This window comes from Gopherus flavomarginatus, chromosome 20 (assembly GCF_025201925.1).
Source record: "Gopherus flavomarginatus isolate rGopFla2 chromosome 20, rGopFla2.mat.asm, whole genome shotgun sequence".
NCBI classification, from domain to species: Eukaryota; Metazoa; Chordata; order Testudines; family Testudinidae; genus Gopherus; species Gopherus flavomarginatus.
In genome coordinates this window covers 19214411-19495949 of record NC_066636.1, presented here as the reverse complement: position 1 = coordinate 19495949, position 281539 = coordinate 19214411, and the positions used below count along the sequence as shown (strand labels likewise).

Sequence of the window (281539 nt, the reverse complement as noted above, 5' to 3'; positions counted from 1 at the left end):
AAGGGCCTCAGCCTGGGCTCATTTTGCCCATGAGGCAGCAGGAGGGGGCCCTCTGTCTGATGAGACTTAAAACTGGGGTCTCAAACAGCTTCACTTCCCATCCTGAGCTGCAGGGCAGGGTTGCTGTGGGGCTGTTAACCAGCTACCACCTTCCAAGCCGTTTTGCTGATGGCCAACAGAATTCCTACATACTGTTAAAAGGCCTGGTCCTGTAGGGTGCTGAGGCCCCTGCTGTGATGTGCTGAGGGAAAACATAGGTGAGGATGCCCACCAGCTTGCAGGACCACAGCCCGAGTCCTGAGTGCTTCGGAATCTCGAAAGCACTGACAATTGGAGATTACTGTTGCGGGAGGGTTATGATTAGTCCTTTCTGTAGGCGAGGCCATGCTGGGGAGACACTGACCCACGTCCTCAAAGGTATTTAAGCTCCTAACTTCCATTGACATCAATGGGCGTTAGGTACCTACAGACCTTTTAGGATCTGGGCCACTGGGCTTATCTAGCTTTATGATTTCTATGGTCTTATCTACACTACAACATGAGTCTCTTACAATGAGTCTGGGGGGCCTGATTGCACCAAGCCCTTTTACCAGTGCTTAATTGTTCCCAAGGCTGAGCCGTGTCTCCTCTAAGCCTGGCAGTGCATCGTCCCGGCATCTCTGAGCTCGCTGCATCAGGTCTGAATGTAAAAAAAGACTTTGAGTCCCGGCACCAAATTGCTTGATCCCTGGTGCCTCTTTCATTGCAAATGAAGCTCTGCCCTTTACGCTGCTCTGGTGATGTCGAGGGGCCCGTAAGTGGGCATAACTCATTCACTACCAGAACTGTGTAACGGGACCCAAATGTAACGGAGACTAATCATACGAGATAGAGACCAGCCTGCTGTCCTGACTCAGGGAAAACTCCTGCTCATGCTGAATTTTGCCGGAATGTAGGATTTTGCCCCACAATCTCACTGCCCCGGTCTGTTTTTGAAGGTGTGATCTAAAGCACAGCCAGCCAAGGAATGACCCTAAAGGAACTGCGGGTTTAATATCAGAAGCAGAATACAGTATCACAGAGATGTTATCATTATCACAGGCAACAGCCGCTAAACAACCCTGCCTGCTTTAAGCCAGCGGCAGGTTTGGTGTGCGTACAGAGGATGTACAGCCCAGGGGAGGGGGGTCCTGCGGGGCCAGGCTGGGCTGCAAGAGCCAGGGCTGAAAGGTCACCTAGGCCGGGATGTCTGTGCCACAGAGTGTGCAGCACCCACCTTTCAACGAGTTTTGTTTTGTTCAAAGAGCGAGGTCCAATTCATGGGAAATGAGCTGTTGCTCTTACAGTGGGGTGAGGTAGGAAACCGCATAGACGCAGGCTGTGAGCTCAGTCAGCTTGTTTACAGCTTTGAAAAACAAAATATATATAACTCGTATCTAAAAATATAACCAAGATACATTCACACCACCAACCCTACTGCCGCCAGTCCAAGCAGTAGGCCTCCTCATTGCCGCAAAGTTCCTCTATGCCACTCTGGTGGCACAAAGGAGCCTGAAATGAGCATATATATAACTAACCAGCATTTTAAGGCCCCTTTACATGGTCCGAGTGATGCAAAAGGACCTTGCTGTAAATGACAATCAACCCCTACACATTTAACCAAGGCCCAGCATGGATTTCTTGCATGGGGAGAGGGGCAAACCTTTGCCCACCTGCCCCCAGCCATGTTTTACAGCAAGCAGGAATTAATTCAGGGACGTTCCTCCTGGCATAATGATCTATGAATCAACGTTCTAACTTGGTTCCTTAAGCTCATTGTGGAGAGCTCAGCACAATCTTATAACAGTTCCAGTGAGAATATTTTCTTCACTTATAGCTGAATGATCAGCTATAGTGACAGGTACAAGCTACAGTTTTCACGTGTGGATTGACCACGCACCGAGCCAGATCTCCAGCGGCTGTCAACTGGTGGAGTGAGGCCAGGATCTGACCCTCCGTCATCCATCAGAATGTCTGTTGTGAAAGGCGCTATATGGTAAAGAAGTGGATTGTCCTGTCCACGTCAGTGATTCAACTTGCGTGAGGAGAGGCCTCTCCAAGTGCCATATGGCTGTGCTAGCTGTTAAGCTTGTCATTTGGCAAGGCACTATGTAGGGAGAGTTACAGGGGGTTACCAGTGTTGGAGGTAAGGAAGGCTGCAGTCAAAATGGATCAGGCTGTGACTCTGAGCAGCAAGGTCACAGGGTGACTTCCTGAGGGGCCGACTAATTAAAGAAACAGCAGATCAGCTATCCAGGACCATTTCTGCAATGTGTGAGCAGCCTGTGCCCCTCTCCGATGCAGGAGGTCAGGTCAGTAGTGGGGCTAGAAGTGAAAACCAGGCAGAGGCTCTGCTGCAGCTGCTGGCAACGTTCTGAGCTGTGAATGTGAAAACGCACAGCCGTCAGATGCCATGTGTCAGAGGCCACTGCACAGCCCAGCTGCAGACCTCGCATTGGCAATGACTGCTTCAGAACAGTGTCCAGACACGCACTGTGACTGCTGCACAGTCATTCTGCATATGACCAGCACATGCAGTAAGTGCTCTCGGACGGCCGCTCCCGTCCCCACGGGTAGTAGGCAGGGGCTGCATCCATGCTGAGCAGGAGACAGGCAGACCCCGGAGCAGAATTCAGTATGTAGAGGAGCTCCAGCTATGAATGTCACCTGTGTGTGTGATGCCCAAACAGACTGGTCCAGGGGATACTTGCCCCCACGCATGATCTGCCAACTAACTGCAAGGAAAATGGAGCTAAGGGGCCAGACCTCCTGCTGGTGTAAATTCTCATTGCTCCACTGACTTCCATAGAGCTATGCTGATTTACGCCAGCTGGGGATCTGGCCCCTTGACGCCAATGGAATGATGGCAATTTGCACCAGCTGGGAATTTGGTCCCTTGACTACAGTGGAGCTGCACCGATTTTCACCAGCTGGGGATCTAGCCCCATTGATTTCAGTGGAGCAATGCCAATTTACATTTGCCGGGGGTCTGGCCCATTGACTCCAAAGGAGCTCTGGCTGATTTTCACCAGCTAAGGGTCCATTCCAGTCTTTATTCTTGACCAAGTACATTAGTGAAAAACTGCAGCAAACCAAACGTATGTTGCTAGTTGGAAAATCTACACTCAGAAGCTGTGAGTCTGTGGGTTACACAAACCACAAATACGTTACAGCCAAAGTCTCAGTAAACAACAAACTTTTGGCTGCTTTGACCTTTCTGACCACTGCTGCTTTCTCATGCTTTGCAGAGAAAGCTCTGCAGCCTGGTTTAGTCTTTTCTATCACTCAGCTGAGAATTTAAATCTTGAGGGGGGAAGAGATTCTGCTATCTATTTTCAGAAACGCTGCAGCCCCCCTTAAGAGCACAAATCATATTTGCTCCTTTTATTTTACATAATGTGAAACATGCAATTCCCCAGCTGACACAAAGACCAAATCCTAACTCAGGGGCTGGCAACCTATCAGAAGTGCTGTGCCGAGTCTTCATTTATTCACTCTAATTTAAGGTTTTGCATGTCAGTCATACATTTTAACACTTTTAGAAGGTCTCTTTCTAGAAGTCTATAATATATAACTAAACTATTGTTGTATATAAAGTAAAGAAGGTTTTTAAAATGCTTAAGAAGCTTCATTTAAAATTAAATTAAAATGCAGAGCCCCCCAGACCAGTGGCCAGGACCCAGGCAGTGTGAGTGACACTGAAAATCAGCTCGCGTACTGCCTTTGGCATGCATGCCATAGGTTGTCTACCCCTGTCCTAAATCAACAGATTTCCCAAAGACACCATCCGACCCTGCTCTTTCTGGCTGGCTCAACCCGGACAAAGGCCGCCAGCTTCTAGTCTCAAGAAAATGTTCCCATAAACCTGTCAAGAGGAAATGGAGTTAAAAATTAACTTGAATTTAGTGTTGGGCCTGAACTCAAACCTTAGACTTGAATTTTTGTGAGCAGTTTATTGAGGAAGTTCTGATTTAGATCCTGGCTTGTGTGATACTGCCTTCACCCGAGTGGGTTGTCGGCAGCAAGAATCAAACCTCGGGACCTCTGGTCTCCTTCCCTGCGGTTTGCAGGGTGGTTCCGGGAAACGCGAGAGCAAACCGCGGCGAAGCTGGTCTCCTTTCCCGGTTTGCTCTCGCGTTCCCGGAACCACCCAGCAAACCTCAGGGAAGGAGACCTGCTTGCTCGGGGTTCGGGGAACGCGAGAGCAAACCGCGGCGAAGCTGGTCTCCTTTCCCGGTTTGCTCTCGCGTTCCCGGAACCACCCAGCAAACCTCAGGGAAGGAGACCTGCTTGCTCGGGGTTCGGGGAACGCGAGAGCAAACCGCGGCGAAGCTGGTCTCCTTTCCCGGTTTGCTCTCGCGTTCCCGGAACCACCCAGCAAACCTCAGGGAAGGAGACCTGCTTGCTCGGGGTTCGGGGAACGCGAGAGCAAACCGCGGCGAAGCTGGTCTCCTTTCCCGGTTTGCTCTCGCGTTCCCGGAACCACCCAGCAAACCTCAGGGAAGGAGACCTGCTTGCTCGGGGTTCGGGGAACGCGAGAGCAAACCGGGGAAGGAGACCAGCTTGATTACCAGAGGCTTCCTCAGGTATGCTGGGATACCTGCTTATTCCACGGAGGTCAAGAAAAGCGCTGGTAAGTGTCTATATTTGATTACCAGCGCTGGATCACCAGCGCTGGATCCTCTACACCCGAGACAAAACGGGAGTACGGCCAGCGCTGCAAACAGGGAGTTGCAGCGCTGGTGGTGCCCTGCAGATGTGTACACCTCCTAAGTTGCAGCGCTGTAACTCCCTCACCAGCGCTGCAACTTTCTGATGTAGACAAGCCCTGAGCTGAGAAGCCTGGGCTGTATTATATTCCCCTCTACTCCAAGGCTGAGTCCAGTCTAGGTTTAAATATTCGCACTTCCCAGGACAGCCCATAAAACGGATTAGCATTCGATAGGAGTTCAGCGTTCCCTCACTGAAAGTGGGGCCCGTATGAACTGATAGGTGACTTCCAGTCAGGGAATAGGTAGATGGCAAGGACAGGCAGCCACATAGGGGAATTGTGAGAAGACTTTGGAGGACTAGGGACCCTCAGGAATTGAGTCGCAGCCCTAGCCTGTGTCCACACTACAGAGTGGTCATATTAGCAGACGACAGAATTGTGCTCAGTCAGGCATTAGCCCATACCCCCAACTAGGCCAGCCAGCGCATGTCACTAGCACCGCCACACATGAGAAAGGGTTCTTTGTGTGTGGACGGGGGTTGAGTTAACCATCGATTTATAACACAAGTGAACTTTGCGGTGAAGACAGGCATGGCGGGGTGCACTACCCATTGAAGGAACTGTCTGGAGAGGACTGGTGAAGTCAGGCTGGATACAACAAGGATCCCCCTACCTTACCTTGCCCCAGGGGTGGGCTATTTAAACAGGAAATGGAAACTGAGCAGGAAGGTGGGAACGAGAAGTTATGCAAGATGTAGCTTCTCTTAGCTCCTGGGGACTAGCCTGGATGGGCCCAGCGACTTCATTTGCTGACTCCTATGTTTAGAAGCGGTGAACCAAGGCCTTGTGAAATGTGTTAAGGCTGTGCCTTCCCTGACACCTTCTTAAAGAGGGCGTGTTTGTTTTGGCTTCCCCTAGCTTGGATCCTTTACAACAAGGCTGAGACTTTGCAGCACAGATTTAAAATTAATCTAATCCCAGTCATTATGCTTAAGGCTACTATTATGTCACGGAATCCATGATTTCCAGAGACCTCCGTGAGTGACATTTTCTGCCCCGGGGCTGGAGCTGTCAGCGGGTCCTAGCCAGTGGACAGCAGGGGGACCCCGGAGCTCCCAGTCACCGTGGGCAGTGGGACTCTCTGCAGTGGACCAGCTGTCACAGACGGGAAGGGGACCTCACAGCTGCCCAGCCATGGTGGGCAGCCAGGGGACCCTGCAGCACCTCAGATGCAGTGGGTGGCAGGGGTTCCAGAGGCTGCAGGTGCTGGCCCCTCCTCCCCCCCATTTTTTGAGGGATATTTTTAGTAAAAATCACGGACAGGTCACAGGCTTCCGTGAATTTACTAAAAATATCTGCAACCAAATCTGAGCCTTAATTACGATGAGATTATCTCAATTAACGTGAAGGGAAGATGTGTGGCCAAATCCCAGCCATGCTTTTGAAGCAACCATTGGTAAAACTCAAGGTCACAATGATATGCGACACATATAGCTCCTATGCCAGTACTTCTGTGGCTTTGCATGCACGTGCTGTATATGACACACCACCACATGGCAAACCCATGGGCATTGCTAGTGGTACAGCAGGAGGTAGTGGTGAAGGCCGGTTGGCTGAGTTCCCAGCACTGGTTCAAGAATTAAAGAAAAAGAGGCTAGTTTACAGGCAGGGCCAGATCCCCAGCCGGTGTGAACTGAGAGCAGTGGAGCTATGACAGCTTCTACCGGCTGGGTATCTAACCATCTCATTTTTGAACCAGTTTAACTAAATGAGGGGGAAAGAATTGTGTTAAATCTATGCAAGCCCCAGTGTGTACCCAGTTACAAATGGTGTTTATTGGCATTGCTTGTACAGGAACAATATAACTAACCCAAATACCTTTTAATTAGCTGCAAAGCCGTGTCCCTACAAGGGGCTTACACAAATGTAACTCACTTGGTTTTGCTCGATCGGTGCAGAGATTGATCTTAGACAAGCCCTGGGAACCAGGAAGATCCAGCTCATCCCATTTGGATCAGCAGTCAATTTGCCAGTTCAGATCCCCCTGTACCAGGTAGGTCAGGATTTTTGACTCTTCCCTCTCGCTGGTCGCTCCTTTGTGCTCTGGCCACGCTGCCTCAACTCAAAATCCAGCTGATAGTATACGATCCCCTCCTGAATGGTGACAGTTAGTAAAATTAACCCCCCTCCTGTATTGGTATCAACTGTGGCAGGACTGAGCATCAAAGTGAGCTTGCCCTCCCCAGGCCTTACTAAAATTTCCTTCTTCCGCCTCTGCCTTCCCTATTGATGGTGTTTTGTCTAACTGGAAACCGTCCCTGGAGTCTGACTTTAAGAAGTTGGTTAGTGACAAACTTTGCTCTTACAGGGCCTTTCCTTTGCGAATTTCAAAGAGCTTTAAAATATTATTTCTCTCTCTTTATGGTCCTTATCTCCTCCCCCATTATTCTAGTATCTGAGCACCTTGATTATTAATGTCTTTATTCCTGCCCCCATGTGGGGCAGGGTTATTTTCCCCATTTTACAAAGGGGAACTGAGCCACACCGAGGCTCACCAATGTCACATGGGAAATCTGTAGCAGAATTGACACCGACTGGGTCTCCCAAGTCCCAGGTTAGTACCCTAACCATTGGGCCATCTTTCCTCTCTCTGTTAAGGGCTAATAATCTGCTCATACCATGAGACAGACTCTGCCCTGAAGATCTTACAACTGGAACCAATGAATGAAACCTCCCAGAATTCTCCTGCTTCTCCCTATTTTGCATATGGGGAAACTGAGGCATGGAGCCATTTGGGGACTTGCCCAACATCACACACAGAGTTGAGATACAGCCCAGTTCCCTCCCCCACCCCCGTTCTGCTACTTTTGCCATTAAACCCACTTCATGGATCAATCCATCTAGGCCCCTAAGTGAATGGGAGTATTTGAAACGTCTGGGACAGACAACGACAGAGAAAGTTGGTAAAGCGCCGTACCTGGTGCTCCTCTGGGGCTGGCGGTGCTGAGCTGCAGGCCTGGAACCCTGACACAGAGACATTTGTAAGGTCCTGTTCCATTGGCATTTCCCCAAAAGAAGCATATAGACTAATGGGGCCCCTGCACATTGCTCCGCCGTGCCCAGCGCAGGGCAAACAGACAGATAGTTGTATTCAGAGATTTAGCACCCACAAACTTGCTAAAATATGGACCAGGAATAACTTGATCAAAAGCATCTAAGGCATCAGGGACCAGATCCTCAAAAAGATTTAGATGCCTAATTCCCATTGGGACCTATGTCCTTTAGGTGCTTTTGAAAACGTTGCCCTGGGGAGAGCTGGTCTCATTGAAAGTCACTGGGACTTAGGCAGGTCTACTCTACAGACTACAGTCTGGCAGGGGTACAAAGAGGAGTAAGGCCTGCCTGACGCAGCTGTGCTGGCAGACGACCCAGTGTAGACTCAGTTGTATCAGCAAAACTGCACTTTTTCCGGTGTAGCTTTTCTTGTGTGGGGGAGCTGGAAAAAGCACAGCTTTGCTGGTATTAGCTGTGTCCCCACTAAGGACCCTTTGCCATAGGGATGTGACTGCACCAGTAAAGACTTCCAAGTGGAGACCTGGACAAAGTCTCATTGAAAGTCAGTGCTCACAAGGGCTAGATTTTCAAAGGTGTTTATGCAGCTAGGCGCCTATTGGGATTTCTGAAAGCACCACAGCAGGTGAGGTGCCAAACTCCCATGGGTGTCAATGGGATTTAGGTGCCTGGGTGCTTTTGCAAATCCCACGAGGTGCCTCTCTGTGTCTCTAGGTGCTTAAGGACCTTTGAAAATCTGGCCCTCAGTCACTTTTGAAAACGTTCCCCTCCACCTACAGCAGCTCCATGGGTCCATTGCCTCCCTTCATCACCAAAATCAAACCTTTCTCCAGAGGCAGGGGAAACAAGTCACAGAGGTCGGGCCTGATTTGGTCTGCCCTGCACCTCGTGCAGTCAGCGGCACTGATCAGAGTCAATCAGGACTGCTCTGATCCGGTAGCGTTTCAAACCCACCTTGCCCAAGGTTACATGACCATCCCAGCGGCCCAAATCCTCTCCCCTTTACATCAGTTTGGCACGCATGTAATTTCATTGACTTTAGTGGGGTTGCCTGGATTCACAGCAGGTGAGTGAGAGGAGAATCAGACCCTTGGAAAACAAAGCTACTAAGATCAGGCAGTGTGACAAATAGAATCACAGAACTGTAGGCCTGGAAGGGATCTTGAGTCCCCTGCACTCGTGGCAGGACTGAGTATTATCTAGACCATCCTTGACAGGTGTTTGTCTAATATACAGTGTGTTCAGTCACCCCAGGAGCTGCTAATGCCCTGGGGTGAAGCATGGGAATGGGATTTCATTCTGCAGGCGTTTCTGGGATGAGCTGTGTTCATTACCTTGAGTGGAAGGGCAGCAAATCCAAACAAGGCTCAGAGATACCATCAACAGCACCAGGGCTCCCTCCACTGCCAGGGGAACGACGTACTGAAAGCATCCATTGTCAAAGCCTGGGGAGGAAGCAGACACAACTGGCTCACTTGAGTAGAGAGAGTCATGACTGCACAGCGTGTAAGGAGCTGGGCAGGACACGGTTTGCTAGTCCCCTGAATATTCTCCAGACACTGAAAAATGTTCCCATCCCAAATCGGGAGAAAAAAGTTGATATCTCAAACTTCTGTGACCCAAAAATCCAAAACAAACAAAGGAACAAACACTGGGTTTGGGTCATTGAAAATATTTTGTTTCAATTTTTACCTTTTCTTCTCTACGTATTTTTAGTCTTAATTTACTAAAACGTCTCCATGAAAAGGTTTCACCTGAAAAACTGAAACTTTCTGGTTCAGCAGCGTAGAAAGGGACATTTCCACCATTTTGAAGCTTTCCTCCAAAAGTTTGTCAAGACGAGAGGTTTGTCCAGACTGACCCTGTCTCCTGAACTGTTTAGGTTTTGACAAATTGACACTTCTTGGCACAAGAAAGTTAATTGAAAAATTCCCCACCAGCTTTACCGTGTAACATTTCACCCTGAGTTTTTAGCTCTGCAGAAGAAGCCAGCCGGAGCCTTCGATCCATTTCTCTCTCCCTTTTCATTAGGCCAATGAATAATATTCCCTTGGGTCAGTGATTTAGCCTATTACCAGAACCTACTCAGCGGCTTCTGCCGCTCCTCTCCCTTCTGTGCCCCATGAGAGCCCCTCTCCCAGGGATATTTGGTACTATTTCCCCGTGGAACATACTTCACACGTGGGCTTTTTGTGCACATTGGTTCAGGCCAGTATAGTCTTTTCCCGACCTAACTATTCCCATCACAATGTGAAGAGGTGTGATCCCTCACTGACAGGTGCTCCTACTGTAGGCTTTTACCACTGCTGCCCGTTTCCCTCATGGGAGTGGCTTTGCTAAACCGGTACAAAGCACAGCTTTCCTGGTGTAGCTGCATCCATACCGGAAGCACTTTGCCAGTAGAGCATACTGGGATTGCGACACCAGCAAAGCACTCCTAGTGTAGACACGGCCTCAGAAAGAAGAATGGCATTTTCTTGCACTGCCTCATCTTTCCCCTCTCAAAGTTCCTTGCACGTCTCTCTGCACCTAATTAACTAAGAGTTTCATACATTCCAGCTTTCTGTGATGACAAATTATTTATTTTTTTAATTTATAATTTCAAAGCAGCCTTGACTGAGGGCACTTCCTGCTGTTATAGCTTAGATCTTACTCCCCTCTAACTCCAGAAGCAAAGATAAAATCACTCACGTGCAATATACCTGGCACTTTTCTTAACACTGTTGCCAGAAGAGTTGAATTTGACTTCACAGGTGAGAATTTTTGCATTGGTCCAGGTGTCTTTCGGGATGCTAATGTGACTTATGAGCATTAAAGATCCATCCTTTGCTTTCAGTGATCGCATTAGTGCCTGTTCCTGCTGATCCCCAGAAATATTCCAGGAAATTTGGACTGGGTTGTAAACTCCATGGACAATGCAAGCCAGATCAACCGTCCCAGTGGAGATGAGACCAGGGAGAGATGGAGCAAGAAGCAAAACCCAGCTGCTGGTGGTGTAGCTGTCTGAGCAGAATAGAGCAGAGAATTTATTGTTCCATCCTGTGTCTGACTCACAACAGACCTGCCGGCTGTTTATTATCTAATTAAGGGCACCAATTTTACGTTGTTACAATTGTACACTTCCTCTGAAGTCAATACAATTACACTGGTGTAACAGACGGGCTCTTAGGAATGTTAATATCATGAGATGGGGATTGACTCAAAGTAAAAAATGCGAAAAGAAAAGGATGGATTTGGCTAAATGCATTCATGGCTGTTAGGTTAAAAACATCCCCAGTCTGGCAGCAATAGTGATGAGAGTAAAACTAAAACGCTTTGAGATCTACTGGTGGAAAGCACTAGGTATGTGCTAGGTGGGTTTATTATTATTATTCAGGAGCTCTTTAAAATAAACCCTGTCATCCTTGACCATTAATTAATTTTTAACTGAAAACCCCCAAAACTGCAAAATCAGCTGCTTAGCAGCTCTGTTTAGTTGTCATTTTTCAGCTTAGTTTCCCCTTTTCAGCTGTTTCAGCTTTGAAAATTGTACTATATTGTTCCATTTTCCTGTTGTTTTTTTAACATCTCGGCATTGTGGATCACTTTTCCCCTTGAGTTACACCATTATCTTTCCTTACCTCCAACAATCAGTGTGGATCCATTGTCAAAAATCAGATAGCTGCTGGATTTAACTGCACAGTAATAGTCACCAGAGTCCTTCTGCTGGAAGTTGTAGATTTCCAGTATTACGCCGTGTGTCTCGGGTTTGCAAGCAAACTTACTTACATTTTCATCATTTAAGCATTTCTTGATGCAGGTGGGCCCCTCACCTTCTCTTCTCCTGTACCAATAAACCGAAATGCCACTTCCTTCCAGTTTTTCTTTGGAAGAACAGGGGATCTTTGCTGAAGCACTAATTTCGACAAACAGGAATCGCTGAGTGGAGTACAGAGATAACTGTGCTCCCAACCCTGCAGAGACAAAACCGAGTATAGTGATTAACCTCCAATCGTCCTCGGCTACAAAATAAACTGGACACTTAGAATCCAAATGAATTAATCTTCATAATGTTCATGCCTTGTTAGAGATCATGCTAAGACTATATCAAAGCATGTGGATCTTTTAAGCTCTCTGAGCCTATAATAGAAGATGTTCCGTTTTCTCAATTCTAAAGGTAAATGCTCTAAGAAATGCTGAAGGATTTTACCCATGGAAGACAAGAGCAGGTATCTGACAAGCAGCATGTCTGTAGGAGTAAATAATGACCATCCTGCAACCCCGGCTCAAGGACTGCTGTCTACTATACTGCAAAAGAATCCAACAACATGAGCAGTGAATGCCTCCCTGGGGGATGGGCTGTGGCAGGTATTTGCACAGAAATCACGCTGGACGGGGCATGTCTGGTATTTCCAAGAGTAAATTGCCCCATTACTTGAAGGTGCTGGATTATTTCTGCTAGCCCCAAATTGCCCTCCTGGTTTTTGATAATGATCAGCAACAACTGGGACCTTACTAGGGTGACCAGACAGCAAGCGTGAAAAATCAGGACAGGGTGGGGGTAATAGGAACCCATATAAAAAAGCCCCAAATATCAGGACTGTCCCTATAAAATCAGGACATCTGGTCACCCTAGAGCTAGCACACAATGTCTTTCTAACACTGCAGCATGTTGATTCTCCCAGACAGACAGAGACACGCACACACGCACCACTCATTACAAATATGTCCTTTGCTCACATCAGATCTATACCTTCGAAGTGCCTAAAACTGAACACGACTCTAGGAGGAGGCAGGCGGTGGAGGCTGCGGACCCAAAGAGAAGGACTATCCCATTGGAACTGTCACCCACCTTGTCTGGTTCTCATTGGTGTTAAATGAGCAGAAGCCGTGATGGCCCCATGCTGTTGTCTGCTCGTTTTAGGTCCTGAACCTGCACTGAGAGTTGCCTGGGTAAATCTCTGTTTGCACGGAACCACATTAAAATCACGGGAGTCCACCTGGGTGCAGGAGTCTGACCAAGCAATTTTCAGGGCAGGGTCAGGGCCTTAGCTTGTATGTCCAGCATGAAGTTATTGCTTGTGTTATGCTGAAGTAAGGTCAGAGGATCCTGGTTCCTGCAGACTCAAGGAATATCCATCACCACACTGACTGACCTGCTCCCAGTGCCATCACTTATGCCAATGTGAAATGGTTGCCCAGCTTTCTTTGACTGGAATGGTAGTGTTCTGCACCCACATCACCTGGGGGCAAAGGACTGCACATGCTGGGAGTGAGGCCCAAGAGTGGGGTGTTGTGAGTCAGGCTGGGCGAAATTTTTCATCCAAAACTTCTGGCTGGTGAACAATGCTGATTCAGTGATACCGAACGTTTGGCAAATTTGTATCCGTTTTGCCAAATGGTTTTAATTGAAGACAAACAAAGACATTTGGAGAAACTCAAAATGTTTTGCTTTTTCGGTTCAAAAATGACTTTTCCTCCCTAACATTTGTGTGAATTTTATTTTAAAAAAAATGAAAAATGTATAAAGGTGATCAGAAACAAAACATTTGATTCCACCCACAATGTTTGTTTTTTTTTAACATTTTGATTCGCAGAAAATGTTGAAACATTTTGTGTTTAGTTTGGCTTGAAATAATTTTTCTCCCCATATTTGCCAGTGAACTAGGAAATCCATTAGACTTCCCACTCTGGTTCCAAGCTTATTCCACCGAGCGAATAGCTGAAAATGAACCGGCTTTGCAAAAGTGCCTAGCTCAGGCCAAGCATTGCTTGGGTTGCTTCGACTATGATATAGATGAAAAAAGGAATGACATTTTACTCATCCTTCAAAAAATAATGACTGACTTCTGCTGAAAAGTGGGGTGGAATTTTGCCAGGCTGTAATAAACAAAGAAACCGCAGTGACTATCGTAGTAACACACAGGGGCTCCTATCGTGCCAGGCATAGCACAGAGACGCAATGAAAGACAGTACCTGTCTTAGATACTCGTCTAGCCCCAATTGCCATAGTATCTGAGCAGCTCACAGCTCTTCATGGTATGGATCTTTACAACCTGCTTGTGAGAGAGGGCAGTGCTATGATCCCCATTGTACAGATGGGGAAACTGAGGCATGGCACGACTAAGCGATTTTTCCAAGGACACCCAGCAGGTCACTAGCAGAGCTTGGAATAGATCCCAGGTCTCCTGAGTCCTCATACAGTGCCTGGCCTACTAGACAATGCTGCTGGTCCACGTGATGCTTTCTGAAGGAACAGAGAGAACAAGGAAGCATAGCCGTCCTTATCTGGTTCACTTGCATCCTCTGGCATTTTATGCCCTCAGTTCCACAGGCTGCATTATTTCAGAAGTGGAAATGGAAAGAATGCGTATTGTCTTGAATTGGATTTCGGAACGATTTGACGATGCAGGCTATAAAAAACCCTGAGGGTGCAGTGGTGCTTTTTACTGGCCTTATTTTAAATAAAAGTGCAACAAGCGAAGCCACATCATAGAGTCTGTGGTCTTGGACAAAAGGGTGAGTCAGAGACCCAGCAAGATGGCCAAGGTGAGAATTCAAAGAGCTCATGTCTCTGCACGCTGAATGGAAAAAAAGATGCGGCTGGTTCTGTATCATTTCCTTCCTGGTCTCGCCTTCAGTGAGAACACAAAATAGGATGCCCAAAGTTGGGGGAGTTTTTGAAATACCGCAGGCTGGGTCTGCGCTGATGAGGGAACTTAAAGGAAATGGAAGAGAAAAGAGTGAGCGCTGCAGAGCTGGGCTGGTGTCACCTATACGACAGGATGTGTTTGTATAGCATCCCTCAGCATGGTCTCAGAAGGCTTTGCAAAATGATCTGCAAATGAGAGCCAACGGGGAGTGTACGTCTCAGAGGGCAAGGAACAGGCTCCAGAGCCTTTCCCTTCGAAGGCCTTGTCTAGCACCGGCTGGGGATTTTCCAACGAAAACATTTTTCTATGGAAAATGCTGATTTGTCCAAACCGAAGCTGTTCACGGGAAAAGTTTGGTTTCAACGAATCTCCCAGTTAGAAACGTGGGAGGAAAGAACAATTTTGACATTGTCCGACCATTTTGACGTTTTCGAAATAGTTTCATTTTTCAGTTCAAAGTCACTTTTTGTTTCAAAATTTCAGTAGATTTATACGAGAAAAAAGGTCAAAATGGGGGGGGGGGAAAGGACAAAATTGAAATTTCTATTGACCCAATATGAAAAAAAAATCAGATATTACTTTGCAATTTTTTTTCGAGATTTCATGTTTTCATCCCAATTCCGAGTGGGGGAAAAAAATGTCAAAAATCTCAAAAATTCTCACAGAATGGGAAAACCATTTCCCACCCAGCTCTAACCTTGTCTACAGACCAAAGCTGTCTTGCTTTAACTGTACAAGTATAGTTAGATTAGTACAACTCCCCTTATCTCGATGTAGTTATACTGATAGAAAACTGTTGATCACACTACAGCTCTTTTCCATATGGAAAGGGAAATTAGCTATCCTGATATAAGGCGTCTTTATACTGGTAAACTTATCCACACTATAGTGTACTGGCATAACTATTCTGGTAAGAAATCACACTGCTAACCAACATATTTATACCAGTGTAACTTTTCAGTGTAGACCAGTTCACTGCAGACCAATGTCACGGGTTCAAATCCAGTTGTCATTTTGATGGCCTACGTGAAATGTTGTAGGACTCAAACTAAAACTGCTCAGAGCCTGCACCTGTCCACTTGGCATTTACTTGTTTGCAGTCAGGACAATGAAACCAAGACATGGAAACAGCACTCCCATCTCCCCCCAGCTATGGGCCCTGCAGCTCAGGGTTGAGACTGAGGGGGGGAAGTTTGCCATGCTGTTGTCCGGACTGACAATCAGAAGACTCCAGTCTCCAGGACTGTCAACTTCTCTCTTCTTAGCTACACTAAAGTCACTTTTTAAATTAAAAATGGAAAACAGCAGAGAGTAAATGCACCTTGAATTCAATTCTAAAAGCTGCAATGCACTGACAGCTCAGAGGGAGCTGGCAACTGCAATGCAAAGGTCTCCTGCTGCCCTATTGATCCATCCCGGTATAGAGTTGGGGCACATTAATGGCCAAAGACAGCCTCAGCTCTGGGCATGAAATGCCCTTTGACATTAATGGGATCTGGGTTATAGAAGTACAGGTATTTGATCCTACAGACAGTAGGGCAAAGGTATTCCATTGAACTCAATGGTGTTAGACACACAAAACCCTTTGGAGGAGCTGGGCCTACGAACATATAATGATGAATTAATAAACCAGGCTGTGAATATTAACAAAGGCTGATTTTTAGAAATGCTTTTCAGCTCACGTTCACTTCATTTGCAGACGTGGATGCTCTGAAAATCAGGTCCTAAGGAGTTTAAAACCAGAAAGAACTAATACTTCCCTTTACTGCTCCTGGGGCTTTCATTTTTAAAGTTTATTCCCTTTCATCTTCTATTAGATTGTTTCACTTTTTGCCCCCTGCCTTTTACATATGTGTTGTTTTTTAATTCAGTAGGAAGGTTGCTAGCTCAGCTGGTGTTTAAGCAAGGCTGGAGCTCAGCCCCTGAAATGTTTGTTCATTTCAACCACAAGTTGTGATCATTGGTGTTTAGTTATTTTTTATTCAGAGGGTTAATTGGATAGCCAATTCTGGGTGCTGCAATGAAATGTGCTTCTACCACAGTGACACCTTGTGGCTGAATGGAAATTTAAGCCGGGCAACTGCTAACAAAAAATCCAGGGAGCCATACAGACCCCATTTAAAATAGTATTGCCAGTCCCAAGCATTCAAAAATCATGTCAGGTCAGGCCCCTCAAAATCATTCACTGGCTTACAAATCATGAGATTTTTAAAAAGAACCACTGTGGGGTTCTTTTCATTTGCTTTCTGGGGTCGTAGCCTTTAGGGGTCACATTTTCACAGTTTGGACACGAGAATGAGAAACTTATTTTTGGGGAAAAAAAATGAAAGCTGAAATTCTCACATAGTAACTTGACTCTAGGAGCTGTGGCTTTAAGAAAAGCACTCATTAGGCTCTGTAAGAAATATAATAAATAATCACACATTATTAGTTATTATTTGTGTAGTGGCAGCACCCTAGGGGCTCCAATCGGGGGTCAGGACGCCACTGTGCTAGATGCTGTATAAACAGAACAAAAAAAAGAGCCCCAGCAGGCTCATTGGATGGATTTTCTCTCGCATCCATTTGTCTCCATGCTGTGCCTGGAGCTGGTGGATATTGTTTAAGGGTGTGTGGATTTTTTTGGGGGGAGGGAGGAATGACTCCCCCCAAAACCCTGGACTTGGGGGGAGTTCAGCCCCAGATCCAAACTTTGCAACTTCAGTTTTCTGTGCATTTTTCACTAAGACCTTAGCAAAGCAAAACCCCTGCCCAGTCCTGCCCGGAGCAGGCAGCATTCTGGTCCCTCCGCTCTGAGCACCCGAGCATCCACCCTGCCTCTTGCTCCTGGCCGTGGCCACGCCCAGAAAACTACAATTCCCGCCATGCCGTGGGGCAGGGCGGTTGAGCTGTGCCGGCGACAACCTAATTCGGGGGCATGCGTCCCGCCTCCGCCCCCGCCACGCCCATTGGCCAGCCAGGCCACGTCAATCCGCTGGGGGCGGGGCCCACTGCCGGGCTTTGTCGTCCCCTGCTCGGCTTCCGTAGCGGGCGGGAGCGCAGGTGCGGCAGCTCCCAGCCAGGGGAAGCGGTGGGGCGGCCTGACCCCGGGCCCCAGAGCCTGACCCCCCCTCGGCCCCTCCCCCCAGTCCCGGGCCCCAGAGCCTGAGTCCCCCCCCTCGGCCCCTCCCCCCAGTCCCGGGCCCCAGAGCCTGACCCCCCCCTCGGCCCCTCCCCCCAGTCCCGGGCCCCAGAGCCTGACCCCCCCCTCGGCCCCTCCCCCCAGTCCTGACCCCCCCCCCCCGCTCTGAGCCTGCCCCGCCACCCCAGATCTTGACCCCCCCCACCCAGTCCTGGGCCCCGGAACCTGACGCCCCACCCCCACCCCCGTGCAGCCATGGGGGCCACCGTGTTCTTCGGCTGCACGTTCGTGGCCTTCGGCCCGGCCTTCTCCCTCTTCCTGCTCACTGTGGCCGGGGACCCGCTCCGGGTCATCATCCTGGTGGCGGGGTGAGTTGGGGGCTGGGGACAGCCTGCCCCCGGGGGAGAGCTGGCGGGGGGGCGGGGGGTGGGTAATAGGGATTTCTCGTGTGGTGTCTGGAGAGGCTGGGTACGGGGGGTGGAGCTGGGGGCTGAGGGGGCGCCCCCATGGAAGTCATTCTAGGGCTGAGTGAATCAAGGGGAGATCCTTGGTGAGGAGGTGCAGGGAACACCCCCACTCCCCCGTGCATGCATGATCCGCCTGGTGGTGGGGTGGGTCCATACTGGGCATCCCCTCTAGGGCAGGGGCTGGACTTGTCTGAGGTCCTAGTCAGGGTATGTGTTGAGGTGGAGGTGCTAGAGACCCCTGTGGAGGAGCTGGATCCCCAGGAGCTGGAGGGGGAACACTAGGATGATCATACTGGCAGCTGGGGGTGGGGACTCATTGGATAGGGGGTTGCTAGGGACCCCATCAGGTTGATTGTCACATGGGGGAGGCCTGGGATGAGATGAAGGTTGCCCCTGTCTCTGGGTGACAGACCTGGACTAGGCTGAGTCTCCCCCATTCCAGGCAGAGTGAGACTTTAACTTTCTAGCACTGTTTGGAAAGTGGGAAACTAAACCTGCTTTTCCTGGCTTCTCGCCTTTTGTTTTCTGCCTTTCGGACGGAACTCTGAACATTCTTGGGAGGATTAAGTTGCCCCCCACGTCTCCTGGTTTCCCAGCAATTGAGTTCCCAGACTTCAACTCTCATGTTCCAGAAGGGACACAATGGCCATATGGCTGCAGCCATGTTATCTGTGTACCAACCGTACAGGCTGGGTGAGACATCTCCAGCTGGCGCCAAACAGCAGCTACGGAGCAAGCGTGGTCTGGATTTAAACCACCTTTGCTACTCTGAAATCCACGTAGTGCTCAGTGTTTGCACTGTCCTGTTGTGCAGGATCTTTTTGGAGTGGGGGTTCGGATTGCTTGGCTGCTTTAGCTGCTGAGCGGTGTTGTATGTTGTGCTTTTAAAGAGCCGGTTACATGTGTCTCTTGGCTGCAGGCTGACCCTGTAATACAATATCCCTCAGTGAATCTCTGGCAGCCGAGATTGAACATTGGACCTCTGGGTAGAAAATCATGAGGCTCTACTGCCTGAACTAAAAGACCCACATTGGAGCAGGCTCATGAATGGCCCTGCCACCACTAGGGGGTGATAGAGCACCCCACCAAGTGGGCGGGGGTTACAGGCTCCTTGTGACAAATGGACATTTATTATTTGCAAAACCTATATTGAAACCTTTCTTAAGACCGCCCAGTATTTGCTCCTCTGTGTTGACTATTGCAGGAGCTGCCAGTCAATCAGTAACAACAGCTGGTGATGCTTATGAGTCAGCAGCAGCATGAGGTGTTTGCTGCTTATGGAAGGGAGTCGGAGCAGCCCAGATCAATGGTTGCAGTGGTCTGTTTCTCACCGCAGGGATGGGCCTGGGAAGGAGACCCATGTTCTTGAATCTTCCCAATTTTACAGAGAGGAAGTGCTTTGCCTCGAGTTGCTGAGTGAGTCAGTGTCAGCTCTAGGAGTAGAGCCTAGGCCAAACACTTCCTCCTTGCCCCCTGCCTGGGAGAAGCATGGCTCACACAAGCAGGATCACGTGTGGTATGAGAAGATAAAAGTTCCCTTACTAAGCGCATGACCCACAGGGAAACTGCTGCAGTGACAACACACATCTTAGCGTGTTTCCCATTTCTCTCTCTCTCTCTCTCTCTGACAGGGCGTTTTTCTGGCTAGTTTCCCTGCTGCTGGCCTCTTTGATCTGGTTCATTTCAGTGCAGCTCAGCAATCGGGAGGACTCCAGGCTGCAGTATGGCCTCCTGGTCTTTGGGGCTGCGGTGTCGGTGCTGCTGCAGGAGGCGTTTCGATTTGCCTACTTCAAGCTACTCAAGTAAGAGTACACCCCTAAGAGCAGCCTGTTTCCCCCTGTGTGAAATGGGGCCTGTGAGGCTTCCCTCCTGGGGAAGGTGCTGTGAGATCTGCTGATGAAAAGCACTAGATCAGAGCTAGGCGTTATTATTAGAAACCACGGGTGGCACCTGATCGTTGATCCTGCTCCGAAGTGTGTTGCCCCCGTGTCTTGTAGATATGATCAATTAGCTGCTCTTTTTCTCTGCCACTTGTTTCATCAATACCACCTCCCCGTGTATGCCGCCAGCCCCTCTTCCGGTGCATGTCCTGCTTCAAACCCATCAGCCATTCTCTTCTTTCTCTGACCCCCAGGAAAGCCGACGAAGGCTTGGCGACTCTCAGTGAGGATGGGCAGTCTCCCATCTCCCTCAAGCAGATGGCCTATGGTGAGTAAGCTGCTGGGCTAGACCCTGTGCTTCCCCTCCCCCTGCGTAAATGACTGACCCCTCCACGCACCGTTTTGGCCATGCCATGCAGCAGGTCTAGGGTGCCCGGATACCACGGTGATGGGGGTGATGTAAGAGTTGGAACAGAGCAGCCAGGCACTGCTGACTCTGTGTTGCAATCGCTGGCTGGCAGTCATGCTTCCCTCTGTTAACCTCTGCCACCTGCCAGTAGCCTTGGCGCATGCTTAGGATGCATCTTCCTCCTCTTGCTGGTCCCATCCCCTGCGTACTCCAGAACACATTGGACACAGCCCTGCAATGCACTGAATTCTCCAGGCATCTCCGGATGGTAAGTCTGACTCCTCGCCTCCTGGAAGAGCAGGGGTAACATGGAAGATGCTGGGGAACTCCCGTGCGCTTGTCAAAGGAGTCCAAAGCTCATTGTGGTGCATCGCGCAGCTGCTGGTAACTTCAGTGCTGTTTGGTCAATATCCTCTTCCTCCTCCTAGTATCGGGGCTGTCCTTCGGGATCATCAGTGGGGTCTTCTCAGTCATTAACATCCTGGCGGACTCCATAGGGCCGGGCATCGTAGGAATCCACGGGGATTCGCCTTATTACTTCATCACGTCAGGTAAGGCAGGAGCCTCTGTGTGCTTGGGAATGACGGAGCTGCTCCTGGCCTGGTGCCATTTATTGGGCTGGGCTCGGCTCAGAGCTCAGGTCAAACGCAGCTGGAGGAACCAGCTTTCCCTCCGGCTGCAGAAGGTCAGGTACACCCAGAACCAGAGGAGACTGTTGGGGCATGATGCCAGGCTGCCCCGTCCCTCTCTGTCAGCCAACAGCTAAATAGATCATCGCAGCAACATCCATCTTGGGAGGCAGTGCTGTCTACTGGTTAGAGCAGGAAACCGGGAGTCTAGGGAGCAATTGTTAATTGTGGCCTCATTGATGTAAACAGTAAACCTCCTTTTGGCTTCAGTGGGGTTCTGGTCCCAGCTCTGCCAGTGATCGTTGTGTGACCTTGGGCCCTCACTAAAAAGGTGGTTCCCTGCTGGTGAGGCTCTGAATCTTGATGACTAGCACGCGTCTTGAGAGCCCGGGATGAAAGGGACTAGAAGAGGGTTATTGTTACGTAGCCTGGAGGAACCACTTGTGGCTACAGCTGTGAATCCTTCTTCCAAATGAGATATGACACCTGGGCCCTCACTGATTGGGGTCGCTAATGATTCCCATAAAGACCGGGATGTTAGCCTCAAATTTATCCCCTTTACCAACTTCAGATTCCACTGGAGAAACGATTCCCACCTCCTCCTATAAAAGCTTATTGTGTGGGATGGCTGCTGGCTCCACTCCAGAGGTGGCTGCATTTCAGTAACCATGCACAAAGCTGTCTGCAAAATGCTTTGGGATCCTCCAGCTGGAAAGGTGGTATAGAAGTGGGGAGACAGTGGTAACATGTTGCTGTTGTGAAGGTTTGGGGTGCTGACACTGCACTGGTCTGACCCTCTGTCTCTCTCTCAGCATTCCTGACCATGGCCGTCGTCTTCCTACACACGTTCTGGGGAGTGATCTTCTTTGACGCCTGCGAGAGGCGGCAGTATTGGTCCCTGGCCCTGGTGGTGGCCAGTCACCTCGTCACGTCCGGGTTGGTGAGTGGGGCTGAAGTCATTGCTGGATAGAGAGAGGTGATCGGATCTGACGGGGCTGGCCGGCAGTGCGGGGATGGCTGGCTGGCGCTGTCCTGGGCTTTGAGGGGAGGATGAGAGCCCAGGGGGAGTGGGAAATGGGATAGTCCGTGCTGCAGCAACAGTGCTACACAGTACACTTGTTTTCTGAAATGTCACAGAAGCTCATTCAGGGCTAGTCACTCCCTGTTCTGCCCTTCCCACTGCGGCAGCTGATCCTGACGTGCTTGTGAGGAGAGGGGGCTTAAGCAGTGTTAATAAAGGACTTAACGGATCCCGAAAGCCCCTTGCAAGGGGCTCTGTATTATCCACTAAGCTCCTTATGGTGAAACTGCCGGGCAGAAGTTGCAGCAGGGATCAGCATTGCTCTGCTCAGAGTGGAGGGGGTGGGGGATGGAGGGAATGCTGCCAGTCTCCCCCGCCCCCAAAGACTTAGATGTGTTGGTGTGGAACAGACTGCCTGGACCTGGGGCAGTCGCTGGGATCGGGTGCCGGGGCTCTGCAGGGAGACGGAAGGCGGCAGCACTTCTGACCTCGCTCTCCCTCCATCTCTTCTAGACGTTCCTGAATCCCTGGTACCAGGCCAGCCTCATCCCCATTTACATCATCACCGTCTCCATGGGCATTTGGGCCTTCTTCACAGCCGGAGGCTCCTTGCGCAACATCCTCTCCTGCCTCTCCTGTAAGGATCTAGCCAGCCCCCTTGGGATGGGGGGAGCAATACCACATTCACTGAAAGTGCTCGATAGTGGCACTAATCCACTCAGGAGACTCCCTTGGCCTAAGGGTGCTGTGGGGGGCACTGGCACATGGACAGCGGCCGCCTAATGATCCGCTCCAGAACGATTGGCTTGAAATGATGCAAGCTAGGAAGGCCTCTGTGACCCTGATCCTGCTCAGCCTGCAGGGGGAGGGGGAAGCAAGTGGGATGGGATTAGCCAGGGATTTCCACTAGATCGGGACTGCTCCACCCCTGATGTCTGGTTGGGGAGGGCTGTTCCTCGGAGCGCAGGCTCTCTTGTGGTAGACACTCCCAACCAGGCACTGGGGCTGGGATTGCACAGACACTGCTCCATCGCTAACCGGCTGAACGCAGCGATGGGGAAACAGCCCTAGTAAGTCCTAGTCATCTCCCAGCCCCACGAGCCGCAGCCCTGGCCCTGCGAGACGTTCGCTCGCCGTTGGCCTGCTCAGTCCTTGCTCTTGCAGCTGAGCCCCTCAGCAGGGAGACTGGTGTGGGCCACGTAGTGCCGGTGACGTCCACCCTGGAGCAGCCTCCCCTGCTAGGGCACAGGCTGCGGATGATCTCAAGCCTCCTGCGGAAGCTGGATTCGAACCCGTGAGCCAGAGGTAGAAGAGTATGAAACCTTTAAGCCACCCAAGCTGCCTCTTGTGTTCTCCATTGCTGTTTGGCTCAGCCAGGCCCCCTGCTGCCAGAGACTGCCTGAGCTGCTGACCTTGGCCCTTCCCTTGCAGGTAAACAGGAGGAAGACAACCGAGTGATGGTGTACTCTGCGCTGCAGGTCCCCGTCGAGGACTGAGCGCCTCCTCAGGCCGCCGCCTGCCTGCCAGAGACAGCCGGGGAAGACCAATACCCCAAGTGCCCTGTTCTCTGCAGCTGGGAGCAGCCTGGGACACCCCCTCCCCGTGGCAGGAGCTGGGGCATGGGACTCTGAGCCTGTCAGAGCAGCTCGCCCTGCTCATGGGGCTGGGCTGCTGCGCTGGTGGAGACGTGGCTGGGATTGCGAGGTTGAGTGCTGTGGCCCTGGCGGTCTCTGTGCTGGTCATTCAGGGGCCTGGGGCATCGCCAGACTTTCTTTCCCTCTTGTCAGCTGCAAAGGACTGAATCTCTGACTGGGCCTCTTGGACTGAAACCTGCCCGGAATCGGGCTCATGGCGGGTCTTGCGAACTCCGATGCCCCCTCCCTGTATGAACGTGCTGCCCGTTTTGGAGGTGAATTGTCCCACGGTTCCTCTATCTGACTGTGGCTGCAGCAGAGGATGCTGGAAAGTCCTGTCCGGTAGCACTGACGCGTGTCACTTTTGAAATGGTCTTTGATTGGCATCTATTTCTCTGTATCTCTACGGATACCGTAGGGTCTGGGTTAGCGCCTCGGCTGGCGGAGCAGGGAGCCTGTCTGGCTGCCTGCCCTGGGGCCATGAAGGAGCCTCTCAACTCTGAGCCTTGCCCCAGGGTTTGTGGTAGTGAGGACAGCTGTGGCTTTTGTGTGTGTACCCCGGTGCCAGTGTAACCGGCTCAGCTGGGAACTCGCCCGCCAGCAAAGGTTGGCCTGTTTTGGGGAGGGCTCAGCTAGAACAGAACTCCAAAAGGATGGGGTTTGCCTTCCCCCTGAGGTGCAACCAATCCTGCTAACTTCCGTCCAGTGACAGCTGGCTGAGGGCACCTCCTGCAGGGTTAGTGAGCCCAAGATCTCTGGGTAATGTCTAGAAACTCTACGACATTCTGTCCTTGGACTCCTCCCCAGCAACGCACGCATGTGTCTCAGCCTGAGGGACCTGCCCCATTGCAGGCTGAGCTCCCAGCTACGTGTGGGAAGCATCTGGGGAAAAGGTAGGCATGCATCCTGTGTTGCTCCCAGGCACCCCGTACTGGGAGGTCATGCAGCAGCCATGGGGGGTGCAGCATGCAAGTCATGCCCCAGAATGGAGGGGAAGGATCTGATTTAGGGGGTGCTGCTGCAGAACGGTTTGCAGTATTGCTGGCTCTGCAAGGGCTAATCTGCAGTAGCAGGCACTGCCCAGCTATCAGCAATGCCATGCGGCAGCTCGTCTCCAGAGAACCAGATGCTTCCGGTGCTGTGGAAGAGGGCCAAATGGTGCTGCTTTGTTCAGGGGCTAAAAGGGTTGCCTTGCAAACCTCATCCCGGAGACTCCCTGAGGGTGAAGAGCAGTGACAGGCCAGTTGCTGTCTGCTACAAGAAGCTGAAAATCTCAGTGTGTGTTTGTTTTTCCCCCTAAGTTTGGGAGAAGATTCACTACATGTCTGTAAAATTGGGATTTTTTTAAAATATTTTTTTGATTCAGAGTAAAATCCTTTTAATAGAGACGCTGTGATGACTAATAAAGTCTTCTTTTGTAATGGGGCAGGAGTGAGACCTGGTGTTTCCTTCTGGCTATGTCTGGGGTAAATCCACTTATTTTAGGGGGGCAGGGGGAGATTGTATCCCTGCCTAGGGAATCTCCACTATGGGCCACCCACTGTCATCGCAGTGGGGGATCAGGGCCCTGCACAGCCACTCTGTGAGATATAGGGTGTCCCGATATTTTGCGGCATGCCGCTTTTCTTTTTTTTTTTTTTTTGGCTCCGCTGGCAACCTCCCCTCCATGTGTCCCGATATTTTCTTCCTCTCATCTGGTCACCCTAGTGAGATAGGACCTGCCCTGAAGAGCTCAGAGTCTAAATAGACATGGAGGAGGAGAGGAAACTGAGGCACAGAGTTGAATTGACTTGCCCAAGATCATGTTGGTGGCAGAGTTGGGAATAGAACCCAACTTTCCTGCACCCCTGTCTAGCGCCCTACCCCTCTGGGCCACACTGCACTTCCTGAGAGACCCCTTGCGACATGCTCAGCTGAGCCTCGGAGAGTTGCGAAAACGCGCTTTCATTGTGAAATCTCTCCCATCAGCCTGGCTACTTCTTCAGTCCAGTAGCTTGGAACCAGCCTACTTGTGATTCTTACCAAGTTCCTTTTCTCACCTCTTCCAGCTAAGCCTTACATGCTAAACTCCTTAACCCTTGCACCATCCCTGGGCAGAAAATATTACTCCAAATGTAGGTGCTGCTAAGTGAGCAGCCCAGCTGGCGATAGGGGGTGGGAGTAGAACTCTCTAACTAGCTTTCTGTGGCACAGACTTGCTCTTTATTCTCTCTTCCTGCTTTCCCAGCTTCCTGTGATGCAGAACTTACCCATCGAATAGCCGAGAAGCAGGGTTTGGAAGTGCCCAGCCACCAGCAGGGGGAGCACGGGGCTTTGGCAAGTTCACACCAGTCCTACAATGCAGGAGGCAGCTGCCTCTCCTGAGTAACAGGCCGTGGTTTGTCTATGCAGCAGTGTTTCTGCCATGGTGACTGGGTTCTGGGCATCTGCCTCTAAATGTGCATTCTGGGTTGTTGGCAGCTGTTAGCAAGAACTAATGGGTGATGTTTCCCTGCCTCTGTTTCCCTGTCACCGAAATAAAGACTCATCACGCTGTCAGGGTCGATGGTTCAGATCTCGGGACTGAGGGTGCTAGAAAAACAGCAAGGCAATGAATGAGGGCTCGTCTGCACAGTGTGTTCATGAAACCAGGTGTGGCGTAAATTCTAGTGCGCACCAGCTTGTCCCTTGTGGCCCCTGCTGGCATGCACTAAACATTCCCTAGAACCCGCTAATGTAGGCCCCTTTCAAACGGTCCTACCTTAACATGCACTAGGGAACTTTTAGTGCGTGGCAGCCTGGCCCAAACAGCCTAGTTTAGGGTGTGAAATGCTGGTGTACATTGGAATTTACACCCCAGCTGGGGTGGATTAATGCACCGTATAGACAAGTCCAGAGAGAGGCAAAGCAGTCCTGGCTCCAGCTGGCGCTGCGGGGTGGGTACAAGTTCCATTTCACAAAGGATTTTTGAGATTTCTAAATCTGGCTTTGTGCCACGTTGGAACAAAAACTGAAAACTTCCAAATTCTCCAGGGAACTTCGGTGCTCAAAACCTCTTGATTTTTCACTCCTTGATTTTTATGTTGGGTTAGAGAACATAAAGCAACGTTTTAAAAAACTATGGCAAGTTGTTCCCCAAAACAAAATTAAACGTTTTGTTCCCAAAATGTCACCCTGGGCCACTTCACTGTTGCTCCTACCTGCTTTGTCTGAAACAAAATTCTGGCAGAATGGCCGGATTTTGCATTTCTATCAAAACCTGAACCCTCTGCATCTCCCCCTGCAATATGGTTTGTCACAGCTTCTCCAGCTAGCTCAATGTCTGACCCTGTTTCCCTGGCTTAGCTGGGTCGTAGCAGCCCAGCGAGCGACCCCTCTGAGAAATCGGGACTGAGTTCTAGGGTGAGCGCTGTAGGTCTGCACCCCTGACAGTTCAGCTATACCCAAAAACCTCCCTCAGAGGGGGCTGGAGTGGGGGTGATGGAAAGTGGGCTGTGCCCCAAGGGAGGGAAGGGGGCTGCAGGGACCTCCTGGCCAAATACCCTGTGCTGCTGGACAGGGCAGCACTTAGGGACAATGGGTAAATAGACAGGCCTGACTGGAGCAGCTGGGAGAGGAGAGACTTTCCCGTATGCTGAAAATGGAGTAATTCCTACTCCCTCCCTGGGGATCTTTAAGCACCGTGCAGCTTTAAGGGATGAACACTGGGATGTGGGTTAGTTTTAACCCTTTCTTGGAGAGGGGGAAGCTCTGACAGCAACAGCTGGAGAGACTTGGCCGGGCATTTTATTTCCAGTTAGAACCACTGTGTCCAGACCAGCATCAGGGGAACAACCCTGCCTGCCCTGAACTGCTGTGTTTGCTAGCAGCCTGCAAAGCTCCAGAGATGCTGCCTCTCCCCAGTGCATTGACAGCCCGGGGGCAGGGACATAGACAGGACCGCTGCAGGGCCAGGGATGCTGGATTCGCTCTTGCATCTTGGAGCTGTGTAGCCTGCCTGAACACTGCAGAATGGCAACCAGGCCTTCACGGGAGAGAGTTATCGGAGGGAAGGGACCCTCGGCCTGGGGAGGTTAGATCCGCGAGCTGCAGTGTCAGGGAAGACAGCGTCCCTGTACCATGCACCACACCCACTCTGCAGTGCAACACGACAGCATCAGGGAGAGCGGCAGTGTGTCACGCACCATGCCCCCACGCCGCATTGCTGCTTACCCAGGCTGTTCTGGGGGTTTCATTGCGGGCAAGAGATGTATGGTTGACACCCAGTTATACCACAGAGCAGGTACACTCCAGGTAAACAGCACAGCAAACTTCCCCTCCCTGGTCCCCACTGCCCTGCTCGTGGGCCTTGGCCTTGAGGCGGAGGTGCACTGGGGTCGGGGGGTTAGTATGCAAAACCCCTGGGCTGCTGGCAGTACCAGCCCTGCTGGTGGGTTCGTGTGACGGGGCCATATGTTGTGCTGTGTGACGGGGACTGGGCTGAGACCCACTGACTCGTCTCACAGATGCCACCCAGCAGGCAGTCGATGGGAACTGCTATGAGCCACTCCCAGCCCCAGGCTGGATGGGCCCTGGTGCCTGGGGGGGTGGCTCTGTGTGCCCTCCCTAGGCTGGGTGGGAAGCAACCCCTGAAGGGGAACCTCCTGGGGCTGCATGGGCATTACTTCTACAGCTAGACTGCCTAGCGCGTCTCCAGGCCTGCCGACCCTTGGGGTGTCTGTGTCGCTGCCCCACAGAGGCTGAGGCAGAGGAGTTGGGGCAAGTCTTGGGGTTCAGGGGCGGTGGCTGTCGCCTGATACTGCACGGCTGGAAGAGGATTTGAACACAACATCCTTTTGCTCCCGGATCCTCTTCATTCTGGCGCGAGAGGAAGAGACGAGCAGAAATGGTAAGGTAACCCCCAAATCCTATAGGGGCTGTGTGCCCGTTCCACCCCCACAGTAACCCCAAATCCTATAGGGGCTGTGTGCCTGTTCCACCCCCACAGCAACCCCAAATCCTATAGGGGCTGTGTGCCCGTTCCACCCCCACAGCAACCCCAAATCCTATAGGGGCTGTGTGCCCGTTCCACCTCTGGCTACCCTGTTCTTGCAGCTGGTCACCTAGGCTGCACCCTTGCTGCGATCAGCTCTGGTTAATAACTGAGGAGATGGGTGGGAGGGGATCTGAGTTGTGGGATGTCTGCACAGCCTGGGAACATGGGGTGCCAGACACACCGCTAGTGTAAATCAGCATCACTGCATTGGCCCCAGTGGAGCTACAGCTGATTTGCCCCAGCTGGGGATCTGCCCCCATTAGCTAAGATGGTGTGACACCCATTTACACCAGCTGGGGCTCTGGCCTGGCCTGAGGTCTTTGCCAGGCACTGCCCGGCTCTGCTGACAGAGGCTGCTGGAGCCTGGCTGGGATCTGGAAGCTACAGGTGTTTGAGTCTCTGCCCTTTGTCAGCTCCAGCCCCCTCCCCGCAGCCCCCCCCCCCCCCCCCCACACACACACACCCATGTGGGGCAGGGGAGCTGAAACAGCACAATCTAGGACAGGGCTATAACTGGGCTCAGGCCCCTCCACTCACCGTATTCTCTTCATCCCAAAGTGGATGGTGAGAAAGATGCTGAGGCAGCCGAAGAGGGTCCCAGAAATGATGGCAACGATTTCGCCTGCCCGAGGAAGGAAAGGGGAAGGTAAGGGCTGCGCTCGGGGAGGGGGCTCTCTGAGGCAAGAGTGCGATCGGGGGATGGAGCGACCCATGGGGGAGGGAGGGTCCCAGTCATTCCCGGTGACAGCACACTCCAGTGGCTCCCAGCTGCTCTTTCCTGGATCCCCAGGCTTTTGCCCACCCGAGAGTCGCTGCTCCCCATTGCTGATAAGTGGCAGACATGCTCTGCTGAGGACTGTGTTGGAATTGCATGCTATCCCTTTAAGAAGGGGGGGCAGGGGTGTGTATGGGGGGGAGGCTTCTGGATGGAGCCAGCTTAAATAGAGGGGTTGTCACGCCTCAAGGAACAGCCTGTTTTCTCTCTCTCTGTTTTGGGGTTCTTGCGTGTTATTCAAAGTCTCTATGCATCTGCCATGAACATAACACCATGGGCCCCTCCTAGCCCCACTGTGCATAACAGAGAGGGCCATACCTGCAGAGTAGGCTGAGGGACCTGCAAGAGAAGAGAGAGGCAGATGTTGATGATCTCTAATGCCCCATGTGGGCGCAGGCCAGGCTCGGGCCCTGTGCTAGATTCTGACAAACACGTGGCCTCCTGGGACCTCCCAGTTGTCGTTCTGCTGCCACAGCATGGTGACAATGGGGCTAGAACTCAGACCCTCCTGATCCAAAAGCCCAGCCCTGCTGTCTCTAGGGGAGAATCCCCAGTCGCTGTGTGCAGTACAGGGCTCATGACATGCAGGTGAGCAACTCTAATTCTCTCCAGCAGAGGGCAGCAGTGCCACACAGCTAGTCCATTAGTGTGTTCTTCAGTGTGGCACAGTCTGGTCAAACGACTCTAGCCAGGAAGATAGAAGCCCTGATGCTACCACCAGCCCTTTGGCTCTGAAGTTAGAGCCCTGTGTGTTTGGAGCTGGATTCTACCTGGATATAGGTTGGGGCATCGCTCCATAAACTGGTTGCTGCAATTGGGCTGGGGTCTGTGGGGGTAGGTAGCAGCTGAAGGCTTAATGAGAAAGTTACGTCCTGTGGAGAGAAACAGGAGTCAGATCCCCCAGACCAGCTGAAATGTAAGGGGGGCCCTGTTCTCCTCTCGCCAGGCTCTGCAGCCACCCCCCATCTGTGCCAGCTAGGCCCGATGCACTCACCCACGGGGAAGGAGGAGAACACCACCCTTTGGTTCAGCGGCTGAGGGGCTCGGTAATTGTCCACCAGAGGCACGGAGTTCGCAGCTTTGGTGGAGTACAGCCCCTCCAGCTGGAAGAGAATGGAGCTGTGAGGAGATGCCCCCCCACAAGTCCTGGGGTGCCCCCACACATGCACAGGATGGGGAAGAGATGCCCCACAAGTCCTGGGTTGACTCCCCACATGCAGCATGGGGAAGAGATGCCTCCCCAAGTCCTGGATTGCCCCTCATACACAGCATGGTGAGATGCCCCCCAAGTCCTGGGACCACCTTTCACTCTCCACAGCTCAGTGAAGAGACGATCCCAACCCACTTAGCCCTAGATTCTGGGGTGTCCCTCCTCCCCCACCAGCTGTCTGTGACTCATGGCATTGTGGCAATCTGAATGCTAACGGGGCAGCTGTTTTAGAACCCCTGAGCCCCACAGGCATCCTGCCCAAATGACAGCGAGTACCTGGGAGCTGGAAATCTGCACCCGCTGGTGGAAGACAGTCCAGAGCACGTTCTGGGAACAGGGCGGCGTGGTCAGGGAGCCGTTATAGCGGAAATAGTGGCCCAGCTTCCTGGGCAGCAGCTCATGAACGTCGAAGGGCGGGATGGAGACATTCTGACCTGCAGGGGGTGCCGGAGGGGACAGTGTTAGGGACGCAAATTTGCTTCCACCGAGCCAGTCTGACGTTTTTTGCAGAGGAGCCCCTTGGGTCTGGCCGTGAATGGGCCCTGGGCAATCAGCTGCTATTTATTTACAGTTGCTCTCTCACACTTTTCAGCCAGTCGAGGGCCAACATTTGGAGCTTTGTTGTCCGTGCTCCTCTCCCTCCCCTCCCCCCCCGTACCCACTTGGTGCAGATGCCAACGGCCACACGAAGACGCAGGGAGGGTAGAGTCTCTTCTCCTGGCCACCAAAGTCCCAAGGGGTCACATCTGCTGCCTGAGTGAGTGCCTAGGATGCAGATCCTGGTGCTCATCCTCCATCCCCTGATCCGAACCTCGCCCAGCGTGAAGAGTGAATAACGAGGGGCATTAAATCCCACGCAGTTGCACACGCTGCTTTCAGCCAGAGCTGCTTCTCTGCAGCAGTAGCCCAGCGCTGGGTCTAGCGCACGGGTCGGCAACCTTTCAGAAGTGCTGTGCTTGGTCTTCATGTATTCACTCTGATTTAAGGTTCGCGTGCCAGTAATACATTTTAACGTTTTTAGGAGGTCTCTCTCTCTCTCTCTCTCTCTCTCTCTCAGTCTATATTATATAACTAAACTATTGTTGCATGTAAATGAAACAAGGTTTTTAAAATGTTTAAGAAGCTTCATTTAAAATTAAACTAAAACAGATCTTATCAGTTTAATGCAGTGGTTCTTAACGTGGGGTGCATGCACCCCCTGGGGTGCGAGAGATGCCCTTTCTGGGTGTGCGACAGATGCCCTTTCTGGGGGTGCGAGATCTGTGAGATTTTTTTAGAAAAAGCATCGAAAACACAAATTAAGCACAGGCATGTAAGTACAACTACTTTGTTTCATCAAACCGATGTATTTATTAACATTACACATTTTTAAACAATTACTGTAATATACAAAGTTTTCAAGTTTTTAAGCTGATTGTGGTGTAATTTTTGACAAGGGGGTGCGAGAACATATTTTGAGAACTCCAGTGGGCTGAGCGGGGCTGAGTGTAGTGTATTAAATTGCTCCCCACAGAAATGTGCTACTTACGCTGTACTACGTACTGCTGCCAGTCCTGATGCTCTGAGTGGCATGGTAAGGGGACGGGGAACTGGGGTGGTTGGATAGGCGTGGGAGTCCTGGGGGGCCTGTCAGGGGTGTGGATAGGGGTTGGGGCAGTCGGGACAGGGAGCAAGGGGGCTTGGATGGGGAGGGTGGGATCCCGAGGGGGGAGATAGAGGTGGGGGTTCCTGGGAGGGGGTGGTCAGAAGCCAAGGAGCAGGAGGGGTTGGATGGGTGGGGGGTTTTAAGGAGGGCAGTTGGGGGGGTCCCGGTAGGGGGCGGTCAGGGGACAAGGAGCGGGGGGGGTTGGATGGGTCAGGGGTTATGAGGGGGGGCAGTCAGGGGGTGGGAAGTTGGAGGGGGCGGGCGGTTTGGGGAGGCATAGCCTTCCCTACCTGGGTGTAGTGTATTAAATTTCTCCCCATAGGAATGTACTACTTAGGGCTGGCAGCCCTGGTGCTCTGTAAGTAGCACATTCCCACGGGGAGAAATTTAACACACTACACCTGCAGACAGAACCTAAGATTGGCAGCGAGTTGTGTGGCTCAGCCTGCTGCCGGCCTGGGATTCCATTCACTGTCTCCTGCCAGCTGGGGTCCCGGCCACCAGCCCCGCTCAGCCCGCTGCCGGCCTAGGGTTCCATTCGGGGCGGCCGGGACCCCGGCTGGCAGCAGCATGCCAGTGAAAATTGGCACACGTGCTGCAGGTTAGGGACCCATGGTCTAGCCCCATTCCTAGACTCAGGGTATTACCCTTAGAGCCGGGCAGCTGGTTAAAGCAGCAGCCGCGTTTCAGCGCAGAGAATATCCTGTGTAAGCTTGTTGGATTGTTCCCGATGGGGATATACAGACCCCCACGTTGGCTGGGAAAGGGTTAATGAGAGACTGTGAGCTTAGTCAGCCCCACCTGTTACACCTGGGCGAGGTGTCAAGCCTGGAGGGAGGGGTTGGAAGAGGAAAAACCCAGCCCAGGAATGGCTGACTGGAGCAGCATCTCTTGCACTAGCCCCTTGAAAGAAGACCTGGAGCTACTCAGAGGTTGCTAGACACCAGCAGGGCCTTCCTTGGGCAGGTAGGCCTGGCATGGGACTGCCAGTGTGCTTTGTTCCTTGTGACTGCTGCGTTTTCCTTTTGGGGTCTGTGGAGGGGCGCACCCGGAGGCTAGTGGAAAGGCTGAGAGGCAGGCTGGGCTAGGACGTAGGCCAGGGAGGAAGCCAAGAGTCTGAGCAGACAGACCATAGCTGTTTGTTACAGGGTCCCTCGGCTGGAAGGGAACCAGGTGGAGAAGGAGGGCCTGGGTTTCCAAGGGAGATGTTATGGAGGCACTGGTGGGAAGGGATGCAAAGGACTGTTAAGTCTGAAGACCCAACACACAGCAGCTGGACTATCTATATGGTGAATCAGCTCACTCTGGAAAGGCTGGGACCATGTGCAAGCAGGCCAGAGGGCCAAGTCAGGAGGGGTGGGGTGGTGTCAGCTGGAGACACCAGAGGAAAAGACTCTGCTACGCCATGCCCACCTGCGAGGGGTTGCGCTGGCAGTGAGTTACCCTTCTACACAGTTTGGGCTCTGGGACTTGGTCCGTTTAGCCGAAAGACCAGGGCTGGCATTACCAAAGGCACCTAGAGGAGTTGGGCACCCAGCTCTCGTCTCAACCTAGCCATGCGCGCCTTGTGCCAGGGGAGGCTATCCACTTGTCAAAAACAAGCTGGAGAGGTGAATTATTACAACTTACAGGTGCCTCGGTGGGGAGAAAATGCCAGGCAACAGTGGACTCTTTAATCTAGCAGAGAAAGGCGTCCTTGCCTGGAAACTGATGCCGGACAAATTCAAAGCTGAAATAAGGCACAAATCTTTACTAGTGCGGATGGTTAACCATTGGAACAAACTGCCCCAGGAAGCGGGGAATTCTCCATCTCTTGATGTCTGCAGCCAAAGACTAAATGCTCCTCTGGAGCAGACCGGAAGTGTGTTTAGCCCAATATCAGGGATAACGGGGGAGATTCTCTGACCTGTGTGATACAGGAACTCAGCCTGGATGGTCTCATGGGCCCTTCTGGTCATAAAATCTAGGAGTCTGTGCCAGGATCTAATGACTCTCACTGCTAGGAAATGTGCCCTGATATGTACCCTGTACTGTCTACTGCTCAGTCTCATCCCATCCTCTTAGCTTCACCCCTGGCCCCCCAAACAATTCCTCTCCCTGTACCACAGCCAGGCCCCACACCCACCTGGGAACCGATGGCCTCACCTGCATACTGGATGTTCTTTAGCTGATTGAAGATGTTGTCATAGGCAGGGTTGGCCACGTCACCAACCTGATGGAGGGAATGGAGAACAAGAGGCTGTGGGTTAGCAATGAGCTCCTGGGGGAAGCTCACAATAGACACCCAGGCTGGATGGCCCACTTATATGGCTGGTTGAGTGGGGGCCTGCCCCGTTCTGTTCTATGGGGGGTCTTAGAACCTCCTCAGCACAGCAGTCTCCGAGCACCTTCCAGTCCTGCACTGAGCCACGTGACTCTCATGTGTCTCAAGGGGTTCCTTCTCTCACACGCTCTGTCCAGGGGAAGAGGTGTATATGCAGTGGAGTGGTTTGATTTGGTAGGGTTGCTGTTTTAAATGGCCAGCGCTGGTTGCTGGGTGCCTACATTACATCAGGTAGGAGGAGCGCACCTTGCACTTGGAGCAGGGGCTGAGGAAGTTGGTGATGGTCTGTAGCCTACAGGGGACCATCCCCTGAGAAAGCTTGGCTGTCGCCTGCACAAGCTTTACCCGCTTCCCCCAAGGCTGGCTGCATTGTAGAACCCACCAGGGCTGCCCCGCCTAAGTGGGTCATGGGCAGGGCGCTCACCTCGATGAAGATGCCGAGCACGGCCAGGCCGTCTGCCTGCTGCTTGGCCTCGGTGATGTTGGCGTAGCTCTCCGAGTTGTAATGCACGATGTGCAGCTGCGGCGAAAGGGGGGGCAGTCTCTTAAAGGCGCAGTCGCTCGGGGCCCCCTTCCGTCTCTCAGCCATTAGTGAAGTATCCACGCACCATCCGCTCATGGGGTGAACAGAGGCGCAGGCCTATGGTTGCCCCAGGGGGCTCAGTGGCAGATCTGGGAATGCAATCCAGGGCTCCCCAGTGTTCTGACCACTGGACCAAGCTGCCCTTTGGCAAGTCAGGGCCAGCGGGAAATGGCTACTGGGTTTTACACCCCACCTTTTTACACCCCGCCTGCTAGTCAGCCTCCCCCTTCCCTTTTCCTACAGCCGACCTTTCACTCCCAATCCCGGGCCCGCGCTGCTCTCTGCAAACCTGCCAGCCCCAACAGGCCCGATCCCGAGAGGGGACGAGCAGCCACACCTTCCGCTGCAGAAGCCATCAGCACTCCGCCAGCTCCTGAGCCCGAAAGGCCATGCTCACACTTTCCCTTCCTGGGACTCAGGACCCATTCGGATGAGGAACAGCTGCAGGATCGGGGCCCTAGCAGCGCTGTTCTCTGTCATGGGGCTGGATCTCAATCGGTGACCTTGGGGCCCCAGCCCAGGACTGACCCCACCCCTGAGTGGCTGCATTGATTGCTAAGACGTGTGCTGGCCTGTTCCCCACACAAACATAGACTGCACCTGAGATGCAAACCCTCCCAGGGAGAGGAGGATGGGGGGGAGCAGGGTAAATGCACTGTGGTAGCCCCACCAGGGCTGATCGTATTGGAAGCTGGAGGCTGGATTCAGACTCACGTTGCATCAGACTCTTCCACAAGCGTTAAGCAGTTTAGTGCTGAGCACTGGTGGCTTCCAGGGGGTAGAACAGGACCTTTCTTCTCCTAATCCCCACCACCTCCACCGGCCCCTCTAATCCCCCAGCCCCAGTGCGGCATTTCCAGGCACAATCTCCCCTGCCACGACTCCAACTGGAGACCTGGCAGGGTGGGGATTATCCACCAGATGGTACCAGCACGGAGGGAGTAACTGGTTCCTCCTCCATCCCCAATTAAAACTCTTTGGCTTTAGGGGAGGTCTTGTGGCCTGGGGGGAGGATGGGTCCCGGTAACCCCATAGATTTCAGTGGAGCTGCACCCAGGGTAGCTTTGGCCCCAATTGCCCAGCTGATCTGGCTAAGAAGGGAGAGGATAAGGTGCTGGTGGTTCCCAGTGCAATGAGAAAACTGCCCTCTGGCCCCCAACCCTGGGGCAGGAGCACACTCACCTCAGCAGGGAAACTCTCCCCGTTCACCTGATGCTCCGACCCCTCGTCCTGATCGTTGCCCCAGTGGAAGTGCAGCTGGACAGCCGCATAGGTCTGCGGAAGCCCCCGGAGGAACATGGATGGGGGCAGGGACATCTCCACTGCGGGGACATACGCCAAGGGGGTGTTAGTGCACAGCACGGAGTCTCCCAACCCCGTACATCCTAGGGCCCTTGCTGCCAATGCCTGCTGGGAGGCTCAGGCCCAGGGGGAGCAGAGATGAGGCCACGCTGGGCCATCTGCCTCCCACTGGGAATGCTAGAGGGTGCAGTGCAGGGCAATGGACCTTTGGGATCTGGACAAGGAGCCAGAAGGTTCAGGAGAGGCCCCCGTCATGCATCCCGCATCACCAACCCACAGCGTTCAAACAGGAAGAGTCCTGGCCTCAGAATGCCAAAGCTGGCCCCACGACAGCAAGAGATGTGACCCAAAGAATCAGGGGCAGGGTCTTTTCCTGCCTTCTGGTCCCTGGGAGCACTCGGATCAGGTTTTCAAGCTGTTCTCCAGAACCAGGTGGGCTAGAAACTATTCTCCAAAGCTGAGAGTTTCGCGTCTCACCCTGCCTCCAATGCTAAATATCCCAATATTTGCCAGACAGGTACGAGTGCTGGCAATGCTGTGACACCCCTTCCACCCTTCCTGACCCCCTATATTGCTATACCCCAGCACACCTCCCTACGCACACACAAAACGTACTCCACTTTCCCCAACACTCCACACAAACACATGCATCTCCCCACACTCGCATGTCACACACACACACCACCCTGTCACCAACACACCCCCTCCACACAAACACCCTGTCACACAAGCACACCCCATCCCATGGACCCACTCCACACTAACACACACTCTGCATATACGCTGCCCTCTCTATATAAACACCCTGCCAGACAAACACACAACCTCCACATATGCACATACACACCCCCTCTCTGTTCACACACACTGTCATACACACTCCCCTCCTTACACACACATCAGGTAATCAAAGAAATCATCTGCAAACACTTGCAAGGTGGTAAGGTGATAGGGAATAGCCAGCATGGATTTGTAAAGAACAAATCGTGTCAAACTAATCTGATAGCGTTCTTTGATAGGATAACGAGCCTTGTGGATAAGGGAGAAGCGGTGGATGTGATATACCTAGACTTTAGTAAGGCATTTGATACAGTCTCTCATGATATTCTTATAGATAAGCTAGGAAAGTACAATTTAGATGGGGCTACTATAAGGTGGGTGCATAACTGGCTGGATAACCGTACTCAGAGAGTAGTTGTTAATGGCTCCCAATCCTGCTGGAAAGGTATAACAAGTGGGGTTCCGCAGGGTTCTGTTTTGGGACCGGTTCTGTTCAATATCTTCATCAACGATTTAGATGTTGGCATAGAAAGTACGCTTATTAAGTTTGCGGACGATACTAAACTGGGAGGGATTGCAACTACTTTGGAGGACAGGGTCAAAATTCAAAATGATCTGGACAAGTTGGAGAAATGGTCTGAGGTAAACAGGATGAAGTTCAATAAAGATAAATGCAAAGTGCTCCACTTAGGAAGGAACAATCAGTTTCACACATACAGAATGGGAAGAGACTGTCTAGGAAGGAGTATGGCAGAAAGAGATCTAGGGGTCATAGTGGACCACAAGCTTAATATGAGTCAACAGTGTGATACTGTTGCAAAAAAAGCAAACGTGATTCTGGGATGCATTAACAGGTGTGTTGTAAACAAGACACGAGAAGTCATTCTTCCGCTTTACTCTGCGCTGGTTAGGCCTCAACTGGAGTATTGTGTCCAGTTCTGGGCACCGCATTTCAAGAAAGATGTGGAGAAATTGGAGAGGGTCCAGAGAAGAGCAACAAGAATGATTAAAGGTCTTGAGAACATGACCTATGAAGGAAGGCTGATGGAATTGGGTTTGTTTAGTTTGGAAAAGAGAAGACTGAGAGGGGACATGATAGCAGTTTTCAGGTATCTAAAAGGGTGTCATCAGGAGGAGGGAGAAAACTTGTTCACCTTAGCCTCCAATGATAGAACAAGAAACAATGGGCTTAAACTGCAGCAAGGGAGATTTAGGTTGGACATTAGGAAAAAGTTCCTAACTGTCAGGGTAGTTAAACACTGGAATAGATTACCTAGGGAAGTTGTGGAATCTCCATCTCTGGAGATATTTAAGAGTAGGTTAGATAAATGTCTCTCTGGGATGGTCTAGACAGTATTTGGTCCTGCCATGAGGGCAGGGGACTGGACTCGATGACCTCTCGAGGTCCCATCCAGTCCTAGAGTCTATGAGTCTATGAATCACACAAACATCCTGTCGTACCCCACACATACACACACTCCCCTTTCCACATACCCCCCCCAGCCACAACTGCATGCCAACACCCCCCTCCAACACAGCACCTCACTCACTCTCCCCTGCTCCAGGCTGGGGGTGATGCACTGGGCTGAGAGGGGCTGAGCAGCGAGTCTGGGAGTCCCTGCCATGCCCTGTGTGCACTGATTTGGGTTCCTCTTTCTCCAGAGGGCTGTCTCTCCCCACTGCCCATCCTGGAGGGGCAGGCAAAGCTCTGCCAAGGGGCCTCGCTGCACTGGGCTCTGAAGTCTAGTGCCTGGTGGGCGAGCTTGCCCCACTTTGGGACTGGGGCTGGCTGGTCTGCCGTGCATGACCCTCACCCAGCACTCCCAGCTCTCAGGAGGGTCCCAGTGTGAGACCTTTCCAGGGGGTGGGACCAGCTGGATCTGATTATAATTCCCAAGGGAAACTCCTGGGGAAGGAGACTGACTTCTCCCCAAATGGCATGTCCCTGGGACCCCAACAGGACTGAGAGCCAGGGGTCAGCAACAGGGCAATGGCTGACCAGTCTGTGGTGCCAAAGCAACAGGGCAATCATTGTCAGCTCCCCACCCGGTGCCACAGCAATGGGGCAATGGCTGACCAGTCTGTGGTACCATAGCAATGGGGCAATCATTGGCAGCTCCCCACCCGGTGCCATAGCAATGGGGCAATGGCTGACCAGTCTGTGGTGCCATAGCAATGGGGCAATCATTGGCAGCTCCCCACCTGGTGCCATAGCAATGGGGCAATGGCTGACCAGTCTGCGGTGCCATAGCAATGGGGCAATGGCTGATAGCTCCCCGGTGCCACAGCAATGGGGCAATGGCTGACAGCTTCCCGGTGCCATGCAGGAAGCTGGGGGGCCAGAGTCAGCAATGGGGCATTACCTGCATGTCCTAGTGAGGTTTAACTGGATGAGCAGCTGCCGAGAGAGGGGGCTACGGAGAGCCTGCCGCAGCAGGGGAGCAGCAGAGGAGGGGGCTCTCGTGCCAGCAGCAGGGACAGGGATGGAAAAGGCCAGCGAGGGGAGGGCACAGGCAGGCCTGGGGGTGCGAAGGAGAAGACTGTTGCTTTGAGCATTGAGATTTTGCGGAGGGGCACGGAGAAGGCACGGACAGTGCTCTCAAGGCTCCTAGATTAAAACAGGAGGGTCCCAGCCCACCTGGAGATGCCCCTCCATTCCTGGGGTAATGCCCGCTCCACCCCGACTGCAGCCTCACCTGTGTGCCCGTTGTTGTGGAGGGTGAAGGCCCCAACCCCAGGGCTCCGGTATCCCTGGGGCTCAATAGGCGGTAGGGCTGGGTCGTGCTGCACGGACTTGGTCTGGATATCAATGGGGGACTGGGCCTGTCCCCCGCAGTTCGGGTAGTCATTTGACCAGTGCTCCTGGCCGTGGGGGCCTGAAAACAGAGAGTGCAAGGGGGGGGTCAAGCCCCTTGGGAAGGGGGCGGGGAGGTGTCTCTACCAGCTAGATTTGTGTGGGGACCAGTTCTGGCCCCCGTAGCGTGATTTCACATGATGCGCCACACACAGCTGTGGCCATGACAATGCTCAGCATTTCACCAGCGCCTCTCAGCTAGGGACCTCAAAGCCCCCCAGGAGCTGCAGCTGGAAGGGACAATCCCTGTTCCATAAGGGAAGAACGAGGGCATGGAGAGGGGACGTGACTTGCCCCTTGGGTCACGCAGCAGCAGTAAGTTGGACACCCCAGCAGTCCTGATGCCCAGTCCCCTACTGTAATCACCAGATCCCTTTCCCACCACCGCCCCTGAGCTGGGCCTTGAAGCCAGGAGTCCTGGCTCCCATTTTCCTGCCGTAACCACTGAATCACGCAATTTCCCCCGCATAGCACCAAGCTTTTCACAGCTATGCCTCACTTCACTCGTGCAAGGACCAGTCCTCTGTTAGGAGAAAGGCTGGGTTCAGACCTGGCTGCCACAGAGTGTAACATGGGGAGAATGATGCTTTCCAAAGGGGGGTGCCAGGAGGATCAATCTATAAATGCTTGGCAGGTGCTCGGACAGGAGACAGATAAAACCCTCAGTAGAGACAAACTCTAGCCAGGGTTTCTAGAGGCAGTTTGGATTTAGACATGAAGCTCTTTGGTGAAGGTTGGCTTGGCACCAAGACCATTTCTAGTGGCTGCATCAGTCACAATAATCTGCTTTGTATGGCTGCATTTTTCCCGATGGGCCAGATTTTCCTAGGAGCTCCAGAGCAGAATTTCAGAACTGCTCAGCACCCTCCATTGGAGATGGCTTTCCAGTAGCTTTCAGCTCCCACCATGACATGCCCTGCTGGGTTTTCAAAGACCTCAACAGCTGATAAGCACCCTGATCACTTAGGAAAATCTGGTCTCATTATGGGTGCTGAGCACTTACAAATGCTGGCCTGTGTGGCAAAGTCACCTGGATTCAGCTATTTACCAGGGGAATTAGGCGCCTAAAGACCTTTGAGGAGCTGGACGCAAGAGCCCTGGTTAGAGGTTCTCTTTCTGTTCAGGAAAATGCCAAAAATCAAAATAACTGTGAATAAGTGGTTATAATAACACGTCACTGTCTAGGCTATGCCTGTTTCACTTTTCCCTTGAGTGTCCCTATCTGGCAGGGCTGGAACCAGCCTAATTATGCCGCTTTTAAAAGGCGACTCTGCCTCGCCAAGGCCACTACAAGGCAAATTGGGTTTTCTCCAGCTCTGGCTGAATGAGGAGGCTTTTGTATGAAGGACCCAGCTTGGGAAGGGAGGCCAGAGCCCCGCTGTTATTTGCATCTGAATGTAATCTCTGCTATGGTAATTAGTTTGCTGGAAACATTTTCCAACCGGGGAAGCACAGATAAAGCTGTTTGCTTTTCCTGCCACTGTGCCATTGTTCTTCCGTTGGCCCTGGACCTGAAGTTACCCAGAAAACAAAGAACCTCCAAATCAGATATACCCACAAAATACAGGCATTCTTGGTGCCCCATCTGGCAGTTGCTAGGAGCTCCCAGAAGCTTCTGGGCCTAGGGCACCCGACATCCATGTCTGCCACGTAAAAAATGCACAGGCGTCTCACATGTGGCTTGGGTCTGCTGAGGCAAATGGGCTTGCCTGCTCAGCCAAAGTCCCCTCCCTGCCTCCCTCTCCCCCAGCGTCGGGTAGGGTCAAACGAGTCCCCGCTGCTGGCTTTTCCAGGTTCCTGCACAATGCTGTGCTTTCAGGGCCCAAGCTTAGGTGAGGATTACGTCTGACCCCCGTGCAGTGGGATCAGCCGTGCCCAGCTGGTGCAGGATTGCACTTTCAGATATGCGCTGACTCTGTGCTAATTGGATTTGTTAGGTTTGCAGGCAGTTAGCTGGCGATCTGGATGGTGGATCTAGCATTGTTACATAAGGGCCCCGGGAACACAATGGGGCCATTCTAGCATGGGAACTAGTTGGGGGAGAATCCAGGAGGCCCAAAATTCCTGCAAAGCCAGGGACCAAGGGCTAAAGCAATGGGTAAGGACTGGGGTTTGGGGTGCAGTGGTTAGACCAGGGGACTAGGAGTCAGGACCCCTGGAAACCTGTCCTGCTGTGGAAGAGATGAATCACTCCCCTGCTGTAACTATGCCATACTCCTTTCTAAAGCCTGGGATAGAGTCCAGGAGTTCTGAGTCACTGTGCACCTGCTCTAACCACTAGACCATATTGTCCTCCTAAAGCTGGGGACAGAACTCGGGAGTCCTGAAGCCCCAGGCCTCCCTGCTCCAACCCTCCCCTTCCTAATGCTGAGAAAAAAAACAAGGACTCCTGACTCCCAGACTCCCTGCTCTAACCACTAGACCACATTGTCCTCTCAGAACTGGGGACAGAACCCAGGAGGCCAGTTCTCCCCCTGCAGGACATGAGTAACACCCACAGAGGCCAGTGGGAATCAGACCGCTGAGTTCTGTTCCTGGGTCTGGGAAATGGTGAGGTCTATTGGTTAGAGCAGGAGCCAGGACTCCTCAGTTCTTTTCTCCGCTGTGGAAGGGGGCTGGGGTCTAGCACAAGACAGTGAGCCAGGATCCCTGAGCTCTAGTCTCTGCTCTGGAAGAGAGTGGTGCACAGTGGTTAGAGAAGGAGGCTTGGAGCAAGGATCTCTGGGTTCTATTCCTTGGTCTACCGCTAAGTCATTCCCTTTCCCCCTGTGTAAATGGGAGTAGTGTGTCCCCCCTGCATGGGGTGCTGGGTTTAATCACTGAGGCCTTGCAAAGCACTCGAAGGTCCTTGGCTGGAAAAGACCAGGGTCAGGTCAAGAGCCGCTCTGCAGTGCCCCCTGAATGGTCCGGCCTCTTTGGTCTGAGCATCTCACGAGCAGGAGGCGTCTGTGGGGAGACCCCTAGCTCTCTGCCAGGCAGCACAAATAGTGCACTCAATCCCCAGTAGGAGGGGCAACATCAATCACCGTCCATTGCCACCTGCTAGCCAGCATAGGCATGGTCTTGGCAGGAAGGCATTGCATCCTGCCCCGCTGAGCTAGCAGAAGGGAACTGGGGCCTGGGAGAGCAGGAACTGAATGGGAGAAAGCCCAGAATAAAATCCTCTTCCAGCCTTACCTCTATATGTCCAGTGGGAACCTGCAAAGCAAGCAAACAAAGCACTTACTCAGCATAACTAACTCTGAGTCTGCCTCAATATCCCCTCCCACCTGTAAGCCTTAAAGACCCCCGAGCATTTTCCCCAGGATCCATGACAAATCCAACCCCTTGCCCTTACATCCTGCCACCCTTGTGGTCTCAGTCAGTATCCTCCTTCACTCCCTCTCTTGAATGAGATTTCATGCAGCTGTTAAAGAGCTGCCAGGTTCCACCCCAGAAGTGGCTGCCTTTCCGCCTTGGGAAATAATTCCCCCCAAAAGCTTTGGGATCAAACATGTTGAGCCAACATCCATTGACATCAAAAGAGAGTGGCTTTCAGTGGGGTGATGGACCAGACCCTATTGTTGTCCAGGTTTTATTTTCCTTTTCTCTTTGAAGTGCCCTGCCTTGCTTAACTGCTTAACTGCTCCTCTAACAGCAGGCTGGGAAGAGGTCACCCTGCTCCCAGTGCAGGATGAGCAAACAGTCAAACCCTGGCTAGCACGTTCGGCCCTGCTGCTGTGACGGCCGCTCTTTCTGGCCAACGCATCGGGGATCGAAAGGGGCATAGGCAGCGACTCCGTGGGCTGGAGCACCCATGGGGAAAAATTAGCAGGTGCTCCGCACCCACCGGCAGCCAAGCTGCCCCCATCCTCGCCTCCTTCCCCCCTGCAGCGCGCCGCATCCCCGCTCCTCCCCCTCCCTCCCAGCGCTTCCCACCCCCTGCAGCCTAACAGCTGTTTGGCGGTGTTTAGGACTTTACAGGAGGGAGGGGGAGGAGCGGGGACATGGTGCGCTCAGGAGAGGAGGCAGAGAAGAGGCAGGGCAGGGGCAGGGACTTGGGGAAAGAAGTTGGAATGGGGGCGGGAAGGGGCGGGGACTTTGAAGAAGGGGTGGAATGAGGCAGTGTGAAGGTGGTGCAGGGCCGGGACTAGGGGCGGGAGGGGGGTCGAACACTCACTGAGCAGAGGGGAAGTCGGCGCCTATGGAACGAGGCACCTCTGGAACTAAAAGCATGAGTGCAAATCCTCAACCTTTCCTAGCTGGGGCTATAATCGAGTCCTGTCCTCTGGGGCTTGGTCACAGATCGGGCTCTCGTAAGACACACTCACCAGGGGCTTGCATTTGCCTTCAGTCCCATCTCTGCGCCGCTTTCTCCCACTACTCCTAAAACTCTTGCGCCCAAACGAAAAGGACATGGGCAGAAAAGGAGAAACTGAAGCCGAGGCTGGGCCGGAGCGGGGCGAGATTAGCAGCTCTCTGTTAAAAGGGCAGCCGGTCTCGGTGGCAGAGACTTGAGCTCCACTGAGGCCTCCCTGACCCGAGCTAAAATTAACCTCCCAGCTAGGTAAACGCATTTAAAGAGGCATTTGGGGGCAGAGAGAACCATGGGGTCATTTGTGCTTTTCCACCCCAGGGCCAGAGATTCAAAGGGACCCATTCTCTGCCTGCCCTGCACCTTGAGGCAGTCTCTGCCAGCAACCCCCAGCTGCTCAGTCTAATTCAGTAGCACTTTGCACTGGTGCAAAGGCCAGTGTGAGGGGCAGGACAACGGAGAACCGGGCTCAGCGTCTGCGCTACGCTCTCTAAGCTGCTTGTACTGGCCACTGTTGGAAACAAACTTTATGGGGCTGATTCAATTCCTAATCCTCTCTTAATGCTAACCAGGGACAGCTGGGCCCCTTTGCTGCCCAGTCAAACCACACGCATGTCTTCTCATCGGGGTGAATCTTCACTTCCCAGACAGAGGCCTCTCCCAGAAATACCCACCTAAATTATAAGGATCAGAGCCAGAAACTGTGAAGGCAGAAGGGCCCATTAGATCACCTGGTCTGACCTCCTGTGTATACCAGGCCGGCCAGTTCCCATGTTAAGCCCAGTAATTTGTGTTTGACTCAAGGTCTTCCAGAGAGGCCTCCAGTTGTTCTATAAAGACCTCAAGACCTGGAGAATCCACCATTTCCCCAAGTGATTTGTTCCACTGGTTAAACCCCCTCTCTGATAAAAAATAAGTCTGCCCTGCTTTGAATTGGAATTGGTCTGACTTCAGCTTCCAGCCGTTGCTTCTTGGGCTGCATTTCTCTGCTACATTAAGAGTATCCAGTGTTTTCTCCCCGTGAAAGTACTTACACACCGTAATCAAGTCACTTCTTGATTTTCCTTCTGATACACTCAACAGATCGAGCTGCTGAAGTCTCTTGCTGTCAGACATTTTTTTCCAGCCCTCAAATTTTTTTGTGTGTGGCTCTTCTCTGCCCCTGCTCCAGTGTTTCAACATCCTTTCTAAAGTGCAGACCCCAGAGCTGGATGCAGCGTTCCAGCATCGGTCTCACCAGGAAGGCATAAAGCAGTGCAATCACCTCTCCTTCTTCCATCATGACTAGCATTGCCTACTGCCTTACACTCCAAGCAGCCTGGCTGATTTCAGTTGGCTCACTTGTGGGTAAGGGAGCATTTGGTTCAAATAAGAGGGGCGGCGGCTGGCCTGGTGAGCTGATGAGATGACATTTCTTCGCAGAAATTAGCAGGTTGCAGCCATTTCACGCCCAGCCGTGACGGTGCAGTGCTGATGTTTATGTGCATCTCAAGCAGTGCACAGCTATTAGAGCAGCTTGTTTGCAGAGCCCAGCTCTGGGACTAGAGGTGGGAATGCTTTGCAAGCCTATTACTTTTGTTTGGTGCGTCTCCTTTTGTGCATAATGGGTTAAATTCTGCTCCTGTTTACATGGGTGTAAATCCAGAGTAATGCTACTGAAGATGGTGGAGTAACTCCAGCTTTAAACTGGGGTAATTTAGAGCAGAATCTGGCCTAAGTTTGAAAACAGTCAAATGAAACAAACGATACGTCTCTGCTGTGTTAGGTGTTTTGCCTGTAATGTCAGTGAGAGCAGGATCGGGCCCTATGTGGCTCTCTATGTGTCATTTATTTGCCTTATTACTATTTTGCTACAGACCTGTCAGGAGTGTTTCATTGCACAAACCCAACATTCCCAAGGCTTAGAATCATAGTCAGGCCATTAGAGAAAGGGATTTCCAGTCTGTTCCCAGGCTAATGAGACAGGTTTGGGGCCTGATCCGAAGTCTATGGAAATCTTTTCATTGGCTTACAGCAAATTTTGAATCAGGCACTTGATGAGAAGATTCCAGTGGGAACCGTGTAAATGAAAAACAGAAAGTCACAGGACACAGTCGCTGGGAACAGTCCCATCCTCTGGGACTTGGCGAGTTACTTTTCATGCTAAAATCAGGTTTATTTAAAGGTCTGGCTGAAAATTGGGGTATGAGTAAATGAAAATGATTGTAGAGCGTGTCTGCTTTCCCTTGACATTTTTTTATTTTTCTTCAGAAAACTGAAAATATTTGGCCAAAACCCAATGGGTTGTTTTTTTCTCAGCACTCCCCCCCTTACACACACACTTACTTTTGGGGCAATTTTCAGCTGAAATCTTTCAACGAAAAATCAAAATTTTCCATGGAAAAATCCCAAGCATTTTCTGTCCAGCTGTCCTTATTACCTGTTTTCAGAAAGCCGACTGTTCTGCCCTCTTGCTGCATCTGCCCTGGCACCGTTTTAGCTACTGATCACTAGTGATCAAAGAACAGAATTCATCTACCCAACATATCACTTCTACTTGCCATGCTATAATCACAGGGTTAGCTCCACGCAGCAGAGAAAAATCCTCAGGATCCAAATCCATTGAGATACGAAGTGATTTCAGCATTGAAACTGCCTTATATTTTTTAATAATGTCTTAAAATCTTTACGCAGCCCACTGAGCTTTGCCTGAGTCAGGACCGCTGCACAGTGTTCGAGGTTACCGTTTATGGCCCGCTTTGCTAAATAAACAAATAATCCAGATTGCAGATTGAAAGGTGAATTGCGGAGCCCAGGAAATGACCATATCACAGGAATTTTGGATTCACACAACTTCCCTTTAGGGTCAGTTTTCTAAAGACTCCACCATTTCAAGCATCAAAGAGCAGCCCCCGAACACCCATAAATCCAGGTGAATTACACATATGGTACACACTCAACCTCACCAGCACCAAAATGGGTCACAGCCCTGGATGCATATTAATTACAGCGAACATCCCCTGGACCATGCAGCACTCCAGTCACCCCAAGCCCACGCAGCATCCCCCATGACATTTAGGCCCTGGTATTGACCACTGGCCCCAATCCTGGAAAGTGCTGAGTCCAGGATATTCAGCTCTTATCCAGATGGGGATATGTCTGCTGGAATAAGGGACTGTGATTTCCTAAAGAGCCTTGGGGTGTATATATAAATATGTAGCCGATATTTACATTTTTGGTGGCATTTTACAGCTCACCGACTCTGGGTTATATTTTTAAAACACAATCAGCGAGGATCAATCAACGGGCTCCTGCAGTGTCCATGTAAGTCAACGGGAGTCAGGCACAAATATTGAAGGAGATTCAGAGCTGTCGACAGCCAGCAAAGAAATCCACAATAAATAACCTCGGAAGAAATGCCCCTGCGAAATGCATTAGGATTAAGGAGAGGCCTCAAATTCTGCCTGTAAAGAGAGCTTTGGCATGCCAGTGATTAGCCAGCTTGTTGAACACTTTCTCTCAACACCTTCTAGGCTTTAACCCCTGCTCTGAAGGCTACTCGCTTCAATTTAGCGCACAACTCAATCGGATCCCAGCATAGGTGCTGGAACTAGGGATGCTGTCGCACCCCCTGGCTTGCAGGGGTTTCCATTATATCCAGAGTTTACAGTTTGGTTCAAGGGCTCTCAGCACCCCCATTATAAAAATTGCTCCAGCGCCCCTGATCCCAGTGTAATGTCTTTGGAGCAAGGAGCGGAGGGCTCGATCCTGCGCCCACTGATGTTGAGGATGCAGGATCAGGCCTGGAGGGAATAACTAGTAACCTAGGCTCTTTGCAGAAATTCTGCGGGGTACATGTAAGCGGAGTTTGTTCACGTCTGTGACTGGCTGGAAAGCATCACAATGCCGTTGGTGTGCCATTTGTTTAGGAAATTGGTTTCTAAAGCAGACAAAAGAAAAGGCTGAGTGGCATGTAGGAGTTGGAACAGTAGCTCCATTGTGGACATAAGAAAGGAACAGAGTGCTACACGCTTTGGGGGTTCAAAAAAAATCCAGCCCCCCCCATGCCCCCTCCGCAGTAGCACCCAGAGCTGTGGCAAGGCTGAGTTGAGCCCGACATCCATGTCTTTAAAGGAATGCAACTTACCTTGATTTGCAGCCAGGGCATGGGAAAAACCCTGCAGGAGGATTAAAGCGAGAAGCATCTTCCAAAGCACAGAGTCGTGGCAGGTGATTTGGCGGGGGGAGTTGATTTTTTTTGGGGGGGGTGATAATAAATATGCCCCAGAGAGGATCCCACTCTTCTCTGCCTCAGCTGGAGGGGAAAGGCACAGACTGCTGCCCCAGCAGCTCTGAAGTCTGGTGACCAATGCGATATTCTCCACTTTCCCCTTGACTCCAGAACACAGACCTCATGCCACTCACGATTGCCATTCAGGCAGTGCGACAGCCGCGAGCAGGTTTTAAGGTGGCTCCCGGCGGCAGCTCCATTCCAGCCCTGGGTGATGTTCTCAGCTCCTTAAATACTTTGTCCCAACAATGTTTGAGTTGTGGCACTTCACACGAGGAATCTGGCCAGGCTCAGAGCCCAGGCCAGGCAAATCGCTTTGCAAATTTGTTTTCCTTCAGCTGGATTAAAAACAAAACAAAAGAACCCACCCCACGACTTCAGAAACAGATTTATCAAGGTAGGAAGGGCACATGCAGCATTGGGATGCAAGTGGGATACAAGTGGCTCCTGTGTAAAAGATTCCAGCTAGGAAGGATCTTTACAGGGCATCCTGCAGCCAACATATTTTACAGCCGGCAGGCCCAGTTCTCCATTCTACAGCACCGAGTGGTCACACAGGGACAAGAATGCGGTCGTCTCTAGAAAGGAAAGCTGGAGCAGTGACTAGGATGCTAGTTTAGGGACTTGGAAAACCCAGGTCCAATTCCCTGGTCTGCTGCATTCTCCCTGGGTGACCTAGAGCAAGTCACAGAGTCATGCTGGGCCTCAGTTTCCCCACCTGTACAATGGGGATAGCAGCCCTGCCCTGCCTCCCAAGTGGCTAACAGCCTTATAAGACTGTGATGGGATCAGATCTTACAGTGTTGGGGTGTAAGCCCCACCCATGTAAACAAAGGGTTAACAAGAGTCTTTAAGCTCAGTTAGCCCACCTGGTTGTCCCAGGAGGGTGTGGTAAGACTGGATTTGTTATCACAGCCAGCTGGGCCTTCTTCAGGATGGAAGGGAGTGAAAGCTACAGAGGCAGGACTCTGAGTGGCTTAGGGTTCCCTCACTCTGGGAAAGGGACAATAAGGCAGCTGGATGAGAGAAGACAGGCCCTGGGAAAGGACTCAGGCTCCAGGGATGTTATCCTGTAACGGGAGCTGAGGGGAGCCCAGCAGGACCCAGTGCTCAAGCCCAGACGGACAGAGGTTGATTTGTTTTGTTTGGGGTTTTGACATGGGAAACCCGTTGCTCTGAGAGAAGGGTGGGATTGCAGAGGAGCCAAGGCCGGGTGGAAGGTGCAGTGTTGATAACTGGAGCTGTGCGGCACACTCTTCGTACACGACATCAACACCCTGCAAGGGGTGAGACTTTAGAGAGATGGGCTGGAGGGCAGAGTCACAAGAAGAGGCAGAACACCACAGGGCTGGTCTGGCTGGGGGCAGGGGGTGGTTATAGATGAGGAGAGCCTGCCATGTGATGCCCAGCCACAAGGAGGTGCACCAGCAGTGAGCCCACTCAATGCAGGGCCATATAAAGTACCATACAGACAGATCATTTACTTTACCCATCGCTGAAATGCAGCCTCCTCTGGGGTGGAGTGTTATAGTTTAGCAGGACACAGCAGCTCAGGAGGCAAAGATTAGCCATAAGAAGCTGCCTGAGGGAAGTTTCAAGTGGGCAGGGTGGAATGACCAGAGTTGACCTAGAATTTTGTCCTAGTCTATTTAAATCAATGCAGGCTGAGCAGGTTGGAGTGTCTGTGTGGGAAGCTGCACACTCCTGTGGGGCTCAATATCATCTGGAAGGGTAGGGTGCTGTGATGGCTGTGGGGGTGGGTTGTGACATTGCTCAAAGAGGGGCAGACTTAAGGGCCTGGGGTGGAGTGAACCTTACTTCTGAATTTCCTGGTTTTCAGTGGTTTGAGTGTAGGTGAACTCAGCATGCTAGAAGGACACAGTGCAGCAAGGGGCAGCCTTAACTCTGCATTAATGAATCCTTTCGGCAGTGAATTTTGAGTTCTCCTTCCACACTCAGCTCTGCAGTGAGGAAGAGGGGACAGGAGAGGACAATAGAAGGGAGCCCAGCCACTGATGCCCTGGAACATGCCTGCTACTGAGCAATAGGTCAGGGGGCCAAGGCAAGGGCCCAGCCTTTCACTTCTGACTCTGGTCCCCAGTGGATTCACGCTAGAAAAAATAAGGTGTGCACACAAAAGTGTTGGTTCTATCCCCACCTCTGCCCAGGCAGACCAGCAGGGGGCACTGCAAGTCAGGATAAAGTAAGGAGCTGGCTGACTAGAGGGACTGGGAATGGGAGATGGAGCTTGGTCACTGAAACCAATTCTGCCCATGAGTGACAGATGGTCGATATTGTCTGATCTCTGTTCCCTGGCTCACCGGAAATGGTTCATTGGGCTCACTTCAGTTTCCTGCTGGATCGGGACCCACCTCTCAGCAACTGCTGTCAGGGGTCAGAGACGGAAACTGGGAGCCAGGACTGCTGGGTTCTCTTCCCAGGGTTAACCCCATGGCAGCCTCACTTTTCTGTGCCTCAGTGGACTGATCTACTGAATGGGTCCACTCACAATACTAGAACTGCAGGGCATCTCAATGAATTCACCTTTGCCAATCGCTGTTACAGCAATGGGTAACTGCAGCTTCCAGATAAGGTGAGGCTATTTTAGTAAGTAAAACCCTCGCTCCAGGGAATCAAGACAATGTCCCTAGACACAAAGCAAAGGACAGAGTGCGTGCTAGTATTACTGCCAGGCTTTATGCTCCTGTTCACTTCCCGCTGAGTTCTCGGCCTGGCTGCAGCTCATAGAAACTCCGACGTGCAGAATCTGCTGGGGAGCTGACATTTTCTCAGGCCGTTTCAAGATGACAGAAGTGAGGGCGTCATGCTCCTGTGTAATGCTGGCGCAGTAGTTGCTCCTGGAACACCGTGCCAATTTGGCTCAAGATTTACTATGTGGTTCCTTGGGGAGCCATTGGGCAGGAGTCGCAGGGCAACAAGGGGAGTCCTGCCCTGCTAAGCAGACCAGTAAACAGTTCGCCAGGTAAAACTGGCTTGGGTACGTGCAGTCCTCTGAACGATTTAGTGCTGGAATGTGCGGACACAACCATCCAGCCCCTAGGAGCCACGGTAGGGCGACCAGACAGCAAGTGTGCAAAATCGACAGGGGGTGGGGCGTAATAAGAACAAGACCCAAAAATCGGGACTGTCCCTATAAAATCAGGACATCTGGTCACACCCTAAGCCACGGTGACTGGTGCTCAGGAGAGTGGATGGGTGGATACAATAGATGTAGGGCTCCCAAACCTTTTCATAACATGGACCATATTCGAATAGCAAGATTATCTCTTGGGCACTCTCACTGGCCATCTGTCACTGGGAGACGGGCCTCTTTGAGAAGGAAGGGGACCAGTGCACCTGGGACTAGTTAGTTGCCTTTTGATGGAGTCTGATAGAAGGCGCCTGGTAAGACCTGGTCAGTAGATGAGAACGGGAGCAGGAAGGAACAGCCAGGAGCTGATGAGGGCTGCTGGAGTCCCAAGAGAGACCTAGCCCAGATAGCTGATGAGAGAGCGCTGTGGCAGCAGAAGAGAGCTCCTGGAGAGCTGTCCAGAGCGAGGGCAGCCCTGGCAAGGAGACGGCTGGTGCAAAGGGGGAACCAGCGCAGGCTGAGCTCACGAACAAGAGGGTTGACTCTAGAGAGAGGTTCCCGTGAACAGGGCGGTGACCTGCAGGCAGAGGGACCTGGGGAGTGGAAGCCCCGAGTTGAAGGCTTCAGGAGAAGAGCAACAAGAATCCCAGAGAATTGTCAGAGGTGTGGAGACCTTGGAGCAGGGGCACAGGAGCCGAAGAAGAGGGATTATGGGCTCTCGGGTGGGCAGCCTGGAGATGGGCCCTGGAGGACTGCTCCATCCTAACCTGCCTTATTCCTGAGGGGTTGGAGAATTGGCTTCCTGAAGGTCGAAACTGCAGTAATTATGCCTGGAAGAGCTTGAATTAGACTCCGCAAGGCTGGGGGATGGGGATGACCGTTGGTCTGATCCGCGGTGGAGAAAGTGGGTGACTCGGCCTAGAGGGGATGTAGGGGAAACTGAGGCAGAACTTGACTGAACTGCTGTGATCAGTCACAGGAACGCACCTGATGGGATGAGCCCAGCCTTCCTGCTGGCCATCACATGATTCCACTTCCCACCCCATTGGTCTTTTATTAGACGCTTATTTGGGCCAGACTGAGCAATCCTAATGCATTTATCCTCACAACCCCTCTGGGAGGCAGGGCAGGGTTGTTATCCCCATTGTATGGACGGGCAAGAAAGCTTCAGAGAGACCCTTCATGGGAGTGTAATTCCCAGCACGGGCCATGTTCAACCCCTGCCCAACCCCCTGGGTATGTAGCCCAAGCAGCTGCCCGAGCCACACTGCTGTCTTGCTAGGTCCAGTGGAGCTGGCACACGTCAGTCTACACCTGCTGGGAATTACACCGACCGACTGCTGTGTAGACGTACCTCGTGGGATCTTTGGGGAGAAGCAGGAGCTGAACCAGCGTCTCCATCTCCATAGCCAAGCCTAGTGCCCTAACCACTGGAGCATGCTTCCTTTCCGAGAACCTCTCTCCCCTTCTATTCACCACCACGTGGACCCACCTCAGCCTGTTACGTTCCAACACATAGACACTTTCCATCTAGAAAAGAAGATCAGACGCTTTAATCAGTGCCGAGGAGCAGCAGCCCTGAAGGATTTAAAAAATAATAATCATAGAGTAGAAAAGAACATGTGGGTAGCCGCGATGGATGATCGGCATGATGGCTGCTGAGATGTCATGAAATCACGGGGAACCATTTTTAAATCATATGTAACATAGCCAATGAGTCACCCTGGCTCTCCTCACCTGTGTCTTAGGGAAGGAACTTTCCCAATCCCACGTTGATTGCAACAGCTGCATTTTGATTTAAATTGGGCTGTATTGCCTCCTGTTGGTCAGTGGACTGGACGTAGCAATACTAAAAGATGTAGGGGGAGAAATGGGATTTGGAGTCTAAACACAGTGGAGACCAAATTCCTTTCCATGGCTTATTAAAGGGGGAAAATATGGGCTTGTGGGCAAACGACAGGTGGAGGAGACAGAACAGCGGGCCTGGACGTTTGGCCATGGACACAGTGTGGATGGGGCAGTGCTGATGTGCGCTTCCAAGGGGCTGTGAGGTCAACAGAAGCGTGACTGCTCAGCTTCCCTGCAGGGCAGGCGCTGAGCCTAGGGAGATCAGATGTTCCAATTTTATAGGGACAGTCCTGATTTTTGGGTCTTTTTCTTATATAGGCTCCTATTAGCCCCCAACCCCTGTCCCGATTTTTCACACTTTCTGTCTGGTCACCCTAGCTGAGCTCCAGTTGCCCCTGCTGCAGAAAGGGGGATCTCCATTTGGAAGGGGCTAAGGGTGCCATAAATCATTACTAGTCATACACCCAGTCACCTGGGTACTGCTTGTAAACGTGAAATTGCCATTGAATGGGTGTCTGTCTAGTGCGGTTCTCCAGGGACCAGTCCCAGGGGTTCTTGGCCCTCCACTGCTTCACATTTTCATTATTGACATAGAAGGAAACATAAAATCCTCCCTTATAAAGTTTGCAAATGACACCAACATTGGGGGAGCAGGGAATAACGAGGACAGGACAGGTCATTGATTCAGAGCAAGCGAGTGGTAAACTGGGTGCACGTAAACAATGCGCATTTGAATTCAGCTAAATGTAAATGCGTGCATGCAGGAACAGAGCATCCAATCCATACTTGAGGCTGAGGGACTGTGTCCTGGGAAGCAGGGACTCTGAAAAGGATTTAGGGGTTGTGAGGGAGATGCTGTGGCCGAAAGACTAATGCTATTCTGGGATGTGTAAACGGGGGAATCTTGAGTAGGAGCGGAGAGGTTATTTTACGGCTGTATTGGGCACTGGTGCGACCGCTGCTGGGATCCTGCATCCAGTTCTGGTGCCCGCAGTTCAGGGAGAACGCTGCTACATTGGAGAGGGGTCAGAGAAGAGCCACGGGAATGCTTAAAGAATTAAAAATCCTGCCTGACATGATTGACTCAAAGAGCTCAATCTATCAAGCTTAACAAAGAGACGGTTAAGGGAGGAGTTGATCACAGTCTAGAAGAATCTACATGAGGAACAGATACTTAGTAATGGGCTCCTCAGTCTAGCAGAGAAAGGTCTGACACAAGCCAGTGGCTGGGAGCTGAAGTTCGACAAATTCAGACTGGAAATGAGGGGTACATTTTTAACACTCGGGGTAACTGACCACTGGAACAGTTTCCCAAGAGTCCCATCGGATTCTCCATCACAGGCCAATTTTAAATCAAGACTGGATGTTTTTCTACAAGACCTGCTCTAGGAATTCTTTTGGAGCAATCCTCTGGCCTGTGTTATGGGGGGATTGAGGGATCAGATTAATGATCCCAATGGTCTCGTCTGGCCTTGGAATCTATGAATCTACTCCAGCTCTGCCACTGACCTGCTGAGTGACTTGAGCACGTCACTTCCTCTCCATGTTCCAGTTTCCCCCTCCTCCTCTTTGCCTGTCCTGTCTATTCAGGCTGGAAGCACTTTGGGGCAGGGCCTGCCTCTCACTCCGTGACTGTGCAGTGCCTGGCAGAACCAGTCTCAGGACTTTGAAGGGCCAGCACAATAATTATAAGAGCATTAATAGGCCATCTCCTGCTAGCACTGGCCAGGCTCAACCCTGCTTTGCTTTTTGAGTCGTGAAATCCCTTCTCTGGAAATAATGGAAAGCTGTACGTTCCCTGTTGGGGGAGGGGACTTCCTTCCCACTCTCTACCAGCCCCCACTTGGTGGGTCTAACCCCAGTTATCACTACCTCAGGTGGCAATGGGACCTAGTGTTTAGAGCACTGAACTAAACAAACCACTTGGGTTCTGTCCCCAGCTCTGACACTAGCCTGCTAGGTGATCTCAGGCAAGTCACTTCCTCTGCCTCAGTTTCCCCATCTCTAAAATGGGGTGATGATACTGACCTCCTTTGTAAAGCACTTTGAGATCTGCTGATGCAAAGAGGTGGCATTACCACACGTGCACAAAGTGGGCCATCACCTCCCTCAGCTTCTGGGATTCACTCACCTGTCCACCCTGCATTGACATCATAACACGCCCGACTGTAAACCTAGATTCCCCGCAGCCTGGCTCATGCTCCAAACGTTCCCTCCCCCCTGCTTCAGAGGTGGCACTTTCACTAGCACAAGCCGCAGTCTCTCAGAGATGCTGATTTTTAATTTGGTTTCCACCCCTGTGAATTTAGTGCTGGAAAAAGCTGCTGGTTAAGATCCCTAGTGCCTGACAGCTTAGCCAGCCAGCAGGTACTGGTGCAGCTGCAGTCAGGCAAGAAACCCCTATCCGCTGCCCCTTCCCAATGGGACTCAACCCGCCTCCGAAGAGATGCCCTCTAGGGGTGAGGAGAGCTCTATCTCATTGGCCTCTTTTCTGAGGCTGCCAATTAGAGCTAATTGTGGTGGTGTCATTAAGAACTGGGTCGAGACCTACTAAACTCATTCCAGACAGATCACCAACCCGCTGCTACCGACAGGACCTTGGGTGTGAGCTGGGCACTCGGCATCCATCTTGTTCATAGTCACCAAAGGTACCAGAGCCGCCACCCAGGGCTGGGGCCCCAATGCACCGGGCACAGCCCCCACACAGCAAGCGACTGCTCCTGCCCCCAGAGAGCTCACCATTGAAATAGACAAAGAAAGGGAGGCAGAGGGGAAGTGATTTGCCCAAGGTCCCCCAGTGGGTCAGTAGCAGAACCCAGGTTTCTCAGCTCCTAGTCCAGCATCCTAGCCACTAGGCCATGCTGTCTCCTGCCCACCCTGTCTCCTCTCTCCCCAGTCATCTAGTCCCCATGTTCCACCCTAATGGGCGTACCGCATGTTCCAGGCAAGGGATGGGGACACTACTACTCTGAGTCTGGGATGGGGGCCTCCTGGAAGACACTGTGGGTAAGCCAATGCTATGCTTCAGGGCCTACAGGGGCCAGGAAGGAATCTCCTCTCCTTGTGGCACACCGTGGCTGGAGGGAGTGGGATTCTTTGCTGTATGATTGTGCAGCGCCTAGCACGTGGGGTTCTGGTCCGTAACTGGGGCTCCTAGGTCCTCTGGTAATACACATAATAAGGAAGTATCAGGTACTGACCACTGTCAAAGCCAAACTGTTGGGCTTACTGGGCCACGGGTCTGCTCCAGTAGGGCAGATCCTACTGCCTTTTCACCTTCAATCAGATGCAGGAATCGTCTTCACTTCCTGTCCTAAACTGTTGTGGGACATTGCTCTGAGTGGTTGAGCAACTACCTCAGTTCCACCCCAGAGACAGCTGCATTTTGACCACCCATGGGATGCAGCAGCACAACTGTAGATACAGACTGTCCAGGGCTTTGGGAGCCATTAGAAAGGTACTTCATAAAAGGCAAGACTCTCTTCTTTGAGTCCTTGGCTTTGTTTCTACACATTTTCTCCACAGCTCTGAATATCCTTTTAAATTTGCAATCAAACCCAGGCAGCTCCGCCTCTGCCCCTCACCCGGCATTGGCCTCAGTTCCCAGTGACTCTGAACCTGGGCTTGGGATGCCATCATGTCTCCTTCGCAAGCTCCCTGTGTTTAGCAGTTCAGCAAGTTAGAGCAGCTTCAGGGCTGCTCTAATTTCCATTCTGCTCCCTATGCCTCCTGGGAGGCAAAGAACAGTGCAGAGCGCTCCAGGGTTGGGAGCAGGGCGGGTGCAGAGTAAAGAGGTTTTAGGGCATGTCTTCACTGGCAACGTTAACATGACTCCACGAGGGGCACAGCTCCCAGCGCTGGTGCACTGTCTACACTGGTGCATTACTGTGCTGAAACTTGCAGCACTCGAGGGGGGTGTTTTTCACCTTCCCTGAGCGAGAAAGTTGCAGCGCTGTAAAGTGCTAGTGTAGACAAGACCTTAGAAATGGGTCCTTTTCCTTAGTTGGGTTTGGTGTGCCCAAAGCATCGTCAGTGCTAAGCAGACGCATAAAGAAATAATAATACAATTAATAACAATTTATAACATCACTAATCCTCATGAATAATGGCCAACGGTCCCCAGAACATCGCTTTATCACGCTGATGCCGAGTTAATCCAGTGCCCTAATGCCTAGGACGTGTCAGATCTGTGGTGCTTTGCTCCTACCTTCCCTCTTCCAAACTCAGGGCCTCTAGGCAGAGCGGGGCACCCTAGGGCTCGCCCAGCCTTTGACCTGGCCCCTTGCTTCTGCAGCAGCCAGAAACTCCTGCACCCCCACCAGGGCCCATGGGTGACGTCAGAGCAGTGAGGATCCATGACCACAGCAGGCGGGAGGCAGCAGGCCCAGGGCTGAGCTAAACACGCTGGATTCTCTGTCACTTGGAGTCTTTAAGCCATGATTTGAGGCCGTCAGTAAGTCAGCCGGAGGCCAGGGGTCTGTTATAGGAGCTGAGTGGGGGAGGTTCTGCAGCTTGTGACACGCAGAAGGTCAGACTAGATGATCACGAAGGTCCCTTCTGGCCGTAAAGTCTAGGAGCCTATGTGAGTGGCACAGACCTGCCGCGGGGCGAGCCCAAGCGCGCCCACGCTCGCGCTCCCGCTCGCTGTTATGTAACCAGCAGGCCGGGCTGGCTGGGGGACAGAGCACGCCGCTCCATCTGCCAATCCCACGCCGCTGGAGGAGGCGTCTCCACTGGGCCCCGCAGCCCAGTGGGCGGGGGAGAGAGCCCATTCAAGGCTTGCGCTCTGGTTACTCACGCTGTCTGCTGACAGCCCTGCCGCATGCCAGGCCATGTGAGCGTCTTGCCATTGCTCCCCCTCCCCCCAAGGCCTTCTTTGAAAAAATCTGCTCAGTGTTTGCGTTTAAAAAACCCCCCCCAGGCCTCAGACACTTCCCCCCCACTCCCACACACACTTTTCGCAGGGATTCCTGTCCTTGTCCCTGGGACAATCGCCACCTCGGTTCATCAGGACTGAGCTTGCCTGGAGTTTTCTCACCGAATGCGCTGCAGGGAGGGGGAGGGGAGCGCTGACTCTGGGGAGAGACATCACAGCTCAGGGGTGCTGCGAGGTAACTGGGAAGGAATCCTTAGGGAAAGGCTGGCAGCTGGGAGAAACATCGGATCCTTTCATGCCTTCTGGGGCAGTTTACTTTCGATTTCTTCCCTGGCAGGGGTCTTTGTCTAACTCCTCTGGGGTCTGTGCGGAGGGCGCAAAGCGAGTGTAAAATCCTCCTGGTCTGATCTGCTCGGTGTAAAGGAAGGCATCCGGTGAGAGGGAATTGGGATCCCGGGCACTTGTGGCGTCTGGAAAAGAAGCAGATTTTTCCCAGCGATTTCCTTTGCTCTAGCAAGTCTCATCTGACCATCAATTGGACCTCTGAGAGGTGCCACTAACTGTTGGGGCTTTGGGGCACAGACACCCCCAAATTTATCTGCAGCAAACTCCATTAAACTCTGACCAGGTTAGCGGAGCCATAGTTCAGGCCTGATGAGGGATGCTCAGCTCCTCAAACGTCAGCTGAAGTGAAGTGGAGCAGCCAGTGTTCATAGACTGGTGCAGTGGTTAGAGCACCAGTGCAGGAGTTAAGAGACCTTGTTTCAAATCCCTGCTCTGCCACAGGCTGCCTGGGTGACCCTGGGCATATCACTTAGCCTTCCTTTGCCTCAGTTTCCCCCACAGGGACAATGGGGATAATAGCACTGCCCTGCCCCGCAGGCTGTGGTGAGGGTATACCGTAACGATTATGAAGTGCTCCGATACTACAGTGGTGAGGTAAGAAAAGACCCTCAGACAGAGAGAGCCTGCAAAATCAGGCCCTTAGTAACTAACACACATGGCTGAGTCAGGACTCCTGGGTTCCATGGGACCTGAGTAAGCTCCTAAGTCCTGCAGCCCTTGCTCCCCTAATTTAGTGCCATGGGAGTTAGGTTTGTGAAAAGCACAGGATCACCCTAGCAAGGCTTAGTGCCTCAGTTTCCCCATTTTGTAAATGCGGAGAACGGTACCCACTGTTGGGAGGCTTCACTGCTGTTCATAAAAGACTCTAAGATCCTAATAGAAAGCAAAGGACTAGGCACTTCTGGGAGGGTGAGTGCTACAAACCCTCTTACCGTGACCCCCACACTTTAGAAGGTGGGATGGGGCAGCCCTCCAGTTCTTTTCTGCCTCTCTTTCCCATGCACTCCTCCCCCACCCCCACGCATCCAGAAGTAGGGGGCTGTGTGTGACACAGGGCAGCAAGGACGCAACTCAGAGCCTTGGGCTGGCTCAGAACCAGCAGCCCCCAAGAGACACCCAGGCTTTGTGTCCCATTCCCAGTCCCTGCAAGCCACCCACTCAAAAAGGAGCCAGCTCCCCTGACGCAACGGCCCAGCCAGGCGTGCTCTTCCCCCAGTTGGCTGGCAGCCACCAACCTGGCTCTGTGTTTATTTATTTACGCCTGTGCTGACTAAACCACCTTGTTCCCAGCAGCTGGGGAGGGGCCGAGGCAACAGAGCTGGGAGAACGCTATGTCCTCTTCTCAGATTTTTGATTAAACTCGCAACTGCTCCTTATGTAACAGACTCGAGGAGGGATCAGCGCACGTTTCCAGCACTGCTCTCTTGGTGCAGATTTTCCTGGCATCCGCCTGCTGCTGGGGCTCAGATCCCTCTTCCCACTCTGGAGCCTGCCTGTCTGTCCTGGGTCAGGGACTGAGTATTATTGGTGGTGCGGAGGGCAGGGTCAGCTCCCTTCATTACAAACAACTGATAGCATGGGGGTGCGCTGGCTTTGTTCCTCTCCCGAGGAATGCAGGGGAGGGCTAAAGCCAAGAAGCAACTACTATATTGACATGAGAGAAATCATCCGTGTTACAAACTGTTCCAGTTCTTATGCTGCCAGCTTTGACATGGATCTGTTTCATAATACTCAGCACTTATATAGCACATTGGCCGGGCGTGTTGCTGTGCAGGCATCAGCCCGACTTTCCAGCCTGCCTTGCTCCTTTGGGATCATTCATTATTATACTCAATTTACAGGTTGGGGAAACTGAGGCACAAAGACTTGAAGAGACTTTATTAAGATCACATAGGTGTCAGTGGACAGTCGGGCCTAACACCCAGGAGTCCTGACTTACAGTTTCCCTGTTCTAACCAGTAGTCTGCACACTCTTCCATTGCCAGGAATAGAACCCAGGACAGCCATTCCCTTCCTCTAACCACATACCCTCTCTGGAATACTTGCTGTCTATAGTGTGCCCTTATATAACCGCTCGTACGTCTCCTCGGGTGTGGACTAGGTAACCCTTTGCTGACCAAAAACTGCAATGGTAACATTATTTATTTGGTGAGAGGTTTCAGAGTGGTAGCCATGTTAGTCTGTATCAGCAAAAACAACGAGGAGTCCTTGTGGCACCTTAGAGACTAACAAATTTATTTGGGCGTAAGCTTTTGTGGGCTAAAACCCACTTCATCGGATGCATGGAGTGGAAAATACAGCAGCAGATATATATACACAGTACATGAAAAGATGGGAGTTGCCTTACCAAGTGGGGGGTTGGAAAAATCACTATTGTAGTGGTAATGAAGGTGGCTCATTTCAAACAGTTGAAAAGAAGGTGGGAGTAACAGTATGGGGAAATTAGTTTTTGTAATGACCCATCCACTCCAAGTCTTTATTCAGGCCTAATTTGATGGCGTCCAGCTTACAAATTAATTCCAGGTCTTCAGTTTCCCCTTAGAGTCTGTTTTTGAAGTTGTTTTGTTGAAGAATTGCCACTTTTAAGTCTGTTATTGAGTGACCAGGGAGATTGAAGTGTTCTCCTACTGGTTTTTGAAGGTTATAATTCCTGATGTCAGATTTGTGTCCATTTATTCTTTTGAGTAGAGACTGTCCAGTCTGGCCAATGTACATGGCAGAGGGGCATTGCTGGCACATGATGGCATATATCACATTGGTAGATGTGCAGGTGAACAAGTCCCTGATGATGTGGCTGATGTGGTTAGGTCCTATGATGGTGTCATAGACACCAACTCCGTGGGTGCTCTGGGGCTGGAGCACCCAGGGGAAAAAATTGGTGGGTGCTTTGCACCCACCGGCACTGCCCTGCCCCACCCTCCCACCGCAGCTCACCTCTACCTCTGCTCCGTCTCCACCTCCTCCCCTGAGCGTGCCGCCGCATCCTGCTTCTCCCCACTCCCTCCCAGCACTTGCGCTGTGAAATAGCTGATTCACACGCAGCGCTGGGAGGGATGGGGGAGGAGGAGGAATGTGGTACCCTCAGGGAAGAGGAGGGGCCGGGGCAGGGATTTGGGGAGGGGTTCAATAGGGGCAGGGAGGGGATGGAGTTGGGGCGGGGCCAGGGGCGTGAGCACCCACCAGAGCCAAAGAAAGTTGGCGCCTGTGGATGGTGTCCCTTGAACAGATATGCAGACAGGGTTGGCACCGGGTTTGTTGCAGGGTTTGGTTCCTGGGTTAGTGTTTTTCTTGTGTGGTGTGTAGCTGCTGGTGAGTGTTTGTTTCAGGTTGGGGGGCTGTCTGTAAGCGAGGCCTGGCCTGAAGGATGATCCCTCACTCTCACAGAGCTTGGAAAGAAACAGCTACTTATCAGTGCACAGCACGCTGCATGACAGTTTGGGCTGAGAAGTAAAGAAAACCCCCATACCTGCAGAGGGAATCCACAGGGAGACTTAACCAAGGGGAACTCCAGGGGAACAGCCCTTCCTTTGCTAAATGGAATCTTTAATGGCCAAAAGAACAGGAGTACTTGTGGTACCTTAGAGACTAACATGTCATGAATTCAGGTCTTTGTCTCACCTGAGATGAACAGAAAATGGTTTGCAAGGAGATGCCTTGTCTCTTGCTCTTGATAGCAGCTAGCCTCACCGCAGGCCTGTGTTAGACATTTCGAGTCCAAGGCTTGGAAATGGCTCCACAGAGACACTGTTTAAGATTTTGCCTGGATCTGTTTTGTGCTCAAGAGTCCATGTTATAAGAAAAAGCACAGGGTTAGTTCCCCTCTAATTAACAAGCTGTACCTTGCCCCCCAATAGCACCACAAGCTGCAGAAGTCATTGGCCAGGGTTTGACTCTCTTCAGCTTTCTGGACATGGATGGAGCATTGGTGACATCAGACCATGAGCAGTCACTGCTCTGCCAGCAGATTTTGAACACGGAGGCTGCTGGAGAATCACGGTTCCACTGCGAAGGAACGGGCTGGAAATCCAGAGGGGAGGCTGAGTTTGCAACAGTAAAAAGAAATTGAGACCTCCAACTCTGCTAGATTCTGCACAGCCCTACAAGATGCTCAAGAGAAAAACATAAACAGCACTAGATCCCACAGTGATAGGCACAGTATAAAAGATATCTAGATAGATGGGCATATATGGCAATGGATGAATAGATACACAGAAGGGTGTGAATGTGGATGGATGGATGGATTCATATGGTGAGGGAGGGAGTGTTGTTTTTCCTTTGATTTTAATCAGTTTTGTTTTCAGGGATGCTGTCGAGGTAACAGAAAAATTGTTTATGTTCCAGATTTTAACCTCATTCATACTGGCTTTCCTCTGATGTAGTATACATTGGAGAGGATGAAGTTCTCCCTGGGGAGCAGAATCAGACCCTTGCCTGTGTTATCACTAACTCCATCTTAGAGTCTTAAAAGAGAGTGGTCAAAGAAAATCCAGCTGGCTTTCGGCACCGATGAGGTTGGTTTCCTGTTTGCATTTCACTCAGGTTGGACAGGAAAGGTAAGCTGGTCAATATCACTTGTTGGTTGCAGTCAGGTTCAGCGCAGGGCTCTAACGCACAAGGCTGCCATCACTGCCCGAGAAGCATGGAATGAACCAAGCTCTCATTGAATAAATCACAGTGACATCTCTATTCATGTTCAGTTTTGTAGCATCTCTCTCGCTCGCTCGCTCGCTTTTTGTGTGTGTTGGTTTCCATACGTAAATCTCTGCTGGGGACTCTAAACACTGTCCCTTTAATATTGTGTGCATTGGATAAACAGAGTGGACTATTTGAATCACTTACAGAGAATAATAATCAGAGAACAAATCCTACTCCAAAGAGGCTGCATGCATACTAATCAAAGCATCAAATTCGTCCATGGTGTAAATCCTCAGAAGTGAGTAGATTCACTCTACAGTGAATCTGACCCCCAAATCTACTTATGCCCAGAATATTCAAATTTCCCAGCATTGTACTTAGGCACGTATTTCAGTTTATAAATATCAAACAAGGACTTCCAGCCACAGTGCAGGGAGAAAGAACAGCCATTTTCCTCTTAGAATTGTTCTTTAATTGAAGATAGTTACAAAACACAAATGAACCCCCCTTCCATTCATATTACAGCAACAGCCAAGGGATCCACTCTGGATTGGGGCTGAACAGTTTCAGGCATCTTCTACTTTGCAGCTCTGGAGGAAAGTGAGGTCTGGTTTTTAGAGCTAGGAGAACACCTGGGTTCTATTCCCAGATCTGTCACTGACTCAGTGTGTGGTGAGATGCAAGTCACTTCCTGTATCTTTGGCTCAGTTTCCCCCCCTGGAAAGTGAGGACGGAGTAACTGATTACAAATTACTGGATGGGAACATTAATAGGAATTCAACCCAGAGATGGAACAGACCTATTGGAACCAGATGTACGATCTCCCTTCCAGTGCAGGATCATTCCCTACAGTATGTTTTAGCACATTTAGGCCAGCTTAGTAAGTGCTGAACATCACAGCCTGTAGAGGGGGAACAGATCGGCAGTCACAGATCACAGGTTACTTTTACATTATATGCACAACTGATACTGATGTCAGCAGCCGGGAACACAGAATAATAGACCTCTGCCAACCTGCAGCATATAACAGCACTTTAAAATAAAAGCCACTTTGCTGACGCTTTGGCCACATCCCAGGGCCATAAAAGAGCTGGCTATATGCCCCCGCATGCAGTCATAGTGGCATGACACTAGAGGTCATGAGCATGCACGCAGCAGTAAGGTTTGTTATGCCCATTAAGGCCCTAATTCAGCAAAGCATTTAAGCATGTACGTTACCTTTACCTCTGAAGTCAAGGGGACTTAAGCGTGCGCTTAAGGGCTTTGATGTATAGAGATAAGGGCTGTTTTGGGGCACTAAGGGCTCCAGGCTTTGCAGTGTTGTGTGCCCTTTATTCCTACTAACTCATTACCAGGACAATAGTGTCTGCAGCGCCCAGCCCCTTACAGAGCTGAACTTGCGTGTGGGACAACACTGGGCCCCTGGCCAGCACCCACCTTTACCACGTAACCTCAGCAGGCAGCACAAGAGGAGTCATTGTTCATTTAAAAAAGCCATCAGACCAAAGAGACTTTGGGGAGCGTCATCTTTTGAGGCAAATAGGTTTATGTGCCTGGCCCGGGCACAGGGAACGGGCTTCTTGTACCATCAGGTCAAGGCAGCCGCAGGGCAGGTTAAGCCTTAACCAGCTCCTCTCCACAACTCCCACCCCTCTCCTCCCCCATCTCTTCTGCTCTTCCCTTCTCTTTCCCCAACCACCTGTCTCCTTCCCCTTTATGCTCCCTGTCCCTGCTGCTGTCCCCTTAGCAGCCCCCATGTACATACCCTGCCATATCCCCCTCCCCATCTCCCTCCCACCCATGAACTTCTCCCATCCCATTTCTCTTGCTTCCCTGCAGCATCCCCTGGCCACTCCACTGACTGTGCTTCCCCAGCCATAACCCCCTCCTATCCCTGCTGGGGACCGCAGCCCACTATCCCCTCTCCTGTCTCCCCAGTCCTTCTAGTCTCTCTCCTCCCTGTGTCCTCCAACTGCTTCCTCTTCTGAGCCCACCTCCATTGCCTCCTAACCCCCTGTGGTCCTCTAGTCCCGCCATTTCTCTTCCCGCCCTAGCCCTATGGTCTCCTCCTGTGCCTTCACCAGCTTCCCCTCCTCTGCCCCATTACCCCCATGGGTCCCCTATCACCCCACCTCCTCTGCCTCATTACCCTATATGGGTCCCCTATCACGCCCTCTCCTCTGCCCCATTGTCCTCTATGGATCCCCTACCACCCCTCCCCCTCTGCCCCATTACACTATATGGGTCCCCTGTCACCCCTCCCCCTCTGCCCCATTACACTATATGGGTCCCCTGTCACCTCTCCCCCTCTGCCCCATTACACTATGGGTCCCCTATCACGCCCCCTCCTTTGCCCCATTACTCCCTATGGGTCCCCTGTACCCCTCCCCCTCTGCCCCATTACCCCCTATGGGTCCCCTGTCACCCCTCCCCCTCTGCCCCATTACACTATATGGGCCCCCTATCACACCCCCTCCTCTGCCCCATTACCCCCTATGGGTCCCCCATCACGTCCCCCTCCCCCCCGCCGAGCCCCCTTCGATGCGGCAGGCTGACACAAAGGGGCGTGTCCTTCTCCATTGCCCCGCCCCCAGACCCCTGCGTCAAGCTCCCGCAGCCACATGTAGGGGCGTGGCCTCGAGACAGCCCCACCCTCCCGGCCAATCGGTTCAGCGCTGCTCCGCCATTGGGCTGCGGGGGAGTAGCCGAGCTCCAATAGGGGGCACGGGGCGGGGCTCTAGGGCGGAGGCCGGCCACCCTGAGTGGGCTTGGGGAGCCAATGGGAGCGGGGCGGGCGGGGCCCAGCGGGAGGCACGTGCCGAGCCGCACGTGGCCGCGTGGCGCCCGCACTGAGCCGGGGGCGGGGACCGGGGCGCGCTGGGTGGGGAGCGGAGACTGAGCCGCCGCGGGGACAGAGCAGAGGGAGCGGAGCTGGGAACGAGATCAGGTGAGGAGCTGGGGGCTCGCTGGGATCCAGGGGGCCGGACGGACCCGGACCCGGGGCGGGGAGCTGGGAGCCGCTGCGGTGTGAGAACCCCTGGCCGGGGGGCGGACACCAGGGATCAGGACCCCTCGTTCGTCCCCGGCCGGGATCGGGCTCCTGCCTCCCCAGCCCAGGATCCGTCGGCATCAGGGATCGGGCTCCTCTCCCCCCGCCCCCTCAGCCTGCGACCTGCCGGCATCAGGGATCGGGCTCCTCCCCCCAGCCCAGGACCCGTCGGCATCAGGGATCGGGCTCCTCTCCCCCCCCCCCAGCCCAGGACCCGCCGGCATCAGGGATCGGGCTCCTCTCCCCCCCCATCGCCCCCTCAGCCCAGGACCCGCCGGCATCAGGGATCGGGCTCCTCCCCCCCAGCCCAGGACCCGTCGGCATCAGGGATCGGGCTTCTCTCCCCCCCCCTCAGCCCAGGACCCGCCGGCATCAGGGATCGGGCTCCTCTCCCCCCGCCCACTCAGCCCAGGACCCGTCGGCATCAGGGATCGGGCTCCTCTCCCCCCGCCCACTCAGCCCAGGACCCGTCGGCATCAGGGATCGGGCTCCTCTCCCCCCGCCCACTCAGCCCAGGACCCGTCGGGATCGGGCTCCTCCCCCCCCGCCCCCCAGCCCAGGAGCCGCCGGCATCAGGGATCGGGCTCCTCCCCCCCAGCCCAGGACCCGCCACCATTAGGGATCGGGCTCCTTCCCTCCAGCCCAGGACCCGCTGGCATCAGGGATCGGGGCCTCCTCTCGCGCACCCCCCAACCCTGCGATCCGCTGGTAGCCGGGATCGTCCCCCGCAGCCTGGGACCGGCTGGTATCCGGGCTCCCCCCGCCCAGCCTAGGACCCGCCGGCATCAGGGATCGAACTCTTCCCGCCCCAGCCTGGGACCCGCTGGCGTCAGGGATCGGGCTCCTCCCCTCTACCCCTGGCCAGGATCAGGTGAAAGGAGCCTGCGCCCTTGGGGGGATCAGGATTCCTTCCCCCCCCCGCCGCATGTGCGCCCCCTGGGAGGATTCTCTTTTCTGACTGGAACGTGGGGATCCAGACATGCACTCCTGTGCTTTTCTGTGGAGGGTCTGGATGCTGGCATTGTCGCTGGGCACAGAGGAGTCCGGTCCAGATCCCGTGGGGGGGGCAAGCATTGCAGCTCCCCATCAATTCAGGAGCAGCCCTGACCCCTAGGAGCACGGATGGGGCTTAGAGCAGTGGAGTGAGGAAGGGATTAACCTGCCCTGTGTCTGAAGGGTGGTGACCTGAGTGTGGAAGGGAGGGGGGCTGTGGTGACCAGATGTCCTGATTTTATAGAGACAGTCCTGATATTTGGGGCTTTGTCTTACATAGGTGCCTATTACCCCACCACCACCACCCGATTTTTCACATTTGCTCTCTGGTCGCCCTAGTGTGCAGGGGGTTCTGCACGAGGGGTGCAAGGACTGTGTGTGCCTGAATGGCAGGGAGGGGCTGGCTGTGAATGGCAGTGACGAGTGTGTAACACGTGAGTAGTGCGTGTGCTGGGATGAGTGCGTGAATGGGGGGTCATGCAGGGTGTGTGTGTATGTGTGTGTGTGTGTGTGTTGGAGAGGGAAGGGCCAGGGGGAGTGTGCTCCTGCTTGCAGAAGGAGAGGCGGGGGCTGCGTGTGTGAGAATTCGACCAGCGTGCAGAGCTCATTGTATCGCGTGGCATGGGGACAGCCGTGTCCATGATTGCAGCAGCCATCCAGACAGCACGACTCTTGGTGTTGGATGCGTGTTCAATCTAGGTCAGCAACGTGCTGTGGTGGCTGAAAGTGTTGCAGGCAAGGTGCTTGCTAGGCTCTGGATCCAGTAGGGAAGGAGGAACGACTCTGATTCTCAGGGTGGTGAACCTGAGCGGGTTTAGTGGAAGGAGGTTTGCTGGGGAGGAAGGAGCTGCCGTGTGGGCTCCTACTTGAGATCTCCTATTGAGTTCCAAGAGTAGCAGGTTGGTTTCTTTAGCAAAGGGACTGGAGGGTGTTGCTGGCTCTGAAGTTAGACTAACACGGCTACCCCTCTGATATTAGAGGGGTGATGGGTCTTGTAAGACCAGTGTAACTTGTTTTGTCGAAGCAGGGATGCGCCTGAGGCTGGTGCGTGGCACCAGGGGTTTGATTACTTCGGGAAGAGACACGGGGTATAGGGAGAAGGGAATGTTCAGTAGCAAAGAGAGTGGGACCCCCACCTCTCCATTGAGTCACCGCCAAGTCACTCTGAACCGTAAAAACAGCTGATGGCAGCTTGTAGGTTAACATGCCCTGTTACTCCCCAGCCTTCTTGGATAAAACACCTGCTGCACTTGGAAACCTCTCCCTTTGCCTGTGCCGCTGCAGAGAGAGCCCAGCACCAGACCAGGAAACACCCAGGCAGATTGAATTCCCAGCAAGGTGGACACGGTCCTTCATCCATTTATTGAGTCCCGGAGGGCTACCTGTGTAGGTGCGTTGGGCTAGACATAAAAAACCAACAAGATGTGTGTATACCAAAAATCGTGTGTGTGTGTGTGCGCGCCTAGGAAGTAGGTGCAGGATGGCAGGGATCTTAGCGATGCTATGTATCTTGTGGGTGGTTTGGGATCTTTGGGGGTGGAAGCCTCTTGTGACTGTTTTATGACATTGGCTCCGTGAAGCATGCCCTTAGAAACAGCCTCTTCAAGACTTCTCCCTGCCTGCCATTCTGTTGGCCAATTTACGGGTGAAATGCCACATTTCTCACTTGGGGGTTGTTGATTTCTCTCCATCCGTTTGGCTAGCAGCAGGGTAGCTGCTCTGGGTTGGCAGTTGGCATCTGTATAAAACAGGGCAGGAGCATAATGTGTAGAAGCTTCTCATCTTTGTCTGCCTCTCCACGGAGGAAAGGGTTACAGATTTTTGTCTGCCTGTAGTGATGGGGAGCGTGGGAAGGCTGGAGTCCTGCCTTCCCTAAGTTTATGATCCTGTGTTGCCCAGTAGCTGGGGCCAGTGCTCTGTTACAGAGACTGCAGGTGCTGACTGCATTGAGTCAGCCAGACAGTCCCTTTCAAATCAGACTGACACACCCTGCTCTTATCCTTAGTGTATTAGAGAAACCTTTTATCATGTAGATGTGTCGTTTGTCCTCTGCTTATTTTACCTTCAAGGGCCAGGTTTAACTCTTGCATTGAACAGCTCCAAGATTCTCTGACTTTTTAAAATTCACTTGTTTCCTGTCTGGTGGGCACTTGCGTTTAGTATATTGGCTTACGAGCAGTCCAAGTCGAAAGGACACGGACTAATATCACTCTAGTGTTACATTGTTAGTGGTCACTTTTGTACCCTAGGGTTGCTAACATTTTTGCTGAGTAAACATTTTCTCGATGCACCACAGAAGTGGTTTAACGGGTAGATTTGGTTCTGCAGAAAAGAGAGATTACTAAGAAACTAAGACTGATCAGAGAGAGAGAGAGAGTATTTAATGCCAGGTTTGGTTTTGTTTGAAACCTTTCTCCTCTTGTGTTTGCAATCCAGACCTTGCAGAACCTGTACTCATGAGCCAGAAAATGAAACGCCAAGTTCTATGTTTCAGTTTGTCCAAGTGGAAGCAAACCCTCTCCCTTCTCCAAGGGGGAAGGCCCTGGTCTCTGAATAAGGTTCCTACTGCTGCCTTAATACACATAAGAATTGTGTTCCCCCTTCTTAATATTTAGCAGACTGTGCTGTAAAACCAGGCAGGAAATGTAGCTTTTTCCCAACTGATTTTGAAACTGCCTGTGTCCGTGGCAATGAGGTTGCTAGGATCTTTTTGTTGTCCATATCCTGTAATGCTTCTGCATGGAGTAATGCCACCGATGGTGGCCAGGGAAGCCTGTTGTGAACTTTGCACCCTCCCCCCCTCACTAGTCCAGGCTCCATGCATGTCACTCCACCTCACGCTCCCATCAAGTGTCTGGGAGCTGACTTGTGCACCCGCCCGCTGCAGGGCCGCTCTGTGGACCCTTCTGGCTGCCCCTGACAATTAAACCTAGTGGGTGCCTTGTCCGGGTGCAGCCCCTGATGGGAACAGATTGGTCGCATCTGGACCAGCTCCTGCTGGCAAGCTCTATCCAGAAACTGCACCTGCACAGGGTCCATTTGGCTCCCTTTGTCTTTACCCCTTTGTTTTCAGCCACTTCCCCCCAGTAAACCAGCAGAGAGCTTGTTTTTTAGCTGTCCCAGAGGACATTATTCCAAAGCCTCCTTCTATAAACTTGGCTCAGCAGCAGTGCTAAGAGATGCTGGGCTGTAGGGTCTGGGGATGCCAGGGAGGCAACTGGTAGGATCTCGAAGGCATCTTTTGTTGCTGTTACTGGCACCTTCTTCATTGTCTGCCTGTTTTTGGTCCTGACAGGTTCCCGCAGTCATGGAGTCCCCCAACAGCGTGTCGTCCTGCGAGTCTCTGTATTCGGTTGACAGTGCCGCCAGCGACGAAGAGGACAAGTGTTACGACTTTGGTGTCTTCCTGTCGGACAGTGAGAGCGAGGTGGAGAAAGAAGCAGGTGGTTTGAGCCGCCGGAGAGACGCCCGCTCCGGAGGGGAGAGGAATCGCTTTTCTCCCAAGTCGGCATGGACTAGCCCCAGCCTGCCGGGTCGGGACTGCAAACGCAGGACAGTGAAACCCACTTTGCAGAGCTCTGCTAGACAACGGCCGTTGAGTCAGTGCGGCCGGTTTTCCGGGGCGTTGGAAGGCAGATACCCCTCCGCCTGCGCATGCTTGATGGACGGGGATGGCAGCCTGGCCGGGAGGATTCTGAGCCAGAAGAGGGTGGAGAGCGGACGGAAGCGTCTGATCCGTCCCGCGGGGGATAGGGAATACCCTGAGTATGCTGAAAAGCCCGCTGTCCGCGGGTTAAAACGGCACAGGAACGGGGAAACAGAGATGAGGGAAGCTCCGACGTTGCCCTTGACCGATGGTGACCGGCTGTTTGCCCAGAAGGTGAGTTCCATGAGACTATCTGGGGGAAGTGGGTGTCAGCAGGGAGGGAGTTACCTGGGAAGGGGTGAAGCATGCGATCAAATGGGACATGAGCCCTCATCCAGGCTGGGATTCCTCACGAGCCAGCATGATGCGCCAGTGTCATTGGCAAAGCCCTGCCCTCTTTGCACCTTTGCTTGCACCAAATAGTGAAGGCCCTGTAGACGCTGAAGCTGCTGGGTGGAATACGTGGTGTGAGCCTGCTGGACATCTGTCCGTCTGTGTTATTAGTGTCAGGGTGGTCGTGCCTCAGTTTCCCATGTGCCACGGCCAGTGCAGACTCAGATGTGAGCTGGGCACCCTATGGACTGGAAAAAATTGAGGGCAGTGGGGAAGGACTAAGATTGGGAAGGAAAACGGGTGGTCAGCTTCATCGTAATAGTAAAAGGATGGGAATTGGAATTCTTGCAGTCACCTGCATTAGCAACATGAGCCCTTCAGGGTTAGTGATGTTAAGTATTCATACTGCAGCAACGTGTAAGAGCCCCAGTCATGGACCAGACTCTGGTGCTAGGAGCTGTACGGACTCTGGTGCTAGGGGCTGTACAGACTCAGAACAAAGACTGTCTCTGTCTCTGCTCCCAAAAGCTTACAGTCTGAGGAGGGTCATGAACTAAGCTGTAATAAGTGCATTACTGGGGATTAAAGCGAGTGCTTTAGAGCCCACCTCATTGTATTCACACCACGCCGCTCTGCACAGCTGCACAGGGGTCCTGTGTCAGGTGCAAATCTAGCCCCAGGGATGTGCCAGGGAGAGGTGCGAGCGAGGGGGTTGGGGGAAGCCCAGAAGGGGGATCGTCCCGGACGGGCTGGCTCACTTTCTGTGCTCCTTGTCTGCAGTGCCGGGAACTCCAGGGCTTCATCAGGCCTCTCGCGGAGCTTCTGAACGGGCTGAAGAAAGGTCGCTACGAACGAGGTAAGTGCTGTTCCTCGCGCTTCTCCTTCCCCAGAGCGTCTGACGCCACCACGCGGCTATTGAACACGGAATTATTTCCCTTCTCTCCTGGTTTTGATCCCTAAATCAGAGGCCAGTGGCCATCTCCAGGCTTTTTGCTGGAGTGACATTCAGAGTGGGAGAATTGGGGACCAGTGAGAAACAGCCGCTGCCTGGCGCCCGCTGCATGGTTTCCCCTGTGTGAGCTCTTTGTGTGGCTGGTGCAGGGTTTTTTTTTCCCCTCACCTCCTTTTCTTCTTAATCTCGCCCTCTTTCAATCAGCCCTTTGTTCCTTCCGGGGCCCCAAAAGGAGCAGGGCAGACAGCCTTACCCAGCGCTTGTCTGCACCGAGACGTAAACGGCCTCAAGACGGGGCTGGGTTGGGAGCAAAGGAAGGAGTGGCAGGGATGGGTATGATCCTCCGGCCGGGGAGGGGGATGGGATTGGCAATTAGAGCTGCCCACGCTGCAATTGCCACTTTAGAGACAGAACAGAAAACCCCAAAGGGCTTGATCTGCTCCCAGCCCAGTGCCACGGTGAGAGGCCGGGGCGGGGGGGGGGGGGGGGGGGGGGGGGCTGTAAGAGCTGGGCAAGTTGGGTGCTGAAAACCCAGCCATAAGTGTCATATTGGGAGCTGAGCACGTTGGGTGATCTGGCTCCAGTGGTGGCACTGCGCGCTTGGCAGTCTGGTTCTGAGATCCCATCCCCGAGGAAAGCGGTGGCATCTCTCATTCGTTTTCACGTGCATGTGTTGGACTGCAGAATTTCTCACTCTCTATAAGAGTGTACCCAGTGCTAAAGATGCCTTGTCCCAGGACCAGATTCTGAGCTCTGTTACGCTACGATAACTCCTTTGACTTCCGTGAATTTACGCTTCGTTGATGGGATTGAGATCAGAATCTGGCCCTTCATTATGGATTCATTAACACTTGTAAAGTGCTCTGCAAGTGGTAAGGATCTTTCAGCCTGAATGCTGTTGAGAGAATGGGCCAGATCCCCCACTGGTATAAATCAGTGTCGCTCCGCTGAAGTCAGCAGGTCTGTGCTAAGGATCTGGCCCAATCCCTCTGACTTCTTTTTCCCAGCGTGGGGTTGTTATTTCATCATCTTGGCGCTATGGCTCAATCACCTGTTGTAATCAGATTAATATGTAAACACATCTGCTAGCAGGCGGCTGCCCTGCCCTGGAATGGGAATGGATTTGTGGATCTAATGGGTGTCGCAGCTCTGAGATCCTGTACGTTCTAGGATACTAGATACCGGTGCTTTACCATTGCTCAGTACTTAAGAAACTAGTGTGTTAGATACCCAACACTCATTGTTTTCCCCTTATTCCTCTGCCCCCGAAAAGAAGTGAATGGCCAGATGTGGTCTAATGTATAGTCCGTTAGCACTAGTTTATTCCCCTTACAAGATCTTCTTTCTTTCTGTTTATAGCACTCTCCTGAGCCCTCATCTTAATTTCTGCTCCTGGGTTGACTGTGCTAAATTGCCTAGTAAAGAAGGCCATTGTAAGCTGCATTGATCGCAGCGTGAGCTGAGAAATTCCCAGGGCACTGCTTGCTCTTTGTATCGCTGCTTTCCTGCCCTAATAACACGTTGTTGGAAATATGAAAGAGCAGGCTTTCATTGACGCTCCCGCTCGGCGCTGGGAGCCTGCTCTCCTTTCTCTCTCAGAGGGCTGTTTACACGTGTCTCCGTGCGTGCGAGTTTCCATCAGCCGGACACGTGTTGTGCTGCCTGCTTGTGTCACGCCCACTCTTGGCTGTGAAGAAATGATTATGGCTTGGGATAACGTGCAAGAAGGCAGCTGGTGTGGTGTGATACCTGCCCTTCAGAAAGTCATCACATGGTGCTCCTAGAGCCCCGGGGGCACCTGCTTCTGCAGCATACAAACCTTTTCCATGCTGGCTGCTTTCCGAGGGTGACTTCTCCTAGTACAGCAGCCTCCGCTGCAGGGAGCAGAGGCTGCAATTCACTGTATCTGCAGTGGGAGAGCAATGACATGACAATGTCTCAACCCCCCCCCCCCCCCCCCGCATTGTGCTGGCCTTTTCCTTCAGCTAATCTGAGGGCTAGGTTCTCGCGTCTGTCCACGCTGCATGTAATTGGCATGATCTCTCCATAATCTCCCCTGGGTAATCAGAGTCTGAGCAGTGTGGAGGCTGAATCAGCCTGGCCCTGGCTTCCCAAGTGACTGCCTTCTCTCTAGGCGCCCTAGCGCAGTAAAGTTGGATCGGTTTGTCTGTAAACTAATAGCCGGGCCTTGTTCTGTTTCTCCCCCGCAGGGTTAAGCAGCTTCCAGCGGAGCGTGGCCATGGACAGGATTCAGAGAATAGTTGGAGTCCTGCAAAAGCCAGAAATGGGGTAAGAGTCTCCTCTGCAAAATCATTATAAGAGCTCAGCAGAGATTGATGTGTGACTGGCTGCGGGAGGGAGAGCCAGACAGTGCACAGATTCTGTCCAGTGTTTCTGGCATCAGAAAACTTGCCGCTGAACTCCTGTGCTGTTTCCTTGTGAACGTCAGTGCCCCAGGTCGCTTGCAGTTTGACCCGCAGGCGCCCCAGGTTAAAGACCCCGGGGCTGAGGTCTGCCTTGGATGTCTTCCTGGCAATATCTCTCTGCTGCTACTCCTGGTGGTTGGTTCCCCCACTGGCAGCAATCACTCATGACTGGTGGCGCTGGACTGCACCGTCGCACACAGCCTAGGAAATGCCTCTGGGCTTTCGAACTGAGCCAAGTCCTGGCGCACGTTGAAACCGCAAATCACTTGCTGCCCTCGTCCCTTTTCTTCACTGAAATCTCTAATCCTGTGGCAGAGGGAAACCCTGGGGAGGGAGGGAGACGTTCCTTTTGGGCAAAGGGAGGGAGGCGTCAAAGTACTGAATTTCTGCTATTGTGTAACTTGAAATTCAAAGCCCAGATCTTAAAAGTTGAGGCCCATCTTTGTGTTGGGGGAACTTGGTCTGTTTTGGAGGCGTCTCTGAAAAAGAGGCAGCCGTACGGAATAACAGGGCAGTCTGCTCGCTGCGGGATCCTGACTGTCTGTTCTTTCTCACGTTAATTGTGAGATACCCGTGCGAAGCGCCAGCTTGTGACCGATCCGTCTGGGCTCAGCAGGGTAAAACTGCACAACGATCTCTCCTAGCTTGAGAGGAACCCCCTATTTCTTTTCTCATCTTGCAGGGAGCGATACCTGGGCACCCTGCTACAGGTAGAAATGATGCTGAAGGTTTGGTTCCCTCATGTCGCCTTGAACAGTTCCTGTCCTGATTCCAATCCAGCAGAGCATGCACGCAAGCTGGCGAAGGTAAGAGGCCTTCCTTGTTGGGTAACTGGACTATTCAATCCCTTCCATCTGTATATGGATTAAAGGCCACAGATGAGGCTCCCCTAGGCCTGTTCTTGTCTGAGCGATGTGCTGTTTGGCAGGATTGGAGGTACTGGCTATTGGGAGAGAGGTGGGAATTACTAGTAGAACTGCAGCATGTAAAAGCTTTGGTCCAGCAGAATGGGGATGGAGCTGGGTCTGCGGCAGGCGGGATGCTGGCTGGGGGGAGGAACTTCTGTGGCACATGCCGCACTGGGGACAAGGGTGAAGTGGGAACTATAGGGGCTTGCCTCGTGTTCATGAGGGCCATGTGTTGCTGAGAGGTCTGTCTGGTCGTCCCATGGAAGCTGTGGACTCCTCCTCACCTGCTCTTGCCACATCTGTTGGCCTTACCGGGAGCTCCAGCAGGTCAGCCGTACTGGCTGTAGCACCCAAGGCTCTTGCAAGTCAATGCCCTCTCAGCCTGAGGTGTCCCCTTTCTCCCCTCTCCTCCAGAAGTCCCACCTCAAGCCTTCAGCAGTGGACGGCTACGGAGGAAAGCCCGGAGTGCCCAGCGAAGACTCTGCCCAAAACCCCGCTGTGGAGAAGCTGCACCTCATGGACCCGGCCGCAGCCAATGGCAAAGCTGACGTGGTGTGGAGGGAGCAGGCCTGCTTTCTGGCCGACTGGTCTGCCATGAACTTGACCTGGATGCACACCTCACCCATCTGCAACCCGCCACTGGGGCTGGCGAACCTAGGGCACTTGAATGCTGCTTTCAGCCAGGCCCTGCTTGGACCAAACGCTTGCGGGGTCATTCTCTTCCTCCACAACAACCTGATGGCCCCTGCGCCCTTCTTCCGCTCCACGTCCGTCACTCCCGACAAGAGCTCGCCCGCCTTCTGCCATCCCAAGCAACCTCCGGGTACGGGAGACCCCCCAAGATGCCAGAGTCTGCCCGGGGCCATGGCAGCAGGGAGCTACGTGCTTAGCCAGCATCCAGGCAGCCACTCCAAATCTTTGCCTCACTTGCCCAGCTCCAGCAAAGAACCCAAGCCAGCAGCCGCTTGGACTGGGAATCGGGAGTCAGAACTGCTGGCTAGGAAAGGGCCCGTATATTCCTCTTGATGCTCGGCCTGAGGCACTTCCCAAAATGTGTGAATTTTATTTCTTTTTTTATTTCTGCCTTTTTTGTTTTTTAAAGTAAAACATTTCATGCCTGTGTAAAAGTCTGATAAACTTCCAGGAGGAAAAAAATTAATGCTATTAAAAGGTTTTAACCAGAGAAGTTACCAGACGAATGTGATCTTTGTTGATAAATGCTCGATGGTGGAAATACACTTCCCCTGCCCGCCCCTCCGTTAATACCTGGTTGGTCCTGTAGCACTAATGCTTTGTGCTTCTCTAGGGCCTTTCAGGTCAATGTGAACTCCCTTAACTAAGACTCGCAGCCTCTCGTGGGAGGTAGATAAATTGTCATGCATATTTTGGGCATAGGATTGAGAGCCCAAACTCCTGGGTTCTAATTTCAGTTCTCACACCCATGGCTGTGAGACAAGTCCACTCTCTTTGTGACTCAGTTTCTCCATCTGTAAAACAAGGAGAATACTTGTGTACAACGCAGTTAACCTAGCTAGTCGGTACTGTCGACTGCAGAGTAAGCTGAGACCAGTCCCACAGCTCGTAGCATCTCTTTCACCAATACATATCTAACTAGATGATACAGCACCTGGCACATCTCTAGAAGGCTGAGGGGAGAGACAGAAAGTGTGAACTGCTAACAGTGTAGCATGCCTAAGTATATTATTAACACCATCTCCCAGGAGAATGGGCTGCTCTTGTATAAGACAGGAGTGGCTGTGCATCATTGGATCACGTTCCCTGGCATAACACACCCTCCTTGCACGTTTCTAAACCGGCTCACACAATTCACATGCATAGTTGAACAAAGCTTTTGCCTTAACACCTTATGTTATGGTGCCTTTTGGGCTGATGAATCCCGTGACATCAGGCAAACTGAAGGCTCTCCTCACCTGCTACCAAAGTGCACCTAGTTCTGGAGTGGAACATGTCGCCACTGTTGGCAGGCAGCAACACTACTACACATGTTCCAGGGCAGGAAGTGGAAAAACAATGCTAGAAATGAGAAGGGGATTGAGACAGGCGAGGATGGGTATTTGGGTTGGATGCCAGAACTCTTGCAATAATTGGCATGGGATCTTTAGTGATGACAAGGGGTCAGGCTGTGTCTGTCTTGTCACCCAAGAAACCGACTGCACCGGCAGCGCCTCCCATCCCCAAGCTACAGCACGGCCTCAGGACAGACTTGGAGGTGAGAGCCGCATTTTTTATTATTTGTGTTACCATAGCCCAGATGTGCCTGGTGCTAGGAGCTGTACAAACACAGGACAAAAACAGTCCCTGCCCCAAGGGACTTACAATGTAAGTATGCAACTGAATTGCAAATGTGTTCTCCGGCATCTTGAATTTTCCACGTCTCCCACTCCAGTACTGACCCAGCCTAGGCCACCTGAGAGAATGGGATTCCAGCAACAGTTGCAGTGGAGCGAGTAAGAACAGCATTTGCTGTTACACTGAAATCCTAAACCAGTTCAGACTGAGTAAATGAAAGATGCTCATTTACTTGCTAACCAATGGTCCTGATTACTTGGGTCTTGGGCTCCAGAAGGCTCCTATTGTCAAAGCAAAAAGCCGCCTTGTGTTTTGAAAGGCATCTGTGCCTGATCACCCAAAACACTTGGCTGCACGAGGCAGAACATGCTGCAGGCTGGATGTTGCCCTTCAAGCTGTTTGATTTTAAGGGGCGGTGGGAAGGCTCAAAGCTACCTGCACTGTGCTTGAAGAACATGGTGCGATGTGGCTTTCTCAAGTGTTACACTGCATGACAATGTGCTGCTGGTTTTTTGTTGGGTTTTTTTTTTTTTTAAGAGAGTTAAAGATGAAACCTTTAAAGTTGGCTTTAATCCTACCTTTCTTATTTATGCAATGGCATATGCTGATTGGGTAGCTGCCTTCCGATGTATGTTGACCATACAGGGGTAGGGGTTTGAAACTCTAAACTAAGCCTTGATAAAATGGCTCTTCATATCTGTTTGGAATAAACTGTGGAGCAAAACATGGATTGGAACTCAGTAAATGCAAGTCGGAGATTTTGTGAAAAAGAAAGATTCAGTTTACATGGTGGGGCACTTCTTAAGAGGGTGAGTGGGAAATGCATGTTATTGGGCATTAGAAGGAAAAGCTACGGCAGAAGAACATGAGGCAGAAAATGATGCTGGATGGCCGATTTGGTATCCTGGGTGGATCTAAAGGCCTATTCATCCACCAAGAGATTAGCAGAGGATCCTGCAGAATGGGCTGCCATGGTTGCAAACCTCCAGGAATGGAGTAGCCACCGAAGAAGACAGTAATCTGTCCACGTAAAGCAGGCAGTTATTCTCGCTAATAACAAGTTGGAAAGTTTTCATTAACCCCAACCTGATTTTTTTTTTCCTACTGTCAGTTTTCCAAAAACACAAAAACCCTTGTGGATGACGGAAGCATCCGTTCCCGCCACGAAGCTGTGGGGTGAAAAAGCATTTTGAATGAAATTTCAGCCAGGTCTGCACACGAGCCTTCTGGATAAACAGGCACCATTCAGCCTTTGCACTGCAGTTGTGGCTGGTCACCCCAGTCATCGAGCAGGCAGCCGTTGTGCAAGGTGCTGTATGTTTCAGTGCTATTAGGAGTATTATGGTAGCACCTAGGCACCCCAGTCATGGACCAAGACCCCGCTGTGCTCGGCGCTCTATAAACAACTGAGAGAGAGGCCTCGCCCCAAAAAAGAGCTGATCATTTAAATGTGATAATGAGAGAAGGGAAAACGAGCCACTCCCACAAAACAGGGACGAGCCCACAAATCCCACAGGCTCCCCTGTAACACTTGGGTGTTGTCTCTGCACCCAATCTGCAGGGGTAGCAGCAGGTCTGGCCCCTGGGAAGGGAGCCTTACTGCAGCCTCAGTGCTCAGCTGTCTCTCCTGGAAAGGAGGGTATTAGCTACGCTGCTTTGGGGGAGAGGGCGCGAGCTGCCCAGACGAGACATTGCCCCTACTTTGTTTGGCCAGCTGCCTCCGAAGCATAAAGACGTGAAGGTGAGGGCTCCATTAGGATCAGCTGTTGGTGTCCTCTGCAATCTCCTTCCATTGTTTGTGCTTGGGGATTAAAGCTAGGCAGGCGTGTGGTATCACGTGGTAGAGGGCATGCAGCTGGGAAAGGATCCACGCCAGCACCACGGGCTGTGCTCTGCACTGAGGCACCCACACAACTGGTTCCTTGCCCGGCGGTGTGCTTTGCGCAATGTAGGAGAACTGGATTCAGCTGAGCAGTTGTGCTTTAGACACCCTGTCAATGGCCGGGCCTCGGCATGTGCCCCAACTTGCAGAGCTAAGCACAAGCCTAGCCAGAGCATGGATCAAAGCTCCTGCTTCTTTATTACCTCCAGGGAAGCCAAGCTCAGAAGTTTAGCCAGGGCTTGGCGTTATTTATGTCACTGGGGAGTGTAAAGAACAAGGAGATACTGACATTTGGGTTTTGCAGCACCCTCAAAACAGCAGCAATGCCGGAAGCAGAGAGGGAAGGCTGAGTGCTCAAAACCTCTGAGCTGAAATACCAGACTCCAGAACCATTCAAGTCCCAGCGTGTGCCATGCTGCCCTTCCAAAATAGATCAGAAGAGTGCCATGCAGTTTACACTCTATGAGTCCTTTGGACGAGACCTTAAGACACGGCCATCCTGTCTGCTCTGCGTCAGCTACCAAGCCTCCCTCTTTTCCTCAGCGTAGGGGTTTGTTTTGGAGCCCTTGGCCCAAATTTCCCACCTGCCTATGCGATATGTCTGTAAGTTGCTGCCCTCCGCTCAGAAGTGAGCTCCATTTCTTTGGCACTGTATGTATTATAAATTAAGTGCCAGTGAAAGGTGCCCGTCTATGTGACCTCAGTACTAAAGGCCTCACAGGGTGAACGCCGAAGACTGAAATCCACTTTTCAGCTACAGAATGACATAGGTTTGCATGGCCAGCTTCCTGCGCCAACATGCTGCAGCCCTGCCCAGGAAGGACAGCGATGGAGGGTAAGAAAGAGGCGCCATCATGACGCTATGGGGTTGGGCCCATTCAAAACGTGTAGCTAGTTGAGTCTCGGTGCCAACTCAGCCTGTGGGCCTTTTGCTGAGCCAGCCACCCAGGGGCCAATCAGTGCCATGTGTTGTGATGGTTTCTCTGACACTGACCCCTGTCCATCAACTAGTTTCAGCCAAGCAATCAGACAGTAATGCCTTTCAACTAAAGCTAGATTCAAACTGGGCAACTAGAGGGAAAAGCCAGTCAGTCCCCCGGCTACCCACAGCTACAGAATATTGCAATCCCTTTCCTCTTCTCGGTGGCCTCTGGTCAGTGCACGGGGGTGGAAGGAAGAAAACCAATTCATTTGAACTGTGACCTTGGAATCAGATCTGGTCATGTCCAGTGCCAAGCAGTGGCATGGCCATGTCCGCATCACCACACCCCACCAGCCTGTATCATGAGCCAGCTGGTCTCTGCTATTAGGCAGGATTTTATTCTCTGTACAAGCTATAGTTTTAGGCAAGATGACCCCACATGGGCCTCGGCCTTCATTCCCCAAGAGGTGCTTGAAACAGCCGTGAAGGGTCCCAAGCAATCGACAACTGTCAAAGGTCCAGAATTTCTTGTGTTCAAAGGACTCCAAGACATTTGCTGGCCCCTACCATGGTGGTCCTGCCGTGGTTCTGTCACGCGGCTTGTCCGCTCTATATCAGGCGATTGCTAACTCATTGAGTGAGTTGCAGAGCTTGGCCAAAGTCCCTGCGTTGATTTCACCTTGATTTCGGTCATGGGGGAATTCGGCCCTTTTGTCTTGGGCAATGATGGGTGAACCAAGGTTTAGATTAACGCCAAGACATTTGGCTGATGATATGAATGATCCAAACCGCTTGGTTCAGAGCCAGTCATTGTCCAAGGAAGCTCCTGCCTATGCGATTTGTGCCATTCATGATTCCCTGTTGGAACTGGGCAGTGCCAAAGGGTGGGGGGCAAATCGTTTTTTTAAATCATGAGTGAACTGGATGTTTCCAAGGTTTGGGGCTTGAATTCGAGGGTTGGACAAAGAGTTCTTAAATAATACACATCTGCTCCTGCAAGCGTCCTGTGAGCTGCTCTATGCTGGCAAATCCCAGTGCTCATGCAGAGCGATGTGGCTGCATGTGGCCTCAGAGACTTGTTGGCATGGAGCAGCTGGGCATAGCATGGCCTACATATGATTGTATAGAAGGCCACTTGCTCCCTACTCTTGGCTTTTTTCACCTTCCCTTGGCTTGTGATTAAGCTTGTCTTCAGATGCCCTGGTGCTGTCCTGAAGGTGAAGATCAAGGGGATGAGGGTGGGCCGGTAGGACACTGTCAGCGAACCGAATTAACCCCCAGTTCAAACCAGCTGAATGTCTGCTTTGCCCACAGCATTGGGGAGCTCGCTGGAGGCTGACTGCAGAGAGCACCCTGCCTGGAGCCTTGACAGGGCATGACACTTTCCTGGTGCCGGATGCCAAGGCCATACACACCTTCGTGTCAATGTAGCCTCACCAGTCTCCAAGGCCACCAACCTCCATGAAGCACCTGGGTGTTGTAGAAGGGACAGGAGTGTGTGATGGAACCAGGGATGCCTTTGCTTAGCTACCGCTCCTCCAAAAATGAAACAGACAACACTGATCTGATCCTGCGCCGAGCATCCCCACGTCTCACAGAAATCAATGAGAGTTTCCAGTGCTCAGCACTCCCGAGCAGGCTGTACAAGAAAACATTCTCCCTGAAAAGGCAAGCAATTCCTTGACGACAGACGGCTTAAGAGGGACATGTTTGCATGGCCCCAGTCTCCAAAGGGTTGAATTAAACCCATGGGCAGGTAAGTTTGTGGGAAGATGAATGGAAACTGACAGCCCTCTTGGACTGAAGGTTTTAAAAAAAGGCTTTTAAAGTCCAAAGTGGAAAATGGAGTTGTTTTCCTTGTCGAGACACGACTTATGCACTGGCTAGGCTGTGTGGGGCTCTTTTCCCAACCCCCGTGCTGGGCTTGGGGACTGCTGATGTGAATTATTGCAGATGAATGCTCAGTGGAGCAAGGGAAAAGAGGAGGCAGGAATTAGACTGAATGGCCGTTGCCCTGGAGACCCAGCAGGGGGGATACTATCCTTCAAGGAACATCAAACTCTTCTGCTTTTAAGGAATGCTGCTGCCTGGCTTAGCCGTCCTCTCGGGTGCCCTGGGCTAAGTGGGATGCAGAGATGGCAGGGTCAGAGTCCCTCTAGGACCCGGGAGTGGAGACCACCAAATGTTTACAGCTGTCTGGTCCAATTAGTCTCACGGTGGACTTAAAATCCTACATATGACCTCCACCAGAGTCCAGGATCACAATGAGAGAGGGAAGGCGCTTAGGAACAAGCGAGTGCGGTTGGTATGTGTATGTGGCCGTGGGACGAGCGTGAGAGAGAGTGCAGGTGCTTGGGGTGAGTGGCACATGCAGGCAAGGCCAAATGGTGGCCCCTCCATTTGTTAAACTTTTGAATACCTTATTTTTTTATGGCATTTGTAGTCCATTTCATGACTTTGTATGCATGATTTAGCCCTGTCATATAAGAGGATAAATTTGCACACCAAGATCTGTAAATGGGTATTTATTCGTGCCATATATAAGCAAATTAAAAAAAAATTCATTTCCTCTAAGCTTATAGAAACTTTTTAATGTTAAGAAAAACTGAAATGTACTATCATCAATACTGGAAACATGTTACTTCCAACATTTTATTTTCCCTTTTGTTGCTAACAACAAAAACAGCACCCAGAGCCTCCCAAAGCCTGGCACCCCAGGCAGTCACCTGCCCCTAAATCCAGTCCTGCATGTGGGCAAGGCTCCATGACATTGGTGCTAACTGGCCCCTCCTTGGCCATCTTAGCAGAGCGGCCAAGGCATCAATGGGCTATGGACACAGCTCTCCTTGGCCTCCGTCAGGATTGAGACATGCTGATCAGCTCACAGTGGGCATCTCGCCTTGTTCTGCCAATGCCCACAGCCCTGGAGACCCAAATCCTCTGTGTATCACCTTAAATTCACACCCACACTCATAAAAATGTGGGTCTTCTCTGACAAGTAACGTAAAACTGGCCCCTCCGTACTCCCCAACTATTCCCTGTGAGTTTGTCACGTCTGCCACCAGGACCTGCCTGAAAGAGCGCTTCACCCCGCTGGCTCTGTGACAGACGTCCCAGCTCCTGGTAAGCGAACTGGAGTCCATTCTGCCTGGCACCTCCTCAGCTAAGTTCTGACTGAAGGATCTTTATTACTGCTGATGAGGTGAGAGGCTGAAAGACGCCCGGCTACCAATTCAGACCCCACAGGTTCGATTCGAAGAGCTGCCTGGCCAACTAGAAAAATATCTTTTGGCTTGTGAACTGAGCTGCTATGAGGAAAGATGGAGAAGGAATAAATGGGGGAGCCCCATGAGGTCACTTTCCTGGCTAGAATGTAAAGGTAAGTGATGACTGAGGTGAGACTGTGTCCTTTTAATGGGAGTTTTTAAAAAAGCCCCAAACCCAAAAGACCATTTATGGAAGGTTGTAAAGCACCAATTTTTCAATCAAAGGCCCCCTACTGAGGTCTTCCGGTCTGCTGAGCAAATCTGGATGGAGGCGTTTTTTAAAATGTGGATTTTAACCCAATAGAGTGGAATGCCTCATAGGGAGCCATTCTAATTTGTGTGTTGTGCAAACCCATCTTAGTCCATAGATTGTTGACCTGGTAATAATAGTCATACTTAGTATGTTGCCTTTCTGCAGTGCTTTGCAAGCATGACCCAATTTAATCCTAACTACCTCAACTGCCAGACTGGGAAATGTTACCTTCTCTGTCTTACACACTGTGCAGGGGAGACAGGGGGAAGTGAGGTGACTTGGCCTAGGTCACAGAGCAAGTCAATGGTAGAGCCAAGATTAGATCTTGTAAAAGCTACTGCTGGCCCCCCTTAATAGCTTACAAGCAGCCAGTGGGGGGGGGGAGGCAAAAGCCTCACAAACACAGTAGCCTAAACTTTTAAACTATTTCTTTTCTTCTGCCTCAAAGCAAAAAAAAACTTGCTTCAAACCAGTTTTCACTAAACAAATAAAGTATAAAATTTAACAACTACCAATCAAGTGTTAACACACAAGGGTCTTTGTCTAAATGTATATAAAAGGTTTGTAAAATTTGTGTAAAACAAAGTCTTTTGTACCAAGGTACAGGCTCTCCTTTCTTCTGCAAAATAAAGCTTTTTTCCTTATCCCTGTCAGGCTGTTATTGGCTCTCAGCTAGGCAAACCCGATATTTTGGTAACAGTTTCTGGCACCCCAGATGGGATTCTCCTAGCTCGGACATTGAACTCCGGCCGGCTGCGACAAACTAGGAGCGATGCCACTGGGATGCTTAACCCCTCTTCGTCACTTTACCGCAGCCCCTGGGGTTCGACCTCCAATAAGTTGAGCCTTAATAAAATAAAAAAACACTATCTGGTTCTGGTTTGTTATCTGGTTCTGGTTAAATATAAAATTTAACAACTACCAATCAAATATTAACACGCAAAAGTCTTTATCTAAATATATATAAAAAATTTATAAAATTTGTGTAAAACAAAGTCTTTTGTACCAAAATACAGACTCTCCTTTCTTCTGCAAAATAAAGCATTTTTCCTTATCCCTGTCAGGCTGTTATTGGCTCTCAGCTAAGCAAACCCAATATTTCGGTAACAATCTCCAGAATCCTGGCTTCTACGCCTAGTCTCAGACCATGCACTGACTCCCACCATCATCCCTCTTCAGATATTGTTTCTAAATAATCACCCCTGGTAATATTCACCCCTGAGAGAATTTCTGTGTCAAATGTTATTGAATTTATACACCCCACTTGTAAACTTCCCTAGCAATGAGTTTGTAATTGAAAAGCTGCTATAGCATTAATGTGATATTGATCAGACTCAGCATGAATCTGAAAGCCAGCAGGAGATGTGACAAAAATCTTTGCCCTCCCCAGCCTGCTCTTTTCCCTTTCTCACCCACTCAGCAACGAACAGATGTATGTTTAAAGTTCGCTTAAGTTTTAATAACTAAGGCCCTGATCCTGGAAGCCGCTCTGTGCTGGCAAACCCCTGCGTTCATGTACAACCATGGGGTCTCCACATGGCCTCAGAGATTTCTCTGCATGGAGCAGCTGGGAATATTGGGGCCTGCAGATAGAGTCTGATCTACAGGCCATTGAAGTCATTGTTTTTCAAATGAATACGATTGGAATGTCCTGAAATGTGTGATTAATCCATATCTTATTATTGTTCATTACTGAGCCCTGGGGTGCGCTAGACCATAATGGGACACTGAAGCACCAGCGTATGGCCAAGAAAGTCTGTTTTCATGGTATCTGTGGTCCCTTCTGATTCCAGAAATCTCATGTGTGGGCCTGACATCATGAGATTTCCAGCCCAATTTTGCTGACACGAAGTTTTGGATCAGCCAGAGAACAAGGCGTTGATCTGAACCAAACCCAAACTAGGAACCTTTCTGAGGTTCACCCAACACTTTTAAGGAACTGGGATTGGAGAACAGAACCCTGAATGATTTAGGGTTTCACTGCATGACAGGCTGCCTCTCTCCTTGTGTGATCCAATGGCTGTTGTGATCGGTGGTGGTGCCTGAAGTGAAGTGTCCTTGGTTTAAACTGGAAAGGGGCTAGTGGCAGAGTTACTTCTGTGAAGGCAACTCTCTCCTTGCCTCAGTCCATCAGATCATGGCCTTGTTAACCTCCTTTGCATATTACAAGGCTTATATTTTCTCCCAGGCATTTGATGAGGTTAGGAAGGCAGGTGGAAATCTGTGCAAACCATGCTGACTGGGGGTGGGTGTGGGAGAGAAACAGTGACACCCTTTATTGTGGTTACACTGAAAACATGTAAGAGCTTGCCTACACAGGGAAATTGACTGGCATAGCTATTGCAGAATATGCTCAATAAGACTAAGGAGTGAACTCCTTTCTCGCCACAAGCAATGGGACTCTAGGGTGCAGGTGACACCCACTGGTGAGACGGTGTATGGGTAACTTGCCCAGCATGCTATATTGTTCCATGGATAAACAGAGGACTTCAGTTCCTGGGGGGCGTGGGGGAGTCTATCTGGAACATATTGCCAGCACTTGTTTTTCTACAGGTCCCTGCCAGTTTTGACACTTGTCCCTTAAGAGGGACATTGTGCTCCAGTGCTGCTCCATAGAACAATGACTTTCCCCATATGTTAATGTGATATTGACCAAACTCTGCATGAGCTCACAGAGGAGCCCAAAGAGTATTTATGACAAACATTAGCCTCTGTGATGGCCTAGTGCTTCTGCTAGCCCTCCCCCAGTTTACAAAACACTGGTTGTTGAGCAGGGAGCAAGCTATCTCACAAGTAATGGTTTGGTGGAGTTTGATGAACAGACAGGGGCAGATAATGTGCCCTTTCAGAGCTTGCTCACCAGAAATGCATCTCTCATTGGAGGATCTCAAAGCATTTTACAAACTGTAATGGAGTCAGTTCCTAGGCCCCAAGGTAGGGTTAGTACTATTTACCCTAGTTGACTCATAGCTCCAAAGAGAATAAGGCCAGATGGGACCAGTGTGTTCATCTAGGCTGACCTCCCGTATAACAGAGGCCACAGAACTTCCCCAAAATAATTCCTGTTTGAACTACAGCAGGTCTTTTAGAAAAACATATGCTCTTGATTTAAACATCGCTTGTGATGGAGAATCCACCAACACCCTCTGTCCTTTGTTCCAATGATGAATTGCCCTCAATGTTAAAAGTATGCGCCTTATTTCCAGTCTGAATTTATCAATGGGAATACTGGGGCACAGAGATACACAGTGACTTGCCCCAGGGTCACACCACGGCTCAGTGCCAGAGTTGGGAATGGAACTTGTCACAGGAGATGGCAATTTTCTGCAATATCTTTAAGAGATCTCATTGAATGAAGTTGAAATGGCATTGGAGTCCATCGTATTATAAATGCAAAATTTATGTCATATTGTGGATTGTAACTTCTCTAAGGGGGAGATGTGACCACTCTAAATCCTGAGCAATGTTATGAGTTTTAAAGGAAGCTCTGAAACAATTTGCCAGACAAAGATTAACTTTTGGGGCAACCAAAGGTAAGAGGGTTTCCCAGGAAATCTTTAGGGGGTAACGTATGCACATGTACCACCTTTGGCTATGCAAGAACTCGGCCTTTTGAAGCTTTGCCCAGAGGAAGGGACCTTTGACTGATGATCAGCTATTACATAAGGACAAGCTCAAAGGCCCTAATGAAAAAAAGGAAAGAACAAACCGTTCCTGGGCATGCTTGTTCTGTGCTAACAGCTGTTATGAAGTTGTAATCAGACAAACCCCTTGCTAGGGTTTGAAGAACTGATCACTGGCCACAGCCCTTACTGGAGTAGGAGGTGATCTCTGGTAAACTTCTTAGCATGTGTAGGTTACTTTATTATTTTAATATGTGCTTGCTTAAAAAGGGCTGTGCAGTAACAGCTTATACTTGTGGGCAATTGCACTGTTTATAGCCCCCAAGAAGAAAGCATAGTAGGCCTGCTTAGGCAGTCTGACTTGCTGGGGAACTCACAGCATAGGAAAGGAACTGTGCAGCCTGGAAAACCCTGGTCAGAAGGGAGAGAGATGCGGGTCTTTCCCCAAGAAAGATGACAGCTGAGGAGCCTGGAGCGGGTGCCTTTGCTGGATCACAAAGGGGGAATACAGGTGCAGTTGCCATGAACTGTTACAGAACTCAGAAATCCTGGTTCCAGTCCACTCTCCTAACCACAAACACTTCCTAGGAGGGTGATCACCTCTCCTGTGTTCCAAAGCATGTATTCATTCAGTGCTTAATGTCCTGCATCCCTTATCAATAAACACACTTCTATATCAACAAAGGATCATACATTAGAGTACTGTTCTGTTTGATTTTGTACCACAGATTAAACATCTGGTAAGAAAGGGCTTGTCCCTTATAAATGAGCTTTGTTCCATATTTTGCATACGTTCATTTTATTGAACTCTAATTTATCCTTCTCTAGGGACTGCTCCTTGCCATAGTGGAAAGAGTTGTGTGTTCCAGTGACCCTGAGAGCTATGCCAGTGGGAGTTTTAACTCCTTGTAGGGCCACCCAAGTCAGACAAGTCAAAGGGTATTGGTCTTCCAGGTTGGGGAACTGAACAATAGACCAGTCTAGCCTCACAAAAAAAATTAAGTTATAGAAACACAATGAAGTAGCCATTCCATAAAACAGCAGGATAGACAGGGATGGCAGAACATTGTCCCTTAAGCTAGTGGTTCTCAACCTTTCCAGACTACTGTACCCCTTTCAGGAGTCTGATTTGTCTTGCATACCCCAAGTTTCATCACCCTTAAAAACTACTTGCTTACAAATTCAGACATAAAAATACAAAAGTGTTACAGCACACTATTACTGAAATATTGCTTACCTTCTCATTTTATCTGTATGAAATTTTAATTTGCTTTTTATGTGGCCTGTTGTAAAACTAGGCAAATATCTAGATGAGTTGATGTACTCCCTGGGAAACCTCTGCATAGCCCCAGGGATATATGTACCCCTGGTTGAGAACCACTGCCCTAAGTGATGTCGGACATAATAGGAAGAATTCTGAATCTAATCTATTAATCACCTATCTTTCTGTTTGTCTCTACCTAGCACACTCATCGGTGTGTCACATTATCTACTTCTCTTTTCTTACTGTATCCATCTCTGTGACAGTTCTAGCTAATTTATTTTATTTATGGCATTATAACTTTGGCACTGAAAGATAGCTGGTTGCCTGACTTTCTCATAATAAGGATTTGATTTAAACCAACACATTTTGGGCTTTCTCTTAAATTTCTGTGGTATTGCTCACTATGCTATTGTGCACTATTGCAACACTATAAGTTTTCCCAAGATCCCACCCCAAACCACACACCCATGAAATCCACGTTTCGTTTCTTGGGAGAATAAGTGGAGGAGAGGTCTGCCCTGAAAATACAGGAACTGCTTACCCCTGCCTTGTGCCCCAACATCTCCCTGCCCTGTGCCCCAACACCTTCCCCATGCCCTGTGCCCCCCAAACCTCCCAATGCCCAGCCCCCAACACCTCCCTCTGCCCTGCGCCCAACATCCTCCTGCCTTGAACTCCAACACTTCCCCCTGCCCTGCACCCCAACACCCCCCGCCCTGTGTTCCCAAAACCTCCCAATGCCCAGCCCCCAACACCTCCCCCTGCCCTGCGCCCCAACATCCTCCTGTCTTGAACTCCAACACCCCGCCACCATGTTCCCAAAACCTCCCAGTGCCCAGCCCCCAACACCTCCCTCTGCCCTGCGCCCCAACATCCTCCTGCCTTGAACTCCAACACCCCCCTGCACCCCAACACTCCCCCCGCCCTGTGTTCCCAAAACTTCCCAATGCCCAGCCCCCAACACCTCCCCCTGCCCTGCACCCCAACATCCTCCTGCCTTGAACTCCAACACCCCTCGCCTTGCACCCTAACACCCCCTGCCCTGTACCCCCAAACCTCCCAATGCCCAGCCCCCAATACCTCCCCCTGCCCTGCACCCCAACATCCTCCTGCCTTGAACTCCAACACCCCTCGCCCTGCACCCCAACACCCCCCCGCCCTGTGCCCCCCAAACCTCCCAATGCCCAGCCCCCAACACCTCCCCCTGCCCTGCACCCCAACATCCTCCTGCCTTGAACTCCAACACTTCCCCCTGCCCTGCACCCCAACACCCCCCAACGCCCCCCGCCCTGTGTTCCCAAAACCTCCCAATGCCCAGCCCCCAACACCTCCCCCTGCCCTGCGCCCCAACATCCTCCTGTCTTGAACTCCAACACCCCCCCACCGTGTTCCCAAAACCTCCCAGTGCCCAGCCCCCAACACCTCCCCCTGCCCTGCACCCCAACATCCTCCTGCCTTGAACTCCAACACCCCTCGCCCTGCACCCCAACACCCCCCCGCCCTGTGCCTCCCAAACCTCTCAATGCCCAGCCCCCAACACCTCCCCCTGCCCTGCGCCCCAACATCCTCCTGCCTTGAACTCCAACACCCCTCGCCCTGCACCCCAACACCCCCCGCCCTGTGCCCCCCAAACCTCCCAATGCCCAGCCCCCAACACCTCCCTCTGCCCTGCGCCCCAACATCCTCCTGCCTTGAACTCCAACACTTCCCCCTGCCCTGCACCCCAACACCCCCCAACGCCCCTCGCCCTGTGTTCCCAAAACCTCCCAATGCCCAGCCCCCAGCACCTCCCCCTGCCCTGCACCCCAACATCCTCCTGCCTTGAACTCCAACACCCCCTGCACCCCAACACTCCCCCCGCCCTGTGTTCCCAAAACTTCCCAATGCCCAGCCCCCAACACCTCCCCCTGCCCTGCACCCCAACATCCTCCTGCCTTGAACTCCAACACCCCTCGCCCTGCACCCCAACACCCCCCCGCCCTGTGTTCCCAAAACCTCCCAGTGCCCAGCCCCCAACACCTCCCCCTGCCCTGCGCCCCAACATCCTCCTGCCTTGAACTCCAACACCCCCCCGCCCTGTGTTCCCAAAACCTCCCAGTGCCCAGCCCCCAACACCTCCCCCTGCCCTGCACCCCAACATCCTCCTGCCTTGAACTCCAACACCCCCTGCACCCCAACACTCCCCCCGCCCTGTGTTCCCAAAACTTCCCAATGCCCAGCCCCCAACACCTCCCCCTGCCCTGCACCCCAACACCCCCCAACGCCCCCCGCCCTGTGTTCCCAAAACCTCCCAATGCCCAGCCCCCAACACCTCCCCCTGCCCTGCGCCCCAACATCCTCCTGTCTTGAACTCCAACACCCCCCCACCGTGTTCCCAAAACCTCCCAGTGCCCAGCCCCCAACACCTCCCCCTGCCCTGCACCCCAACATCCTCCTGCCTTGAACTCCAACACTTCCCCCTGCCCTGCACCCCAACACCCCCCAACGCCCCTCGCCCTGTGTTCCCAAAACCTCCCAATGCCCAGCCCCCAACACCTCCCCCTGCCCTGCGCCCCAACATCCTCCTGCCTTGAACTCCAACACCCCCCCACCGTGTTCCCAAAACCTCCCAATGCCCAGCCCCCAGCACCTCCCCCTGCCCTGCACCCCAACATCCTCCTGCCTTGAACTCCAACACCCCCTGCACCCCAACACTCCCCCCGCCCTGTGTTCCCAAAACTTCCCAATGCCCAGCCCCCAACACCTCCCCCTGCCCTGCGCCCCAACATCCTCCTGCCTTGAACTCCAACACCCCTCGCCCTGCACCCCAACACCCCCCCGCCCTGTGCCTCCCAAACCTCTCAATGCCCAGCCCCCAACACCTCCCCCTGCCCTGCGCCCCAACATCCTCCTGCCTTGAACTCCAACACCCCTCGCCCTGCACCCCAACACCCCCCGCCCTGTGCCCCCAAACCTCCCAATGCCCAGCCCCCAACACCTCCCCCTGCCCTGCGCCCCAACATCCTCCTGCCTTGAACTCCAACACCCCTCGCCCTGCACCCCAACACCCCCCGCCCTGTGCCCCCCAAACCTCCCAATGCCCAGCCCCCAACACCTCCCTCTGCCCTGCGCCCCAACATCCTCCTGCCTTGAACTCCAACACTTCCCCCTGCCCTGCACCCCAACACCCCCCAACGCCCCTCGCCCTGTGTTCCCAAAACCTCCCAATGCCCAGCCCCCAGCACCTCCCCCTGCCCTGCACCCCAACATCCTCCTGCCTTGAACTCCAACACCCCCTGCACCCCAACACTCCCCCCGCCCTGTGTTCCCAAAACTTCCCAATGCCCAGCCCCCAACACCTCCCCCTGCCCTGCACCCCAACATCCTCCTGCCTTGAACTCCAACACCCCTCGCCCTGCACCCCAACCCCCCCCCGCCCTGTGTTCCCAAAACCTCCCAGTGCCCAGCCCCCAACACCTCCCCCTGCCCTGCGCCCCAACATCCTCCTGCCTTGAACTCCAACACCCCCCCGCCCTGTGTTCCCAAAACCTCCCAGTGCCCAGCCCCCAACACCTCCCCCTGCCCTGCACCCCAACATCCTCCTGCCTTGAACTCCAACACCCCCTGCACCCCAACACTCCCCCCGCCCTGTGTTCCCAAAACTTCCCAATGCCCAGCCCCCAACACCTCCCCCTGCCCTGCACCCCAACCCCCCCCAACGCCCCCCGCCCTGTGTTCCCAAAACCTCCCAATGCCCAGCCCCCAACACCTCCCCCTGCCCTGCACCCCAACATCCTCCTGCCTTGAACTCCAACACTTCCCCCTGCCCTGCACCCCAACACCCCCCAACGCCCCTCGCCCTGTGTTCCCAAAACCTCCCAGTGCCCAGCCCCCAACACCTCCCCCTGCCCTGCGCCCCAACATCCTCCTGCCTTGAACTCCAACACCCCCTGCACCCCAACACTCCCCCCGCCCTGTGTTCCCAAAACTTCCCAATGCCCAGCCCCCAACACCTCCCCCTGCCCTGCACCCCAACATCCTCCTGCCTTGAACTCCAACACCCCCTGCACCCCAACACTCCCCCCGCCCTGTGTTCCCAAAACTTCCCAATGCCCAGCCCCCAACACCTCCCCCTGCCCTGCACCCCAACATCCTCCTGCCTTGAACTCCAACACCCCTCGCCCTGCACCCCAACACCCCCCGCCCTGTGTTCCCAAAACTTCCCAATGCCCAGCCCCCAACACCTCCCCCTGCCCTGCGCCCCAACATCCTCCTGCCTTGAACTCCAACACCCCTCGCCCTGCACCCCAACACCCCCCGCCCTGTGCCCCCAAACCTCCCAATGCCCAGCCCCCAACACCTCCCCCTGCCCTGCGCCCCAACATCCTCCTGCCTTGAACTCCAACACCCCTCGCCTTGCACCCCAACACCTCCCCCTGCCCTGCGCCCCAACATCCTCCTGCCTTGAACTCCAACACCCCTCGCCTTGCACCCCAACACCCCCCCACCGTGTTCCCGAAACCTCCCAGTGCCCAGCCCCCAACACCTCCCTCTGCCCTGCACCCCAACATCCACCTCCTACCCCCGCAGTAGGCGGGCCTGGTTACCATGGTTTCCCAGGCGGGATGGGGGGGCGGTGCTACGTTCCGGTTCCGGTTCCGGTTCCGGTGTGTGTGGCTGGCCCGCCCGCGGGGCGCTCGGGTGAGTGTCTCGCAGGGCCTGGGCCTCTCGTGGGGGCGGCGACCAGGCCGCGGTTCGGGTGCTGCGGCCGGAGGCCGCTCGGGATCCCCGGGCTCGCGTGGAAGCTGGGCCCGGCGGGGATCGGCCTGCCCGGGGCGAAGGGGGGCCCAAGCCCTGGAGGGGGATGGGGGATGCCCCCCCGCAGCCCGAGGAGGGGTGAGGGACGCCCCCGCCGCGCCATGGGTTCCCCCTCCCAGCTATGAGGCACCCCCCAGCCCGGGGAGGGGCGGCAGAGGAGGGGTGGGGGCATGACATCCCCCCCCCCAGCCGAGGAAGGGTGGGGGGCGGAGGAAGAGGGGTAGAAGGATCCCTCAATGAGAGGGTGTTGCTGAGATGCACCTTGTGCAATTAATTAACAGTACTTAATACATGTGGGATTTTGGCAAACGTTTTCACAAACGTTTCCTTGCCATTGGAGAGCAAATGCTCAAACTAGCCCAAATCCCCTACGTACTTTACAATTATTCTCTTTTAGAGCATGTCTTCAAAGGGATAGTAATGAAACATGTGATCAGTGCAGCACAGGACAAACAAGGCCTGACCAGAGGAAATCTGGGCACATCTGGTAGCATTTTCAAGAGTTCTGCTGGTGTGCGATAGTTTGCTGTTAACAGGGTCAAAAGAGAGCTGGTTAAAATTTACTGAAGAAAAGGACCTTGGGATAGAAACAGATTGATTGCTCTTCACCATACACATCAATTGGAAAAGGCACAAGAAATGTCTGTTTAGAAATCTGTTACTTATGCTTAAGTTTCGGGGCTTCTTTCCCCCTCAGATCTCAGACTTCACTTCAGTGGCCTCCCCGAAGAGCAGGTTATCTGTGTGGCAGCCACAAACCCAGCACAGAGCTCTCTGACTCTGTGATTTAAGCTTCTTCAGGAACAGCTACGCCCAAAATGTCACATCACTTGAAATTTATTGCCAGAACAGTGATGGTCCAGAATGGGAATGTGGATGCTGCTTACAGGACGCTAAACAGGTAAATGTTAACAGCTGTCAGACTCCACTCCTGAAGTGGCTGCATTTTACTGATGAGCAAAGAGTCCTCTGTATTTGTTTGGGGCAAATACTGTTAGGTTTGTCTCTGGTTGGTTACTTCCAATCAGGTAAATTGTGATTTGTATTTCTTTGCATACTGTTAGAGCAAAGAAACACTTCAGCAAATCACATTCTCAACCCCTACTGGGGAAGGGAGATTTCTAACAAGTAGTAATAGTTTTAATTGTATGTGGTCTAGTGGTTAGAGCAGTGGCCTGGGGGGTCTGGATTCTATTCTTGCTTCTGTCAATTGAATGATTGTGACCGAAGTGGGTGGTGACACTTGAGAACACAGAAGAATCAGGGGTGGAGGGGCTTTAACAAGTTCTGGTAAGTGTGCATTTTCTGTTCCCTGACTTTAAGCTGCAGTGAAGAGAATCCTAAGTGGCTTTACAGGGCCTATGATCCTGTTAGGTTGTTCTATCTAGTCTGAAACAAGCTGGCTGGTCCTATGCATTGCAAAGGGTCCTGGTCCCAAGCAAAGGGAAGAACTCATTAGTCCTAATTAATAATAACTGAGCTTCAGTGAAATGGAGTTCAGCAAACCTGGATTCATCATGTATGTGAAATGCACAGGGCAACCACAGTCTCTTAGCTTCACTTAACATTTTCATTTTGTCACATGAAAATGAGTGTCCCAATTCCGTGTTAATTAAAATCATTAAATTTAAATCTGTATTACTTTACATTTCAAGGGGAAAAGGTAACATTTAGCATAGATTAAAACCAGTAGACCTGTGAAAGGATGAATATTTTACATTGATCATTTGAGGGGGGACAGACACAGAAAACATGTGCATGTATTTAAAAGGTGTAGATGCCAGTGACTGGAAGGACTAGTTTAGAACAGCACAAAAGGGTTATAACTAGAAAATTGGGGTGATAATTTAAGGAAAAGGAAAATATTGGCTAAATACTAGGAAGTATTTGCTAATATCAAGGTTTTGGACTGTGACATTCTGTAGGATTTGAGTGAAGCTCATTCGTTTCAATTAGAAGAGACAGTCCACTAAAAACTGGACTGGAGAGAGTAATCCTGCATTGGCATTGGGGTGTACTAGATCAGAGTTTTTCAACAACCAGTCCCTGAGAGCTCCCTGGCACAGTTTAGGAAGGCAGTAAGCCAGTCCCCCGTATCAAAAAGGTTGAGAAACATTGTACGAAATGGCCCAGTAAGCCTTTTCCACATTGTATGAAAGAAGGTTGATTTTGTGGACTAGAAACATGGCTTCATTTTCCTAATCAGCTGCCGATATATCATCTGGATAAACCTGTCCTGCCTGGCCTTGGTAAAATCACTTCTCTCTGCACCTCAGCTTCCCACCTTGCAGATGATGTGTTGGGAAGCTTTGAGATCCTAAGATGGAAAGCATCAGAGAAGGATAAAATATGATTGTTGTTCATGCCTATGAAGGATGGCACAGAGGTGGGAGGCTTAATTTAGAACAGAGAGAAATGAAGTGTGGAAATTCAGCTGAACTTTTAATTCTTGAGGAAATTGCTGTCATGCAAATTTAAATGATGTAACTTGTGTGATGGCTTACGGCTTGGTCCTGCATTCCTTGTGCACCCCAAACTGCCACTAACTGAATTCAAGGTAAGACCTTCAGCTTACAGTATTTGTGGTAGAAACGAAGGTCTCCCGTGTGTAGGGACAGTAAACTTCTTGCTGTGTTATTAACCCCCTTTACTTGTTCCTGAGAAACAACAGACTAAAATGCTTCAGTGTTTTATCATACAGTATTTGATCACTGGACAGTGTCTGTACATTGGACTGTGATACTTGCTTTCTTATTCCGAATGATATTGTGAAGGGACATTTGTCTGACCATGAGGTCTGGCATACGTGTGGTAGGATGCCTTTGTTTGGAACACTGGAAGGCGTTAAGGATAATGCTAATCAGATCTGGATGAGGTCTTAGTTGAGTGGGGAACTCTGTTTTTGGGAAAGAAATATTAATTTATGCCAGGCCTTTTCATTTCAAGATAAATTGTCAAGCCTCATGGCTGGACCATGGTTAGAATGTAATGTCTTTTTCACTGCCTTTCCCTTATTGTTCTCTGGCGATCTTTTAATTCTTCCAGGTTAATGTGAGTTCCTTGGGCAGTGCTCTACAGTGAGGGTATGTAGCTCTCCATCCATCAGAGAGGAGGCATAGCCTGGTGTATGTGATTTACAGTGTAAGCTGCTAGGGAATTTTCCTATCTTTGTGCATTGCCAACTATATTGTCAGAGCTCAGTAAATAATGGGCCTGAACATAGGAGCCAGGGTTCTGTGATCAATTTCTGGCTTTGACAAGAACTCTCTCACTGCTTGTGAGACAAGATCTGTGTTTCTCCATCTGCAAAATGTAAATACTGTAATTCCCTTCTGTAGATTAACCAATGTCTGCAAATGTAACATGCTGTATAATAATAATACTTTGTCTTTCTCTAGCACCTTGCATCTGAGGAACTAACATTAACTAAGTCTTACAGTTCTTTTTCTTGCCTCATGAGATGGGTGGTTTATCCCTATTTTACAGATGGGAAAACAGTGTGTGGGGTGTGTGTGAAGTGACTTGCTTGAGGAGAGAGTCAGAGGGTCAGTGGTGGAGCTGAGACTAGTATGACGATTTGATCTGCACTAACCACTACACCACTCTGCCTCTGGGGATTCCCCTGAGTCCATGTTTGTGTATTTGAGGGTCCCTCATTGCAGGCATATGGCTATATAGACTGCACTAGAATAATGAGACCAGGGCTCTTGCTAGCATGGGCATTGTATCTTCTACTACGGCTGAATGAGTGAGCCACAAATATAGTGAAGCTTGTCTAAAGCTTTGTCTACACTGCCAACTGAACGACAAAACTTTTGTGATTCATAGGTGCTTAAAAAAGCCCTCCATCCCAAAAGACACAACTTTTATCGTGGCAAGTGGCAGTGTAAATGGTTTGTTTCGGCAGGAGTGCGCTCCTGTCCACAATGCGTCCCCCGCTTGTAGGGAGTAGAAGTATTTTGTCCGCAAAAGTGCTGACACACAGTGTTTACACTATCCGACTTTTAGCAACATGGCCGAGCTGTGTAGTGTAGACAAATCACTAATGTCCCATACGCCCAGCACATATATTTTAGTATTGCCTTGCTTTGGGATTTTACCTTCTTTACTAGCATGTATGTTTGTATCTTCATTCAGATATCTACTGATCTGCGGTAACTGGTAGACAATGTTTTGTGCTATGTGCCAATGTTATACTTACTCTTCAGTCTCGTGATCATACTGACCTCTGCTGGCCTCAGTGCTAAAAATCCAGAAGGGCAATATGTTTTCTTGGTTAGCTCTCAATTTCATTGTGACATTGATTCAAACACTGGCAACAGGCTTCAGCCTCTGTTAAGTGCTTTGATCTCCTGGGTTAGTGTTTTGAGGCCAGGAGTTATGACTAAAATTGTGATTTCCTGCACATGGTTATGTGTGTGTTAGGGTCCTCTGTTTGTGTTGTTCCCCTCCTGTCTGATAATGAGACTGTCTTTGGAAAAGATTGGACTTTGGGCCTGGGGTTTGTTTAGCATAAAACCTCTTTTCTGCCATGTAAGGCAAATACTTCGTTTACCTGGGGGTGGTTTTGAGATCAGCTCTGCATCGTCATAAAGAAATTTAGAAGAGACAGCTGCTTTTATTTCAAAGGCAGAGTATAATCTTTATTCTCCCTTGCTATGCCCTGTTCTGCAGTATGCCATGTATCTGTTGGTCAGCCCCTTTCACCCCAGAGCTGGCTGCCTTTCAGCGGTGCTATATGCATGTAGTTTGTGATGTGCATTTATATCCTGTGGATTTGAAAGGTGCTGTAAACATGTAAAAGGTTATTAATTATAGGATTATGTTCCTAAATATTAAAGCCTTTTATTTAAGTCTCCCCCATAGTCCTGATTTTCTCTCTAGCTACCACTCCCAGGTGATGTGAAACTGAGAACTTAGCTGAAATGCGGAGCTGGATTACACTAGAGTCCAGGAAGTGGTGTTTAAGAACATGGTATGGCTCTGCAAAGTCACGTACTTCTGTATCCAAAGGCTCCCTTTATGTAACAAGTTTTGCAAAGCTATGCCCTGAACTTCAAACCAGTGTATACATGATGCCCTATAGGCTGGCTCCATGCTACACTGGGCTTCTTTGATTGCTGTGCTATTGCAGCACGGTGCATGCCAGGTCATAAACGGGTTGGAGCTGGCTGACCATGGGTCCTGCTTACCAGCTGCAGTTGGAACCATTCAGCACTGATTAGCTCATTTAAAAAAAACATATTTGCAGGTCAGTTTCTGGCCCTCAGATCCTTGGTTGCATCCCTTTTTAACAGCAGTATACACAGCGTATGGCTTGGTATTTCTTCTCTTGTTTCTGTGCCCAGCAGATTTGCAGATCATGGTTGTTGGTTTAAATATAGATTGGACTGCAATTACACCATAAGTGTTTGTTCAGAACCGTACAAAGGGCAACACGTTTTTAAAATGCCTGTGCAGCTGGTGAGCTGAACATGTGTATTGCTCAGCCCTTGCTCGTGGGACTAACTAAGCGCACGATATTACATAACAAGTGCTTGATGCAGAAAAACTTGCTGCCTTCCGATTGGCTGCCCTTTTGTGACAAGGAGGGGAACTGGAGGCAACTGAGCTGTATCTTATTGGATGCTGGACACTTGTGGGTGGGTTTTTCAGTCCATTGAAGACTATTTATCTTACACACGTTATCTGCTGACATACAGGCTGCGTGCATTGCCATGTGAATGCTTTCGTCTCTAAAAAGGCTTCTATTCAAATCTGAACTTTGTTAAAGGGAAACTGTCAGTTTAAAAAAATATTTTTTTAAAAAGCAGATTTCTTTATTTGTGATGCCAGCAGTACTTTACACTCTGTTACCTCAAGAATCTGGGGGTAGCTCTGTTAATCTGTATCCACAAAAACAAGGAGTCCAGTGGCACCTTAAAGACTAACAGATTTATTTGGGCATAAGATTTCATGAGTAAAAAAACCTCTCTTCTTCAGATGCATGGAGTGAAAGTTACCTGTGAAAGCTTATGCCCAAATAAATCTGTTAGTCGTTAAGGTGCCACCAGACTCCTTGTTGTTTTTGTTACCTCAAGAGTAATGTTGTTTTAAAATCTAACTTATGTCATTATTTTTGTTACTGATGGGTTTTTTATTGGGTTTATTTTGTTTGGGCGACGAAAACTAACTAACCAATCAATTTCACGTTTTTCTGGTCAGTTTCACGTTCTGATTCACATGCCCTGTCAGAGCTGTTGCAGTGTTGGAGTTCTCAACACCAAAAGGAAATTTTTAAATCTCAACAAAAAACAGTTTTCATTGATTTTTTTTTAAATAATGTAATTAAAACTCTGTTGTTAATAATCAGGTTTGTAAAACCTTTTCTTTACATGCCTAAATTGCTGGCCTAAATTACTGTAATTGACATGCATCCGACGAAGTGGGTATTCACCCACGAAAACTCATGATCCAATATGTCTGTTAGTCTATAAGGTGCCACAGGACTCTTTGCTGCTGTAATTGACAGTGTCCCTTTAAAATCTGTAACAGGTTTGATCAAGGCTGTATTACTGGATAGGTCAAGCACCAGTACAGCAGGTTGCTCAATCTGTATAAGCTCTGTCTGAGTTAGCCCTTGACGTGCTCTTTACTGATAAGAGATTCACAAGCAGATGCATCAAGTACTTTGTATGAAAGGAAGCTAAACAGCAGTTTTCTGTAGGTAGTGGTGAAATCCCCCTATTGTGCATTCTGATTTGCTTCAATCCTGAAGAATAAAGAGCAACAAAAGATGATCAGGCAGGTGGAGGGATCAATTTCAGAGGAAAGATTAAGGCCCTGTCTGTGCTTTTAAAAATAGCCATGTCTAAGCATGGCTGTCGGTGAACAGTGTTAGAACAGGATTTATTCTTGCCTGCGTAGATAAGAACATGTTGTCATATAGATGTTGGGAAACCATGTTTAAACTCTTTAAGATACTTAGGCTAAAACATGGTTCCTATACATGTCTTCTTCTGCCTACACAAGCAAGAGAAAAAGTTTCGTGTTTGTAGTGTAAGTGATCTTAAGTGTAGTTTGGCTAAAAGGGGAATAAGGTGTAAGTTGAAAGATGTAACTACCCAGGAAGGAGAGGAGTTAAGTAGGCTGGAATAACTAGAGGTAATGGTTTGAAATTAAGAAAAAGAAAATCCTGGCTGAATTTCAAGGAAAACTTCCCAGTAGTGTGATATTAGGCTATGGATTCCTCTCCTTTGGGAAGCAGTAGAAGCCTCCTTACGCAGTACATTGTAAAACTGAACATCACAAACCACAAGTGGTTGGGCCTCAGTGTAGAGATGGACTGGGTGGCTTAATAGATCCTTCTCTTACTTCTGTTATTCTATGACTGCTCTGACAGAGGAGGAAGGATGGTTTTGCACATGTGTGGGAGCTAGAAGGTCTGGGTTATCATCTTGGCTTTGCCAGATTTACTCTATGACCTGGGGCAAGTCACTTCCCCGATCTCTCTGCTTCTGTTTCCCTTCTCTGTAAAATTCCTCTCGATGTCCAGTGTGTGCAGGAGAAAGCAAAGGAAGCAACTATTCCTGATCTTACTTTGGAAAAGCTGCAGAGTCTGATGCGACAAGATCTAAGCCTGTCGTTGACTGACAGCTGTGACAGATAAATTCCTCTAGTGCCTGAAGGAGGAGATACGCTCCTATGCTACAGTTATTGTCAGTGTCCTAAGCCACGGGCAAAATGGATCTCGGGCAATTTTATGTGAACTGAATTCTTATGCAGCATATGTATTTACACAGTTTAGCAGCTGGACTGGCTGAGATCCAAGGGTCTTGTTAAAGGTTATCCAATGAAGTCAGTAACTTGGCCTTTGCATCAAGGCCTTTCAGCAACCACTAAATCACCCTGCTCCTCATCTGAAGCTGTTAAATGTGCCTGTAGTCTGACATGGCATATCGGAAAGCCCACTATAGTTCTGCAAGTGCAATCTGTGGTTAGGAGTTTTTCTCTGACTAGCAGGCAAGGGGTGAATGCATGAAACAACTCTTTCCACTTGGTGGTGGTTTTTCATGTAAACATAGGGCTGGAAGGGACCTTGAGAAGTCATTAAGTCCAGCCCCCTGTGCTGAGACGGAACCTGATAAATCTAGACTATCCCTGACAGGTTTGTCCAACCTGGTCTTAAAAACTGCCAGTGATGGGATTCCACAACCTCCTTTGAAGCCTATTCCAGAGCTTAGCTATCCTTATAGCTAAGTTTTTTTTGAGTATCTAACCTCAATATCCTTTGCTGCAGATTAGGCCTATTTGTCCCACCTTCAGCGGGCATGGAAAACAAGTGATCACGGTCCTCTTTATAACAGGTCTTAACACATTTGAAGATTATCATCAGGTCCTCCTCAATCATCTTTCTCTCAAGACTGAACGTCTCCCGTTTTTTAACCTTTCCTCACAGATCAGGCTTTCTAAACCTTTTATCATTTTTGTTGCCCTCCTTTGGATTCTCTCCAATTTGCCACATCTTTCCTAAAGTGTGGCATCCAGAACTGGACACTGGACTCCAACTGAGGTCTCACCAGCACCGAGTAGAACGGGACAAGTACCTCCCATGTCTTACATATGACATTCCTGTTAATGATATTAGCCTTTTTTTTTGGCAACTTCATCACATTGTTGACTCTCATTCAGTATGTGATCCACTATAACCTCTAGATCAGGGGTAGGCAACCTACGGCGTGGGTGCCGAAGGTGGCACACAAGCTGATTTTCAGCAGCACTCACACTGCCTCGGTCCTGGCCACTGGTCCAGGGGCCTCTGCATTTTAATTTAATTTTAAATGAAGCTTCTTAAATGTTTTAAAAACCTTATTTACTTTACATACAACAATAGTTTAGCTACATATTATGGACTTATAGAGAGTGACCTTCTAAAAAACATTAAAATGTATTACTGGCACGCGAAACCTTAAATTAGAGTGACTAAATGAAGACTCGGCACATCTCTTCTGAAAGGTTGCTGACCCCTGCTCTAGATTCTTTTCAGCAGTACTACCACCCAGCCACTTATTCCCCATTTTGTAGCTGTGCATTTGATTTTTCCTTCCTAAGTGAATTACTTTGCACTTGTCTTTATTTAATTTCATCTTGTCGAATTCAGACCAATTCTCCAAATTGTCAGGATTCTAATCCTGGCCTCCAAAGTGCCTGCAACTCCTCCCAGCTTGGTGTCATCTGCAAATTTTACAAGCATACACTGCACTTCATTATCAAAGTTATTAATGAAAATATTGACTAATACCTGCCTCAGGATGGACCTTTTTGGTACCGCACTGGATATGCCTTCCCAGTTTGACAGCGAACAATTAACTATTCTTTGAGTATGGTCTTTCAAACTATTGTGGACCCATCTTATAGTAATTTCATCTACTGCGTGTCCTTAGTTTGCTTATGAGAATGATTTGGGACTATCAAAAGCCTTACTAAAATCAAGATATAGCACATCTACTGCTTCTCCCCTAACTACTAGGCCAGTAACTCTGACAAAGAAGGAAATTAAGTAGGTTTGGCATGATTTGTTCTTGGCAAATTCATGCTGGCTGTTCCTTGTAACTCGGCTATCCTTCAGGTGCTCACAGATTGGTTGTTTAATAATTTGTTCCAATATCTTTCCAGGTATTGAAGTCTGTCTGACTGGTCTATAATTCCCCAGGTCCTCTTTATTCCCCTTTTTAAAGACACTATGTTTCCCCTTCTCCAGTCTTCTGGGACTTCACCCATCCTCCATGTGTTCTCAAAGATAATTGCAAACAGTTCCAAGATTGCATATGCTAAACAAAACTAAGAACAAAAGCTTAGGGAAACCAAGCTTAGCCTAGTCCGCTTGGAACTTAGAAAGTTTGATTAAAACCAAGTACAGCCTACTAATAGTAGTAGTCATTGTGGATAGAGCCCCCTAAGAAGGTGGATCACCTCTTTTATAGAGCACGAGTGCCCGAAATTGTTCCTCCTATGCCCAAACTTCATTCCTCACCCACAAAAAATGTTAGGGTACACATACGCCATAGGCTAGTATGTTTGTACATGTTGAGGACATGTACATACATATTAATGACATTAGATCATACACACACACGTTATTTTTGTTCTTCGGTTATTCTGGTTCTTTCCTTGTGGTATACACAGACTTGGAAACCCCCTATGCCATTCTTCCATTATTTATCTGTCTAGGTGAAAGATCTCAGACAGATATGTGGGTGTTGACTTGCTATATGGGTGAAAGGTCCCAGACATAGATATGCTAACTTTGTCTTAGTTCAGCGTATAGGATATGGCCTGTAGGTCCCTTGCATTACAGCCAAACTTACTTTAATATAGATCTATTAACCTATTACAATAAACCAAATACTTAAACTATAAGAAAAGAGAGAGACAATAAAATAAAATAAACAAGCAGGTTAATCCTATAAGCTACACAGTCGGGAACCTTTTAGCTACAAGTTTTTAACCCTTATTCTGTTAAAATATATGAGAAATGGTTGAGAGCCACTACTGGAACTCTGGTAGCAGTCCTACTGTGAGAGAAGGGAACGAGTGTTGACATGGCAAGGAAAACTTTGGTAGGGCAAGGCTCACCTATTCAGTTACAGAATGGGGAAGGACACAGTCCTGCTTGCTTATAATGGATAGCTTGGCAGCAGTAATGCTGTTGAGACCATTTCTCTGAATAACTTAGCACAGGAATGCAGCTGAAACAAACTTGTCGCATTCAGTGAAATGTATGTAAGCTAGCCTTATTGAGAAGGCCTTTGTGTAGCTGAGTCTGTTCTCTTACAAAATGTGTCGTGTTGTGGATAAAAGGTTCTCATCTCTGTGGTGAGGCACTGGGGAGGCCTAATCCAAAGCCCTTTCAAGTCAATGGGAGTCTTTCTATTGCTTGCAGCAATGTCTGGCTCAGACTATATGTGGCCATCTCTAATCTCTCTGCACCAGTCCCCTCTGCTGAATAGAGCATGAATGAGCCTGCAGCCTAGAGAGAAAAGAGACTCTAAAATCTAGCAATGGAAGTAGCTGCCACAGTCCCACTAATCCATGATTTTTTCACAGCTACCAGATAGTTTGATAACAAAGTTTTATAACAAAGTTTTAAAGGGATTTTATTTTCCTCCGTACAGTTCTCAATGAGGCCAGTGACCCCAAAATGAGGCCCAGGAAATACTGATTAATACAGGAGATTTGAAAATTGTGTGGGGTCCTTTTCTCTAGCTGAAATCACCTTTTTTTTCTGATTTGACATTTCTGATGTTGTTAATCTATAAACAGTTTAGAAAACATCAGGTTTGCGGACAAATTTGAATCTGCAAAACGGGATATCATTTGTAATGAGAGGCAGCTGGGAGTGTTCATTATTTTTGCTGCGTAATAAATTATGCCAGTTGTGCTGAAGTCGCCTGTTGATGCCATTGACTGGGAGGGAGTGTGGATTGATGGTGAGAGCAGGGGGCTGAGAGATAGGACTTCTAGATTCTATTCCCCTGATTTTCTGCGTGGACAGCTGACTTCACTGTGCTTTAGACTTAACAGATGTATGCTTGTAAACCTCTTGATTATGCTCAACTGTAAGGCCCTTGAGAAATGCAAAATCTGACACTTGATTAATTTCCTCAGAATTCTAACAGTGGATGGGATCATTGAGGATGCCAAACGGCGCCGGTACTATGAGAAACCATGCCGCAAGAGGCAGCGGGAGACCTACGAGATGTGCCGGCGGATTTATAACGCAGAGATGGCCAGGAAGATTGCATTTCTAATGAGGAAGAATCGACCGGACCCCTGGCTAGGCTGTTAAATCCAAAGAATTACAATACCTGCAGAAACAGCCCAGTGACTTTGGTTAAAAAAAACAAAACAAAAAAGACAAAACAAACCCAGAACACACCACTGTCAGATCTGATCGCCTCATTGCTAGTCTGAGCCGAGAGGCCAATGACTGAATGGGCCATGGAGACTGATCTCCCTTCTCCACCAGGGCATGACTGAAGGACATCATACTATAGAATCTCTGTTTCTGAGCAGTTGTCACATTGTGTCTTTCTATCTGTTAATAAAGTGACCATTTTAGCATGTTGTCCTGCTGTTCTTGCGTGACACAAACATAAGCAAACTATATTAATTCAGAGTTTACAATTAGCTTTCCCTTTTATGAACAATTCCTTTAAATAGTGTCTACTGCTCATTTTAATTAGAGCCCTGCACATCCATGGATATCGGCAGAAATCCGCATCCGTGAATGCAGACAACCATGGACCATTTTTGCAGATCGCAGGGGGATGTGGATCCAAATTTTGTATCCGTGCCGGGCTCTGATTATAATCTCCTAACTGGCAGTGCTTGTGAAAATAGGGAAAACCCTTAGGTCTGATTTATTCCAGAATAAAGTTGCTGCTGCAAGTATTTTCATTCTCCTTCCCTTTATTTTACTCTCTGTTGATTAGCAGCAAAGGATGTGCATTATGGAATTCATATACATCATTTGTAGATTATTTTGAAAACAGTAGAAGTTCAGAACTGTATCCACATTTATACTGTGGTCCCATTATTCAGCTCTGGTAGTGTAAAGGGGCCTTAAAATAAGTGTAAACATATCTTCACCCACTTCCAGGCCTCTTTCTGCTGTGTTTGCTGTGTCAAAAACTTTTTTTTGATGGAGTTTCCATTTAATTTTCTCCAGTTTTTTTTAAGGTTCCTCTTAAGCAATCATGTTGGGAAATGTAGAAATTAAGTTTGCAGATATAATTTTCACACCCTCCTTTCCCTGCTTCTGCAAATGCTTACCTGAATGTGATCAATCCTGTTTTTCACATTATACTTTTTCTGACAATCTTACACATGTAGTATCTTGTAACACCCTTTATTGTGTGTTGTGTGCCAGAGTCCACAAAAGTGATTTGTATAAAAATACAGCGTAGTTGGACAACATAATATTGGCTGCCCCTAATTGAAAAATAAAATAAAATTTAGCACTCAGAGCAAGAAACAAAACAAAAGGGTTGTTTCCAAGATCCCATCTCAGAGGTCCTCAAAATCTTTCAGTGGGGAAAGTGTTTAGTGTATTTTTAGATATCTTCTTGTGATTTGGCAGCTAGAAATGATGAGCCAATCCCATGTGACTAGGAAGTCCTTTGTGACAAGCAGTGTGAGAACCTTTATACAAGGGGATGCGTTTGGATGGGTGTACACTATAACCAAGGGGTAGGCAACCTATGGCACGTGTGCTGAGGGCAGCACGCAAGCTGATTTTCAGTGGCACTCACACTGCGCGGGTCCTGGCCACTGGTCCACGGGGCTCTGCATTTAAAATTTAAATGAAGCTTCTTAAACATTTTAAAAACCTTATTTACTTTACATACAACAATATTTTAGTTATAGACTTATAGAGACCTAAAAACATTAAAATATATTACTGGCACGCGAAACCTTAAATTAGAGTGAATAAATGAAGACTCGGCACAGTACTTCTGAAAGGTTGCTGACCCATGCTATAACCTTAACATGCCTTGCTAAACTCATGAGCCACCATAAGGAAACTCTGGCATAGAGTTGCAATGCTGTGATGCGGTAACTGCTGGTGTCAGCTTTACAGTGCTTTGTATTGGCTTTCTTGCATGGTGCAATGACATTCTCACCTGCTGCTGACTACAGAGCAGCATGGCCAGGACCATGGGAGGAACAGGAAGGTGATTTGATAGCATAACACAGCAAGGCATTGCCATGATTTTGCCATGGCCCATATATGACATGTCCCATGGGGGCAGGCTTCTGCCAAGCTGACAGCCCTCTCTCCTATGCCCCTCCTGGGCCTCGGGGAAGCTGGGGACCAAGAACTAAAACCAGCCCCGCTTCACACTGTCCCTCTCCCTTAGCCCTTGCAAAAGCTGGGTGCCAGAACCTGAGCCCCTCTGGGTCCCCCGCCCTCCAGCTCCTGAAACTGGTCCCTGTGCATGATGGGGCCATGACCCCAGCTCCTCTAGATCCCCTGCCTCTGTCGGTGGTGGGGCCAGGACCCCAGCTCCTCTAGATCCCCGGCCCCTGTCGGTGGTGGGGCCAGGACCCCAGCTCCTCTGGATCCCCGGCCCCTGTCGGTGGTGGGGCCAGGACCCCAGCTCCTCTGGATCCCCTGCCCCTGTCGGTGGTGGGGCCAGGACCCCAGCTCCTCTAGATCCCCTGCCTCTGTCGGTGGTGGGGCCAGGACCCCAGCTCCTCTGGATCCCCTGCCCCTGTCGGTGGTGGGGCCAGGACCCCAGCTCCTCTGGATCCCCGGCCCTGTCGGTGGTGGGGCCATGACCCCAGCTCCTCTGGATCCCCGGCCCCTGTCGGTGGTGGGGCCAGGACCCCGGCTCCTCTGGATCCCCTGCCCCCGTCGGTGGTGGGGCCAGGACCCCGGCTCCTCTAGATCCCCGGCCCCTGTCGGTGGTGGGGCCAGGACCCCGGCTCCTCTGGATCCCCTGCCCCCGTCGGTGGTGGGGCCAGGACCCCGGCTCCTCTAGATCCCCGGCCCCTGTCGGTGGTGGGGCCAGGACCCCGGCTCCTCTGGATCCCCGGCCCCTGTCGGTGGTGGGGCCATGACCCCGGCTCCTCTGGATCCCCTGCCCCTGTCGGTGGTGGGGCCAGGACCCCGGCTCCTCTGGATCCCCTGCCCCTGTCGGTGGTGGGGCCAGGACCCCGGCTCCTCTGGATCCCCTGCCCCTGTCGGTGGTGGGGCCAGGACCCCGGCTCCTCTGGATCCCCGGCCCCCGTCGGTGGTGGGGCCAGGACCCCGGCTCCTCTGGATCCCCGGCCCCCGTCGGTGGTGGGGCCAGGACCCCGGCTCCTCTGGATCCCCGGCCCCCGTCGGTGGTGGGGCCAGGATCCCAGCCGCCCTGGATCTCCTGGCCCCAACTCTCCCTTTCCGCGCGCCCTGCAGCAGCTCCTGACGTGCAACAGGAGGCGCTCGGCTCCGCCCTTCCCGCCAGTCACGTGACTAACCCAGACGCGTAGGCCTCGTCACCCTCACGTGATAGGGCAGCAGGCTGGCTCTCCTCCGTCACGTGACCATACCCCCCCATCACCACATTGCTGTTCTGGCTCCTGCGTCACGTGCTGGTGCCTCATTTCCTTCCCGCGAGTGCGCGGGGCGGCCTCACGCGGCCGTTTCCGCTTCCGCCCTAACGTTCCGTCTCCGTCCGTCGCAGCGAGTCCTGTCGAGGCCGCCGCCGCGGCGGGGAGCGGAAGTTTCGGGCTGGGGCAGAGCCGGGCGGCGCTGAGGTGAGGCGCGGGCGGGAGCCCGGGCTGGGGCGGGACGGGGGGTCGCGGGCGCGTGATCCGATCCCCGGGGCTCGAGGGCTGAGCTAGGCCGGCGCAGGCCTCAGGTGTGCGCGCGGGGCGCTGACCAAGGGAGGGGAGATCCCCAGCCCCCCCCGGCCCTGGGGAAGCGGGGAGCCCCCAGCCTGCCTTTCATATTACTGAGGCGATGACAGGGACCCCCATTTACTGGCCTGCCACCCCCACCATGGCCCTGGGGAAGGGGGGAGGTCCCTAATCCCTCACCCCAGTCCTGGCGAAGGGGGGAGCCCGCAGTCTGCCTTTTGTATTACTGAGGTGGTGACAGGGACCCCCATTTACTGGACTGCTGCCCCCCCCCCCAGGCCCTGGGGAGAGGGGGAAGCTCTCAGTTCCCCCCAGGTCCTGGGGAAGAGGGGAGCCCCCAGCCTGCTCCTCATATTACTGATGCGGTGACAGGAACCTCTGTTTACTTGCCTGCTGCACCCCCAGGCCCTGGGGAAGGGAGGAGGCCCCCAGCTCCTCCCCCCCCCCCGGCCTCAGGGAAGAGGGAAGGCCCCAGCTTGTCCTTCATACTCCTGAGGATTTGATAGTGACCCCCATGTCCTGGCTGGCCATCACCCCCATGTCCTGGTGCAGTGGGGAGTCTCCACTCTGTGTGCCAGAGTTGATAAATGACAGTCTTGGTGATAGCATGGTACCTTCCTCATCTGTCTTCACACTCTCCCTTCTTTTCCATTATCTGTTAGACCCCAGACATCTTCCCAATCCTAAAGGACTCCCTTGTTCAGGAGCATGAGCAACACACACTCTGGTGCCTCGGGTGTGAGGTACTGTGCTGTCTTGGACCTATCACTGGTACCCCTGTCTCATCACCATGTCCCTTGTCCCTCTGTGCTCATAAATATAACTGATAAAGCGCAAGTGAATTATTAGCTCAATGTTTGAAGTTAAAACATCTTAGTGAATGATTCTGGGAGTCTCGAAAGTCTCTGAACAGACTCAAGTTTTGTGCATCTACCTCAAAACTAACAATCTCAAACTCCTCTAGAAATGCTGCCTATATCATTTTGGCCCGGATTGAGTAGCGCTCCAATTTACACTCTATTTCTGTTGCATACTCCCATTTTTTAGTGTTCGCACCTTCACACAAGAAGTGTGTGATTTGGGTACTAGGGCAGGCAACTGGGAGTTAGGGTTTCTGAGTTCTGATCTCAGCTTTGCTATTGACTTGCTGTTTGTCTTGAGACAAGTCCCTTAACTCTTCTGTGTCACTTAGAAAATTAGTAATAGTAACTTGTCTTACAGGAGTATAGTGACAAAAAAATCAGTGTGGTGCTTTGGAGAGAACATGCTATATAAACAGTTATTTTTCTCTAACATCTAGCCTAGAAGTGACTTGGAGGGGCAATCCATCAATCTGCTACAGTGATGGTTTTGTCAAGAGGAATTTTTGCCCCTTGTATCTCCTGTTCTCTATGCATCATAGGCAAAAAGCATCCTCTTTAATAGTGATTCTAAACTTGGGTCTTCCTGATACTACTTGTAGCAGCAGTGCCTCTTTAGGGAGGATAATAGTTCTTTGAGTACACAAGAACAAGAACAATAAAATTGAGAGGCAGCAGATGTAAAACAATAAGGAATTTCTTGTTCACACAACACACAGTTAACCATGCATAATACTCAGGACTCCTGTCTCCCATGTTGCCTCTAACCACTAGACTACACTGCCTCCTTTGCTGACTATTCAAAGTACACACATAATGGTGGGGAGGAAATTGGCACATTTATTTTCATTCTGGATAAACAAGCATTTTTATTAAATAAAATAAAATGGAACAGCAGCGACAACCAAAAAAAATGTCTGTGTGGGTTTTAACCTTTGCCAGTGCAAATGAGTAAGATTAGAATTGTCTGCCCATAAGCATGTTACATTTGTGCTAGGTTGCTTCTCAGAAAGAAGTAATTGGGAATGAGGGGGACAACCCGATCTTCCTAAGTACACAATTTTCATTTGCAGAATTTGGTAAAATTGTCTGCAGATATAAGAGCACTCTTATCCTATTAGAGTTAAATTTGTCCGATTCAAGGCATCTAGATTTCTAGCCTTAACATAGCTAATACTGAGACCTTTAAAATAGTAGTCTTATTGGGGCAGTGCTGTGAGCAAAAGGGTTTCTATTGAAAGGAGGCATTGTACATCTCACTGTGCCTTTGGAAACTAATTATAATTAGAATTTTTACTTAATTTTAGGCATACATGTTTTACAGAATGAAGCTAAATATGTTGCTTATCTGAAGGAGCCACAGTTGCTTTGACAACAGCTTTGTGAGAACATCAATTTCAGATTATCCGTTTACTGAGGAATAACATAGTGAAGAAGGTTAGTGGGTGTATACCTTAACATGAGATACAGGTGTTGTGCAGTTTCACTATTGGACCACCTGGTAGAAATCTTCTATTATATTTTGGCTGTCAACTTTCTTAGACATTATAAGACACACATTTGACCTTATATGCAAGGTTTAACTGTCTGTAGAATACTTGCACGGCTGAAAGATAGTGTTCTCATTCTGTCGGTGGTACATAATGGAGAATACTCATACATACTCTTTGTTCTTCAGATACTGAAATATCATGCTACCCTGCCTGAGGCTGAGTATTCTAGTAGGTCTTAATGAATTACATAATTGAAGGTAAAATCTATCAAGGCGCAAGTCGTTCTTATAGCAATATTAACCTGTTTTTACAATATATAAATGAGGATACTAACATGGCAACATGTTTTTATGAAATGTAATAATGGCTCTTAACCTAGCTGAACTAATGATCATGAGTATCAAATGTTAACATTTAACAGTCATCATCTGAAATGATATTGTCTGACTCAACAAGCAGCTATAACTGAAATGTAGCTATATGTAGCCCACAGGCATCCTCTACTGTTGCTTTGTTTCCTTGCTCTTTGAAGTTTAGAAAATATCTTGACTGTACAAACAGAAAATCTTGATTCTTATTTTCATATATAGTCATTTTTTGGAGAACAACTTTATTTTAAAATATTGTCACTCACTTTCTGATTTTATGGGCCAGTTGTAACACTTTGTAATTATACAGTACAGAATTACCTACAGATTTTTTCTTGTAGGGAAGAAATGTCTTAGGCCGAGCATATTTCCTTAAGAAGACTGCCTCTTTCTAGGTAAAGGGAGCTTGATTTCCAAATCAAATCAGTATCTGGGTGCATAATTAAACATTATTTCATTTGTAGAGTGTAATCCTCTTGACATAGTAGCTTCTATTTCAAACAGATAGTGGAGAGAGAGCTTGTCTCCAAAATCTGTAGCTCACCATTAGATTCAGAATGGTAGGGATGGGGAATATGGGCCTGTAGTTTGCAGAAGGGGCTCTCAGGCTTAAGCATGCCTGTGAATATTTCCAGGGTGTGGGCCATGTGCACAGTGATACATGTATGTGTGCTTATGCCTGGTGAGGCAAGATGATCTTTTAGACTAAGATCATCCTATCTGAGTTGGAAGGAATTTTCCCCCAGGTCAGATTGGCAGAGACCCAGGTTTTTTTTGGCCTTCCTCTGCAGCATGGGGCAGAGGTCGCTTGCTGATTTGAGCTAGAGTAAATGGAGGATTTTCTCTAACTCGAAGTCTTTAAATCAAGAGTTGAGGACTTAAGTAACTCAGCCAGAGGTTGTGGGGCTTTTTGCAGGAGTGGGTGGGTGAGGTTCTATGGCCTGCAATGTGCATGAGGTCACACTAGTTGATCATGATGGTCCCTCCTGGCCTTAAAGTCTGAATCTATAGTGAGGTTGCGAGTCAGGAGACCTGGGAGATGTCCCCTTGCTGTGTGACCTTAGCCAAGTCAGCCTTAATTTCCTCTAATGTGGAAGGCTGCACATGCTTACCTCGTGTAGATGTTGTGAGGCTTAATGTCTGTAACATGATTTGAGATCTTCAGTCTATTTCATCCACATTGCCTAAGAGGGACTTGTCCCCTCTCAAAATAGTGTAAAAACTATTCTAATGTATCAAGTGCAAGTGGTGTACGTGCAATAAGTTTGGATAGGTCTCAGTCTAGTGACTAATGGACAAGGGTTCGCATCACAAATCTACCACCCTGTTTCTCGCTAATTGGCTCCCTTTGGCACAAGCCAAAGATTGAATGAGCCACGAAGATGGAACCCCTCCCCTCTTTCCTGGGGGCATCTATGAGGCTTTAAGTCTGTAGGAGTTGGAAACTGTGTTGCTGGTACCTGTTACCTGCCCTATGGATAAATAGGACAGTACCTCACTCACCTTGTGTCTCTAATATCCTGGGACCAACATGGCCATAACAACACTGCATAGTCTCCAAGAGTGTCATTTTGACACCCTCCACAAGAGAAAGATTGGCCTTGTAGTTGTGGCACTGGACTAGGGTTCAGGAGATCTCGAGTCAGTTCCTGGTTCTACCATCAATTTCCTGTGTAACTCTGAGAAAGCCGCTCAGGGAACTAACGCACAGAGAGATTATCTCTAATGAGGGTCTAATACTTCCTTTGTCTTGTCTAGTTAGATTGTAAAGTCATGAGGGCAGGGACTATTCCTTGTCTTATACAGTGCTTAGAACAATAGCACCTCAACATTGGTTGGGGTCTCTAGGAAGAAATACATTTAAAAAAAAAATGCTTTGCGCCTTCCACCAGTCTCTCATCTAAGTGATGCTTTTCCCACTCTTCATTTTTCTTATAGGTAAAATTCAAATAATTGAAGTCAGCCTGCCGGTGAAGATGTCGCTGTCTAAACGGGAATTGGATGAGCTGAAGCCATGGATCGAGAAGACAGTGAAGCGGGTCCTGGGTTTCTCAGAACCCACTGTGGTCACTGCAGCATTGAACTGTGTTGGGAAGGGCATGGACAAAAAGAAAGCAGCTGGTATGTCCTCGGCTTTTCATTACAATGCTCTCAACACCCACATCCGTTGCTGTGTGTTTAGGAGTATTAAAGATCCTTGAGAAAAAGAGAGGGAGGTGTATGAAGTAGGAGCTAAAAATGACAACCTCTTGAATCTCTCAGGATTTCTATTTAGCAATACAATCCATTTTTTTGGGAAGTGTTTCATATAAACTGTATCCTACCATGCCTTCAAGTTAAATGGTAGCAAAGCAGGGAAAGGAATAGAAGCATCACTCCGGAAAATGAAACTAACGATATAGACACTGTATCTTGGTCTAGAAAGCAACCAAGTGAGGCTTTCAAATTTGTATCTGAAATAAATGAGTATTTGTTCCTATGAGTAGCTGTGAGCTTTACAAATGGAACTGGAAGAGCTGCACTGCATTTGAAATGGTCTTTAAGTTAGATTTGAATTTATCGTCCTTATTCTTGGGCACTTTTTCACCTGACTTTAGTGGTGCTGAACTGTATGTGGCAAATTTTTTCTTCATCGCTAATTAAGGTTCTTACACTGTTTCCATTAGATGAACCCCCTTTTCATGGATGTGACATCCCTTTTGAGCTGAGAATGTCCTTGCTAATTCTTAGCTCAGAGCCAATTTTTATTTACTTAATATTTTCAGACTTACTTCACTAGCTATATGTAGTAATAGAAACTTAGTTTGGACAGATTTTCTTGTATTCCCCTTTTCCTCCTGGCAGAAGGTGGCATTGGCTAAGATGCTTCCAAACCACCTAAAGGGTGTTACAGAAACTGACAAGACAGGAAATGCAGTTGAAAGGTTCCATTGTTAAAGAAACTGAAGAAATTTGCTGTAGTCAGTATTAGAGACTACCTTAAAAAGAGGTTTGCATGGAATCTGAAAACCCACAGGTCATGTATTCTAGATGTCAGGGGGAATGGCAGTCTGAACTGAGAGGCTGAAGTATAATTTTCATCCACTTATTCCTGTCTCCAATAACATTCATGGTCTAGTCGCACAAATTTCTCTTTCTTGCCAGACCATCTGAAGCCTTTTCTTGATGATTCCACTCTGCGGTTTGTTGACAAGCTCTTTGAAGCTGTAGAGGAAGGACGAAGCTCCAGGCACTCAAAATCCAACAGTGACCGGAACCGAAAGAGAGAATTGAAGGTAAGCTAAGGACTAATTGTTGTATTGTTTGTTAAAGGCCATGAATGCAGTGCTGTTACTTTACCACATTCTCCTCTTCCAGAAAGGCACATCTTATAATGCTTAAAGTTCAAGAGAAAAGACCCTTCTCTACAATGAAGTGTGTGAGCCTTTACATTTCAGTTCTTTTTACTTTCTTCTGAGGTGCCATGAGGTACCAAAATACTTTCCCTGACCATGTCCTGACTTGGAAGCCTGAGCATCTGGTTTCTTTAACAATCCCCTCGTAGGTTTAACGGAACAGAAGAGCTTAAATAGCAGAATTTGTGGCTCTCTGCTGTTTTTCATACTCTCGCACTGCATTTTTGCCATACTGCCGAGTCTTCATTAACTAGAGGTTAGGAGTCTGGATTGGTCGGTCACAGCTTGTAGTAACTTTCCATTGCTCTTCCTTACTCAGATGTGTCATCATAAAATCTAAACTGATGATTTCACAACTGTCAGTGAATGAATGTTGGTGGGTTACCTTGTGGATTTTCACCTTCTGTCTGTGCTCTGAAGCTCATCTGGAATCCACAATATGCAACTTTTCTGGCAACCTCTTCCCCACCAAAGTTCAAGGTCCTGAAATACAGCAAGGGTTTTCTAGTGTTCTGGTGGTTTTCCCATCTAACATTTGACTGGTATGGTGGAAGGTCTCATGCATCCACAGTTGTCTTTTACTTCTCCCCACTATCTTGACGATTTTGCTTTTGACCGTGAAATTACAATTTTTTTCATCATTTGCATACAGAATTTAAAAATGGTTACTCGACAAGCTGTTCCCTGGTCTTAAAGTAAGTTTCCTTTCACTTTTTTCCTGAGGTTCCTATTTCATGGCATTTTATATTTCTCTTTTTGAAGTTTTGCATTGTATCAGTTCCTGATTCATCAGTTACTTACCTGCCTCTGGAAATTTCCACCACATGCGTCTGATGAAGTGGGTATTCACCCATGCAAGCTTGTGCTCCATGTCTGTTAGTCTATAAGGTGCCACAGGACTCTGTCGCGTTTTACAGTTCCAGGTACCTAGTATATTCCCTTATAGGGCTCTCAGCTGTGCGTTTCCAGGTGTCTGTGGGAAAGTGCTTTGTAGCAGGAGAGGGACTGCCTGCACTTCTCAATATTTTTTGTATGAAACTGTTACTTTTTTTCTCTGCCTGGCTGAGGCTTTAAAACGTGCTAGAGAAGGGTCTACTTAACTTTCCTCTTCCAGGTTTCAGTTAATTCACTGGTTAAATAGTAGTGTAAAAAAAGGTATTTATCCCCAGAACAGGTACAGCCTAGGTGGCAGCAATGCAAGCCTCCCTGCCAATGTGCTGGAGTGAGCCCCATCCTTCCCAGGGGAGAGAGATGGGAAGTTCAATCTTCCATAGCTTGGGTCTACACTACAGACTTATATTGGTATAATTATTGTTCTGAGGTATGAAAAATCCACACCCCAAGCAACATAGTTGTACCAAATTAACTCCCCAGGTGGACAGTGCTATGTTGGAAGGAGGGCTTCTCCCATGGACCTGCCTCCTCTCAGGGGGGTGAATTAACTGTGCTGACAGGAGAACTCTCCTCTGTTGGTGTAGAGTGTTTTAATTAAAGCAATGCAGTGCCTTCAGTGCCAATGTGCTTTCAGTCATTGGCACCTCAGAGACTGTCAAGAAGGGAGTCAACTAGTGTTACCTGGTGGCATCTTTGTGCTGTGGGCACATTTAATTAGGAACTAGACTGAAATTCACTAACTCATTTCACATAGGCTGCCAAGCTGTCCTCAGATTGAAAGCCAGTAAGCCATCATATTTTGTCCCGGCCAGATCTCAAGTCTCTTTCCTTTGGTATACTGGGGAGACAAGGAACTGGAATATCTGAACTATGCCATGCAGCCACTTGACATCCCATTGCAAAGCAGATGGTTCAGCAGATGAATCTTTTGGCAGATGGATTGCAGTCTACACTTTGATTATCTTCTTCTTCTGTAACACTTCCGATGCAAATGGATCCCAGAGCTCTTCGGTTACAAATCATTTGTAAGACAGTGCTTTACTCAACTGGAACATGCTTCCACATCATGTGAGAATGCTACTTAGCATCAAATAGGAACACTGTACAATGTCATAGGACAGGAAGGAAAGACCGTTACGCTCTGTTGAAACGCTATGGGGAATCTTATGGAGGTAGGTTAGATACCCAAGCTGGGATTTGGACTGGGCACTGGGGCTAATGCCCCATCTCTAGTGAAAAGTGCTCTGGGATCTTGAATGACCAAAAGCATTCCAGGCCCTCAGTTTTGTATCTAATCTGAAATTCAGCCCTCCTAGTAGCACAGTATGCCCAAACACATACTGGTGGGGCACTGACTCAAGGAGAAGAGTGTAATCTACTGAATCACCAGCTCCTCTTCCTGGAGTTAACTTCCTTAGAAGTGTCACATCCAGACACTGATCTGCCCTGGCCCTGCTTAGCAGGGGATCTACTGGAATTGCAGCCCAAGGTGGTATAACTAGGGTAACTTTTCCTTTCTGGCTTTTCCCTTGAAAATATTAGCCCTGCTTTTACATATGCTCACAGAATTAGAATTGTAGTGGTGGACAGAGGAATGATAAAAACATTAGATAATACTCATGTTAGCTGTCTTTCAGCATTCTGTCTGGCCCTCTTTTCTCCTCTCTCACTTGTACCATTTCATGGGGTAGATCACTGCTTGGGAAGTTTCAGGAACTAAAACGTAATGGTCTACACACTTTATACTATGGGCAAGTCCTTTCTCTTGAACTTGTAGGTATTCCAAGAAGTACCTGTGTCTGGCTGAGGAAGTGTCCTTGTAGAATATGAACCATAATAGTGAAGAGGGGATTTCAACTAACGCTTACAACCGGTTTGTATATCTTCTTTTCAAATAATATTCACTTATTATACAGTATGTCTATTGTATGGTAGATTAAGGGCTTGCTTCCTCACACAAATGGCACCCATTTAACTAAATCAGTTTAGTTAAATCAGTGCAATCTCCTTGTAGACATGCTCTTAAATCAGGTTTCAGAATGATTGCTGTGTTAGTCTGTATCAGCAAAAACAAGTCCTAGTGTACTTTAGAGACTAACAAATTTATTTGGTCATAACCTTTTGTGGACTAAAATCCACTTCATCAGATGCATGGAGTGAAAAATACAGTAAGCAGAATATATCTCAGCACATGAAAAGGTGGGAGTTGCCTTACCAAGTGGGTGGGTCAGGGCTAACAAGCCAATTCAATTAAGGTGGAAGTGGTCTATTCTCAATAGTTGACAAGAAGGGGTGAATACCAAGGGAGGGGAAATTACTTTTGTAATGCTAATGAGGCCAGTGCAATCAGGGTGGCACATTTCAAACAGTTGACAAGAAGGTGTGAGTCTCAGCAGGGGGAAAATTACTTTCTGTAGTGACTCTTCAATCAGTTTGAGATTTAGAAACCAATTTAGTTAAATCAGTTCAGTTTGTACATCAGATCTATGTCTGGATAGGTGTGTGAGAGAACACACAGGCTTACTGGGAAGAGTGATGGATCTAGGAACTCTTTAACCCAAGCAGAAGGATGGTAGCGCCTTTCACACAAGGATCTGGGTGCTTTGCAAACAATAGTTAACCTCCACATCACCACCATCCATTTAGATGGATCTCACTTACTATTGTACAGGTGAGATAACGAGAGACAGATTAAATTTGCTCCTGATCCCACAGTGGGTAAAGGGCAGGGCTAAGAATCCAACATAGGAGTTTTGGGTTCAAGCCCTTTGCTGTGACCGCTTGACCAAAATGTTTTTCAAATTCTAAGTTGCTGGACTCAAGCGGTGGTTGCTTGTCTTCATCAGTAGCCTTGAGTAGCTTTGTTTTATCATTGATCGTAAGCTATCTTGTCTTGTTCCCGTTCTGTTAGGATGTGTTTGGTGATGACTCTGAGATCTCCAAGGAGTCTTCCGGCGTTAAGAAGCGGCGTATTCCACGTTTTGAGGAGGTAGAGGAGGAGCCGGAAGTTATCCCAGGCCCGCCTTCAGAGAGTCCTGGAATGCTGACCAAGTTACAGGTTTGTCTTATCAGGCTGTTCTCCTCTGCCACCTCCCAAAAAACAGAGATCTTGGATCTTAATATTTAGTTTCTGTGTGAGGGAATAACAAAAAAGTTTCAGGTATCATACTTCATATCATGATTAGAAATTTGAATGTCGGGGCCTAGCGCATCCTTCTTTTGAAAACTAATGGCAAGTGCTTTCCGCTGTGTCCTTTTCAGAGCTTGCTGCTACTATTGGCCAGTTTCAATAGAAGTTCCCAAATTCCTAAGTCTAATAGTCCTTGTAAACGGGTTGGGACTCACCACCCGTGGCACCTCCTGCTGGTGATTTCAGGAATTAGCTCGATTCCAGTGGAGCGCCCCCCTCCTGGTGGTGTCCTGTCCGTTGTTCTGCCCTCTGCTGCTGTCGCTGGACCCGCGTTGCTCACTGCTTGGTGGCGTCCTCTTCAATTCCACTGTCCTCCGGCAGTGTCCCTTAGTCCATCTGGACCCCCTTCCAGGGATCGGTGATGAGCAGTTCTCCACTCCAGCCACCATGTGCAACCACACTCCCCAAAGTCTAATCCCTCTTGTCAAGGATCTGGCGTAGGCTGTAACGGCCGCTCCCTACGGCCAATGGCTGGGTGTATGGCAAGGAGGAAGTGTGGGGACCCAGACCCGCCCTCTACACTGGGTCCTGGCCCAGGGACCCTCTGGTGTCAGCCTTGCTGTCCTCTTTCTTTCCCCTCCTCTGACTGTTCCCCTGGGCTGCTTCCCCTGTGGCCCCTTGCACCTGCTAGGCCCTTCCCTTCAGGGCCTGCAGCCTGGCAGCTGTGGGCTAGAGGCTTCTAGCCTCCCTGAGCCTGCTCAGCACTGCGCTGTCAGCAGTGCTAGTGTCCCCCTTGGAGACTGACCTTCCCCTGTGGAAGGCCTGGGACAGACTCACTGCTCCTGCTCTGGGCAGTCTTTATATATGGGTGAGCCTGGCCCTGATTGGCTCCTTCCAATCTGGGCCCTGATTGGCTCCCCATAAGCCCTTTTCTGATTGGCTCCTGGGCTGCGCAGGCTCCCTGGCCTGCCACAGCCCATCCTCCCAAGGAGTGAGGCAGTCCACCCCACTACAGTCCTCTTTGCCATTTCTCAAAAACAGAGTGGCAGAGAGAGTGCTATGTTGATGCCTTGTGTTGCTAAAACTTGCTACTCATACAGAATCTACGTTTGATGAAATACTATGAAATGTTAATGAATACAACTAAACTATATCGTGAATAAATGGAGAAAATACATTTGTTATGCAGTATCCTTCATTTGTTTGGAGAAGTGTTGACTTACACTGAAATGTGTTCACAATCAGTTGTGTAGTATAAACTTCATTAGCTGAATGCCATCTGTATGATCTGGCACATTTCATTATTTTTTTAAATTATACAGTACAATAAATGTACATGGAATTTTGCAGATTCAGAAAACATGCTTGGACTAAAGCTCTTAATCTAAATTAGACTGATCAAACAGTTCAGACACATGAAATAGTTTACCAGTAATGGCTTAACCTCAAAGCACTGCAGATTTTTAGTTCGTGGATTAATGTCACTGATTTAGTGGAAGAGGTGTTCTAGAATTAGTGAGATTCTCCTGTATATCATCTTGAAACAGTGATTTCCACCAGGAAAAGGCAATTCAGTTCTTACAGTTTGCAGTGTCAGTGAGCAGACTGAATTGATTAAGAACAGACCAGGAAATCATTTTGCAGGTCCTTTCACTCTTTGAACATGCAAAGCACTTGGTAACACTTGAATTCAGCCAAGAAAACAGTTCGAGAGGGGAAAACCCTCTTCACAAATGAAACAGGCAAACAAGGCTCCTTTTCTGTAGGGTGAGCTGAATAGGAAGGAACGAGTCATGGCAGTGAGCACTGATTACCCGGGGTTGCTGCTGCTGAATTGGAGCTCATTGGTTAGAATTGTCCCGGTTAGTAGCTGGGTTTGCACTCATTTGCCGCTATGTGAGGAGCCTCTGAAGAGTGCTTTAGCCCTTCTGGCTTCTTGTGAGGAGGAGGAAACCTAACTTTCCAACTTTTATTTCTGCAGATCAAACAAATGATGGAGGCAGCAACACGTCAGATTGAGGAGAGGAAAAAGCAACTGAGTTTCATCAGTCCTCCTGCACCCCAGGTACAGCCTGGAAAGCAAAAGGGCAGATCCTTTGTCACAGGATTCAAATGGATGCATTGCCTTTCTCCTTAAACAGTGACTTGCATGGTTGTTCTGACACGTGTCTAACAGTGTATGTCTCTCCCCAGCCAAAAACTCCCTCTTCATCCCAGCCAGAGCGTCTCCCCATCGGCAATACCATCCAGCCCTCACAGGCAGCCACATTCATGAATGATGCAATTGAGAAAGCCAGGAAAGCTGCTGAACTGCAGGCCCGAATCCAGGCTCAGCTGGCCTTGAAACCTGGGCTCATTGGCAATGCCAACATGGTGGGATTGGCCAACCTGCATGCAATGGGAATTGCACCTCCGTGAGTATGATCAGCTTGCCAAGTACACTGCACCCCTGATAACTTCCTATAGGAACAAGACAAATGTTAGGCGTGCATATTGTCAGCCTTCCTCATTGCCTTTCCACCAAAAATTCTTGTGTATTGGCGTGGATTCATAAACTGGATAATTGGCGGCTCTGTGTTAATGATAGACGCACCAGAGAGTGATGTTGGACAGGCATTGCCCTTCTGGATGTTGTCTGTCTGCTGCTGTTCACCTCTACTGTAACATTTGTAGTTGTCCTTTGAATGTTCAGTCCATTTCAGGGTCAACTAAGAGTAGTCTAAACTACATCAGGTCCTTGTGGCCTTGTCTACACTAAGGGTTTTCTAGATTGCACAATGGTTAGAATGCAAGACCACTCGCCATCACCTTAACTGTACTGGTGCTTGCATCATTGCAGCCATCAGTGTAGTAAACAAATGATAGCAACAGTGGGAAATATTACCGGGGGCAATGCCTCAGGGCTGACATTGTTACACGATGCCATTCTGGCAGCATAACATTTTCATTGTCTAACATTTACACGTGCTTTAGGACCACTTTACACTGCCAAAGAGGTGTAAGGAGATCTTGATGTAAATGAGAATTGGACCCCTAGTGTAAGCGTACCCATATCATTCATGGTGTGTGACACTTACCTCTGTTCCCCGAAGTATCAAGAAGAGAGAAGTGTTTAGATTATTGATGATCTATGAGTGATCAAAATTTGGAAACCTCTGTGCTTATGCTTTGGTCAAACTTATAGTAGTTGAAGTTGCTCTAGGCTCTGGATCATAATTCTGGCACCTGCTTTTTGATTACTGTTGCACTAAAATGGCTTCACATCTGTTTCCTTTATAAGATATTGACTAACAAGGCTTAGCGAAAACCACCAAAGAGCAGACCATGCTCTTTTCAAGACCTGTTTGGTGGTGGTCACAATACACTCTATTTCCTCTGAGTTTAATGCCGTATGACTGCATTTTAACAAAATGTTTCTTGCATCAGGAAAGTAGAGCTAAAGGACCAGACAAAGCCTACTCCATTGATCCTGGACGAACAAGGCCGAACCGTTGATGCGACTGGTAAAGAGATTGAGTTGACTCACCGTATGCCAACCCTAAAAGCAAACATCAGGGCTGTGAAGAGGGAGCAGTTTAAACAGCAGCTCAAAGAGAAACCTTCTGAAGACATGGAATCCAACACTTACTTTGACCCTCGAGTCTCCATAGCCTCATCCCAACGTCAGAAACGCACCTTTAAGTTCCATGACAAAGGCAAATTTGAAAAAATTGCTCAGAGGTTACGAACAAAGGTATTGTCTAGTTTTTGAGTGCTGGTGTTAATGAACAGCACTAGAAACGGGGTGGCATGGGAACTGAACTCGTGTCCCATTCAAGAACGATGGAGGCTTCGGGACAAGAAAGATTTCCACTACAGATCGTTGAAAATTTTCCATCAAAGCTGTGTTTCAGTGGAAAATTGGTTTTCAGTTTTTGTGGAAAGTCTTTCTACATGCATTTTTGACTTTTTGTTGAAAACACAAAGAACTTAGTTCTCTTGTGAAGAGCTGAAATTTTCCATGGAAAAATGCACTTTTTGACCTACTTTTAATAGAAACAAATGATTTGGGGGCTGGAAGAACTTAAAGGAAGAGAACTTGCCTACATTTTAACCATGTGCAAAACCATAAGTGTACATAGCAGTAACTATTTAGTGCAGTTGTAAGGTATAATGAGGACTCTTGGAATGAAGAGCTGATTTAGGCTGGATATTGGGAAAACCCTTTCTGATACTGAGATCTGTTACACCATGGAAGAGATTTCCCCCAAAGAAATAGTGAAGCGCTTTGAGATCTTCTGATGGAAAGTGCTATGTAAGAGCTAGGTAGTAGTATCGCTAAGACATTTCCCAGTACGTTGCCCAGCCTAGTTTTAAAGTATCATCTAGGAAAACAATTGTGTGTTAGGGTTGTGCAGGTGTAACACCCACAAACCTCCACAAAACAACCCGTTAGTCCCAGGCTCCATTCTGTGCTTCCTCTGTGACATGCCCTGATCAGCTTGTAAAAGAATATATCCAGTATGCATTGCTTTTTCAAAGGCTACACTATTTCTCCGTGTGCCCATGTAAGTGACCTGCTTGTACCATCTCTCTCTCTTGTTCTCAGGCTCAACTAGAAAAATTACAGGCAGAGATCTCTCAAGCTGCCAGAAAGACTGGGATTCACACCTCTACCAAACTAGCTCTTATTACCCCGAAAAAGGAGCTGAAAGAAGGAGAGATCCCTGAGATAGAGTGGTGGGATTCGTATATCATCCCTAATGGCTTTGACCTGTAAGCTATTACTTGGTGGGCTTTGATAATTTTATTGTAGAGAAGAAACTAATGGCCTGGCTTTTGAGAATTGCTGACCAACCCCTGGTTCCATTGAAATTTTTTGGGAGCTGCTGGTAGCTGAAATGCTCAGTGCTTTTGAAAATTGGGCCCTAAGCCTTTCCTGCATCTTTTACAGAAGCAAATGCATCCGCTTGAGTAACTGCATTCTGCCCCCCTGAATTCCCCGGGTGAGGTTCAGTTGTATTTTGTGTTCGCTCCCTGCTCCAGTGTGTGGTGTGGTGCCAAACAGCTGCCATATTCCATTCCAGAGCTGTCTTATTCCAATGACTGAGAGAACAATTCCTGTGTGCAGAGCGATTTTGGCTAAAAGCCATTGTGGGGTTTTCAAAAGCAGCTAAATGACTTTGGAGCACAAGCCCCATTGATTGTCAGTTAAGCATTTTTGAAAGTTCTGCCTCTAATGTCTAAATGTAAGATCAATATTTAGAATATTTGGGGCAATGGGAGGGATGTTAATATTTATGTAGGACCCATGCATCTCCCTGCTTCCCCTGAACTCTTGGCTTTAGAGTACCTCTCAGCAGCTTGTGTAAGTTTAATAGTATTGTGGTGGTTGGGGGGAGTGGGGCAAATTGCTTTGTTCGCCAAATGCTGTGGCTTGTGGAACATTGAAGGAAGTGAGGGAAGCCAGCGCTAAGATGACAAATAGTGATACACAAATTCTTTCCTCTTTTTAGAACAGCTGGAGTCTACTCTAAAAGAGACAACTACTTTGGGATCACAAACCTTGTGGAACACCCAGCACAGCTAAGCCCACCAGGTACTATTATGTAGCAGTCTAGTTAGAGGCCTCTTTGTAGTCTTGAGCAATTCATGGTATACAGGGAGTTTTGTAGCAAGACCCTTCAAGTGCTCCAAACCAGTGACAACATGAGACCTGAACCAGGCTATGACCCTCCCCATTTGTAATACCACTGACTTCATTTCTCACCATGAAAGAAATCCTGCTATGATAGAACGTAGAGCTCTGCTAGGGTTGTGAGACAGCTAAGACTAGGAAGGTGAGTCTGCAAAAAGAGTGGAGGCAATCACATTTAAAAGCATAGTGACCAATTAGATATTGGAAACTAATAGACTCCCATGTGGTACAGGGGATGGCTATTGCTACTTGGACATTATGGGTGTCTGCACAGCAGTGTCAGCTGAGTCGGGCTCAACCTGCAGGGCTGTCTAATTGCTGTATGGATGGTTGGGTTTGGGGTGGGCCCAAGCCTGAATGTTTATGCCACAATTAAACAGCCCAAGCCCTGTGAGCCTGATTCAGCTGATGCAGGCTAGCCACAGGTGTTTAGTTGCAGTGTAGACATACCCCAAATTCCTCCTGTGATCCACATGGTAACACAGACCCAGACAAGGGACATAGGATAGTAAAGAAAGGTTTAGATGATTAGTGGTTAATCTGTTTAACATAAACCGTATTGTAACCTCTGTTTTCTGGTTCAGCATTGATGTAAACAGTCTGGAGTAACTCAAGGATCACAGATTGTAGCAGAGAGAAACTATGATCTAATATGGGATAGCGAAGAGGCAGACATACATGCCAAAAATGGGGGGGGTTATAGGTTACAAGCAGACTGGAGGACAAAAATGGTGGTGTTGGGCTGCCTTAGCCTTGAGCATGAGGAATTGGTTATAACTCTTAGACTGCAGCTATTTCCCTTTCCTTTTCCCAGTAATGACTATAAACGGTATTTGGTCCTGCCCTGGTGGAATGGGGAAATGTAAAGTGACTGTTCATTGGTTTACCTTCCTAGTGGACAGTGACACACCAGTGACTCTGGGCGTTTATCTAACTAAAAAAGAGCAGAAGAAGTTACGACGTCAGACGCGGAGAGAAGCACAGAAGGAACTGCAGGAGAAAGTCAGGCTGGGCCTAATGCCGCCTCCTGAACCAAAAGGTAGGTGACTACCTTGTGGAGAACAGTCTGAATGCAAAATGCTGCATTAAAACATACTCTATATCTTTAAATGGTGATACATTGGCTAGCTAAAAACACCGTTTTGGTAAATTGCAGTAGACAAAGGAGTTGTGTGAGAGAACCCCTGTGGATCTACCTTGTTCATGAATTTACATTCATGCATGTATATTAATAGAATTAAGTCCAGAAAGGGCTGTTATGATCATCTGGTGTGACCTGCATAACGCAGGCCATAGAATTTCAGTGAGTAATTCCCCCTTGTGCATAGGACAGCATTCTGGGGTGATTTATACCCCATCCAACCCCTCTGACTTCATTAGTGTTGCACAGAGGCAGAACGTGGTACAACAAATGTACATACTACATGGAATGCTCAGACGGAGGAACCGCTCTTTACTAAATTTCATGTGTTGTTGCTGTGTCTTGTCAGTCAGTTGCCACGCTGTGCCTCGAAATACCTGCATTTCAGAGACAAGTGATGTGTGTTTGTAGCTAGTAATTCTGTAATGCATTTTGAGCCTGACAAAAGATGCTACAGAAGGCTGTTTTTAAATAATGCTGGGGAGCCTTTTGAAGCAAGCCTTAGAGGGGAGATCTGGTCTCCTCTACAAATTAACTTGTACCTTTCTTTCAGATGGTTTCCCCCAAGGTTGTTTAACTCTTACAATCTTTGCTCAGTTTTATTTAAAATAAAACTTCTATTCTGAAGATCTTCTCATTTTTAAGCTTATACTTACAGGAAGTAACAGATGCCTTTTGCATTTTTGACACAAATTATGACATGTTGGTACTTGATAGATCCCTTTAAAATGTTCGTCTCTCCATTTCCCTTGCAGTAAGAATTTCTAACCTGATGCGAGTACTGGGGACAGAAGCTGTTCAGGATCCAACAAAAGTGGAAGCTCATGTTAGAGCACAGATGGCAAAGAGACAGAAGTAGGTTGCATGTTCTAGAATAAGCAAACTTTATTTTAAAGTAGATTTAGTAGTGGTGGTGTCCTGACGGCCCTGGAGACTAAAGTCCTCAGCTGAAGCACATATCAGATGCAGCAAAGGGAGAAGGAATGGCAAATTTTGCTCAGATGATGACCCTACAATGTATTTCAGCTTTGTCTTGAAAGGCACTTCTCTGAGAGCTAGAAGAGGGTTGAGTATTCTTGATCTGTCCGTTCTTGGCCCCTTGTCCTGAAACTGTCAGCAAGAGGCCCAATTGCAGTGGTGGCTTTTGAGTAGGGACAGCTATCTGCTGGGAGTTGGACTGAGACCCTGACTCACTTCACAGACCCTTCAACAACTGCTTGTGGAGTAATGACTTTGAAGCATGGTCCTCCTGAGCTCACTATGTTCAGTCACTTACACTGAGTATCTTCTGGTTTAATACTAAGCAATTGACTGATCCAGACAGCAGTGTTTCCACAGTAATGTTAGGTGGAGTATGCACACATTCATTCTCGAAGGAAGTCATCTGGGAAATGCAAAGGTTTCACTATAATAAAGGTGAACTGAGTAGGCTCTTTAAGAAACTAATCTAAAGCAAAGTACATGAATTAAAAGTTCATATGTGCAGTCTGAAAGTACAAATAACCAGATGGCTGGATTTTTCAGGCTATGGTAATGATATAGGGCCTTATGTGTCATCACCACTAGATCAAATGCAGCCTCTAGCAGTATTGACTGAAAGTTTGTACCATCTGATGGTGGTTTAGTGACCTATTTAAAATTAGTTGGTGGGTTTTGATCCAGTTCACACCACAAATTTCCACCATTACAGCTGGCACTAATTGCTCTCTTTCAGCAGAGGCCAAGGACTAAATGGATTGATCTCTCATCACTAGAGGCATTGAAAGCAAATCGAAGGGTCATGTTGCAGGAAGCTTCAGTACCACTATTCATACTTGTTACAACCTGGTCCAGTTTCCCCCTGGATGGAAACCAGTCTCTTGTGATCTAATGGGTTGGGACCACTCACATGCTTCTAAGCCAGCCGGGTCTGGGCAGAGCCTGGGTCACCGTTCCTAACTCTGGGTCTACAAGGCACACTCCAAGGCTCACTCCCCTTCCAGTTTTCTGAACAAACAACCAACAAGCTGCATTTCTGCTTACCTGTTGTCTCTTTCCTTCCACCCAGAGCTCATGAAGAGGCAAATGCTGCACGAAAACTAACAGCAGAACAGAGAAAAGCAAAGAAGGTTAAAAAACTTAAAGAAGATATTTCACAGGGAGTGCATATATCTGTGTACAGGTGAGTGCCTTCTCCCACAGACCCTAGAGGTGCTTTGTCTCAACAGATGTTTTTCCCATGTGACTTTTTATAAATACAGATGACAGATGCCTGTCTATAAATGAGTGCTAATATGGAGTGTTCCTTTCATGCAAGGCTATTGTCATCTGGCTCCCTGAACTCCATTAGAAACACTGAATGCTGTTCAAATTATTTTATGGTAGAGAGAGAGAGAGCCCCATTTTCTCAAAAGTAAATAAATGAAAAGGTAGCTCCATTCTTCACTCATTCTGCGTGAGCATTCAAGGTGAATGCAGAAAGTCTCTTAATACTTTAGTGCTTCTATAGCACTTTCCATCCAAGGATCACAAAGCACTTTATGACTTTTAATCCTAATGACAGGGAACCTGAGAGACTGGGAGATGGAATGTCCAGTGTCACAAGCAAAGCTGGAAATGGAACCAAATTCCAGACATGTGATAAAAACATCATTCAAAAGTCAGATGAAAGCTGCTATTATGATGTAATATATGTAATAATGTATTCTAAACTAAGGATGGGACCCTGTTCTCCTCGGTGCTGTAGAAAGGTAGATATAGTCCCTGCTCCACACTGAATAAAACCCTGTTGAGCATCAGGTTTTTTGTATACCCCCACAGTGCCGGAGAGTTTAAAGTGAGAATAATTACTGGACTGAATTGGAGGAGAGTAAGGGAACCCTTTTTCTCTGTTGTTCATAGTTCCTTTTTCGAATAGATAAACCTTTTGCTTTTCTATCCTCAGAGTCAGAAATCTGGGGAACCCTGCAAAAAAATTCAAAATTGAAGCAAATGCTGGGCAACTGTACTTAACAGGAGTGGTGGTTTTACACAAAGATGTCAACGTGGTGGTAGTAGAAGGAGGTAAGGCTCGGGGGTGAACTTTCTGGTTAGAACATTAGACCTTCAAAAGCTTGTTTCCAACCAGGATACCAAATATTTAAATTACCAATTACTGGGATTTATGGAAGTAAAGGGAGATACTAAGCTGCTCTACTCAGGATGCTTCTTAGATTTACTCCGCACCAGCCCTTGGGTAGTCAAGTATGTTAGCTACTTAAGTATTTCAAATAATCCTCTAAATATTTAAACTTTAGCCTGTATGTTTAAGAAACTCAGCATTGTTAAATTTGCTAGATTTGAAGTCACAGTGCTTTGACGGTGATAGCTTCTCAGGAAAACTGCCAGCCCTGGTTGCGTCTGCTACAATGCCTCCAATTTGCACGGTGCTTTATAAACAGTCTCAGAGCACGTTTTGTGAGATACTATCCCCATTTTACAGCAAGGGAAGCTGAGATGGCACAGAGGTGAAGTGACTTGCCAAAGGCCACAGGAGAGTTCCTGTCCCCAAGCCCTGTGCTTAGGTTAGAGACTATACTTCTTTGTCATTGATCTACAGTATTCTCTTTGCCAAGGGTTTTTAGCTGGAACTGAGTGTGTGTTTGAGTGTTTAGTTTTTCCTCCGTGGTTTCAGGTGTCATTAGCTTTCACTGCTTTTTGGAGGCAGAACGCAACCCTATAAGGACTTTTAAATTGAAGTTGTCATTGAGCAAGAACTGAGAGAAAATGACTATCGTCTCCTCTCTCTCCAGGCCCAAAAGCACAGAAGAAATTCAAACGTCTTATGCTCCATCGAATAAAGTGGGATGAGCAGACATCGAGCACAAAGGGAGATGGTAAGCATAGACACATGTGGATGTATATGAAACATGGCTAGTGTGACTGTACAGAAGTGGCAATAGGGTCATTTTGTTGCAGCCTGGCAGAGAAGCCATTACTATGCAAATCCTTCTGCAGAACATAATCGATCTGATCAAACCAACACTGGGACTGTGATATAGATGATACAAAGCCAAGAACTTCAGTGCTGGCTTATGCGCCTTACTATTGTTTACATCAGTTTTCCAGACTGCCTTCTACTGTGTCAGCCTCTCCTATTCAGCTGTATGTTTTCTAACACACAGTAGTGCTTGAGCTGGCTTTGCATTTGCGAGACTCCAGGTTTGAAAAAACACAAACTCGAGTATGGGAATGTGTGTGTACTGCTGAATGAAGCCTAGTCCTTGCAGACTGGAGAGGCAAATACTCTCAGGGTCTTAATTCTGTGAGGCACTCAGGGTGGTCATCTAGAACCCAGTACAGGTATGTATCCGTGAGACAGGAAGTGGGAGCCCAGAGTCCAAATCACATAGCCCTGGCTAATACTGGTACACAGACAGTGCTGGGAACCACTGCTTTATAAATGTAGTGCCTGTGTAAATGCCATTGGCCAACAGTTTTCTTAAATGGGTCAGCTCTCCAGGCAAGGCCTGTGCTTTCGTACATGCTCTGTGCATGCTCAGCCCAATAGGGGAGCTGATCCTGACTGGATGACCCCCGGGTACTCCTGTAATAGATATTTTGTAATTGTGTAGCGTGTAATGTGAGAGACCAGTCCATGGCTGTAACTGTTGCCCTGGGACAGTGATACTCAGACTGACGGTCAGGAGCCACAGGTGGCTCTTTAATCTGTATCCTGTGGCTCTTTGCAGCACATGATATTAAAACACTGATATAATTACCCAATCAGGATGCTTTTGCTGTGTTATTAACCAATTAAGTTATCAACTTGCACTAAGTTGTTTTATTTGCTGTGGGAATAATATATATAAAAACTTATTATTATTTCCCCTGTCATACTGTTTAAATATGAATACATGGTACTGTAGCCAGCTACTACTGTGGCTCTTTTGGGTAATATTGGTTGCTAATTTGGCTCCTGAACCAGAGATCTGAGTATCACTGCTCTAGGCACATGACGGAGCCTGAAATGGGAATAAAAATGTGATAGAGAGATCTACTCACTGCTGAATCTTCTGTGCAAGTAAGTTAGATCTTCCACAGTATTTGAATTCGATTTTGTGCTTGAAATGTCAGATTATGAAGTTAGGTATAACATAACTACTAATAGCTATGTAGGACTCTTTCCCCCCTAAACACAAGTAGAGCAAGGTGAAGGCGTGTGCATGCCCAGAATGAGGGAAATGTAAAAGTCTTAGTCTAAATAGCAGATATGTAATTTGGATTTCGAGGGGAGAAGTTCTCTGAGTGAAATGAGAATAGAAATGTGGTCAGGACTGCCCCTGCTTAGAGCTCTAGGGTAGGAAAGACTTGTGTTTTTAATGCTGGTGCTTTCTTAGTGACTGCCTGGAATTCCTTATTGGCTGTAGATCTAAAATCTGCTTTATTTTTTTTTCAGATGATGATGAATCTGATGAGGAATCTGTTAAAAAGACAAACAAGTGCTCTCTGGTTTGGGAGGTAAGTTATGATCTTGAATTAAAGGAGCATTTGGAGGCCTTAGGCTCAAGTGCTTAATTTCTGGGTCACTTGGCTTTTCAGTACTGCCAGTATTAAAACATGCATGCAAGCTATAAAGCCTTGTGACTTGCTGCACCCTTCTGTTTGCAAATCACTATGCACAAAGTATTTTACTACCAACTTGATGGCACTTGATTTTTGTTTTGATTGAATTAGGTTGGCCATGGGGTTTCAATATGAAATGTTCGGGTTTATCTTTTTAAACCTCATTCAGATGGAGAAAACAATGTGGTGACTTTCTCTGTCTAGTCCACACAGGAATATTTTTGCATTTGGAAAGGTATAATGCTGAGAAATGCAGAGGATGCATGATCCTATTCAAATATCTAATTGCTATTCAAAGGAAGCTTCCCAGAGCTAACTTATTGGCTGCTTTTTGCAATGCAGGAGAGCTGGGTTTCAGACTCTCTTGCTCTGGTGGAGGGAGGTAGTATACTCAGTCCTTGCGGTGGAGAAAGCAGTCAATGCTTTCTGTGGCTAACTAGTGACAGGAAGCAAGTTGGTGGCTTTCAGGAGGTGTCCTGGCCAGAAGTATTGTGGCTATATGACTCCCTTGTGTTCCAAGTGTCTTGAGGTTGGGGCCCGCACCCTTCAGTTTTCATGATCACATCCTTTGAGATGCTATATAAAAATATTGGCATCTCCACAGTCTTTGGAGATAATCTTGCATGGCATAATAAAGGACACTGGGTATGCCAAACAAAGATGGACACAGACTGGAATAAAACATGTAACTTCAGTTAAGGCCACTGAAGTGCTCTTAAACACTTCAGTTTGTTGCAGACGTATCAAAGGAAAGTCTCTTTTCCTGGCAGTTCATTTAAAAGAAAACATTACTAAGTGACAGTGGAAATTGCCCTTATTTAAGCATGTTTCTACACAACTTTTCACCTCTGCACAAATAAAAATAGCACTAATTTAATTATGCAAATCATAGTTCCTCTCTGAACACTTGTTTAGAAACCTGAGAAATTACTTTTTCAATTCTGAAGAGGTTTATTCTTGATTCCTCTTGTAATTGTGGTTGCATTTGCTTGTTGATGCATTTGCTTGGTGGTTTTTCCTGCCAGCAAGATGCACCAGAAAACTTACTCTTTCTGTCTATTCCAGGGTACAGCGAAGGATCGCAGCTTTGGTGAAATGAAATTTAAGCAGTGCCCCACTGAAAATATGGCACGGGAGCACTTTAAAAAACACGGAGCTGAGCACTACTGGGACCTGGCTCTGAGCGAGTCTGTGTTGGAATCCACAGACTGAGGGTGCTGCCCCCAGCGTTCCCATTGTTAATTTGAGAACAATACCTGGCTGAAAACTTGGACAGAATTCCCTTCCTCCCCTCAAATCCCCACAGTACGTTGCATATGATTAAAGAAATATTTTTAAAACAACAATCACAGCTACACTGTTTTCTAGATTAAACCCAACTCTTGGAAATTGTGGTGCAAAACCACTGTAAAGTGGTATCTGCCAGAGAATTCAGTTTTGAGATGGGAGCGGTGGAGAAAATTTTCAGTAGTCTCTTTAGTCCTTCACATACAGGTGTCTCAAATGGAGGTGCAAACATTTCCTTGCTTTGTCAGCTGTTCTGTAGATGAGATCTGACATTGGACAAACTATATGGTGCATACAATCTGAGATTGTTCCTTTGGTGGGCAGGGAGGCAGTTTGGGAGCAGCCCCGAATGGTCTGAGGATGCAGTATGGAGTATTTGAATTTGTAAAGCAGAGTAGGAGATGGGGACTTAGCCCACATCCTATATTTACATAATAAACTTTTTTAAAAGAAAGTCAAAGATGTGTTTCTTTACATGGGAGTTTCAATTAGCCTGCTGTTACTCACTGCAAACCACATTCTTCTGTACTTGGCTCTTTCATCAGTCTTGATAGCTTGGGTATATTTGGAAGGATTGTTTGACAGTAGCCTCAGTCAGGGGCCCACTCTGCTACAAACATGGAGGGAAGATGGTCCTTGCTCTCAATTTTAAAATCTAAGAGAAGTAACAAAGTTTATGGGGAGAAAGATACAACCAAATACATGTTTTTATAGACCCAGGCAGTTCTCTAATGGTAAGCAAAAGATGCCAGCTCAGCTAGCCATCATTAATTGGCTGATCTCTTAAACGCATAACACAGGGTGGATCTTGAAGATGTACTTAATGAGAAAAATGGACTGGCCCTACTGATGAGTTGAGGGAGGATATTCCATGCATAAGAAACAAAGTGGAGGACGAGTAAAATTGTTTTGTTGTGAAGCTGATGTGAGTAGCAGCAGTTGAGGGCTGATGTTTGGAGAGACAAGCAGACAAGTATGAAGAGGTAGAGTTGTGAAGCTTGAACTTTAATAGTTAGGAAAACGTGGAACTCTGTAATATCCTGTGCAGCATTATAAATTGCAGCAGTATGATCAGCGCTTGGAACTGTACTGCACATGGTATTATGGTTACTGAAGCAGTTATTGTCTCAGTTAAATTGGTTATTAGAAGGAAAATATGTTGAGTAGGTTTCTCCAATTAACATTAGCATGAGCTTCTACAGCCAGAGCTGGTTTGTCTTGTATTTCAGGCAAGTAACTTCCCTCACTATGTGACAAGCTTTGAACCTGCTTTTAAATTCATGGAAATGTTTCGGTGTCATCCCACTTATTTCAGTTGGATGCTTATCCCAGCTCCTGCAGAGATGAAAAATAAATAGCAGCTGTCCAGTGTCTTTTTTTTTTTTTAAATGAAGTGGGAAAGGATTCCTATAAGCACTTTTTGTTGTTTTTCACTCATCCCTAATTAGGTTAACAGCTTTTAAACAGGTTGACGCATCACGGGAAATATAGGATATTTTTCAAAGTTGGAACACTAGGTCTAATCCTGTCCTTTCATCATGTGCAGACAACTACATCAGTGCAAAGTGAATGTCAAATGCTGTCAGACCAGCATGGTAGCCTTTTACACTCATTTTATAGTGGTGGAAATGACTGTGCTGGACAATAGAGAATTAAACAGTGTTTATGAATGCAGGATCTGTTTTAATCTGGTCCCATTGCTTCATTCCGTAGCTGGAGTCAAACTACTTCTGAGAATGTACTCAAGAGTCAGGACTTCAAGGGAGGAATAAGCAGCTCACCTAGTGTCTGGAGGCTGGGGTAGAAAGTTGGAGATAGCTAGAAAATGCCATAATAAATGTTTGTTGCTAATCAGTATGGCCTGCATAGTTGCGCTCCAGGTTTCTAGTAGGATTAGTCATTTTTTGGCTGTCTTTGGCACAACAGTGCTTCTGTTTGTTAACTCTACTATTTATACTCTGATGTCGACACTACTTCCTGCTGTAGCTCATTCTAAACAATGAAAGGGACTTTGTATATTGGGTCCTGAATGTAGGAAAGACTCAATTGTATTAACATCTAATTCTAGATTTTCTTTAATTGTGCACTGTCAATTCTCAGAATAAGCCCATTTGCTCAATTATAGAGGAACAGGATCCAAGGCATGATCTTAGGATGTCTGCCACAGGAGCAAAATATTGTATGATGGGAACTAGGGGATGGCTGGTAGTAAAGAGACAGCTTCCTGTAACTTCCCAAAAATCATCTTACCCCCTGTGAGCTAAAGCCCAGGAACCAACCTCTCTTCCATCTGCCTGCCTTCTGCAGAAGGTGGTGTGAAGTACCACTTCCACGTTTATCTTGTTAGCTTTAAAATATGCCTCTTCATTGTAAAAAAGACAATCTTATTCACATTTTTAAAAAACCAAATATTGTTTCTTGAGCCATCTTAATAACAAAATGTTAACATTTAATTAACTGTGCTGCTTGTTTTTTTTATTTTGGCAGAGGACAATACAGTATTAGGATCCTTTTCTCCTTTGGCTAAGGCTCTACTAGTTTGGTTGTAAATCACTTAATATTGTCTGTTAATTGTTGGTTGTTTTTTTTTTTTTTTTAATGTACTGTAATGAAGAAATTGAGAGGGCTTATCTCTTGTAAGAGCTTGCTTTTTTTTTCCCTTCAAGTTTAGGTAGTTACTCACTACTGCTCCTTTAAAAGTGTCTAGTATCAGAGGGGTAGCTGTTAGTCTGGATCTGTAAAAGCAGCAAAGAATCCTGTGGCACCTTATAGACTAACAGATGTGTTGGAGCATGAGCTTTCGTGGGTGAATATCCACTTCATCAGGTGGTAATTGTTTCTCTATATCCAGCCTCTTTTTTTTTTTTTTTCAATCTCTTCTATGGCAGGCTCTGCTTAGTAAAACAGCCTGTTGCTCTCTTCCACAAACCACCTGGTGCAGGTTCTACCATTGGTGTGGGGTGCCTTTGCAAAATGGCACCGGTGCTGAATGGGCTGGGCCAGTTCTGTTTGTGATGCTGCTCTTTTGGGCAGAAGAAGGGAGGGTGCCAGGTTTGCAGGTTAAAAAGGTGGTGGGGAGAATAAAAATGTAAGCATTCTTCCATGACTTGGACTGGCAGGGCCAGTGGCTATGTGCACAGTACAACTCTATATTAGGAATATTAGGTATGGCAATATACAAAAACCTGTAGGAGAACACTTCAACCTCCCTGGCTACACAATATCTTAAGGTGGCCATCCTGCAGCAAAAAAACTTCAGGACCAGACTTCAAAGAGAAACTGCTGAGCTTCAGTTCATCTGCAAATTTGACACCATCAGCTCAGGATTAAACAAAGACTTTAGGTTGCCAACTACAAAACCAGTTTCTCCTTCCTTGGTTTTCACACAACGGCTAGGACAGGGCCTCAGCCTCCCTGACTGAATTTACCTCGTTAGCTCTAGCTTGCTTCTTGCTTGCATATATAAAAATATACACACACACACACACACACCCCTCTCTCCCTCCCTGCCCCCCCCTGGAAATTTCCACTACATGCATCTAACAAAGTGGGTATTCACCCATGGAAGCTCATGCTCCAAACGTCTGTTAGTCTATAAGGTGCCACAGGATTCTTTGCTGCTCATACAACTCTAGTCAGTGCATTGGAGGGAGTGCAAAGGTTGCTGGGAGAAAAAAACATGAGGCTGGGAGGCAAGCCCAAAGGATGCTGGGACCACAGCAATAGTGTAGGGGAAGCACAAAGGCTACCAGGAGTGTGACTAATGGGGCAGCGGGGAAGGAAGAACCACAATGAATGCTGGCAGCATCAGCGAGGGTGTGTGTGGGAGAGGAGCACAAAGGATGCTGGGAGCATGGGCAAGGTGAGCTGAGGGAGAAGCGCAAAGGCTGCTGGGAAGGAGCATGACCCTGCCCTTCATTGTACAGCCCCAAGGCAGCTCCCTCTCTCCCCAGTTCGCGCTGGGACGCCCTGGTTGGACTGACCTTTGACCTTTCACCCCAGAGAGGGGGAAGGCCTCGGTCATTTGTTCGCGCTCCCTTCCGCCTCAGGTCTGGCCCCTCCACTTCGCACATGCGCAGGGGCTGGAAAGAGCGCCTCCGTTCACGGCGCACGCCCGGGGCTTGTTTAGAGAGAGCAGCCCGCATGCGCAGGAACGTGATTTCCTCAGGCTTGCGCACAATCCATTGGGAAAGAGGCAGCGTTTGCGCGGTCACGTTCGCGCACGCCCAGTATGCTCCTCGACGTTGACGAGAACTTTGGCACATGCGCAACCACTCTGTGGCGCGTGCGTCGTGAACACCTCGCGCCTGGAGGGGCTCGGCGCGTGCGTAGGTGGTAGCTTCCCGAGAGGGGTTGGCGCATGCGTCCTAGAGGGCTGTGGTTCTGAGGGTAACTTGAGAAACCTAGTACAAAATGGCGGCAGATGGGCGGGCTCCGAGCTGTTTTGGGGATGGAGCGTAACCAGCCCCTAGCAGCCGCCTAACCGGGTTAGCGGCTCAGCGAGCGCAGGAGGGGCTCTTCAGGGGAAGGGGGCTGTTAAAAGCCCCGTAGAAAGCGAGGGGGCGGGGCTGCGGCGCGTACCCAGGGAGGGAGAGCGAGGCGCGCGCTCCCGCGACCATTGGCGGCCGCGCGACGCGCCCACCGGTTCGCGCGAGTGCGCGCACTGCCCGGCCAGTGTATCTCGGGACTAGGGGGCGCGTGCCCGTGAGAGAGGCCGGGCGGTGGGCTGTGGCAGCGCGACCCCTGGGTGCCATAGAGAGGAGGGTGTAGCGGCCTCCCGCGCTCCGGCCCCGTTCAGCGTGACGGGGTTTCACCTCCGTGCGTTGCGCCCGCTCTCGGGGGCGGGGATAGAGCCGCTCCATTGCAGGGGGGCGGCTTGCGTCTTTGCATTGCTGGCTGTTGCGTTGCATGCGGTTGCGGGGTGGGGGATGAGACCCTCGCGCGCGCCGTAGCGAGGGTTGCGCGCGTGGGCCGCGTGCAGGCCGCTGGCGGGGCTAGAGTTGAACGAGTGTTTCGTCGGACTGCACGTCACGGGATGGAGGCGGCGGAGGGAGCCTAGTGCACAGGTGCATTGCTGCTCATTGTAGGGAGGCAGGGAACCCCCAGCACACGGGGGTTGCATTGCCGCATTGCACGCCCTTAGCCGGCCTGCGAAGCCCTAGCACAAGGAGCAAAGGGTTGCAGCGGGTGCATTGTTACATGCATCCGTCTCTGGAAGCTGCCCTGGTCAAATATAGCATACCCGTGCGGCAGCAAGCCCAGCCCCTCTCCGCCCGGGCGCGCGCACAGGAGGCACGCTCCCCCCCCGGGCGAAGGGGGAGGGGAGGACGGCTGAGCGGTGCACGCGCTCCCGGCCGCGGCGGAGGGTAGCGGCGCTGCTGCTTGTGCGACCAGGGGAGGAAGATGGCGGCCGGCGGCGGAGGCAGCAGCAAGGCCTCCTCGTCGTCCTCCTCCTCGGCGGGGGCCCTGGAGGCGTCGCTGGACAGGAAGTTCCAGTCGGTCACCAACACCATGGAATCCATCCAGGGCCTGTCGTCCTGGTGCCTGGAGAACAAGAGGCACCACAACACTATCGTGTATCACTGGATGAAGTGGCTGAGGAGATGTGAGTGGGGGGAATGGGAGCAGGACCCGGGGGGGGGGGGAGGTGCACCATGGCGGGAGGCGGAGATCGGGGGGGAGGGGGGCTCTTGTTCCTCGATGAACGAAGGGGGCACCAGGAGGGAGATGTGGGGGGCGGGGCACCTAGGAAAGCAGCACTACAACCCCATAATTTTTCATTGGAGGAAGAGAGAGAGAAGGAGGCAAATGTAATAACTCCCTATTCAACCACTGAAATAGGTTATCCAGGGTCATGGTGGATTCTCGGTTGCTAGCCATTTTTAAATCAAGATTGGGTGTTTTCCTAAAAGGTATGCTCTGGGAATTATTTTGGGGGAAGTTCTCTGGCCAGTATTATGCAGGAGGTCAAGCTAGATGATCACAGTGGTCCCGTCTTGACTTGGACTCTATGAGTTGGGAGAGTGAGATTAGGATGGAGGCATTAGGGGCTGTGAGGGACTCTGGGGAAATAACCCCTTTCTTCCTTTCACTTGCCTTCCCTGTCTAGTCCCTTCTTCCCATTTTCCAAACCCTGTTAATCCAGACATATCCCCTGATATGAATCCCTTTCTCCCCCGCAGTTATCCAAACTCTATTGAGATATCCGTGTTGCCATGTCACTTATCCTATGATTCCCACCCTACAGGCTCTTTGATCCGCATCTCATTTATTTTCCCTCACTGTGCATCAGATTCTCAGTGGGTTCCTCTCGTTATTTAAACCATTTCCATTCCCACCCAAATGGTTCCTTTATTGTGTTTTAAATACTTTGGAGTCTATAAACAAAACTCAGTCTATATATAGCTGGTACAATCAGAGATGTTTCAAAATCATTGGTTTTCTTAGCTTGAAATATGCCATTTCTTTCATTTATTGATAGATTATTTGTGGTGTTAATACAAAATAATAGGAATGCCTGGTACCTGTTGCATTGTACCTCTTTAAAATAGATCTGTTTCAGAATTTAAAAAATCTTACTTAAGAATTTGGGGACTCAGTGATGTGAATTTATAAATTGTTTGAGATCTTTCTTTATAGTTCAGGACAAGTCTGGGAAATCTGTTGCATTACTTAGAATTTTTGTATGTGTGATATTTGATTCACAATCGGAAATGTTCATTTTGAAGTGCATGTGAGTGTATATCATTTACAGTAATAGACATTCTAACACAACTTCACAAAAGTCCAAAAACTGTAGTGGAAATCAACAGAACATTTGGGGTAGGGAGAGAGGGAGTGTCTTGAGAGGATGAAGGGGAGATAACTACCTTTTTGTACCACAGGTTTCAAACATATATTTAGTAATTGATAGCTAGTCGCCTTCCAGCTTTAGTTAACTTATTGAAGTTAAGGCTCTCTGGGGCATAATTATCCAGAGAAGAAAGTTTTGGAGCACATAACTTCTGGTCAAGCCATTCTAATCTTCACAGTTTTATCATATGGCGTTATCATTGCTGTATAGTGTTAACCAGTAGTTGAGGAGTCCTCTCCGGAGTCTCAGGTCTGCACTTATTTCTACTTGCATCTGAAAGATTTTTGTATACAATTCCAAGAAAAAAATAAGGATGTAAATTAACCACTTGAAACATCAGCTCTCATTTTTGGGTGCTAGCCACAGTCATCTTCCCCCACTCCCAAAATAGTAGTCTTTTTAGATGTGAGTAGGAGGAAGAGTATTGAATATTAAAATCAAATCTAGAGAGCATTGGCTGTAGTTGTATTGCGGATTTAACAGTGGAGAGATTATCTTTTTCACTAGTCTAAGCATGGTTTGATCATCATTCCTGGAATTGCTCTTTCATATGTCCTTAAAACATTCAAATCTCGTATGTCTCTGTATGAGCTAAAGTAAGTTTTGCAGGAGCAAGAAGGTAACATTAAAGTGGCATTATAACTCTTTGTTATGCTTAAAAATGTTTGAAATAGTTCATTTTCCATATTAAGAGATGATTCTCTAAGTTGTTGAGTGCCCGTTTACTTTGGTTGTACTTGAGGGCTCTCCACAGGAGGAAAGCACGATTGAGTCCTCATTCAGGAGTTGTGTCCTGCACTTACATCACTTATTCTAATGTGTGCAGGCTGATAAATGCTGTGAATTAATTGGCAGAATAGATTGTAAATTGTTATGAATCTTGATACTTGTGAGGTACAGTTATTAAGGCTTGAATTGCAGGTATTTATCTAGATGCAGAGATGATGGCAGATAACTGTTATACACTGCTTCAGTTAGCATACTTTGCACATATCAATTCTTCCTAGCAGTCTGAAAGTCTCAAAAACAAGACTTGCTTGTCATTTGGAATAAACAGAGATGTTTTTTGCAACAAATGTCAATGAAAATTAAGGTTTTGGAGCAGTCTGCAAGTAAAGGGGACATTTTGTGAGAGTGAGACATTTGCAACTCAGCTAGTATGCGGGTTCAAATATAAAATTAAGCTATTTTCCTTGCCTTTTAATTAGCATAAAAAACACTTCATTGTTGAAATTTTCAACAGTACAGTTGTCTGACTTGCTAAAATTTTAAACTATTAATATCAAAGATTGTAATTTAAACTTTATTTTCAGATATGTGAACTCAAATTAATATCTTAGTGAGAAGTGAATCTTACTTCTAGGGCTGAGATTGCTGGGCAGAGCAAAATAGAGTAGTTCATAATTTTCTTTTGTTTTGCTAGCGTGACAAGTAGTTGAGTTGGTTTTTTTAATGATATTATGTAAGAATCAGAATATTAACTCTTAAGAAACTGCTTTTGTCAAAACCTCTAATGACCTCTTTTATAAAGCTCAGAACTGGTACTCTATCCTCATCCTCAATCTGTCATCTGCCTTTGACACCATTGATCATGCTCTTCTTTATATCCTGTCCTGTCACGGCTTCCATGATTGTGTCCTCTCCTGTTTCTCCTCTCACCTCTCTTAATTGCTCCTTCAATGTGTCTTTGGATCATCCTCTTCATCATCCTCACATTTCTGTGCAGTTTCCACAGATCTCTGTCCTTGGGCCCCTTCTTTCTCTATATCTTACCTCTGGGTAATCTCACCTGCAAAGAAAATTTAGCTAGCGTTTCTCTCTGCTAAGGACTCACAGATCGATCTCTCTACTCCAGACCTGCCTTCTATCCAAACTAAAATCTCGTTCTTTCTGATATCTTCTTGTGAATGCCTAGCCATCAGCTCCGTCTCAACATGGATAAAAAAGAGCTCTTAATCCCCGTCCCCCACAAACTTCCCTGTTACCTCCATTCCCGTTCACTGTGGACAACACCACCATCTTGCTTGTCATTCAGGCCTCTAATCAAGCATCATCTTTGACTCAGATCTCTCTCTAAATCCTCACATTTAGGCTATATTTAATTTTCCACATCGGGCCTTTCTTGTTCATCCACTTCTAAAACTTGTCCTGGCTGCCCTCTCACATCTTGATTACTGCAACAAATCCTTGACAGATGCAGTTTTGCCCCACTCACATCCATTCAGAATGTCACAAATATCATTTTCTTAGACCATGTCATCCCTCTCTTTGCATCCCTCCTCTGGCTCCCCCTTCTCTATCACATCAAACAGGCTGTTTACTTTCAGTTTGAAGGAGCCTCATGGCCTGTCTGCTCCCTACCTATTATCTCTTAAGGTTAAGATTTTGTCTGTTAGTTTTAGTAAGTCATGAACAGGTCGCAGGCAGTAAACAAAAATTAATGGGAGCCTGTGACCTGCGTGTGACTTGTACTAAAAATAAGGGGGGGTGTGGGGGGAGAGAAGGAAATCACAGCCCAAGCCCCACTGTGCGGGGACTGGCAGCCTGAGCCCCACTGCAGGGGCTGGGGCGCACAGCTACGGGAGGGCAGAGGGCCACACATCTCCTGCCACTGATAGCTGAAGCCGAAGAAGTCACAAAAATGCAGTAAAGTCACAGAAACTGTGACTTCCATGACCTCTGCGACTAAATCATATTCTTACTTATGCACCATTGAGACATTGACTTCCTGCCTTCCCATCAGCCCAGAATGCATAGGGCCCTACCAAATTCACGGACATGAAAAACACGTCATGGGACGTGTAGGGGAGACCAGATTTCACTGAATTGGGCAGCCAGAGTGTGGTAGCTGCTGGCTAGGAGCCCAGCTCTGAAGGCAGTGCCATCACCAGCAGCAGCATAGACATGAGGGTGGCATGCCATGGTATTGATGATTACCTGTTCTGTTCATTCTCTTTGAAGCACCTGGCACTGGTCATTGTCAGAAGACAGGATACAGGGCTAAATATAGACCTTTGGTCTGACCTAGTATAGCCAGTCTTATGTTACTGCCACCCTTACTTCTGTGCTGCTGTTGGCGGTGGTGCTGCCTTCAGAGCTGGGCACCCAGCCAGCAGCTGCCTACCGGCTGCCCAGCTCTGAAAGCAGCAGCACAGATGTAAGGTTGGCAGTATCACTACCACCCCCACAATAGCCTTGTGACCCCACACTTACCCTGTTTTGGGTTGGGAACCCACAGTTACAATACCATTAAATTTCAGATTTAAATATCTGAAACTGAAATTTATTATTTTTAAAATCTTATGTCCATGAAATTGACCAAAATAATCCATGAATTTGTAAGACCGTAATGATACAGCTTCCATCACCCACTTGATATGTTTTCCAACACCTTCATGCTTTCTTCTGTGCTGCTCCTTATGCTTGAGAGGAATTCCCTATAAAGAGCACAAAACTAATTATTCTCCTTCAGATTCCACTTTAAAACTCTCCTTTTCTATCATCCCTACAAAAACTTGACAATAGTTAGGTGACCGTTATACTGAGTCCACCACCTATCATGCTGAGCCAATTTATTTCATAATTTCCTCATACTCTTACCTGTCTTTGTATCCACCTGTTGTTCATTGCTTTATACTTAGGGTATGTCTACACTTACCAGGGATTGATGCAGCGATCTATCCATTGGGGATCGATTTAGCGGGTCTAGTGAAGACCCACTAAATCGACCACAGATTGTGCTCCTGTCAACTCTGGGGTTCTCCACCAGAATGAGAAGCATAAGCTAAGTCGACAGGAGAGTTTCTCCTATCAACCCTATGCATTGTAGACACCTCAGTAAATCGAACTAAGCTACGTTATTCACGTAGCTGGAGTTGCATAACTTAAGTCGATTTAACTCCATAGTTTAAACCCTGCCTTTAGGTTGTGAGCAGTTTGGGGCATGGACTGTCTTTTTGTTCCATTTGTACAGCATCTAGCACAAAGGAGTCCTGATCCATGAATAGTAATGGTCCATGATAATACAAATAATAGCTGGTAATAATTAAGAAAATATGACTTGCGTTTATTTCTAATAGCTGTTATTTCCTGTGAGCCAATTGCAAAGGGTAGAATTAATAAGATGAGTGGCTTTTTGTCCCAGAATTCTTAAGAGTTTTTATAAGATGAAGGTACAGTAGAATCCAGTTGTCTGACCCTCCATTAACTGGTTCTCCTTATTAACCAATCAACCAGCGCACACAGGTCCAAAAGAGGGCAATCTCTCCTATGACCTCTAGATGGCACTGCAGCCTTGCACTTTCCATTCTCTGGGTTATCCGAATTTTTGGTTATCCGATCTGGCCTGAGTCACAGATGCCGGTTTCTGATTTTCCCTAGGGGTGCTCAGCCTCTGCTCAGTCCCAGGCCCTACCTCCACTCCACCTCTTCCCCTAAGCCCTCACTCCGCTTCTTCCCACCCCCACCTCACCCCTTCCCCCAACACCTCACTCCTGCCCCACCGCTTCTCCTCCCCGGTCCACCCCCCACCCCGCCTCTTTCCACCTCCTACTCTGAGCGTGCCCTGTCCCCTTCCACCGTCCCAGCGCCTCCTGCACACTGTGAAACAGCTGTTCCGCAGTGTGCAGGAGGCTCTGGGAGGGATTGGGAGGAGTTAATCGGTGGGGGCCACTGTCGGGTGTGTGGGAGGGAGCTGTCTGCCAGCCCGAGTCCCAGTTAGATTGGATAAATGGGGTTCTCCTTGTTAGATCCCTGTGTAGGACAATTTTTTAATCCCACCTCACAATTCCCATTCGCTCCTGCATTTTTTGTTGAATTGTTATCCTGCTATTAAGACAGCAAATCCTGTGGGACCTGCAGGATCCCAGTCCCACTGCAGACCTCTACTGCTTGTACTTATATTGAACTGAAAAAAATAGCTTGGTGTTTACATCTCTTAGTAGGGTGACACTGTTAAAGAAAGCATTGTACAAAAATTAAATTGAGCAGTTATAGGTGGTATTTCTGAAATGATTCTTGCCTTACACAGTATTTTCTTCTGGATTATAAATTCATTAAACATGTGAATAAGAGAATTAGAAATTTTTCTATGAATTAGACTATCATCTGTAGTGACATTAGCAGCACTGTTAAAAAGATCATTGATTTTCATGCAAACTGTGGTCAGGAAGAAATCTCCCCACTTACACCCACCATCATGTAGTCAGCCTTGCACACTTAGCTAGGTTCTCATCTAATGGTTTCTACCATCCTCTGGATACTGCTTGAGACAGAACATGTATTGATTTTTATTTTGGTATTTGAGTTGTTTTCTTTAATTCCAAAGTTTTCTTCTTCTGTTTATATCGTATAGTATGTACGTGTTGTCAAATCCTGTTAGATTTTTTTCCCTCTGCATTTTTCTGCTTTAAGTCTCTTAACAGATAAGGTACTGTCTAATTCTTATACAAAAGATGTGATGCTATTAGAATGGAACCATTCCTTTTTTAATGCAGAATTAGCACTGACATTTAAATATCTCTATCAGCACATGATTGAGTTACCTCTTCACCAGTTTTTTGTTCTAGTAGTATAATCATAAAGACAATGACCACTTGCTTATGTGAAAACTGAAAGTTTCACTAAAATAGACAATATTTGCTCTATAGAAGTATAAAGTATTTCATGCTGTGAATCACTTTTTCTCCAAAACTCACTACTGTAAATCTATATTATAAAAGACATTCTACAGGGCTATCTAATTTATTCAGTTCGTTTGCATAAATAGTATTTAGCCACAAATTAAATATCACATCACTTTTTTAAAAAGTACAGGAAGTGCACTTGAAGAATTTGAAAAACATTTGGCTGTTGGCAGTGTGAGATCAATAATGCAGTTTACTGTTTCATGAGAAGAACTGATGTCTCCTTTACAGTTTGTTGAGACATCATGATCGAATAAAAGGTCTCTTCATTCATTGATGTATAATAAGGATTTATTCAGGTACCTCCCAGTATGTTAACTGCATGCATTCCCAGCTTTCCAGTTGCATAATACAATGATATGATTGAAATTTGATTCTTCTTTGCATATGATTCTGTTTCATAAAAGCAGTATGCAGTTAGTGTGTTCTTATTTTGATATTGTTTTTAATCACTAAAACACTGCATATTAAGACTTGTGTATAACTATAGATATAGCCTTATCAACTCTGATTTATTTGAGAATTACTTTTTTGTAGTTTGTAATTTGGAAGGGTTAGAAGAACCAATTGAGCCTAACTGGAAAAAAAAAAAAATCTTTCTGCCTTGGTGCATATGTTAAAGTTCAACATCATGAAAACTACTGTGAGGTTTCAAGTGCTGGATTGTGGCATAATTAATTTAATTTAGCTGTTAAAACTAACTGACTGACTTGCCACTTGAAGAAATCTATAGGATGGTTGATTTAAAGAAGCCTAAAACTTGATTTAAAGGGGCCCTGGCAAAACCAAAACAAATTGATTTAAAATAAATCCTTAAATTATTATAATTTTCTTGAGGTCTAACTTTTTGGCATTGTATAGAAGATTTCTGTCAGTCTGTGTAGACAATACAACTATGACAAAAATGCATGGAGTGACCAACGGATGGATTTAACAAAGTTGTACAGAATTTTTAATAACATTATGGTAAACTTTCTTAATTTGGCAGAATAGTTGTCTAGATTAATACAACTGCATTTTAAAGTTTGACCTGCTCTTCACCGTTTTGGCTGCTTGATTTAATTTTTTTTTTTGTAATTGACTCATCTTAGATATCAGTCATGTATTAGCACAATTCTGCTGTTTGTGTTCCACGGCACTGTAGAGGAAGGTTTAAATTCAAAATATGTTTTGGGGGAGGCAGTGGCCTGGTGGATGGAGCACTATATCCCAGCTCTGCCACCGGCCTGTTGGATGACCTTGGAGAAGTCATTTCCTCTCTGTCTCAGGTTCCTCATCTGTAAAATGAAGAGAAAGATACTGATCATTGTAAAAACATGTTAAGATCTGTGGATGAAAAGCACTAAAGAGCTGAGAATTATTTTTCTTATTAGATAACAAATCTTAACTTTTTTCATATCGGGTTTTCTATTAAACATAAATTTGGGGCCTAAACTACTTGAGTGTCCTATTTCATAACTGTTACCATAGTTAACACAGCATAATGAAAACGGCAAGAAATCTGTGTTAAATAATAGCAACAATAATTGTCCATAAATATCTGAAAAATGTACTTTTCTGCTAGTCAGTAATGAGTGAAAAGACTTCCATCTGGGAACTGAAAAGTGAGCCTTGTAAATTTCACTTGGCTACTTCTGCTGGGGCCCTCCTGTGGGCAGGAGTAGTAGAGACAGTGGACTGTATTCTGTTGCTGCTGGATTGCTCTTGGAGAAGGAGGAAGATAAATGTATCTAGCCTCACCATCCCATTAGTAGCCTTTGCTGCTTCTGGTCTTATACCTGGGGATGTGCAATGTGTAGCAGTAGAAAAGAGTCTCATATGAACTTCTACTGCTATTTGGGATGGGCTGGGAATGAAGAATAAAGACCTTCTTCCTTCTCCTAAGAGATTGCAGAAGCAGCAGGCCTGTGTCTGTGGCTTCTGCATGTTGCAGGTCTGCAAGAGAAGCAGCAGAGGGAAATTTACAAGATTATAATCAGTTTCACTTCACTGACACAGCAGCTGGAGGGCCTCATCCTGCAGGGAAACCTCACCCGCCTTTCCCAAAAGGAGGCGTGTAGGTGGGCATGCTCTCACAAATGGAGAGGAAAAGCATCAGAAAATCTAAGTAGAACAGGATTGAGAAAGGAAGGGCAAAGAAGCGGCATTTGTGCACATTTATATTCTCCCCCAACACACCTATCTACTCTTGTCTTTTCTCTCCCTCATCCTCAGCACCAGAAATGACAGGAGTGGGGAGAAGAGACTTCCTCCTGATTGTGTACTGAACATAGCACTTCCTCATCATCTGCTAGCCAAAGCTAATACAAAAGACTAGAGGTGGGTGGGCAATAGCAGCTTAGATCACTGCCTTGGGACTTCTTGGACACAACTTGAGCTGGGAGGTGTAATCTTTTTTTTTTTTTAATTAAACTGGGCACTGGCCTGTTAGAGTCCAGTAAAATGTTCAGGTCATAAAGTTAGCTCTCTGGTGGATATCTTCCTAAATGACTATGTATAGTCAGTGTCTTGAAGCAGATGTGACTTAATGCTTCGGAAAACACATTAATAAGTAATCATTGCATACATTCGCACACTAGATGCAAATTCTTTGCATCTCATGATCTCACACACACGCCTTTAAAATAAGTTCACCATGGGCACTTGCCACAGGTCGTGCCAACAGCGCTAAACTAGCTTTGACTAACTTGTCCTGTAGCTTTTTTCATTTGATAATTTTATGGCTAAGTGCTGAAAAGATGTTGTCGTAACAGCTTTATTTTTAATTTTTGCTTTCTGAAGATAAAAGATGTAGAGATGAAATTGTAGACTTTACCACTGTGAGAATTAACCACTGTATGGCATAGGCACATTTACAGAGTGGATTAAAAGCACAGGTGCAACTACTGCTTACAACAGCTGATATAATAGGAATACGTCACTACCAGAACTGATTGTAAAGAAAACACTACCCGTTTACCTCTCCTCAAGGAGAACCCTGGCTTTGAGTTTTGGTAGACTGGTAAGGGTCAAAAGTTCCAGAGTCCAAGACCATCCTCCTCAGGAAAACACCTGCCTTTAGTCCTCCAAAATTCAAATCTAGGCACATCAAGCTCCTCAGCTGTTGGTATGTCGCAGCCTGGCTCAGTTCCCCCTCTGTGGATGGACATCAGTTTGTTCTGCTTGGACTCAGTTGCTGGATCCCATGTACTTTTAAGCCTCCTGGCTCTGAGTGGTAACTGGTCACTGTTCCTCCTAGCTGTGGGTGTCTCAGGCATACTTCCAGGTGCAGTCTCCATGTCTGACATGACTTCTTGGGCAGTGGGACTCTACAATCTGGCCTCAGCCCTCCATTCTTCTTGGAGCTCTTGTACATGATCCCTTAGAGTTCCCCTCATTGTGGGTGCTCTGATCTTCTAAATGAATCCCTTCAACAGCCATGTGGCAGGCAAGCAAGGAATACAGGCTTAGCAAAGGAATTTTTTAATCACAGGTACTTTACTGTTAAACGGTGCTGGAGAGATGCAGATCTTTGGAAAATATCACAGTCCTGAATGCTCCCTCTTGTGTCTCATTTCACCCTCCTGCGAGTTCTGGGTTTGGTCCGTGTCCATAAGCTCAGGGGTTCTCAAACTTCATTGCACGGTGACCTCCTCCTGACAACAAAAATTACTACATGACCCCAGGAGAGGGGGCGGAGCCTGAGACCGCCTGACTCAAACTGAAACCCAAGGGCTTCGGGCCCACTTCCTGGGGCTGAAGCCGAAGCCTGAGCCCTGCTGCCCAGGGCCGAAGCCTGAGCCCTGCCACCTGGGGCTGAAGCCTGAGGCTCCAGTCCCAGGCAGTGGCGCTCAGGCTTCGGCAGCAGGCCCCAGCAAGTTTAACACCAGCCCTGGCAACCCCATTAAAATGGGCTTTCAATCCACTATGGGGTCATGGCCCACAGTTTGAGAACTGCTGGGCTAGAGGGCTTCCTGACTTCCCTCTCCTTACTCTGGCCTTCTGGCATGAGGTCTTGGATGGCCTCTCCTCACAGACCATTATCCCTTAAATATCGTTTCTGACTCCTCTAGGGAATGTATCCAGGCTCAGGAACTCCAGCCCCCTCCCCAGACTAGACTTCGGTGTAAAGACTTCATTGTTTTTGTGGGCAGGCTGGTAGTGGAGGGGTGAGAGCTATTGACCCTAGTTTGATCTATGCCAGCTTCTCTCACTTAGTAATTCAACTAAATATAAACCTCCTACTACAGAATGGATGCTCTAATCCATAGTGGAGGTTGCAATACAGTGTAGCCCCTGAAAAGAAATGGTGGTTACTAAACATGATTGAGTTCATAATTTGATACAGACATACCCCAGTCAATCACATTGTGGCTCATAGAAAGAGACCTAGTCTGCTGGTTAGTCAGGGCTCATGCCATAATAGGATGATAGAGATTATAGCTAACATTTTGCACACCTAGAACTTACTCTTCTAAACCAAGTTTGGAAAGGAATTTTCCCTCAACTCAGAGTGGCAGTGACCTTGGGTTTTTTCATCTTCCTGTGCACCATGGGGTTCACACCATTCTCTAAGATCATCTGTCTATATCTCGATTAATCAACTCCTGCCATTGCTCAGTTCGCCTCAGTCCCTTTTGCTCTGAGCCTGTGGCACACAGTAGCTTAGTCTCCTGAAGGCAGTTCTGTTTTGGTCTAATTCTTGTTCTTGGCTTGATGTGTGGGGGTGGTCGGGTGGTATTCAGTGGCAAGTGATATTCAGGAAGCCTGGATGATCTGGTGGTCCCTTCTCGCCTTACACTCTGATTCTAGTAGAGCAACTGTGATGTTGCCATGTGCTACAGCTTGCCAGTCATCAAACACAGACTTGTGAAATTAATTGAAATTTTTTCCAGCTTTGTACAAACTTATTTTAGCGGGGGGAGAGGGCGAGCTCATTTTGGCAAATATTCTTCTCACTGTATTTTCACTTCGCTGAGGCCATCCTCTTGTCACCAAACACAGCATATCCTTTGAGACCCATAAGTAGATTCCCCTCTCTAGATGTTTCCATGCAGGCAAACAGAGAGGTGCTTGATTCATTAGGCTACATCTCTTTTCCAGAGGTTCAGTAACATCCCACAAGTGTTTGCATTAAGCATCCTTAACTTCATTCCTTGGAAGAAATATAGGGTATGGCCAATGGTGGCTCAATAAATGAGGAGCAGCAAATATATAAGAAACTTGGCCACTAAGTGTTTAAATTTGCAGCATGTGAGTGATCACATTTCTCACATGTGTGCAACATAGTCTCTCTAGTGTATGTTTCCTGCCTGAACTATAAGTCTAGTATACATGGGAATATTTTTCGGTATAATCCAAGGCATGGATTTAAACCAATATGGTTATACTGGTATAACGCCTGTGTGGTCATTGTTTCTAGTACAAGAGTGCCATTTTTCATTTAGCTTGTTGTTTGGGAAGGAGTGTAATCTTAAATGAAATCTAAAATTCAGTCTTTTGCCTGAATAAAAGTGTGTGTATGTGGGGGGGCGGGGATTATACCAGTATAGAGTTAATTGATAAAACTTCCCCATGTAGACAAGGTCCTGGGTTCTATAGGATATATCTACACTGCAATATAACACCCACAACTGGTTCGTGTCTGCTTACTTGGGCTGCGGGATTGTAAAATTGAGGTGGAGATGTTCAGTCTCAGGGACCCTCCACCTCATGGAGTCCAAGAGCTCAGGCTCCAGCCCAAGCATCTACACAGCAGTTTTAAAGTCCCGGAGCCCAAGCCAGCTGACATGGGCCAGCGATGAGTGTTTTATATCCATATCCATAGAGACCTATTGCCTGGTCTAGATCATGTTCTCCAACATGTCAAAGAGACACTGTAAGTGAATACCTCTGAATTCACAATAGGTAGATTAGAGGTACAGTAGAACCTCCGAGTTACGAACATCAGAGTTATGAACTGATCAGTCAACCACATGCCTCATTTGGAACCAGAAATGCGCAATCAGGCAGCAGCAAACACAGAAGCGAGTACAGTACTGTGTTAAACAGTCTACTAAAAATATAAAGGGAAAGCAGTATTTTTCTTCTGTATAGTAAAGTTCCAAAGCTGTATTAAGTCAATGTTCAGTTGTAAACTTTTGAAAGAACAGGAGTGGGTGGGTGAGATTCTGTGGCGTGCATTGTGCAGGAGATCAGACTAGATAATCATAATGGTCCCTTCTGACCTTAAAGTCTATGAATCTATAATGTTTTGTTCAGAATTACGAACATTTCAGAGTTATGAACAGCCTCCATTTCTGAGGTATTTGTAATTCTGAGGTTCTACTGTAACAGCTAGAAAAATCAGAACATAGATGACATGGCTCCAAGGGAATCTCATTTGTCATCTGTTCAAGCAGGAAGTGTCCTGACTTACTTCCCATAAACTTTTTTTGTTACTATTATTTGACTGTTTACATGGTATGGAATGAGAGCAATGCAGTAAATGTTGAGTTATATCTCCTCTCATCTCAATGAGCAATGCCATCAAATGAAAATCTATACATTTCTCCTAACACTCTTACTTTTGAAAGTTAAAATATTTAGCTACTGGGTCATGACTTGTTCAGGCCAGTTGCAGGGCAGCAAAATAAAATAAGCTGCATCTAGCACTTCCTGTATAGCCAAAAATAGTGACACAGCAGGGAACAACACAACAGCTGGGGAGTGAGGGGCGGAAGAGAATTTAATGTATCAGGAGATTTATCTTAGTATTTTCTGTATTGCTAATAACCATAATGTCTAAATGTTGATATGCGATAGCTAGGGCTCTGCTCTGATTAGAGCACAATACAGGATAGGCCTCTTTGCATATGCTTTATAATTGAAGCTACAAAATTATGGGCAACATTTTTCCTTCTCATAGCTTTTCCCATTATGATGATAGAAATGTTTTAACTGAACACTATGTGAACCATTCTGCCTCTGCTAAAGAAATGCATTGTAGAAGTGTCATTATGCAGTTCTTTTAATATGCTTCCTGAATTGAGTTCATGTTTGGAGTAGCAGTAATTTTGCTAAAACAGGTTTAGTGGAGTTGTGGTTATATGAAAAATCATGCTCAGAACAATAGTCTGAAAGAAGTTTACAAATGGGGAATTTTAAAGAACCAACATTTTGTGTGCATGTTAGAGTACCATTGTATATGACCATGTACGATACCTTGTTGAAAGAGCATCAACAACTGAAGGAAAGGTTTCTTGAGGCTGCTGTAGTGGTGGTCCAGTGACTTTTAATGGGGTATATCCTGCTTCCCTCTGGAAAATGTTTGCTTTTCGTGCAGGAGAGGGTAGCACCTGTGCTACTGCTCTGATGCATGTTCCTTCCCTCAGTGGTGCTGGTAGGAGCATAGTAAAATTAGGGAAGACCTAGTTGGAATTGTATTGCTTTGGCCGCACTGTAGGGAAAAGAGCTTTATATAGGTGCACCAAAGGCTTTTGCTTTTCAGAAGTAGCAGAGGATTTACACCTGTTCTGTTTCAACACCTTGCTTTTCCCATGGCCCAACAGGAGCAGCAGGATCTAGGCCAGTGTATCACTGCAGTTCTGTTGCTGGGAAAGTGCTTTGTGCACAAGCAGCAATGCATGTATATTCCTTGAGGGAGGAAAGTGAGGCAGTAGTAAATGGACTAGGCACACAGAAGCAAAGCATCAGAGGACTGGCCTGCTTGGGTCTGTCAGCTTGTTCTTTGTGAGGAGGAGCTGGGAAGCAGTACACTTTACTGCTTTGGTAAGGCTGAGCTTTTCTTTGCCATAACCACTCTGAGTTGAATGAAGGTAATAGTTTCCAAAGGGTGCCCTGTCCATCCCTCCACAACCAGAGAAGTGCTTTGTTGTGTGACCTTTTGTGGAGGGAGTGAATGGGAAAGGAAGATGAGTTTCTGGAAGCCCCCGGGAAAGAAACGGTGTGAAACGGTGAGTGGGGCTAGGGCAATAGACAATGGTAAATTTGGATCTTATGCAATAACTCTGGTATTGAATATGTGGAAAGTGCTCTCATTCTGTGGTGATGGGCTGAAGTATAAAGTTCGAAATTAGATTAGTTTATACTACTCTGTATTAAAATGGGTACTGTAGTGTGTCAGCTTGATTCAATTAAATTCCATTTTTAAATCCCATATCTGTTAAAGCCCTCTTCAAATATTTACTGAAAACTGAAAAAAATCTTTTAATAACATTTTTATGACTTTTCACTGCTTTCTGTTGGTTATAAGTATCTTTTCTTCAAGGGAGAATGCTATACAGGGGAAAGCAAGTAAAGTGATTATACACAAAGCACTCTCAACCACAAAGTGAGCAAACTGAAAAATGAGGAAGAATAAATCTTAACAATTTAAATAATTGTAGGTGGTGTTTGTAGCTATTTTGGGTGCAAACTTTCAGGTAAACAAGCTTTCCAAATTGTCATTGATCCTTTATTGTAACTGCTTCCCATTTGCTAGTGTAATCCAATTGCTCTTCAGGTTAAAATCTGTCAATTATTTGTTACTTTCCTTGGTAATGTTGTTATTCCAGTCACTGCACTCCATGTGGCTGTAGGCTAGCTGCCCAGCCAAAGAGACCCTACACAAGTGATTATTTTTTAGATATAGCAGGCTTCTTAATTATTAAATTTCTGTAAAAATATTTTTCGTAACTGTGCAGCCAAAAACTGCAACTAAGGTGCTTCTTCAAAAGTTGTAATGGCTGCATACCATGCAGATTTTTTGGGCCAAACTGGCCTTTTCTCCTTCTAAGATCGCCATATAGTATTTATTTTGACCTTTTACCACCTCTTGATGTCAGTAGTCTTTCTAGTCATATGATCCCATGAGCTGAGTAAAGATTACAAAACTTACAAGAAGTCAGTGACCCTTTGCTATTAATTTAGATTCCTTATATGGCCAACTTTAGACTAGAGACTTAGTACTTGTAGGAAGAATGCTTTCGCTTAGGGTATGTCTTCACTACTGGATCGGTGGGCAGTGATCGATCCAGCGGGAATCGATTTATTGCGTCTAGTCTAGGCAGAATAAATCGCCCCCTGAGCGCTCTCCTGTCGACTCCTGTACTCCAGCTCTGCAAGAGGTGCAGGCAGAGTCGACGGGTAAGCGGCAGCCGTCGACTCATCGCAGTGAAGACACTACGGTAAGTCAATCTTAGTACGTCAACTTCTGCTACGTTATTGATGTAGCTGAAGTTACATAACCTAGATGGCCTCGCCCACCCCCACACCTCCAGTGTAGACCAGGGCTTAGTTGCACCTTTCATTCAAGGATTTTGAACCAGTTCCCAAAATGAAGTTTCACAACATACCTGTGCTAAATTAGTATTGTACGTAATTTTCAGATGAGGAAATGGAGGCAGTGAAGTGATTGCTCATAGTCACACAGCAAATCTTTGTCAGAGCGATGCATAGAATTTGGGTGTCCTGACTTCCAGTCTCATGTGTTAACTCCTAGTCCAGTCTTGTTACCGTTGCCCTATTAATAGAAATATTGCTGAAAAAAATCACATATTTATAAAATTTCATCAGAAATGCTAATAGTACTCTTTGCTTTGCAGTAAAACTGAATTTCTTTTCATTTTGTCTTTAGCTGCTTTTCCTCATCGATTGAATCTGTTTTATCTGGCCAATGATGTCATACAGAACTGTAAAAGGAAAAACGCAATTGTATTTCGGGATACATTTGCAGAAGTGCTTCCTGAAGCAGCTGCTTTGGTTAAGTAAGTGATATGTTTTGTTTATTTGTGGGCTAATAGCTTAAAAATGTGAATTAACTGATGATAGCCCTAACAGATCTAGCTATATAAAACTGTTAGAAATATTTCAAAGGTGTTTTCTTATTTACTCAATAAATTGTCCCATTTTTTAAGATTATTAATGCACACATTGGTGATTTCACATTTGCAAAAAACAGAAACTCTTGCATTAGAACATTGTTTTTATTGATTAAAAAAAAATCTTCTGCTGGAGCGGATGTAAACACAACTATGCCAATTGAGGATCTTGATGTGGGACAGGAATAGAAGGGAGTGTATATTTGGCTTTATGGAAGTTCTTAAACTGTGTGAAATATTTTTTAATTTATGAAGTGTCTGACTGGAGACATGGTGAAGTGAAACTTGAAGAAATTTATCTGTAAAGTACCTAATATTCTGTACGTGCTATGTAAATAAGGTATAATTGGAGGGCTTTGATTTCTCTGATCAGGTTACTTTTTTATGCTCCCTTCCCTGTTTCAAAGAACATGCTTTCTAAAAAAAACCAACCATGTATGAAGGAAGACTGATGGTTTGTTTTTTTTTTTTACTAGAGTCATATTAATTACAACACTTTCTCTTAATTTGCCTTCTATCTCCTTGATTTCTGTGCTTTCATCCTGCTCTTCACCTCCTTATTTTCACATTTATCTTAATCTGTATATGCTGTTGTACTTAAAGTGTTCTTAAAGGTTTAAAAGTCTCTCATAGAATTTTAGAAATGTAGGCCTGGAAGAGACCTCAAAAGGTCAATATAGTCTACCCCCTCATGTTGAGGCAGGATCATGGATACCTAGACCATCAGTGACAGATGTTTGCTTAGTCTGTTCTGATAAACTTCCAGTGTGGGTGATTCCAAAACTAGAATCCTGCAAGTCTCTGGTTATCCGCTTTAAATCCACGGACCATTTTTGCACATTCGATGCGGATTCAAATTTTGTTTCTGTGCAGGGCTCTATCCATAACCTCCCTTGGTAACTTGTTCCAGTATTGAACTATCCTTACAGTTAGAAAGATTTTTCTAAATCTTCCTTGCTGGAGATTAAGTACATGACTTCCTGTTTTACCTTCAGTGGACATGGGGAACAATTAATCACTATCCTCTTCGTAACAGCCCCCCCCCCCCCCCCCCCCCCCCCCGCTTCCTCCCCCAGTCTTCTTTCCTCAGGACTAAATATGCCCAGGTTTTTTAACCTTTCCTCAAAAAGTCAGGTTTTCTAAACTTTCCATCATTTTGTTGCTCTCCTCTGGACTCTCTCCAGCATGTTCACATCTTTCTTAAAGTGGGGTGCCCAAAGCAGGACACAATACTCCAGCGAAGGTTTCACCAGTGCCGAGTAGAACAATTATCTCCTGTATCTTACACATTGCTGTTAATGCACCCCAGAATGTAAGTCTTTTTCACAACTGCATCGTATTATTGGTTCATATTCAGTTTTTGATCCACTATAACCCCAGATCTTTTTCCGTAGTATTGCTGCCTAGCCAGTTATTCCTCATGTTATATTTGTACATTTGATTTTTTTTTCCTTCCTAAGTATAATTCTTTGCATTTGTCTTTTTAGAATTTCATCTTGTTGACTTCTGACCAATTTGTCAAGGTCGTTTTGAATTCTAATCCTCTTCTCCAAAGTGTTTGCAATCCTTCCCATCTTGGTGTCCTCCACATGTTTTATAAGCATACTGTCCAATCCATGTCTTTAATGAAAATATATAATAGTACCGACCCCAAGACAGACCCCACTAGATATGTTGTCCCAGTTTGACAGTAAATCATTGAGAGTTACTCTTTGAGTATGGTTTTTTCAACCAGTTGTGCACCTACTTCATCTATACAAGGTGAAAACTTTCTAAAGCTTCTGATCATATTTTTATTTGTTGCTTGACACCCTAATTGCTGGGCTGGACTGTAATTTTACTTTATGATCACGCAGAAGGTCTGTGAAGCAGGCAATGCCTATTCATTCATAAATACTAATGTGAAAGGATCTTGTGTTTCTTGAGAGTGGATGTACTCCTGCTGCTCATTCCCCAAGTGAAGTTCTAACCGTTTTGTGGCAGCTTAATAATTTTCACAGAAAGATAGAGCCTTTAGAGTTGTTTTGTATCTATCAGAGGACTAACTGTGTTAGTCTGTATCCCCAAAAACAATGAGGAGTCTGGTGGCACTTTAAAGACTAGCAGATTTATTTGGGCATGAGCTTTCGTGGGTGTAAAAAACCACGAAGAAGTGGGTTTTTTACCTATGAAAACGTATGTCCAAATAAAACTGTTAGTCTTTAAGGTGCCATTGGACTCCTCCTTGTTTTAGAGTTGTTTTAACTTTTATTGGGGAGTTTCCATCTTGCTTTTAACTGCATCTTTTCATTTAGTGTTTTATGTAATGGTACTCTCTCTGTGAAGAACTAAAGAAGAGCTGTCCTCATTTTTACAGATGTGAAAAGAAGTAAAGTGAGCTTAAGTGACTTGAATGCCAAGATCATACCAGATGTCTGTTGTAGAGGCAAGAATAAAACTTGACCTCTGTGCTGCCAATCCTGTGCCTTAACCACAAGACTATACTTTCTCCACAGTGCCTTTCAGTTATGTTATAAACTCAGATGCTACGATTTTATGATTTAAAAAACATGACCAAGCTTTTGAGGATATACTTGCAGTGCGTTCACTTTGGGGAATGTATTTTTAAACCACTTTTTTCTATTATAGCAGAGCACTAGCTTTCTACTTAGAACGACTATCCTAAATGTTCTAAAATCCGTATGCTGACTTGAATTATCTTTAAATTTGTAATGCGTCAGAAGAGTTTGGTAGTGTTAGTGATCCAAATTTGAAGTCATCCAAGCAAGGGGTTTTCAAGATACAGCGCTTCCCCCCTGCCCCCCCCAATATAGCATTTTACAAAATCATCTTGTTCTAACGTGTGTGTGGCTCTAATCTCCTCCAAACTGATCTGAGTTGCTCAGGATTTATATCAGCTAGTGCATGGCTCTCACTATCCCTTAGAAATATTGAAGCGGTTATTCAGGGTTAAGTTAGGTACGCCAGGTCAGCACATGCCTAAAAGAGTGAAATGAGTATGTTTAGCAAGATTAGGGGTCTGTTGAAGAAAAAGGATTTCCAGGCCGCCTGTTGTAAAAGTGACATGCTGTGGTTACCAAACCTGAGCTGTACCACTGCGTTAGGAGCATGAATTCTACCGTGGGCAGTTTTCAGAGAGTGTCTTGTACACATTCTTTGCTCTCTGCCTGCATTCTGCAGGGGCAACTTTTTGTACATTTTTGTCTTGAGATCAAAGATTCTGGTTTGAGTGATATTTTAAAATGCTCTAATATCTCTGCCTGCAAGAGGATATTAATTTATAAGTGTTGGCAAGGAAATTAGCATCAAATAGAGGGAAGCTAGACTCTGGAAAGCATTTAGGATAATGTGATCTTGTTTCCTGAACAATAGGACTGCGTGAGATCAGAGGAAAGCTAGTTGCTGCATCATTTGGTTAAGGAGTTTCTGAACACAGCGCCTCCAGCATGGGCTGCTGGGGAATACGGGAGGGCGGTCAGATTAATGTTTCCGGGCGGGTGGGGGGTTAGAGCAGTGCAAGGGGTGTGGGGATTGTGTGTGCAAGGAGAGGATAAGGGGAACTAGGGGATGAAGATGGGACATTTGGAGCTGTGGCAAGGGGAGGAGGATAAATGGGAGTTGGGGGATGCTTGGGGTGTGGGAGGGGAGAGGTGGGAGGCTGAGAGGGGGGAAACATGGGGGTGGATCACTGTAGAAGTTGGGACTGTCAGCCCCACATTTTCCACATTCCATTTGAAGCTACCCTGCCCCCCCCCCCCCCGCCCCCAGGCTGGGTTGAGTGGTGGTGGGAGATTCATAGCCCCATCTCTCTGTGGCTGGGGGCTGGAGGGAGATGTGCCTCAAACAAAAGTGAGGGATGGGGTAGCAGGGACCCCCAACCCTCGGGCGGATAGCCCCCCTCCCCCCTTTGTGTGAGCAAGGATCTCAGAAGGGTCCTGTTTCCTGGGGAGGTCTGAGCCCTCCTCCGGGTCTGAAGGTAAGCTGGGATCTGGGGAGCGGGGTCCTTGCCTCCCTGTGTGTGGATCTGGTATCGAGGGACCATGCCCCCTATGAGAGTCAGTTTATCCGGAGTCCTTCCTCTCCTGGCAAGGTCTTAACCCCTCTTCCTGCCCCCTATGTTGTGAACCTGGATACTACATGCCCAAGGGAGAGGGGATAAGAACATCCACTGAGATGAATGGGGTAACTCCCACTTCTCTGAGCTATTGTTTCAAGATGTATTCATCTCCATATATTCACCATTTTGTCAATGGAGTAATCATTACCAAGGAGCCAGAGGCAGTGGATGGGGAGAGGTGAGCTCTTGTACATGGGGAGGGGGGACACACGACAGAGATGCTGTTGAAAAACAAAACCCAAGGAAATATAAAAGGTGCCTTATGTGGAAAGTGGCTAAATTTAAACCTCTGAAAATCAGGAAGTATAAAGTTAGGGTATTCTCCATCCACTATAATGCAGCCTAGTTTTGGGTATGTCTACAGTACAGATGCTGCGCTGACGCAGCAGCGCCGTAGTGGAGACACTTGGTACAGAAGGGGTTTTTCCATCATTCTAGTTAATCCACCCCCTCGAGGTGGCAGCTAAATTGATGGAAGAATTCTTCCTTAAATCTAGCAGTGTCTGTATCAGAGCTTAGGTTATCCTAACTGTGTATCTTGGGGTGTGTGAATTTTTCACACCCCTGAACAATGTAGCTAGGGTGACCTAAGTTATAGGTGTAGACCAAGCCTTAACTTAGCCCTCTCTGAGCAATGTCCCAGTATCCTAATAACAGGAGTACTAGCATTCTGCACTCACAGATGTTACAGAATGCTTTGGGGACAGAGCAAATGAGCACTGTATGATTGTATTACAGCATCTCTTTGCTAAGACAAATCTTAAATTAGCTCAGGCATATCTATTCCACACATTCCACTTCAAACTTACTAAATGTTCCTACCCCTTCACCCTTGCCTTGAGGATTCATTCTGGGACATCTCCTTCATTTGTCCCTCATTTAGCCATGCAGACCACTGTCATGTCTGCCACCACACTGGTGACAATCCCCTGGCAAGAAGACACTCTTGTGCAGTGCTACAGACACAGCCTACAAAATTATGTGCAGACATGAGGCATACTTGTTCTCTCAAGGTAACATGCAACTGTCAATATTGCAGCCACAGTTCTGCCAAACTGCTTCAGCTAATCCCCCCCACTGTTCAGTACAGCTACACCCAATAAAGTGGGTGCAGCTGGAGTGCATGCGAATAAATGCTGGAATTCAAATCTGTGGAAAACAAACAATTGCATGTTCTCTTAGTTCTTTCTCATGCTGCAGGTTTTTTGTATATTCATAGATTAAGTCCAGAAGGGGACAATTATGTGATCTAATCTAACCTCCTGTGTAACACAGGCTGGAGAATTTCATCTAGTTACTCCTGTATTGAGCCTAATAGCCTGAACTAGATTAAAGCATCTTCCAGTAAGCCATCCAGTGTTGATTTCAAGACATCAAGAGAAGGAGAATCCATCACTTCCATTGGTAATTTGATAACCGTTTCATCATTTACTGAAGCATTCCCAGTGGTTATTGCCAGCTCTCAGGAGCAGTTAAGATTGCATTGCAAGGTTAGCATGTACGTTAACTTTATATTTTCTGGGATTTAGAGGTTTGTTTACCAACTTTCCACATTTTGGAAGGATATGAGGCACCAGTGGGTTACCTTAATTCTGCATAAACAGTGTTTTTTGGGGCATGTAATTTTAGTATTGATGGTTCGTTCTTATAATAGAAACGTATGTATTTACCAGCCCAGGCACAAACTCCGCTCTTCCACCTGTATTACAATAATAGTGTGTGTTATATTTTAATCATCTGTCAAAAATGTTATTCACTCCAGGCAATTTGGATGAGTAAAACTTTCAACAGACAGATGTACCTGACTTTGTGGCAGTATAGAATTTTCGGAAATGATATTTTCTTTCAATAGGACACACATTTTATAGATTCAGAGCTTCAGAGGGACATAGTGGGTGAGGTAATATCTTTTACTGTGCCAACTTCTATTGGTGAGGGAGACACGCTTTTGAGCTACACAGAGCTCTTCTTCAGGTCTGGGAAAGGTACTTCCAGTGTCACAACAAAACACAAGGTGGAACAGATTGTTTAGCATAAAAGTTAACAAATTGTAACAGATAATTCAAAGTACAGGCCTGTTAAAACTCCATAGTTCCATTAACATGCACAGTCAGGACAAAAAAGAGGGTTAGTGGGTTACAGATTGTTGGTATAAGCTATAAATCCAGTGTGTCTGTTCAATAAATGATTTGTAGTGTCTAGCAGAGTAATGAATTTAAGCTCCCAGGCTCGTCTTTTGAAGTGTTGTGCAGGTTTCCTTTGAGGATGAGGACTGGTAGATCAGATACAGAGTGGTTGCTTTGTGAAAAGTGTTCACCCACAGGTGATAGTGTTTTTGTTTTTTATCGTCTTCCTGTGTGAATTCATTCAAGAGCATAATGAATGTCTGGTCACACCCACATAATTTTTAGTGGGGCCTGTGATAGACATGTGTAGGATCCATGGATCTTCAAAGGTGTCCTGTAGGGAGTTCTGATCATTGTAGCAGTGGCATAGTATGTCTGTGTCCCTTTCATTTATGCTGTTCCTACAACTCTGTTGGCTCTGAATGTTAGTTTCGTGTGATCAAAAATAGTAAACTAATTTCATATTTCAATAATGCCGTGTTTAACTTTAAAAAGTCCAATTTTACAGCTTTAACGTATGTTGTATAGCAGAAGAGCCCCAAAGAGAAATGAAAATGCAATAAAATAGATGCTATTTAACTTCTACATCATAAAATGTATCTGTATTAAACACTTTTAGTAATATAGGTTGTATTTGTTGATAGCGTGAAACTCTCAGACATTAAAAATTGGCACTTCGCCTGATGGTGCAAGCTTAACCCAACCCTATTTATCCTTCAAATAATCTTGTACTCAGTTAGGTGTAGCACCTTTTAGACATGTCAGTTGAAGAATCTACATGTAACAAAGTAGTTCTTAAGGAGGTTGGCTATAAAAATAGTAGCACCATAAACTATTATGTGGGTCTTCAGGGCAGAATGGAAACTACCAAATGGCTAATCATTAAGCACAACATGAGTTTGGGGACAGATGATAGTTAGGCTACTCATTCTCTTATAGTTGAATGTAGCTGGCCACAAGGGGAAGTTGAAACTAACAAAAATATTCATATACATCAACACTAAGGAAAATATTGAACTTCCAGGAACACTAATTACATAAGAAAATGAGGAAAAACATATATGGAAATTAATAAACGATGGGGGAAAAGACCCATAAAACCATCTACAAAGGCAGTATCTAAATTAGGGAAATGAATTCACCCCTCACTGCTTCCATCCTCTCCCAGTGCTGTATGTCAGGGTAACTTGGTTTGTCCGCTCCTTAATTTACCTGTCTTGGAGTATGTCTATACTGCAATAAAAGACCTGAATCAGCTGACTCAAACTTGTGGGACTCAGGTTGCAGATCTAAAAATTACGATGTATATTCCTGGGCTATGAGACCCCATAAGTGGGGAGAGTCTCAGTCCAGGATTCAGCCCAAGCCTGAAAGTCTGCACTGCTGTAGTCTGTTGAAGTGTGCTCTGAGACTTCATGCTGCTTTTTTTTTATTGCAGTGTAGATGTACGCTTGGGGATGTCTACACAGCAAAGAAAAACCTGTGGCTGGCCTGTGCCAGCTGATTTGAGCTGTGTGGCTGTTTTACTGGTGTGTAGACCTCTGGGTTCGGACTGGAGACAAAGCTCTGGGACCATGGAAGCCTGAGCTTGGAAGCCTACACAGCAGTGAAACAACCCCGCTAGTTTGCTGGCACAGGCCAGCCACAGGTTTGTCTTTGCTGTGTTGACATACCCTTGGAGACCTTTCCTCCATCTCTTGTGTTTGGAAGAATGCAATTCTGTCTTTCTAGGTTTGATGAGTAATGAGATTCAACATATCACTCTACAAGGATTTCTTTAGACTTCCAAGCCTCCAAGCACAATCCCATCATAACCTCTCAAACTGTAAACCAGCACTACCTTTCTCAAACTCAGCCTGTTTCCAACCAGCTTCTCTCTGTCAGTTTAATACCCATCAAAAGATACTGAAAATGCATCATCCCATTACCTGAGGAATTTCCCACTATCACTAAGTTACAGTGGCCAAGGGTGGTAAATTAACTTTTACTCCTGTTGAGCTGAATAGACTGTGTCCTGTGCTCCTGGCAGAATATCTTAAAATATGAGGTGCGTTGACTTCTGTTATTAATGTAGGATTTAAGCCGCTTACAATGAGCTTTGAGAGATGCTGTGGTGCAAAGTGTCTCTAAGGTTCCTTTGATATTAGTTTGTACTTCCAATTAGACAGTTTATTATTCTCATCTCTCAAATTCTCTAGGGTAATTGCTTTTACGTAGGTGCTGAGCAGGCCCTAGGTTCGTATGCCTCCACTTGAGGTTTCTTACTGTTTTGTCATTGGAGCCTGTGTACGTGATCTTAATTAAGATTACTTTGAAAGGAATAGTACTCCCTATAGTGGCTAATTACTGATGACTAGGTGCTACTACTTGTTTTTCTTTTCCCCATATTGTTTCTGGAACTCTTTGTTTATCCTGCATTTTTGTATTGATTCAAGGAATCGTGGGGCGTGGGGAGGGATTTTTATTTCTGGCTGTGTTGTTTCAAGTTTGTCTGTATATAGCTCTAGAGAGTGCTGTCTAGTCTCAGCCCACACCACAGCTTCAGGATGGATCTTGAAAAGCCATTAACATTTAAAGGCAATTCCTATTTTTCTCTCTGCTGTAGAGAATTTGCAGAAAATAATCTCAGTATTGTTTGTGAGAGCAATTTTATACCTTTCACATGGCTTCAAGCTCCCAATTCTTGTCCCTCCTGTGCTCACAGAGGAGGACACAGACCTCCTAAAACTTCATGTAGACTCATAGACTTCAAGGTCAGAAGGGACCATTATGATCATCTAGTCTGACCTCCTGCACAATGCAGGCCACAGAATCTCACCCACCCACTCCTGTAACAAACTCCTAACCTATGTCTGAGTTATTGAAGTCCTGAACTTGTGGTTTGAAGACCTCAAGCTGCAGAGAATCCTCCAGCAAGTGACCTGTGCCCCATGCTGCAGAGGAACCTTGACAAATCTGTGACTTTATTTTTGCTAAATGTTAACATTGGATTCCTGGCCAGGTTAAGCCAGATCACATTGAGTCAATTGATAGTTCTTGATATCAGTGTGGAATTTGTCACAATGTCATTAATGAAAAAGCAGCATCGATATATTGAGCCATATCTAAGTTTTTCTGAAGTATTCTTGTTGCTAAAAACTGTTTTCTCTCGAAAGCTGAAAATAACCTAAAGAAATCACTGTTCATGAATCTGAGAAAAAAGTGAAGTTCTTCTTTTTGTCTTTCAAAACCTTCTTAAAATGCCTCCTGTATATTTTCAGTCCGCTATTCAATAAAATTAAGATAATCTCAGGTGCTTTTTCTTAAAGTGCAAATTCTGTCAGCTTTGACCACCTTCCTCCTAGCTCTGTTTGGTCACTGAGAGGATGACTTTTAAGTTTAAGACTTAAAAAAAGTTATTTAGTACTTTAGCCAGAAGACTCATGGTTTGTCTACATTAACCCGCAGGATCCCCGGGCAGCGATCGATCCAGCGGGGGTTGATTTATCGCGTCTAGTCTAGTCTAGACGCGATAAATCAACTGCAGAGGGTTCTCCTGTCGACTCAGGTACTCTACCAGGGTGAGAGGTGCAGGTGGAGTCGACGGGGGAGTGGCATCTGTTGGCTCACTGCAGTGAGTAGATCTAAGTGCGTCGATTTCAGCTACGTTATTCACGAAGCTGAAGTTGCGTAACTTAAATCGATCTCTTCCCCTTCCCCTTCTCCCCCCCCCCCCCCCCCATTCTCCCCCACTCTGTGTAGACCAGGCCTTAGCCTATTAGCCTTAGAGAAAAATGCTAGGCCTCCAAGCCATCTCTACTGTCATTGAAGGGAACATAACAGCTGTGTACTATGTTTGTGTGCTGTATTTAATGGTACCATATTAGTTTATTTAGTACATTTCTAAAAATGTAATTTACTCTGCCTGTCTTCTGTGTTCCCTTCTTTCCCTTCCTAGCTTCACTCTAGTCTTTCCATCTTATAATAGATACTGGTGTTGCCTTTATTCAGTTATGTAAAGGATCTGTTTTCTGTCTTTCTCCACACACACCCCCAATATCTTTCTCTTTGCCTAAGTAGTTATTCTTTAACTTCCTGTATTTTGTCTGTCCCTTTTCTCTCTCCTTAAATTTATCCCATCGATCTCACCCATCCATGCCCATCTCCTAGAAAAATTTACCAAATATAATAGCGAGATGATTAAACTGAAGCGTCCCGTGTGGAAAACCAAGCCAATCCCTTCTCCCTCCAAAGCTGCTGGGAAAGAAGAGACTGCTTGGAGTATTTCTGTGACCTCTGCCTAATAAGGTGTCTGAAATTTGAAGCCTACTCCTCCCAGCTCTCTTGCTGCTGGAAAGGAGAAGATGCATTTCTTTTTTGTCCTCTTCTCCCCTTTCCCTCCAGAACTCCTCTAGCTTTTGCAAGTGTGCTGGTGTGAATCTTTGTTAATCTGTCCCTCACCAGCCTTCGTATTTTAGTTCCTTCTCTTTAGTTAACAGCTCCACTGCCTAAATATATTTACGCAGTTGCTCTAAACTCCCGCAAACAGCAGCAAAAAGAAATTTAGCCAGTACTTGACAATTCCACTGTGGCCCACAGAGTTTAGGAAAGCCTCTGTGAAGCAGCGAATGTCAGTCTGCTTGCAATTTGGGAAGGCCTGAGCAGTGGCAGAGGCCTTGGAGGTGTCTGTCTGCTGATTTAGATTAATATTTTGTTCACGTTTGGAAAGTTGTTTTTTCATCTGTAAGGGCCACAAAACTTAGAGAGAGAGTGCACTATTCTGCAGAAGTTGGTGGTACTCAGTTGTGATAGGTTTCCACTCACCCTAAGGGAGTAGATTTTTCAAGATCTGGATTAAGTATCAGCTTCAGCCCTTGGATACTCAAATGGGGCTTTTATTGATGTAACAGGTGCCCCTGGCATGCTTTTGACAGCAGAACTTGAACATGGATCTTAAAAAGGTGGCCTTTACATTTATGAGAAATGGAAAGGGGTCAATTTTAAGGAACACTAAAAGCTCCCGAAAATCTTCTAATTGTCTATTTCACAGTGTCTTTTATTTTTTTTCAATTTGCATGGTAGAATTTTCTTACAATATATATTACAAAATACATTGAATCAAAAAGTAATTTTACATTTGACTGTATTTTTGCCCAGACTGATCTGACCATGCTGCATGTACAAGAGATACCATGAGACATCTTAATTAGCGAGAATTGTGTGACTTTAACTCAGGTGTGGTATCTGTATACTTTGAGAATAGTTATTTGTGGGTAGGCAAGTTATTTCACTTTCCTATCAGTTTACCCTTGAATCAAGTTACCAGGATAAGACAGTTGGCTTGAGAAAGAATTGATCTTGTGAGATGGTTGTAAAATGTGTCTACTCACCTACATCAGTGTTCCTCATGGGTGGACCTGCAAAGTCTCCAAAACTAACTGGTTCTTAGAGGCACAAAAAGGAGGATATGTGATCTGAGACTAGAGTTCTCTAGAGTATAGTAGTACCAGTCCGTGCCTACATGGAGGGAATTGACTGGCATAGCTATTTCAGAATAACTATTCTGATGTAATTTAGCTATTCTGGAATAACTCCCGTGTGGACACTATTTTGGATTAAAAATGATTTTATTCTGGAATTTTTACTCTTATTTTGTGAGCAGAGTAATTAATTATTCCATAAAAGTCACTTTTATTCCAGAATAGTGTGTCCTCATGAGGAACTATTCCATAATAGCTCTATCAGGCAGTTTTTCCATGTGGACAATGCCTTATCTTGTTCAGGATAGAACTACTAGTTTTCTAAGTGCTAACCTCTCTAGCCCAAGTTCAGCACATGCATAATTTTAAGCATAAGAATAGCTCCTTTGACTTAAGTGGGGCTACTCACGTGTAAAGTTACCTGTGTGCTTCGGTATCTTGTTGAATGGGGGCTTACCTACAGACAGACTGACACATCTCAAAGATCTTTTAGAAATTCGCTTTTCTGTAGCACTGGGATTACACTTCTAGCATATAGTTTTCTATTGCAGAATAATGGAAAATCATACTGTTAAAACACAGTAATATTTTATGCCCTTCTTTTCAGGGATCCATCAGTCTCTAAATCTATCGAAAGAATCTTTAAAATTTGGGAAGACAGAAATGTATACCCTGAAGAAACCATTGTGGCACTAAAAGAAGCTTTAAGTAAGTCCTTTATCTTTTGCCTTTCTTAACATATAAGGTAATTTAGTATGTGCTTATAGTAGTTAGTCTGAAGTCAATAAAATAAAACATTCATTGATCACTGTTTAAATGCATTCATTGCTCTTCCTGCATTTGCAGAAATTAATAAAAAGGAAAGCTAGTAGATTAATATGATTGAGCTTTGCAATAATTATTTGTTGGACTATTCTTCCATTTAAATAAAGCCAGTATTAAATCATTTAATTTTTAGCTATAGTGTAAATTGCAATTGTACTAGTTGGTAGAAAATATATGTTATGTTTAAGGTGACTCTTCATCTTAAAGGAGTTCTGAGCATCATGCCTAAACCTCTTCCCTTTATCTTGAGGTTTTTGGGCATTCCGACTTTACATCTACAACTTCGGTTGTTCCTAAGAGTCCATCTCGAAAAAACAGGGCAGAGTAAAAATATTCTCTCCCATTTTCTCTCTGTGGATTATAGTAATAAGGTTGAGTGTTGTTGGTAAAATATCTACCATATATTGAAAAAAACATATGGGCACACCAATTAGAATGTAGAATAGTTTAAAAGTCCTCAGACACTCCATGTAAATATATTTTTAAAGAATCCCGAAATTCCAAATATTAACTGAAAGCAGCATGCACCTTAAAACTCAATAATGGAAAATCTGTTCTTTCTGATTGTGAAGGAGATGAGTGCATGATTCTATTTTCCCTGATTGCATTATTGACATTTAAAAGTGCTTTTCTGTTGCTGGTTTAGAGGTGGCTTTATGTGATTCTGGGTCAGTAATTGTTACTTGAGAAATATAAAACACTGTACATGCTGCTTGGCGAATGAAAAGACTTTCAGTTAAACATTACAAATCTATAAAAGTGAAATCTATATATGTGTTCTGTTAATTATTTGGAATCTCATACAGGTTTTGTAATTAAAAAAAAATTCAGCTTCTAAATTTGATTTAGTAAATGTTTTTTATTACACTGTTTCGCAAGAAACTTTTCAGTTGGATGCATATCTTTTTAATTTAGACTTTAGGTAAGTAAATGCTCATTTAAACTACCAAACAACATACCTTACTATTTCTCCTGAAATGTGTTATGTGTTTTGTTTTGTTTTGTTTTGTTTTTGGGAGGGGGAGTCATAAATAAGTCATTGTCTAAGAGTTTAAAGAGCAAATTATGTCAATCTCTGTGATTGTTGAATCCTCTGTTCTTTTAAAGGCGAACAGAAACTTGCTTTAAAAATAGAATGACCGCCATAGAAGTTGCTGTATTCCTGAGTAAACTTAGTTTGTCTTGGGCATTCAACAGCTCATCTAAGAAAGTTGGTTTGTGGATTTTAAAACAAATTTCTGTTAAACTTTTACCATGCAACCATATGACTCCAAAACCAGAGACCTTTAAAGGAATCCCATAATACCAGACTGCAAAAAATGAAATGTTTTCCAGGTACCACTTTCAAAACTCAGAAGCAGCTGAAAGAAACTCTGAACAAACAACCGAATAAGCAGTGGAAGAAATCTCAAAGTAAGGAAACAATATGAACTATCTGAACTAATATTAAAAATGCCTTCTTGAGGAACAGAAGAAAGATTAGTGCAAAACTGGCAAAGTACCTGGCCTAAAGTATGAGCAAGCATGTGTCTTCCAGACTTGTGAAGTTCATTACTGACATTTGTAAAACCCCAAGGAGTTGCTGCTAGAAAATCACTTTTTAAGGAATGAAATGTGAATACAATTTTAAGAGCAAAAGTTATGAACAGTAAAGAAAAGATCTGGTGGAACTTCTTGGAAACTGGCATTAGAATATTCAGAGATGAAGAGAAGACAGACATGATAACCATGTACATTGGCAACAGTGAAACATGGACATTCCCTTCAAGTTCAGGAATACATCTTCGACAGCAAACTAGATTATAGGAGAAATGGAATACTTAGAGTGAGACAGTGCAGTTAATGAATCATCATTCAAAGCTATCAGGAGTACAGCTTGCTAGCTGGAACCATATTTATAATGTATCAGTCTCTAACCTTGCAATAACTGTAATATGGAAAATCTTTGAGGTGGCAAGAAAACAAGATGATGGAACATTAGATGTAAAACTTGGCAATGCCACTCTGTGTGACTGCTGAGACTACTGGGACTAGGACAATAAAAGGGGGCAGGAGGGTTGGAATCTTAGATTACCAGAAAGAATTCGCCCGCAAGATATGTATGGAAAACCATTTTCTAGAACAAAATTGGACAAGGGAGTTAGCATTTTTTATGTGATCATCTTATTGTACATTTCTTTGCTATTTTTTAGCAACAGATTGATTTAGATCTCATGAAGTATGATTCCATATTTTTTTCTCCTCAGTTTCTCAATCTCTAAATGAGATATTAGAACATAATTATAAGGGCAGGGAAATCTTTAGGAGGGAGATGGGTTAGTCCAAGTAAAGGAGTAGGTGATCTATCATCCCAAGGAAGTATTAAACTCAGAGGGTCAGTTCTCTGTGTCTAGAGTTCAAGAACTTTTCAGAGAATTATGAACTAGCACTCAAGGTTAGTGGATGAACCATTACAAGAACATTTATATACAATAGATCTGGAAAAGGTTTTCACAGTAACTGTTTATGTAGTGCATATGTAATACAGGAACTCTACAGTCTAACTTGTTGGCTTCTGAATCATAGCTCTCTACTTTACTTTCTAACGTGTCTGAAAGTCAGATAGAACATTGAGTGACATCTGTGTGGAGGTAGAAATATAATAAAATGGCATCCTGTGTGTTTTGCATAGAAACGTTTTTAAAGGTTTTTGAAATAGAACAGTCTCTTCTGAATTTTGATTGCAGTCAGTACTAAGTGTTTGTTGTACTTAATCTTTGTAATTGATATCTTAATTTCTTTACACATTTTTATACCAACAGCATCCACAAATCCAAAAGTTGCTCTGAAGTCGAAGATTGTTGCTGAATTCAGAGTAAGTTTAGCAAGTGAAAACATCTTTTGCATTAACCTCTGTCCTTGGACTGTAGTTATGTTGGCTAGTTTGTTCATATCCAAGAATCATTGGGGCTTGTGTTGAAGCTGTGGCCCTCAGTGTTGATTTGTTCATTATTGTATAGTGCTCACAGTGCCCTGAGGCTGCACTGTAAAGCATCATGTAGGCTGGTTCTGTTTAAAAACAGGGCATGGAAATAGAGCTGGAGACTGGAGGTAGTTAGTAAAGGCAATTAATTCTTTCACGCCATTTAGAATTATCTGCTGCAAGAAAGCAGTTTGCCTTCTTGCTAAGAGTGAACCGCTGTAGCTTTTGTAGCCAATGAGTGTGATTATGTGGTTTCTCATTGTTTTAATGTGTGTTTAAACAAATATAGGAACACTTACTAGGGCCTTGTACACTTAAGCGTTTACTGGTAGAGTTATATTTGCAACTCCCGTAGGGGAGATGCAGCTTATACCAGCAAAATTTATTTTGCTGCTATTGCTTAAAACAGTTCCATGAATGAAATTAGCTACACCGACAAATGGATTTTTTGCCAGTATAACTGGATTTGCACTAAGCTCTGTCAGTTGAGGGTGTAATTTTTTTCCCCACACTCCTAACTGACATACCTCTACTGGCAAATCTTTCCCCTGTTTACCAGACATGGAGTTCTGATCATCACCTTGTTCATTTCACTTCCATTTGTTATTAATTTACGCCATATGTTTCTCTGAATTAATTTATTCCAGCATCAGTGAAAGAGCATCTGCTTTGATACAGAGACAGCTTTTCAATGGAATGTTTATTTCTGTTACTTACAAACAGGTCCATGATGTTATCATTGCAAAGTTAGGGCTTCTCTTCTGCAGAATGTGATGAGGATGCTGTTCTTGTTTTTTAGCCACAATCCCTTGTTGATGAATTGTTGTTATATAAGCGTTCAGAGGACCAGATCGAACTGAAAGAGAAGCAGCTTTCCACCATGAGGGTGGATGTATGCAGCACTGAAACACTTAAATGCTTAAAAGGTACAAGTTGTGTATTCTGGCAGGCACATTTTTGTTTCCTTTGATAATATATCAGTAGTTTTAGTAATTCATGGGTTCTTTTACATCATAGGTTAGATTTCTGCCTTATTCTCTAATTAATTTCAGATTGTAGAATGCTAAATGATGTCAAAGCACAATTAACACATTTTCAGAGGTATCAGCTCCTTTTATTTAAAAAATACGGTACTGCAGTATTCTACTTTAGTGATCCAGTACATTACAGCAATATTGATACTGCAACATTTTTAGCTCACTGTAGTATTTCATAAATCACAAGACAGAAATGTTTCTGATTTCAGTCATGAGCACATCAGCTGCCTCCTAATGTACATAGTCTCTCAATATCTTGTTTTGTTATCTAGTAGATCTTGTGATCCTTCTACAGTTTTTTAATTAAAAATGTAGTTCTCCCAATGCTTGTATTGAATGTTTTTATTTTTCAAATAACTTAAAAATGCACATTGTGCCCTTTCAGTCTGAAGTACAGAACTTCAGAGCACTTGTCCTCAAGATGTAGTAACAACTTCAGCTGTGAGATTGAACCTGGGAGCTTGAGCACCAAAAGCACATCTCTGCTGATTGAGCTAAAGAAGTAACGGCAGATCCCCGAAGTAGGCTGCCAACCTTTGTAGTCTGGCTAGGAGAATGGGAGTTTAGTACATAGCCTGCATGGAGATAAGAGCCATGAGCCAGATTTACAAAGGTATTTATTTAAGTGTCCAAAGTTGCAGATAGGCGCTTAACGAGATTTTCAAAAGTGCCCATCTGCACCTCTAGACACCTAATACCTATGTAAATCTGTCCCTATGTGTACAACAGCTGCTGGCAAGTACAAAGTACAAACCATAAATGACCAGGATTTGGTTGTTACTCTGTTCTGAGGATAGCCTTGTATGTGTTTCAGAATGCATGGATTTCTTAATGTGTTCAGTAGTCCATAACTTAACATTACAGATTTAATAATTAGCTGCTTAGTTCTTCAATAAAGCTATAATAACTTTAAGATTTAGGAAGCTATATAAACTTGATTGGAAATAATGTTACAAGAGAGTAAACAAATTTAGTTTCATTGCCCAAATGAATAAGAAGTTTCACTGTAAAATTGAATTGCCTTAAAAGTACCTGATATCCAGTTACTGCAGCTGTATACCATAATTTGTCATAAAAATATAGCTCCCCATAAACATAGTCCTACCAGTGTAATGGTGAAAGAAAACCGAATAATGTTTTCTTGCCCCCTAAACAGATCAAAACTACTGACCCCAGGTGATTGGAAGAGTAGAATTTCAAAAGGCTAACTCTCGTGGCCCCACATGCATATAGAATGTGGTTTTGTTCTCAAAAAAAAAAAAAAAAAACAAAACACCACACAGCAAAAAACACATTAGATGTTATTACTAATCACTGGTTTGAAAACACAGAATACAGACGGCTAGTTGCCTTGCCTTTACAATGACTTAATTACCAGTTATTAAACTAATTATCTGCTAAAAACCATGAAGTGCACATACCAACTTACCAATTAGTTAGTTTGTGTGTGTGTGTGTGTGTGAGTGAGAGAGAGAGAAGAGCTCAGGTTATTTCAGGGGAGGTAATGTGCCTAATGTAATCTGTCTTTAATATTATCTCCTTCAGACAAAACAGGAGGAAAAAAGTTCTCCAAGGAATTTGAAGAAGCAAGTTCAAAGTTAGAAGAATTTGTAAATGGTTTAGACAAGCAGGTGAAAAATGGCCCCTCACTAATTGAAGTGCTTGAGAATGCTGGTATCTTTTATGAAGCACAATATAAGGAAGTCAAAGTGGTAGCAAATGTAAGTGCAAAGTTTTCCCTGATAGCAAATATCATTATTGATACAGCATTACTAATAAGAGGACATCACGCAGAATACAAACTGATATGGTTATATAGAAATCTATTAAATCATTGAGCCATTTTAATGTTGTAATTCAGCTAATATTTGGGGATTTATATTAATGAAGATAAACTCTCAGATTATGTAGTCCAGATTTTCAAAATGTCTGAGTCATGCAGATTATCAAGGTTTATCTGCATTTGTTAAACTCTTTACTAGAAAAATGAGTGATAAAATCTCAGTGTGTACTAATGAATGAAGTAGAAATTGTGTGAGATTATAACGCAAATGGTTTAAAATGAGAGCAGAGATGAGGAGGTCAACTAATGAGATAATTAGATGCTGTTAAGGTTGGTAGGAGATAATAATTTGACCTACCATTTTTCTCATATGTTTTGCAAATTCTCTGCATGTGAAAAAAGAAAAGATTCATTTGTTATGCTGAGTGTAAAGTTAACTTCGAGACGCTGAACACCTTTATATGTAATCTAGATCTGAAAGTGACCTTTTGGGTACTGAAGTTTTTCCTCATTTCTTGATGCTTTGTATCAAACATGATAGTTTATGGATTTGAAAAGATTCTTCCAACAAAAGCATTTACTAAATGGAAAAAGTAGTCACGTGAATATCCCTTTTGAGGTTCTTGCTCTGTAAGCCATATTGAAAAGCAAAATACTTAATGCAGGGGCAGAGATGATTGGGAAGTTGAATATGCTGCTATTAATTCTATAGAAATGGTTCAAAGGTATGTTGTTTTTCCTTCTTTATAAAGGACACTAAGCTAAATATCCTTTTTTTGTGTGTTAGGCTTATAAAACATTTGCCAATAGAGTGAGCAATCTAAAGAAAAAATTAGATCAATTGAAAGCAACTCTTCCTGATCCAGAAGAGTCTCCTGTCCCTTCTCCAAGTATGGATGCTCCATCTCCGACTGGTTCTGAGTCCCCTTTCCAGGGAATGGGGGAAGAGGATGACATCCAGTCTCCAGCAGTGGAAAGCGAGAAGTCTGTATCTCCTGAACCTGTGGCAGATAATCGGGATGTGGAGGACATGGAACTGTCTGATGTGGAAGATGACACATCTAAAATTATTGGTACGTTCTGTTGAAGTAGCAGTAAAATGGGCTAATAGTTTTATACTCTCCACAAAACCATCTAGGCAAACAGTTTTTCCAGACCTCATTCAGAATCAAGAGGGTGTTGAGAAACTTTCCTCGTTCTGGGAATACTGCAGCTCAGGTGCTATGCCAGTCCTCCAGCAAAAAACAGGGGAGTCAGACCCAGATATTCCTAACTTCAAAAACAAGCATAAAAAAACCTCTCTTCATGAGGCTGTCCTTACACACCCTAACAGTTCAGTAAAGGGCATGAACAATTGCTTTTCCTCTGAGCCGTTACAGTAGTTTGTTTTAAACCTAGGACACATTGAGAAGCCTGCAGCTCTTAGGCCAAAAGAATTCTGTGAGGCAGATTGAACATTCCATGTTTTCTCTCTTTATTTGAATTAGTGGAGGAGAGAAAGGAGAAACAGGTTGTTCCGTCTTCAGCACCTGCAAAGACTGAAAGCGTCCCAAAAGCAACACCCTCCACAGTGGTTGCTGCTACACCAGCCGTAACAACTCCTGCTCTAACTCCTCCAACTCCCAAGACAGTGAGCACGGTGGCTGTCCCTCCATCGCCGGCACTTGGTCTGCCAAACCTTGCCAACGTTGACCTAGCAAAGATCAGCTCCATTCTTAGCAGCTTAACTTCCGTTATGAAGAACACAGGTGAGTGTCTAAATTGCCGGTTGTGACTGAGTGGTGCTGCTCAGCAGACAGAATTCTGCACTGTATAAGCAATAACTTTGTTGGTCAGATCTTTTTTTGCTTCTGTAACATTTTAGAACTAAAACATGGAATTGTAATTCACTCTGTACTTCAGGAGAGCTGTGACGTATTGGTACTAAACACCCTCTCAATATCAGTTTTAAACATGCTTCCTTTTAAATGATTTAAGGGCATCCGTAGTGTAGAGTTTCAAAGTAGGACACGGTGCTACCTAAGGCTGTGCACCATAGTGATCTTAGGGTGTGTCTGTCGCTAGGGTTCCTACTGTTGCCGACTCCACACTGCAGTAGTGAAGGTGGCCATGCTAGTTGTAGACAAGGCTTCCACAGCTGCTGACATTTTTAACAGTGTCACGTAGGTCTGTGTGATGCTGTTGAATGCTGGTTGCCTCAGGAGCCTTGTCTACACTAGCTCCTTACTGCAACTCTACTGGTATTAGTAATAGTTGAAATTAGCAAGAAAGCAGCCGGAAAACCCTACCTTAACAAAGCAGTATGTATGAGCAGTGTATTTATTGACTGTTTTCATGCTCTTGGAAAGTAGCATTTTGTGTTTCTGAGCAGCAAATGTTTTCACCTCAGGGGTCAGTCCTGCATCAAGACCTTCCCCAGGAACCCCAACGAGCCCCACGACTCTTACTAGTGGCCTGAAGACTCCTATTGTGGGGACTCCATCTGGTCCTCCAAATCCGTTAGCAAATATTCTTTCCAAAGTTGAAATAACTCCTGAAAGCATTTTGTCAGTTCTCTCCAAAACCCAGACCCAGACTGCACCAACATTGCAAGGTAAGTATTTAAAATCCACTCCTTTTGCACAATATAAAAAGTTAGCATCTATATTTGGATGGCAGCATCAATACTAAAGCATCCTACTGTGTGCTCCTGAAACAAGGCTTTATCTGGGAGGAAATTAGCTTGTAGTATGTGACACTTTTTTTCCAAATGTAAGTTACATTTTGCAAGGTAGCATATTCGGCGTGGGCAAGTCAATTTTGCAACAGATTCAGGGAGTGTTTCCCTCTATGGTTAATCTTTTAAAAATCCTTTTAAAATCTGATGGTGTTGGATACCATCCCGGAACATTGTATATTTGCTTCATTAGTTGTAACTTTTATGGCTAAATCTTGTTGTTGTTGCACAGTAAGGAATTAGTGTTAATATGTTTAATTGCTGGACTTCACTCTGGCTTTCCAGTTAGCCAAGTCATTATACTGTATGTGTTTACTAAAACCTTATGTTGCAGAGCAGAGTACCTCTTGGATTCTGTTCCTAGCTCTGGGATGGGGTTTGTTGTAGTGCTTTGAGCAGGGGGTTAGGAGCGAAGGACTCTAGGATTCTGGGGGGAGGTTCCCTCTACTACTTGCTCGTATGATGTTGGTTAATAACATCACTTCCATGCCTCTGCTTAACTAGCTGTAACATGGACATAATACTGACGTGGTTTAGATGTGTTATAATTTATATTGGTAAAACAATTTGAGATCAAATGCACTATGGAAATGCAAAGTATTTAGTATTTAATAGTACGTAGAGATGGCAAAGTCTAACCATTTTGTTGACTCAGATGTCAGCTAGTTTCAAAAATGTAAGTTTGTAGCTTCTCTGCCTACAAAACCAATCGCGATGATGGCTTAGCATGAGTTTTCTGTTGAAATGGTTGTAGGTTACTCTGCCTCTTAAAATATGTAATTAAAATATTTTGTTTTGTTTTTTGTCCAGGTTTATCATCCTTACTTCAAAGTGTTGCTGGAAATACAGCCCAGTCGAGTGAAACGGCATCTCAGAGCACTTCAGCATCACCAGCCAATACAACTGTTTCTTGCATGAAAGGGAGGAATGTTCCTTCCAATACTCAGTCTTTTATGTCCAAAAATGTTGGTTATTCTCCAAATTCTTCTACTGCTGAGGTTTCTTCAACTTCAGTTAACAAGGCTCCCATTGGACATAGCCCAGGGCTTTCAAGTTCTAGTTTTAAACCACCAGCAAATTCCCTTGGATTTGCCAGTACCCATCCTACTAGTCCTTCCCTTTTACCAACAGAAACCTCATTGAGTCAGTCCTCTGAGATTTCAAAAACAAAGCTGGAGTCAGAACCGACCTCTCCAAGCCTGGAAATGAAGATACACAATTTTTTAAAGGGAAACCCTGGTTTCAGTGGTCTAAACTTGAATATTCCAATTTTAAGCAGTTTAGGATCCAACATCACATCAGAGAGCCATTCATCTGACTTTCAGCGTGGTCCTACTAGCACTTCTATGGACAATGTGGATGGGACGCCAGTCCGTGATGAACGAAGTGGAACGCCAACCCAAGATGAGATGATGGATAAACCAACATCAAGCAATGTTGACACTATGTCTTTATTATCAAAGATTATAAGCCCTGGATCGTCTACTCCCAGTAGCACAAGGTCCCCTCCTCAGAGCAGAGATGATGGATATCCCCAAGAACTGTCTAATTCTGTGCCTGCCTATAGGCCTTTCGGTCTCGGCAGGGATTCTCCAGCCAGCATGTACAAGCAGTCGTCTGATAATATGGAAATACCTTCTTCTTTAATGGATTCCCCTCAAGAGAAGTTTTACCCAGACACATCTTTTCAAGAAGATGAAGATTATCGTGACTTTGAATATTCTGGGCCACCACCATCTGCCATCATGAACCTGGAGAAGAAGCCTTCAAAATCCATTTTGAAAGCCAGTAAGCTTGCCGATGCTGCAGAGTACCAGCCAGTTCTCTCTAGTTACAGTCAAAGAGCGCAAGAGTTTAGTGTGAAGTCATCTTTTGCTCAGTCTATGAGGTCTATTCTCGATCAGAATGAGAGCTGTGATCCTCTGTCGTCATCTTCTGGAATGTATGGAAGTTACAGCCTACGAGCAAATGACTCTGGATCCGATGGTTCCCCTTCACCCAGTAAGAACGATGTGTTTTTCACACCAGACTCCAATCATAATAATTTATCAAAATCTGTGATACATTCTGGCCTGTCACAGAAACAGTATCCAGACTCTCCCCATTCACTTCCTCACAGATCCCTCTTCTCTCCTCAAAACACTCTTTCAAATCCTGCTGGTAGACCACCCACATCCAGTGTGGAGAAATCGTTAGGTTCTTCCATTTCTGCCACTTCAACAATTGAGTTTAAGAACATGCTTAAAAATGCATCTCGCAAGCCTTCCGAGGAAAAGCATTTTAGCCAGGTTCCTAAAGGTAGCTCCCATGAAGGGGTTAGCCTGTCTAGTGTCAGCCAAGCTGGAACTTCTACAGGAGAGCAGCAGCAGCAGCAAGAGGAGCACTATCGTATAGAAACTAGGGTGTCATCATCTTGTTTAGACTTGCCTGATAGCACTGAAGAAAAAGGAGCCCCCATAGAAACTCTGGGTTACCATAATGCATCCAATAGGGGAATGTCAGGAGAACCAATTCAGACAGTAGAATCTGTAAGAGTTCTTGGGAAAGGAAATAGAGGACGTGGGCGAGAGGCAACTAGAGTAGGCTGGTTTGAGCTAAGTAATACAGGTAGTGCTTTTGATAATGGGCCCTCAAGTGCTACTGACCTGCCCACCATGGGTACTGGCAGTGGAATTGCCAGCTTTCAAACACAGTACAAAGAACATGTGCCACAATTTCAGGAGAGTGTAAACAGTTTCAGAACAAATAATTTCAGCACTGCCTTTGAGCGTCACATACCACCTCCTTCCATAGAGCATGGAACTCCTTTTCAGAGGGAACAAGTTGGTGCACCTGCTGGGCCCCCATCTGCTCCGCCCAAGGATCATGGAAGCCTGTTTCCTAGGGATCACTCAGTTCCTTCACACATGTCATCAGTGGATCACACTAATCCTTTTTCAAAAGAAAAATCCTCTCCACTCTCATTGCCTCATACTGCCCCTCCTCCTCCTTCTGTGGAACATAGCGGGGTTCCATTTCCTACTCCTCCCCCTCCACCTCACTCCGTGGAACATGGTGGCGTTCCATTCCCTACCCCGCCGCCACCTTCTGGGGAACACGGTGGCATTCCATTTCCTGCCCCTCCCCTGACCGTGGAACATGGTGGTGTCACGTTTTCCAAGGATCACGGTACTATTCATCAAGGAACTATAAAAGAGCATTTTACTGTGCATTCAGGACCAAGGGACCACGTGGCCCCACCTCAGCGAGACCACAGTGGTCCACCCCTTGGTCGGGTTCGAGAAAACATAGGCCTAACTTCCCTTTCGAGAGATCAGCTTGGGCCATCTCATAGCGTTCCTCCCATTGGCCCATCTCATAGAGACAATGTAAACCGGAGTGGAATGATGATTAGGAACCCACGACCAGACTTTAGGCCTAGGGAATCTTTCATAAACAGAGATCCATTTCACAGCTTAAAAAGGCCTCGGCCACCTTTTGGAAGGGGCCCTCCATTCTTTGCACCAAAACGCCCATTCTTTCCTCCCAGGTACTGAAACAGACGTGCGTCTCTGTAAGTGAAGGTATTTTGAATATTCTAGAGAGCAGTGGAAGTAGCGCTTTCACTTTTGTTTTTCCTTAAAGAGCCCCATAACATTTTTCTAAATTAAATATGTTCTGGTACTTTTTTTGGTGGTTTATTTTTTTAAGCCAACCAGTTGGCGTAAATCTAGCAAAATGTTTTAACAAAAAATAAGAATTTTCCGAAGAATATTGCCGTTGAAATAAAACTTCTAGTCGTAAAAAATGATTGAATGTGCGATGTTGGGATGTTATTTTTAGCTGATTACCAAATTGTTTTGCTTCATGAGTCCTCCGAACCCATGTCAAAAAATAGAGGTGGGGGAAGGAACTCTGTTGCTACTATTGATTAAGGAAGATAAAGGGTCCAAGCTTTCAGATCCTTCCCTGTGGCAATAGAAATAGTAACCCTTCCTTGTGCCTTTTTTCTTTAGGTTAATCAGTCACTTTTTTCACTGGTGTCTGCTTAGTTGGTCCCTTGCTATGAAGCCTTGGAACGTCTTGCTGCTTGCTGTTTTCCATCTTGCTGATAGGAAAAGGGAGAGGGTAGGCAATTAACATGGTCAGTTTTTCACCCCTTCTGTTTGCTTTTTCTGCCTTTTTCAAAATGCAGAGGGAACTCAAACACCTCCCCCTCCCCCCGCTTTTCACAGTTGACCGCTTTGCCGCTGAGGGTCTTGAACTTTTCTCCTAAGTTGGGTTTCAGAAAACAGCCCATTAAGTATGTGCACTTCCTATCTCCTACTCAGCTTCCTTCCTCAACATGCTAAGAGGTTATATTTTGCTGAATATAAATCAAGTAATGCATTTAAAATAAGTGAATGCAGGGAGGTAGCTAGTGGTAAAACTCAAATCTGTGCTTACACACACATTTAATGTACACAGTGTATATCTGAAACATGTGCCTGCATACACATGTACAAGCTGCATCATTTCATTTTTTTTTTTTTCTTTCTTGTCTTGTATCACAGAACTAGGCCAGATCTAGTAAACTGTCTTTACTTTTTTCCTGGGAGCATTGTTGACATACATGTATTCTTCACTTTTTGTAATCACACCTTTCCGTGTGCTTTGTTTAAAGTACATAGTCCCATGTAAGATGAGAGAGAAACTGCATCAGCAATGTGAAAACAATACCTAAACACTCTTCCCACATGTTTTCATAAACTCATTTCTGCTGCCATGTGCATAGAGGACTTTGTGTGGAGTTGGAATTACTTTATTTGATTTTTTTTTTAAAGTGAGTAGAATACAACATACTAGTGTTTGATAAAGGTATGGGAAAATATCTATAAAAATAACTACAAAATGAGAAAATGGCAGAGCATTTGTGCTTGGGCTGTGTGTTTTATTTAATATATATAATATGTATAATTATATTTGCATACAGAAGTAAGTGATCAGAAGGTTGTATGGGTGTATTTTATTGAACTGCCCTGGGTTTACAGAAAGACTGATGTTATAGTGCCAGTGCATAAAAACCTTCTCTGTTTTCTAATCGTAGGATAAAAATGTTTGTTCCACTTCATTTTGCAGTCAGCAGCAGATGTCGCTGGTCTATAGGGGGGCTGTATTTAGGCAGCATCATGGAATGGTGCACCTTGTTGTGTGGACTGTTTCAGTTAAACAGAATTCCTGAAAAAGTAACTGCATGTGTAATTCATGCAAACATTGAGTGTTTAAACTTTTGGGTTAAATTTAAACAGTATTTATTCCTTTTCTGTTTCTTCCGAGTTCTGTTCTCTTTGGACACCGCAGCTCCTTTCAGTGAACCTCCAATATGATTATTGAATGGGTAACACACCAAAGTACTACTGTGAGGGTAGCTCATGTAAGTTAAGCAAAATGTTCAGAAGGTGAAAACAAAGCAGTATAGATATAAAGCAAGAAAATTACGTAAGAAGATGTGAGAATTCACTTATCCTATTATATGAAGTAATATGATATAACTCAGTTCCCTGTACACCAGCACTCAGAATGTCTGATCATATTTCTTTAGTCTAGCCATACAGCTCTTAAAGTTTAGGACTTGTAGGACATGGTTACATCTTAATATCTAATGTTAATGTCCAGCACGAAAACTGAAAACATTTCACAGCTTTTGATATATATTGGAAATGATGCATACCTTAACCCAACTTCTTTGCTCTACTGGAACATTTGAAATGAAGCTTTCAGTAACAGCGTGGCATTCCATTTACCTCAAACCTAAACTACACAATCCCATTGCTTTAATATCTATCCTGGCTTGAAGGGACAGTTTCAGAGAAGTCATAGCTTAAAGATACTTTGTTGGAGGAAACCAAGGGGGTGAAAAAATGCAGGAGGTTCTGATGTCAGAATGGAACCAATATTGACTAGAAAAAAATTTCCCTCTAGACTAAAAGAATGTGAATTATTTCTGCTGCTCTTTCTTAGTTATTTTGAGGTAAAGAATTATTAAAATCAGATGGTGACCATCTAAGAACTGCTCTCCATGCCATCTGACATGCCTGGCGAGTGGCTTCATTGCTCTTGGAGGTGTTTTTTGGGGTAACTTGAAAAGTAAAATGACTGATTAAAAAAAAAACACACACACAAAAACTTATTGTAAAAAAAAAAAAAGACTTTTAATGATGAAAGCTCCATGTTTTTTGTTTGAGGTTTTTCATTTTATTCTGTGCTTGTTACTTTAAACAAAATGTCTACAGTAACTGAAGACACGTGTACATATGTAGAAACCACACAACTTATTTCTGGACATGAAGGCGTTTTTTTCCTGTGTCTGTGATTTAAACTCCCTAACCGTTCTTGAACTTTTGTATTTCACCTTATAAGAGAAAGAAATAAACATGTATTTTTTAAATAAAGCATGTAACAGTGTGTCTCATGAAGGACATAACTTCATAAAGAAGAAAATCAAATTGCAGACAGCCACCAGTGTTCACTCCAGCTGTTCTAGAAACAGAGAGGACAAACCAAACATTAACACTGGTGCAGCTTAACGACTGTCAATAGAATTAACATTTACTAGAGGTTATAAACACTTAAAATGTATTCCTGTTCTAGACCTATGCTAGTATAGTACGGCTATTCTTGTCACCAGACTTAGGAGTATGCACCATTTCCATTTCTACTGTCCCCTCAGATACACAGTACGCATACCTGCCTCTTTGGAAGAATTCAACATATGCTATGGTGTGCGCTGTATATCAGAGGAGGAGGGTCTACAGCTGTGGCTGACTTTGTGATCTAAATACATTTTAGAGACTCTTTACCTGTAAAACATTTGTTCAGGTTTGAGAAATCTGTTCAGATAATGTGAATAATGGTAATTTTTAAAAAAACCGTGCAGAATAAATGATCATATCCTGGAATTAATTATTCAAAAATAAGCTGCAGTGCTGTTATTTCAAAACTGCTGTAAATATTGGCTGCTTTTTTTGTGTGCCTGTTAAGATTAATTGGATATGTTGAATTTATATTCTCGAGTGTTCCGTGTGGAGAAAGCAACATGCATTAGAGGAAGCGACAATAAAACTGCAGATCATTTTGAAATGTGTATTAATACATTTAATAAAATAACTAGTTCTAATGTTTTGATATTCTTTTTTAACTGGAACCTCTATTTAAGTGTACAGGGGGTGTAAGATTGCCTGATCCATGAAAATGACCAGAATATTGGGCTGAAGAGAGAACATCCATTTTCTGCTCAACATTTGCAGTCTAGAACAACAGCCAGGCTTCATTTCATTTTTGCTGAATTACAAGTTTAGGGTTAGTGTGGCCTAACCCTTTTTTTTCTTCTTTTTTTTACTCTTCTTTAAAAAAAAAAAAACACCCCCCCACACACACAAGGAAGAATCTGCCTGCAGCTCAGACTCCGTGACCATTTTGAAGAAGACTGAAAGAAATTTAAAACTATTGTTAGAAGATGGCTCTGTTTCTTTTAATTTTACATAGAAGTGGTGTTTGGAGGCAAATCTGAAATTACTGTTAACTTGCAGAGCAAAACACAGAAAATGGAATATTTTACCTATACTTGTGGGCTGAAACAACAGTTACTTCCCCCTGCCCCCATTTATTTTTGTATTGCATATTAATAAAGTGTACTTTACTTGGTGTGGTTTCCTTTCAAAAGAGTAAGATCTTTGCACCAGTTTACTGGCTTCTGGCCTCTTGTACATACTCTTCTGTTCTGTCATGTAATTTTGAAGGGTGGTGATGTTAATTTTCAGGGTTGTCTTGGCTTCCTGTCCTTTTAATAACTTCAGAGGTGCATGGTCATTAATTTTTAACGAATTTCTTTAACTGGGCTAACTTAGCTTATCAAAATGGAAATAATTTTAAACAATGAATTTACTTTTTGCCATTTATGCTGGTTGGCTACTTTTTGCATTTCACTTAACGTGGACAATGAGAATAGCCTCCTAAGTTTTTTGCATTCTGGTACAGTACTAGAATGTAGTAGTAATTTGGCTTCCAGGTGCTTCAAAGTCATACATAAACAAGGAATTCTTACTCAAAATTGTTTCTAGAGTAGGAAACCTATTTTATTTTCCAAGCTGCAATTTTTGTATCTAAACTTATATCCACATGTCATTTTGTTAAAGATCATTTGGATAGTAGAATAACTATTCAGAGAACGTTATGAAATGTCTCAAGAGCAAGGCACTATTAACGAGGAACTCATGGGCCTGTAGGAATCAATACCAAAATAAGCCAAGAGGCCCCTTCTAATCCAGGATCTCTGAATCTAATGAACACTCAGCCCTGTTTTTGGGAACATGCTGGTAACTGTTTAGTTCTGTCTTTCCTGTGGAACTCCAAGGCTTTCAAGCTTTTTGTGACTGAGGGAGAATACTGCCGAATTCAGTAAGCCTGTAGCTTTTTCAATATATCTCTAAAGTAGTAGACAAACTCTTAACTTAAATCCCCCCATGTGTCTGAAATGTAAAAATTCTTCTCGTTAGCTCAGGTGTCATGCAAAACTTGGTCAGATTAAAAATGTCATATCCTGCACAACACTCTGTACCCGCCAGGCTTAGTGGGAGTATAATTTGTCATTTTATTGTCATGTTGCATCCACTCACCCTTTAGCATCCAACCAAGGGCAATTACTCTCCTTGTCAGTCTCAGATGACCCATTTCCCCTCCTTCTTCATCTCATTGCTTTTGATACTATTTCTCATCGTGAGAGGATTTCACAAAGTCTTTTCCAAGGTTTTCAAGAGAGGTCACGCTATGGATGTACTAATATAGAGCAGGTCACCTGCTACCCTCCTCTAGCATGAGGGGTTTTGGTTCCTCCCCTGCTCAGTGGGTGTTCTGAATCTCTCTACCTGCTCTTGAGAGGAGTCCTGCCATGTTTTCTATTTCTCTTCCCTCTATTCTGACCTTCCTCAGACTGACTTTAGTAGGGTTCCATATCTGCACTTCAGTGACTTCAAGGTCTGTCTTATTTTCAAGTGAAGGTGGGCAGCCCCGAAAACATCATCTTGGATCTGAAAGGCTGGTTTCTGCTGGACTGCTGCATCAGAACCATGGATGGCCAAATTCTGTAGGAAGCACAAGTGTAAAAGTCTTGTCCTGAATTGTTATCTTCTCACAGTTGCTGCATGAGTTTATAAATAAGAATAAAATCCAGTAGCTCACTCCTATAGCCGTTTGTGCTCTGCAAGGTCACTAAGATGATGCCTAGTGCTGAATATGGGGGGTGGGCAGACCTGTTCCATAAATATGCCCACTTAGCTGCAGTTTGAAGTATCACCGACACTGCATTCCTCTTCTATGCTGTTACTTATCCCTGATGCAGGCAGACCTGTAGAATCTATAACTGGAGGCCCATGTGTTGAGTGTGTCTGATGCAGATTGCTTTAACATTAGGCACTATTTTGGAGAATGCAACATCAGAGTCTTCCAAGGGGGTATGATCCCTTCAGCTCAGCCCAGCACTCTGAATGTGCACAGGGTAAAGAGAACTTTCCAGCATGAATAAAACTCGGCAGGGTATTTGAAAATTGCTTAAATTGCAGTTGGTGTTCCTTGAGCTTTGGTTGAGTGTGGGCTGCTATGTGTTACAAGTAATAAGGAAGCCTAGGGTAGAAGTGCCACAAAATTCTCCATCCTCTTTAATCCCATTTGAATCAACCAATTGAGATTAAATTTTTAAACCTGAAAGATTTTCTTCTGTGAGCTTCCATTCACCTTATTTACGCATAGCTTGGCAAGTTAGCATCAGAAGTAATACCATTTTCCACCAACATGGCCACCTCCCGTTGCAAACTTGCAAAATAGAGATTTTATTTCCAGCTCTATTTCAGTCTGCTTGTGCAGTGAGGTGCTGCTTAGCCTATGCCAGGGCATCCAAACATATGCCAGCCGAAGGGCTGTTTTAGCAACTTGGCAGGAGCTTGAGAACTGCACTCTTAACTTGCTGAAAATGATGCAGGTACTTCCCGCCTCCTCCCTCTTTACATCAGTGCAAACCCTGGGGATTGCTGGTTATGTGCAATTCTCTACCTTCATTAGTGTGTGCCAAGACCATGTGCTGAGCCACCATACTGAAGACTGCACCGTAGAATGTCGAGAATGCATTTGTCCCATGGGCTTGGCACTTATCTTTACTGTGTTCAAATGGGATTATAAAGCATTTAAGTGATTTGAAAAACCCCACCCTTCCTGCGTCAGCTGCTGAGCTACAATAAATGGAGGGAGCTTGCCATTTTGAGGTGATTGTGGCGTGTCCTAAGATATGATGTGGTAGGGCGGTGACTGCCCTGTCTCACCCTTGTTAGAATGTGCTGAAAATTAGTGGTGTAGCTAGCTGAGCTTTGGGCATGGAACATGGCACAGGTGTGGTGTATCCCTCCTGCTAAATTAGTGGCGGTCAGGAGAACAGCCACTCATCTAGCAACTCTAATGTCCATCATTCCGTTGCCCACTTTGGACCTTGCAAAGCAAAGGGGCCCCTCGCTCTGGTGGAGTTGTGCAGTGCTTAGTTTGGAAGCTGATAGTGCCACTTTGAAATCAGCTGACAATGGCTGCTATACAGCAATATGTAATTTGCTCCTACAATTCAGAGGCCATAGGACAAGAAACTAGACCTGGTAGTCGTGCCCTTGTCCTGGGTAGCCGTGCCAAGCACAGCCATTGATCCAAAGCCATGCCCTTGAGAAATGCCACTGTGCCGCCATAGTGTGTGGAGAATGCCAATTCTTTGGCTCAACCCTCTTTTCCCCTGTCAGCCATTGTTAACAGCCTGGGCTCTGCTTCCCACATGGGCAGTGTCTCTAATGAAAATCTTGGTTTCTGTTCCACAGAGGCTGGCAGGAATTAATAGCTTATTTGGGTTGGTTTGTTTTTTTAAAATAAATAATTCAAACATTTGCAAACTTTGTCATTCAGCAGGGTCTTACCTTTGCAGACCTGACTGCTTTGCATTTAGGTACCAAGGCCTGTACACGCTAAAGCTCTACATTGGTTTAGTTTTCATTGTACTACTAGTTAACAAGCCAGTCGTGTTGACCAGTGGTTTGACTAGCTACCACCTCTCCCTTTTCCTTCCCCCCAGGCCTTGGCTAGGGTTTCTATATGACTTAATATCACACCTACCACTTAAACTGTGATAAACATCTAAGGTGTTTTAAAAGTGCTATCAGGAACAGGACTTTGGTGTCTGGGCTCCCAGTCTGACAGTGCGGGTTTAAGGCTGGGATTTGCAAAGGAGCCCAAGGGAGTTAAATGCCCAAATCCCATTTGAAATTAATGAGTTTGGCACCTAATTCTCTTAGACTCCTAGCCTTACATTGTTCATTTCTCCTCTTTCCCCTCAAGTTTGCACAGGTAACATATGGTTGGCTTGGGGAGCAGCGTCTTACGTTATAGAAGCTTTAGATCTTGGATAAATTTTTCAGAAGTGTCGAAAGTCCCATTTTTTTTTAAGACTGGCCTAGGTGCAAAAAGACTGTATTTCAAACAACCCTGCTGGAGTAGTGTGTCCCAAAATAATTGCATTCTGTAGCACTGACGGGGCCTAATTGTCGCTTTGAGGCCTTTCTCCTCCACTTCTCTCTCCTCCCCATCCCTGCTATGCTGTACTGGATTTGTTTCTTGGTCCAAGTTTCTGATATCAGCTATTCAAGTACTTTATATATTAAGCTCTCTGGTCAAGAACTGGGACAACCCTGGCCCTCCAAACTGGCAGCTAATAGCACATGGAGCAGGTGGCCAGTTCTGATCATGCCTTCATGGTCTCTTGCTGGGGAGTTGCAAAGGTTTGTACCCTTCATGGAATCATAGGGTTGTTGGGTTTTTTGTAAGGCCAGAAACTAGGGTCACTAGGATCATCCAGTTGGAACTCCTGTGTCACCCAGGCCAAGTGCTCTTATGGTTAAGCTACAGCTGATGGTTTGGAAAAGCGTCCAATCTTGATTGAAAGAGACGATGTATAACTTCTATAATAAACCAACAGCTTTTCACAATCTTTTGCTTGTGGGCATGAGGTTAGAAGATCCTGTAAGAGGTTGAGGCCCTCCTACCTTTAATGGGAGTTTTAGGGTATCTCGCTAGTAGGACTTGACGTATGGAACAATAGTGCCGCTGTCTGCCTCCTGTCTTATTCCCATCAAAGCGAGGAGAATAAGCAACTGCTTTTGTTTCTCCACAGCACAAGTAGCAGTTGTAACACCCATAGCTGAATAAAACAGCTATTAGTTGTTGTCTTTCATTCCCGTCTTGGTCTAGCCCCAAAGCTTGCTTTTCCACCACAATTTATATCTTCAGCCTCATGGCTATTAAATGGCAGCTCTCTTTCTGCTGCTGAAACAGGCAACAGGCACCAAAGCACCAATACGAATAAGCAAGGAGAGTTGTTTTTTAATGGAAAATACTGAAGGTGAGATTTCTCCAAAGCACCCACCCCGACCTGGCTCTGACACATTGAAGTCAATGGGAGCAGAGTTAGGCCAGTGCTGAATTCTTCTAAAGATCCTGCTTGTAGTTCTTGAGGTTTGTTCTCACTAGAGGAGCGGATTGACCAACGATGGTGCATTAAGTGAAGGACCCTGGCTGTATCTTTAGTTGAAGTGTATTGGTGGTGGTGTTACCATAATGCATAGAGATCCTAAGCTAGGTCAAGGCCTCAGTGTGCTAGGTGTTATACAAAGTAAATAAGACCAGGCAATGGATGGGAGGAGAAACAGGCATAGGGAGGGGAAGTGACTTGCCTAAAATCATGCAGTAGGCTGGAGATGCACACATCTGTTCAATTTCTGTGCAATACCCTAACCACTGGACCAATCTACCTCTCTTGTCAAGGCAATAGGTGAAATTTACATGGGATTTGGTAATCTAGAAAATGTTATTCTTGGAGGAGGGGTGCAGACTTTTTTTTTTTCCTTTTTAAAGGAATACTGCCAATGACGAGTGAACAAAATACAAGAAATGCTTAATGTCTGTCTGTCTCGTTTGTGAAGTTTTGTTGTATAGGAGAAGAAACAAACAAGTAACATTTTCTGTGGGTGACAAAGTGGGTGTGTGGAAACAGGAAGTCACTGAATTACAATGTCTAGTTGAAACACAAGCTACCATCCGATCACAGTAATACCAATCCCAGTCACTAGCCACTGGGAAACGGAATGGTCTGATGGTGGGCTGTTTTGTTTGCCTGTGTGACAAGAATCGGTGTGTGTCTGGTCCCCAAAGAATGTCTCCATCACCAAATACCCTCCCTCTCCAAAAACTCCTCAATCCTTCATTGATGACACTTAATTGGCAGCCTTAGCAGAGCCACTAAGGATAGAATAGGCCATGGAGACTTAACTCTGCTCTCTACCCTCAAGAAGAGTCATCTGGGACAGGGCTGAGAGGCATTCACAGTGGGAGCATACGTTCCCCTAAGAAGTGCCAGACCTGAGACCTGTTTTGTCCAGTATCCTGTCTAGGATCATCTCTCCTCCCTGCCCCATGAAGGTCTCAGCCTAATCTCTAAGACTTAGATTGGTTTAAACCCTGAGACATGAGTTTTAATATCTCTTACAAAAACTCTTGTCATCAATGATAATTCTGGAAGTTCTTGCTAGCTATGTAAATGTCCAGTCCCTGCTTGAATCTTAAGTTCTTGGCCTCGCTGCCATGCTGTGACAGTGAATTCTGCAGTCCAGTTACACATTCTGTGGGGAAAAATAATTGTATCATCTTTGGATTTCTCATTTTTATTTTTCTGTGGCTGTCTGCTTGCTCTTGTGTTATGAGACAGGGGAAACAGTCGATCTCCTCTAGACCATTCAGTATTTATATACTTTTAAACTGTCGCTTCTCATCCATCCCCTTTTCCAAGGTTACAATGCCAGTCTTTTCAGTCTCTTCATAGGAGAGCTTTTCCATACCCTTGGGTCATTCTCATTACTCTTCTCTGAACCCTCTCTAGTTCTGCAATATCCTCGTGAGATGGGGTGGCCACAGATGTGGATGAGAGCACATGATTTATATAAAACATAACTCTATTATTCATCCCATTTCTTATACATCCTACCATCTTGTTAGCTTTTTTGACTGTAGTTGCACATTGACTTATCTACTATAACACCCAGCTCAACTTTTTGTGTTGATCACGCTGGAGGCAATACAACTACTAGAATTTAAGTCTAACACTGTCAATATCTGTCCTTTTTCCGAAAATTCAGTTCCTAAGCACCTAAATCCCACTGAAATCCATGGAAGTTAGATGCCTAAATACCTTTGAGGAGCTGGGCCTAATTTTTTTTTTTTTTTAAAGTCGCATGGTATTAAAACAGGTGAATCAAAACAGAGTGAACTGACCCAAACAATGAAACCCCCTCTTTTGTTCTGTTTTTTTGTGTGGTATCTAGCATCCTAGTTCTTAGGTGCTATCGCAGTGAAATACTAAATAATACATTCTGCAAATTATTTTATGTTCAAACTTAGGGCTGGATTCTGCTCCCAAGAGTAATGGAGTCACTCCACTAATTGCCATGGCATGGCTGGATTTACTCCAGTGTAACATTGTTGAATCAGGGCCAAAGTTCTGTTAAAGCAGTTAAGATAGGCCTTGAATCAATGGGATGTGCACGCAACTGAAATGTTTTGCTCAATCAGGGCTTTAGCCCTTAATTCCAAATACACTTTTTAGAACAAAAATATACTGTATTCAGCAGGAGAGACGGTAACAGCTCCATGGAATAAGGAATTTAAAAACATTAGGCTCCTAGGTCTATAAGCACAGGATGTGGTGAGCATTAAGGTTAATGGGAGCTGTGAGGTGCCAATGCTTATATGTTAATTATTGGTCACAGAAGTAGGATGTGGGGGCTGGAAGAGTCTGTTTTGTATCATTGTATTTTTAAAATATATCAAAGAGTGCCTGGAGCAAAGAGTAGCTGTGCCTCTTTCTGAATGCATGTTTAAATCTGGATGAGTAGAGACCTACCAAATTCACAGCCATGAAAAACACATCACAGACTGTGAACTCTGGTCTTTTGTGTACTTTTCCCCTATACTATAAAGATTTCATGAGGGGAGACCAGCATTTCTCAAATTGAGGATCCTGACCCAAAAGAGAGTTGCAGAGGGGGTCACAAGGTTATTTTAGTGGGGTTGGGGTATCGCCACCCTCGCGTCTGTGCTGACTTTAGAGCTGAGAGGCCGGAGAGCAGTGGCTGCAGGCCAGGAGCCCAGCAGCAGTGCAGAAGTAAGGATGGCCTGGCATGGTATGGTATTGCCACCCTTACTTCTGCGCTGCTGCCTTCAGAGCTTGGCAGCTATTGACTGAGGGCTCAGCTCTGTGGCCAGCAGCGCAGGAGTAAGGGTGGCAATACCATACCAGGCCCTTCTTACTTCTGCTTTGCTGCAGGCGGCAGCTCAGCACTCAGAGATGGACTCCAGGCCTGTAGCCGCCGCCAGCAGCAGCACAGAAGGGTAGCAGTACCACAACCCCCTCTACAATAACCTTGAGACCCCCACCCCACACAAGTCCTTTTTGAGTCAAGACCCCTACAAGTACAGCACCATGAAATTTCAGATTTAGATAGCTGAAATCATGAAATTTATCCTACGGTCATGAAATCGACCAAAATGGACTCAATTTGGTAGGGTCCTACGGATGAATGAATAAAGTTGGGCTCTTGCTTGAGTCTCTTGGCCTTTTAGGCTTGTCTTGGTCCTGCAAACACTTTTAAGTGTGTAAATTGACTTGTGTGAGTAGTCCCATAAATGTGTGTAGGGTTGGTTTGATAGGCCCTAATCCTGCAATCACATCCGTTTACGAGAACTCCACACCGATACAGAGCCCTATTGACTTCAGTGTGCCCCCACATGAGCATGGGGATTCGCTTTAGTGGCGCTGATTGTTGCAGGCTTGGGGACCTAAATGTGACAGACAAGGGGGGAGAGGGGCAGCACAGGATTGTTTTAAAGTCCTGTACGTCAAATATAACTTCAGTTCTCCACCCCTCCTTTATCCAGGACCCTCCTAACACAAGAGGGGTCATATCCCTTGACATTTGGTGAATGCATCCCAAATCTCCTTGTTATCCAAATGTATTCAACATTCAGTGATGCTAGGATAACCCAGGTTGTGCTTTAGTGTTACTACAGCTGCATGAAGAATGTGTGTCATCCACTTAGAAGTGCAATCTCTCTCTCTCGGAAGTCCATACACAAAAGAACATGTTGGGTATTTTGGGTTATGTTCCTTCAGCTTCCCACTTGTAAAAGTTGGCCGAAAGTTTTTATTTTTCCATGTACAGGCTGGTTTGTGCTTTTGTATGAAATCTTTACCACTCATGTCGTAACCTGCCTAAAGCAGAGAGTCTGAACGATAGAGCGTTTAGAAGATCTGGTTAATCATTGACAACACCTATGTGTATTTCCATTTGCTCAAAACAGTTAGAGGGTGGCTGATGTTTGGGCTGACCTGGGGGCGCTAGGGTGTCCTGGGCCCTTATGTTGAATACAATTTTGGATCCTCCAGTGCAGCAAGTCGGCATTTGAAAATGTATAACAAAGACGAGAGGGAGGTCGAGATGTTTTCAGCTGATAGCTGAAGTGCGATAGAGAGTTGGTGAGATAGAGGAGCTGCAGGGAAGAAGACTATTGCACTAGCTGTAGTGAGATGGTGCAAAGGGGGAGGAGAAGGAGGGGAAGCAAAGGTAGCATTCAGAGCTTCATGTGCATCTGCTCAGAGAGAAATGATGGTCCAGTGGGGTTGGGGACTAGCTTAGGATTTGGGAGACTAGGGTTTGATTCTTCGGTCTACCATAGACTTCCTGTGTGACTGTGGCCAAGTCACTCTAGGTGTGTCTACTCTGCAAAGCAAGGTGTGGCCTTAACTCAGGTTAGCCAGCTTGGGTTAAAATAGCACTGAAGACACAGCAACTTGAGTTCAACCCCATCTGCTCTCTAGGCTTTAACTTGAGCGGTTAACCTGAATTAAAGGCAGAGTTGCTGTATCTTCACAGCTACTTTAACCAGAATTAAGAACTCACCTTTTTTTGCTGTGTAAACCTACCCTTAAGTTTCTCTGATCCAGACCCACAAATGTATTTAGTATCCTGGAAATTAGGAGCCTAAATACCTTCGCAGATCTTGGCCTCCATCTGTACAATGAGGTCATAGCATTTCCCAGGTGTGTTGTAAGGATTGTGAAGTGCTCAGAGGCTATGGTGAGGGGGAGCCAGATAAGGACAAGGGATAGCTGGTAACATGTTATAATTGCTGAATAGTGTATAAAAGGTTAATCCATTACTGATATTTTAATAAATAGTTAATTCTTATAGTTTGTTATTGAGTCCAACAGGTCAGTAGCTTGGTTATAACCATTGCTGACCCCTCTGCCGATGTACCTAAAACCATCCATAAAGCGTTCAGCTAACATCTGTAAGAGGTCTACAACACCTCTTGTAAATGGAACCTTTTAACTAAAGTGCGACAAAGAAGTTTAGGTAGAAACTTGAGCTTGACGCGTCAAAATTATCTTTAGAAATAAATATTGCTAATCTGGGTGGGTTTTAACCTGAAAAGCCCAACAGGGGTTTGGACCTTTCTCCTGGAGGCCCTAATGCAGGAAAACACTGTAGTCAATGGGACTTAAGCACTTGCTTAACTGTGAGCACGTTTAAGTGTCTTGCTGAATCAGGGCCTGCTCCTGATGACCTGTTGCCACAGTTGCAATCAGGGGACCAAAGTAAAGGGCCATACTTTAAAAGAGGAGGGACTAGGAATAGAGTGTTCTGTCTAAGGGGATATGGAACATGCTACCCTCAATCTATGACCCCCAAATAGCCCTGGTCTGTTGATCTTCAGGCCATGCTGGATGGCAACTATTTGCACATGCTGCTGCACAGAGTGGAGTCTGAAGGTTAGGTCTGCAGAGGGAAGAGAGTTTTTGTGTTCTGCTGCCTGTCTAACTTGAGTTTGTTTTTGTACTTTGTAACACAGGCAGCCGGAGCCTTGATTAGATTTGCACAAAGTAGAAAGAGGCTTGAATTATAGATAATAAGAAGTAGGCCCTGATCGCGCCATGGGCTCACAATGGGCAGACCTATGTGTTGCTCATGGCAGGATCAGGCTAGCAGAGGTGATCTAGTGTTAATGAACTGAAAGATCTTATTTATTCTTAGAACCTGCTTCTGCTAAAAACTCCTCCGAACCCCGCTTGCTTTCACTGGCTACTGGAATTTCTTCAGTCTCACTCATCCTTTTTATTAGTAATGCCATAGAGCTGTTCGGGAAATGGTAAGTATTTTCCGCAAACATTTTTTCAGTGAAACAAACAAACAAAATTGTGCATACGGTTTGGGCTTTGTGTGCATGTGTGGTTTGGGGTTTTTTTTGGTTGTTGTTGATGTTCATATTTTATGGGTAGAACTTTTTTATAATAGTGAACAAAACACTGCCATTTTTCAAAATCAAAAAGTGTTTTGAGACTTGATTTTCCCTTGAAAAACCCATAGAACTTTGAACTAAATGAAAACTTTGCACAAAAAAGGCCATTTTCTGTTGCAAAAAGTTTCAGTGAGAAATTGCCAGTCACTGTAATATGCCACAGAGCCATGTAGATCCCTGGTTAGTTTCTGAGGTTACTCTATATGTAATCTTATATGAGAAATTTTGACAAAACTGAAAGATTTGGGTGCCCAGTTGGATGATCCCTTTTGGCAGTATTGAAATGTCAGGCTTGAAGCTTAAAGGAACGCTGTTCATTTGAAATCTAGCCAATCTACAAGTAATAGTATGAGTAATTTCCAGTAGCTTACAGTGTTGCCAATTGACAATTTTTGTCATTTTTAATGATATTTGGTGTCTTTTCTTAATGCCACAGCTCCTGGACTCATGTGATTGTGTCAGAATCTCAGCTTTGGTTTGAAGAAGAATTTTAAAAAAATGGAATCTAGCCTCCATGGTCGTGGAGAAAAACTTGAAAACATGGCTCGTAAAGATTTAAAAACTCAAAGGTGAATAAAAAGCATGACTTTTACAAGACAATAATGTGTTATTTGGGGAAAGGGGGAACTGAGTCACAATTTTTGAATTCTTAGGGTAGACAGTACTGGTAGGGAACCCTCACCCCATATTTCCTGCCCATTTTTGTGATATAATAACCACATTTCCCTTTTATGTTTTCTTTCTCTTACATTGCTGTGGAAGACCCACAAACCAAGGGAACTGACTAGACAAGTGCTGTCATGTCTTCTCAAGAGAGCTGCTGAAGATGCAAAAATTGCTGCAAGGGGAGATACTTAAAGAAAAATGGGAAAGGTGGTTTATTTCTGTGTCTGGTTATTCAGTATGGTGTAGGGCTTGGTACCTTTCTGTGCTTTGCTGTATTTTGAAGTATGTGTCAGAGTAGAGCATAGCAGAACAGACTGTAGTGTGTTCCATTCAGGTGTTTTTTTAATCCTGGTTTATCCTTCTAAAGAATAAATGCAAAAAGTAAACTGCTGGGGGAGGGTCTCCCTCTAATCTTTCCCTTTATTGAATTAATCTCTTATAAATATAAGAACAGCCACACTGGATGAGACCAAAGGTCCATCTAGCCTAGTATCCTGTCTTCTGACAGTGGTCAATGCCAGGTGCTTCAGGAGGAATGAACAGAACAGGTGATCATCAAGTGATCCATCCCCCGTCGCCCATTCCCAGCTTCTGGCAAACAGAGGCTAGGGACACCATCCCTAATAGCCATTGATGGACCTTATCCCCCATCAGTTTATCTAGTTCTTTTCTGAACCCTGTTTCATAGATTCATAGACTAGGACTGGAAGGGACCTCGAGAGGTCATCGAGTCCACTCCCCTGCCCTCATGGCAGGACCAAATACTTAGTGTCGTGGCCTTCACAACACCCTCTGGAAAGGCGTTCCACAGGTTGATCTTTGTTGTTCAACAACAGTAGGCAAAATGTATGTTCCAAGGTGATTATTTGTATGTAGATTGTTTTATGCAGATTATTTTAACCGTTTTTTAAAGAGCGCAAATGCGAGGAAGTAGGGGGATGTATTAGTGCTGATTACACGTTGATGATGCCGGAGGGAGCGATGAACCTTTTAAAAATTAAGCCACCGCTTGGGTTGTCCAAGTACAGCGTGTGGATTTGACTATGCCTGTTGATTTCTTTCCAGATTGCAAAGCTCCTTCCCCCAGCACCCTGGGCCAGTGGGTGCGAGGCAGTGACTGGAGCCACGCTGGGCCTTGCAGCTGGTGAGTGACCGTGACCGTGACCGGCTCTCAGCGGGCGCGCGCAACGGGAGGCGGGCGCAACTTGCAGCGCGGGGCCGCGCCGTGGCGCAGACGCAAGCGGCCGGCGCAGCGCGCGGGCGCATCTCCGCCCCCGGGGAGGGCCCTCGGCGCGCGCCTGCTGCAGGACCGGCCGCTCGGGAAGCCCCGGGGCGCGGTTATTGGCCGCAAGGAGCAGCCCGTCGGCTCGGCCGGGGGGGAGCCCTGCCCAGCCAGCGGGCGAGGGAGGCGGGCTGAGTCCCCCGCTTGCTGCGGGAAGCCGGGCTGTGCGCCGGGGGGGCCATGCGGCTCCTCGCGCCCTGGGGGACGATCCTGGCCGGGAGGGGCCCTGCCTGGAGCCGCAGGTGGTACCAGGTCCGTCCGGCTTTGCATTGCAGCGTGAAGCCTCCCTGCTGCCCCCCGCGCTGGCCCATTTCTCTCTGCTGCGCCTGGGCTTGGCCCTGCGCCAGCGGTGGGGGCTAGCAGGGGATCCGGGTCGGGCGAGGGACTCGGCTCTGGGGCAGGCAGGGGAAGTGCCCCCTCCCCAGGGAGCTCCTTGGGGCTAGGCCAAGCCGGCTGGGTGTTTAGCTTTTTGCTGCGGTGAGCCCCCGCAAGTGCCCCCTATGGGGCTGTGGGTATCTTAGGGGCACCAAGAGGCTCCAGCGGCACTGGGGGCACATTGTGCTCGGAGCTGTACACAATGCCCCAGCCCCTACATCCCTCTCACCCCCCTCCCAATGCACAATATTTAGTTCTGCCATGAGTTTAGGGGACTGGACCAGAAGACTCTCGAGATCCCTTTCAATCCTATGATTCTGTGCACACCCTGCTCTAACCACTAAACAGCGCTCCTCCAACAAGAGCTGGGAGAGGAACCCTGTGAGTCCTGACTCCCAGCCCCCTCCAGCTCAACCCATTCTGTCTTGTTTCCTTGCTGGAGCTGGGAAAAGAGAACCCAGGAGTCCTGACTCCCATGCCCATCCTCTACCCGCTAGACCCCACTCTCGTCATTAACTTCCTCCAGTCCCTCTTTTCCAGGCAGGCGCTCTCTTACCCCACCTCGCTGAGCGGCTCTGTTTGTACGAGAAGCTAAAGGCTGCCTACGATGAGCAATGTGTGGACCGGGCACAGAAGGCAGGTGGGCCAATCCGGATCTCCCTACCCGATGGCCAACAGGTGGAAGGAGAGTCCCTAAGAACCACGCCGTATCATGTGGCGTCACAAATCGGGTACTGGGTGCCATTGCACGTTTTCTTCCTATGAAGTTGTCTGCTTTCAAAACCTTTTAAACCTCTGAGTTTGTGTTGAGTCCATTGCCCCTAGGGGTCTGGTTTGGCTGCGCTCAGTTGGACTCTGTTCATTGGGATTTGGGCACCGGACTTCCTCCTTCGAACCCGCCTCCCACACCCCGAATGTTGTTACTGTAACTCACACCTGCTCAGTGTGGTGCTCTGTCCCCCTCCAGTGATGGCTGGCCCACATGGAGCCCACAACACCGTGGCTAATGGAGCTGGGTCTCCTGGCTCCTGGGGTAGAGGCAGCTCGTGCTTCTAAAACCAGAAGGCCCAGGTGCAATCCACTGCTGCCCGTGATCCGCCTGGGGAACTGCGCGAGTGGTGGCCCATAAGCTGGGGGGACTTCCCCCTGCTGGGGTGAGTGTGCAGCCTCTGCTTTGGCCCCAGCAGCCCCCACTAGGCGTGGGCAGGCAGAGCACCTCACTGAGGAGTAGCGGCTCAACGAGAAATGGGTTTGCCAGATGTAGCTGGCTGGTGTCCAGGCTGGTTCTAACTGGCTCCTTGCTGGTAGCCTTAGCAGAGAGGGTCCATGTGTGAGTGGGTCTGGGAGACATGATCCCTCTAGCTCTAGGTGAGGGGAGTGCAGGGGGAGAACTCACTGCGCAGTTACCCTTATTCGCCCTGGGCTGTAATTGGGCCAGAGACCTGGCTCCAGGGCCCCTTCCCCGATGCTAGATCCCCCGTCTGACTGGCCAGTCACGTGTCCTGTACTGAAGTGTGTTCTGTCACCTCCCTCCTTCCCAGCCAGGGCCTGGCTGAGGGGGCAGTGGCCGCCAGGGTGAACGGGGCTCTGTACGACCTGGATCGCCCTCTGGAAAGCAGCGCCACCTTGGAATTCTTGGGCTTTGATTCTCCAGAGGGGCAGGCGGTGAGTGATACCTGGCACAGTGTTGCCAACTCCACATAGCAGGAAGTCACCAGCCAGACCTTGAAAAGTCACTCAGTGCAGTGTTTAAGCACTCAGAAGGAGTCAAAAATGTCACTAAACAAAATTTCCAGGGAAGTCGACAGAGAATTATGTACACACACAAGTGCGCGTGCCCAGGCGAGTATAGTCACAAAATCGTTCACAAGGAGCTCAATAGTGTTAATAAAATCCATTCTGGGCTCTTCTTACTACGTTCTGTTGGACACCAAGTCAATATTGCATCTCAGCTGAGCATGTCCTTATTTTGTGATGAAAGGGGGGGCAGGGCTCAGCTGCCCTCAGTCCTGGCAAGCCCCAGCACAAATTAAGCACTTCCCAGAGGTGCTGGGGTTATGATCTGCCAAATGTGTCCGATTGGTAGGAAGGACCCTCTGCTTTTGGGCTAATGAATATTTCCCCTTTAATCTTGTGAGTTTCATTTATAAAGCAACACCACGTTAGTGCAATTGGGGAGCAGGGGGTTGTTTTGTTGGGCTTTTAATTACAACAATTTGATCCCGAGGGGAAGCAGAGGAGGATTTACAAACCGCAGCCATACGGACTTTGCTGTTTGTCTCATTGAGAGTCCAATCTCCGCCCGTTTAAGGGGGCTTGCCTGTGATGGCAGAACCTTCCCTGGCCCTGATTAAATGCTCTCCTCTTCTCCAAGCCTATTCAGCAGAGGGCTTAAGGTTTATATGTGAGCCAGTGCCCTCTGCTCACTGGGAAGGGTGCTCTGTACACTGCAGCCCAGGTCAGTGAATTTCAGCCCAGCCTCGGCCTTGCCGGCCTGGATTTGAGCCGACAGGTTAGTGAAAGGGAGGACCCAGAGCCAGGGGGAAGAGGGCATTCGCCTGACCTGAGCTCGGCTCTGCAGGGAGCCAAGAAAGTAGATTTAAAAACAAAAATCCGCTAGCCAGATCCCCCCCCCCCCCCCACTCCCAGAGTTTGATTTCTGAAAAGAGCTGGGCAGCTAACCCCAGGCCAAGCCAGGGGAAGGGGAATACAGGGGAACCAAAATCAAGCTAGCGCCACCCTTGATCCTGTAGTGAGGGCTTCCTCGCTGGAGGCACGGTGCCCTTCCTCCCCCTGCCCCAATGGGGCACATGGCCCTGTCTCATCCCACCCCACCTTCCATCCGTGCAGCTCTCCTCGCTGGCTAACCTACCTCCCCTGCTCTGTCCACTTCATTAGCCACCGTACCCTGCAGCACAGGCTGTGCTACCTCCTACGGAGTGGTGAGAAAAGACACATTTGGGTAGAAACACACCTTGGCTAACGTGCTGCTGTCTCCAAAGTGCACCTGGCGTTAGCAAAGCATTTAATTAGCCTCCACGAACTTCTTTTCCTCGCCTGCAGATTGCAGGGATCTCAGCCCAAGCAGCCCTGGAATGCGATTCCTTCCGAGGACATGCTCAGTTGAGACATCATGACATTGACTTGGTGTCCAACAGAATGTACCAAGAAGAGCCCCGAATTGATTTTATTGACATTATTGAGCTGTTTGTGAATGATTTTGTGACCGTTCATAGTGGTGGTTTCTTTCTCTGAATGTCACTGTCATTGGCAGTAAAAGTCGCTAGATTTGTCACTGGTCACTTTGACACTTATTTTCTTGCTAGGGAAACCAAAACCTCCTAAATCTAGTGACAAAGTAGCTAAATTGGTGTTCAGTTGTGGGGAAGGAGCCCCCTGGTGGTAGGAAAAGGGAGCCTGGACAGTGGCTAATCTGGGCTGTTTCTGTGGCTTCTAGTTTCTGTCCCTTTAATGCCATGGTTCTCAACCTTTCCAGCCTACTGTACCCCTTTCAAGAGTCTCCTTTGTCTTGCAGACCCCCACGTTTCACCTCACTTAAAAACTACTTGCTTCCCAATCAGACAGAAAAATACAGAAGTGTCACATCACGCTATTACTGACAAATTGCTGACTTTCATCATTGTTACCACGTAATTATAAAATAAATCAATTGGAATATAAATATTTTACTTCCATTTCAGTGCATAATATATAAAGTCATTGTATGAAATTTTCGTTTCTAATGACTTCGCTAGTGGTTTTTATGTGGCCTGTTTGTAAAACTAGGCAAATATCAAGATGAGTTGATGTACCCCCCTCTGTGTACCCCAAGGGATACATGTACCCCTTTTTGAGAACCACTGCCTTAATGCGCCTGCTGGAGTGTGGGGGTCACCAAGGAAGCGGAGTTTGATAGATGATCTTAACTGTCCTTTGCAAAACCATCTCTCCCAACCATACTCTAAAACAGTGGTTCCCAGACTTGGTAAGCCCCTGGTGAGCTGCGAGATGCTTTATTTATCTGAGCGTCTGCGGGTACGGCTGCTCGCAGCGGCTGCGGTTCGCCGTTCCCGGCCAATGGGAGCTGCGGGAAGCGGTGGCCCGGCTGGCCCATCTTATGCATTGCAATTGCAGAGGATTGTCGCTGAGATGCCGGACTAGCCAATGTCTCCTGCACTTTGGTATCTGACTGGCATAAACTGCGCTGGCAAAAGCACAGATGCAAAAGGCTGAAAAATCAGTTTTGGTTGACAGGAGTCAAGCAGGCCAGGGATAAGGGCAAGGATTTGGGCAGAGCAGAAATGCAAAGAGTGGCTAAGCTAACCAAAAGGGAAGGTACAGCGTGTATAATGAGTATAATAGTCCCTAGCTCATCTGTAGCATTTTTCATCCTTAATCTCAAAACAGTTTACAAAAGCAATCAGTTTCAATGTCCTCATTTTACAGATGGGGAAACTGAGGCACAGAGCGGCTGAAGTGACTTGCCCGATATTACCTAGCAGTAGAAGTGGGAATAGAACACATGAGTCCAGTCCCCAGTCCAGTGCTCTATCCATTAGATAACACTACCTTCTGGGAACAGGCGGGCCCCCTAAAGACAGCTAACGAGGGACTTTGGGCTCCTTCTCTGAACAAGCAGGCACTCCATATGTGAGAGGCTGCAGGATGTCTGGGTTAAGCCAGTGCTCTGAGTCTTCATTGGAGCTGGGATCCCAATGGGCCAGAGCCATGTGGGACACAGCGGGCCATCACGTGACCCCAGGTCTCTTCCCTCCCCAGGTTTTCTGGCACTCCAGTGCCCACATCCTTGGAGTGGCAGCGGAGCGATTCTACGGAGCCCTGCTATGTCACGGGCCCAGCACAGAGAGTGGCTTCTTCTATGACATGTACCTGGCGGGCCGGTAAGAGGGGAACCTAGCTGGGCATCCCAGTGGAAGGCCTGGTGGCGTCTGGATAGCATCATATCATATTTTCATTAAGGCACAGTTAAGAATCATCCAGCTGAGTGACTGTAGATACACACTCGGGATTTCTGTATTATTATAAAACTGAACTGTTTCCAGAGCTAAAACAGGCTTTTAAATCAGTCATTTGTAAATGCAAGTTCAATTTTTAAATTTGTTTTTATGTTTTGAATCTTTACATCTTTAATACCTTGAACTGGAGTGTGTTTTCATTTGTGCTGGAGACGTATCAAATGCATTATATAAATAGATAACAATATTTAAGACTTTATTTCTAATTACTGAGTAACTTAATGGGAACAGAAAGCACACTGCCACTGGAAAAAGGTGATCACATTCTATCTACTGGAAATAGACCTTAATAAGCTTAGAGCTGATAGGAAACAAACAAAAGGAAGTATTTCTTCACGCAGCGCAGTCAATCTGTGGAACTCATTGCCAGGGGATGCTGTGAATGTCAGAACTTTAATACCTCCTTGCCCCCATCACCACACAGTCATGAATAGATTTAGCCTAAGAGGCAGGGAAATATTAGCCCTATTTGGAAGGTGGGATCTAGGGCACCCAGAGGTGAAGTGACTTTCCTGAGGCTAAGCAGGGAATCTGTGGCAGAGCAGGGAATCAAACCTAGAACAGCTGAGCCCCAGGCCTGTGCCTTAACCACTGGGCAACCCTTCCTACCCTGAGGAGCAGGGCTTTGGAGCTGTGCTCTGGCTCCGGGGCAAGCTCCAGGCAAAAACCCGCAGCTCCACTGCTTCGGAGCTGCTTCAGCTCCGGGCTCTGCTCCAAAGCCCTGCTGAGGAGGGGGAACCTCCTCTGCCGCTTTGAGTGAATGGGTGGGGGCGGAGGCTAGACAGAGTCACCAGGAAGGGGGAGCAGAGAGAGGCGGAGTGGGGATAGGCCCTCGGGGGAGGGGCAGAGCCGTGTGGGGCCCCTGCCAGCAAAACCAAAAGTCAACGCCTATGATCTCACCTCATCCATTCCCTGCCGTAGCAGGGGCCTCTGGTGCATCTGCCCCTTCTGTTCTCTCCCGGTGGCTCCGCCGAGTCTCCTGTGGCCTGAAATGCTTTAGCCGGGCTTGGTGCAGGGGCCTGTGGGTGAAGTCACTGGCTGGTGCTGTGCAGATCAGACTAGGTGATCTGATTAGAGATGTAAAACATGAAACGGGTAACCGACGGGTATTAGTCTTACCATCATTATAGTGCAGTTAATGTTTACAACAGACTGGTAAATCAGGTGCTGCCTGGCTGCCCCCGCCGCCAGCGGCTGCTGCTGCTGCTCCGGGCAGCAGGTACCTGGTGGAGGTGGTGGTGGTCACTGTTGGGACGCATGCCGGCCAGCACATGCCCAGCCAGGTAGGGGGGAGCCACAGCTGGGATGCTCCTGCTCTTGTCGAGTCTGCTCCAGTTGCTGCTGGGCCCCCAAATCCCTGCTGCCTTCCCCCCACTTGGTGGCGGCTTCTGCCCGCAGTGGGCTCATTGCGCAGGGCGCTGCAGACCGAAGGGAGGGTGGGGAGCATGAGACTGGGCAGAAGAGCCTGGGTGAGTTCTGCCCTGCCCTCCCCCCCCCACACCCCTCCTCTCTCCTGTGGCTCCCAGGACCTGACGCACGCCCCACTCGTGTGCAGCCAGTCTTCTCCGGTTGCGGACGACGCTGCGCCCCCTTCTGCTGACTGAACTGGTTACCGATTCAGCGGTGAACCAATATCATTTGAATAGTTGAAACGGGTACTTTTTTAAACAATATTTACATCCCTAGGGCTGATGGTCCCATCTGGCCTTAAACTATGAAGCCGAGTTGCAGTTGTCACGTGGGCTTGTTTGTTTTCCCTTCCACTAGGTGGCATCCTGGGATAAACTAGCATGAAGTGCTCCACGCCGCTAGGCTGCGTCGGCAGCACCGTACCTGCCTCTGCTTCCCTGGAGCCCCCTGGCCGTTACACCAATGTCTGTCCCTTTCCTCCAGCAGTTAGTGTTGACTTGGCAGTGCATGGGGAACAGGTGCAAACAGGGGGGGTGAAGACCCATTGCTAAGGCCACTCGCTCTGGCCACCTGCCAGAATCTGCAGTCAGGGCTCAGTTCTGTAACTGGGGCTTTTAAAAATGTCTCGCTCTCTCTGCAGAACCGTGCTGGGCAGCGAGCTCCCAGCCTTGGAGGAGGCGTGCAAGTCCATTGTCCGAGAGAAGCATCCCTTCGAGAGGCTGGAAGTGTCCCGAGAGGACCTGCTGGAGCTGTTTAAGGTGGATGGATGTGTTTGTCTATGTCATTGCTCTCAGCAGTCCCCACTCCCTCCAGGGCCCCAGAATCAGCTTTGGGGCAGAAGTGGGAGTCACACAGAACCCCAGGGCCAAGTAAACAGTCGTGCAAATAGCTTTGCTTACTAGCTCCTGCAGGAGTCCCATCAGCTCCTGTGAGAAGCGATGGGAGCCCACATCCCTTGGGACTAGACATGGCCCTGCCGAATGCATGGCCAGGAAGCAGCCTTCCTTCATTCCCCTGGGGTAGGTCTGTCCCCTCTGGAGCACACAGGGGGGCTTGCTTGGTTTCCAGAGCCACCCAGGGGCTAATAACCTGCCTTCCTGCTGCCTGCCCCCGCTCAGTTCAGGGTATGTCTGTCATCCTTTCCAGCTCTTCTCAGTCCAGCCAGCCCTGCCCTCTTGTGAGAGCTGATGTTAGCTGTATATCTAACCTGTCCGGGATTGCAGTGCCTGAGCACCTCGCCATCTTCGCTACGCTTATCCTCACCCCTCTGAGGCAGGACAGTGCTATCCCCATTTTATTGATGGGGAAACTGAGGCACGGAGACTGAGGCCTAGATTTTTAACAGTATTTGGGCACTTAACTCCGATTGATTTCAGCTGCGCTTAGGAGCCAAAAAGACCTTTTAAAATCTGGCCACAAGTGACTTGCCCAAGGTCACCCAGGGAGTCTGTGGCAGAGCAGGTACTCCTGAGTTCCAGGCTAGCACTCTAACCACTGGGCCCTCTTGCCTCCAGCTCCTGTGTCTAGCCTCGCCCACAAGCCTGCCTGGCACACTGCATAGGAAGTGAAGAGCCAGTCTCTGACCTGAGGGGCGTACTGGCTGCATTGACGGGCCAGGCAGCTTGCTGTAGGGAGAGGGCAGGGGGCATGTACATGCTAGAATTGTGGGCTCCTGTAAGTGGCATTTAGATTGGAAGCTCTTTGGGACAGGGGCTGTCCGATACTCTCTCTGTACAGCACCTGGCGCAAGAGGGCCCCATTCTTGGGCACTGACATAACAACCATGAATAGCAACAGCTCAGAGCAGATTAGCTGCTAGTTGTCTGTGGGCTGTATCATTATCACTGGCCCTGTGCGCTTCTCTTTTCCTTTCCCTAGTACAACAAGTTTAAGCTGCAGGTGATCGAGGAGAAAGTGAAGTCACCGACTGCCACGGTGTACAGGTGAGCAAAGGCCCTGCAGTCTGTGGGACGGTCCTGGCGCACCCAGGGTGCTGAGCAGGGAGAGATCTGTGACCCCTGTTCCTCCAGACTTGTGGCCCTGAGGTGAAAGTGCCCTGTTCCCCAGCCGTGTCCCAGTGCTTCACATGGTCAGGAAAACGTGAATCCCACTTCATACAGACAACTGGCCATGCTGTGTGTATATTGATTACATGACCGTTGCCGTCAGTCTTTAGTGCATGGAACTATTTGTACTGATTTCCGGTGGTGGTTTTCGAACGAGCCGTTCTGCAGCAGCGCTTCCACCGAGGCGCTCACCAGAGTAGATTGGTTTGTAACATCACGTACCGTCCTTTGCCACCAGTAGCGATTGTCCAACGTAACGTAGCACACCAACTTCCAACCCCCCCCAGAAAGGCGAGATGGTGCTTGTAGGGTGCCCCTCAGTGCCCCAGCTCCATTGAGCACTTTTTTTCCCCATGCTGTGGCTGTGACCCTTTGCAGCTCCGCTCGTTAAACACGGCCACGTCCAGACACTTCACTGCAGTTGAGTTGTGCTCAGACCCAGATCTAGGTGGCACCATGACTTCTTGGTGCCCACTGCATGGCTGGAAAAATCCCAGCAACTAACACACCGCCGGCTGGTACAGGCGTTCCCTGTGAAAGGCATATTCAGGGGCGGGGGCGACAATCACTGCTGGAAAGCTAGAATGATGCAGGGGCTTGGGCCCTACCTCCCCGGGCTGGGCTGTGGGTCCGGGTACCATGATGGGAGGGAGTGCGACAGAACTGGCACAAAGTGCTACGGGCCTGATCCTGCCCTCGTGGCTGATTGCACAGCTGGGTGGGAGCGGGAGGTGTGAATCCACTTGCAGGCGTTGTCCCAGGTTCTGATCCTGCACCCGTGGAAGTGATATCCAAGTTCCCTTCACGTGAGCCAGTTGCATTATGGTCGTGCCTAAGAGCCTGAGTCACAGACCATGACCCCGTCTTGTTAGGTGCTGTACAAGTGGAGCTTACATGCTAAGTCATCGGCCCCTTCGGACCACTTGGGGCATCTTCTGACTTTCTCCTCTGCTCTCTCATTCCAGCCTGGCATTTCTCACCTCGCCCCTAGACCCGAAGCTGCCAACCTATCTGTGACCCACCTGTTGTCTGCTCCTGGCTCTCTGTCTGTGCTCTGAACCTTGTCCTCTCCTTTCCCCAGGTGCGGGGGGTTAATCGACCTTTGCCGAGGTCCCCACGTCAGGCACACAGGGACGATCCGAGCACTGAAGATCCTGAAGGTCAGTGCTAACCCCAGCCAAGCTCAGCTGCTGGCACCGGTGGGAGGGAGCCTGGTCTAATGAGCATGGTGTGCTGGGGGTATCGCTCTGCCACTGGGCAAGCTGCTTGAATTTAGGGGAGCCAGTGCCTCAATTTCCCCCCAGCTGTAAAAATTCCAGCAGGAGGATGGCACACTTGGATATTAAATGCCTGATATGGTCATGCTCAGCACAGAACACGGGCTGTGCTTTGTCAGAGGATCTCCAAGTGCTTTGGAAAAGGAGTAGGTACCATCCCTGTTTTACAAGTGGGGAAATCGAGGCACAAAGCAGGTGCATGCCTGCCCAAGGTCACCCAGTGAGTCCGTTTCAGATTCTGTTCTTGACTCTGTCTCCTTGTGTCTTATATGAAGCCCATCACCATAGCACCTAACCCAGGAGTCCTGACCCCCAGCCCTAACCGCTAGACCGTGCTGTTCCAAGAGATGCAGAAGCTTTTGCCTTTCTGGAGCAGTTGGAGGAGTAGGCAGTAGAGCTGCGTGTTGATCCCAGATTACCCTGTCCCAGCCAGTGTGGAGCTCAGCCCTTTCCTCTGGTGGTAGCTCTCTTTCCCACTTCTCGACAGAGCTCCTCCGCCTTCTGGAAAGGAGACCCCTCTCTGGAGTCTCTGCAGCGGGTGTACGGGATCTCCTTCCCCAGCCCCGTACGGCTGGAGGAGTGGGAGCAGCTTCAGGAGGCGGCAGCTAGCCGGGACCACCGGAGGATTGGCAAGGTAGGAGTCAGTGTGATCACCCCCGGCTGAGTCGCTGCAGCTACATCTGTGTTTGTACAACCCAACCCGCTGGCTAAACTGTCCCCAGTTCTGAACAGGCCTGGAGCGATCAGTAGCTGCCCTGCTGATTGCAGACCCCTTGGGTTGGAGAGGTGCCCTGCAAGACCCCGCTCAGGCAAGCCATTGTCTTCCGTTACCATGCCATGTCTCCCGCCTCAGTGAAGCCCGAGTCTCTGTCTCCACCTTATGGGTCCCATAAGAGGCTTCTGCACCTGCTGCTGTTTCCAGCTGCCGGGCTTAGTCCTTAGAGCATGGATCCAGTCAGGAGCAGCGCCAGGGTTTTTGGCACCCTAGGCGCAGGGCTGGCTCTAGCCAGTATGCCTGCGGGAGGTCCACCGGAGCCACCTGCCGCCCTCCCAAACCCTGGCGCCGGCCCTGGATCCAGTCCCCCATGTAGGGGTTCATTGCGTGTAGTCATCCCGTATCCTGCCTCCCCCTCGGTGCGGCGCTCAGGAGACCTTCTCTTATTCCCTCCCCAGGAGCAGGAATTGTTTTTCTTCCATGAGCTGAGTCCTGGGAGCTGCTTTTTCCTGCCCAGAGGAGCTCACATCTACAACACCCTGATTGACTTCATTAAGGTACGGGCAGCCATTGTTTCGGGGTTCGCTTGGTCGCGTAGGGGGCTGGACTCGGTGACTTCGAGGTCCCATCCAGCTGCTGCATTTCTGTGGTGCTGTGGCTTCTTCTCCATGTGACATCCTGTAGATCTTCCTGTCCCAAATACCTCTGTGCAGCTGTGACCGTCAGCCCAGGCTCTGTGCATCCTGGGAGCAGACTCACGCCAGCCCCCTCAGCACAGTCATTGTGTGCAGAGCTCCAGCACTGGCTCCCTGGTCAGCGTGGCCAGAGGTGTTTTAACCTGGGTCTGCTATAGATTTCCTTGGGGAGAGGGCGGAGTGCAGGTCCCTAGCCACCTGGGTCAGGGAGCTGTGCTAGAGGCCGGCCAGGAGCATGGCTGCACCTAGCTAGCCGGGTGAGGTTGGGTCCCCAGTTCCCAGTGAGGTAGGTTATCTTGGAGGTGTCTGTCTCTGGGTCCCAGTTGCACAGGCTTCCCAGGGGGCATCCACACCCTGCTCCCATCTGGAAAAAAAAAGCTGGAAAAAAACATTGGGCCTGTCAATTGTAGGTCCTTATCTAGCGCCAGCGCTGTAGTGTCTGAGCACTGCAGACCAGTAAATGTATTTATCCTCATCCATCCCTGTGAGGCAGGGCAGTGCTATTGTCCCATTGTACAGATGGAGAAACTGAGGCACAGAGCGGCTAAGTGCCTTGCCCATGGGGAGTTGGTGGCAGAGCAGGAATTGAACCCCAGGTATCCCATTTCCTAGGCTGGTACCCTAACCTCTGGGCCACCCTTCCTCTCCTCCCCTACCTAGCCAAAAAGAAAAAGGGGGGGACATAACTCACCTGAAAGCTATGAGCAAACCCTGCTCCCCAGTGGGGAACCCGTGGGATACAGACAGGTGCATAGACATCCCCTCCCATGGCTGTTCCCAAGAGTCTGTGCAATCTGGCCCGTTGGACTGGGGCTGTGAGCAGAAGCCACGAATTCCTGGAGGACTCTTCCTTTCAGTGCTTGTCTGCGTACAAGCCACTCTCGGCGGCACCTGCCCAGCGACTCAAGTCCAGATTCCTTTGGCCGGGAGAATCTGTTGGGGGTCGTGCTTTGTAAGCACTTTGTCTCTGCTGTCCGGGAGACAGAATCTTCTAACACGTGATATCAGCAACCTGGACAACCTAGAAACAGCCAAAGTCGCCCCAGAAGGAAGCCTTCTGCATCTGCCCCTCGTCCGACCTCCTCGTCCTCATGGCAGCAGATGTGGCTCCTTGGTCAGGAGGAGTTTGCAGATTTGTTGGGTCTTGCCAAAGCCCATCCTGGCTACTGTGTTTGGGCTGTGCATACTGCAGCGCTCAGATCCTTGACCTCTCTGGCGCATATCCTGGGCACAGGCTCACTATCTGTTACCCCGTTGTGGAAATGGGGCTTCCCTACTCTCCCAGGACCAATGCTGACCCCTTAACCTCCTCTGTAGCTTAAGCACGGCCCCTCCCACATGTACACTTGGCCTCTGCTGGGACACGGGATAACAAAGCAAACGGGCGCACAGTTCTCCGTAAAGGTTCTAGAGCCTGATCACCCTCTAGCGCCCACGGGAACTGTACAGCTCAGACCAATCTGGGAACACCCCTGTACGCGTTTCCCTGCCTCGGTTTTCTCACTGTTCTTTAAGGAGTGCAGAATCCCTCTCCTACACGTGGATTCTCCTATGGCTCATGGAGTCTTTCTCTCTCCTGTGCAGCTGGTTTCTTGTCTTCTCTTTCTTGCCCAATCTCCCGTTTTCTCCCTCCTTGCCTCACCCAGTCTCTGTGGTTTTAAAGACTTAACCTCACTCAACACCTTGGCTCTTTGTCCTGTTTGTGGACAAATTCAACTGCTCCAAACCCCAGCCTGTCCCATAAACGCAGGCAGACTGATTTTTCCCAAGCTTCAGCTGTCCCATTGTCCTAAGGTGTCCCCCCTATGAATGGGAGCCTTCCAGGTTAACCAGCCCACCGTTGTTCCTGGTGTGGGTGACACGTGAGCTGACTACGCCTACTGCGCGGCAGTCCAGCAGACAGTAATCGCATAAGATCAACCAGAATTCCTAAATTGCAAGTAGACAGATTCCCAAATCGTCTCTCACCATAGATCCCCTCCATCTGGGAACTGAAGGGACTGCTGGAGGTCATAGAAGGGATTGTTCCATCCAGTTCCAGACTCTCTCTCCCTCCCCTTTGCTTTCCCTGACCGTTTTCTCAGCCCCTCTCGCAGGAATCAGAGTGGTAACCGTGTTAGTCTGTGTCAGCAAAAAGCATGAGGAGTACTTGTGGCACCTTAGAGACTAACAAATGTATTTGCGCATAAGCTTTCATGGGCTAAAACCCACTTCATCAGATGCATGCAGTGGAAAATACAATAGGAAGATAGATATAGATATAGATATAGATATAGAGAGAGAGAGAACCTGAAAAACTGGGTGTTGCCATACCAACTCTAACGAGAGTAATTGATTAAGGTGAGCTATTATCATTAGGAGAAAAAAAACTTTTGTAGTGATAATGAGGATGGCCCATTTCCAACAGTTGACAAGAAAGTCTGAGTAACAGGAGGGGAAAAGTTATCATGAGGAAACAGTTTTTACTTTGTATAATGACCCATCCACTCCCAGTCTTTATTCAAGCCTAGACATGGATGGGTCATCACACAAAGTAAAAACTGTTTCCCCATGCTAACTTTTTCCCTCCTATTACTCACACTTTGTCAACTGTTGGGAATGGGCCATCCTGATTATCACTACAAAAGTTTTTTTCTCCTAATGATAATAGCTCATCTTAATCAATTACTCTCGTTAGAGTTGGTCTGACAACACCCAGTTTTTCTTGTTCTCTCTCTCTATATATATATCTATATCTATCTCCCTACTGTATTTTCCACTGCATACATCTGATGAAGTGGGTTTTAGCCCACGAAAGCTTACGCCCAAATAAATTGGTTAGTCTCTGAGGTGCCACAACACTCCTGCGAGAAGAAAGAAGAGTAACGCTGGGAGCTGCAAGCACTTGTGAACCTCTTGTGTAGTGGGAGAAGTACCTCAAGGGGCTTTAATAATCTTCCCTAGTCCCTATCTAGCACTCTTCATCAGTACTTCTCAAAGTGCTTTACAAAAGAGGGCAGTATCATTATCACCATTTTACAGGTGGGGAAACTGAGGCACGGGGGTGGGACGTGACTTGCCTGAGGTCCCCTGGCAACACAAGTGACGACATTTTACTCTCGTTATTTTCTGATTGCCAGAAAGAAAGGAGGCTGGGCCAGAGGCAGTTGAACGTCTTTAGTTCAAAAGCTCAAATTCAGGATGGTGCTTCTGGCCTCTGCCACTCCAACCCTAGATCCATACGACTGGCACCTCAAAGATGCCTTTTTCTAGATAGCGATTGGTGCTGCCCACAGAAGGTATCTGAGATTTCAAGTGGACGAGTCCCATTACCAGCACAGGGAGCTGCTATTCGGCCCTTCTGCAGCTCCAAGAAGATTCTCAAAATGCAGCTTATTTCAAGAAACAAGGACAGACCAGTTTTTCCCATATTTAGACAACCAGCTCATTCATGGACAGAGAAGTGACCGTCTCCATTCAGTTTTTCCCCTCCGTAGGTCAACAAAGAAAAGTCACTGTTGCCTCTGACCCAAAGGACAGTTTATAGGAGCTACTTCACAACAGCAGTGGCTTATCTACTGCAGGAGAGATTTCAAGCCATGCTAGGCCTGTCATCCCAAGGCGTCCCTGAGAACTCGGCTTAGGATGCTGGGTCCCCCGGCCTCCTGCACGTACGTAGCTCAGCATGCTAAACTTCATCCTCATTGTGTGCAGGGACAGCTTAAGTCTGTGTCAGCCAAGCAGGCACCACCAGGTTCTGTCAGTGCATATTCCCCCCCCAGAAGTCCTGTAATTAAACCGGTAGAGAGACCCTCTGAAAGACCCTCCTCCCACTCTTGGTGACAGATGCCTCCACAATGGGTTGGACGACCTCCAGATGTGAGGGGTGTGGAAGACTTCACGCAAATCCTGGAGCTAAGAACCATGCGTTGGGCAGGCACAGCTTGTCTCCTGCTCCTAAAATGTCTGACATGTCAAATCGTGATGCACCATACATTGCAAGGTTGATGTGTCCCCCTTTCAAGCCATCAGCTCCACGTTTCATCATTACATCAAACCCACCTTTCTGGTGGCAATAACTTTGGGTGGAAGAGGAGGCAAGATACAAGGGCCGATGGCAGGGCCCCTGCACACAATTTTTCATAGACTGGGTGTCTTTGAAATCTGACTGACAGTGATATCTGACATTCCTTTAAATCGGGTTATCCACCTACCTGTGAGTTTTTTTTCCCCAAAACCACACTGTAGCCAAGGGAAGGCTAAGCTCCCACGCCCTTGATGTTCTCAGGACACTCTCCTCCTACATACATAGAACCAAGTCATTGAGGGTGTCCTCTAGGCTGTTCATAGTTTTTGGGGACGAGGTGGCTGGTCAGGCCGTTTCTGCATGGAGACTTTCTAGCTTGATCTTTGCTTGTATCAAGCTGTGCTCTGAATTGTCCAGTGTAGACCCTCCAGTGAGTGCACCAGCTCGCTCTCCGGGAGCACAAAAAGGGTTTGGTGCTTCTTTGGGAAATGTTCCTGTACTGGAGATATGTAGGGCAGCTACCTGGGCTTCGGTGGGTGTGCTGATCTGGCGTTACAACGTAGGGGAAGACTCAAGATATGATGCTAACTTTGCTCTGGCTGTTGTGCAGCCACTGTGTAGGTAGACTACTGTGATCTAGGGTGCTGGTTGTGAGTCAGCAAAACTGTGTGTGTGTGTGTACACAAGACATTGAAGCTGCAATAGTTCTACCTTATGGTAACTGTGGTACTTGCAGATGTGTTGTCCACATATAGTCCGTGATCCTTCCTCGCTACTACAGAGTTTGCTTTCAGATGGATTCCATATTAGCGAAGGAACTAAGGGGTGGTTGGGGCCGCCCCCCATGTCCTCAGTTGGAAGCATGAGGACATTTGAGGTAGAGGCACAGCCCCCAACAGACACTGCTCGCTGGACAAATCTAAACTGGAGTGCACTTGGTATAGGTGCACCAAGAGTGGAATGTGTGCGCGCGCACACACTGAGTCGTCGTAAGGCAAGTAATTTCCTTTAATCCCACTTCTCACACCATCATTCTCTGTGACCCTTAGGTACGTCATTTCTACCTCTTTGCCTTGGTTTCCCTTGGGAAAGGAGGATGAGATGTGAGTGTGGGTGGTGCTCTGCAGATGTGACACTCTGTGTCGTTATTAAGTAGCATTCTCATTGCAAAGGGCCCAGTGTCTCTCAGGTCTGTGCTCCTGTGAAGAGGTCACATCTTGTGTTTTCTGCCCCCACTGCAGAGCGAGTATCGGAAACGTGGGTTCTCGGAGGTGGTCACCCCTAACATCTATAACGCCAAGCTGTGGGAGCTGTCTGGCCACTGGCAGCACTACAGCGACCACATGTTCTGCTTCCCAGTCGAGAACGAGACCTTTGCCCTCAAGCCAATGAACTGCCCTGGTCACTGGTGAGCGAGGCACCCGAGGTCTGCTGCAGGCTGGCTGTTTGGCTAGGGCAGTGGTTCTCAACCTGCGGCCCAGTCAGCAGAGAGCTGCGGCCTATGTGACCTCCTCAGACCCATACAGGCAGCATTGGATGCTGCCCACATAACTCATTATGGGCCACGTTTGCAGCCCACAGCGGTAAATAGCTTGAGAACCACTGGACTAGGGGGATCTGTGATAGATGCTGGGGAGGGGGGCATCTAGTGGGTAGAGGGGTGTGGTCAGGCTGGGAGTCAGGACTCCTGGGTTCTATTCCCAGCTCTGGGAGGTGGGGTCTAGTGAGTAGAGTGAGGGGTGCTGGGAATCAGGACCCCTGGGTTCTATTCCCAGCTCTGGGAGGGGAGTGGGGTCTAGTGGGTAGAGCGAGGGGTGCTGGGAATCAGGACCCCTGGGTTCTATTCCCAGCCCTGGGAGGGGAGTGGGATCTAGTGGGTAGAGTGGGGCTGACTGGGGATTGCCCTTGGTTTTCGCTTAGCGCTGTATAATAGTTACCTATCGTTAAACTTTCGTAACGCCATTCAGATGGGAGGGGGAGGTGATACTTCTTAAAACCATGTATTTCAGATAAATCAACAGCCTGCTAGCCCTGGGGTCTGGACCAGAGGTCCAGTTTGGTGTCGCATTGATACCCAACAGCCCATGTTCAGTGTGGACGGTACCTGGAGGGACCCCTCTTGCAGCTTTGTATCCATGGCACGTTTAGGCCTTGGCCTCTTCATCCAGGCTGCCATGGAGGTGTCTCGTTGAACCCTGGCCACTCACTCCGCTCTGTGGCCCCTGACTGGATGCTGGGTGGGAGTGACCCTCTTCCCACTGGGGTCCTGGCTCTCCTGCCAGAGAAGCAGCAGCAGGGGCTGGATCGAGGGCAGCCCAGCAGCTCCCTTCCCTGTTAGGGTCTGCTGCTGCCCCAAAGGGTCCTTGGTGTGCTTCTCAGCAGGGCTTGGGCGGGCTCTGATTTCCATTCTTCCTCCATTCTGCCCCATCAGCCTGATGTTTGCTCACCGACCCCGCTCCTGGCGGGAGCTGCCCCTCCGCCTGGCCGACTTCGGGGTACTGCACCGGAACGAGTCCTCGGGGACCCTGACCGGCCTGACCCGGGTGCGGCGTTTCCAGCAGGACGACGCTCACATCTTCTGCACCCTGGGCCAGGTGAGCGCGCAGAGCTGGGTACCCCGAGGGGGTGGGGTAGGGTGTAATTAACAAACCGTCCCTTCCTAAATGCCCTCCCTCCTTGGGATCACCGTCTCCTTGGGGATGGGCGCTGCCTTCCGTCTCGTCCCATCCCCCAAAACTCCTTGTGTGGTGTGTTCCTTTCCCAGCTGGAAGGCGAGATCGGCGGATGCCTGGATTTCCTGCAGGCCGTGTATTCAGTCTTCGGCTTCTCCTTCCGCTTCTACCTCTCCACACGCCCGGCAGGGTTCCTGGGCGACGCTCATGTGTGGGAGCAGGCCGAGCAGGTGGGGAACACTCCCCCCTTTCCAGCAAATGCAGCATGTGTCTAGCAGTGCCCCATGCACCTCCCGCACCCTGAGATGTGGGTGTCCCACGCTGAGCAGGGTCAATCACCGTCCACCCCTTGGTAGGGGTTTTAGAACCCGAGTGTCCTGGCAAAACTCCAGCCTGCATTCTGGCACTCTGAGCTAAGCGCTGAGCAGAAGGGCGGCCTTGTGGCTAAGGTCCTGGACTGGGGTTCAGGAGACCTGGGCTCAGTTCCCAGCTCTGCCACTGACCTTTCCTTGTGACTTTGGTCAAGTCACTTGATCTCTGTGTGCCTCAGTTCTCCCTGTCTGTAAGGTGGGGATAACAACACTTCCTTTGTCTGCCTGAGCTATTTAGAGACTCTCTCATTCTGGGTTGGCGTGGCGCCTGTCACGGTGGGGGCCCTGGGCTGGGCTTGGCTAGGCATCTGGCATGATGGGGCCCATATGTCAGCCAGGGCCTGTACCCGCCCAGTGCAGCAAGGGCCCTGATTTCAGTTTGAGATCTCTAGGCACTGCTGTAATAAATCCCTCTGCCTGTTCATTTGGGTGTGGTGTTTGCTCCCCCGCCCTCCAGTGAGGTTGCTGGTGCTGGTGCCCCGTGACTGTTGCTTACTTACCCTGGCAGGGGGCGAGAGGCTGATGTGGTTGGGTCTGAGTGATTTGACAGCTCTGTTTTCTGTGGCACAGAGCAGCACTTGGGGGAGTTGCCTGGTACAGACCCTTGTGATTGGATCCACATGCCACCTCTCGCAGTACAGTGACACTGAATAGACCCGTCTGCTATAGCATCATCCCCCAAGGCAGGGTCCACTTACCATGCAGAAGATGCTGCTCACGCGGCGGTCGCAGCTGGTTGGCAGGGTAGATGCTGGTCGGCTTCTTGTCTCCTGCAGTGACTTTCAATATTGAATCAATCCTGTGACTAGCTGACAGCGGCCATGGGGCAAAAGGAGCGACCTGGGGCAAAAGGCATCTACTCACTTAACCCCTTTGTCTTCCAGCAACTGGAGAAAAGCCTCAATGATTTTGGGCAGCCTTGGGAGCTCAGCCCAGGCGACGGGGCATTTTATGGGCCAAAGGTTAGTGAGCGCTCGATGCACCATCAGTTGTTGGAGCCAGAACTCCTGGGTCCCGAGCCTGCCACACTTGCTTTGCCTTCTTGGGCCAGTCGTGTCCCTGCTTTCTGCCTCAGTTTCCTCACTTATGGCGTGAGAGTAATGACTGGGCTGTGAAGAGCAGGAGGGGCCATTTTGATTCTCTAGTCTGACTTGCTGCCTCACACAGGCCAGAGAACTCACCCAGTGATTCTTGTGTCAGCCCCAACGCTTGCGGCCGAGCATAGCGCATCGGTGATCCTTGCCCTCCCTCGTGAGGCACAGCGAGCTAGGGATGGAAAGCACTGGGACTAGCTCGGCACAGTTGTTTTAGGAGGCTACACGAGTGTCTTAAAACAGACGGGCTCTAATTTTGATTAATTTACAAAACAGCTCAATTAGTAGAAGCTAATGCAGGGCCCGGAATTGAACCCATCTTGTTTATACCCATTCCCCCCACCCCGAGTTCTGGGATCAGCAAACTGCGGGTTTTAATCAAGGATGACTAAGACCTTGGTCCTGCAAACACAGTCACACGTGAGTAACTTTACTCATGTGATTGGTGTGACTGACTTTACTGCTCATGTCAGCTGTCCGGGTAACTCACCTGTGCAGGAATCTATTGGCCCCTGGGGCTGGATTTACTCACGGGAGTAGTTATCTATGGAATGTGCAAGGAGCTGCAGGATTGGGCCCTCGGGCTGGGTCCACTCACGGGAGTAGTTATCTATGGAATGTGCAAGGAGCTGCAGGATTGGGCCCTTGGGCTGGGTCCACTCACGGGAGTAGTTATCTATGGAATGTGCAAGGAGCTGCAGGATTGGGCCCTCGGGCGACTTCTGCCTCAGCCATGATTTCCAGGATGCAAACACCGTGACTTTTGTACTTTCCACCCTTGAAAGAGACCTTGATCTCTGTCCCCCCCCAGGATCAGCTCATTGCTGGGCAAGACTCCTCCATGAGTCTCTGCAGACATGGCTCTCCAATGTGCAATGTTGCAGGGTACAGGTGTCCTAACAAACAGCCATGTGCTAGGTGTTTCCTGGGACTTAACTGGCAGCTGGAGCCGAGACTGTAGCCTGGAGTTTTTGTCTGGGCTTATCCCGTGCTCCCCCCAGAGATCATTGCTGCTGCTGTAGCCATAAATAGCGTGAAGGGGATAATGCGTAATGACTTTTTTCCTGCACTGATAAGCGAAGTTGTATCACCACGGAGACAGGGTTCTGTTTACAGTGCTGGCCCCTCCAGGGTCTGTTGGGAAATGAGTGACTCACCCGTCTCCACCTGCTGTTTCAGATCGACATTCAGCTCAAGGACGCCCTGGGCCGATACCATCAATGTGCTACCATTCAGCTGGACTTCCAAATGCCCGTGAGGTTCGACCTGACATACATCAGGTATAGCAAGATCTGGGTGCTGCTTGTCTATACAAACGGGGCGTTTGTAGTGAGCTGGGGGGTAAACCTACCCCAGGCTAGCCTGCTGCTCGCTAGCCGTCCGTGTAGATGGTGCTGCCGTGCACTCAAAACTTTCAAAGCCAGGTATGTCAAAGCACAGTAGGAAACTTGTAGTGGACGGTAGCAGTGGCTGCATGGACAGACTGGCCCAAGGTAGATTTACTCTCCCAGTTTGCCGCAAGCTAAGTGTTGTGTAGACAAGCCCTTAAACCCAGCGTCCTGGCCAGTAAGGATCATATGGTTGGGGGTAGCTTTTGAAAGGGTTGGGGTCTTGATGTAGCCCCATGGTGAACATGTGTTATGGCTCCCCCTCAGTGCCTGATCCCTAGAGGATGAGAGTCGGGGGTGCCTTGGCTCATCAGATCGAGCTGTAGCAGCTCATGCTTTTAAGAACGTAAGAACGGCCATACTGGCTCAGACCAATGGTCCATCTAGCCCGGTATCCTGTTTTCCAACAGTGGCCAGTGCCAGGTGCTTCAGAGGGAATGAAAAGAACAGGGCAGTTATCGAGTGAGCCATCCCCTGTTATCCTGTCCTAGCTTCCTGCAGTCAGAGGTTTAGGGACACCCAGATCATGGGGTTGCATCTGTGACCATCTTGGCTAATAGCCATTGATGGACCTAGTCTCCAGGAACTTATCTAGTTCTTATATACTTTTGGCCTTCACAGCATCCTCTGGCAGTGACTTCCCCAGGTTGACAGTGTGTTGTGTGAAGAAATATACCTCTACCTCGATAGAATGCTGTCCTCGGGAGCCAGAAAATCGTACTGCCTTATAGGTGAAACCACGTTATGTCGAACTGGCTTTGATCCACTGGAGTGTGCAGCTCCGCCCCCTCCGGAGCACTGCTTTACTGCGTTCTATCCGAATTCATGTTGTAGCGGGTCGTGTTATATCGAGGTAGAGATGTACTTTCTTTTGTTTGTTTTTAAACCTGCTGCCTATCAATTTCATTTGATGACCCCTGGCTCTTGTGTTAGGAGGAGGAGTAAATAACATTTCCTTATTCACTTTCTCCACACCAGTCATTATTGTATAGACCTTTGTCATATCCCCCCTCAGTCGTGTCTTTTCTAAGATGAACAGTCCCAGTCTTTCTTGACTGCCAGTGCACATGGAGTGGATGTTTTCAGAAAACTAAGCTCCAAGATCTCTTTCTTGAGTAGTAACAGCTAATTTAGACACCATCATTTTGTAGGTAGAGTTGGGATTGTGTTTTTCTAACGTGCGTTAGCTTTGCATTTATCAACATTGAATTTCATCTGCTGTTTTGTCGCTTGGTTTTGTGAGATCCCTTTGTAACTCTTCAGTCTGCTTTGGACGTAACTATCTTAAGTTGTTTTGTCTAGTCTGCAAATTTTGCCACCCCACTGTTTAGCCCTTTTTCCAGGTCATTTATGAATATGTTGAACAGAACTGGTCCATTACAGGTCGCTGGGGGACCCTGCTATTTACTTCTCTCCATGGTAAAAACTGGCCCTTTATTCCTACCCTCTGTTTCCTAATTTTTAACCAGTTACTGATCCACGAGAGGACCTTGCCCCCTTATCCCATGACAGTTTGCTTTGCATCAGAGCCTTTGGTAAAGGACTTTGTCAAAGTCTTTCTGAACATCCGGAAGTCCCAGTTCAATCCCTGGTATGTCAGCCAAGATGCTGGCCATCACCTTAGCAAAACAAGCAATGAACTCAGGATTTCCCAGGGGCCTAAAGGAGATGGGAAGATATTTGTTGGGCTCCCAGTCTCCCTGAGCACCCGTCAATGAGTCCAGCCTGAGAGTTTTAATAACCACCAGTGGATGATAGAACCTTAGTCCTGGCCAAATCTTGCCAATAGAAGGTACATTCTGAATCCCCCCTGCCTTTTCCTCTGGTTCTGTTGTTGTTAGGAACATAGGACTGGAAGACACCTTCTGGGTCATCGAGTCCAGTCCTCTGCTGTCGCAGGCAACCCCCTCCTATCACCCTATTCACAAACAGGTCAAGCTCTAGCTTCCAACTAGTTGGCTCTTTGTCCCCCCCACACCCCTGCCTCTTGTGGGAGACTGGTCTGGTCCCTCCCTCTCTCTCAAGGCTAGAAACCTTCCCCTCATTTCCAGCTTCACTTTATTCCTGGCTAGTTTTGTCCCCATTCTTTCTTCACTTCCCATCTAACACTCTGTTGCCATGTGCTGTGCAACAGCTGACGTGTTCCGCCCCAGAGATGGCTGCATTTCAGTGGCCCTGTATGGCGTACTGTGGGTATATAAAGGCAAGTGGATACAGTGCTGTGGGATCCTTGGGGTGAAAAGCACCCTATAAATATCTATTTTCTGTTCCTGCAATTCCAGGGAACGTGTCTGGGGTAGTTAGCAGAGAGGGGAAATTAGGCCATGCTGTTTTCATAAAGACTTAGTGTTGGCCTCACCCTGCTCCTATTGACGTTAGTGAGAAAATTCCTGCTGACGCCTCCAGGAGCAGAGCTCACCAGCACTGGGAATTTAGGAGAATCCCACTCCAGAAACCTTGAGCCCTTAACTGAAGATCTGACTGCACCTGGGACGTTTTGCAAGAGCTGAAGTGTTGACCCTGGTCTCCTGGCCACGTGCCAGAAAAGCTGACACATTAGACCTGCCTCAGAACTTCATGTTTCACATCAGCTGGAAATAAATTCACTTCCTCTTTCGAACGAGGAACAAAACGATATTTGGCAAATTGTGGTGTAACTGTCTCGCCCTAGAGGTGGCTGCATTTCCGCGGTGGGCAAGCGGGTGATCTCACGTTTCCATGGCCTTTAGAGTGTTTAGAGGCACAGCTTCTGCTCACGTCAAAGGGAACTGCGCCTGCGAAAACCTGAGGGGTAACAGGAACCTCATCCGTGTCTGGAGCCACTTCATTGCTATAGCAACTTTGAGTGGCATCTCCATCAAATGTAAACACATTGCAGCCAGAATCAGCCCCCAAACTCTTACTTCCTTCTCCTCCTTTTCAGTCACGTCAGACCCCGGGACAGGAGCACGGGGAAGGGGTCTGCTTGTCTCTCTATACCTTCAGTGCCCATTGACTGCTTCCCATGATCCTTTTCACCCACAGCAAAGATGGCAGCACGTCCGAGAGGCCGGTGATGATCCACCGGGCGGTGCTGGGCTCCGTGGAGAGGATACTGGCCGTCCTGGCTGAAAACTACGGCCGGAAGTGGTGAGGACAGATGCACTGGCTCCTAACCCTGCATTGGGGATCTCTCGCCCTACGGTTCCTTCCCTGGTGTCCCCTTCCGCTGCGACTGTCCAGTGAAGCTCTGCCCTGGGGGGCGGATGCGTGGTTCTGGGTGGGCGTTTACTGTTAAGAAACTGCAGTCAGAAAGAGTCAGAGTCAGAAAGAGAAGCCAGGTAGCCAGATGCCCAGGGCTCGCCCTCAGGGCTGCAGCATGACCTTGTGCACAGAGCAGCGGGCTGGAGTCCTAGGTTCTGCTCCCAATGTGACTTTGGGCAAGTCGCTTAAGCATTAGAGGCCTGTGCTTTTAGATGCACTGGTGTCGGGCTCAGTCCCTGCAGACAAGCTGGCGAGGGCTGCCAGACCCATCCTGCGTTGGCCTCGGAACATGGACAAAGCTTGGGTGAGTGGGAACGCCCTGCCGGGGGAGGAGGAGAAGAGGGCTCTGGTATAACTAAGCAAAGGGAACTCAGCCTCTCCCTCGCTTTGCAGGCCTCTGTGGCTGTCCCCGTTCCAAGCCATGGTGATCCCAATCGGACCCGACGTGGAGGTTTATGCCCACGAGGTGAGTGGCGAAATACAGGCCCGACCTGCGCCGTCCATGGCTGGGATCTCTGATGTGTTTGTCTGTGTCTCAGGTCCGCGAGATGTTCCACCAGGCGGGGTTCATGGCGGACATCGATGCCGACTGGAGTGCCACGCTGAACCGGAAAATCCGGAAGGCTCAGCTGGCTCAGTACAACTTCCAGCTAGGTAAGAGCGAGGGTGTGAGGCACGGCTTCCTAAAACAACCACGTCCCACCTGTCCCTGGAGGCGTGCCCGGCCACAGCCAGACAGCCGCGCTCGGGGCTTAGGAAGGCTGGATTGTGCTTCCCCTGAACACCCGCTCCCTGGTGCAACAGGTGCTCGTCACAGGAGATGATTTCTGTCCCTCCATCAGCCCTCTTGCTAATGCACTGCTGCTAACGGCAGGACTGGGAACACTGGGCCACAGGGTGCTCCTCCCGCTGTTGCCTGTTTGAGCTGGGGTGGAGGGGCTCTTGTGCCCCAGATCCCTCCCTCGTGGGGCGGTGGAGGGGGATGCAGCCATTTTCATGGCAACATCTGTCACTCGCGCTCCCCTAGAATGCACTCCCGTGCTTCTAGGATCCGGGCTGGAGGAGGTGGAGACTGGGGCTGCGGGGCAGGGAGCTCTCGACCTTCCCCCTCCCCTGAGCCCCGTGACGAATCCGCCAGAGGAGTAACAGCTCCGGGCTGGGTTCTCTCATCCGCAGCGTCTCCCTGGGCTGGATATGTCGACTTCGTGGGAGGGCCCGGCACACAGGCTGCAGGTGCACAGCCCTGCCCTCAGAAGGAGCTGTGAGGAAAGGGGCAGGTCCGTGCTCTGTACTCTGCCCCTGAGGGTCCCTTCCTTGCCTTCCCAACATCCCTTGGGGAATGGGGAGAGCGGCAAAGGCTCCTAAACCAACCTCCCCCTAGTTCCACAGAGGCAGCGACTAGCACAGGTGGGGTGAGTTATAGGATTTCCCACAGACCTTGGGCTAGGTATATTATGGTAGCGCCTAGAGGCCACAACTCAGAGCAACCCCTTGGCTGCTCAAACTCAGATCAAGGTTCCACCATGTTGGGCGCAGCTCATAAGGACAGGCACAGTCCCTGCCCCAAAGAGCTCATAGCCTTACTAGATAAAGGAAGGATGATTCTCCCTGTTTTAGAAAGGAGGGAAATGAGGCCTGGAGAGATTAGGGGCATCTGTGGCAGAGCTGGGATTTGAACTCCTGACTCTCAAACCAGTGTTTTAGCCAGCAGGCCACACTTGCATTCCAGCTGCACCTGCTGTACCGGGGCTTGCAGTGTGTGGAATGGCACAGGACACTTAGGGAGGCTGCCCAAGCTGGCTCTGCCTTCAACCAGTGGGGACACTGCTTAGTTCAGGTTCAGTTATTGAGCCTGGCTCTCTGGTGTCACCTGGTTACGGGCCTTTCCTCTGCCAGCCCCCTAGCCTCCCAAATCTGTCACCAGGGCAACTGCCACCCCAAATCCCTCCCTTCCTCCCATGTAAATCGCTCGAAGGCTTTTTGTTCCCTGCCACTGTGTGGAGCCTAGAAAGCTGGGATTAAAATGAGCCCGGATGCGGAAGAGATGTTGGGACCCTCTTGGCCAGTCTGTGCCGTGACGGGTTTTGGAAGTACTCATCCCATGGGTGTCAGGAGTGTGCCTTGTTAGGTCTGTGCAGTCTCTTCCATCCCTAAACGAGTGCTTCACGTATATAATACACATCTATGCCCTTCCCCTGCGCTGGCTGGACTCTCCAGCCCTTCCCTGCTCATCCAACCCCTTTACGCTCTTTCAGTCCCAGTCTGTTACTCTGGCACCAACAGGCGCAGGTAAAGGGACTAATAGTGATCTTGAGCTAGGTGTATTATGGTAGGGCCTACAAGCCGTGACCCTGAGGCTGCTCTAACTCATGCGCTGCTGCCCATCACCCTTGGGAAGCAGGGCCCTGGTTGTAGTCTAGCGTGCTCCAGCCGTGTTCCCGATCTGGCCCCTATATGGGAGCAGGATGAAGCCAAGCCCTTATACCAGGTCCACACCAGGGAGGATTCTCGGGGTATTTCCACCCCCATTAAGGCCCCCTCACACAGCTCTGGTGGAACCCTAAACCCACCGTGACCTCAGCGGTCAGTGACTAAAGTTTCTCAGGGTCTGCTCCCTTGTTCAGCCGTGAGTGGCCAGCTGTCAGAGCCCCGGCTATTAACTCAGCCAGTTCTCTGCTGGCACACAGAGCTCTCTCCTAGCGTGTGTAGAAGTGCTTGTGGCGAGATGTGGGATGCTGGCATGCTTTGCTTGGCACAGGCTGGGGTGGCTGGGAGCTGGCCAAACTGCTTGCAGGAAGCCCCGTTCCAGCTCTCCGCACCCTGCCCATGTAACGTATTTGTCTCCTGTAATGAGTTTGGCAGAGATGAGAATAGATCCCAGGAGTCCTGACTTGTCCCATCCCGGGCTGTGACTCCGAATAGTAGGGGAATTCAGATAGTGAGAGGCTGGAGGGATTGAGGTTGGTGTCTGGTTAATGATAATCCCTAGCTCTTATCATCTGGAGAGTGTGCAACATGCTTTACAAAGGAGGTCGTATCATTAGCCTGTTTTACAGATGGGGAAACTGAGGCCCGGGAGGGGGGAGTGACTTGCTTAAGTTCACTCAACAGGCCAGTGGCAGAGCTGGGCTTGAATCCAGCTCTCCTGAGGTCTGGTCACACTACAGGCCTATATCACTATAAGTACGTCACTCAGGGTCCACACCCCATAACGACGTTGGTATCCCACCTAGCCTCCCGTGTAGACAGCCCTCTGTTGGCGGGAAGCTTCTCTTGTTAACACAGCTACCGCTTCTCGGGGAGGTGGGTTAAGTACGCCAATGGGAGAGCTCTGTCCCGTCTGTTTAGAGCATCTTCATTAAAGTGCCACAGCTACACTTGTGCAGTGTGTGACGTGTAGACCTATCTCGAGGCCTGTGCTCTCTCCACTACACCGCTTAGACTCCAACCCCCAGGGCCTTTAGATTGTTACTATCTGAGCTGTCTAAGGGATTTGAACACCCAGCCAATGGGAGCTGAGTGTGCAAAGCCCTCTGGTGGCTTTTTAAATCTTCATCTCTGTCTAGTTCACTCCTGATACTGCCGGTTTCCCCATTGCCCTTCGCTCAGCTGGGGTGAGACAGGCTGACAGGGCAGTTTCTCTTTGGTTTCTAATCAGTTTCACTCCGTCAGGGCTGCAGTGCTTGGGTTACGGGGAAGGGGAATGTTTCAGATTCAGGCCTTTGCTCTGAATGGATCCAAATGCACCATCCCGGCCCCGAAGGACAAAAAAAAATGGGGAACCTTTTGCTTAGTCAGAGCTGGTTGAGCTGCTTGTGACTGGTCGCGATCCCATTAAAAGTAGACAGCTCTGCTTTTCCCCGCCCCATGTTAGTGACTCAGCGAACTCTGTCCAGCTCAGCTAATGCTTGAAAGGTAGAAACTCCTGAGGCCCAGGCTATCTGGTTGGGGCATCTTTGCCACGGCACAGCCAGGGGGTGCAGCCTGTGGACAATCGCCCTCAGATAGGAGGATTCACCAGGCAGCAAGAAGAGTGGGAGAATGGCTAGGATGCACCGTGTGGATCTCTGGCTGAGGTCTCGTCCACCTCCGCCCCCAAGGGTGTTAGCAACTGGAGGGAGACCGAGCAGCCCTACAACCAGCCCCAGTCAGGGGAATCATAGAATATCAAGGTTGGAAGGAACCTCAGGAGGTATCTAGTCCAACCCCCTGCTCAAAGCAGGACCAGTTCCCAACTAAATCATCCCAGCCAGGGCTTTGTCAAGCCTGACCTTAAAAACCTCTAAGGAAGGAGATTCCACCACCTCCCTAGGGAACCCATTCCAGTGCTTCACCACGCTCTGAGTGAAAGAATTTTTCCTAATATCCAACCTAAACCTCCCCCACTGCAACTTGAGACCATTACTCCTTGTTCTGTCATCTGGTACCACTGAGAACAGTCTAGATCCATCCTCTTTGGAACTCCCTTTCAGGTAGTTGAAAGCAGCTATCAAATCCCCCCCTCGTTCTTCTCTTCTGCAGACTAAATCCCAGTTCCCTCAGCCTCTCCTCATAAGTCACGTGCTCCAGCCCCCTGATCATTTTTGTTGCCCTCTGCTGGACTCTTTCCAATTTTTCCACATCCTCCTTGTAGTGTGGGGCCCAAAACTGGACACAGTACTCCAGATGAGGCCTCATCCATGTCTAATAGGGGGGAATGATCACATCCCTCGATCTGCTGGCAATGCCCCTACTTATACAGCCCAAAATGCTGTTAGCCTTCTTGGCAACAAGAGTACACTGTCGACTCATATCCAGCTTCTCGTCCCCTGTAATCACTAGGTCCTTTTCTGCAGAACTCCTGCCTAGCCACTCGGTCTCCTCTTGAAACTGGCTGCCAACTAGACATGGAGCCATTGATCATTACCCGTTGAGCCCAATGATCTAGCCAGCTTTCTGTCCACCTAAGGGGATCTTCTATCGAAAGGGGATCTTAATTCTGCCTTTGGACAGTGTACACTGTCCTAGCACCAAGGGTCTGCCTCTGGGGTCGAGGAGAGGGACCTCAGAAGAGGCTGAAGGAGATGGAAAATGGCTTGGCCTGGAAGTGTCCAGGGCAGAGCTTTCTCTCCCCTGTTTGTAAAGGGCCAAGCAAGCTCTTGGGTGCTGCTAATCGCCGGTGGAACAGTGTTCCGAGGGCAGGGATGGAAGCAGCGAGGTCTGGGCCGTGTGACAAAAGCCCACGCAAACGCTGTGTGGGAAAGGGTCCAGGGCTGGCTTGGTGGTGGACTGGGGTCAGCCAGGCTTCCTGTCCCAAAAGCTTGTGATTCAGCCCGTCTGTTAGCCTGGTGTTTTGGGGAAGTTAGGCTGAGCTCAGTGTCTGGGCTCGGTTAGGATTTGCAAACCCTTTGTGCGGTGGGTTGGGGGTGACTTTTCCCGGCCCTGGATTTGTGGGGGGGGTTGGGATGACTCATGCCTGTAGTCTGTGACAGCAGTTCTTTCTTCCTCGGAGCTCAGCATCCCTCTCACTGTCTAAACTAACCCAAACTGCTCCATGTCCCAGCTGATCCTGCTGGGGCTGGGCTCGGGTTGCACTCGAGTCCAGGAAACCCAGGCTTCTCCTGGTCACACCGAACTCGGCAGCTGCAGCCTTCCGCAGAGCCTGGCGGGAAGAGATAACACGCTGGGCTCCTTTGCTGCTTCGGCTGCTCTGTGTCCGGGGGTGAGCTCCAGGTAACGCTGGCTCAGCTCACTGCTTCCTCCATCTGTCATGGGCTGATTAGCAATGGCCAAGGCAACAAGGACCTGGCTGCAGCCCTGGGGAGCGTGGGACGCCTCCCATTGCCCTGGAGCTGCTTCCCGCAGGGCTCCCAGGTCCCGAAAGTGCTCCCACGACAGCCCTGGTGCTGGGGATCCACTGGCCACCAATGGGGTGAAGCAATTGTCCCCCCTACCCACACATGCTCTCCTGTCCACATGCCTCAGCCCTGCCCTGCAGGGACCCCCATAGGGCAGAGGGGAGGGTGGGGATCCGTCTTGGACTCTCTGCTGGAGCTGCTGAGCTGAGGTGGGGGCGAGAGGCCATGTAATTGATGGCCTTTGAATGCATCCACCCCCATTCCTCGTGCTCATGGGCAGGCTGTAGCACGGCTCTCGGGCGCTGTTCCGCCACGTAGCCTGCACTGATGGCCAGAGCCCTCCTACTTCGCTTCCTAGCGGGCGCTGGAGCAGAGCTGGAGCAGACCCAATGCACAGGGGGCTGGGTCCCTGCCCTCCCCTGATCTTTGCTGCTGGGTCTCGCTGGGTGCCTTCATGCCCTTGCCACCCACTGTAGGGTCTTGTGTGGGGCTCTGCATGCAGGGGAGTTTTCCAAGGGGTGCGCTGGGCTGGGGAGGAAGTGCTGTCCCCTGCTGCTGGCCCCGGTTCTTCCCCTTTGTAGTCTGCCCCACCTCAGCCTCACCATCTCTGTCTTGCAGTGGTTGGCAGGAAGGAGCTGTCCAGCCGCACGGTGAATGTCCGCACCCGCGACGCCAGGCAGCACGGGGAACACGGCCTGCAGGAGGTGCTGCTCAGGCTGCGGGAGCTGCGGGATGCCCGGCTCAGGAATGCCGAGGAGCTGTTCTGAGCCGGTCCCCGCAGCATGTCGTGGGCTTGCCTCTCCAGGGGAAGCAGGCGGTGATGAGCGGCCGCCTGTCCGAGTCTGTGATGGAGCAGGCAAGCCAGGCGCCGGTGGCCTGGTGCGTAGGATTGGGCTGGGGTTGCCAACGGGCATCAGCACTCTGTGACTTGCCCTTTGCACTGGTTCGGTGCCACCCCTGGCACAGGGAGGCTACACCAGCTGCTTTCCAGATGTTCGTCACCCTATGACGTCCCCAAGTGTGCGGCTTCCCAGCAGGGTCGGTGCAGACCCTAGACACTCCTGACATGTACTGGAGCTGCATCCGCACCCACAGACCAAGGGCAGGAGCCACTTTAGGGGCTGGTGGCTATTGAGAGGCCCCCCACCAACCCCCAGGCGAGAGGGGGGAAGAAATGCACGCTGATGCTGTAGCATGGCAGGGGCTGGACCGCCCTGTCTGGAGTAAGATGGTCCCTGGAACCTGCGGGCCTGGCCTCGCTCACTCAGCCTCACTCTCGCAGACTCGGGTCCCTGGGCCTGATTAAAATGTGTTTTCAAGTCAAGGCAGCATCACTAGTGGTGGATACCGGCGCCAATCATACCCTGGGCTCTAGCCCTGGGCACGGTGCTGAGCCGCTGGTGAACGGTGCCCCCCCCCGGGGGCGAGTGCAGCAGCTGATGGCTGGCTCTCCCTACAGCTGAAGCTCTGAGGTCCCTGTTATGTGAGGGTGGGAGCAGCTAGTGGCTTTTCATTGGAGGATCTCCACGCATCTCACGCACAGTCAGTTGCCCCCGTGAGGTAGGTCTGTAGCAGCATCCCTGTTCCCCCTGGGAGGCTGTGCTGTCTAGTGGGAGGTGCTATAACTATTAGGGCTCAGGATGAAATCGCTGTGGGGAGCGGAGTCCCCCACATCTGCTACTGGGGGGGAGGTTCTGCCCCTCCCTCTGCAGCATCTGGCGCTGGCCACTGTCCCAAGGCAAAACGCTGGGTAGAGGGGCCTCAGTTCTCTTCCAGCCTGGCGATTCGTGTGCTCCAATGAACTGGGAGGCAGGACACCTGGGTTCTCTTTCCAGCTTTGCTACTGGGTGACTGGGTGAGTTGCTTCTCTTCTCTCTCTTCCTGCCTTTCCCTGCCATGCATGAGCCCTTCAGAGCTGGGGCTTTCTTACGAGGTACGTGAGCAACACCTGGTGCAGCGGGGTCCTGAGCAATAACAGATGGGGAAACCGAGGCACAGAGTTAAATGGCAGCTTTTTGCCCCCACGGCGCCCATTTGATGAGAGCCCGGGAGCCTGTGCCAAGTCGGGAACAGAATCCCAGGCTCCGCGATAACCCCCTGCTCCTCTGCTAACCAGTGGGCAGTGCCTCCTACCTTGCCCTCTCGTTTCGAACGTGGGGTCCTGCAGAGCGGACCTTTGGATTTACTGGTTGGGGAGAGAAACGAGCTCTCCTGCACATGCCACCCATCGAAGGCTGGATTGTGCAACCCTGGGTCATGGTGAATACTTCCTCACCCGATTGTTCTCAGTGGCTGCACACGGACGTGAGTAACGGTTGCACAACGCTGCCTGTGGTAGGGTGATGCCTTCCCCCATCTGTGGCTGCTGATGGTGCACTTCAGTGTTTGCGAACGTGCACGGCTCCATTGAGCCCCAAATAACATGTGGTCTGGGAGCTAGCAAACAGTGGGGCCTTCCCAAATGCCAGCAGAGCCAGGGTGGCCGAATGCATAATGGAGCTGAAAGTGGGGGGAGCGGCAGCTTTAGTTCTCCAGGCTGATTGATGTATGGGTCTCTTGAACTAAGTAGAGTTAGGGTGGGACTTGGAGGGGAGACCTCTCAGGAAATCATGGGGCAGGTACAGTCCCTTCATTGTGTTTGTACAGCACCTGGCACCAGGGGCATGGAGACTCTACAATAATACAAATAAATCATCATCCTAATACATCGTCCATCCCAACAGGAGCTTTAAGTCACTTCACAAACCACCGATGCAGCCAGTTCTGGGGTGGAACGTGGGATGCTATATCCAACCTGCCGCCCGAGGGGAGACAAGGTGGAGGAGGGGAATGTCCTTTACTGGACCATCTCTGTTGGTGGGGGAGAGACACTTAGGAGTGACACAGTGCTCTTCTTCCGGTCTGGGGAAGGTACTTAGTGTCATAGCTAAATGCAAGATGGAAGGGATAGTTTAGCATAGGTAGTTAGCACATATCCTAAAGGATCATCCAAGGTCGAGTGGCCAGTTAACACCTCTGTAGTCATAGGACAAAGAGAGGGGTTAGTGGGTTACAGACTGTTGTAATAAGCCATAAATCCAGTGTCTGTCCAGTCCATGATTTGTAGTGACTAGCAGAGTAATGAATTTAAGCTCCTGGGCTCATCTTTTGAACTAGTTGTGCAGGTTTCCTTTGAGGATGGAGACTGAGCGGTCGGATTTAGAATGATCATTTTGTGACAGCTGTTCACTCATGGGTGCTTTTTGTCTTTTATCATTTTCCCATGGGAGTTCATTCGAGAGCCATGTGACTGGTTACACCCCGATAACTGTTATTGGGGCATTTAGTGCACTGGGTGAGGACCACTACATGTTGTGATAGGCACATGTGGGACCCACGGCTCTTGACAGGTGTGTTGTGGGGGTATTGATTGATCACGGTAGCCATGGAGATGTCTGCAGATTTTGCATCTGTTCTAGCACCAGGTGGGTGAACATCTGCAAGGAAAGAGCCGCTCATGGATCCCTCAACAGTTACTCAGAATCAGTGTTGGGGCCAGTATCTGTAATAGATTTATCCTCACAGCCCCGCCATGGGGCAGGGCCATGCAGTTATCCCCATTGGGCAACTGAAGCATAGAGAGAGAGGCCTGTGGTCGTGGCAGAATGGAGAACCGCAGTCTAGACACATTTGGGCTGGAAATGAGGGTAATTAACCTCAGGAACCACTTCCCAAGGGTTGTGGTGGATTATCCATCAATATGTCAGTGGAGTTTGGAAAAGGGTTTGCCCCAGTTCAAACAGGAATGAGATGGGGGCAGGTTTCTGGCCTGGGTTCTGCAGGAGGTCAGACTAGACCATCTCAATGCTCCTTTCTGGTCTTGGAGAAACCCCTCTGTCCCAGGCTCCCCACCATTAGGCCATGCTCTCCACCAGGCCACCCTGCTTGTAGAGTGGGAGGCTGCAGTTGTGTTTTTAAAAGACCAAGCTAGGGCCAAGCATTCGCCCCACGCACGTGTTTGTTGCGACAGGGCCTGACCTATTTCAACACACTGGATTTAAAAAAAAACCAAAAAAAAAAAAACCCTGTTCGAGTTCTTTCAAAATCCAGAACTGAAGTCCTCCATGAGTGTTCTTAGTAACAACCCTGGCCATTGTTGCTTCCAGTTTCCTGTAACCATATCCCTGCCATGTTCAAGAGGGGGGGGCGTACAATTGCTTCTTTGTAAAGCTTAGAACATCTGATAAGTTTGAGTCACTTGCCAGACCTGCTGTGACTCAATCAAAACCTCTGTTGAAAGCCCTCCGAGCAACCTGAGCTTATCTTTCCCCTGCATGGAGTGCATCTTGACAAGAGTTTCTCACGATGAATTGCCTTTCACAAGACACTGACGTACTGCAGTTGGCACCTCAATACTGCTCAGAAACTTGACAGGTAGCAGTAACAGCGGTGCTGATGAGCTTGTGTTCTGATAGACACCAGGATGCTTTCCAAAACTGAGATACCCCCACCTGAAAATGCAGCCACTTCTAGGGCGGAACGAGATAGCTGTCTTAACGGTGTGCAGCAACATTGTGCCTGGCTTTTGACAGTAAAGGACCCTGATTGAAAATAGAGGGAAGCCGAGTGTAGGGAGTAGCATTTGAATTGGGCGATTTATCGAGCGCCAGGGGATTTTTAATAACCTGGAGTTGTCAGCAACTAGGTTCTGGGGCTGGTTTTCATTTACACCACTCTGGCAGAGTACAGGGGCCTTAGACTCATGGAGAATCAGGCCAAATTCAATTCAGCCACTTAAACTGCTGTCTCTTTTAGGGACACATGTGGCCCCCATCACTGATGTGTTTATCCTCCCAACCCCCCTGATAGGCAGGGCAGTGCGGTTATCCCTGTGGGGCAGGTGGGAAACTGAGGCACGGAGAGACCAAGCGGCTTGTCCCGTCACACACACGGAGAGGGAATTTGGTTCCAGAACAGAGAATTAAATGTGGGTCTCCCACATTATGGGCTAGTGCCCTAAACCCTGGCCCATTCTTTCCCCCTTTACTGCTTGTGCCCCCTTGTAGCACTGCAGTGTGCTGAAAAACAGCTGTCCCAGCCCTCCCCAGAGCTGGTGGCATGTCCATGGAGGATGGAAGGATGGGAATCGCTGGCTCCAATCCTGCCGACGCTTGGACGGTGGTGGAGTTGGCCTGGCTTGCAGCGATGGTTGAATGCGCTGTGGGGTGGAAAAGGGCCGGGTAGAAGTTCTAACTATCCTGTTTCAGGCCCCGCACTTCTCCCATTGTTTGTTGTTGCTCATGACACGCTCAGCTTCTTCCCGGCAAGGAGCCAAGACCCCCATGGCGCAGCCTCTCCTGCACTCATTCCATGGCAGCCCGTGGCAGGCGTGCCATCGCTGTCAGCTTTCTCTCTGGCAGGAGGCCCGTAGAGGGAGGGTGGGAACCAGGTCTGGGGCGGGTAGGCGGGTTGTGTGTTAAAACCATTTTGAGACTGGCCCGGGAGCGTACAGCGGAGGCATCACACAAGCCTTGCTCAGCCTCAGCCTCCAGTGCGGGTGCTCTCGGCTGTAGGAGTGCTGCTCATACCACCCCGCTGCTTAGCCCTGCTGGAAAGTGCTCCCTGGGCAACCTATCTGCTTGGAGTGGGTACAGCACGGAGAGGCCCTATGCCCGCTTTGCCCATCTTGTTAGCTGAGTCTGTCATTTCCCCCCCACCACCACCACCATCTTACAGATGGGCACAGCTGGCACAGCGAGCTTGGAACACCCGGCCTCTAGTGCCCAGCCGCTCCTGCCCTGCTGGTGGAAAGAGGAGGTGGCTGTACAGGCAGCAGGGGTGGATGCCACACACTGGACTGGTGCCTACCCCCATTTCCCCACTGAATCCCCGTCCCACTCCGCCATCCAGTTTGCAAACTGCTTTACCCAGCATGGGCTCTACTCTGCCATCTGGGATTGGCAGAGTCCCTCGCTCCTGCTTTGTGCCAGCCCGTTTAGTTGAGGGGAAACACAGCTAACATGGAGCTGACCTGTGTCACCGTTGGAGAATGTGGTGTTCAAATGTGTCTCCTTTAAGGACAAGTGTTTGCTCGCTTCTGCTCCCCTGGGAGAAGCTGATCCCGGCTGTGCACAGTCACTTCGTACATGGCGGCAAGTGCCAAAAATGTGTTGTAATAGCACTGCCTGTCCGCTCCCCTCCCCATGGCATCTTAGCGTCAGCCCACTTCCAAAGCAGCCCATCTCCGCACCCCCTTTGTGCCCACCAGGCTGCCTGGCCGGGAACAGCAAAAAGGTAAATAGGACCACTGCCCCCCCACCCCATTGCTTAGGGCCATGGGGGTCGTTGATGGACGGGCATCCCAACGGGGCCTCTGACCAATGCAACCAGCTGGAGGTGAGTGTTATGACGGGGGTACAGAGGGGACAGTAAGCCCCAGAGAGAGGAAGTGACTGGCTCTAGTGAGTCAGGGGCAGAGCTGGGAACTGAGCCCAGGTCTCCTGGGTTCCAGCCCAGAGCCTTCACCACACCTGTCCTCAAAGAGCAACTGGTTTCAGCAGGTTTGACTGGGCTTGCCTGGCTTGGAAGCCCCCAGCCCCTCTTCCTAATTCCTGGAACTATCCAGCCGCTGACAGAATGGGGTTTCCTCGCCTGGGGTCGCAGATCTGGCAATGGCTGCAAATCCAGGCCGGGTGACTCTGTCTGCAGGAATGAAAGAGGGGAAAACATTTCTGGAGCCAAGGCTGCTGGCTGGGCGTAACCTCCATTCCCACTGCGTTTCCCAGCCGGCCAGTTTGCCCTGAAGGCATGGGCTGGGCGTGCAGACCCGCCATCCCCTTCCCGGCAGTTGCATTGCAAATTACAGAGTGCTTGGAAAATAACTCTTCCCCTGAGCTAGAGGGTCCAAGCCAAATCCCTCTGCCGCTCAGCCCCAACCAATTTTGATCTCCACCTCCTCTGACAACACCCACCCCTGCTTGGGTCAGTAATACTTGGCAGGAGTGGTTGGAATCCCACTTTCCAGATTTGGGGGGGAAGGGAAACTGAGGTACAAAGAAGAGGAAGTGATCGGTCCCCAATCCAGTGGTGGAGCTGGAAATGCAGCCTGCGTCCTTCCCCTGGCACTCAGCCGAGACGCCGCCCCAGGCTTTTCCAGCTGCGGACTGTCCAGTAACTGGAGCCGCTCTGGTGAAGGCTGAGGGGGCGGTTTGGCTCACGGCTGATGGTTAAATGGGATTATAAAACCCAGCTGGTACTTTCCCAGGGTCGGCAACCACTTCCCTCCCTGATGAAGAAATAATGGGTGAATCATGAGGGTCATGCACCTTGCTGTGTCTCCCCCCCCCCCAGCATGGGAGGGGCAGCGCTTTGCACAGGTGTACCAACCCCACAAGGTGCAGGCTGAAGGAGAGCTAGGCCCTGAGAACCAGGCCCAATGGCTCGAGCGAAGTCCTGCTCTGTGGCATAGACGAGCAGACCTGCTTTAAGATCTGATGATGTAAGAGCTAGATAGTATTAAAGTAAGTGTGACTGTGATGCCCACTCTTAGATCTCTTCGCACTGCCAGAGTGGTTGTAAAGGATAATCAGGAGTAAAGTGCTTTGAGATCTACTGGTGAAAAGCCTGAGGTGAGAACCATGGATGATGGTTTTATTAATGCTGGCCAATCAGTTGAATTGCATGCATTGCAAACAATCCCAACTGCACTGTCTGGTTAGGCGAGTCGGTGTCACCATCGCTGGTTTGCAACTGGGAAAACTGAGGCCTGGAGTTGGGGAAGTGACTGGCGCCTGGATCCCATGCAGGGAGGCAGAGGAAGAACTGGGTGTGCCTAGCTCCTAGTCTGGTAATGCTGCCATGATTCAGGTGAGAGAGCCTGGCATCACAGCTGCTGTGACTAACTTCAGCCGGGCATACGTGTGGTGTGAGCTTTGAACCCGGGGCCACCTCCAGGGGTTTCCTCCAAACGCAATACAAAGTGTAAGTCTGAACTTCTAAATCCCCCACCTACTTGCTGTCACCAAGCTGCTCTGTGCCTCAGTTTCCCTTAACTGTTAAACAGGGATAACCGTATACACAGAGCTGAGCTGTACTTGGTGTGAAGAAGCAATTGACAGAGAGGAGTCTGGGATATTCTGAGGAGTTCATGGTGGAAAAAGCCCTGGGGTTAGAGCTTAGGCTGGGGACTTGGGTTCTATTCCTGGCTCGGCCACTGACTTACTGAGTGACTGTGAAAGAGTCTCTTCCCTGTTCTGTGTCTCAGTTTCCCCACCTGTAACATGGAGGGTGATGAGTGTTGTGCATTGGGTGTAACAGCTCCAGTCATGGACCAGGACTCCATTGTTGCGCTAGCCACTGTACAGACACAGAGCCACCCGGGGACCATTCAGTCCATGTTTCGTAGGCCCTGTCTCTCCCTGGGTGGATGTACAGCTCCTGGCACATTGAGGCCTCCAAACACGAATCATGGGAGGGCTAGCCAGATTCCTTTCCCTTTGCCATGCCTCGCAGGCCAGCAGTGCTGGAGCTTTGTTGTTGTTGCTGGGCCACCTTGGTTTCTCTGCGCTCACTTCATCCAGTTGGGGGGTATTTGCATTTAGACTTTCGAGAGCCTGCGACCAGCCAGTCCAGCCAGAAGCAATTTATTTATGAAATTCCTGAGGTGGGAGCAGGAAGCGTGGGCAGGCTGTGGAGCTGCTGCCTGAGCTAAGGCGCGCAGAGATGTTTAGCAGGTGATAATGCAAACCACAGACCAAGTCAGGGGAACCTGGAGGGAGTGGGGGCAGATAATTATCTGTGAGAGAGAGACGAGACCACATCACAGCAAAAGGAGGACTAAAGTATTTAGTGTCAAGTATCAGAGGGTAGCCGTGTTAGTCTGGATCTGTAAAAGCAGCAAAGAATCCTGTGGGTATTCACCCACGAAAGCTCATGCTCCAAAATGTCTGTTAGTCTATAAGGTGCCACAGGATTCTTTGCTGCTTTTAAAGTATTTAGACACCTCACAGAATTCACAAATGCCCCTCAGCTGGGTGCCCAACTCCCCTTGGCTATCAAAGGGAGTTGAGCACCTCATAAATCCATTAGGCACCTTAGTACCCAGTTGTTGCCATCTGTTCTGATGCTGTGCACTTAGAACAACAGAGAAGCTGGAGGCAGGCAGAGATGAAGGAGGCCGCGGGGGTTGCAGGGCAAATCTGCTCCACAGTCACCCCTCAACAGCAGCAGCTCTTGTCCCGGGAAACTGGGCCTGGCTCCCTGCTCCAGCAGTTGTGACCTGGTGTGTGTGTGTGTGTGTGTGTGACACAACCACACTTAGGGTTGGCTCAGCTGCCCCTCCATGACAGAGGTCACCAGGTCACAAATCTGCTTGGTTTGGAGGGGGGCTCTCAAATGGGAGGGTAGAGCAAAGGCCCCCACCCACCAGGTGTCCCAGGCAGTTAGTGATGGGAAAAGTCTTGTGGCTAGAGCACTGGACTGAGACTCAGGAGTCCTGGGCTCTGTTCCCAGCTCTGCCACTGACTGACTGTGTGGCGGTAGGAAAGTCACAACCCTGCTCTGTGCCTCAGTTTCCCCACCTGTATAATGGGGAATGACGGTCCTTATTTGTCTTGTGGTAGTCCCGTGAGAGCCTTGGTCATGGCCCGGGACCCATTACTGTGCCAGGCACTGAACAAACGCAGAAATCCAAGGTGTTCTAGGTTTAACTCCTCTTTCCTATGGCCCTGCCTCTTTCTATAGATTCCAATGCACCCTTGGGTGCCTTTGTGGAAGGGATGTTTGGATAAAACACGAGTGACTGGGCTCAGTACGGGGGCTGGGGAAATTCTCTGGCTTCTGCTGTGCAGGAGTCAGACCAGATGATCTAATGGACCCTTCTGGTCATAAACTCTGAAGAGGCCTCAGCTGAAAGTTGTAAACTCTTTGGGGCAGGCCGCAGGGACTGTCATTTTGTTCTGCGTCCTGCACCTTGCACCATGGGGTTCTGGGGCCATCACTGGGGCTGGCAGGTGATATCGTAATGCACAGAACAGGTGACGCTGTGTCAGGAATGAGGATCATGAGGCCTGGCAGAATTCAAATGTTTGTTTTTTATAATTTCAGCGGCTACTATCAAGATTCATTTTTAACCCTTTTCTCGTAGGTTTTTATCAGTCTAAATTTTCACTGTTGCAGGAAATTTATGAGGGGGGGTGGTGTCAGGCTATTCTGTAATGACGGTAGGTGGTGTGCTTCAAAAAGTGAAAGCTTTCTAAACTGTTAAGAGAGCTTGCCAACATCCCCGGGCAAACTGGTTACAGTATATATCCGTAAATCCACCCGTCGTGTCTGTCTTTGCCGTTCATCTGTTGACCCATTGGTAAGAACCCTAATGCAAAAATCGAAACTGCTGGGCTATGACTGGTAAGTTCACAAACCGCATGTTTCTTACTTTGCCTGACGATCGTTATCTATGGAAACGTGGGTTTGTGTATGCGTGGCGAAGTCCATCTTTACAGACATTTACCGTTAAAAATAAAAAAATAAAAAATAAATCCTTCCAAGTTTAGTATCGTTATGTAGGGCCCCCCTAGTGGTTACAATTGCCCCTGGAATTTGCATGCCAGTGTGCCTGAACACATGTTTGATAATGGGGATCACATATGAGTGAAGCATGACACACGCAGAGATGCGAGCCGAAGCATGTCAGTCATTTAGGCTTCTGCTCTTTCCATATGGGAAGATTGGCCGCTTGTTGCCTTGGAAGATTATCTCAGATGGAAACCTGATTATGTTTTGGGGTATTTTCTTAGTGATTTAGGAAGCTGTGTACACTGCAGGGCGTGACTGCTGACGTCAAGCCCATGACTCAGCTTCACTCAACTCTGTCAGCCTGACAGTATATTAAAGGCTCCGAAGGGGAGGAAACTAACAGCAGCTCCAGGGAGAAACCTCAGGCACAGAAATCACCAGCGCCGAGGGACGTGTCCTGAGCCACCTCGATCTTCGCCATGAAGGCTCCCGTGTTACTGCTCATCCCTTTGCTGTGCCTGGCCAGAGCGGCTCCGCAAGGTGAGTCCCCTGGTTCACGTGTGCAGTTTTGTTTACATCCGGCCTGGCTCCATCTGGGGCAGCTGTGTCTGGGCACAACGGGGCTCAAGGTGGCAGATATAATAACCATATTGCAAAGGAGGCATCTCTAGGGTAACAGCCTCTGCTTTAGGGGGAGACCCCCCCCCCCCAGTTCCTGTAGCCACGCCGTATGCTTCCAATTTACTGTCCACTTGTTTAGTTCCCAAGCTGCTGACTTGGGCAGAAAACTCCCAGTTACCCACCCGTCGCCTATGGTTTTCTAGGACAGACTCTTCCCAAAAGGGACAATAGTGCAGAAAGCCAGGGAACAGCCAGTCCCGGCCGCTCCTTCCATGCTTTTAGAGATAATGGTCTGATCTGGGGGGAGGTCACCGGTTTGAATCCAGCCCAGTAGGGCTTGAATGTCTGTTGCCATTTGATGGGTCTCAGCCCAGTTCCTGGGACAGTTTAAACCAACCCTTTGTTGGGAACCTCAGCAGAAATGCCAGCTCTGCCTGGGCCCTAGAGGATGAACATTCCCCCCGCTCCATGGAGACGGGGCCAGGCACGTGTAGGACAGGAAGCTTGCCCTGCTGGGACACTCGCTCTGTGGTTAGTCACCAGCCTCTTGGTCGCCTTCCTAGAAATTCACGCGCAGGACAAGGCAGAGGAATCTCGTGCTTGTTATTGCAGGGCAGGCGCCCCTGCTGGCCCACATGGGGGGCCGGTAGCCCCATGCAAGGCAGGAGTGTGGGTTTCCTGGTGATGCTGGTCCCGTTTCCATGGAGATGTCACCTAGCAACACCAGAGAGACGGCATTGTCTCTCACCAGACCAGGATGGGTGGAGGGGGCAGCAGAGGCCTTCTCAGCCTGGGATGTCCTTTTAGCAAGTCTGTAGACAGAGGTGGCAACAAAAGTGACAAGATTTAGGGAGTCCCAAAATGAGCCCCCCCCAAATGGGTCGGGTTTTCTGAGGCGCACTCTGCATGGCTGGTCCCCCTACTTTTCGGTGGCTTTCGTCCGACACCCAGAGCCAGGAGCTGCTCCTGAAAAGCCCAGGAAAATTCTGCCCTGCTTCGCTGTTAACCAACTCCTATCGTCTTGCAAATCTTTATCAGCTCTCTGGTGATCCCAATGGCCCCTTCTGACCTGGGAATCCAGAGATCTGTATTCAGCGCTGGGCAGGTTTTGAATTTGGAGCATAGTCGGCTGGCTCCGGAGGAGGGGTCCAGGTCCCAGAGCAGGTGGATTGGGAGAGGCTAAGGTGCGTTGAGCAGGAGACCCACTAAAAAGAGAACATGGTGCCAGGCGTCTCAGAGGGGAGTGGCACATGGGGCAGTAGCCCGCCCCCCATCCTCCCAGCACCGCGGCAGCACTCTGTTCTTAGCAGACTAGTTGGAGCTGGCGCGGGTACATCCCCCCCTGGCTGGGATCGGGAGGGATGCGCTGCCAGCTTCCCCTCTCGGAGTAAGGAGCGGAAGGATTCCTGGCCACCACTGTTACGTTTGCTCAAGTTAGATAAGACTTTAGTGGTTTTTCCAGCCGGTTCTTTGGTGGCGTTTGACAAGATCTGCAGAGTCCTTGGCACACAGCTTGGAAGAAGAGGCAGGATCACCCGATGCTCACAGGCAGGGGAAGTTTAGAGGGTTAAAAGGGCTGTGCTGGTCAGCTCTGGGTCACAAGCTTTGTGCCCAGGCAGGGGCGGGACGTGCCAGCCAGCTTCCTTCCTGCTCCGGTTGTGACCCTGACTGGTCGAGCTCCTGTGCAAACGCAGCTGTTTATTTAAGTGCCTTGGCTTGCTGGAAGATTGACAAAGGTATTTAGGTGCCTAAAGATGCAGCTGGGAGCCTATGAGATTTGTGAACTTACCCTGCTTTGGTGCCCTACTCCCTTTGATAGTCAAGGGGAGTTAGGCACGTAACTCATTCAGGGGCTATTGTAAATTCAGCTCCGTGCCTTTGGCCTCTAGTCCTGTTTTTGCCACGCTGGTCTCTCTCTCGGATACTTATCAGGCCCCATCACTGAGCATGACACAGTCTTTAATGGATTTATCCTCACGTGCTATTATCCCCATTGAACAGGTGAGGGAAACTGAGGCACAGAGCAACTAGGTGACTTGCCCAGGGTCAGACAAGGCGTCTGTGGCAGAGCAGGGAATGGACTACTGGTTTTCTAAATCCAAGACTAGAGCCCACCCTCCTTCTCCTAACTGAAGCCAGGGGGAGTTAGCGGCACCTCAGACAGTCCTACGTGGCTGGCCCCCATGTCATTGAAATTGTGATCTGAATGCCCCAGCCCAAGGCCTGAGTTCCCTCCTCTCATTATTGCCTGCTAAATATCTCTGGGCACCTTATCTCAGGCAGCAGCTCCACAACCTTCACAGGCTTCCTGCTCCTGCTTCAGGAATGTCATAAATAAATTGCTCCTGGGTCATCACAGTCTCCCAAAAGTCTAAGTGCAAATAACCCCAGCTGAACAAACTGAGCGCAGGGAAACGAAGGTGGCCCAGCAACAGGCAAAGGAACCTGGCTAGCTCGCCCATGATAATGTGTTAGGTGCTGTACGTGTACCCAGGAAGAGACAGGGCCTTATGAAACGTGCACTGAATGGTCCCTGGGTGGTTCTGTGTGCAGCGCCTGACATAATAGTGGCGCCCTGGTCTGTGACTGGGGCGCTTAAGCGCTACTGCAATACAAATAAATAGCAATCAGTATCATTGTCCCCCATGTTACAGATGAGAAAACTGAGGCACAGAGTAGGGAAGCGACTCTCCCAGGGTCATGCAGCAAGTCAATGATGGACCCAGGAATAGAACCCAGGAGTCCTGACTCTGGCTACAGTAACAGTTAGAAGAGAGGTAATTGCTACTCATGGTTGAGTGCCCAGTCAATCCCAACACCAAAGTGCTAAACTATGGAGAATTTTAAAAAAAACCATCTCATGCTTCAGGGTATAAAACAATCACCGCTGGGGTCAGGAAGGCAGCCTGCTGCTCTGTGTATGCAGCATGGCACAGCTGGACCTGTGCATTGTGGTAGCTGTTATTGGCCCCTGCCAGGGACATGATCCAGGGCTGGGTGCACCACGGGTCTGAACTGGCATGGTGGTTCCCATGTCACTATAGTTACATTGTGCCCCAAGCCAACCAGTAACCAGGTCCAGAACTTCCAGGCGTACTTTAGGCAGTCGTACACTATACGTACCCATCTCTCTAGGTTCTTCTCTGGCGCCCATCATTGCGGTATCTGTTTACCTGCTCAGCAGAATCATTAGTTAGGAATCAGTAAGTGGGGTTTGATTCTCCCTCCCCACAAGAAAAATTTCATAATCTGTGATCGTGAGCATTTCTAAAGGGCCGGGTTACCTGCACGGGGACCTTGGCCAGAAGATGACTATGGGGCATCTCAGCATGTGTGTGGGTAAGAAATAGAAGCAATAGGATAAACTTCAGGCTGAGTAACAGGAGACCTTTCCTAACAGTAATGTCTCCGGTTGTGGGAGCCCCATTGCTTGGGTTATTTTATAATGGACAGGGCTAAGCCCCAGAGACTATAATAGAGAATCAATCCCTGCCCTGTTGAGTTCACAGTCTGTCTAGACAAAGGGTGGGAGAAAGCAAGGGTTATTCTGCCCATTTTACAGATGATAATATTAATCTTTAGCTCTTACGTGACATTTCTCATCAGCAGATCTCAAAGTGCTTTACAAAGGTCAGTGTCATCACCCAATCTTACATGGGAGAAACTGAGGCACGGGGAGGTGAAATGGCTTGCCCAGGGTCACCCAGTAGGTCAGTAGCAGGGCCAGGATAGATTGTAGGTCTCTTGAATCCTAGCCCAATGCGCTATCCGCTATGCCACACTTCCTCCCTATTAAGGAGAAACTGAGGCATACAGCGATCACATGACTCGCTCAAGGCCACATGGACAGTTGGTGGCAGAGTCAAGAATCCAGGTCTCCTGAATCCCCATCCAGTGCTCTCATTGCAAGGCTTTTCCCATCACTAACTGCTGTGAATATCCCCGACTCCCCCATGTCAATCTCTCCCCTCCACGCAGCCCAGCTCGGCTCTGTTCGGAATCTCTGATTCAGACAGTCTCTACAATGTCTATCTGCCATTGGCGGTTGCCATATCTGCTTGTGTCAATAGGAGATTCCACCTCGTTAATTGCGGTTTGGCTTTGGGGCCCTAACGATGACACGCCTTGAAGCTTTGTATTCAATAATGGTTTCTTACACAACAGGCCTTTTGGCATTTTTGCTTATGGAAAAATCCTGGCAGGGTCTTTCGCCTAGTTCAATAGTTTTCAGTCTGTGCTCTGTGGACTCCTGGCAGCCCGCAGACCATGTTGAACTTTTCCAAAGGGGGCCACTCCTGCATTTGAAACTTCTTAGGGGTCTGCAAATGATAAAAGGTTGAAAACTGCCAGCCTTGCTGATTTCCTTGCAGCTGTTATCTCAGGCTCTGGTCCTGTGCTCTGGGGCTTCGAGAGTTTTGTGTCAGTGTAGTCTGCGGGATTGGATCCAAGTTCTGAAAATTCCTAGATTCCAAGGGCAGAAGGGACCAGTGTGATCGTCTAGTCTGACCTCTCGGATAACCCCTGCCAGAGAATTTCCTCCAGTTACCCTGTATTGATCCCAGTAACTTGCATTTAACTAAAGCATCTTGCAGAAAGGCAAGTCTGGCTTTGGATCAATGTATCTATTTGCTGCATTGATGCACTCTCGTTGCTTTCTGATCTCTGCACTGCCTTGGATTTAAAAACATGCAGCTGTGTAGAGACTCCTCTCTGGCGGGGCCTGGTTCAGGCCCCAGCCACGGCGGACACGGAGGTCATTGCACAAACCCTTATGCCCATGCTTAACTTTACTCATGCGTGGAGTCTCACCAGGTTCCTGGCACCCCTGAGCTCTGTGGGATGACTCAGGAGTCAGGGTGCATGCAGGATACTGCAACCTTAGGGAGGGGGCATGGCCATGGAGGAATCCATCCAAAGCCCCAGCCAGCTCTAGTGAGGTGCCAGCCTTCTGCTTCTGTACCTGTCTTCTGTGAACCCCATTTTCTCAGGACGCGGCTGATCTTCGCCATAAACTCCTTGGGAGAGGGAAGATCTAGGCCTTGTGTGCCTTTGAGACAAAGGGGAGAGGGGTGGGAAGCCAACGCCCCCGGTTTGCAGCAATGGGCGGTTCGGTGCAAATGTTTACACAGAGCCTGGAACTCCTGGGTTCTCATCCCCTGATTGACACTGGGATTGGCTGGCAGGGCCTGGCTCCCTTTCCCCCTGTGTACCGGGAAGGATACTCACTGTTCCCAGGACAAGAGGAAGGAGGGTTAGGCAATATTTGCTCAGCGATTGGAAGAAGATAATTGCTGTCTAAGTGCAGAGCATCTTGTGATCCCCAGGGGCAGGGCAGGTGCAGTAAGGCAAAGCAGGTTGGACCAGTCTGTTTGCAGAGACGGGCATGCTTGGATCTGTTATTGCACCTATAGTATCTATAGGCCCAGCTGAGATTAAGGCCCTCAGGGCACTGCACAGACCCAGAGTGATACATTGACAATCCAAGTAGACAACTGGTGAGAGGCAGAACAGAGCCAGCACATGACTTGCCTAGAATCGCGGCTCTGCCTCAACGCAGGGGGCTGGACTTGATGCCTTCGCAAGGTCCCATCCAGCCCCGCGTTGCTACGGTTCGATGCACCCACGCAGCAGGTGTGTGGCAGGGCCGGGAATCTGGAACCCAGCTCTCTAGCTTGTTAGGCCATTTACCCTTTTGGATCCTCACTAGCTATAGATCTGGTTTGTTATCAATTGAGTGAAAAGATGTGAGCGGTTGAGTAAGGGAGGCCTCTGGAGAGGAACTAAGGGGTTTTGCCTCCCAGGATCAGAGCCCAGGTCCATCCAATCCAGTTCCCTCTGTCAGAGGTTAGTAGGGGGCTGAAAACTGCTGCACGGGAGGGATTCTCTCATGGCTTTAGGGCCAGAGCCTGCTCCTTTTGCAGTCGATGGGAGTTTTGCCATTGGCTCTCGTGGACCAGGCCTGTCAGGATGCGACTTTTAGAGCTGGATGGAAAATGGGCTTTTTCCCCCCATAGAAAATCTTGACTTTTTGGTGCAAAGCTGCAAAAATTTTGATTTGAAAATGCTGCCCCAGTGCCTCATGGGAGTTGTAGTTTTGGTGCCTCAGTCTCCTACTCGCAGCTGGACTACATCTCCTGGGATGCACCACGGTGCGGCCCTGCTGAGCCACCCAGGATGCACCGTGGGAGTCCCCTGGCCACTGAACGGAAGGTGTAGTCCAGCTGGGGACCTGGCCCATGGAGGAGGAAGGGGGCATTCAGTGCCCAGGCCACAAATCCCATGAGGTCCTGCATCAGCATTTCCAAATGGAATTTTCTGCTGACTTTGCTGGTTTTCGGGTTTTGAATGCAAAATTCACATTGCCTGCAGAAGGCAAATACGTGCTGTGAAAAATGCTGTTTGCTCAAAAAGCCAATTTTCCCTCAAAAAATGATGTGAAGAGAAAATCCACTCCCCCCGCCCCCCTGCGTTCAGTTACACTCCATGCTGGTCCCTTCTCTCACATTCTACATCCTTATCTGGTGCTGTGTTTTTTCTGTTCTTTTCCTTTTTTTCTTTTGTGTACTATATTTTGTGTATTACCTGGCCTGGAGCTGCTCACTTCGCTCATCTCCCAGGCCTAACCCTGGCACCCTGGGTATGAAACCTGGCAGGTCACTTGTTAGTTGCTCTTTTCATCCATCTGTGCCTCAGTTTCCCCTGTCTCTAATGGGGATAATGGTGCCAGCCTCACAAGGGAGGCTGTGACGCCGCCAGGAGTTTTCACCACTGCCAACCCCAAGCATTTAAAACTCATGACTCAGGCCTCAAAAAACTCATGAGCACTAGTGCAAAGTGGGTGTGAAACACTGCCAGGTAGCACTATGCGCGGGCATGAATGACGGCATGAGATGCAGGAAAACAGACCTCTGGGTTCTGCACCTCTGTGGCGAAGCCGCCCTATTGCTAAGGAGATCTGAGCCCTGGTACTTCAGCTAAACTCTCGCTCCCAGGGGTCAGCAGGGGACTTCCCCTGAGGGCAGCGCGTCCCATCGCTGCCTCCTGCAGGGTTTCTTGCACCTTCCCGTGGAGCTGCTAGCATCTGCTCCTGGCCAGCCAAGGGCTCCCTTCCATTGGAAGCAGCATCTCTCAGCTAATCAATTCCCTGCCCTGGCAGAGGCCTGGGGCATTGGCGTGACCTTGGGCTCTCCTGTGCACGGCAGGTTACTCTCCTGGGGACTGAATGTTTAGTTGAGCTGGAGTCGCTGGTGCAGTCGAGAGTTTGCAGAGTGAAATGTGCTGCACTATGTAACACGGGAAGTCAGGCGGGGAGCCTGGATGGTCCCTTCTGACCGTACGCTCTGCACAGTCTTGCCCTTCGATTCTCCTTCCCCTTCCTCCTGCTGCAGCTGCGTGAGCCTGAGTAAAGCTGAGCTGTCACTGCGAGCAGCCGTTCTCCCCACGCTTTGCCCTTGTGCCGACCTAATGCACGAGTGGCCCAGTGGCACAACCCAGGCAGCTGGAGGCTGCAGATGCTGCTGCTCCTCAATCCCGACCCGCAGCCCCCTGCTATCCAAACCCGGGGCTCCCCACACACCGCTCTGCCGCTGTGCCCCAATCCCAACCCGCAGCCCCCTGCTATCCAAACCCGGGGCTCCCCACACACCGCTCTGCCGCTGTGCCCCAATCCCGACCCGCAGCCCCCTGCTATCCAAACCCGGGGCTCCCCACACACCACTCTGCCTCTGTGCCCCAATCCCGACCCACAGCCCCCTGCTATCCAAACCCGGGGCTCCCCACACACCGCTCTGCTGCTGTGCCCCAATCCCGACCTGCAGCCCCCTGCTATCCAAACCCGGGGCTCCCCACACACCGCTCTGCCGCTGTGCCCCAATCCCAACCCGCAGCCCCCTGCTATCCAAACCCGGGGCTCCCCACACACCGCTCTGCCGCTGTGCCCCAATCCTGACCCACAGCCCCCTGCTATCCAAACCCGGGGCTCCCCACACACTGCTCTGCCGCTGTGCCCCAATCCCGACCCACAGCCCCCTGCTATCCAGCCTGTGCCTGCTGCTCAGGGTGAGTGGGTGGTGTGTGGATTAACCTGTGACTAATGCAGACCTGGTTAAGGTTTCCCATCGCTGGGTTTATCTCCTCATCCCCTGTCTGACTATGCTGGTTACCAGCCACTTTTCCAGGAAAGGGGATTAACAGCATTTAAGTGGGGATGGGCCCAGAGCTGGGGTGGGGGGAGGGCTGGCATAGCACCATCACTCACTCTGAGGTCCCCTGGGTCCTGCCAGTGGGGCCAGTAGGGTGACCGGATAGCAAGTGTGAAAAATCGGGACTCTTTTTGTTTCTGGGTAGTGGGTGGGGGGGTATAGTCGTGTATATGAGATATCCCCATATTAGGGGCTTTATCTGGTCACCTTAGTTGCTAGTTCTGGCAGTTTGATCACAAATGTCACAATCATTGGTGTTTCTCATAAAGCCCCAGTTCCCAGAGTCCTGGGATTATGGGACAGTCTCTGCTTTTCTTCTTCTTTTTTTAATAAGAAAGTTTCTAACCCTGGCAGTTGGGAGAAAAGCAGGAAAACGCCCCCCCAGCGGCTAACCTTTACAGCCAAAAGGGACAATCAGTGTCACAGGGCTGGCATCTCCCGAGAGCTGGAGATCTTCTCAAAGCCCAAGCTCCTGGAGTCAGGGGACTTTGGCGAGCGTTTCTGTATGGCTCAGGGCTTAGGGCACTAGCTAGAACATGAGAAACCCCGGGCCAGTTCCTTACTCTGCTACAGACCCTTGTGTGACCTTAGCCTCTGTGCCTCAGTTTCCCCAGCTGTACAATGAGGTAACAGCCCTGCCCTATGTTGCGGGGCCATTGGGAAGATAAACACATTGAAGGCTGCAAAGCGCTCTGGCCCCATTGAGGAAAAGGCTGTATAACCGCAAGAGACGACTCTTACTCCACTTCTAGCTCTTGAGGGCACAGAGAAAAGCCGCAGAGCAGGACCCCCAAGGGCTCCGGCCCCAGGCTGCCAAGAAAGGGACCCTTCCCCCCATTAGATCTTGTCATTTCTGAGCCAGACCCCTGATCTCCTGGCATGGCGGCACTGGGTCCAGCCGCTCACCGCGTCCTTTGTTCCTCTCTCAGATGGCCAAGAGGAGCTGCCCGACGCAACAGCCGAGGACCTGCTCCAGAGCGAAGTGATCCCGGAGCTGCCCCTGGACTTGGAGCAAGGTGAGCTGGGAGGAGGGCGCTGGCCCTTCCAACTCCTCCTGCCCTGCCGGGCGGGTTCCACTGGGTGACACCAGCCTGGCTGGGGAATCCCGAGTAGAAGGAGAAAGCACTGGAGGTGGGGTGGGGGGAGCACATCCAGGCCATGCCAAATGATGCCCCCTCCCCGCAGATAACCTGGGGCCCTGGCTCTGTCCAAAGGGGCTGGGATCTGGCCGTGTTACCCTGCTCCGTGGGCTGGCTCACTCGCTCCCCTGCTTCATTAGGGGCAGTGGGTCCAGTTTGTGTCCAGTCCTGGCTCCGTCTAGCACCGGCCTGGCACGCTTCTTTGGGGCCAGAGCCGGGAGCAGCATCCCAGTGCGACCGGGCCAGAGCCATACCAACTTCCCACCGCAGAGCGCGCCCCAGCTCCCGGCCACTCCCGCTGATGTGCAGCTCCCTCTGGGGTGGAGCTCAGTAGCTGTCGGCCAGGGATTTAGGGAGGCTGAAGGATTTGGCCAGGAGCCCGGGGTGGCCCCAGGGGGTCAGGATGGAACTAGGGGTGATGAGTGCCCCCTGGAGGGTGCTCTCCCATCCTAGTTCAGCCTCCTCGCGTTTGAGCCGGGAATGGGACAGGCTGACGGGACCCCTGGGAAGCCGAGCGGGGCCTGGCCCTGATTGCAGGCTTGTGAACTTGCTTTCCCTCCGCCGTAGGGCCCATCCTGGTCCGTGGGGCCCCTCTGGCTGGGGAGGCCGTGCTGCAGACCAGAGTCGAAGGCCCTCGCATCACCACCTGTGGCAACGGCCCCTCCTGCCGGGCCCAGCCCTGGGGTCACAAGCTGGATGACTTCCCGCCGGCCCGCCCCAGCGCCAGCAACATCGACAACATCTGCCTGGAGGGGAGGAAGAAGGTGTCGTACGGGCCCACGAACCTGCCCCAGACAGGGTTCTCCCACCTCAGGCGCCAAGGCAATGCCATCAACCTCCTGGAGGCCAGCCTGGAGCGGTGCTGCCCGCAGGCCGAGCGCCTGGGCTGTGCGGAGAGCGCGGTGAGTCCCTGGGCTCCAGCTGCCCCGTGGAGCCGCTGTGTTACAGCAGCACCCAGCTGAGCTCTGGCGGGGGCGGGGGGGCACCTACACCTCCCCTGGGAGAGACGGTCCCTGCCCCTCAGGCCAACAAGACAAAGGGCGGGAGGGGAAACTGAGGCACGAGGGTGGGTGTGACGTAGCCAGAATCCGTGGCAGAGCCAGCAACTAAACCCAGCTCTCCGAAGTCCAGGCCTGTTGCCCTTATCACAAGGCCGCGCTGCCCCTCTCTCAAGGAAGGATCCTGTGAGGGATCACTAGGGTGGGGAAGAGGCTTTGGGACAGTGCAGGAAACAGCCCCACTGAGAGACCTAGAGCCATTCGCAGGGCTGGTGATAGGACCTGGAGAGCCAGGCCTGGGTCCCCAAGGCGGGCACAGCATGGGCACTGCGGGATTCCCTGGAGGGGGACCCCTCTCGCTATGCCAGGGGAGCGCCGTCTCCAGCGGCCATTCAACCCTCGCCCTCTGGGCTGCGGCTGCCAGCTAGGGGCCGATTGTGTTGGCTGGGAGCCAGACAGAGACCTGGCAAATGCATCCCAGCAGCCACCCGCCGCTGAGCTGCGGCTGCTTCCAGCTTGGGCGCGATGGAGGGGAAGCCAGCCACCTGGAGGGCAAAGTGCTCCTTGCCCCGAGCTGGGACGGGTTCTGGGGTGAGTGGAGGGCTCTGGGGCGCTGGAGGGGCTCTGGGCCCCCACTGGGGCTTCCCACTGACTGCCTCCCTTCCTCCGGCAGTGGAAGGAAGCCCTGGAGCAGTTCTGTAAAGACGAGTTCTCGGTGAAGACCAAGCACTACCACTGCTGCAAGCGGGAGGGCACTGACCGGGAGCTGTGCTTCGCCAGCGAGGCCCCGGACCCCAGCTACAACCCTAACGTTGCCAGCACCGTGCCCCCCAGTACCAGGCTGTGGCCCAGGCTGCCCGAGATCTCCTTCCCGCCCGGCGAGCCCACCGCCAGCAACATCAAGAACATCTGTCGGCTGCGCAAATTCCGACCCGTCTACCTGCCCAGCGCCATCCCCACCACGGGCTACGGCTGGTTCCAGCGCCAGGCCCGCGCCATCAGCCGCCTGGAGAACGACTGCAAGAAGTGCTGCAAGAACGAGAACGTCGACTGTGCTCACGCCGCGGTGAGGGGGGGCTCGGCACGGGGCTGGGGGGGACACGCCCGAGGGAGGGGGGCAGCGGGTGCCAATCCCAAGGGGCCATCGGCGAGGGGGGGAGGAGTTTGTCCCAGCCCAGCCTCCCTGGTGCGCTTGGTCTGTGTTCAGTCCCGGGGCGAGGGGGCGATGGGGTTTGTTACATTGTGTTCTCTCCCCTCCCCCTTTCCCCCCCGGGCCCCATTTTCATATAAAGCCCGGAGGGGGCTCTGCCTGGCCCATTTCTGTTCTGGCAGGAGCAGGAATGACTGGGGGGCCAGGCTGGCTCCCTGGCTGTCTCTCTGTGCTGGGTACAGATCAGGTGCTAAACAAATGGGATCCCGGGGCATTCCAGGAACCAGGAATATTCGGGGACTTTCGGTCACACCTGGAAGGCCCCGACTTGAGCTCAGGGCCCAATGGTGCCGCCCAGCCACGGAGACACTCTCCGCCCCAAAGAGTTCAGCCGGTGGCTAGACAAAGGCAGAGTTATTATCCGAGCCCAGGCTGACCCATGAGGGCAGCGGCAGAGCTGGGAATAGGACCCAGGCGTCCTGTGTCCCACGCTGCAGCCTCAGCCACCCGTCCAGCCTCTGGCACTGGCAGAATTGTGGCCTGTTCCTTCTGTACATGGCTTCTCTTGCTCTCTCTAGTGGGAGAAGGCCCTGGCTCAGTTCTGCAAGCAGGAGCTGTCGGTGAAGACCAAACCCCACCAGTGCTGCAAGGAGGCTGAAGGCAAGGCCAGGTTCAGCTGTTTCTCCAGCCAGGCCCCAAACCCGGCCTACGACAAGGAGATCCAGGCTGTCACCCTGGGCGTGGTGACCCCGACGCTCCTGGACGTGCTGTGTGGGGAAATCAAGCTCTTCACTAAACAGTGAGTCTGACCCGCAGACATTCACCAGGCCTCCTGGGGAATTAGCTTCCCCCACCAGAGAATGGGGATGTTGAAACACAAATTCGTTATCTCTAGCTTGCTTGCTAGCATATATATACCTGCCCCTGGAAATTTCCACTATATGCATCTGAGGAAGTGGGTATTCACCCACGAAAGCTCATGCTCCAAAACGTCTGTTAGTCTATAAGGTGCCACAGGATTCTTTGCTGCTTTTACAGATCCAGACTAACACGGCTACCCCTCTGATACGAAACACAAGAGACTTGCCCAGGCTCACAAATGGAGCCAGCAGCAGAGCAAAGAAGCCAGGATTTGTCCTGAATTCCTGATCCCCATCCTCCCTTCCCAGAGCTGGGAACAGAACCCAGGAGTCCTGACTCCCAGCCCCACCCCCGCTCTACCCACTAGACCCCACTCCCTCCTAGCACTGGGACTAGAACCCAGGAGTCCTGACTCCCAGCCCCACCCCTGCTCTACCCACTAGACTCCACTCCATCCTAGCACTGGGACTAGAACCCAGGAGTCCTGACTCCCAGCCCCACCCCCGCTCTGCCCACTGGACCCCACACCATCCTCGCACTGGGACTAGAACCCAGGAGTCCTGACTCCCAGCCCCACCCCTGCTCTACCCACTAGACCCCACTCCCTCCTAGCACTGGGACTAGAACCCAGGAGTCCTGACTCCCAGCCCCACCCCCGCTCTACCCACTGGACCCCACTCCATCCTCGCACTGGGACTAGAACCCAGGAGTCCTGACTCCCAGCCCCACCCCCGCTCTACCCACTAGACTCCACTCCATCCTCGCACTGGGACTAGAACCCAGGAGTCCTGACTCCCAGCCCCACCCCCGCTCTGCCCACTGGACCCGTCAGGTAGGCTCGCTGTGACTGTTGCCATCTGTAATGCCCGAGCAGCGCAGGGCAGTGGCCTATAGAAAGATAGAGGGGCCTGGGAAGGAATTAATCCAGCCTGCGCCAGGTGCTGGCAAAACAGAGGTTCAATTTCTGGGTTAGCGGTTGGATTAGCGAGGCTGCAGCGCCGCCTTCTGGCCATGAGGAAAGAAGCAAATCCCCCCATATGGGGTTTTTCCAGCCAGGGTTTGCTCTGATTACAGGCAGCTCGTTTTCGATCCAGCTTCACGCCAGGCATGAATTATTTAGCCAGAGTAGAATCCCATCCACACCTCTCACTCCTCCGCTGCCCACCACGCGCTCCATGCCCCGGTGCGAGCCTCACCGTGGGATTTTCCTGGTGCGAGGGGAATTGCTGGTAGTGGGGCTTTGCTGGGAGTGACGTCCGCAGGGACAGAGCCCAGGGTCTGTCCTGGCCCTATATCACTGGGGCAGAATCTTTGCCCTGTGTTCAAGGAACAAGCCAGACCCCCAGCCAATGTAGGTCAGCGCAGCCCCATTGACTCCACCTATTTTGCTCTCTCCACTGAATGTCCTGATGAGGAAACAGGCCTGTCAAATCCCAGGTGGCTTCTATGGAACAGCAGTGACCTGGTGGGAAGGCCCAGGCCAGGGAGCCGAGAGACCCAGGACCTGGCTCTCTGTTGCATTTACACCAGTGTAAAGCGCTGATCTGGTTCGGTAACATGTTACATGCACTTTGCATTCGCTTGGCAGGGTGTAAATGACAAGCCTAGGTGCAGTGTGATGGAGAATCTATTCTGGTCTCTGCCACAGTCGTCCATCTGCAACCTTAGGCAAATCACTTAAACTTTCCGGGCCAGATCTTCAGATGGGCTAAACTTAAAGCTTGTGGAGCGCCATTGAAATCTCCCCAGGCACTTTACAGGCTATGTATGCTGGGTTCACACACCTGCCACCGAAATGCAGCTGCCTCTGGGGAGGAATGCTGCAGCTGTTTAACAGCGCACAGCAACGTGATGCTGCAGTTTACAACAGGAAGTGCATAAGAATGCAGCATCCGATTGACTCCACCTGGAGAATTTAGGGAGACAGGACATAATTCAGTGAGGTCGTATTTAAATGCGGATTCTCCGTGACTGCAAAAGAACAGGATCTTAGTTTCATGTCTCCACTAATAGGGGGGCACCTCTGGCAGCGCAGCGCCCTCTAGAGCATGATGCTGGGTATATTCCAGTACTCGCCAGACAGGCTGCTGGTTAGCCCAAGCCCTGAGCTCCAGTCATGGGTACAAACTACTCTCTTCTTGTTACTAGGAAACCAATCCCAAACATGATCCAGAGCATGACGAAGCCCTGCTGCAGCCTTCAGGGTGAGGAGAGGACTCAGTGTGCAGAGAAAGAGGTGAGTGCAAGGGACGGGGGGGCTGCACACAACGTGGTGATTAAAAGGCTGGAGAGCCGTGGCATTGCTGCCCTGGGCTGAGAGAGGAAGGATAGTGCAATGGTCAGGGTGGCTCCTCTGTGATGCCCAAGACCGGGGTTCAATTCCTGCCTTGCCAGACTCCCCGCGTGACCTTGGGATGTCACTTCACTCTCTGTCTCTCTGGGGTTCAGTGCGGGTAGTGGTGAGGCCCTGCCTCCCGACGGGCCCATCAGGGTAAATACCAAGAGGTGCTCAGATACTGAGAGCCAGGCAAGGACCTCAGCTAGAAGCAGTGTTAGTAACGGGAGACGTGTCTACACACAAGTCCACACCATCGAGATCAAGGACAGCTTAGACCAGCTGAGGGCTGCTGTCCCCCGGGAGCTAACATCAGCCATGAGGTGTGAAAAACCCACCCCAACGAGAGCCGGAGTGGTGCCGGCCTCAACCTGGTGCAGACAGTGCCAGGCCGACCGCCTCTCGGTGTCTAGATCTGCCACTGGAGCGGTCTAGGTGTAGACAGAACCCAAGACTTTGCCTGGTTTGTGCTCTGGGGGGGAACCCTCCTGTCTCAGTGGCTCGTTACCTGCAGGGCTGCTGGACAAATTCACACCTCGGTCATTTCTGCTAAACCAAACCATGCTGGAGTGAGGGCAGCCGGTCAGAACCAGCATTGGTTTGATTCAGGTTGGCTTTGAAAGCACCTTACCCTTCCCCCCGTGAGAGATCTGGGACCCCAGGGGCGGTGCGTGAATCGCTGCAGGCGGACCTGGGTATCTGGGTTACCTCATGTAACTTGGTGGCCTGTACCTCCTGCCAGTGCCCCCTGCCTCCTAGATCTAAGTGTTAAGGTCATAGCAGGCTGGCACCACTTACCCAGGCTGGCACCACTTACCCTTGAACTCGCATGGGCTTGGCAGGCCCCCAGCCTGGCTGAGCGGCGCAGCCACCGTGTCCTCCGATCATAACACCTGGCTGTGAAACCCAGGCCTCCCTGGTTCTGCACGGCGCTCGGGATCGGAGCTTTGGTTTCCTGTGACGCATGGGGTTGAAAATGAGCTCTGGCTGGCTGGGGAAAGGGGGAGGTTGGAGGTGAGCTGCCCCGTGCACTGAATCGCTGCGGGCTTTTGTGTGCAAAGATGAGCCACTGCTTGTGTTATTTTGAAACCGGGGGGAGGGGAGGGGTGTAATGTGCTGCGAGGGCTCCCCTGGGGTGAGGGTGCAGGGAGATGGTATTTCAGAGCTCAGGACATGCCCATAACTCGGGAGGTGGGGGGAGTTTATCGCCATAGTACAGAGGCAGGAAACTGAGGCACAGAGGAGGAAAATGGCTTGTTCAAGGTCATGCAGTGAGAGACTGGTGCCGCTGGAGGTAGAACCCAGGAGTCCTGACCCCTAGTGCCCTTGAGTGACTGACTTGCTGCGTGCCCTTGGGTGACTGACTTGCTGCGTGTCCCAGGCCTCGGCTCTAACCACCTCTGCTCGCTGCTCTCCCCAGAAAGCCCTTTCCATCGCCGCCCTGTGCACCACCCAGAAGGACTCCTGGAAGGACAAGGATCAGTGCTGCTCCCAGGAGGAGGAGGAGGACAGAGCCGACTGCTTCAATGCCAGCTACCTGGCCACCATCTTCCTGGCCAGCACGGGCCTGGGGCAGGTCCCCAGCGAGCCGAGTGCGGCGCCCTGAAAGGACAGAAAGACCCAGAACTGTCTCCCTTGCACGTTCGCGTATCACTGTGCCCCCTTCTCCCCCGCGCTCCCCCCAGCTGTTTCCAGCCCAGAGCTGAGCGGCAGCTGGCCGTTGCTGTCCTGGCCTTCGCTCTCGAAGAACGTGAGCGCTGAGGAGATGCTTGAGGGATTCCACCAGCGCTTGGCTCCCTTCTGGATTGTGTTTTAACGCCGATCCCCTGGGCCCTGGCTCCAGCTGCGTTTCTCTGATCTCGAGACAGCCCTGTCCCTGCTCACATCCCCATCCCCTGGGGTGGCAGCAACAGATGAGCCCAGGTTCTTGTGTCCCATCCCCCCAGCCCTGTATCCTGCCTGACCCCCCCGTCCCCCCCAGTTGCAAGCTGTGGCCCTCTCTTCTGCAACACGTACGCAAAAGGCCCTTAACGCGGGTTGATTCCTTCACGGAGCCGGGAGAGCGAGGAGGCTTTGAGATGGGAGCTGAGTGAGTGGGTTTGGCCGCACCTAACAGCCAGCGACCCCTACTGGCCAGCTTGGAGCTTTCGGGCGGCGAGAGGCAGCCATCCAACCAGCTGGCTGGCGGCTCTCTGGGAGCGTGATACGGAGCAGCAGGCTCCAGCCCTGGCTGGGATCTGCGCTCTGGAGTCCTTCTGGGAGCTGATTCCGAGCAGGGCGTCCAAGGGGAGCCGCAGTTTATGTGGATTCAGCCTGAACCAGCTGGTCGGTCTCCTGGGAGAGCCTGGGCTTGGGTTTTGTACAGACTGAGGTGGGCGAGAAGCAGGGAGTTGGGGAGCGACAGAGGGGACTAAACACCCGAGCTGCTTCTCCCGTGAGCCGTCGGGCAGCTGGCCCTGGGGCCTGTGCCCTGGGGGCAGCGTAGCTGGGAGAGCCCCTTTCCCCTTGATCCAATTTGTCAGCCCTGGGGGGAACCCATCCCCCCCGCTCTGTGCAGTGGGAGGGCCTGCTCAGCATTCTTTGCTAGCGCCCGAGCTGGCTTTGGGGGTGCGCAGGGCAGCGGGATCCTGATCTCCCGGTGGCTCTGTGGTGTCCCCTTGCACTTGTAACCTGTGTTTGTACTTAGCCCGGAGACTGTATCAACTCTTCTCTGCCAAAGGCTCTAGGGAGATTCCTAATAAACCTTTTTGATGAGTAACCTGGACTCTCTCTCATCTGTTCCCAGCCACCCTCGGGATTCCTGCTCTTTTCTAGCCCCCGTAGTGTACCTGATGGACCTGCCTTTCCTCTCTGCTCCAGGAAATTTTCCTGGGTAGTTTTGCACAGTGATTCAGGGGCTTTATTGGTGAATTGGCTACAAGAGACCCCCCTCTCTGCTGTGGGCCTGCCACCAGCCACGTGGGTGATGCGTGAGTGTTGCGGTCCCACGTTCTAATTCTCGGGGCTCGGCTTCTAAAGGAACGTGACACCATGTTTGGCCCTTTGCAAACCTTGAGCAGCCAAGCGCCCCCTTTCTCCACCCTGCTACCAAGGTGGGGTCCTGTGTGTGGCCCATTCAGTTTGAGGGATTGGTCCTGCTTCTCTGCATCATCCCAGCTGTGGGTGTCATTGTCCCTGATGCTCCTTAGCTCGAGCACCAGGATTCCTGCTGCCAGGATACAGCTGATGCAGGTGGCCGGAGCTGGGGATGGGCAGGGGCATAACTACACGCAGGGCTAGAGAGATCATGTTTGTATTAGGGTGGTGTGAGAGCAGGGCCCAGGTGTGCTGGGTGCTGTCCGGACTCAAACACAGTGTAAACAGACCAAGGGTGGGAGGGAAAAGAGTGGGGATGCGACTTGCCCAGGTCACCCAGTGGGTCACTGGCAGAGCTGCGATTAGAGCCCCTGGGTCCCAGTCCAGTGCTCCACCCACTGGACAGCGCTGCCTCCAGCACTGTGCAGGAGGGGTGGAACGCCCTGGTGCAGGGAATTGTGGGGTAGTGGAGGACGAGCTAAACACAGGCTGGGTGCAAAGGGGGTGGGGGAGAGGGGCGGCTTTGATGTGCTTTGCCCTGGCTCCCCGGCACGTGGGGCCAATATGCACCCGGGCGCACACTGAAGGGCTGGAGTGTGGCTGGTCGGGGGAGCTGGGTGACGTGCAGACAGACTCTGCGGCAGCTGGGCAGACGAGAACTCCTGGGGGGAGGAGAGCTTGCTCTGCTTTAGCACCAGGTGGCACTGGCCCCAGCTGGCAAGAGGCACATGCCAGGCTGCCGGGCTTGGCGCTTGCCCTGTTCCCTGCTCCACATTGCAGCGCTCACCCAGCCAGCTGCCTGGCTCCATCTCAGAGTTGTCCTGTGAGACACCAGCTGCTCAGCCGAGGCCTCCTTGAACAGATTGCAGAGAGACGCCTGGGTCCAGCTGGGCCGGGAGCAAGCTCTGCCCTTCCATCCCCCCTGCTCAGGACTGGATTCTCTCCCACACTTCTGCCCTGGGCCTGAGGCACCAGGGTCCCCCACCTGGAATGACATTCAGACTTCTGTCCTGCTCCCCAGGGCTATGGAAGTTGGCGCCCAGGATATGGGAGTGGGAATGGGCAGGGTGAGGGGTTAATGTTTTTTTCTAAATATGTCAAAATTGACACATTCCAACAGGAAATTTCAGTTTCACCAGAATGCTGTTTTTTGCTAACCAAAAAGTCCCATCGGCAAATATTGCACCAGCTTTAATCATAATCCCCATGTTACAGATAGGGAAACTGAGGCACAGACTTTCACAAAGGCCCATCTCCCCCACACAGACTTTTTGGCTGGATTCCCACATGTGCATGCCTGCACCCTTGTCTGGATCCCCTGTGCTCACGAGTGCAAGTGTACAGGTGCATGCTTCTCTTTCCTGGGCTCTCCCAAGGTGAATGAATCTCGTCTGGATCTCTTGGCCCTTTTCTGGATCCCTGGCTAGCTGCATGCGCCCTCATTCTGAATCCCCTGCATGGCTCTCCTTTTCTAGATCCAGCCGTTTCTGGAGCTGCCCCCCACTTTCCTTGCTACGTGCCCTTGGTGCTACATGTCCCTTCCCCTACTGCCCCAGATGTACAGAAGCAACAGTCAGCTGTGGGGACCCCTGTCCCCCTCGCCCCCCCAGAGGCTGAGGATCGGCTGGTGTTGTGTACACGGCTGGGTTTACTTCCAGTTCAGAGAGAGTTTTGCTCACTCCAGACGCGGGGGCTGCTAGTCCCCGGATGGGCGCTGTGTGTGTGTGTGTGTGTGTGTGTGAGAGACACACATGCACACAGCTGTGTCTCTTCTGCCGCTGACCCCTGCCGCAGAGGTGGGGAGCTCTGCAGGCCCCCCAGGGTCATTGTTCGGGAGCGTCTGGTCCCCCCATCCCCAGACGCCTACTGGTTTCTCTTTTACTCTGTGACCCCTGCCTTGGGGAGGAGGGCCATGCGTGTTGTTGGAAACCCGGCTCAGCGGCTGCATGTTTGCTTAGGCTGCCTGCCCGCCCGCTGGCTGGCCTCCCCCCTCCGCCACCTCCCATGTGTGGCCGAGGGGCCTGAGACAGTTTGCTTTAAACAAAGCGGGTGCCAGGTTTTCTCCTCTGCGATGCCCCGGCCCCACAGCCCTGGCTCTCCGGTCACCCCTCTGCCAAGGGCAGGTGGAGCAGGAATGGGCTGGGCTCAGGGGGGTAGGGTGCCTGCATGCTCAGCCTGAGAGCTCTCTGCCTCCTGGGTGCTACTGGCCTTGTGGAGGAGCCGAGCGGGCCGTGGGCACGGGGCATCTGGCTTCTCCCAGGTCAGGGTGGGTCACGTGGATGGAGCAGGATGAGGCCTGGCTGGCCCGGCTCCAGGGAGCAGCAGCCTGGGGCTGGTGGCTCGGCTGGGCAGCAGGTTCTGTGGAGCGAATTCTCAGCTTGGGTGGCAGAGCCCAGCCAGCTCTGTTTCGTGCTGAGGGGGTTTCTTTGCCCAGCTCTGGACTGCAGCTCCCCCCGCATCCCCAAGCAGGAGACTGGCTGCCTCTGTTTGAGTCACCTGCCACTATTCACTACCCTCAGTGCCAGCCTCGAGCCCTGGTGAGTCGGAGGAGCAAAGCTCCCAGCGCCGAGAGATCAGTGGGGACAGAGCCTGGTATTTACCAGCACCAGATAAGCCCAGGGGAAGTGCTGGGATTTCTCGGCCGTGGGTCACCTTCACCAAGGGCACTGTGGCAGTCACATGCTGGGGCGAGGGACCAAGCCCTGGAGAAGGGACTTCAGGAGACGATCCAGGCCTGGCAGAGAGGCAGGATGCTGGCCGAGGGGCAAGGACACACTGGGGAGGCAGCCACAGAGCCAGTTACGCCGTGCCCCATTCGGGGGTCGCTCTCGGTTACAGCTGTGGGGTTTGGCCTGGGCTAATAGGTTCAGCCAGCAGAGATTACACTGCCGAGCACAACAGGAGGTGTGTGCCAGTCTCTGGCACAGGACTGTCAGGACTCCTAGGTTCTATTTCCAGCTTTGCTAGTGTGGCCATGGTCAAGTTCCTTAACCCTGCCCCATGCCTCAGTTTCCCCATGGCCCCGATAAAACCTGCCTCCCAAGAGGAGCTGCAAGCTCAGGGGGCTGCTGCCATTAACAAACCCTGACCCAACCTCCACGGCATGAAGAGACCGTAGAGCTGAGCACAGGGTAAAATCCCAGCCAGAACCACAGCAGGGCATCTTCCGGAGCCTGGTCTCTCCTCAACCTGTTCAAAGGATGCAGCTCTAGCATCCTGGGAGTGGTCGCTCCAGCCTGCCTGTCAGCTGGTGTCAGCCTAGCACCCTGGTGCATGATGGGAAAATCCCCAGCCCTCTGCTGGGGTACCTGCTGCTCCACAGTGAAACCGACCCAGGCCCCCTGAGGGCAGAGCTGTTAAACTTTATCTCTGTTGGCGTCTCACCTGCTTCCCCAGCCCTTCATGGTGGGTGTCCTGGCCAGGAGACGAGGGGCAATGCTTATGTTTGTCTTTATAGGTGCCAGGGTTTGTGTGTGGAGTGACACATGGCTGGCTGGGCATGGATGGGCTAGTAGATGGCCCTGGATGGCAAGTGGTGGATTTGAGGGCTGGGTGTAGTGAGTAGAGGACTAGCTGGCCTGTTGGCTGGCCATGTACAAGGCTAAATGTTCTGGTATGGCATCGGCCAGGCCAACAAGTTGTCCAATCGGGCATCTGCCAGGCCAGCCAGGGGAATGAGGCGTCCGGTTGGGCAGCAGCTGGGCCAGCCGGGCGAACGAGTTGTCCAGTCGGGCAGCAGCTGGGAGAACAAGGTGTCCGGTCGGGCAGCAGCTGGACCAGCCGGAAGAATGAGGCGTCCAGCTGGGCAGCAGCTGGGCGAACAAGGCGTCCGGTCGGACACGTCCTCCGTACCTTCTGGAAGGGGAAGCCCGAGAGTTGACTGAGGATATTAATTTGGTGCAGGTTATTTCCCGCGGTGGCCAAGCCCTGCCTGCCAGGACAGCGAGTCACGTGGACAGGCCCATTGGACCGTGAGACCCCCTGGTAAAATCCTGCTCCCCCTCAGCACGGGCCACCCCTGTTCATCCCAGCCGCTGGCACTGCTGGGTTTCAGGCTCCTCCCCAGTCATGCTGCTGCTGGGTCCCACTTGGAGGCTCTTCTGGGGATGGGGGAAGTAGATTTAAAGGGACAGGACTGAGTTGGCAGCTGCTTTCCCAAGTGGCGAGAGGTCCTTTCCAGCAGGTCCATACTCCATCCCCCCAAGACCGGTCCCGTCCAGGGCTTGGGCCCCTGATGCCAGCACCAACCCCAGCCCTGTGCCGGAGAAGCAGTGAGGGGGGCTGCGGGTAAGTCCTATAGGGCGCTCAGGTTCCTGGTGCCCTCCCAGCCCCAGCTCGCTGGCCTCATACCAGGCCACATAAAGGAGGGGCAAGTGGCTGGTGGGAATTGCTCAGCGCCTGGCTCGAGCGGCGAGGGGGTGAGTCGCTGATGAACAGTGGCAGGCGGGCATGGAGGGCATGTGGAGTGTGTGTAGGGAGACCCTCCCTGCCCCGGGAAGAGTGCTCCCCACCTCACTGCTGCTCAGCTGGGGCAAGAAAGAGGTTGCCCAAGAGAGGCAGTAGGAGCTAGTGGTTAGAGAGGGAGGAAACGGGAGGGCTGGGAGTCAGGATGCCTGGGTTCTCATCCTGGCCCTGGGAGCGGAGTGGGGGCTAGTGGATAGAGCCATGAGCGTCAGGACTCCTGGTAGTAGCCGAGTTGGGGATGGCACCGATGCAAGATGGCTTCCTGCTGGGCAGGGCTGGTGCAGCTGCTGGGGGGAAAGATGTAATGAGCCTGAAACTTCCTTCGGACAGGAAGGAAGAGGAAATCTGTAACCCTGCCTGCCTAATGCCCGATGGCATCTCTGGCGATCAGGGATTATGCCTATGCCCCAGTCCTTCTCCCTGCAATCAGACGCCATGTGGTCACAGAGACGTTTGACTGCTGATCAACGGCCAAAGGAATCTGTCTGGAAGGCCCCAGGCCCAGCCGTGCCCTGCCAGCTCCCATCGCTGTGGGGAATGGACAGTGTGTGCAGGGCACGGCTCATCTGGCGAGAGACGCTGCAGAGGCAGCCGCCCGTCCTCAGAGCCAGGCAAGCAGCTATGATCTAATGGGTCAGGCCCTGGAACTGTGAGTCAGGAGCTCTGGCTCTGCTGTGGGATCACAGCTGAGTTACCTCCCCCGCCGTGTGCCTCAGTTTCCCTCCTGACCCAAAACAATGTTCTTTTACTTTTTGATTGGCAGAAAATTAAAAAAAAATTGGCTTTCATTTGCCCTGAACTGATTTGATTTTTTTGGACTTGGAAACCAAAACTTCCGTTAGTTTCAAAGCTCTGCCCCCGGCTCCATTGTGCCAGGTGCTGCCCAGACAGAGCACGAGAGACTCCCTGCTCCAAAGAGCTCACAAGGGTAGGCGGGAATCTCAGGCACAGGGTCAGTGGGAGAACCAGGAATAGGACCCAGGCATCCTGCGTCTCCATCCAGCGCCATCCGCATGGGCAGCCCCGTTTGGCTGCTGCCTGTAGCTCATCCTGGCAACTCTCCCCTGCGCCCAGGCTCACTACACACTTGTCTAAGAAGCAGTTGGCAGGACTGGCTGGAGCAAGAGCTGCCAACCTGGACACACTCCCCCACCTGCCCCGACCTGCCATGCTCCCTGGCTTGTGGGGCGTAACCCTAGCCGAGAGCCTGGGCGGATGGGGACAGGCTCGGAGCGAAGGGTCCTCTTTGGGTGGCTCTGGGGATCCTGGAGCTGCTGTGATATGCCCAGCATTGGATGCCTGCCACTGCACGTGTTTTCTGGGGCTCTCTGGGAGCGGCTAGGCTGGCAAAAGGAAACTCAGCACCTGGGTGTGGCCGGCTGCCAGGCGGAAGGAATCCACAGCCGTTAGGTGAAGGGTTTGTGCTGTGCTTTAACCACCCTTCCAGCAGGGCCCTGCCTGTTTTTCCAGTGGGGCCTGCCCAGGGGTGTGGGAGCCAGGACTCCTGGGTTCTCATCCTAGCTCTGGAAAGAAGTGTTGTGAAGGAGGGATGGCTCAGTGGTTTGAGCATTGGCCTGCTAAACGCAGGGTTGTGAGTTCAATCCTTGAGGGGGCCATTTAGGGAACTGGGGTAAAAATCTGTCTAGGCATTGGTCCTGCTTTGAGCAGCAGGTTGGGATAGGTGATCTCTTGAGGTCCCTTCCAACCCTAATCTTCTATGTTACCTAGTGCTTACAGCAGGGGATTGGACTGCTGGGTTCTATTTTCCCATCTCCATCGCTGACCCTCTGTATTAAATTGGTCAGGTCATAGCCTTGCTCTGTGCCTCAATTTCCCTTCCTTCTGTGACTAGAGCACGCTGAGCCGGAGTCTTTCTCCAGCCTCTGATGGGTTAAAAGGCCTTTGTGGTTTCTCCCCAGCTAGTTACCATTGCTGGGGAAGTGTCTGGGCCCAAAGGCTCTGGCAAGCTTGTTCTCTGCGTGCAGCTGCACCCTAGTTGTGGGGCGCTGCACACGCTGAAAGGAAGTAATTAGACCCTGGCTTTGGCATGCCAAGGAGCAATTGCCATTCCCAAACTCCTGCGATCCAGCACGTATCAGCTGCAACCTGCAGTAATCACCGGGAAGCTGTCCTGGGCTCCGGGGCACACACATCTCCTCCAGTTTGTTTAAGGCTGATGTTAATGAAGCAGTGAGAATCAAATGCCGTGGCTGGGTTGGAGAGCCAGGAGCCGGGCCACGCTGGGGTCACAGGCTACCTGAGCTGCCTGCGGTCATGGCGCTTTCATGCTCAGCCAGCGCGCTCACATACTTGGAAGCAGGAGACAGCTTCAGTTCTGCGGCTTGGAAAGCCGAGAGTCTCAGGCGATCGCGATGGCTGTTAGGATTTATGGGGTCGGCTCTGAGTGGGGGTGAATCCGGAGCTAGGGGCAGATCCTGATCTCCGGGACGATCGTGTAAATCTGGAGTCAACCCACTGACTGCAATCGAGTTAGGCCCTGGTTTTGATCGGTGGCACCTTGGCGTAGCTTTGGAGTCACTCCACTCACTGCAGTGGCGTTAGGGCCAAATCCAGATCTCGCCTGCACGAGTGTAAACGTCACCTCACTCCATTGACTGCAGCTGATGTTAGAACTGGATCCTTACACTAGTGTAAATCTGGAGTCACCTTACCAGCTTTGCTGGATCTGGGGTCTGATCCTAATCCATTACACCAGCATAAATCCAGAGTCGCTCCATTGTCATCAGTATCGTGACTCCAGATTTGCCTTGATGTTACTCAGGGAAGAATCTCCCTGTAGCTCACACCCTGGGCCAGATTTGCATCTGTCTTCAGCAGAATCATGCTGAGCTTCCAGTTAGCGTCGGCCAAACGCTGACGTGAAACCGAAGTGGAATTGGCCAATATTTGCACCAAGCAATTGGCTATGAATGATTATTGGGTCTGTAGTGCTGCCAATGTGCTTGCTGCTGCCCCCATAGCAGTGAGGGGCTCAGCTACCATGGTAATGGGCACCACATCTGGCTCTAGCTAGTCTGTGCCCCAAAGAGTTTAAAATGGCCCAGTAGAATTTAGCTTGACCCTGCCCATTAAGTGCCTGTTCTTTTTGCTAGCCCTTGTGGGGGTCCCTGGAAATATGGCTGCGGCCAGGGACCCCATTGGTAGATGTGTCTGAGCTGGGAAGTGTCTGGGGTTAGGAGCGATTCCACCAGGAAGGACGTGACATTTGTGCTTCTCGGAGCCTCCCAAAAGCAAAGCAAAGCGTTTTCTAGACTTGGGCAGCACTGCACTCCTGGCTGGAGCCAGGTGCCTGCAACTGATTAGCGCTGTCTCCACGGAGGCCTCTCCAGGCAGGGAGCTCAGGCCAGAAACATGGAGGACTAAATAACCGTGCTCATGCCGCTGCATTGAGGCGAGTGGAGATGGATGGGAAGGCGTGCGAGCTGAGCGGCTGCTTCGCTGGGCGACTGCGCAGGGCTTCGTGGCCAGCCACGGACAAGCCTGCTGCTCACCTGAGTAAAGACCCTGGTACAACGTGCAGGGTGTGGATTGGGGCTCATGGTCTTGTCATTCACGGGGTCCTGGCTTGGGGGAAGCAGCTGCTACAGGCTGGCAGCTGACTGGACCCTCCAGCAGGCGCTGCCCTGAGCTGACTGCATGGCGACTGCAGATGTGCATATGCACAAGCACCCACGTGTGCAAAGGGGCGCACACTCACTCATGCATATGCTCACACGTGCCTGTGAACACCTACATGGGCACAAGCACCCACACGCGAGCCCGTGCCTGAACACAGGTACACAAGGGTGCACAAGCACATGGTTTCACCCGCCCACACGCACAAGGGTATGCACACATGCATGTATGCACAACTGCTCGTGTTCGCTTGTGTTCGCTGTTTACTTTGTTGTTTGCTGCTAGCGTGGGCTGGCTCTGAGCGAGGGAGCAGATCCAAACAGCAATCCACCTCGCTGACTCGTTAGTGTCCGAATACAGAGCACTTCACTGCTGAACGAGGGCCTGGGCGTGTCCCTAAGGTGCCAGAGCCGTGAGGATCATGGTGCCAGCTAACATGGGCTCCATCGAGGGTGCTGTGCCCAGGGCGAGGTCTGCATGATGCTGCATGGTGCACCCTACAGAAGGGAGCGCAGGGTGCCGTTGCGGTTCTGTGCAATGCAGCAGCCGGAGATGGCGTGGGAACCTGGCCATTAAGGGGTTAATCTTAGCAGGCAGGGCCCTGAGAGCACCCCGCACAGTGGAGGGGGCAGCTGGGAGGGCTCCAGGAGGCAGGAATGTTTACGCCTGGCTGGGATCCCCTGCCACTCCACCGGTGTTGGCTGGCCACCTTCCCCACTCTGCTGGCATCGCTGTGCTGCTGGGAACCATGGCAGAGGTGTAAGCTCCTTATTCATCGCTCACAGGAAGGAAAGCAGCACTTGAAGCCTGGACATGATCGCCGGAGCCTTTCCAGGGCATCGAGCGCTGGTGTTCCTTTGTGCAGGTCAAAGGCGCCAGGTGGGCGTTGGTCTCGGGTGAGGAGAACAAGGGGACTCTGTAAACAGGGATAGCAAGGCTGAGAAAAACACAGGCATCGTGACATAGGGTGATTGGGCAGTAGCCCTTGTGCAGCACAAGCGCGCAGGCTTCCACAGCGAATGTGAGACCTGCATGCACAGTGAGTGTGCCAGCAGTACGCTCCGTGAGTGTGCAGATCTGGGCACCGCTGATAGTGCCATCGGACACAGCAAGGGTGTGATCGGTGTGCCTGGTGAGTGTGCAGTTTTGTGCAGCCCAAATGCCAGCTGTGTGGCTGGCAAGTGCGAAATCCCACGCTGCTGTGTTCGCTCTGAGCAGGAAACCTTCGAGCACCATGAGCAGGCAGTCTTGCTCAGGGCACTTGTGAGATGTGTGCACCAGGATTGTGAAATGCTCGGCAGCCTGTGTGCAATCTGTGTGCACCGGGAGCATGCAGCTCATGCATACCTGAGGCTGTGCAACCCTCCACGGAGAGTGTGCTCTGTTTGTGAACTGGGAACGTGTGGTCTCATGCAAAGAGTGTGAGACCTGCATGCACAGTGGGTGTGCCAACAGTATGCTCCGTGAGTGTGCAGCTCTGAGCACCACTGATCATGCCATCAGATGCAGCAAGGGTGCGATCGGCGCGCATGGTGAGCATGTGGTTTCATGTAGTTCAGATGCCAGCTGCGTGGCTGGTGAGTGCGAAATCCCACATTGCTGGCACACGAGTTGTGTGCGCTCTGGGCGCAAAACCTTCGAGCACCACGAGCATGCAGTCCTGCTCAGGGTCTATGCGAGATGTGTTCACCAGGAGTGTGAAATGCCCTGTGTGCAATCTGTGTGCACCGGGAGCACGCAGCTCGTGCACACCTGAGGCCGTACAACTCTTCACAGGGTGTGTGCTCTGTCTGTGCACTGGGAACGTGCAGTCTCACATCACGAGTGTGAGCCTGCTGGCTGATGCGATGACCGTGCTGTAAACTAGCATGGTGTGTGTGTGTGTGTCTGTCTGTCTGTCTCATGGCTGAGCAGTCTTGTCACAGCAGCTTCTCCTTCAGAGTTAATACAGGTGCTATTGACCTCCTGATCCCAGGGCTAATTAAACCCAGCAAGATTATTAAGGCAGTGGCTGAGATTTCACACCTTTCTGGGGAAAGGGATTCTATGATCTGTCTGGCCAGGGCTTAGCTGGATTGGACTCCCTCCTGCATCCCTATGAGCAGGGCCCAAATGCTTAATTCATGACTTCACTGTTAACAGCATCTCTGAGTGCTTCACCAGCACTGAAATGCAGCCACCTCTGGGGTGGGGCGTGGCGCCTGTTGGAGAGCACGTGTCAACGCTGCATAGGGATTGCTCACCTACCATGGAAATGCAGCTGCCCAGGCACAGGGCACAGCAGCTGTTTAGCGACAACACCTAGGAATCACGTCTACAACACTGGAATGCAGCCACCTCTGGGGTGAGGGCAGTGGCTGTTTAACAGCGCACAGGAACACTGCACCGCAGGAAAGTATAAAGCACATTGAATGCAGCAGGAAGGGGGTTCCAAGTAGTTCCAGTTTCTTTACAACAGACACTGGCCCTTGAATGCAGACATGGCCTCTTATATCATGGGGTGCTCCCACCCCACAATCCCCTGCCATCCTTCCCCGAGAGGTTATGAGCTAGATTAATCCCTTGCATAGCTCCTTTGGTGGTCAGTGGCGTCACAGTGTTTGGGGGGATGCTGCTGGGAGCTGGAGCCCTAACAGAACCCTGCTCCCCACAAGAATCGCTGGGCTGTCTCCTCCACAGCTTAAATATTTGCACATGGCAAGGAGCAGAGGCGCCTGGAGCCAAGAGCTCTTGCTTGCCAGGGCCGGGAGCTGGCTAAGCTCTGGGGTGTGCGGTTACGGGAGTGTGGCAAGCGAACAAAGCGGGGCTGGGGGGTGAGGGAAGGCAGTGCTGGGATGTGTGGGAGACGTCTGCGGTCACTTTGTTGTGGGCTGTGAAGGCAGCCAGGGCCAGGCGCCTGCTTCACTCTCCCTCCCTTGAGGAAGGAGCTGGTCTGTGCGAATGCTTTGGGGAGCAGCTCTATGGAACGGAGACCCCCTGTCCCATGGGGGGGGACGGACAGACATGGAGCAGAGCCAGGCTGGCTGTCAGCAAGGCATCTCCAAGATCCCGCTCTGCAGATGATGGGGTATACAGCCCCCCCTTTCCCTCACTCCCCTTTGGCTGGCTCTTCCACTCTCATTTCTTCCCTCCCTCATCCTCCTCTCCTGCCTTCATCCCTTCTGCATCCTGCTCCCTTGAGAACCCCCTTCTACCACCACGTTGTTGCCGAGGGAGAATTGCCACCGCTGTGGGAACAGATCCCTCTGACCCACTGAGCCCGGCTGGGATACAGGCAGCCCCGAGGTCCGGGGATCCCCAGTGGGAGTGTGTGTGAGTGGCCCGGCGAGGATGTCAGCAACACATCCTCCCTTGATGCCCTCTGGTCCTGCTGCTCAGGTGCATTGTGGGATAGTCCCACCTCCCTGCCTGGCTAGCTTGCTTCCTCCAGAGATTAGGAAGCGCTGTGCAGCGGTAAGAGCACTGGCTTAATTAACGTTAGGGCCAAATGAAGGTTTCCAGCATGGGGAAACCTCCCACAGAAAAACAAGCTGCTCCTCCTCCCCCAGCCTATTGCCTGCAATGAGAGCGCATTGATGCAGTCCCCCAGCTCTGCCTGTGAATTCACACTTTCTTCTTGAGGGATCTGGAGTCACAGCTGGACGGACCTGGCCCGGTGCCGTGAATGTAGGCCCAGATTCTAGCTCAGAGCTCACAGCAGAACAGGGATTTGAACCCAGGAGACCTGGTTTAATGAGCTCGATGGGGTTCTAGGAAGTGTATTCAGTGCAGAGGCTGAATGCAGAGACAGGAAGATTGTTGTTAGCCTGCTGTGGAATTTGCCCCCGCCTGGTTTTAGCGACTCCTCCCCGGGGAAGTCCAGGAGACGGATCGCTGTGTTCCTGTAGCCTGTCCCCATCTGCCCAGTAATCTCATCTGCTAATCTCACTCGCTGAGCCCGGGATTAGCTCCCAATAATCCTGTGAACTCCCCCCTACACACACACCCCAGAGGTCTTAATTGCTAATGCAGGTCAGGGCAGCAAAATCCTGCCCTGCTTCACCCAGCTTTGGAGGTGGGATGATGTATTGGGGACCTGTGTGATCCCCTGTATAACACAGGCCAGGGTTTGTACCGCTCTGCTCCCACCTCTCAGATGTCCCTAGTTGCTTGTTACTGAGGGTAGGGATAGCTCAGAGGTTTGAGCAGTGGCTTGTTAAACCTGGGGTTGTGAGTTCAATCTCTGAGGGCCACCCAGGGATCTGGGGTAAAAGTCTGCCTGGGGATTGGTCCTGCTTTGAGCAGTGCGTTGGACTAGATACCTCTTGAGGTCCTTTCCAACCCTGTGATATTCCAGGCTTGTACCTGACTATACATCTTTGGCCCTGACTGGGAGCTCCTGTCATAGAAACATGAATTAGCCTTGTTTTAACAGATGAGGAAACTGAGGCACGGAGCTGGAAAAGAATTTGTCCAAGGTTGTGACTAGTCTCCTGCTTCTCAGCCCTGGGCTCAGTCTACTAGCCTGCAGTTGCCCTTGCAACCTGCTGGTGGCTGGGTTAATACTGGGCATGAAGTTTGCATGAGTAGGGAGTTTCGGGCTGGTGGAATAGCCCTGGAGACCAATGTCCTGTGTTTATTTACAGAGCCAGTACCACAGGGGCGATGGCACAGCAAGCTCCCACAGCCCTGGAAAAATGTCCCAGCGGCTGGGGAGGGGGTGAGGACACTTCCATCCTGGGCCTCTTGGTTGAGGCTGCCACATGCAGAGAGGATTGTGGTCGCTTGCCTGGTAGGAACCAGCCTGAGACCCAGCAAACTCGGTTCATACAGGGCATCCATCATGCTGTAATCACTTTCACAGCCCGGCCTGCCCTCCGTGCTCAGCCCCTGCAGTGAGGCACTTCCTGGTTCGCTGAGATCAGGCTCAGGCTGCTCATCTCAGCGCCAGTGCCCGTGTCCTGAGCCAGCCTGAACCAGTGCCCTGGGAGCCGCCTGAACCCGCCGTTCCCATTGGCGCCTGGCAGGGGCAGCAGGCTTTGCTGACAGCTCACTGTCTGAGCTGCCCTCTCCCATCAGCGCATTAGCATCAGCGAGGCTGTGGAGCAAACTAACCCCTTGGCGTCCGCCCCGTTAGCCTCACCAGCTTCAGCTGGGAGAACTCAAAAGCTGTCTGAATGCGATAATATCGTGTGCCCCTGACGGGACTCCCCACTTGGTGCTCTGTGGGCAGCACGTCTTTGGGAAGCACGTTCAGAGAGGCTCCCCCCATTCTCTGGTTCCCCAGCCCCGAGGGCACCTGGAATTCAAAACCCATCCGTTCTTTGCGCCACGCAGAACAGCATCAATTCACAGGGAGGTGCTGTTTGGATGGCCCCCAGGAGAAGGGAAATGGGCTGGAGCAAATTTATGCCAGCCCCGCCCCTAGCATGTGGAAGCAGCGTGGTCTAGTGGGTAAATCACTGCCAGCCAGCCTGGTTCTGCTCTTGCCTGTTCTGGGTGACGGTGGGCAAATCACGTCGCCGCTCTGTGCCTCGGTTTCCCCTCCCACCCTGTGTCACTCTTGTCTGTTTAGATTGCAAGCTCCTTTGGGGCAGGGGTGGTGCCTGCCCCACGGGCTGTGGTCTTGCTGACTTTCCAGTAGCACGTAGAGGCCCCATCTGAGACGTGAGGCCCCCACTGTGCTAGGGGCTGTACGGACACAGCGTGATAAACAGCCCTTGCGCCAAAGAATTTGCAACCTAAATGCACAAAGGTGGAATGTGAAAGTGAGCTGCCTCCAGGGGATGTAACTTACCCAAGCTCATCAACAGAGCCAGGAATAGAGCCCCAGGCTCCCGTGGGCCAGGTCTGAGGTTACCACCCCCGCTGGACCCGTGGCCTGAGAAGAGTGTCTCGTTTGCTTGTTGATCCTTTGCCTCTTTGACTCAAGGAGCTTTGAGACCAGAGGGAAGTGGCTGGTGTTTTCCACACCTGCCTGGCAGATTCCAGCGTTCTCCACCCCTGGGCTTCCTGCACCGGCCTTGTCAAAGGCAGAGCCAGGAGCGGGGTGGGTTTGAGGTTGGTTGTATGGGACCGAAGCAGCAGCTCTTTCTCTCTCTGTGGCCAGACCCTAACAGCCCTCTCTCGCCAGCTTCTCCTGGCAGGGATCAGGAGCTGGTGCTGCATACACACCGACTGGCCGAGATGTTCCTGGGAAAGGGGAGCTGGGGCAGTCTCAGTAGCAGGCTCTGGGCTTCCACCACGATTGAAAAAGCTCTGAGCCTCTCCCAGGCTGAGTTCCCCCTGCAAGCGTTTGGCCCTGTGAACCAGCACATAGTTCCAGCCTGGGCCCTGCCAACGCCTCTCTCCCCACCTCCTCCAGCCTGTGCTAGGCCCCACCTGGGAACAGCTGCTTCCCTGGGTCCTGACCCTCTTCACCTCAGCCAGTTCTGGGAAACCACCCAGGATGGGGCCCACTCCCGCCCGAGTCTCCTGCTGCCCTGCCCCTCTGAGGAGCCATGAATGAGGTGCGTGCAGGGGTGGGGGCAGTTTGCACAGCAATCGCACTTAGCCTGGTGTTTTCCCCCCTTCCTTAGATTTCTGTTCTGCAGCTGGGGGAAACTGAGGCACAGAGCAGTGAGAGCGACTTGCCTGGCGTCACACGGGGACAGAGCCGGGGATAGAATCCAGGTGTTCTGCCCTGCCCCCCACCATCTGCGCCCTTCAAGCTCCTAGGGCAGAGCTGCCCGTGGAACATGAGGGTTTTCCACAGAGCCAGACACCAGAGAAAGGCTTTGTCCTTATGGCCTGAGCCTGAATCCTACGGAGCCAGGAGGCTGCAGGAGCTGGCTTGGGTGACAGGTTCTCGCAATATGTCCCCATCACATGTCCCTGATCAAGCCCCTGCTGCGAGGGGGACCACTGAGGCCGTCCAGTCTGAGCTCCTGCATTGCCCAGGCTGGGGAATGGCCCCAGGATAATTCCCTAGGCCAGGAAGTGAAGGAGGACCCCATGTCCAGGTGAGAGGATTTAACCCGGCTCCCGGGATGGTCTGTGAGGTTATTGGGTGGTTTTGTCCTGTGCTCATTAGCCAATGGGACCAGGGCAGAGTTGAGGGTAGAATCCCGACTCCCAGCCCCCTGCTCTAATCACTTACCCCCTCCCCATGCCGGGAGAAGAACTCAGCTGTCCTGACTCCCAGTCCCCTGTCCACTATACAAAATCTCCTCCCAGGGATCCCGATGCCCCCCTGCTCTAACCACTAGCCCTCCCTGTCTCTGAAATAAGCAGTGCCAAGCTGACTGTCCCCTCAATCTGGCAGGGGAGTGATGTTTGCTCTGAGTTCCCCCGCTCTGTCTACATCCTAGGAGGTTGGGCCCTGAGACGGTCCCGGCACTGGGACCTCGGGGCTCTGTAACAGAGATGTAGAGTTCAGAGCACGTTGCTCTCGGATATGTCCCCTTGCAAATGCTTTGCATGGACAGTCTGGAAGCAGCAGGGCAGGGCCAAGAGACAACAGTTCCCAGGCCCTGCCACCAGGAGGGAAACTGGACACTGAGTGATTCCAATTAGCAATGGACCCAGGGAGTTGTTGGCTGGGGTGTGGGCTGCTTAGGCCACCCATCCTAGAGAGAAGCGGTCCGATAAATTCCGTGCCAGGTCACTGAGCTGAGTAGGCTGGCCTGTGCCGGCACCATTCCTCTGAGAATCTCAAACCTCTTTACACACCCTGCAGGGCAGTGACATCCTCCTCCTCGTACAGAGAGGGAAACTGAGGCACATAGTGACTTACTTGACCTTAGACAATGAGTCAGTGGCAGAGCTGAGAATAGAAGCCAGGATTCCTAGCTCCTGCTGGCCATGCTCCCTGCCAGAGCTAGGAACACAACCCAGCCGTCCTGACCCCACGCTCCCATCCAGTTCTGAGAACACAACCCCAGAGGCCTGAATTCTTGGCATCTGCTTTGGCCACTAGATTCTTCCACCCCCCCACATGGGCCCTGCTCCACCCCTGCCATACTCCCTCCGGGTAGGTAACAGAGCACAGGAGTTCTGGCCCCACGCACCTCCCAGCGCTGGAACAGAACCTAGGAGTCCCAATGTGTGTGTACACACACACAGAGGAACAGCCCCCCCCCCCACAGAGTCAGTAATGTTATGGAACAGAACACACACACACACACACACACACACACACACACACACACACACACACACACACACACACACACACACACACACACAGAGGAACAGCTCCCCCCCCCGAGTCAGTAATGTTATGGAACAGAGCGCGCGCACACACACACGCACACACACACACACACACACACACACACACACACACACACACACACACACACACACACACACACACACACACACAGACACAGTGATGTAATGGAACAGTCCAACGTGCTCTGGTGCTAAGAGGTCAATGCATTTTCTATGCCAGCTGCCTTAGTTATGCTGCATGTTCTAAAGGTTCACCTGCTGCTCGGTTTTGCTAACCCCAGAGGTTGCTCAGGGAGGTTGGGGTCCTCGTTGGACCTGCCAGGTGTTTCTTCGCCTGGCCCCTCTCTCGCCATTTCCCCTTGGTCTCTAGTCTAGCTGATTTGCCGTGTCCTGACCCCCTGGAGGAAACAGCTGAGCCTAGCTGAGAGTAGTGACACCAGTCCCACCCCTATGGGGCAGAGTTAAGGTTATGGTGCTTGAGTAGGGCCTGGTTTCTGGTCCTGTCTTGGACACAGACTCCCCGTGTGGCCTTCGGTGAATCATATGGTCCCTTTGGGCCTCAGTTCCCCACCTGTAAAGTGAAGCTGACGATCCTTTGTCCAGTTAGACCCTGAATTCTTGGGGGCAGGGCCTGTCTCTCACTGTGGATGTGCAGTGCTAGGCATGGGGCGGCGGGGGGGGCTCACTCGGGGTCTGTGCAGTGCTTGGCACATGGGGGGTAGGGCTGCGCTGGGTCGGGGTCTCTGCAGGGTCTGGCACAGTGGGGAAGGGGTCTGGGGAGGCAGGGTCTATGCAGCGCCTGGCACAGTGTGGGGGAGGGGAGCTGAGGTGGTCCAGGGTCTCTGCAAAGTTTGGCACAGTGTGGGGGGAGGGGGCCTGGGCTGGTCCGGGGTCTGTGCAGCGCCTGGCATAGTTGGGAGGGAACCTGGGTGGGTTGGAGTATGCACAGCAGCTGGCCCAATGGGATCTGCGGCTGGGTCAGGACCTCTCACCACTGCTGTGATCTCAATAATCATAAGCAACTCCCTTAAGGCGCCGCTGGCCTTTCCAGGCTTCCCAATTCCCCGCCTCCCACTAATCCCGTCATCTGCATCAGCACTCCCCTCCCCCGCAATGTGATTAGAGCCCTGGGATGATCCCCAGGCTGCTGCTCCTCCCGCAAAGGTCCCGAATCTGGAGTGAGGCTCTGGTTCCAATCCCCTCTCCCTGCTCCGTCCCACCCTTGGCACCCCTCAGCTGGCCAGCACAGCCTCGTCGCTCTGGGCTTGGTGGCTGGCTTCCCATAGCTTTCCTATGAAACGACCTGGCCCACCGCTGCTGCTGCATTAGCTAAGGCGTTCTCCGTCTGACCCCTCGCCACCCAGGCCCGAGGGGCGCTGCAATTCGTGTTGCTGTTGGCAAAGTGGCCCTTCTCTGCCTCGTCCTCCGCTCTTGGCCTGCAGCCCGCCCAGCTCCAGCTGGGAGCTCTTCCAAGCAAGGCCTGATTTGCTTTTGGGTGGGAGACCCCAGGGGAAGGCCTGGACATGCCGAGAGCAGTGATACTTGCGGGGGGGCTCCCACGCTGGAGTTGGGACTGGAAAAAGTTGGCAGTGCCGGAGGACGCTGTGCTGCAGGGAGGTACTGGTCCAAGTCCAACTCTCTAACCGGCTGAGGTTCTGATCCACCCTGGCTGCCCTGAGCCCCCCCAGTGCCTGGCATCCCAGACCCCCAGTGCCCGGCATCCCGGCCTGGGGTTGCTGCCCCAGGGTTCCAGATCCTAATGAAACAACCCCGCACCTCCGTTCCCTCCCAGCACCAGGACCGCGGCTGTCAGCGCTGGGAGCAAGTGCTGGGGGCTGAGTCACTGGCGTACGATCAGATCACGAGATGATGATTACAGAGTCACCCGCTTTGGCGGGGAAGTTATCGTGTGCCTGTTCTGCTTCGCTGGCTGGATTTCCTCTGCCCAGGGGCCTGGGTACGCTAGAGGCGGGGAGGTGTTCTGGGGTCAGGAGGCTGGGCTGGGGAGGAAGGAGAAGGGAGTCTGGAGAGACCCCAGTCCAGATGTGTGACGTCAGCACGCTGGTTAATGAGGGGTTGTCCCAGCACCTGATCACAGCCACGTCCGTCCCCATCCTGGGCACGTGCTATGGAGCTGAACAGCAGGCGAGGCGTGTGTGGCTAGTTGGAAGTGGTACCCAGGTACGGAGGCAACGCTGGGGCTGTTTTCTCGGGGATTCAATGGAGCAACTGGCGGCTGCGGGGGCGTTTTCTCCAGCCCTCAAATCCTCTGGCGCTTTGATTTTTTTCAACATCCTTTTGAAGATGCAGGCACGGGAGCTGGACATGCTATTCCATAGCTGGCTCACCAACGCCACGTTCGGAGGTAAAACCACCGCCCTGCCCCTGCTAAGGCATCAAGGATGGCATTGCCCTGGGACTTGCGTTGGGCTGCGTGTCCACGCTGAGCCCTAGACCCTATGCAGAGGCATCACTTTGCAGTGGCCCGTCCCCCAGGCTGGAGGCACGGCCTGTGCATCTTGTTCTTAGTGGCATAACTTGGCACTGGGCTGTGTGACGGTGCCTCTCGTGGGAATGGGCCCAGCTCACTCTGCGACTGCCCTGCCTTTGTCACCGGTGACCGCTTGTCACCGGCACAGTTGAGCAGAGTGAGTTTTGATCTCCTCATTGGGTCGGTGTGTGCCCCTGGTGTGTGTGTCTTGAAGCTCGATGCTGCCCATGTTGCAGGGGCCATGTTCTTGCTCAGCCTCCGGCACTGCTCCTTTGCTGCACCAGGCAGAAGGGCTGGCAAAGGGTGCTCTCTCGCCGCTGTCTGTCCCATGGATGAGGCTGGCTGGTGATGACCAACTCGGTGTGTGGGGCGTCAGAGCAGCTACAGCAGGTTTGCTGGGAGCCAGGACTCCTGGGTTCTGATCTCAGCTCTGGCCAAGAGCATTGCTTAGTGGTTACAGCAGAGGGGGCTGGGAGCCAGGACTCCTGGGTTCTGGTCTCAGCTCTGGGAGAAGGGTATGATCTAATCATTAGTGCAAGTGGGCTGGGGGGGTCAGGACACCAGGGTTGTATTCACATCTCTGGGAAGAGGGGTTATCTAGTAGTTTGAGAGGAGGGTGCTGTCTGCCAGGAGTCCAGGGTTCTATTCTTGGCTCAGGGAGGGGCATATCATCAGCACATATCTATAGCTCTAACAGTGAGTGCTGCATGGAGCAGCTGTGGCTGGCTGCCAGGACTCCTGGGTTCTCTCTCTGCCTATGCACCTTGGGACTGGCTGGTTTCCTGACAGTTAATCGCTACATCTGGTGCACAGTGCTAATTCTGGAAACACTCGAGGAGGTGACTCCGGGGCAGGATCTTTGTTAGTGTTTATTGAAGACATTTAAAAAAGGTCCAAGAGATGCGGCTCCAGTGGGGTCTGGGACAGACGCAGCAATGCTCAGCCCCACCCGGCTCAGAGAGCCCCGGGTGCCCCGGTGTCCAGCTAAATTTGAAGCTACAATGGAATCAGACAAGCTGAGATAAACGAGGGGGCAGAGGTGATGTTTCCTGTGTCATGTCCCCGCAGTGACCCCGGTCCTCCCACTGCCAGGTGACTTGGGATGGTCAACATTTGGCCGGGCCCCTGGGAGTCAGCAGTGGCGAGTCACCTGAGGCCACTTGCCTTCAATCCTTTCTCCAGACGTGGCTTACAGTCTGCTCAGTGCCCATAATACAATAGCCAGGAGAAGCTTGGAGGCACTTGGAGGCTCATGGGATTGTTACAGATGAAATATAGAGGCCCTCAGCTATGGGCTATATCACAGTATGGACTTGTGGATAAGGCACTGGACTGGCACTCGGGGGCGGGGGTTAGTTCCTGCTACCCACTCAGTGCGTGACCTGGGGCAAATGACTCCTACTTTCTGGGTGTTATTTCTTCCATCCTGTCTGGGTTCTTGATCAGCTGGGTAGAGCAGGGTGTTGAAGATTTGCCAACACCGTTTTCCTTCAGAGAATGCAGTTTCGAAGAAAGGAATTGTTCTTGGGAAGTTGTAGAGATTTTGGCTACATTTCATTGAGGAAAAAACCATTGAGGGGGGAAAAACATTTAGAAAATCTTGAAATGTCCCATTTTGACATTTGGGCAGGAAAAAGTTTGGATTTTTTGACCTCGAAAAGACTTTTGGTTTGGAAATTGTCTCTATTTTTTAAGTGAGAGAGACGAGTGAGCCACACCAGAGAACTTGTCTGAATTTCATTTCACAAAGTACCGGTAATTCACAGTTTTGTCCCAACTGAAGACAATGGGTTTTTGTTTTTTTCTGAATCTCGAAACTTTTCATGGGATGAAAAATCCAATTTTCCGCCAAGCTTTAATTACAAGCTCTTGGCGAGCATGCTCTGTCTCTTGGGATACGTCTACACTGGAGCTAGAAGGTGTCGTTCCCAGCTCCAGGAGCCGTACCTGCCACTATCTCGGATTGAACTAGCATGCTACAAATAGAATGCAACCACTGACAGCACGCATGGCTAGTCGCTCTGAGTACATACCTCATGCCTCAGCAGGGCTCATCCTCGGCTACCCCTCCTGCCATTCATATCATTGCAGCTACCCTTCTATTTTTAGCACACCAGCTCAATCAGAGCTAGTGCAGGTATGTCTCCTCGAGCTAGGAATTACCCCTTCAACGCCACTATGGACGTTCTCGCGCTGTTGGAGCATCCCTCAGCGCAAAGAGACCCTGGTCTCAGCTGGGGCCTCTAAATTCTACAACAATAATTCTGATTCAAGCTGGCTGGAAAATTTGACATTTTTTCCCCACAAGTGCTTCCAAACAGACGATCTCCGAATGGCTTCAGTTTAAAAAAAAAAAAAGGCAGTTTTCCTGGAGGAAGTGTCAAACGGATTCGAAATGAAAAATTATTTGTTTCAAACTGATATTTTGAACTGAAACAGCAATTTTCGTTTGGGTCTGACTTATAACAACAGGCTTGGAAGGATAAGATTTTTATCAGTAAACGCTGCATTCACCGTAGTCTGCAGAAGAGAAGAATGAAGGGGGATTTGATAGCTGCTTTCAACTACCTGAAAGGGAATTACAAAGATGATGGCTCTAGATTGTTCTCAGTGGTAGCAGATGACAGAACAAGGAGTAATGGTCTCAAGTTGCAGTGGGGGAGGTTTAGGTTGGATATTAGGAAAAACTTTTTCACTAGGAGGGTGGTGAAGCACTGGAATGGGTTACCTAGGGAGGTGGTGGAATTTCCTTCCTTAGAGGTTTTTAAAGTCAGGCTTGACAAAGCCCTGGCTGGGATGATTTAGTTGGGGATTGGTCCTGCTTTGAGCAGGGGGTTGGACTAGATACCTCCTGAGGTCCCTTCCAACCCTGATATTCTATGATACTATACCAACAAAAAATATGTCCATTGATAATAACTGACATTTATAGATAGGCAAAGTAAGAAAAATGCTGCCTGAGAACTCGTTAAAGTCTTGCTTTAATGTGTATGAAGCATGTTGTAATGAACGCACCATAAAGAACAGATGTGGGGGAGCCTTGGGGCTGCTCTAACTTACACTCTGCCCCCTGCTGTCCCCTATAGGGCTTGGGGAGCACTGCCTCAGACAAGAGTATGTGTAGCGCAGCTCTGCTAAAACAGCTGGCTGCTAAAGCTTTAATCTCAATATCTACTGTGATAGATCCAGGCCAGCTGGGTACAGCAGAATAGCAGAAGGCAGATATACTGGCCACTGAATCAACAGTTTTCTGTTTCCTGACTGACCAGAGCAGGGGCTGCACCAGGCTAATGAGAACACCTGACTAATTAACCTGCAAAGAGTCAGGTGAGGCCATTAAGCTAATGTGACCACCTGACTCTAATTAAGGCCCTGCTGATACTATAAAAGGGCTCACTCCAGTCAGGCAGAGGAGAACCGGGGAGCCAGAGGAGAGGAAGTGTGGCTGAAGGGCTGGTTAATGAAGACACCCTCAAACCATCGTTAAGGGAGCCCTAAGGTAAGGGTGAAGAAGGGAGACGCAGGAGACCTGTGGGGAAGTGGCCCAGGGAAATGTAGCAACTCTGGCAGTGAAAGGTCGGCTGCCAACGGCTGCTACCATTAGGGTCCCTGGGCCGGAACCCGGAGTAGAGGATGGGCCCGGATTCCCCCCAACCTACCACTACAGGAACGTCTCCTGGGAGGGGAGGTCAGGCCCCTGTCAGGACAGGAGACTAAACTGTTCTGAAATAAGCCCCTAGGGACAACAGAGACTGTGGGAGTTCTCTCCCCAACCTCCTTGCTGGCGTATGATGAAAAGGGATCAATAGACTGTAACCCTGGCCCTAGAGAGAGAAGGGCTAAGTGGAGGGTCACAGTGAGCCACTGAGGCTAGCAATAACCGCCTAGAAGTGCAGGACCCACGGGGGCAAGGTCAGAGCTCTGCCACACTACAGTAAATAATTCTTGTCTGACTGCTTCACAACTGTGAACATTTAAACAGATAAAAATGCTTAAAATAAACATTGAGATTATCTGTGGAAAATAATAAAACAATAAAAACCAAATTCTGCCAAACCTTATTGTACTACTCATGATCTCTAGCTCTTAGCTAGTAATCCTTCTCCGCAGATCCCAAAGTGCTTTACGGGAACACCACCCCCCTTTTCCAGAGGGGAGACTCGAGGCACAGAGCACTGAGGCAACTTTCCCGGTGTGACTCCACTTAAAATGTCCATTGACAAAAGAGGAACAAAGTGACAGTCTCACTCCAAACACAATTGAAAACCGTCATTTGCAAGTCGGTGCTGTGACGCAAGTGGAACCACAAAGTGGAAAGATGAAATGAAGTGAGAATTTTCCTTTCCTCCGTTCCTGGAGGGAGGGGACGGGGGAGGGGGGGGAAATCAACATGTTTCATTAGAAGGGACATTTCCCTGCCAAAAAAATAGGTTTTGGAGGAAACTGTCTTATTCTGGAGGCGGGGTGGGAACTTTCCATGAAAAACATTTGGACTGGCACTCCCGCGGATACGGAGGGATGCTAGCGGAGAATGGCTAGAGGAAACCTGCTGCATCCGCACCTCAGTTTCGAAGGACCCAGAGATGTTTGTCTCTGGTCTGTTGGAGAAACAGACCCCGCGGGTAGGTTTCAGATGCAGATCCCAGCTGGAGTTTGACGCCAGCCTTGAATCCCAGAGGGCTCAGTGCTCAGAGATTTGGTGCAGACTCAGAGCCGTCTCTAGCTCTTGTTGGCCTCTGTGACATGAGTTTGAAATGTCTCAGCTCCTTTCCCTGGTGGGTCCCCGGCTCAACCCGCCCCCTTACCATGGATTCACACTGGTCCCCTCACTGGCAAGCTTGGTGGCAGGCCCTGTCGATGAATTGCAGTGCCTAGGAAGGCGAAGAGCAGCGTATGTCTATGGGGAGGTGTGGGGGAGCCTTGGGGCTGCTCTAGCTTATCCTCTGCTCCCTGCTGCCCCCTACAAAGGCAGAATATGCTACTCCAGCCACACTCCTGGTCTGCCTCCCATGCCAGGGGCTGGGAGCAGGTCCACACCAGCCAAGGGGGGGCCCTGTTCAGAGGGAGGGATTCCCGGGGGCTGGTTCCCCCCACTTTCTGGCCTCTTTGCCTGGCTGGAGTGGCCTAGAGGGGCCAGTGTGTGACTGAGAATCAGGCCCGGTGTATTTCAAACCTGACATTTAGCTTTCTGAGCCATCTCCTCCAGTCGTGTTGCAGCCAGAGTGTGCCCAAGCTCTCAGTGCTCGAACTGGAGAGGCAGCTGGTGGACATCAGGCCCAGAGCCTGCAGGGCGCTGACAGAGCCCTCAGACATCACATCACGCGGACAAGCCGCCAGGCCCGATAGGAGCCGGATGGAACCAGGGGCTCCGATCTCCCGGGGGCTAATTTGGGCCTTGCGCCAACACAGCGACAGCTGCCGGGAGGAATGTTTCCCGGTGATAAGGGGACCCTGTTGTCTGGTGCTGGGGCCCCAGAGCAGCACTGCCCGCTTGGACTGGAACACAGAACCCTGAAGTGGAGTGGAGGGCATCATCCAGGCCTCACTGCTGCCTCCGGGACGCCTCATACATCCCCAAGCGTGTCCCAGACTGCGGGACAGATCCCGCTGCTGGTGATGCCTGGTCCCAATCTGGAGTGACTCCGCTGAAGCTGAATCTGGACCCGTGCAACTGTCAGCAGTTTCTAGCAGGGGACTGGGGCCCAGGACTCGGTTCTAGTCACAGCTCTGGGAGGGGTAGGGGGATGTAGTGGTTAGAGCTGGGAGGAGGAGGAATCTGGACTCCTGGGTTCCCTTTCCTCCCAATCTCAGGTGATGAATTTTAAAATCCAACAGGGCAGCTGTGAGAGGAGGAAACAAGCCAACGCCAAGTCTGTCCAGCTGTGGCTTCCCCTCTATTTTCCTTCCCGTGGAAATGTTAAGGGGTGGGGCATGGGTCACTTGCTGTTGGTTTCTCTGCAGCTTGAGGTCTTCAAACCATTTTTGAGGATTTCAATAACTCGGTCCTGGGATAGGGGTTGTTATAAAATTGGATGGGTGGGGTTCTGTGGCCTGCCTTGTGCAGGAGGTCAGACTAGATGATCAGATTGGTCCCTTCTGACCTATGAGTCTATGAGTCTATGAATTCTCTGGATCTGCTGCAACTTGCCAGAGGTGCCTTTGAGAACAGAAGGTCAGTAAAGCAGCGGCAGGAAAATGCCTCCTGCCGCAAAGTCCTGGGGGCCCTTTCTGGCATAAACCCGCCACAATTATTAGTGATTAACATCAGGCCCTGTCTGCCCCCCTTCCCCCCTCACCGCTCACGCAGTGCAGTGACATGCCTGATGTCGAAGTGCCCTCGGTACATCGCTGTGTGACCAGGCCCAGCCCAGGTGGCAGAGGCCCCCCCACGTTTGGCCGACGCAGCGTAGGGTTGGGCTGGAACCGGCTTTCCCATTTTGTGGGAAATTCTGCCATTTCAACCATTTTTTTCCCCCCTCTGTTTGGAAACGGAACGAAATCAAAATGTTTCCAAATCCCCGCCCCGAAATGAACTTGCCTGACAAGGCTGTTTAATAGCTGAATGGATTTGGAGGCCCGAAGATCATCTAGGGTGCTCCTGACACACTGAGCCAGGGGTGTGATTACGGAG

At 49.6% G+C, this 281539-nt stretch overlaps 8 protein-coding genes and 1 long non-coding RNA gene across 25 annotated transcripts; 8 read left to right on the top strand and 1 right to left on the bottom strand.

Annotated features, from left to right (window-relative positions):
• The first annotated feature begins 17731 nt into the window (after positions 1-17731).
• APH1A (aph-1 homolog A, gamma-secretase subunit) lies at positions 17732-25019 on the top strand. 2 transcript variants are annotated; one of them, XM_050930412.1, is made up of 7 exons: positions 17733-17922; positions 19653-19823; positions 20156-20229; positions 20739-20861; positions 21752-21879; positions 22474-22597; positions 23392-25019. In XM_050930412.1, exons 1-7 carry the CDS (start codon positions 17810-17812, stop codon positions 23454-23456), a joined length of 798 nt encoding a protein of 265 aa, XP_050786369.1. In that variant the 5' UTR covers positions 17733-17809; the 3' UTR covers positions 23457-25019. The 2 variants fall into 2 exon arrangements, with proteins under 2 accessions (XP_050786370.1, XP_050786369.1); XM_050930413.1 differs by lacking the exon at positions 20739-20861 and having other exon boundaries at positions 17732-17922.
• Positions 25020-26854: 1835 nt separating this feature from the next.
• On the bottom strand, positions 26855-48768 carry CA14 (carbonic anhydrase 14). 4 transcript variants are annotated; one of them, XM_050930405.1, is made up of 11 exons: positions 48501-48768; positions 43258-43278; positions 39923-40102; positions 36327-36466; positions 34986-35081; positions 34384-34450; positions 30870-31027; positions 30378-30486; positions 29702-29722; positions 29146-29230; positions 26855-28430 (listed from the first exon to the last, which is right to left on the bottom strand). In XM_050930405.1, the coding sequence occupies exons 1-11, from the start codon at positions 48556-48558 to the stop codon at positions 28346-28348; spliced, it is 1020 nt and encodes a 339-aa protein (XP_050786362.1). In that variant the 5' UTR covers positions 48559-48768; the 3' UTR covers positions 26855-28345. The 4 variants fall into 4 exon arrangements, with proteins under 4 accessions (XP_050786362.1, XP_050786363.1, XP_050786361.1 ...); XM_050930406.1 differs by lacking the exons at positions 26855-28430; positions 29146-29230; positions 29702-29722 and adding an exon at positions 30094-30255; XM_050930404.1 differs by lacking the exons at positions 26855-28430; positions 29146-29230; positions 29702-29722 and having other exon boundaries at positions 30094-30486.
• A 17532-nt stretch (positions 48769-66300) lies between these two features.
• CIART (circadian associated repressor of transcription) lies at positions 66301-76932 on the top strand. 2 transcript variants are annotated; one of them, XM_050930401.1, is made up of 7 exons: positions 66309-66386; positions 68705-68871; positions 70777-71361; positions 72241-72316; positions 74623-74701; positions 75521-75644; positions 76161-76932. In XM_050930401.1, exons 3-7 carry the CDS (start codon positions 70789-70791, stop codon positions 76770-76772), a joined length of 1464 nt encoding a protein of 487 aa, XP_050786358.1. In that variant the 5' UTR covers positions 66309-66386; positions 68705-68871; positions 70777-70788; the 3' UTR covers positions 76773-76932. The 2 variants fall into 2 exon arrangements, with proteins under 2 accessions (XP_050786359.1, XP_050786358.1); XM_050930402.1 differs by lacking the exon at positions 68705-68871 and having other exon boundaries at positions 66301-66386.
• A 16900-nt stretch (positions 76933-93832) lies between these two features.
• Positions 93833-106162, top strand: MRPS21 (mitochondrial ribosomal protein S21). 2 transcript variants are annotated; one of them, XM_050930421.1, is made up of 3 exons: positions 93833-93946; positions 94865-94964; positions 105710-106162. In XM_050930421.1, the coding sequence occupies exons 1-3, from the start codon at positions 93871-93873 to the stop codon at positions 105888-105890; spliced, it is 357 nt and encodes a 118-aa protein (XP_050786378.1). In that variant the 5' UTR covers positions 93833-93870; the 3' UTR covers positions 105891-106162. The 2 variants fall into 2 exon arrangements, with proteins under 2 accessions (XP_050786378.1, XP_050786379.1); XM_050930422.1 differs by having other exon boundaries at positions 93872-93946; positions 94761-94964.
• Positions 106163-109208: 3046 nt separating this feature from the next.
• Positions 109209-133729, top strand: PRPF3 (pre-mRNA processing factor 3). Of its 9 annotated transcripts, none has more exons than XM_050930392.1 (19): positions 109209-109345; positions 110110-110190; positions 111632-111744; positions 111986-112057; positions 114107-114289; positions 115313-115443; positions 119369-119515; positions 121569-121652; positions 121781-122001; positions 123014-123320; positions 124176-124342; positions 125083-125165; positions 126160-126303; positions 127161-127260; positions 128453-128566; positions 129329-129447; positions 130176-130259; positions 131822-131883; positions 133054-133729. In XM_050930392.1, the coding sequence occupies exons 4-19, from the start codon at positions 112039-112041 to the stop codon at positions 133198-133200; spliced, it is 2112 nt and encodes a 703-aa protein (XP_050786349.1). In that variant the 5' UTR covers positions 109209-109345; positions 110110-110190; positions 111632-111744; positions 111986-112038; the 3' UTR covers positions 133201-133729. The 9 variants fall into 9 exon arrangements, with proteins under 9 accessions (XP_050786349.1, XP_050786347.1, XP_050786348.1 ...); XM_050930390.1 differs by having other exon boundaries at positions 111615-111744; XM_050930391.1 differs by lacking the exon at positions 110110-110190.
• Positions 133730-137682: 3953 nt separating this feature from the next.
• Positions 137683-183811, top strand: RPRD2 (regulation of nuclear pre-mRNA domain containing 2). 2 transcript variants are annotated; one of them, XM_050930387.1, is made up of 11 exons: positions 137683-138880; positions 155408-155537; positions 167961-168061; positions 169514-169591; positions 170980-171032; positions 171940-172066; positions 173723-173898; positions 174748-175033; positions 175448-175708; positions 176350-176553; positions 177487-183811. In XM_050930387.1, the coding sequence occupies exons 1-11, from the start codon at positions 138679-138681 to the stop codon at positions 180210-180212; spliced, it is 4344 nt and encodes a 1447-aa protein (XP_050786344.1). In that variant the 5' UTR covers positions 137683-138678; the 3' UTR covers positions 180213-183811. The 2 variants fall into 2 exon arrangements, with proteins under 2 accessions (XP_050786344.1, XP_050786345.1); XM_050930388.1 differs by lacking the exon at positions 169514-169591.
• Positions 183812-195561: 11750 nt separating this feature from the next.
• Positions 195562-196876, top strand: LOC127038061 (uncharacterized). The gene is made up of 3 exons (XR_007770556.1): positions 195562-195689; positions 195883-195993; positions 196852-196876. It is a non-coding gene; the product is annotated as an uncharacterized LOC127038061 (long non-coding RNA).
• Positions 196877-197166: 290 nt separating this feature from the next.
• TARS2 (threonyl-tRNA synthetase 2, mitochondrial) lies at positions 197167-228577 on the top strand. Of its 2 annotated transcripts, XM_050930399.1 has the most exons (18): positions 197167-197320; positions 197984-198174; positions 198985-199108; positions 202223-202344; positions 204530-204647; positions 205768-205832; positions 207037-207115; positions 207720-207866; positions 208406-208504; positions 213890-214056; positions 215080-215242; positions 215413-215550; positions 216576-216653; positions 217965-218065; positions 221198-221302; positions 221810-221882; positions 221956-222070; positions 227872-228577. In XM_050930399.1, exons 1-18 carry the CDS (start codon positions 197249-197251, stop codon positions 228018-228020), a joined length of 2106 nt encoding a protein of 701 aa, XP_050786356.1. In that variant the 5' UTR covers positions 197167-197248; the 3' UTR covers positions 228021-228577. The 2 variants fall into 2 exon arrangements, with proteins under 2 accessions (XP_050786356.1, XP_050786357.1); XM_050930400.1 differs by lacking the exons at positions 221810-221882; positions 221956-222070; positions 227872-228577 and adding an exon at positions 221629-221799.
• Positions 228578-238099: 9522 nt separating this feature from the next.
• On the top strand, positions 238100-255807 carry ECM1 (extracellular matrix protein 1). The gene is made up of 7 exons (XM_050930403.1): positions 238100-238284; positions 247496-247582; positions 248273-248607; positions 249377-249769; positions 250432-250652; positions 252863-252950; positions 254470-255807. Exons 1-7 carry the CDS (start codon positions 238224-238226, stop codon positions 254653-254655), a joined length of 1371 nt encoding a protein of 456 aa, XP_050786360.1. The 5' UTR covers positions 238100-238223; the 3' UTR covers positions 254656-255807.
• The last annotated feature ends 25732 nt before the right edge of the window (positions 255808-281539 follow it).

What these genes read in the sequence shown, in the direction of transcription:
- APH1A (XM_050930412.1), top strand. Translation starts at nt 17,810, where the DNA reads ATGGGGGCCACCGTGTTCTTCGGCTGCACGTTCGTGGCCTTCGGCCCG. An exon ending in GTCATCATCCTGGTGGCGGG is followed by an intron (nt 17,923 to 19,652) that starts GTGAGTTGGGGG and finishes TCTCTCTGACAG; the next exon opens with GGCGTTTTTCTGGCTAGTTT. An exon ending in CATCCTCTCCTGCCTCTCCT is followed by an intron (nt 22,598 to 23,391) that starts GTAAGGATCTAG and finishes CTTCCCTTGCAG; the next exon opens with GTAAACAGGAGGAAGACAAC.
- CA14 (XM_050930404.1), bottom strand. Translation starts at nt 48,558, where the DNA reads ATGCTTCTCGCTTTAATCCTCCTGCAGGGTTTTTCCCATGCCCTGGCT. An exon ending in CCACAACAACGGGCACACAG is followed by an intron (nt 36,467 to 39,922) that starts GTGAGGCTGCAG and finishes ATGTCCCCGCAG; the next exon opens with TGGAGATGTCCCTGCCCCCA. An exon ending in TGCTCGGCATCTTCATCGAG is followed by an intron (nt 34,451 to 34,985) that starts GTGAGCGCCCTG and finishes TCCCTCCATCAG; the next exon opens with GTTGGTGACGTGGCCAACCC.
- CIART (XM_050930402.1), top strand. Translation starts at nt 70,789, where the DNA reads ATGGAGTCCCCCAACAGCGTGTCGTCCTGCGAGTCTCTGTATTCGGTT. An exon ending in GAAAGGTCGCTACGAACGAG is followed by an intron (nt 72,317 to 74,622) that starts GTAAGTGCTGTT and finishes TCTCCCCCGCAG; the next exon opens with GGTTAAGCAGCTTCCAGCGG. An exon ending in ATGCACGCAAGCTGGCGAAG is followed by an intron (nt 75,645 to 76,160) that starts GTAAGAGGCCTT and finishes CCTCTCCTCCAG; the next exon opens with AAGTCCCACCTCAAGCCTTC.
- MRPS21 (XM_050930421.1), top strand. Translation starts at nt 93,871, where the DNA reads ATGGGGGGGCGGTGCTACGTTCCGGTTCCGGTTCCGGTTCCGGTGTGT. An exon ending in CCCGCCCGCGGGGCGCTCGG is followed by an intron (nt 93,947 to 94,864) that starts GTGAGTGTCTCG and finishes AAGCTTCTTCAG; the next exon opens with GAACAGCTACGCCCAAAATG. An exon ending in GCTTACAGGACGCTAAACAG is followed by an intron (nt 94,965 to 105,709) that starts GTAAATGTTAAC and finishes TAATTTCCTCAG; the next exon opens with AATTCTAACAGTGGATGGGA.
- PRPF3 (XM_050930391.1), top strand. An exon ending in GAATGCTGACCAAGTTACAG is followed by an intron (nt 119,516 to 121,568) that starts GTTTGTCTTATC and finishes TTATTTCTGCAG; the next exon opens with ATCAAACAAATGATGGAGGC. An exon ending in GCAATGGGAATTGCACCTCC is followed by an intron (nt 122,002 to 123,013) that starts GTGAGTATGATC and finishes TTCTTGCATCAG; the next exon opens with GAAAGTAGAGCTAAAGGACC.
- RPRD2 (XM_050930387.1), top strand. Translation starts at nt 138,679, where the DNA reads ATGGCGGCCGGCGGCGGAGGCAGCAGCAAGGCCTCCTCGTCGTCCTCC. An exon ending in AGATTGTTGCTGAATTCAGA is followed by an intron (nt 171,033 to 171,939) that starts GTAAGTTTAGCA and finishes CTTGTTTTTTAG; the next exon opens with CCACAATCCCTTGTTGATGA. An exon ending in AAGTCAAAGTGGTAGCAAAT is followed by an intron (nt 173,899 to 174,747) that starts GTAAGTGCAAAG and finishes TTTGTGTGTTAG; the next exon opens with GCTTATAAAACATTTGCCAA.
- TARS2 (XM_050930399.1), top strand. Translation starts at nt 197,249, where the DNA reads ATGCGGCTCCTCGCGCCCTGGGGGACGATCCTGGCCGGGAGGGGCCCT. An exon ending in CATGTGGCGTCACAAATCGG is followed by an intron (nt 198,175 to 198,984) that starts GTACTGGGTGCC and finishes CCTCCTTCCCAG; the next exon opens with CCAGGGCCTGGCTGAGGGGG. An exon ending in GAGCACTGAAGATCCTGAAG is followed by an intron (nt 207,116 to 207,719) that starts GTCAGTGCTAAC and finishes ACTTCTCGACAG; the next exon opens with AGCTCCTCCGCCTTCTGGAA.
- ECM1 (XM_050930403.1), top strand. Translation starts at nt 238,224, where the DNA reads ATGAAGGCTCCCGTGTTACTGCTCATCCCTTTGCTGTGCCTGGCCAGA. An exon ending in GGCCAGAGCGGCTCCGCAAG is followed by an intron (nt 238,285 to 247,495) that starts GTGAGTCCCCTG and finishes TTCCTCTCTCAG; the next exon opens with ATGGCCAAGAGGAGCTGCCC. An exon ending in TGGGCTGTGCGGAGAGCGCG is followed by an intron (nt 248,608 to 249,376) that starts GTGAGTCCCTGG and finishes TTCCTCCGGCAG; the next exon opens with TGGAAGGAAGCCCTGGAGCA.